The sequence below is a fragment of the Eretmochelys imbricata genome, chromosome 7 (genome assembly GCF_965152235.1).
Source record: "Eretmochelys imbricata isolate rEreImb1 chromosome 7, rEreImb1.hap1, whole genome shotgun sequence".
Classification (NCBI taxonomy): domain Eukaryota; kingdom Metazoa; phylum Chordata; order Testudines; family Cheloniidae; genus Eretmochelys; species Eretmochelys imbricata.
In genome coordinates, this window is record NC_135578.1 from 42,056,617 (window position 1) to 42,344,974 (window position 288,358).

Here is a 288,358-nt window from a genome sequence, read left to right on the forward strand (position 1 = left end):
TGGTCAGAGATTCAACCTCATGCCCTGGGTGTCCCTAGACTTCTAGCTGCCAGAACCTGGGAGTGAACTACAAGGGATAGATAGCTCAAAATTGCTCTGTTCTGTTCATTCCCTCTGAAATATCTGACACTGGCCACTATCTGAAAACAAGATACTGGTCTAGATGGACCGCTGGTCTCACCCAATATGGCCATTCTTATGTTCTTCAGTTTATTTAACAAAGAATGGAAATTTGTGACGACGCAAGTAGGATTAATGGAAACAAATGGTTACAAATAAAACACACTCTATATCGTAAATGTAACTAACATGATGCCCTCTTGTTAAATAAGGTACTACTAGCTTACTCAAAGTCCTTCTCACAGCATTTTTCAACCAGAATGGATGAGACCAATGTTCCCTCTAATTTTTTACATCCAGGTGCAGAATTAATTTTGTTATATGCACCAATATGGGGGTGGGGCTGAGGGGTTTGGAGTGTGGGAGAGGGCTCAGGGCTGGGGTGCGGAGATGAGGGGTCTGGCTGGGGGTGAGGGGTCTGGGGTGGGGCTGGAGATGAGGGGTACAAGAGGGGGCTCAGGACTGGGGTAGAGGGTTGGTGTGGGGGGGGTGAGGGTTTTGCCTGGGGGTAAGGGCTCTGGGGTGGGGCCAGGGATGAGGGGTTTGGGGTGCAGGCTGCCCCAGGGCTCCAGAGAGGAGGACTCCTCCCAGCCCTCTCTCACTGCAGCAGCCTGGGGCTGGGGCCACGGGAAGAGGCGCCTCTCCCCACTGGCAGCAGCTCTGGGGGAGGCGCCTCTCCCCGCCAGCAGCCCTGCATGCCCCAACTTGCTCCCATCCCTGCCCATCCCCTACCTCTCTCCTCTCCAAGCCCCTGTGGCTGCATGCCTGTGCAGCCCTTTATAGCCTGCTGCGTGGCAGGGCGGCCACTCAGCCTAGAGAGAACTTAGGCTGGAACCCTCCTTTCATGAGACCAAGCCTGCTGGCGGTTTGTCTTCACAGGATGCAGTGTCTTTCTACACCCTTAGCTATTTTAGACCAGTCCTTTGTTCTTCACCTGTACATAGGATTCCCTCTTCTGCTCTTCACCTCTTCCAGTTAATTTCTTTTCCTGAGCTCCCCACAATCTCATTAACATTGTTGCTAATCAAATCAGTGCATAACTCAGTATGCAGATAAACTTCCACTGTAAGACACAATGGCCCTCCTATACAGTGGAACCTGCCTTTAACTATAAAGCTTTAAGAACATACTGTCCTCTCTCATATATATATATATATATATATATATATATATATATATATATATATATATATATATATATATATATATATATATATATATATATAATCTCCATCATTGGAGATTTTTTAAGAGAAGGTTAGATAAACACCTGTCAGGAATGGTCTAGATGATTAGTCCTGCCACGAGTGCAGGGGTCTGGACTAGATGGCCTCTCGAGGTCCCTTCCAGTTCTATGATTCTATCTCTTTATGTAGTATCTGCACATACACTTTGCAGAGATGATAATGACCAGTGTGACACAGGCTTTCAGTAGAGACCTTACATGACACTTTTTGGTAAACTAATATGTAAATACCATACCCAGGGGATCCCTGTAACTCTTATGGTCCCCTGTGCCCTCTGCCAGTTGGCTTCAAAAGGTCCTTGTGTCACAGAACCATGCTTGAAACAGGTAAGGGAGATTTAAACATTCTTTTATCTTCAGTTTGGGTCTGTAGGTTGTTAGTGATGGAGGGTGTGTATTCACAGTACAAATAGCTCAAGTTATAACAAATGCTATTTCTAACCTGATTCCCATCTACACACACACATGTGTAGATTGAGTTAAGTGGTGCTTTAAACTCCAAATAGCTGGAGGTGGGGGTGGGTCAGGTCGAAGCATGAGTGATGCTAATGTTCCAGCCAGTAATGCAGTGGGGATGCAACAGAGACAGGTACAACAACTCCTCAGCAGCTAATCAAGTCACTGTGCTGCTCATCAAATCGCTGCATAACTTTAGTGGTTGTGTTGAAGTATAGCCACTCAAGCATACTAACTTGAGCTATTGCTTGTAGTGAAGACAAGGCCTTTGTTGCAGCTGATTAGCTAGAGAGGGCCTGAAGTGGTTTTCTGCAAAGTGCTTTCCCCTTTCATGAAATAAGCATCCAGATAATATTTCAGAGCATTGGACAGAGAGTAAATTCTGCATTCTCCTCCAAATTCTGGCAGTAATTTTCTATATGACCAGATCCAAATCTCACTGTGCTTTGTTTTCCTCCTCTGTAAAACTGGGATAATATGTTCTTATGTGAAGGAATGTGAAAAGGTTAAATGGTCTACTCCTGCTCCCATTTAAAGATGGCTTTATTTTACTCCTTTTTCATGTGCCAGTGACTTCCATCAGAGGGAGATCAGGCCCAGTGTTTGCCAAATGGTCAGTAACTACCTTTTTTAATTTGTGTGGAAGATGCAATAAGTGTGAACTCATGTCTCTCTTTCCAGGCAGTCTCACTTTACACACTAGTGCCAAAGTAAACAGGCGTAGTCTGTTTATGAACCACTGTGAATGTAACCAAACATCTGTAATTTATTTCAAGTAAGCTCTCTCGTGAAATATCCTTCTTCCAATGTGATCTATTAATGTCATAGCACATGACAGATACAGTGATATTATCACTGTGGTTGGAGATAAGTTAACTGAAGCACAAGAAACTTAAATAGATGCTGTTTTTTGTGGTGATTTTTTTAGTTGGGTTCTTGTAGTGCTTTCATCAGCATGGTATCTGAGCACCTCCCAGTAGGTAGCATTAAAAGAAGTGACTTAATATTTATCACTCTGGTTTGTTCAAATTGGTGAGGCACAGTAGAACTACTACTTGGAATATTTCCCAACACCCAGCTATCAGAATTCCTCCTCCAGCTTTAGAGAAATAGTGGACGTATCTTTACACTAGTCTTCTCTACACTAGTACTTTTCAGAAAGTCTCCTTTGAACTACTCCTGGGCTACTAGCAGAGGGAACATGTGCATAGGTAGGGCCTATGGGCTTTTATCAGTGGTGTATGGAGTGCAGCTGACAGGGTAATATAAAGCCTGAATCCAACTTGCGCCTCATGTTCCCTCTGCTGCAGCAACAGGGGAAGATTGCCTGAGAGCTACTAGTACACAGTGTACCCCTTTCTCTAGTGGGCCTTGAGCCACCTTTGCAAATCAGCATTAATGTAGTCCTGCAGAATCAGCTTGGATGGGCCCTTAGCTGGGCAGACTGTTTATTAATAAACTTGTCCCCATGCCTTGCATACTTGTGCCTAAGAATAGACAGGATGAGATGTTTCAGGAAGGGGGTGGGGCTGACCATTGCTTAAAAAGAGGCAGTAGTGTGTCTGGGTAGGAGAGAAAACTCAGTCCCTCCCAAACTCTGATCCTTCTGACTACCCCTTGTTGGGGATGCTCACTTTAGAAATGGAAAAGCTAGCCATCTTCCTCTTGGGTGATACCGTCCTTCTACGGTTCCTTCTCTGGCCTTCATATATGTGTATGTCTCTGGCTGTAAGAGAACAAAATAGCCCCTAGTTGCAGTGATGAGCCTGGAGACAAGTGGGTCTTGCCCATATAGTGGGTCTTGCCCATATAAGAACTGCCCCTTTCTGAGCTGCCTGGAGATGATGCAGACTCCCTCTGCTCAATATCATGTTCAGGGATACTGTGCCCCAGGTGACAATGATCTTTGGGATATTTTGGGGGTAGCCCTAGGAGCTGAGGGGGGGTAGTTTGGGCGTGATGGTAAGAGAATGATGCCTGCCTCCAATTTGTATATTTTGATTCACACTTATTCGAGGGTCTCCAGTTGATCCATTGTGTAAAACATTAAGGCTTCCCAAACGCCTCTGCCCTAGATAGGTATACTGTCCTATATTTAAGAGCTGGGGATGGGAGCTGGCCGTCCTGGCGCCTAGTTCCCTACTGGTGGTCCATTCTTGCTCCTGCCTATGAAGCGCTTTGGGATCCCTCGGAAGGACGGAGCGCTGCGCTGGTTATTATTATATCATCCCTCCGCCTCCTTCTCCACCCCTCCTGCCCAGCCTCTCCAATCACCGCGCCGGCGTTGCGGGAACGGCCGGTGCCCTGTGCAGCGGGAGCGCACACCCGCTTCCAGCGCTGGGGGACCCTCTCCAGGGCTCTGCGCCCTCAGCGGGATGCCGCCGCGCCCGGCTGCGGTACCGACCCGTCTCCTTCGCCTCAGCCCGGCGCAGTGAGCGGGACTGGGCGCCCCCGGACCCTGCTCCTTCCAGCCAGCCAGCGCGGTGGGTCTGGGCGCCCCTCGGACGCCGCCGAGCCCGGTGAGCGGGTCTGGGCGCCCCCTTGCCTGGCGCAGCTCGCAGAAGGGGACGTGGCTGCCTCCCCGCCCGGGCGCAGATGTCGGTCTTCAGGTGCAGCAGCGGCGGCTGTCAGGGGCGGCCGCAGAGGCGGGATCGGAAAGGTGAGGGCGGTGGCAGCAGCGTCCCAAGGGAAGGGGCCCGGCTGCGCTCACGTACACACACTGCCGGAGGGCAGGACTCGCGGCACCCCGCCCCCGCGGGCGGCTGTGGAGGCGTTTCTCCTCCCCCGGCCCGGCTGCTCGGTTCCTGCCTGGGCGCCCCTGACTCGGCCTCGCCCGGTCCCCCGCTCATGCATCAGGGCCCGGGAGCCGGACTGGGGCTGGCGCTTGCCCTGGGTGCTGCTGGCGTGAAGAGCTTCCCCTTTCTCTCCTGCCTGCGCTGTCGCGCTCCCCCTGCGCCCCTGGAGCGCGGAGCCGCTTCCCTCCCTCGCCCCTTGCGCGGGGGGAGCCGCCGCCTTCCCATGTTGGAGAGCCCCCCCTTGCCCTGTGGGGCGGGGAACTGCTCTCTTCCCTGCGGCGCTTAGGGCTCCTGCAGTTGCCAGAGCTCGCGGGGGAGCTCTCCGAGGCGTGGGACGCTCCCCTTCCCTTCTCTGGCTCCTTTCCCTCACGGTGCCTTGGCTTGAGCGGCTTCTCCCCGCCGCTGAGGCTGCTGTTTGTTTACCAGGCGCCTCACTGGGGGGAGGGGCAAGTCCAGAGCTGCTGCTTTGGTTCCCGTCTGCCGTGTGCGGCTGTCACGGAGGCTTGGCTGAGATGGGTCACCGATTCGTGAAGCCAGGCCCTTTCCAGCCTCGAGCCCCAGGTGCTATAGGAGGAAGTGGTGCTAGTGATTCAGTAGGGATCCTTCTTCCTCCTGAGTCAGGGCTGAGCTAGTTCCCTGCTCAGCTTGGGGTTCTGGGAGGACATAGGTCAGTGCCTCTGGGGTACAAGCTGGCAATCTGCCTTTGTCCTCTCAGGCTTTGGTTCCTTTCCCCTGTGATCCCTTGGAGTAGTGGCACTCAAACTTTTTTTACTGGTGACCCCTTTCACATAGCAAGCCTCTGAGTGCAAACCTCCTTATAAATTAAAAACACTTTTTATGTATTTAACACCATTATAAATGCTGGAGGCAAAGTGGGCTTTGGGGTGGAGGTTGACAGCTTGTGACCCCTCCCCCCATGTAATAACCTCACAACCCCCTGAGGGGTCCTGACCCCAGTTTGAGAACCCCTGCCTTGGAGGGAGAGGGAGGGTTGCCTCATCTCTAGCATCCCTTGGGCGTGTACAGCAATTGAATTTACCCATGAAGTGAAGTCCACTCCTCATGGCATAGCACCTAGAGACCACAGGATATGAATGAAGTGGCATCGTGGTGCAGAGTAGCACCTGAAATGCTATTGGAGATGACCCAGACCCATTTCCGTTCCCCTGCCCGTCCTTGTTTTTTGGGGGCTGGGAGAACTCCTTGATAAAAAAGGGGGGAAAGAAAAGCACAGACTCTCTTGGAATATAAGCAAGCTAAATACACAGCCAAACTACGGAATGTCAAACTTATAGTCATTGGTATCTTTTTAAAATCAGCAATTAATTCTCCAGTATGTGGTGTTTCTGTTGTAATGCCTAAGGAACCTGTCAAGATGGGGGTGTTGTTGAGCTTGGTACTGTACAAACATGTAAATAGGCTATCAATTTTTAAAATATTTTCAGGTTCTTCGCTCTCCATGCAGTCATCCAAGGGCTGGTGTTAGGCTTGATGTTTGAAGGGAAATTATGACCCAGATACCACAGCAGGTAGTCAGATGGGAGATGGAAACTGTGGCTTACACTGGGAGAACTGGAGCAAGTCGGGGTACCAGCAGCCTGAGGAGAGATTGTGAAGTGGGGGAAAAAAGCATGATGTACATAAATGTATTAGAATACCAGAGTCTGTGACTTGTTCCAAACTAGTTCTTAAAATTGTTTCCCTACTGGGGCATTTTGCTGCTGGAGGTGAGATCTTTGGAATGAAATGTTTACTTGTGGTCACTATAAACATTTTGCCAAGGGCAGGTTGTTAACCGCAGTGTTCTGGTAAATTCTTAGGAAGGCAACTGTTATCTTTTGTATTTTCCTACTCTTACAAAAAGAAGCTGTTCTTAATTTTCTGTCTTAAACAGTTATGTAGTGCTACTAGGTGGTGGTCTTCCCCAGAAAGGGCTGAAGTTCACTAATGCATTAAGTGCTCAGTGTATTGATAAAGTATTATGAGTAACAATTCAGAATGAAAGGTGCCCCAGAAATGTAATTTTTCTAAAAGATACTGAACTTTTTGAATGCTGGTTCAGTGAATCAGCCCAACTGATTAAGCCTTTTTAAGTAAAAGTGTGTCATAGATACCCCAAAAAATCATCTCTCCCTTTGATGGAAGGGTGAGAATAGATTTGAATAGTATAGACAGTCCACCTATATCATTCTCAACCTGTTAAGGCCTAACTGGACATCAACCCCAAATGAGGGACCCAAGGAGATTGTATATCCTAATGATAAGGGTGGTGTAAAGATCTAGGTAGCTATTATAACAATGCAGGAAATATAGTCATGAAAGACTCATGCTTTTTTAATATAAACATTTTCTGTGACCCTTGTTTTTAGCTCTTTGCATGTGTATTGCATGTGAACAATTTGCATTAAATACTAGATAACAGCAAGTTAGTGTGGGACAAAATTAGGGTAATTTGAGAGGTATCCATCCCATGGTATTGTCCCTTGTTTTTACAGTGCTATGATTATGTAAAATGAAATTTAATAATAATGATTATCGAGCTTCAAATCACACTTCAATATACTATTGAGAAGTTCCAATTTTTTTCCAGTAAAAATTTGCAAATGTGGTCTTACTCGGTTGTTAGATGCTAACTTGATTATAGCTGCAATTAAAATGACTGATTTAATGTAAATGAAAAATAATAAAAGCTTGAACAAAGTTATTACTGCATTTATTTATTCACACAATTTGTAGAAGGCCTCAATCCTGTAAAGAGGCATATGCTCAAATAGGACTAATCATGGAGTGATAGTTAGTCATGTGTATAACTGTTTGAAGACTCAGGTCCTATATTTATTCATAATAAATCTAAGACCATTTCAGAATTAATATCTTGAAGTAATTCAGTAATTGTCGGCAAAGCAATAAAAGTGTGTATCTAAGCACTTACGAATATTTCAGTGAAGGCTTGCTTTTGACATTTACTGTTTGTTTGGAATTTAAATTTTCCATATGTAATAGTGTGTGTGTGTGTGTGTATTTTTTTTCTCTTCTGTGGTCAGGATGAACATAAAACATTTTGTCTGCTGACTCTGTTCCCCTTTTTAGAAATCAAGAGGTTGTAAAGTTCGGACTCTTTGTTTGTTTGTTTTGAGTATTTCAATTTTCTTCTATGGGAGGGTCCTCATTTTGATACTTGTGGGGGGGAAAAAGAGAGATTTCAATTGAGGAATCTAATGTGAGCCTGTGCTTTCAGACCTGGAAATATGAGTGTGATTCTATGATGGGGTTGCTTGTGATGGTAGGGAGCAGCGCTCAGCAGCTCTGGGGCTCACTTCTGGCTTGTCATGTGTTCCTAGAAGCTCATAGTTTAGGGTTTCCACCGACCATCTGCTGGGATCAGGAAGGACTCAATCATTTCCCTGCTATTATGGGAGCCACAGATACTGGTGCATTGTGGTCATTATTGTTTTCTGCCTGTGATGCACAATAGTTTAGTCTCCTGTGCACTGTAATACTTTGGCCTAATTTCAGTTGTTGGGTTTAGGATGCTAGGTGGTGGTGGTGGTGTGTGATGTTCTGGAGGTCGGACTAGATGATCTGGTGGTCCCTTCTGGTCTTAAACTCTATGACTCAGTGCTGCTTAGGAGAATTCACAGGCTGCTTGTGAAAAGATCAAAAATTGTGAAAAGAAAATATGATTAAAGAAATAAAAGGGGCAAATCTCACATTCATTTTTTCTTTTGTTTTCATCACAAAATTTTTCCCATTTCAGATAAATTATTTTAACAAACACTTATAAAAGTGAACAAACATAATAGTTGTCTCACTATCTCTGGGGGAATTAAAACTCTGAGAGTCTGCTGGTTGGGCTTGTTGTATAACAGGACCCCACTGAAAATAGACTAGCCATTTTCACATTTTGTTTTTAGCCCATTTCTGTGAAGTGCTGGGATATTACTGTGATGAGCACCATATAATAGCCTATAACATAAGGAAATCATAATGTTATTCTTGAAGATTGTGAGCTTCTTAAAGTAGGAGTAGACTGTGCATGGGCCTAGTTGCAGATAGTCTTTGGTGACATTTTGCCTGGTTGGTGTGCTATTGTTGTTTCTGGGCACCTACAAGAACCTGGGCCTAAATGTCTCTGTCACATACTAAAATTTGGTTAAATACATATTCAGATGAATATTAATCACTTTTTTGTAATTGAATATGTATGTACCTTAACTGATGTATGTGGCTGTTTTTTTAAAGTGAAGTAACTTGTACAAAATTTAACATGATTTGCTTGTAAATGTGTATCATACTAAAATAAGAAATTAATTTCATTTTTTTGGTGGAAAATGTATTGCAAATTCTATAGTTACAAATTACACATGTCCTGGAACACCAATATTGACAGACTTTATGAGTTTTAATTTCGGCTAAGTCCATTAGCCCTGTCTGAGTTAAGAAGTTTCAAAATAACTCCTGATAATATCTTCAGTAATTCAAAGGACCAAGCATCTGAATCAGCAAACTGAAATTAGTATCAAACCCTTTACAAACTTAGCAGGCCTTGTGCATGCTAAACACAAATGGTAACTGTTTTAGAGAACACTTTTTAACATGGTTTCAATTGCATAACTGTACTAAGCTGTTCTAACACAGCTGCTAGAACCTCCATAGTACTCTTCCAGGAACCCGTTCAGATGTTTTCTGGAGCACATAGGATTGTGTGATGGTTAAACTGGTTTTTTCTCATGTTGTTAGTTTGTATTTACACAGTAGGAAGAATGCCAAATGGCTTCCCCCATGGAATATATTGTATTTTTGTTAGCAGCTTTTAATTTTATGTTATATGCACAGCTGTATTCAGTTTTTGGTGCTACAGGTGAATCATACAGTTGAGATGACAACACAGCGTCCTGACTCTTCTAGAGACGAATGCTAAGCCCTTGTGTGGTGATCAGGCATTTCATATGTAACTGTGGTACATAAAAGAGGTGTTTTTAGACTGGTTTCTCAGGTTCCCATTTCCTGGTCTCATTGGATAGCTGACTGTTTAGCTGGCTGACCCATTTCTAAAAAACTGTTTTCAAGATAAATTTTTTTCCATACTCACGATATAGTATCATACATTTCACTTACTTTTCTACTCTGGAAAGTAACTGTTCTTTGCTTATATAGTTGGCATAATAAATTTTCAGATTACATGGGAAACCCAACAATTGAGTATGCATAACTCTTCTTGTAACTAAAATAGTTTACAGCAGATGCTAGCTACTAATTTCTTGCAGTGTTTGTACATAGTTCTGTAATGTCATTGAAAAGCAATTTAGAGATGCATACTGTGGACGCAGCCATATTAGTTGTTTTAAAAGGGGTATTACTTTCCTTGGAGATGGGTTAAAATATGTAGTGGGATCGGGCCTTCAGTTTCACTGGAGCCAGTGCCTGCTTGCAGATGATCACAAACTTTGTGTTTAGGTTAACCCCTGACGTAACTCCATTGATTTCATTTGAGTTGCATCAGGAATGATTTGGTCTGGAATGTAGTCTAGATAGTTAGTTCAGGTTAACTTCCATTAGGTAATGAGAGAATTCCTGCCCTCTTGCGGATTACATACAGTCTATGAATGTGTAGCTCAAATCAGGTGTAAGACACAAGGCATGGAATATTTGTGGTGATGTATTTTTAGTTGCTAAAGCCAAGCTTCCATATGGTACATGAATTCTTCTTACATACTAATTCTCTATTGAGCTCAAATGATTGGAGGATTTTAATAGGCTTGAAATATACTTCCATCAATTATCATTGCCCAACATGATATTTGGATTTAGGACTGTCTCGGTCTTCCTTTTAAATTCTCTCATGCTCAGATTTCCCTGAAGACTTAGTTAGTGTAAAACATGTTAATTTTGTAGTTCATGGGAATCCTGATTTTTGTCCTTTCCATTCCTTGAAGTCAGAGAATTTCATGGCATTTTTCTTCTGTGTTGTTCGAAAACAAAAAAAGTAGAAGAGCGTTTGCAGTTTTTCCATCATTAGTGTGAAACAAATCTTCCCAAGACAATGGGGAGTTTTACAGGGGTTCATGACCTTTCTCAATTAAAAAGTTCCAAGTGGGCCTGTAAGAGCAGTCCCGTGAGAACCAGGCTGGTGAAAAATATAGCAACGCATCTCTGTCTGAGTGAAATATTCCTGTTTGCACTTGCAGTTACTCTGACCCACATCTGTGCCCATTTTTCACTGTAGAGCAGTGTGGCTGTTCTCAGTGTGGCTGAGAAACGCTTCCTATTTTGTATTGGAGAAGGAAAATTTAAATAACATCCCAATAAACTCATGTTTCATTGAAAGGGGCCAGTTATTTGAAAAGCACATAGCTGACATCAACACTGTGAACCTGGTGTGTGTGTAATGTGTGTATATGTAAACAAACTAGGGCAGATCTTAAGGTTGTGTGAATTGTCGTAGGCCCGTTAATTTGAAGTCAATGAGCCTATGACAATTTACACATAGTGGTGCAAATGCTCATCTGGTGTATGTGTGTGTATATTGTACATAAGCATCATTCTTGGGTAGTCAGAATCACTGTGGCTGAGATTGGATAATGGACACTTAACCCTCGTAGGCTGGGGTTTTCAAAGGAGCCTATGTAGAGTTACTGCAGTCTTTTGTACCAGTTGTGTGTGTGTGTGTGTGTGTGTGTGTGTGAGCGAGCTACCATTTTCCATTCTGCTTGAATAACGTACCATCAAAAATAACTTGTTCTAATTATAGCATTAAATAATGGTTCATCTAGAATACTGTCTTCCTCATTTCTTTGTCACCTGAGCCATATAGGTCTGCTGTTCTATCTTGCCTTGTGTTTGTGTATTATAACTTCTGATATTGCAGTCCGTTCCATAGAGGCATGCAAGGTTATGACCTCTGTAACAGGAGAAGCAAAATGAAAATGTGGTTCCTAGGACTAAATCTTCTATTCAAACAAAAATGTCTTCAGTAATAATAGTGAGAAAAATGCAGGGATATTACTACTAGTAAAATCCTTTGTCTAAATTTTTTTGGTTTTAGGTTTATTTTTTAATGCAAGTATCTCATTGGGTAAATGTTTGCATTTATCACAGCTCTCTTTGCTCATGTTATTGCTCCTGGTTAGTTTATCTGTGTTTGATAAATTAGATTATTTTGGATGTTCTAATTTTATTATCTGTCCTCATTAAACTTATTCACCACCTATGTTTTGTTCTTGAAGATTCTCAGAAAATCCACAAACTATCTAGTCATGCTTGCAAAATGCAGGAAGATGAAAAATCTACCCTAAAGGCCATGGGAACAAGATTCCATATCAGATCATGGCATATCAGCAGCTGGCTGTCAAGTCATACTTGTTCCTTGTGAACTAGGTGTTAACATAATATACATGTTAGCATTACACTTCTCTAAATTCAGATTAGTTTAACTTGTCTTCAGAAATTACTGATTTTAGACAGGGGTTCTGTAGAAATGGTTTTCTGACTGCTGTGTTTTTAATATAGGCGTTTTTGAACTTCTTATTCCTATGTGAATAGATGACATATTTTGGAAAAAATAAGCACACAGAAGCCCACTCATGTTACTTTCCCTGTGACTTTTCTTTCATGGCTTACCTATTATTAAAATAACTAAGAAACAGACTACAAAATGTCAGCCTTGAAAACAGAAGCCATCTTTCTGTCTGAGCTTCTTGGGGGCACGCATGATATTTGCTCTACATCAAGAATAGTCTACAGGTATATACCTAAGATCTTAGAACTGATCATCACCTATCCCAGTGATTGGATCCTTTCACACTTCTGTACTTCCAGTGTCCCAGGCTCACTGCTTTCCTCAACTTCTTACTGTCCTCTGGCTCCTTCCCCATACAATACCAATATGTCATGGTGTACTCTACCCTCTAACACCCTTCCTTTGACATCACCTGCCTCTCCATCTCCTTCCTCTTCTTTATTGAATATAGTGTGTACCTCAGTTTCTCCTCCTCCAAGTCTGTCTTGGATCCCTTCCGATTTGGTTTCCATTATCTCCAAGGAAGCCTGCTCTTGCTGAAACTGCTCTCACAAAAACCTATGCTCCATTGTTATCCTTGACTTCTCCGTACTGCATTTTGCACTGTCAGTCATCCTCTCCTCCTTGATAGTCTGTCATTGGGCTTTTATGATATAATCCTCTCTTTCTTACTCTACTGTCTCATTGTTTGACTTTGTCTCCCTTCTGTTTTCTTATCTCCTGGCTATCAAATCCATTCACATGGCTTCAACTTTCATTCTATGCTAATGACTCCCAGATTTACAGTCCACCCTGGTCTGTCTCCTTCCATCCAGTCCTGCATCTTGCTCTGTCTCTTCAGCATCTTTTTTTGCATGTCCCATCATCAGATTTAACTTAAGGAGTTTGTTTTCAGACATATTATCTTCCTTCCTAAATCCTCCCTACTCTGCTTCCTTCTCTCTGGCATTCGATCCGCCCATCTGGGGGTTATTCTTCCCTCTAGCTTGCTCTACACACCCAGGCCATGTCCATGTCCTGCATCTTGTTCCTCCTCCTCATGTTCTTTTTCCTGCACCCACCAGCATATTCTCTCTCTTAGGCCCATGTTCTAGTCTTTCTAGCATCCTTAAAGCCCACATTATCATTTTCAGTCCATGCAAAAGTCCTCCTCCTTGCTTCTGTTTTGGTCATGTCTCTCCCCTTCTGAATCTCTCCACTTGCACCTCATCAACTATTGCATCCTGTTTCAGCTTCTTGTCATCCTTAAAGCTTTATATAATTCTGTCTCTTCCTCCTTATATGAGCTTGTCCTGTTGTGCATCATACTCTGCTCTTTCAGTATGTCCACCCTTGACTGCCTCAATCATTTCTATACTTTTTTCAGTGCTGCCCCCTTTTGTATGGTATGGTATCCCGAGGCTCTACTCTCTTCATATTAAACATCCTCCTTGAAGATCCATGCCATGCCATGATGACTACATTAAATCTTGACATACATATTAAGTAAAAAGAAGCAGCATACTTTACTTCCAGTTTCCCCTCAGCTCAGTTTACTTGCCTGCATGTTCCTAGATGTCATCTCCTTGGGGAGCTTGTTGGTCTGGAAAATATCAAATACATAGCACACCACCACCATAAATAATTAGAATTCTAACTTGGGAAGCAATGCAAAATTCTTCATTTTCAAATTGGATTTAATAGCAATTTTAAAATGGATATGCTTTATCAACTTTGTTTCATTCGGAAAAGACCTACAGATGGAATGTTACTGTGAAAGGAGGAATATATATGCCTTCTTCTTGACATGCATGCAGTATGTATTCTTGGTTTAGATGTGTTCACTCTTAAATTAATTTTTTTTGGTGAACCATAATGCCACTTAGGCCACGTTTCCTTCCTCCTGAATCTTTTTCCCTCCCTAATTAGTCACAATTCATTTTAATAAAAGAGCATATCTTTTACTGTAAAAACAAATGAACAAAACAAAATGACCCTTTGTGAATTGGTTGACTGGAATTGGAGTGTATATTATGGTATCAGGACTTCAGGTATCCGTTGAATGACCCCAGAGCTAGGATTTGACTTCGGTAATCCATAAATAGTAGATTTACTAGGTGAGCTAAAATCAAGTGTTTGGGAGGTATGTTAAGTGTGTTATATTTGGAAGTTAGTCTACTATTTGACATAAATCATAACGCCAAGAAGCACATGCTGAAATGTTTTATATTTTCTGCACAAACAGCTTTTCTGGTTTGAAGGAATCTTACTGAAGCCTGGTGCAGGTCTTAGACTGTTACAGAGATGTTTATTTGTGATGTCACAGAAGAGGTATAATTGAACAGAGATTAAAGAGAATCATTTCTAGAAATCCTGTCCCTTGACTTGGTACTGTATGACACTTTGATTAAGAAACTAGAATGATATAAAATCAACATAGCACACATCTTTTACATTAAGATGAAAAACTGGCTGTTAGGCCTCAAAATATAATTGTAAATGGGGAATCATCAAGGATGTGTGTTTTTAATGGGGTCTTGCAAGGATCAGTTGTTGGCCTAATGCTGTTTAGCATTTTTAATAATGACCTGGAAGAAAACATAAAATCATCACCAATAAAGTTTGCCAATGACGCAAAAATTGGGGAACTGAAAAACAATGAAGAGGACAGATCACTGATGCAGAGCGTCAGATTAGATTAAAGGATTAGAAAACATGGCTTATACTAATTGAGCTCTTTGAGTCTATCTATTTATCTTAACAAAGAGAAATCTTAAGGAGTGACTTGATTACAGTCCTTAAATGTCTGCATGGGGAACAAAAATTTGATGATAAAGGGCCTTTAAGGGTATGTCTGCATGGCAAAGAAAAACCCTTTGCAGGCCGGTACCAGCCGACTTGGGCTGCAGGGCTGTTTCATGGCTGTATAGACTTCTGGGTTAGAGCTGGAGTCTGAGCTCTAGGACCCTGTGTGGTGGGAGGGTCCTAGAGCTTGGGCTCAAGCCCAAGCCTGGAAGTCTACACATCCATAAAACTTGCCCTGAAACCCAAGCCCTGTGAGCCTGAGTTGGCTGGCAAAGGATAAGTTTTTTTTATTTGCTGTGTAAACATACCTTTAATCAAGCAGAGAAAGGTATAACACTATTCAAAGTCTGGAAGTTGAAGCTAGACAAATTCAGACAAGAAATAATGCATACATTTATTATGTTGAGCGTAATTAACCATTGGAACAACTTGCCAAGAGTTGCGGTGGATTCGCCATTACTAATAATTTTTAAATCAAGATTGAATGTTTTTCTAATTATGGGGAAGTTCTATGGGCTGAGTTATACAGGAAGTCAGACTAGATGATAACAATGGTCCTTCTGGCCTTGCAATCTACGAATTTATGAATCTTGTGGCCTGTCAACCCTAAAACTTTCATTGCTGGTAAAGCCAGTGGAGCTGAGCAGGTTGAGCAGTAGGAAGTTAGAAAAATATTTAAAAAAAAAAATGTGTAGAAGAACCCACTGTGTATTCAGAATGTAGAGTGCAGATTTCAATAACTATCCTAATTTCCCCATTCTAGCTGAAGTGAAAAAAGTATTAAAATTTTGGCTGATGTGTGATTTTTAAGCACAGTTTACATTTAGGATGGATTTTTCGCATCACAACCTTTTCAACAGTAATGTCCAGAAATAGAAGATTTAGGTACAGGATAATATTTGACCTGATGGTTAATGATGGTTTCCTGATCAGTCTGTATAAGTGTATCCTCTAAGGCATGTATAGACAATCCCAATCAGTAATTGACTCAGTGCTTCTTCCTCGGTAAGGAGGGACAGAAGTCCAAAGAATAGGCTGTAGAATGAAGTGCTGCCAGCCTACGATATCTCAGTGAGTGATACTTGCCAAGACGCAAATGGAGAAAAAACAGGATATAAAAAACACTCTGATTCTTGCTGTGTCAGAACTTTGAGGGAGTGATTTTTTTAACTTGTGTTTTCACAGATTTTGATCTCCAAAGAAGTTACTAACAGAAACGATAGATATGTACAAATGATTTACATTAAGTAGTTATAAATATAGGTCCCATCTTGCAAATACTATCCAGACTATATAGTGGCTAGCATCTGCAGGATGGGACCCAATATGATTGAAAACTGTGCAACTGAACAGCAGCAGCAGTAAAACTGATCTGCCCTCTTCTCTGCTCACCTTAGAAGTGTGAACTTGATATAATTGGACGTTGATTCTTTTTCTGTAAAAGCAGTTGATGTTCAGAAAACTAGTGTTGGCCTTATGTGCCAGGTGTAAATATTTATGTTGAATTTGTTTTTCAGACTGACAGTTTCACATTCCTTTTTACAACCTGTATTGTAAAATCCTAAGTGTATTTGGAAGAAAATGATTAATCAAAATAAAAAAACTGTGAGTGTAATAGAAAATATAACTCTTGTTTTTGCAATGGTACAAAATATACAAAGTGTTACGAGTACAGCTTGTCATAAGATGTCATGACCTCCTCCGACAACACATGTGGAGAGTGGAAACAACAGACACATCAATCAAGGTTCTGTATAGAACATACAAAGAAGTCTGACTCTAGGATTTTTCACGTATATGGATCAAATCTTTTTGAATGCCATTTCTTGTGGGTGCTGACATTTATCCCTTGTTCATACTAATCTGTGGTACATTCAGCATTGGATTTTCAAAGGAGCCTAAGGGAGTTACATACCCAGTCCCATTCAGTTTAAATAGGAGTTAGGCACCCAGTTCTCTTAGGCTACTTTGAAAATCCCAGCTTCAGTTGTTAGGAACAGATTGTCAACAAAAATCTAAGCAATTACTTCCAAAGATAGGAAATAATTTCACAACTTTTGGGTTTGCAGGTGAAGTATGTTAGGTTGTGGAAAAATTGATTGGGGCTATAAATTGCCTACAATGATGCTAGTATGGCTAGTAGAACTTATTTTGTATCTTTGAAAGAATTAGTCCCCCATTTGCATTTGCCTGGTTTGGGAACCCACTAGTCTATGGATCTGGATGGTAACGCTCTGTCAGTGAGAATTATCAAAGGGGGCTGGAGAGGAGTCTTGCTCATATCTAGTTGTTGTTTTTACAGTAGAGTTCTGTTATGTTAAATCCAAGGACAGAATTTAAATTTTAAATTGCAGAGTTCAGTCCATTTACAATGGAAATAGTTAGAGGGGACACCTGGACCAGAATCTGATCAATAAAACATTTAATTATGCTGTGGTGGGGGATAGGGGGAAAGGGAAAAAGTTATTTTGCTCAATATTAATAGCAGGAATTGGAGATTTCCTCAACTGAGATTCCTTATCACATTTTTGGTATTACTTTCAGATACCTTGTTCACAAGTGAGAACTCTGTGACTAGATATTTGTCAGTGACGTGTATTAAACTGTGAGAATTTTGGATAGGAACCAGTACAATAATATTCTAATAGTTGCTGCACTCTTAATTTGTAGTGGATGAACTGTGAGCTAGTTCCACCATTTCTTTTTTTTTTTTTGTATATCTTGTTGCTTCTGGACAAACTAGGAAAAACCCTCTTGTCGAACAGGCTGGGAGTGTCAGCAAGTGAACTGCAGTTATTTCACTGCCCTCCACAGAAGCTGCTGATCTTAGCTTATAAATGCTGACTGACTTCTGTGACTGAAAGAAGGTTGAAAGTAGCCTCCCACCTTCACTTCCTTGTAAATGCCAATGAAATGCAGAAGAAATAGATGATCCATCCATCCTGTTCTTTTGTATTAAGCAACTGGACAGAGATCCAGATTTTTTTTTTTTTTGTTGGGGCAAGAGGGTGGAAAAATTAAGGCTCATCAAAATACCTCTTTCAAGACAAAGCAAAAATCTTAGCCCTGCAGCAGACATCAGTGTGAAAAATCAAAATGCTGCTCATGCTAGATCTTTCTACCAGTGGGTCAGATGCAAAGTTAAAATAAACTTTCTATATAAACAAAACAAAGTTCCTCAGCTAAATTAAGTCCCAGCATTTCTTTGTTTTGTTTCAGAAAAATAAATGAATTTTCTTCTTCCTGGTCAGCAGGAAATCCAGCCAGATGGAGTCTGAGAGTTCAGTTTTGATTTTTCTACAAGTTCCATATGCCTTTCCACCTTTTTGAAGTGTTTTATTTTACTTTTAGAAGTAATAACCGCTTGTCTTCATATCAGTCTGTAAAGCACCTAGATATAAAGCACCACTGAACTTGGTGATCAGTGATGCAGCATTAGCTTCTAGTGAGGCTGCTCAATTTTTTAATATAATTCAAAACATCTATGTATTTTTCTCTGCATGAACTCATTGATGACAAATTTTGAAGCAACATCTGGGAACATCCACTCTGACACTGAAAGCACTGAGTGCCACGTGATAGGAAAGTCGAGTGGAGGCGATAAAGCCTGTCAAACACCAAATTGGGATGATAGATGATGCCACAGTTGCCATTATGAAGGATAATGCTATGACAGGAACTGTTCGTGGGAGAACAGTGGCAGAGGGAAATGGAATCACCAGAAACATACATAACTTCAAATTTCTGTGTGGCGTAGTGTTGTGGCATGACATACTGTTTGAAATAAATGTTATAACCAAGAGACTCCAAGGTGTTGACCTTGATATATCTGGAGCAATGGAACAACTCAACAAAGCAAAGTCGTACCTACAGTCTTACCGGTCAGATGGGGGACTTCAAAACGTTCTGAAGAGTGCACAGAAGTTGGAAAAGGAACTTGACACTGAAGCTATTTTCACACCCATTCAAGAATACAAGTCACCGAAGAAGAAGATATTTTGATTACGAGGCACGGGATAATCCCATAAGAGATTCCAAACAACAATTCAAAGTTGAATTCTTTAACCAGGTGCTAGATTGTGCAGTACAGTCAGTTTAATGCAGCTCAAGGAACACAGCAGTATATTGGGGATGTTGTATGATATTCCAAAACTCCTCACTATACCTGAAGAAGACCTACACCAGCAATGCAGGGCACTAGAGACAGTGTTGACACATGATGACATGCGCGATATTGATGCGAGTGATTTTAGGTGATGAACTGAAAGCCCTTTCAAGATACATTTCAGCAGGATCAACTCCAAAGGCTGCTCTGGAATATATGTGCACAAATTAGATGACCACTCTTTTTCCAAATGCTTTTGTTGCTCTGTGCATACTTCTAACACTTCCTGTAACAGTTGCCAGTGGAGAATGCAGCTTCTCCAAGCTGAAGTTAATAAAAACACATCTACGCTCCACAATGACACAGGAGAGGCTGGTCAGCCTTGCATCCATCTCAATAGAGCATGAGCTGGCCCAGACTGTGGACCTTCAGGAAGCAGTTCAAATCTTTGCAACCAAAAAGGCATGGAAAGCACCACTTTGATTATTCAGACAGATAAAAATGCCAGTGTTTACCATGCAGACGAGAAAAGTTACATTTGCTGTTCAGGCGTTTGAAAGTTAAGTGTTACTTAAAATTTTTGAACAAGGCATTTTAAGTTGTTCTCCTTTACTGGGGTAGGTAACAGAGCAGTACCATGAGAGGAGTAGAACAGGAAGAAGGCAGAACTGAGACCTTTCAAAGTTTTGGCCCGGGCATGGGGGCATCATTTAAGCTCCCCCTCTCAGGTGCCAAAATGTTGTGGGCCGGCCCTGGTGTTACCCGCCCCCCTTTCTTCCATACCCGGTGACTTTTTTCCCCTGCTGAGAAGTCTGGCATTATGCCCATGCTCCTTTTCTGTCAGCCATGAACATCAACATTGTCTCTGCGGCCTAGCTGAAGCTCGCATCTCTGCCAAGTGCTGCATTTTGCTCTCTTTCCTCCCAGAACTTGAGAGTTGGGAACGGAGACTTAGAAGATATCTGATGGAGAAGGCAATCAGACCCCAATCATATCTGGGTTGGGGACCCCCCTGTCCCTCCATACATCAGTTTCAGCAAGCAAGCAGTCCCTTTCCGAGTACTAGTTTGGGAATGGAGGCTAAGACTGGTAAGCCTAAGCAAAAGGCTTTACAGAAGAGTAGGGGCACTCTCATAAGCATATGGACAAATCATCTTTGTCTACAACTTCCCCAAAGAGAGAGGATTCCTCACCAACCGCATCAAAGTTGGGAGAGCCTGCGCACATGGGCACTAGGGACTTACATTTGAGTAAATCTTCTTGGCAGGAGGAGGCAGCATATGGATCTGATGGTTCTGATGTAAGCTTTGATGGTGAAGTCTCAGGATAAACAGCTCCTGGTGTGCCCATCCACTTCTAGAGCTGATGCAGTACTGATATCAATAGGGTCCCAGAAGGTGCCAACTTCTATGGTGGCCAAGGAAGATCCATTTCTGACAGCCCCGTCAATGGACTTGTACCATACAGCGGTCTAAAAACAATGTCTCCCTGAAGGACATCTTTGCCCTTCCCTATCTGCATTCATCCCTCCTATGGGGATCATCTCTGTTCCATTGTTACACTAAAGAAGAGACTGTTCCAAAGGTGCAACGTTGTTCTCCCGTCTCACCTGCCAACTTCGACATGCAGCCATCGGCACTGTCTGTTCTGATGGTAGTATAGGATCCAACTTTCTTTTTGGATGAGGCAGAGGCCCCACAGAAGTCTTTGCAGTACCGGGTGGAGGTGACATGGGACAAGCCCTAGAAGATTAGGCTTTTGGCCTCCAACCAAACATGACTGGCCAAGAAACAGATGGTACCCCGTGCCACGTGGTCCTCCTCTGCCAGTTGATCCATCTTACTGCCTATATTGGGGGTGAGGGAGTCCAACCCTAGGCACCCAGAATCAGTGCATGAGCCATATTTGCCATCGCCTGGCCATCCACAACTGGCCCTGTTGGAGTATTTGGAGGAGGGTGAGCAGATCCAAAAGCTCTGACGGTCTCAGGAGAAATTTCTTTGTCATCACCAGATGAAGCAGTTACTACTTCTTCTCCGGCTCTGCTAGATGATTTAAAACAATATAAAGAACTCATGCGCAGGGTGGTGACAGAACTACAGATTCAGCTTGAGGAAGACCAGGAGGCTAAGCACAGATTACTGGACATTCTGCAGCTTTCTGGGCCTAGTTAAGTAGTCGTCCCCATCAAGGCCATCTGGTCCCAACAAAGACAGTTTTGCACACTCCTGCTTCTTGTGTTCCCAGTTCTAAGAGAGCAGGGAAGTGTTACTTTGTTCCATCCAAAGGAGGTGAGTGTTTGTTCTATTACTCACCACCTCACTTCTTGGTGGTGCAGGTGGCCGCAGAGCAATCTAAGCGACAACACCCAAAGTCTGTTCCTTCTGATAAGGTACTCAAGTGGTTCAACCTCCTGTGGAGAAAGGTCTTCTCTTCCACCTCATCTCCAGTTCAGGATTTTTAACTATCAGGCCTTTTCGGCCAAATTTGATTTGGCCACTTATGCTAAATTTATGGATTTTAAGGACATTTTCCCTGAGGAGGCTAGAACCGGCACTAAGGTGGATGAGTGCAGATTGGTGGCCAAAACTTCCTCCAGGCTGTGGTGGACACAGCAGATACTGCATTTAGTGGGATGCAACAACTATTTTTATGAGGAGAGATTCATGGCTGCAACCCTCAGGTTTCCCTAGAGAGGTGTAGAATACCATCCAAGATCGGTCCTTTGATCCAGTCAGGCTATTCCGCAAGAAGACAGATGAGTGTCTCCAATCCCTTGAGGACTTGGACAATGCTTCGCTCACTGGACAACTATACCCCTGCCCTGAAGAAAAAACACCATAGACAAGGGTGTAGGACAAGACTGCCTCTTCAGCCTTTATATCACCAATATCCCCAGGAGCCACCATGTAAGAATAGAGGATTTATAAACCCAGGAACCCAGCCTCTGCAACATCCACCACCAATTCGTACTCTGAACCTCCAGAGTTTCTTTGGATGGGACTTTAGAGACATGCGTCCCTTTTATTGATGCTTCTTCATTCCCCTCCTCAGATATTTGAAGGACACCTTGCCCAATTTGCCAAAAACTGGAGGGCCCTAACTCAGACAAATGGTACAAGGTGCCTGGACCCTGTGGGAGTCCAGAATACATATGTTTACTAGTGGTCTGTTGTGCCTGCAGTGCCTTCCTCCCACTCATCCAATCCAGACATGTCCAAATAATGTTGGACAACATGACAAAAAGTATAATATATAATTAAGCAGGGGACAACCTCTCTCCCTCTATGCATAGAGGAAGTCACTCTCTGGACTTAGGGTTATGTGATGGCCGGTGCACCATCAGCAGCATAGATACCAGGGGTGTAAAACTCCCTAGCGGACAGCCTGAATAAACTTTTTCCCTCAAATCACAAGTGGAGGATTCACAATTTGGTTCTTGACAATATCTTTGCCCAATGGGGAATGCTGAGCTGGAAAATTTTCATCTTGTGGGCGAACAGGAAATTTCCTTTGTACTCTAAGGGTCAATGGTAGATGCCCTCCTGATGTCATGGAAGGATCACCTGGCATATGCCTTCCCTCCTAATCTATTGATACCACAAGTTCTATGGAAGATCCATGAAGACTGAGCTTGGGTCATCCTGATTGTGTTCAACTGGCCCAGATACTTCTGGTTTTGCAGATCTACTTAAGCTCTCGCTTTGACCACCCATGAACATCACCCCATTTCTGGTCCTTCTAACACAGCACAGGGGCAGATTCAGGCACCCCGTCCAGGACTGCTGCAACTCAGAGCCTGTTATTTGGGTAGGCATTGGAAATCGAGCGCTCATGTTCCAGAGGGATGCATTCCAAACCAAAGCAGAAAGAATTCTATGAGGAGCTGTTACTCAGCAAAATGAAAACATTTCTCCCCTTGGGCTCATCATTGCCACTTGTCTCCAGAATCTGCTAGGATCCCTGCTATTTTAGAGTATGTACTTAATCTGAAGTCTTTGGGTCTCACACTCAGTTCTTTGCTGGTGCATTTAGCAACAATCAGTGCTTTCCATCCTCCGATGGATCACTGTATGTTCTTCACTCACCTGTTGCAACTAGATTTCTGAAGGCGCTTCTCAAATTGTTTCCTCCATTGGTGAAGTTTGCATGTCAGTGGGACCTCAGTTTTGTTTGGTCTTCTCTCTCTAAATTTCCCTTTGAGCTTCTAACCACATGTTCTATGGTCCATCTGTCTGTGCAGGTGGCCTTTCTAACAGAAGAGTCAGTGAGCTGGGGGTGCTCATGGTTTACCTGCTATATATTACTTTCTATAAGAAAAGGTCTCATTATGCTCTCACCCCAGATTAATCCCTAAAGTAGTTTCTGAGATTCATGAGAGTCAGGTAATTTTTTTTTTCTTACCAGTATTTTTTTTTTTTCTAAACTGCATGCCTTGGAGGTAGAGAGAAGGATGTGTTCTCTGGATATCCAAAGGTCTTTGGCCTTTTATCTACAAAGGACATTAGAAAGATACCTAAACTACTTGTTTCCATAGCAACCCGATTAAGGAGTCAAGTTGTATTGGTGCAGAGACTTCCTAAATGGATCTCAGTTGTATTACCCTTTACCAAGTAGCTCGCATCTCCCCCCACCAGAGGGCAAGCTGCTTCATCGTCATCTCCAAGAGACATATCTCTATTAGATAAATCGTGCAGCTGTTTGAAGGTCTTTGCATACCTTCATGAGACATTGCACTCTGGTCCAGTCATCCACCATGGCTACAGCTGTGGAGACAGCAGTACTACAGTTAGCTATCACTTCAATATCCTCACACCCAACTCCTGTTTGCAGAGATGACCTCTGCTTGCCAACTTTGGTGGGGGAGGTCGGCTTTAGCAGTGTTACTGAGCGTGCACAGCCCATGTAAGCCGAGTAGCAAATTCGGGGGGGGGGGGAGGGGGGCATGTGACCCTGCATGGCCCCCCCGCGTCGGCTCTGCCTGTTTGACTACTGCTTGTTAATCTCTCATGTGTGAAATACACATAGGGACCATGACTGGAAAAAGAAGAAATGGAGGTTACTTGCCTGGAGGTTCTTCGAGATGTGTGGTCCTATCTGTATTCCACTACCCACCCTTCATCCCCTCTGCTGCAGATTGTTTGGGCTGCGGTAATAATGGTAAATTGTAGAGGCGTTGACCCGCACCACCCTTTATGCCCTCGGTTTGGAGTACAAGGAGAGCTACAGTGCATGTGTGGGCCAATGGACACTGCTTGTAAAAATCAAAAAGAAAAACAAGCACACCACTCCACTCAGGACTCAGGCATGTGATGCACATATGTCCCCATCGGTGGAAAACAGATAGGGACTTTACATCTTGAAGACCCTCCATTACTACTACTGTTTTGTGATGGCATCTTATTTTTCATTCAGCCAAGATCCTGTAAATGTAAGGAGTAAACAGAGCATATGCTGAAAATATTAAATTGAAAAAATGTCAAGTGCTATTAACACAAGTAAGGATTTGTTTAAAATGCTGTACATTTTTTTCCTTCAGTGTTTCTTTAACTGTATCTTGGTTTCCACACAAGCAAAACCAAACTGTGAATTGTGCAGAGCTGTTGTATCAAACTTACCTTAACAGAACGGAATATTAATAAGAACATTTTCCAGGTCATGAGAGTCAATACTGTTGTCATTTAATCTGCCCAGAAAAGATTATGGAAACATCACAGTGACTGGGAGATTCCTCTTTTCCCCCTGCCTCTTCCTCCTCAAATATTCTGAATGCTTTTAAGCATCAGGCCTTCTGACTTGCATCACAATTTCCAAACAGCTGAATCCACTTGCAAGTGAAACTGACAGTGCTGTATCATAATTCCAGGAAGGACAAAGACTGTTTTAAATGTTTCACAACACACCCACAGACAGCCTAGAGATTGCATAATTTAGTACGTGCTGTTGCTGTAGTAACCTCATTGGTTGCTACCAGAACAAGGCATAGGCATGACAGTCCTCAATAGATTTACCATGTTGGAAATGGAGGGTGTTTTCAGTTACACCTCTGGGTCCTTTAAAGAAATTGGTTAACTTCTGTAGATGCTGTGTCATTTCTCTTTACTATGCAATATGTTGGTACTTCTCTGTATGCATCTCCCCAGAGACAGACAGGCACGCACACACCTCCCTCACCCCCATATTTAGTTTGAACTCCCAAGTCTGTACAAAGTTAGTTACAGGATTTAAACACTTATGTTTTCAGAAATGTACACAATAAAATTCTTTTAATCAGCATGTGCATTGGTCTGTCCTTACCCTATAATTGGCAGGTTTAAAGCAGAAATTGTTAAAGATATTGTGCCAGACGCTCATCTGGAGAAAATGGAAATCAGTTGAGGATCTGGACCATTGTTTCCTCATTGTGTATGAAGATATTATAATGTTGTACAGGTTTTTTGGAGGGGTGGTGTTGCCTGACTAGTTTGCAAAATAGCTGCTGTTCTCACAATATTTCAACTTTAAAGGAAGAGGAGGTGAGCTAAAGTGGACCAGCATAAGTCTGTACACTATCTTAGGCCACTGTAAACGTTAAAACTAGGGTATTTTTACATGAGTGCATCAGCAGCTAATTGGTGTACTTCCCCATCCCCCCGCCCCCCAATATTATTTTTTTGTTCTGTTTCTGTATAAACTCTCTGAACCTGGTTAATCATAGTGTTGATTAACTGACTTCTTCATATATTAAAAGAGGGGGGAGTAAAGCTTCACTTAAGATCAAGCATCTGAGAATGGGTTTGGGTTTACATAAGGGTAACAAAGGAGGAAATGATTGTGATAGTAGAGCAACGAGTGACTGTTCATCTCCTTAGCAAATGAAAATATTCTTTGCTGTGTTGTGCTTCAACCATTTGGCTGTGCTTGGGATTCTCATATTATTGGGCCCTACCAAATTCACAGTCCATTTTGGTCAATTTCGTGGTCATAGGATTTTGAAAAGAGTATATTTCATTATTTCAGATATTTAAATCTGAAATTTCACAATGTTGTAGCTGTAGGGGTCCAGATACAAAAGGTGGTTGTGGGGGACAGTGCAAAGTTATTGTAGGGGGGGTGATCGTGGTATTGCCGTCCTTGCTTCTGCGCTGCCTTCAGAGCTGGATGGCTGGAGAGCAGCAGCTGCTGGCCGGGCACCCAGCTCTTAAGGCAGCGCCGCTGCCAGCAGCAGTGCAGAAGTAAGGATGGCATGGTATCGTATTTTCACCCATACTTCTGTACTGCACTGCTACTCTCCAGCCACCCAGCTCTGAAGGCAGCGCAGAAGTAAGGGTGGCAATATCACAACCCCCCTACAATATCCTGGCGACCCCCTGTTTGAGAAATCGTGGTCTCCTCCGTGAAATCTGTATAGCATAGGGTAAAAGTCACAAAAGACCAGATTTCACGGAGGAGACCAGATTTCATGGTCTGTGATGCGTTTTTCACAGCTGTGAATTTGGTAGGGCCCTACTCGTATAGTATCTAGGCTGTTGTGATATTACTCTTCTCTGTTAAGTTGTATCCCAATCATATTAATTAATTTATAATGCAATCTTATAGATTCTGTGTGCTCCTGAGAGATGTATGTGTTCCAAATGGGCATTTCAAATGTGTATTAGCATAATTTTCTTCTGTACTAACACTAAGCAAATCTTCAAAACTGTAGATGCAGTCAGTATTCCAATATCTGGTTACCATTAGCTCAGATCATTACTATGTAATTTATTATTCTGCACCAAACGGTGAGAATCAACCCAGACATTCACAAATGCTCCTCTAAGGGCTACATATCCATGGCTTGTAACTCATTGTCTGGGCAAGATGTGTTGGGATGTTTTAGTGAATGATTCTGGGAAACAACATAAATGCAAATTCATTGGGTATTTACTTTCTCTCCCACAAAAGAGGTGTTGGGATGAGGTAACTGGATGACTAAACCCTATCGATTCTTTTACTTCATCAGATGTGTTGAGATGAGTTTTATTAATACGGATGTGAATTAGTTTCTCACTTGATGTACTTGCTAACAGTGTTCTACTCCTCAGTCTGCACTATCTTGCCTTTAAATTGTCTGAAAACTGAGGTAATTTAGTGAAGCAGTACTATTCTAACACAGCTTGGGGAATCTTTCCTTACATTACGCATTTGCATAGCTTTGTTTAAGTTTAGGGTCTAAGCTGCTAGGTTATTTCTGATTTGTTTAGCACTGAACAGAATTCTTTTTTTAATGGTTGCTCATTCCCAGATAATTTGTCTTGTTGATTCACCTCTGCAATAGTCTGGCCTACAGCTAGGAAACCTAACCATAATGTGTACATTTTTAAAATGAAACCGTTTTTTCAAAAAGTATGAATTACAAAAAGCTTATTTTTTCATACACTGACTCATGTATGGCTTTTGATGTTCACGTGTTAACATGAACCAACCTTTGAAATAAAGATAATTGTGCTGCAAACACATGGAGGTTTCTCTCTCTCTGGATAATCATAAAATACATAATAAAGAACTAATGGTAGCAATATTGCACTCGTTGTTTAAAACAGAATATTATATTAAGGGTCTGATTGTTAAAGGTTCTCAGGATTCTAGGTTTCCACGGCCTTCAGTGTAAATAAGGGCCTGATGCATGACTCCCATTAACTTCAGCTGGCTTTGAAACAAGGCCCCAAGTTTGAAGGAACTACCAGGGGAAAGGTCATAAGGTGACCCAGCTGAATTCCCCTATATTTTGCCATGTTGGTAGTTCTGGATGCTTAAAGTGTTGGGGTACTTTGTTTTGCTGTATTCTCAATTCCGGTGGAGAGACTATTGGGTAGGGATTGGGCTAAATAAGTGGAGGAAGAAAGGAAGGCATTTCAAATGGTGGGATGCAGATTAGTGCAGCAGAATATTTGGGAAGAAGAGAAATAGTTATATAATCAAAACGATTGCAGAAATGGAACAAAGACAACACGGACTGAACTTAAACTGCGTCACTTTGCTGGTTGTTGCATCTGTTTCTCTCATTCATCATTCTTTTCTTTTGAAGCTCTTGAGGGCACGGAACCTGTCTCATTCTCTGTGTGAATCTCTTTAATATGGTAATGAATGAATGGATCTTTGTTTTTTATATCATCTGAAAGATGGTATTTCCTTAAGTACAGTGTGCTTTGTCATTGTGCAAGAGTGTTGGTTCAGTGCTAACCGACAGGGAAGAGAGCCACCTGTTGAATCACCAGTATCATTTCCTTCCTTCAATTCCTGGGATTTACTTGGACTTTCCCTCCAAACCCTAATCTGGCTTGTTACTTTATAAAATATGGCAACATAGCAAGGTTTAGTGTAGCTGCATGTTTATTACTACAGACATTTCCTGTTGGATTCTCTCTTTTTTGTTCAGTCTTTTCTGCATCAGCACTTTTCTCTGTAGTTGTCTCCTTTGTTATCTTGGTTAGCATTCTCCTGCCTTGATGGAATGTTGTTATTCAGTTCACAGTTCTTGATCTGCAGCTGCTTCTACATCTGTGTTTGTGAGGTGCATTTGTGGTGATGCATCAGCCACATGCATCTCGTAAACACCAGAGAGAGAGAGAGAAAGGAACATAATCTGTGTTCCCCATTTCCCACAAACGTGGGCAAGAATGTTTCTTCCATGACCAAACCTTATGTGAAGATGCTGGTAGGGGGAGCATGTCTTTCCTCTGCCCCGCTGACCTTGGTTGGACCTGGCAGATGGATATCTAGAGATTGTGTTTTAAAGTTAAACATGGAGGGGTGGGTAACCTGCTTTGTTATGTTTGTTTTGTGTGTAGTGGTTTTTGCACATTGTCATTCTATCCCTAGATCCAAATCTTGAAATTTAGAGAGTGCGGTTTTCTCGATGCAAACTTAAAAAAAAAAAATTGATAAGGTGGCAATCACAGTCTTCCTTTGTCTGTTGAGAATGTTGTAGCATTGGCCAGTCAGAAGGCTAGTGACTTATATTTTCATGCTGAGTGTTGGTCAGCTAGCACACACAAGGCAGTCAGCTGGCCATCTAAGGATCTGCTACAGCTTTGAGGAGCTGTTTGAGCTTTGTTTTACTAGTGAGGAACCATCAGAGATTTCCTTTGCTCCCTTGGCATTATATGCAAATAATGTGGCTTAAAGGTAGGGCAGATCATCAGCTAAGTAGTATGTTAGAGCATGCATTGAAGAACATGCTTATATTTGTAAATTTCTTTGAATACAAACATATTATCTCTAATGGGATGTATGAATGATGTATTTTTATTTAATACCTCTCACATCCATAAAATTATTCTCCTGATGTATAGTGTATTCATTTTAAAGGTTCTGAAACTTGGACTCTTTTTCAGTTGAAATCTATGGAAATAAGTGCATTTCAGGAAAGGATTATTTAAACTAACTGGTGATACCCTGGCTTGAAAGTGAAAAATCTGTCTTTAGTTGCTTTGGAAAATGAGATTTGAGTCTGTATTTTCACTAGATACACACGCTTAGTTTGTTGTCTCAAGTGTGTGTGTGTGTGTGTGTGTGAGGACTGCAAGATTTAAAGACATCAGCCATTCTGACCTCCTTTTCAAATTAGGTAGGGTATGGTTGATAGTGCAGGGATTCATTTTTTATTTGATCTTGTGACAGAGCAGAAAATGAATTTCTTCAGAGAAACAGAATTGCTCAGGCTAAATGTAATGAATAAAACTGATAAATTAGTATTTGACATTTTGAGAGACTGGCCCCTCTCAGGATGTGTGTGTATAACAGTGATCATCTACTTTTGGTCAGTAAAGTGAACAGAATGGTAACATTTTTTTATTACATGAGTTTACTACTGCAATGGAATGGTTTAGCAAATTGAATGGGATTAATAGATTGTCTATGGGACTTACTTGGGTAAAGTCCAGAGGAATTGATTTGTCTTGTTTTCCAGGAAACAACACTTGTATAATCTCATGTCTATTGTACTTGAAACTGTGTGTATTAAACACACAATGCTGTATGAACTAGGCAGTCATGGGAGACTTGGAATAAGTTCCAGTATCCGTGGCTGCTACGTTTTAATGCTAACATTTTGTGAAGGTTTAAAAGGGCTGAACTTGGTATCTTGTTGGCTCCAATGCTGTAAACAGCTACACACAAGTAACCTCTAAAGTTACTCACATGCAAATGTCTGCAGCATTGGGACTTAAGTAAATAAAATGCGCTCTCTCTCTCTCTTTCTCTCTCTCTCTTGTGCTCCCTCTCTCTTCATCATTGCCCCAGGTTTGGTTTGTGTCCAGTTTTCTGTCCTAAGTGAAACTAATTGTAAGTGACTTGTGAAGTGAAAACATGAAAGGAAGTAAAGATACCAACCAGTAGGAATTACATAGTTAAAATATTTCTTTAGAAAGCTAATCAGGTCAATTAGAAATCTGCTGATGAGACTGTCTTTTGTAGAGCATTAACGTGTTTATTAATGTGGTGATGTTTTTATATAATGGTGAATTGTGTGTCTTTGATTCTGAATCTCTCTGTGTTTGTGCAGCATCCACATGATACTGGTCTGTATGCTTAGGAACTACTTTTCTTAAAACTTTGTAACTGTTGTGCATAGAACATCAGACTATATGTTAATCTAATATAATTACGCAGTTGAGGTTTCAGAGTGGTAGCTGTGTTCGTCTGTATCAGCAGAAAGAATGAGGAGTATTTGTGGCACCTTAGAGATAGATACAGATGCATGCAGTGTTGAATTGGGCTTTAGCCCACGAAAGCTTATGCTCAAATAAATTTGTTAGTCTCTAAGGTGCCACAAGTACTCCTCGTTCTTCTACAGTTCAGGTTTGTGTTCTGATCCTCAGTTGGCAACATATTAACAACCTTCAAAAGGCTTCTTTACATATGGCCTTTGGTCTACAACTGTTATTAAAGTGTGTGTATTATACAGCTATATTTTATATTTAAAGAAATAGTTCAGCCTTCAATGTAAAGCATTGAAAGATTTAAATATTCTGCAGGATAGAGGGGGTTTATTAAATAAAGTATAGAGTGCTAATATAACATAGCTTGGTTTGTCAAGTTCTGCTCCTTATGCGCTCTTGCAAAATGAAAAAGTAGAAGTAGTGCCATCTGCTGGGCAGTGTTCTTCCCAAAACATTTTTTATAATATAATGTTTTCCCATTTTCAGAACTCAAGTAATTGTTCACACTACAATGCAAGCTGATCAGTTTAAAAAAAAATCATTTTTATATCTGGATATCTTAACACTTCCCTTACAAGATTAAAAGTTAATAATCTTTGGTGTGGGGGAGGGTGAGTGTAGATGTAATCTACTTAGCAATGTGTCACCCTAACATATAGGTTGTATCTTGGTTTTTATTCTCCTTGTCATTCTTAAGACATTTGCTTGCCATACACACACTCTGCGTGTGTGCATGTGTGTAATTTTAAAAAAAAATCTTCATTCCAGCAGTCTTGTCAATTTAACTGTTAGGTACTACTGTCTGATCATATAACTGACTTTATAACTTTAACTTTTAAACTTGCCTCTAGATCAGAAGGTGGACTTCAAGGTCCCAATCCTGTATGCATTTTAAACATGTGCATATTTAAGCATGTGCTACTAAGCTTCTTGGTTAAGCAGTTATGCAAGTGTTCACAAGACATGGGAAGTCCATTAGTGGGGGAGAAGTCAAGCTTTCACAAAACCAAATAGACTTTGCCCCATATTTGGGTGAGAGTGGGAGTTTTAAGATTCTATGTTTTCTTTGAATTTAAACAGAACAAAGAAAAAAGCCCACAGCTGTAAGGGAGGGGGTGGCAAAACACGGCAAAACCCAGTGTCCTGGACGCTGATACCGCTCAGTAAAAAACAAAAATGATTGTAATCACTCATATGAGTAAGCCATTTATAATGATGCCATTTCAATGTGCAGCGGCATTGACATATTGGCTGTAGTACTATGACCCTCCCCCTCAGTTTTTAAGAATGTTTACAGCTTACAACACTCCCATTATATTTCTTAAGACAGAAATGAGAACTGCATTTCAACATGTGCCATGATAACAAGAATGACTTGCTTAGTTGACTGCCTTACACGCAACTGCTGAATTGGAGTTCTTTTGTAAAGAGTTGTTAATGTAGCTTTTCTGTAACTGAGAGGTGGTTCTTGTTTGCAAATACAAAGTCAGACCACCACATGCCATAGTATTGCTACAAATGAGTTCTTTAAACTCAGCAAAACCTTGTTACAATTCCTCATTCCTATAGTATCTTCATATGATGCTCAATGCTGACAATTATCACCGTTTCTGGTGGTATTTTTCTTAAAGCCTTAGCTGCAGGACTCATGTTATGTCATTCAAATATCTTAGCTTTCACTTGGAAAAAAAAATAAGAGTAAGTTTCTAGGCTCTCATGGTTGCAGAGAAAAGCTTGAAAATGCAAGTGAAAAAGAATTAAAAACCTGAAGGCAAACAAAACCCCATAATGTATTGCCTTTTTAAAAAGTCATGATTTTTAAGCCAATTGATAACTTTTGGGGGGAAGGGTGGAGGGGCAGGAGGCACTAGCTCCTGATTTTTGAGCTCTAGGGATTGACTGTGCTGGTCCTGAGACTCTATTTGGAATAGCTAATGGGGTTTTTGCTCCTCTACTTCTTCCTTTATGTGTAATCACTGCTTTCCTTTTCCCTACTTCTCTGCAGCTTCATTTGAGCAACTAGTATTGCATGGTGTGTATTTTAGGTGGTATTTGATGTGAAGGAGCTAGCAGGAAGGTATTGGTAGAAACAGTACAGAGATGCAATTATTGTAATGTAATTATTTCCTGACCCTCTTCCAAATTCGATTGGGTCATATGGACATACCCTAATTTACACTAGAGCAAGCCTTTATTGTATTAATATATAATGTGCATTCAAACTGAGAAGTGGAAGATAAAATACACAGGAGTGGAGGTAAGAGGAAAATGAATATATAATGCTTTGAGTTACTGTGAAGATAGAAATACCATACTTCCATTTTTATTTTGTAAAGTGGAACTTTTAATAGAAATTGTGTGTAACTTGTGGTTGTGTCAGGAGGTTCTTTAGATCTGTAGGCATGTACATGCACCATCACTCTCTCCTTCAGTATTGATATGTACAAGAATCTTCCTTGCCAAGGATCTGGATTCTTGTACCTTTCAATGCCCAGTACTGTAAACTCACAAATATGGAGCTGCTCAGCAGAATGGAGGTAATGATGTGAGTATGTGCATGCTGCATGCATACATAATACATGAATAAATCAGGTATCCAGGGAATGTTGTTGTTACTCCTCAGTAGGGCTAAAATTTCACAGATTCATAGACTCTGAGGCCAGAAGGGACAATTGTGATCATTTAGTCTAATCTCCTGTATAACACAGAGCATTTAATGTCTCCAAAAATAATTCCTACAGCATATATTTTTTTAAAAAAAAAACAATAATAATTTTGGTTTAAAAAATGCCAGTGATGGAAACTCCACCACAACCCTTGGTAAATTGTTCCAGTGGTTAATTACCCTGACTGTTAAAAATTAAAGCCTTATTTCCAGTCTAAAATTGTCTAGTTTAATCTTACAAACATTGGATCATGTTATACCTTTCGCTGCTAGACTGAAGGCCCTCTATTATCAATTTTTTGTTACCCATGTAGATACTTGTAGACTATGATCAATTCACCCCTTAACCTTCTCCTTGTTAAGCTAAATAGATTGAGCTCTTTGAGCCTGTCACTATAAGGCATGTTTTGTAATCCTTTAATCATTGTTGTGGCTCTTCTCCTAACCCTCCAGCAACATCTTTGGATTATGCACACCAGAACTGGATACAGTATTCCAGCAACAGTCACAGCAGTGCCAAATATAGAGGTGAAATAACCCCTACTTCTACTCAAGATTCCCTTGTTTATACATGCAAGGATCGCATTCGCCCTTTCGGCCACAGCATTGCACTGGGAGCTCCTGTTCATCTGAGTTCCCACCACGACCCCCAAATCTTTTTCGGTCGCTGCTTCCCAGGATAGAGTCCCCCATTCTGTAAGTATGGCCAACATTCTTTGTTTCTAGTTGTATGACTTTCCATTTGGCCATATTAAAACGCTTATTGTTTGCTGGTGCCCAGCTTACCAAGAGATCCAGATTGCACTGTATCAGTGACCTATCCTCTTCATTATGTACCAGTCCCCCAATTTTTGTATCATCTGTAATCTTTGTCAGTGCTGATTTTATGTTTTCCTCTAGGTCATTAATAAAAAATGTTAAATAGCATAGGGCCAACAACTGATCCTTGCAAGGCCCCACAAAAAACACACCCGGCTTGAGGATTATGTTTACTCTTACTTTTTGAGGTCTGTCAGTTAGCCAGTTCTTAATCCATTTAATGTGTGCCATTTTAATTTTATATAATTCTGTTTTTTATCAAAATGTGTGATACCAAGTCAAACACCTTACAGAAGGCAATATCAACACTATTACTTTTATTGACCAAAGCTGTAATATGATCAAAAATAGATCTATAGGCTGGGTCTATTTTCCATACACCCATATTGACTTGCATTAATTATATTGTCCTCTTTAATTCTTTAATGATCGAGTCCCATATCAGCTGATCCCAGGAAAGGCAGTGGAACAATGTCAGATTGACAGGCCTATAATTACCTCTGTCATCCTGTTTACCCTTTTAAATATTGGCACAACATTACCTTTTTTTGTAGTCTCCTGGAATTTTGCCATGGTCCAAGACTTACTGAAAACCAACATTAACAATTCAGTGAGTTCCTCAGCCAGGTCTTTTGAAACTCTTGGGTACAAGTTATCTAGACGTGCTGATGTATAAATGTTTAATTTTAGTAGCTACCCTCTTCTTTTGGGAGATGGATTTTCAGGGACTTAAAAGTTGCTGTACTGGATAAGACGGTTAGTTCCTTTTGACTTGTGTCATGCATGTGACAATGGCCACAGCAGCTGATGCTGATACTTCTGAGAAAACAAATGGAATGCTAAACTGTATTATACTTTTGGCACCTTAGAGACTAACCAATTTATTTGAGCATAAGCTTTCGTGAGCTACAGCTCACTTCATTGGATGCATACTGTGGAAAATACAGAAGAACTAACCAATTTATTTGAGCATAAGCTTTCGTGAGCCACAGCTCACTTCATTGGATGCATACTGTGGAAAATACAGAATCTTCTGTATTTGAGCTTATGCTCAAATAAATTGGTTAGTTCTTCTGTATTTTCCACAGTATGCATCCAATGAAGTGAGCTGTAGCTCACGAAAGCTTATGCTCAAATAAATTGGTTAGTCTCTAAGGTGCCACAAGTACTCCTTTTCTTTTTTTGCGAATACAGACTAACACGGCTGTTACTCTGAAACCTGTATTATACTGTTCAGCTGCTAGGTGGTGTGTGTGTACCATATGTTAAGGCGAAGATCACAACCACCATTCCTGGCAGTGCATTAAATTACTCCTGAGAGCATTCTGCACCAAAAATTTAAAAATTCTGTGCACAATATTTTAAAATTCTGCAAATGTTATTTGTTAAAAAAAAAATGTGGAGGCTCCAGCATGGCACTAGGGAGCACAGGCCACTGGCTGTACAGAGGTGAGAGATCACTGTGCAGTTCCCCTATCCTGGGGACATGCACTCAGTGGTGAGGCTGACGCAGCTCAAGGACTGGGCCTGCCCCAGAAACACCACAGAGCCCTGCCCCTGTATGCCAGGTGCACCAAATGTGGGCAGACAGGCTCAGCAAGGCAGGATCCAAGTGTGGAGGGGCTTAGTGTGGGTGGGAATCCAGTGTGGGTTGAGAGGGTTCTGTGTGGGGCAATCTGGGAGTGGGGCGGTTCTGGGGGAATCTGGGTGCTGGAGGGATCTGGATGCACAGGGGCTTGTTGTGGGGGTTCTGGTGCAATGGTAATGGGACTCTGCAGGGGAGGTTCCACGTGAAAGTGGTTGGGGCTCAGCAGGTGGGGTCTGAGTGTGGAGGAGATAGAGCTCAGTGAGAGGGGCTGGGTGTGGGGGACTCAGTGGGGTTGGGATCCAGGTGCAGCTGGCTGGGGTTTGGGGTGGGAATCCGGGTGTGGGTGGCTTGTTGGGGTTGTGCAGGGGGAGTGGGGCTCATTGTGGGGGTGGGGGGTCTGGGTGCAGGGGGTGGGACTCAGCAGGAGGGTCTGGGTATGAGGGGTGTCAGGCTTCCTTCCCCACTCTGAACTCTGGGGTACAGATGTGGGGACCCGCATGAAAGACCCCCTAAGATTATTTCTGCCAGCTTAGATTAAAACTTCCCCAAGGCACAAATCCTTCCCTGTCCTTGGATTAGTACTGCTGCCACCACCAAGTGAGTTAGACAAAGATTCAGGAAAAGGACCACTTGGAGTTCCTGTTTCCCCAAAATATTCCCCCAAGTCCTTTCACCCCCTTTCCTGGGGAGGCTTGAGAATAATCTACCAACCAGATAGGTAAACAAGGTGAGCACAGACCAGACCCTTGAGCTTTTAGTTTACTAAAAACCAATCAGATTCTTAAAAAACAGAACTTTATTATAAAGAAAAAACAAGGTAAAAGAAGCACCTCTGTAAAATCAGGATGGAAGGTAATTTTACAGGGTAATAAGATTTAAAACACAGAGGATTCCCTTCTAGGCAAAACTTCAAAGTTACAAAAACCAGGGATAAACCTCCCTCTTATCACAGGGAAAATTCACAAGCTAAAACAAAAGATAAACTAACGCATTCTCTTGCTATACTTACAATTTGTAATCTTAGAGGCTTATTTCAGGTATGGTTTTAGGAGAGGGTTTTTTTTTTCCTGCCTGGTCCCTCTCTTTGTTACGAGAGAACAACAAAGAAGCACACAACAAAAAGCCTCCCCCCACAGATTTGAAAGGATCTTCTCTTATTGGTTCTTTTGGTCAAATAGCTGGCTGTTCATGAAGGAGGAGGGAAGAAGTAGTACTGAAATAACTTGAGATCTACGGGTGAAAAGCGTTATATAAAAGCGAGGTATTATTGTAACTCTTTATTTTAAAGTAAATTGATACAGATTTTTGTTGCCCTTTAGACTATTGATTATGGTGTCTCATCCCTTTCCCCCAGCTGTCATCCTCTTTCCCGGCTTCTTGACTCTTTCTAGCTCAGATTCTCCATGAAATAGGCTGAGCTAAAAACAGGGTGTGCTGGTTGTTTAAAATAATTGTGCCTTTTCAATGCACCCAACTTGAGCCACATTCTTGCAGCTGGCACCACTAGGGAGGACCTGTGAGCCTGAACCAGAGACCCATTGACTTCAGTAGGGTTCCACCCAAGCCCCACAGGATTAGGAGTGTGTAGTCATCTTTCGTATGCTGTTGGAGAAAGGTGTTCCATGTTCAGTTTTTTGAGATGTGTTAATCATTTGTTGTATTGTGCTGGAAGGCTTGAATTTGTGTGCCTCAAGGAAATATTAATCTATCACTTCCAGTTGTTTCAAAGCCTTTATTTTAAAATCCTATTTAGATGTGAAGAAGTGAGATGGTCACTCGATTGTAGACCTAAAAGTCGCAATTCTTCAACAAAAAAACTTCAAAAACAGACTCCAACAAGAGACTGCTGAATTGGAATTAATTTGCAAACTGGACACCATTAAATTAGGCTTGACTAAAGACTGGGAGTGGATGTGTCATTACACAAAGTAAAACTATTTCTCCGTGTTTGTTTCCCTTCCCTACTGTTCCTCACACGATCTTGACAACTGCTGGAAATGGCCCACCTTGATTATCACTATAGAATCATAGAATCATAGAATATCAGGGTTGGAAGGGACCCCTGAAGGTCATCTAGTCCAACCCCCTGCTCGAAGCAGGACCAATTCCCAGTTAAATCATCCCAGCCAGGGCTTTGTCAAGCCTGACCTTAAAAACTTCCAAGGAAGGAGATTCCACCACCTCCCTAGGCAACGCATTCCAGTGTTTCACCACCCTCTTAGTGAAAAAGTTTTTCCTAATATCCAATCTAAACCTCCCCCACTGCAACTTGAGGCCATTACTCCTCGTTCTGTCATCTGCTACCATTGAGAACTACAAAAGGTCCCCCCGCCCCCGCTGGTAATAGCTCACCTTATCTCATCACTCTCGTTACAGTGTGTATGGTAACACCCATTGTTTCATGTTCTTGGTGTACTCTGAAATCTGTGTATATAAAATCTGCCCACTGTGTTTTCCACTGCATGCATCCGATGAAGTGAGCTGTAGCTCACGAAAGCTTATGCTCAAATAAATTTGTTCGTCTCTAAGGTGCCACAAGTACTCTTTTTCTCTTTACATTTTGTTGGTTATCAACAGTAATCAAGGTTCTGCAGGCCAGATTAGGTCCCCAGTGACATCTTATTGTCTTCTAATTATGACCTTGATAACACCTGTGCAAACCTGTTACCTTCATTAGGTTCACATGGGGTATATCTATACTGCAATAAGACATCTGTGGCTGGCCAATGCTGGCTGTGGGGCTGTTTAATTTCTGTGTAGATGTTCGGGCTGTGACCCTCCTGCTTCACAGAGTCCTAGAGCCTGGGCTCCAACTCGAGCCTGAATGTCTACACCACCATTAAAAAGTCCCTTAGCCTGAGCGTCCCCTCCACCCCATACGTACTCATAGGCATAATTGCACGGATTTAATCAATGAATCTGCTAATGTGCAAAAAGGAATACATTCTAGCTCACTTTCTTAACAGTATCGGCTCAGCATAACAAGCAAAAAATGTGAAATTTAGCTTTCGGGCCACATTTACAAAGGTGGGAGATTAAAGATTCTGATAGATGCCTGCTGGGGTTTTCAAAAGTACACTCACCTACGTGCATCTTTAGTCACCTAAATATACCTTTTAAATCTGGCCCTTTGTCACTAAAACAAGCTGTGTCTCTGGATGCATGCATGGAGCAAATCTGCTGAGGGGAAGGTGTTACTTTTCCATAGTCAGTTTTCAGAGATGAATTGCAAAGGACTGGGGAGAAAATGACTTTTTGCTATTTCATACTTTTAAGTGTCAAGAAGGCCTGAAAAGTGGGTGTGGTTTTTATTTGTAAGTAAAAATATTATTTCTGCTTATTTTAGTCGTGGAGATATCAGGAATGTCAAATCCGGACATGCTTGGCTTTACTGGAGGGCTATTTGTCAGTTTTGGAGGATGTGTATTGTGAGATTTTGCACCTCAGTTGAAGGGGTGAGGCGCTGAAACTTTCACAAAGATGTATATTTTTTCCAAAATGTTGATTACTCACTGGAATTAAATGGATATTAACAAATAAATTAAGACTTTTGAGCAGTCTAAAAATTCCTTTTTCTCTCACTTGCTCAGCTTTAAGTTTCTTGACTCTCATGACATATTTTAATTCAGTCTCCCATTGCTATCAAGTCTCCTGGATAGACAAGACCAAGGACAAGTATTAAAGAAAATTGCAGGGAGGGAATGATACTGAATGCGATGGACCTGAAGGGAAACACTGAGCAGTAAAGGAGAGGAGGGGGAAATGAGATGAAAGGGAGAGCGAAACCAAGCAAATGGAATTGCTAAGGAGAGAGAAAAGAAATACGCAGTGTTGCCAACTCTTGCAGTTGTATCATGGGTCTTGTGATATACAGTGTTTTTCATACAGCCCCAGTTTTGTGGTTGTGTGAATCTCAGCTTTCATTTAAAAAAGTAAGTTTCCACAGCCCTTGTGGTTATGAAAAAAAGCTTGAAAATACAATCCCTAAAGGCTCAAAACCCATAAGGCAAATAAAAAGGGCTCACCATTTATTTTTATTTTTAAATCTCATAATTTTTAAGTCAGTCTCCATAACATTTGAACACTTATTGGAAACTGAAAAGGTTAAAATGATTTAACGAATACTTAATCTACATTCAATAAAATGCATTATTATAAGTGAAAGAATTTTGAATGTGTCTTATTTACTTTGTAGAATTTTTCTCAGTTTGGACAATGAAATTAGCTTAACTTTTGTTTATATTCAGTTTAGGACCTGACAGTGAATCTGTTTGTTTGAAATATTTAAGTTTCAAATGCTGAAGATGCTTGGGTACTAGGGTGATTAGCACCAGAATAAGAACCTTTGATAGATGTTTGTTTGAACACAACTGTATTCACTTGATTTTGTGCTCAGTAGTGTGACCTTAAATTTTACCCAAAATGTAACGTTTTATGAAAACAAGGTGTATTAAAACTTAAGTGTTTAATGTCCTGTTTAAAGACTAACTTCTTGGCATGGTTTTAGCCTTTAGTGCAGAAGACGATATTCACATATTTGAAGAAATATGGATAAGAAATAACTTCATTACTGTTTTAGTATTGTATACTGCAGATGTGCATTATTTTTAATATGGTTTTAAAGAATATTCTGAGGTACAGAGCTTCATGTACAGTTTAAAAGAGTTTGATTGCACCTACTTACAAGTCCATTTGCAGAAAATGAGAACACCTTCCTGTGTTTGTGTATAACATTTTGTGTATTGTTAATGGCTGCAATAGAATGCAATCTTATTTTTTAATTGAGTACAGACTGCCAAATGTAACTACAAATTACCATATTATTTAGGGTACAGAAAGTAATTTTGTTTTTTATATCTTTATCCCTTTAGTGCAAGGGTGCTGGAACAATTTGTACAGTGGGGGTGCTGAGAGCCATTGAACCAAACTGTAAATGCTGTATATAATGGAAACCACTTCAAGCCGGGGGTTGCAACAGCACTCCCTGTTCCAGCACCTTTGCTTCAGTGTTCAAGCCTTCTTTTCCTTTGAGTGGTTTGTGTGAGGGAGAGGGAGGTTTTGATGAAAGATGCTACATAAAAATGTATTACATTTATTGCCTCTTCAGCCCAGGTCAGCCTCAGGACAACATGAGGCTGTGATAATGGAGTAATAAGGAGCATTAAATTGTAACAAAAGCCTCCTGCCTAGAATCAAATTTCATATGTAGTGTAACTGAAATCTATTACCCCCTCAGAAGCAAACGGAAACGTGTATGCAAATATTTTTTTAAATTAGCCATTTTATCTTAGAATAAATCCCAGGTGCTAAAGGGGTCACGTTGAATCCGTTTTTGCGAGGTTTGAAAAGAAGCTGTGGAGATCCTCGAAAATAAGCGTGTTGACTCTTTAAGGGGGAGCCATATCTGATATAACTATGGCCAAACAATCTTTGGCAGTTGATATAGACAGGCCAAACTGTGCTCCAGAACTGAGCTGAGTGTGGTTGGCATCTCCCTGTGCATCAGGAATCAAATAAGACTTGTCCCTCTTTATGCCATCAGTAAAGGTCATTTACAGTGCAGGGGTAGCTCATTGCAGAGAAGGCATGTTTTGGAATAGAGGTTCAAACCCTGCTCATTTTCCAGAATAGGCGCAAGCACGAAAGGCTAACAGACTTGTATCCTCACCAGTGTAATCAATGTAAAAAAAAGTGTGGTGGAGAATTAGCTCTTGACTAGCCCTGGAATAAGTGCTTGCTCCTCCCTTACCCAAGTTATAAAAAACAGATATATATATTTTTTTAAATTGTTGCCTAATTTTTTAAAAGGGACTAGAGATTTGCAGTGCCTCCGTTTTTGGATGTCCAGTTTGGGACACGTTTAAGAAGCTTGATTATTCAGAAAGTGTGGAGTACCTGCCTTAGAAACCTTTGCAGAGAGTTTCCCCTGCAAACTGCAGAAATGTATATAGACACTCTCTCTGGTCAAATTTATATAGCATAATAGGGGATCCTGTCTGATCAAATTCAGCCAACAGTTTAGGTGTTGTACAATTTAAGCTCCAACAATTTCTCAAGGCTTCCTTATATTATGGAAAACTGCACTGAGTTGCCTACTTGAATGTAGTGTAGACACTGTCAGCCTGTAGACCTGAAGTAAAATTAGAGATCCCTGTACAGTCTGTCTTTTTTTTTTTTTTAAAAGTATTTATTTATTTGGGTGGTTAACTAAAATAAGTGATTTTTAGCACACCCATAGGAAAAGGATTGTAAAAGATATTGACGTTTCTGTAGATTGAGCAACAGGGTTGGTTGGTTTGTTCATTTGACCCAATGATGCATTAAAGATCATTTTTGAGAGGGTTTGAATTTTGGCCTCAAAATATTCGCTGCTCACTTGGAACCATTGTAAGTGCCGCAACAAAGAACTCCAGTTCCTCTCGGCCTCCCCTCTCTCCCCGACACATGCGAACTGAAGGGCAGTAGGGTGCTTCTAGCCCCCCTCCCCGCCCCTCCGCCTCGTGTGCGTTGGTGGGTAGCCCTGGCTCGTGGGGGTTTCGGAGCTAGCCGCCCCTTCCTGGTGCAAGGCTCCGGGGCGGCGTGTGGTGGTACGGTGCCCCCTCGCCTCCCCCGCACTGTTCGAGTCCAGCGCTGGGGGCGCGTCTGCTCAGTCCCTACCCGGCTCCTTGTTCCGGGCCTCGGTGGGCCGAGGAGGCGGAGCTGCAGCTATACCCCGCCCGCTGCCGCTGCAGAGCGCCCGGCTTTTCCCCGGCGACCGCCGCTACCACTGCTGGCGGATCGGGGCCCCCTGCGAGGATGGCGGCGTCGCCGGCCCGGGAGCTCACGCAGAACCCGCTGCAGAAGATCTGGGAGCCCTACAACAACGGGCTCCCGGCCAAGCACAGCGCCCAGCGCGGGGGTGAGCACTCGGGGGGAGGGGGGGGGCAGGATCTGCAAGGGGAAGTTGGCGAGCTGCATTATAATTAGGAACAGGAGAAAGAAAGGGGTTGGGGGAGCTGAGCAGGAGACACAAAGGGGTCACGGGTTTAGCAGATGCATAGGGGGTTGGGCGAGCAGGATAGAGTCGGGGGGAGATAGTGCAGGTTGAATGCAGCAGAAAGGCAGGAAAGGGAACCACTTACCTAAGGGGGGTGTGAGTGTGTAAAATATAATATCTAGCAGTACAGGATTTAGGGTAACAGGGACTGAGAGATCTGGGGGGAGAAGTGCATGTTTTTTGGGGAAAAATAGAGGGAGACTGTGCAAGATGTGACTCAAGACATAGGAGACAGTGGAGGAGGTCATTTTAGGGGACAAATCGGGGGGAGGGGACAACAGTATCTTGAGCAAATCTGGAGTTGGGGCAGTGCAGGTGAGGTGGTAATAGATGGAGATGGGATTGGTGGGCCATGGGAGATGCAAAGGACTTGGTGAAGAAATTGGATGGGGAAGATGCGTAGAAGAGGTGAGGTGGTGGAATTGGGTGGCAGAACAAGACCTGCCCTGAAGATGAGATTGGGGGAGGAGTGCATTAATTGTTGGGGTGAATATTTGGGGCACAGGGCTAGCGTGGGTTAGGTGCTTGGGGAAGGGGGACAACACAGGAGATGTGTTGGGCAAGGGATTTGGCAGTGGAGGCAGAGCAGGAGTTAAGATGTATGGACTGAGAGATATTGCAAGAGCTCTGGGTGTGTGTATAATTTTAATGGTGAGGGGCAGCGTGGCATGGTCAAGTTTCTTATTGTAAGCTACACTTAGCATGTTGAGAAATGGAGAAAACTCTCTGATTCCTGTAATTTTTCTTCTTTTAGGAAGCATAAGGTGATTCATCTGGAAGTTTTCTCTGTTTTGTGGTATGGATATTTCCTTGAGGTGAAGTTGTGGTGCTTGAGGTAGAAATCTGGAGTCTGAAGGGAAATACAACTTTCCCTTTGAGTAAAGCCCTCTCTGAGTTGCTTATAGCCTCCTATACTTTGCACTTTTTGCTATGCTAGTGCTTATAGAATCAGTAATTAAATCTGAATGACAGAGGTGTCTCGCACCTTTTACATTTTAAGAACATTTGGTTGGCTTTGGAATTCTCCAGCTTGCATTAAGGTCCCATCTATACTAGAAAAACTAGTGAGTTTTGGGACTTGGTTACAACATGATAGTCCTTGTCAACTGTTGATCTTGTGTAGATGTGACCAAACTGCATTCCAGAACCTTGCTGTAAATTTGAACTTCACATGTCTTCTGTAGCATGACTTGGTAACTCAATTAAAATTTGGTTTGGTTCCATCTACACTTGCAAGATTGAACCATACACGGTACTACCATGTTACAATGTGGTAGTTTTAATAATATAGGCCAGATCTAAATAGTTTGTATTTAAAACATACAAAAAACCCTCTGAGGTGTCTGTCCCAAAAATACTGTAAATGAATGCTGGCTGAAAAGGCACTTTAGTGGTGTTGGTCTTTTTTACTTCATATTAACCAAGTAAAGTTAAGGTGTTAAGAAAATTAATTTTCTTATAGTGACTAGTGGATCTCAATAACCCTGAGACAGGAACATAAATGGTAAAAGGACCTTCCTCTCATGTGAAACCTTCCACTTTCTGCTGGACTGCAGTAAATCTTTTTGGTTTCTCTTCTAGTTCCTTTCTGTTTGATGACAGGTTTCAGAGTAACAGCCGTGTTAGTCTGTATTCGCAAAAAGAAAAGGAGTACTTGTGGCACCTTAGAGACTAACCAATTTATTTGAGCATAAGCTTTCGTGAGCTACAGCTCACTTCATCGGATGCAGCATCCGATAAAGTGAGCTGTAGCTCACGAAAGCTTATGCTCAAATAAGTTGGTTAGTCTCTAAGGTGCCACAAGTACTCCTTTTCTTTCTGTTTAACTTACTCTTTGTATTGCCATATCATAAATCATTTCTAGCTCAGCACAGGATGCATCTCTTTTTACAAAGCTGTAGTTAAGGCTGCGTGGGGTATTTGCATCAAAAACAGATCTGTTAAATAAAAAATGTATATACATTTTCACCTGATAGGGTTTTTTTCATTTGTTTGTTTTAACTGCAAGATGTCTTAAAACAGTGGGCTGAACTCAGACCTAGTATAAGCAGATCTGATTCTATGAAGTTAATGGAGTTGCATTTCATTGGGCCAAAGCTAAATTTGGCCTAAGGAGTTTAACTACATGTTTTACATGTGCTTTTAGATGATTCTAAATTAGTTAATTTTTTTAAAATGAAATGTTTAACTAGGCCATCTGTTACATCACTTAATAGATTTTTTTTGAGGTCTAGCCAACCGAGTTATTGGGCATTAGGACTTATGGTTTCAGGTTTTGTAACGTTGTAGTCAATTTTGTAAGAGGTTTCATCACAGAAACTTTTATCTCAGTTTAATTGAAACCCTACCAAGCTTAAGTCATGACAACCTTATTGGGCCAAGTGGTTTCAATAGCACTGAATTCAGTCGTGGATGGACTGCAGTTATTGTGGACTTGTAAGGCAAATATCCACAATCATGTTTACATGATCTAAAGTATCACTTTGATCCATCCATTAAAAAATGCTCCTAAAGATTGATTTATCAGATAGACTATGAAACTAATTTTTGAGTATGAAATAAATCACTCAATTAAAAAAAATTGTGTAAGAGCAATAGAATATGGAAAAAATGCAAAAGTACTTAAATATCAGTTGCTACTGCAAAAAACACTGTGGAAGACTTCACACAGTTACTTTAGCCAAACTTATATCTGTTTTCAACAAATGATAATTTGTTAGAGTGGCAGCTTTTAGACAGTTAAAGTGCTTCTTAAAAAGAAGGCCCGAAGAAACTAAAATTTCATGTACGCAATGGAAATGTGTATTAGAAATCTGTGAACTGATGATCTGCATGAATCTTCTCAAACAAAAATAAGTGGCTTCTGATGGTTATAAATAACAAGTAACCAGCTTAGACTTTTAACTGTTATTAGACTGTCCTGTTTCTTGGTAAAGTTCTGTAACTCTTCCACAGGCAAGGCCTATGTAAATGGAGAAGCGTTTTCAACAGAGCATTAAATAATGTAGAAATAAATTTGAATTCTTAAAATATTTTCTTCTGCTCATGTACATCTTTCCAGATTGGCCTACTTTTTTTCACCTTTGATAGGTTTGTTACAGTATTCTTTTTTTAAACTTTTTTTAACTGCTGTAAGTTAAGGTTTTATTTTTAAAAATAAGTATTTATAAATCCTAATTATGCATATAAATGTTTACATTAATTTAAAAAAGTGTATGTTTGCAATGAAAACTTTCACTCCTTTAATTGTTATAACCTCCAAGCTAATGCTGTGGTGGGGCACAGAACCAGAAAATTAAACTAACTAGTTTATTTTAGCCCAGGTCTACATTACAGTTTTTTAACTGAGCCTGAAACTAGTAAGTGATTTAGCTGAGTCTAAATGTAATCTATGTCTCCATGCAACATTGTTGATACTCTGTTAGGAACCATAATGCTGAGTGTTACACGTGTCCCACCATCTTTGACAGAAACAGGTTTTGTTTTCCTAGAAACAGGCTGTAAATCAGGTGTTTTATGGTGTAGGCAGGACACTATAACTATATCCGTGTAACTGCCCAGTCCTCCTTCCTCCCAACTTTTTGTGCTCACAAAGTGTATGTATTGCTGTGTGTGTGTGTGGATGGGATCCCTCCCCAGATTTTTATAGAATACACTCATTATGCATAGGGGGTAAATAGTGAGGCTGTTGTGGGTACACCAGCATGGTTGGCACATGGCTTTGTTAGTAAATGATTTGGAGAAGGGGTGTCAAAACCTGGTGATTAACATCAAGGTTACAAACAGTGTGGTGGTATTGGCTAAGCTATTTAGAATGCAAAAAGAGAAAGCAAGATAAATGGTGAAAGGAAACTTTTTTTTTAAAAGTGTGTTCAATTTAATTAATCTAAAGTGGCAGTTAAGAGGTAAGGATTTAGTTCTTTTGTCTTGATAATGTCCCTTTAAATTACTTTTATTATTTTCTGTTTATCTTTTCCTTGCTTTCTGTTTCTTTCCTGATACATTTCTAAAATAGCTTGTCTCTTCCGATGGCATACCTGTGGTTAATTGGACTTTCTTTAACATTGAGACTGGATAATAGGTAGTGGATCCCATGGATGCAGTTAAAGTGATCACTTTAGATAAGCTATTACCAGCAGGAGAGTGGGGTGGGAGGAGGTATTGTTTCATGGTCTCTGTGTATATAATGTCTTCTGCAGTTTCCACAGTATGCATCCAATGAAGTGAGCTGTAGCTCACGAAAGCTTATGCTCAGGTAAATTGGTTAGTCTCTAAGGTGCCACAAGTACTCCTTTTCTTTTTGCAAAGTTACCTTTTAGTCATCTTATCTGGGTTGGAAGAAACCATATTAGGTATCTCAGTAGACAATTAGAAATTAGAACACATGAAACACTAATCTTTTTAGATTCTGCCTTGAGCATGATAATCCAACAGGAATAAAAATCTGTAAATTTTGGACTAGTAAAAAGCACAACAAAGTACTATCTGAGACAGCTTGGTGTGAAAATACAGGGCTTTTAAAAAGTGTGTTGACTTCACTAAGGTAAAGTGAAAATAAATTGTTCAAAATGACACTAGCTGAAGTAAGGGAATAAAACTCACTAAAAGTCAACTAAGTGTCAATTTTATTTACATCCCCACTTAACTTTTACAGTAGTCTGTCTTGAAAGCATTCTGTAATTGGTTATTTGGGTGCAACTGGGTATGTCTATAATTGGTCTAGATCAAAGCTACTTTCAGGTTCAGCTGTCAGGTTGCTTTAAGTTCTGTGCATCTAGGAATCAAATCCAAGCCTGAGATTTAACTGAAAACAGTAAAATATATTAAAGCTAAATACTTCTTTGTGGGGAGAGGGAAGGTTATAGAACAAAGCTGAAAAATAAAGGCCACATTTCCTTCAATTAAAAAATAGATTTTCCTGGAGCTGTTTTTCCTGGAACTGTATATATCAGTTATTCATAAAGACAGAATTTGACAAGTTGAGTAACTTTTTTTTATTTGAGATTCATATAGCACTGTAAAAGTAGGTCACTTTCAAAAACGTAAAGACAGACATGGTCACTGCCCTGGAGAGCTTACTTTAAGAGCTTGTAGGGCCTTTATATACAGTTATCTGTATAATACCATGAAGGGACTTTAAATGGGGAGAAGGAGATGCTGGTGGGCAGCTGTAGAAGAAGATGACTACAACAGTATTTTGGATAGGTTAGAGGAGGGAAAAGAAAGTAGTGAAAGGCAGATAGCTCAGAGAAGGGAAGGTTACAGTAATAAAATGTTAGATGACCAAGCTATAGATGAGGCAAGGTAAGTGAGGTAATCTCCCTTATTGACAAACTTCTGCTGGTGAGAGAGACAAGCTTTAGAGTTACACAGAACTCTTTTTCAGGTCTGGGAAAGGTACTGAGAGTGTCCCAGCTAAATACAAGATTGAACAGATAGTTTAGCATAAGTAGTTAGTTAGCACATACTCTAAGGGACAATTCAAGGTGAAGTGGCCCGTTAACACTCCTGTAGTCATAAGACAAAAAGGGATGGTTAGTGAGTTACAGATTGTTGTAATAAACCGTAAATCTAGTGACTTTAGATGAGCTGTTTAGCACTGGGGATAGGGACGATGAGATGGACCCTGATGTCTTACAGGGAAAAGCAACAGGATTTGAGAACAATAGGAATGTGAATGGGTGTGTTGAAAATCATACCAAGATTACAGGGCTGTTTCCAGGAGGGTACTGGATTAGTCAATGCTGGCAGAAAAGAGATGCTGTGGAGAGGAATTGTGAGCAAGGATGCTCCATATTGCATATAGTGCGTTTGGGATGTCCAGGAGATAGATATCTGACAAAGAGTTGGAAATGTAAGACCAGGTGGAGAGCAGAGGTAAATTAGGAATCACCCACATGGAGGTGGTAATTGAACTTGATGTGAAAGGGAGAGAACACACAAATGAACCCTGAGAGGCTTCCACAGATAAGGAGCGTAAAACAGTAAAGCAAGTAGATCAATAAAGCAAGGGGAGAACCAGAGGCATAAAGGAGGATGACCACCATCATCCGTGTAAAGACTGCATATGGATCTAGAACGGGCAGAGCAGTGCTCGATCCCCTCACTAGTTTGTTAGTCTCCTTGGTCAAGATACTTTTGTTGGAATGAAAAGGGCAGAAGCTAAATAGGAGGGGAAATCCGCCTTGGCAGCAAGAGTAGACAGTACACACAAGAATTCTGGAGACAAACAGGAGGGGAAAGGTGGGAGGAGAGAAGGTGACAATCGGAGAGACAGATGGGGCTGAGTGAAGTTGTCAGGCTGTGCATCATAGGTGTGTAACTGTGATGACTGGAAAGAATTGGGGGTGGGGAAGCTGCTATAGGTAAGGGAGAGGGAGCAAAGTAGGAGAAGCATAGTGTAACTCTATCGTTCAAACTGGATGGCTTCAAAGACAAAGTATACATTAGAAATGCTTGGCAGAATTAACATAAATGGATGCTGCTTCAACTTGTGTACGTACAGTTTTATAAAATTTGCTGCAACATCGGCTCATCTTCCAACCTGTAGGGCACTCCTAGTTTTGAATTGCTTTTCTAAGCACTTTCTAAGAGATGTAGCTGTTATCTGTTGTTGGAGGAGAATCAGGCCAGGGTTACTGTTGCGCTCTTCTTTGTCTTCAAGATCAACATGCGTTTGCAAAACGCTGAAACAAAAATAATTAAATTTGACAGGACATAGGATGGGACACAAAATATAGAACCATCTTACCCCCTCCCAAATATTTTCAACCCTCTGTTGTGTATTCTAGTCAGAGAGGATGGTGTGCTCCTATCTAAGACCTAAATACTGCTTTAATTTCAGAGACTAAGGAGGGCTTAATAGAAAGCCTATTGAAGTTAATGGAAAGGTTCTTGTTGTTTTCAACGTGCTTTGGGTGATAGATACCCTAATACTTCTGCTGACCATAAAAGTTGATTTAAGAACCAAGTAGAAATGAGAAATGATTCATCAGTTTTAAGTATGTGGAATGGGAGAGACATTTTCACTCATAAGTGAAACGTAATTTTTAGGTAGTATGTAAACTTAAAAATAGGGTAAGACATAAGTTTCAAAAGATCACTTGTTAAATATTCCGGTCTGATTTTAAAACATTGACGCAGCATGTGCACATCTATTGTGAAATAGTGCAAGTAGGAGGAAATAAAAACATCACTTGGTTTTCCTCAGTCTTCAGAAGTGAATAATTTTAACTCCTTTATGCTCAATGTTGCTTTTAAAAGGCTACTAGACTATCCTAACTTTACTATGGGGAACCTATTCCTTTTCCTTTTCCAAAATTCGTATGGAATCTAAAACCAAATATTTGCTATGGAGTGCCAGGTTGGTACAAAGAATGCTTTTTCACATAGTCACATTTTCATCAGGATAACAAACTATATGTTTTTCCCAATTGTATTATAACTTGTGGCCATATGACAATTTCTGCCTGTTGCTGGGTAATCGGAAAATGATTTGACGGGGAGAATACACAATAACTTTCTTGGTGTGGTTACTTTTATAAGCTTGTGACTATTTGGTTAAAAAAAATCTTATTTGCTTGCATGCATTACATATATTTCTAAAACAAGACTGAGTAAAGTACGCAATATAGTCATCAAGTACTGGATTGTCGCAGTCCAGATTCCTTTTGTCATTCTGTATGGTAGTGAATATAGTAAGGTATTATAGTGTTTTTGAAATGTCAGTTTCTATTAAGAATACTCTTGAAGTATTTTTTTTTTTTTTCCTTTGGGAAGCAAGAATTATTGTAGACCCTGCATACCCTAAATGCATTGGTGGCAATTCTGCTAATCACTGCCATAGTATTAAAGTAACGCTCGCACTATGTTTTAGTGGTAGTATTACAATTTCCTCTTTAAACATTTTGTGTTGTAAACTTAATTTTATAGTTTGAGGGTTTACAACAGTGTTATCCTTTTCCTATCCCTCTTTCCTCCCTCCTTTTCATTGGGTGCACTGATAATTAAAGAGCACAGGCCATCTAGACTAATTAGATCAAATTTTTATTTCTTGTCTCTTAATTAAATTGAAAGACATTAAAGCCGACGGGGGAAGATCTCATTTAGTTGTCAAGAAACAGAGAAGGGAACAAAGCTCAGCTTCCAGTACTAAATGGCATTGTTCATCGGGGGATGTGAAAACAGGGAAGTTTCAGTTATTTTTTTTAAAAGGGTTTACATTTTTCAGCAGTTTACATTGGCATGGTGGAATTTCTTAAGCTGCATCACCTCAGCCCTTGGGACACTGGCACTTTCAATGCTGATAACTAAATGAACACATACAGGAATGTTTCTGTACATGTGTTGTTCTTTGTCAGGAGAGAAAGCTATAGTTAAGATTGTGTGAAAATCTCCGTTATCTCCTTTTTCTATATGTTTGAAACTTCCCAAAAAGTTCTCCCATTTTTTCTGAAATTTAATACTTGGTCTTAGCCAAACATGACTTTTTTCCCCCCTGGAAATGAATGAGAAAAATCAGTGTACCCGTTTTTTTGGTTAGGCGATTGTTGCAGGGAGAAAAAGTAAAAAATCTTTATTTGTTTCTGCTAAACTCAAATGTCTGAACTTCATAAGTTTAAACTTTCCAGGTGACTAGTGCTTGCTGAGGGCACATCAGTCTTCAAGCTACCTTACTACTGAAATATTTCAAGCGTAATATAGTATTTCCTCTAAGGTTAGTTACAGTATTAGTTGCAGGACTGTCGATTTAAGTAAATACATAGTACTGGAGATTGTAGTGCCTTAAAGGCTAAGGCTGAATTTAGCTTTGTTCCTCTTCCCCTCCATATGTAGTAGCTGTTACTTATTGGTAACAATCTCTTTGTAGATGGAAGGCATCCCACCAACCAACTGGGCATTTATAACTGAAGTGTTTAGTGAGAGTGGGAATCAGGGCTGCTGTTGTAATTGGGATTAGCAAATTATTCCCTTGGCTTTCTGATAGTAAAGGTGGCATATCCAAAGAATTGTGCCCATAGCGATTAGAGCATCAGATTTCATGAATATGTTAAACAGTAGGAACATAGGTTCCTAATAAAGGGAGCCTCATGAAATTATACTTGTGGGAGTAATTCTCAGTCTTAAGCACAGCTTCTTCTACAGCATCTAGCACTAGTCTGTGATGGGACACTGAGTTATGTGGGCCATTGGTCTAATCAGAATGGCAATTCATATGTTTGTCAATTAATTACATTATCTTAAAAGAGGTAATAGTGCTACATGGTTCTGAACAGTCCGTAGGTCTGCAACATGAAGACGAGAGGCATATTTACATGAGCACTTGCTGTGTGGCAAGCTGGTATGTAAATGTACAGCGTTCCAGCATGGTGTGCACTAACTGCCCTTGGGTACCCTGCTAATGTGCACCAGAAGTTCTCAAGTGTGCTTCAGCAGGGTTCCCATGGAGAGTGCACAGTATGCTGGAGCACTGTTGATTTACACCCTAGCTTGGCATGCGTGTGCTTGTGTAGATGTGCCATAGGAATCTGTGCTAGTTCAACAATATGGAAAGTGGTGTCCATCGTAACTTGCAATATGGCATTGTTCCGTGAGATGACTGCTGTGAGAAGAAGGTTGAATTTGGATTGCTCACCCTAGGCAAATGTCAGAATTTATTGTAAGAATAATTTTGAAGTCATATATGTTAGCCATACATGACATGTTAAAGTCTGGAAATTCTGTTCAGAAAGTAAAAAATCTTTTTGGTTTACACAGGCCCCATATAGAGTATACTGAGCGAACCAGCACTTTGAGCTTTCTCAGCACTTCAGCTGCATACAAATCAATTGCTTATTGTCAGTTTCTACAACTTGTATTCCAGCGCTTTCTCTGGATAACTGTTCAAAATTCGAGTTGGATATTTCAAATGAAATCTGCAAGATGTAAATCATGATACATCTCTTGGACGTTCTTGGGTCACTTCGATTTTTCCTGGTAATGATGTCTCATATCTTGGAATTTTCAGGGAACTTGTGAGAAAAGCTGACGAGAATAAATACTTGTACTTTTTCCATTTCACAAACTTCCTGTATCCCCCCCTCCTTGCTATTTGGAATTACAGTTCGCGGAATTGAGAAAGAGGAAAAATGTATCAGAAGACATTGTGGTCCTGGCTTGACAAGAACTTCAGAGCCTATACACAGAGTACTGCTTGGTTTGGTAGCTGCACAAGTTTTTACCCGTGTCTTTCTGGAGTCTTAGAATGACATAGAAATTTAAACTCCTTGTAGATTTATTCTGGTTCATCCATTTTCCTGGACAAATAGTTTGCTTTGCTTGATACAGTATTATAATGACAAATCTACACAGTTAAGGTTTGTGTGTGGCATTTACCTGTGGCATTTCAGGAAAAAGTGGAGAATTTTGCCATTTTTAAAATATTTTACTGATATGCTAATCTGTTTTTACATGTTAAGATAATTGAAAGAAAGGGTGGTTCCAGAGGAATTATAAAAGCCTGTTCTTGGAGAAAAGAAAACAGCTTCTTTTAGCTGAAATTTAGAGACACATTAAGATAGTGCTGCACAAGGGACTGTCAAGTGGCCTTTGCCTTTCATTGTAATGCTGTGATTTACTCTCTGAATAAACATATTTGTTTCCATCTGGGTGCTAATGAATATTTTTTTTAAGTAAATTGTTTTTTTCTATAGAGAAAAGAAATTAATGGCTGATGGGTTACCGTATACCTGTGAATTAAGTTGGAAAAAAACACTATCTATTTTTTTAGCCTGTTTGTTTTTTATTGTTAAAAAGGCTCTGGACTCTTTACATATGTTCTTTCTTTTTAGGCAGCCTTGTACTAAAAAATTTCATTTGTAGCCATGATGGATTGAAGGAAGGTAGCTGAATCCATACTGTTTTACCACTGAAAGTATTTCAAACACTTGCCCTTTTGAAAGGAATACTGCCAAGGTTTTCAAACCCCAAATTTAACTTGTTTTAAAGTATAATTTCATGAAATTGTCTAATTTTAAGCATATGTTTTGAGAATTATAGTGGTGATGTTTTATTATCTTACCCTCTGCTGGCTGGACAACAGTAGTTAACACAAGCACTGTTTCTAGAGCTGTTGTGACATCAATAGTGTTTGGAAAGAACAAGACAGTGCTGTTTTGGTATGATAGGGAACTCCATGATGTATTAAACAGCAGCAGTCATGTTTGTTTCATCTCCACTTGAAAAACAGAAAAGGGGATGATTAATAGGGCTGAAATCTTGCATGTTAAGAAGACATTACAAATTTGAAAGTTTTAAAAATGAGAGAAACATCTGTGTCCTTTCAGTGTAAGTGCAGAACTGAACTAGAAGGCATCATAACATATATATATATATATATATATATGCCTGTTGTTTTTTTAATATGAATGCAGATGTGTAAGTTTATTGTTCGTTGTCCACATAGCACTGATAAATGTCCAGAGATGCACTGCTTCCACTGAATCGCTCTGCTAAAGCTGTACACAAATTAGAACACAGTCCAGTTGCGTTGCATTGCATTTGCTAGGGAAGACTTTGAATGTGGAATGCTGTAATGGAATAACCACTGAGTGCAGACCTGTCTGACCAGCCACTTCCTTAGGGGCTTACACTCCATAATTGCCTGCTGTTACTTGAGCCTTTGCTTGGCATCATGTTAATTGTAAACATTTCTTTTTCTTTCTTTCTTTCAGTCTGTATGACTAATTGTCCTACACTGATTGTCATGGTGGGCCTCCCAGCCAGAGGGAAAACATACATCTCCAAGAAACTGACACGCTACTTAAACTGGATTGGAGTGCCTACAAAAGGTTCTGTTCTGCTTTCGTTTACATCACAAGGTTTCTTTTGGGACTGTTAGCTTTTTTAATATATTTCCCTGTTGTTTCTTCTTAAACTCTTGTCAATGTCCTTCAGTCAGTGTATATTTACTATCTTTATTCCATTTAAATTTCATTCTGTATATCAGCTGTCTTGTCTGATCAGTTTTTACCTTTTTCTAGACTGATTCCTGAATGAACTCTCTGCATTTATCTTCCATGTATTCACTCTTACAGTTGACTAACTTGTTTTGGTATCTGAGAAGAGATCTTGTTTATTGGAGGTATGCGGTCTGAATTAGCACTCCTGGAATCAGTTGATAACTTCGCCATTGCCTTCCTATGTGACCTTTGAGCAAATCCCTGAACTTCTCTATGCTACTCTTTATCTTTATTACATAAAATGGATGTAATAGTATCTATCTCATTGTTGCTTACTGGGTAATGTTGGTAGAGCACTTAGAGAGCCCTGATTAAGGCACAAAGTAAAAAAAAAAAAAAAAAAAAGTAATAGTTTATTTGTGGAGTGGGCAGGGATTCTGAATCTTTAGAGATGACTAAACATCTAAAGGTTTCAGAGTAGCAGCCGTGTTAGTCTGTATTCGCAAAAAGAAAAGAAGTACTTCTGGCACCTTAGAGACTAACCAATTTATCTGAGCATAAGCTTTCAGATGAAGTGAGCTGTCGCTCACGAAAGGTTATGCTCAAATAAATTGGTTAGTCTCTAAGGTGCCACAAGTACTCCTTTTCTTTTAAACATCTAAAGTTTGGAAGACTTAACCAACCCATTACTAAGTGTGAAGACTCAGTACATTACTACAGTAATGGGGGCGATATGAATACTGTAGATATCTACCTGTAACGCAGGTAGACAGCATAGCCAATGTGAAAGGTTAAACTTCTGACTGCGTATATTGAGATAAGACACTCATTTCTTAACTGCTTTTGAAGGAAAAAAATGAAATATGGAAAATGTGTTCTGGGATGTATTTAGACTGCCATTTGACTTTGTCAGAACCTTCCTATTAAGTTTAGGATTGGGCTTTTAAAATAATTATTTATAATTTTATAAATCTCTAACATTATTTGCATTGGGTAGATGATTATGGAGATGCATGTAGCTTATTGGTAGATGATAGATGCTCAGTGTTCTTGTGGAACAATTGGGTGTATATATAATATTTCCAAAATATTGTTGTCAGTTCTGACACCAGTGTCCTCTCTGATGAGTGGTAGCAAAAATTCAGGGCCTTGCAGTTTGTTTTCTAGTGAAGGAGAAATCACTGATTCAGATTCAGGGTACCTTTTAAAGTGTAACCTGCTTTTTTTATACACCTGCTTCAGTCATGAAATGAGACAGTCATGCAGGCCATTGCCTTCCTACAGGAAACTCAGGCCATCACTGCTGCCTAGTCCTCAGGGAGGAGCTCTATGTCAAGAAATGTTCCTAATCAGAGCCCAAGGCAGAGAGAAAACTCCTGCTGCTCATGCAGTCCCCCCCCCCATCCCCCCTGGAAGCTGCTTCTAACCAAAATTAACATCCCCACACAATCACAACTTGACTTTCAGGAGTCAAAACTTGCTTGCACATTAAGAAAAATAACTTAGAAGACTGTGTAACAGAGCCAGCTGGTGACATCTCCTATTCAAATGATGGGGCAAATTTAACCATTACAGTGACTTTTTAAAACAAAACTTTTTATTTAAAATAAAGTATCTAAGTGTAATATGCTTTTAAATTCAGCAAGCTATTATAGTAGCCAGGATTCCTCTGCTGCCTTTTCGTGCGTATTGGGGATGGTTATTGAGCTCAAAGAGGTAAATACTACACGCTCAACTTTGAGAAGCAAAAATCCTATGTTGGACAATACATAAGACACTGTCCATGTCCAAGACTGGGGGAGTAGATTGTGGGTCTCATCCACAGGCGCTGGCTTCCAGTTGTCCCGGGGGGTGTTCAACACTAGCTCAGCCCCAGGCTCCGCCCCCACTCCACCCCTTCCGCAAGTCCCTGCCCCATCCCTGCCCCTGCTCCACCTCTTCCCCCAGTGCCACACCCTGCCCCTCCTCTTCCCAACCTGCCTCTTCCTGTCCCAATCCCTGCTCCTCCCTCTCCCTCCCAGCGCCTCCTGCATGCCACGGAGCTGTTCTGTGGTGTGCAGGCGGCCCTGGGAGGGAGGGGAAGGAGTTGATTAGCAGGGCTGCTGGTTGGCAGGAGGCACTGCGGGGGGGAAAAGGGGAGGTTGGCTTATCAGTTGCAGTAGACAGGGATGATTGGCTTGAACTATGGTAAAAGTTCCACAGACTATCTTAAGTAACAGGTCTGTAAATTTAAATGTTTGTGTTTTAAAAATTAAAATTTTAAAATGAACTGTATATTCAGGAAGGGAATCCCTCTGTATCATCTCCATTACAAACCTTGCACCTTGTATGGTTCAATTGCTATTTCTAATTCCTGCCTAGACTGTCAGTGAGGGTTGTCCTGATAATGGCTGCTGGGGATTTACAGTCATATGACCTGTAGTCTAGTCCTCCTTGCTGCTGTTGGAAAATATATCTTGCATTTAATCTTTAGCTTCAGAGTGAACAACTTGTTATTTTGTCATCACGAATGCAATTTCTTCAGAGCTGAATCAGTTTAAAATACCTTTCCTCTGATCGAGTAGATAGCTCATGCGTTGTCTATCACTCTGTTGTCGTAAACTAACTTGATGGATGATCTTTGTGTAATAAATGTCTGGTCTTGTACTCTCTTTCACTCTGAGGTTTCTTAATGTCATTTAAAAATAACAGAATGTACTCAGTATAGTAAGATTTTATAGCCTTTAATGTGGGTATTAAAATTATTAGATTATCAAAAATCCAGAGGTCAGATGAGTGGTATCTTTTCACGTAGCTCATGCTGAATGAAATAAAGGATCTAAGAACATTGAGTCAATTAGCCTGAGGCTCCCACAATGAGAATTATTTAAAAAATAATTAGACACTTGCTTTTATCCTTTCTGATCAAATCAAATCCAAGTAGCCTAAAGGAGCTAAGTGCTCAAATTCAAATGAATTTCAGTGAGATCTGGGTATTCTGCTTCCTTAGGCTCCTTTGGATAATCCCAAACTATGTACCACATTTGGACCACAAGGTGCTAAATTAAATTGGGTTTCTTCAGTGAGATTTCTGTATTGAATAGATACTAATAAGGAAAAGGGTGCCCTAGGGAGAAGCAATATAGAATCTTTTTTCTTTTAGAAAGAATTTCATGTATGGCTAATTTTGCAAACTGTACTTTTCAGTAGTCCTTAATTTTAAAGGGCTTTGACATGAAGAAAAGGTCTGTTTCTTAAAAAATAATCATTCTCAAAGTTCTTTTCCCTCTTCTGCATATTCTTCTCTTGGGTTCTTAAAGCATGACTTGTTTGTGTGGAAATTGATACCACTCAGGACATAGATGCCATTCAGTTGGTTACTAAAGTTTTCATCGGCTGTACTAGCTAATTTATTGTCATGACCGCTAATGTTCAGCGGTATGTTTTGTCCAGGATTAAACAACTATTAATTTCCTACTCTGTGACCGTTTTCAGTGCTGTTGTCAGGAGAGTCTGAACAACAGCTCAGTAGTTAATTTCCCCTATTTCTTTACCTCCTTCTGGAAATGAAGACTGGCAAGTAACAATAGTTCCTCAAACAGAATGTTCAATCCAGATTAGTTTAAACAAATGCTCAAGGTACAGCAAAGAAAACCTATAAACACAAAAGAAGTTAAACATGAGTTGCTGTACCCAGAGCCCTATTTTATAAACTTAATTATGGTACAATTCTATTTGCCTTGTTTGCTAAGTTACTGCTGCCTTGCTTTGATCACCTGTGCTGTGACACTCCTGTTGGCAAAGACCTTTGTCCAGACACAAGACAATTGTCCTTTGATCAGTGATGGCACGTTTTATTCAGTATATGTGCAATAAATGCACTGCACTTTGTGCCCCTCTATTCATTTTGAACCTATAGGAGGTTTTTCAGGATGGTATATTCACTTGTTACTTCTTATAGAATAGAAATAAATAGGTTGTGTTCACATAATACAGTGCGTGGAAAAAAAAGTATGGTGTATTTAGCCAAAACTAGGCTAACTAATACCACATATAACTCTTTTCTCTTTATGTAATAGTTAGTCTTTGGATATTAGGTGCTATGGAAATACAATTTCACTAAAATAATTTGTGGAAGGAAAAAAGTTTATTGAAGCACTTTACAGAAATGAAATAAGTTAACTCACAACATTTCTGTAAGGAAGGAAGTAACTTAACCTATTTTGCAGTCGGGAAAACTGAGGCACAAAAAAGTGAAGTGATTTGTCCAAAGGTGCACAGAAGACTGTTGAATAGAACCCACATTTTCTCACATTTGGTCCTGTTCTAGTAACCACAAGGCTTTTCTTTACTGAAATGAGAAGTATAACTAGTTTTGTTGTCCAGGTACAGACTAGACTGATCTGTTCCTGGAGGTGAATTTGTTTCAGAACTGTCATTAAATTTGATTTTTTTGTAATGCTAATTACTTGCAGGATTATCAATCCCAACTAATAGTGACTCTTCTCCACAGAATTTAATGTTGGTCAGTACCGTCGAGATTTGGTAAAAACATACAAATCCTTTGAGTTCTTCTTGCCAGACAATGAAGAGGGCTTGAAAATCAGAAAGTAAGTTGGAATATTTTTGGCTTTACACAATGCCAGTTTAATTCTAATGATATGTTATAATTTACTATTGGGAACTGCTGAAAATTCTGATTTTGTATGCCCTGGAAACCTCTGTAGAACTATGATATCAGATACCAAAGAAATGAAACCTTAGAAAAGCAGGAGCAGTGTCTTTTGTTTGGACTGTTTAAAATTTTGGTTAACCTTTAGGTCAAATACCTTAAACAGTTGGATTTATTTAAGATTCGTCACCTCTGGCCCTTCAACAGGCTGTGAATGCCGTCATTCCATTTTACAGGGGACAAAGGGAGTCTACTTATTTATCGCCTTAGAAATACTAGGAATGTCAAGTCTCATCTACTCTGTTTTTATAGATCGTCAATAAAAACAAAGTAAATGAGACTTGACATTCCTAGTATTTCTAAGGCGATAAATAAGTAGACTCCTTTTGTCCCCTTTTTCCCACTGCCAAAAAGGGTGCATACCTATCTTTTCCCTTTTGCTGGTCATATTAAATTAGAATAGAAATTCTAAAGTGTATTTGAATATATTCCAATCAATGCTTCAGGGGAGCTGGAACTGACAGTCTTCATCTGACAGCAGGAGAACTGCTTCGTACTCTGTATGCAGTCAAGTCTGCTGGTGAATTGCGCTGATTAGCTCTCAGTTTGCTATGCCTGGGAATTAGGCAGAGGCCGGAGGGAGTGAAGCACCAGTGGTAAATACTGTGGGCAAAGAAAGGAAATGGAACTCCTCCAAAGTGTGAGGAGGGAAGTCTGTTGGTCGTGGTGAGAGAACCACTGGTATGGAGTGGGGAGAGAGTTTCTCTATCACAGAAGCAGAGATAAGGGAGGCAGATGTGCAGCAGGACAAGAGGGAGTGAAATCCTCTCTGAATTGTGATGCAAAACCAAATATTTGAAATTTGTGTTTTTTTCCTGCCATCACTGAGTCTTTCCGTTCAGTATTTTGTATTTCCCTTGCAACAAGCAATATCACTAATACCAGGAACATGGCAATTTGCAGAAGAACCTGCTGTGTGGTTGTGACACGAGATAGATGATGTGTTTCACTGGCCTCCTAAGTCTCTCTATCTTTTACTTATAGCTAAAATTCAGCTTAATGTGCCTCCATGACGCTTATTAGACTAAATGGCTGAAATTACAGTAATTGGTAAGCCACGTGATCAAGTCAGACCCGTTTGCTGTGAAGGGAATGGGAGATGTATTTAGTTATCGAAGGCTTGATTGATGCGTCTTAATTTCCAAACTCTATTAACAAGTAGCTGTTGGTATAGAAATGTTTGCAATGTAAAAGTTGTTGGAATTAAAAAGCATTCATTTTTTCTTTTATGACAAAGTTTTATCAAGAGCACAGAATATCAGTTACACTTGGAAAACAAGACATTTCACTCCAGAACCTAAAATAGACTAGCAATGCCAGTAAAACCCATTGTAGGATATTGAGCCAAATCCAGCCTGTTTGGCAGCTACTATTTGTCATTTAGGTTGGTTGTTAGCAAAAAATTGTTGCTATCTGATGGTTCATGTGAAATACAATTTCCTGGCAGATAAATTGTCCATTTCACAAAGAGTAAACAGACATTATCCATAGTATTATTTAGGTATTGAAAATCTTATTTCACTTTGAGATTATTACTAGATTTGGTCAAATAATTGAGTGGAAGGAAATTGATCTGAATGTTAGCCATTTTAAATCAAAATTGCAGGGTTTTCTATGTTCTTCGAGCCAGCTCTAAATATTGTATTGTCTCATTTGTGATTCAGTTTCAGACTAGTGGCTGTGGTTGTGTTAATTTACATTAAAACAAATACACACTAAATTTAAGACAAAATGAGTTGAGCATGCTTAAAAACGAGAAAAAACATAAACTCAGCATAGAAGTCCACAGCAAGTAGACTACTGAGAAATATCTTGAGACAAAATAGCTGCAACAATTATTCATTTTAACCTGAGAAAATGAGGCCACAACTCAAAACACCGAGCAACCATATCTACTAGAAAACCATATTAAGAGTCAACTGCCCATGGATAAGTGTTCGTGGGTGGGGGGGCAGGGAATATTTCAGCTTAAGTGGTGGTATTGTAGTATTATTTTATGAAGCTGTGAACATTCATCCAGGGTTGTAGACTGGGCAGTAGAAAATTCTGTATGTTATGTGCTGATCTGTGCAACATGTTAGATTGTTAGAGGAGGTCTGCTTTCATTTTTGTCCAAAGTTGCGTGCCTGTGATCTATGGCCTTGGGCGAGTCAGCTCACCTCTCTGCCCATTTCCCCACCTGTAATGTGGAGATAGTACATATCAAATATATTGACGACTGACTAATGTTTCTTCAGCACTTCGAAAGCAAAGAGTTGTGTAATGCTAAGCATAATTATGGATAATTAAATTAGTTAAACTAGCATGTATCTTTTTTCCTTTAAGACAGTGTGCCTTAGCAGCGCTGAATGATGTCCAGCAGTACCTCAGTGAAGAAAACGGACATGTGGCTGTAAGTTTTCTGTCTTTTTTTGAAGGCAAATTCTTGGAGTGTGGTCTCTGCAAAAATCACCAACCTGTACTGGATTATACATAATCTGATTCAGTCCAGAATCATTTCATTATGTGTCTTACATTTTCTTTGTAAATGGAAACTGGATTTATGTTGCTGCTGCATTGGTCGTTTTGTGAAAGGAAAACATGATATTTTCATAATTAAACCCTGAAATAGCCTCCCTTAGAAATGTGTGGGTGATGTCTAATGCTACCAAGCTGTGCAAGTGCTGAGGAAAGTGCCTATGCTTTTATATGGTAAGATATCCTGTTTAATCATAATATAGATGCATCCAGAACCATTTGGTATCCTACTCCAATGTTTAAATCAAAGGTAAAAATGTTTTAAAAATTTTCCTTTAAAAAGTGCCTTAATACTAGTGTTATTGCCACTCTAAAAATGCCTCTGAGAAGAAGTAGAACAAAATTACATTTAACCTGCTGAACATTTTCTTTCCTTGTGAAAGTAAAACCCAGTGGGCCACATTCAATGGGTTGTCAATTAAAGGTAATGCCACCAGTGTTGTACATCAGTGTTTTTAATTTTGCTGGCAGTTTTGGTCAGTGATGGCACAAACTCCTGTTGGAACACAATTAATATAACGGTTAATGGGAAACTACTTTGGAATTCACATGCACACACCCTTTTACTTTCTACTAAGTTATAACTTATTGGCTTTGTTTTTGAGATTTGAATCTTCAGTGTAAAAATGGTCTGTTAGAATCTCTGCTAATCTAATGCCAGTGATATGCAAAGGATTCAAAACATTGGCTGTTCATTGAAATGACATTTTAATTCTCTTTCCTCTGGGGCGTTAAGTTTTCTGCATAATTTTGAACTCTGTTTTTGAGACTGTTGACATGTGGAGCTGTCACTCAGTGTTCAGTGAGTTAGTCAAACCAGCATTTTTTTGTAAGTTTAAACCATGATTTGAAGTGTTGAAAAATAAGGACATGCTATTTAAAGGACCTTTTTTACTTTTTATGCTTAATTATAAAAATCAAAATAAATTGTAAAATGCAACCCCTTTCATAGAAGTCTCCACAAACATGAAAGTTTGCATAATAGAATTTATGTGGCTGAAGATATTTTGCATTTAGTCACCTGTTTTGCGATATACCCAAGATGTGTGCAGTTATTTCTCAATAATGTTCACCTTGTACATTCTGCTTATGAATAGGAAAATTATTAATATGATTTCTAAAGTCAGAAATGGACTATAATTCTTGCCATTTATTATAGTCAAAACCTGTCTTTACATCAGACTTGCTTTTCAGTTTTTATATAGATAATCACATTCTATTATGGAGGTTTTCCCATCTTATCTAGTTTTGAAAGCTTTTGACAGCTGGAAAACTTCTACAGGGAAATCCAATAAGTTTACCTCTTTTATACAGTTGAAACGAGTAGGAGTATATGCAGCTATTAAAATGTATGGGAGGTACATGGCATAAGTACAGGAGAGCAGAACAGGATCCCATGAGATCATGCTCATCATGTTTGTTATTGAAGTGAATAATATTGTGAGGCTTTTTATTTTCTAATGGCGTGGTATGTTAAATTAGGCACCTTTGAAAAATTCCAGCTTTAATCATCAGCAGTATTGAACTAGATTGTGTCTATCTCTGTGGGGTTTACTTTTTGAAAGTGGAGACCACTTTAGAAATGTAACTTGATATTTTCACTACTAGCATAGGTAGAGATGCTTCAGAAAAGTGAGTTCTCAACCCAGGTGCTATCTTATTTGTTCAGAATTCTTATGACCATAATCTAGTGCCAGCAAAGTTTTTGACATTGTTCCTGGGAGTGACTTATTCCTGTTTATAGTGTTTTTTTTTTTTTTTTTTAAGTTGAAGGAAACTTTTAGTTTTGGAAACTTTTATTGATCGTTTAGTGCTGTTGTCAAGATGTGGCAATATTTCAGCTCTACTATGATAGTGTTTTCTCTGTCATTTGTCTTAGGTTTTTGATGCTACAAACACAACACGAGAACGCAGAGAAACGATCTTCAGATTTGGTGAGGAGAATGGCTATAAGGTGAGTCAATAGCTAAGATGCTTGGGATATGAATATGACTAATGTGGATGCATGGTTTTGTCTTATGCTCTAGCGACATTCTGATCAGAATTGTGCTAACATCAACTAAGTTTTTAAATGGTGTTGGCCAGTAGAAATCTAGCACGTTTTTTCTGACAAGTTTAGAAAGGTGTCTTCTCCCCTCCCCCCCACCCCCCCAGCATGCTGTTTGCATCCTGGTGAAATTAATCAGTTTTATGTTTTAATCAGTTTTATGGCTCCCTATAACAGATAAATGTTAGCAATAACTGTTTCAAACATGAAAAGGAGTACTTGTGGCACCTTAGAGACTAACCAATTTATTTGAGCATGAGCTTTCGTGAGCTACAGCTCACTTCATCAGATGCATACCGTGGAAACTGCAGCAGACTTTATATATACACAGAGAATATGAAACAATACCTCCTCCCACCCCACTGTCCTGCTGGTAATAGCTTATCTAAAGTAATCTTCAGGTTAGGCCATTTCCAGCACAAATCCAGGTTTTCTCACCCTCCACCCCCCCACACAAATTCACTCTCCTGCTGGTGATAGCCCATCCAAAGTGACAACTCTTTACACAATGTGCATGATAATGAAGTTGGACCATTTCCTGCACAAATCCAGGTTCTCTCACTCCCTCACCCCCCTCCAAAAACCCACCCCCATACACACACAAACTCACTCTCCTGCTGGTAATAGCTCATCCAAACTGACCACTCTCCAAGTTTAAATCCAAGTTAAACCAGAACATCTGGGGGGGGGGGGTAGGAAAAAACAAGAGGAAATAGGCTACCTTGCATAATGACTTAGCCACTCCCAGTCTCTATTTAAGCCTAAATTAATAGTATCCAATTTGCAAATGAATTCCAATTCAGCAGTTTCTCGCTGGAGTCTGGATTTGAAGTTTTTTTGTTTTAAGATAGCGACCTTCATGTCTGTGATTGCGTGACCAGAGAGATTGAAGTGTTCTCCGACTGGTTTATGAATGTTATAATTCTTGACATCTGATTTGTGTCCATTTATTCTTTTACGTAGAGACTGTCCAGTTTGACCAATGTACATGGCAGAGGGGCATTGCTGGCACATGATGGCATAAATCACATTGGTGGATGTGCAGGTGAACGAGCCTCTGATAGTGTGGCTGATGTTATTAGGCCCTGTGATGGTGTCCCCTGAATAGATATGTGGGCACAATTGGCAACGGGCTTTGTTGCAAGGATAAGTTCCTGGGTTAGTGGTTCTGTTGTGTGGTATGTGGTTGTTGGTGAGTATTTGCTTCAGGTTGCGGGGCTGTCTGTAGGCAAGGACTGGCCTGTCTCCCAAGATTTGTGAGAGTGTTGGGTCATCCTTTAGGATAGGTTGTAGATCCTTAATAATGCGTTGGAGGGGTTTTAGTTGGGGGCTGAAGGTGACGGCTAGTGGCGTTCTGTTATTTTCTTTGTTAGGCCTGTCCTGTAGTAGGTAACTTCTGGGAACTCTTCTGGCTCTATCAATCTGTTTCTTTACTTCCGCAGGTGGGTATTGTAGTTGTAAGAAAGCTTGACAGAGATCTTGTAGGTGTTTGTCTCTGTCTGAGGGGTTGGAGCAAATGCGGTTGTATCGCAGAGCTTGGCTGTAGACGATGGATCGTGTGGTGTGGTCAGGGTGAAAGCTGGAGGCATGCAGGTAGGAATAGCGGTCAGTAGGTTTCCGGTATAGGGTGGTGTTTATGTGACCATTGTTTATTAGCACTGTAGTGTCCAGGAAGTGGATCTCTTGTGTGGACTGGACCAGGCTGAGGTTGGTGGTGGGATGGAAATTGTTGAAATCATGGTGGAATTCCTCAAGGGCTTTTTTTCCATGGGTCCAGATGATGAAGATGTCATCAATATAGCGCAAGTAGAGTAGGGGCTTTAGGGGACGAGAGCTGAGGAAGTGTTGTTCTAAATCAGCCATAAAAATGTTGGCATACTGTGGGGCCATGCGGGTACCCATAGCAGTGCCGCTGATCTGAAGGTATACATTGTCCCCAAATGTGAAATAGTTATGGGTAAGGACAAAGTCACAAAGTTCAGCCACCAGGTTAGCCGTGACATTATCGGGGATAGTGTTCCTGACGGCTTGTAGTCCATCTTTGTGTGGAATGTTGGTGTAGAGGGCTTCTACTTCCATAGTGGCCAGGATGGTGTTATCAGGAAGATCACCGGTGGATTGAAGTTTCCTCAGGAAGTCAGTGGTGTCTCGAAGGTAGCTGGGAGTGCTGGTAGCGTAGGGCCTGAGGAAGGAGTCTACATAGCCAGACAATCCTGCTGTCAGGGTGTCAATGCCTGAAATGATGGGGCGCCCAGGAGTTCCAGGTTTATGGATCTTGGGTAGTAGATAGAATATCCCAGGTCGGGGTTCCAGGGGTGTGTCTGTGCGGATTTGATCTTGTGCTTTTTCAGGAAGTTTCTTGAGCAAATGCTGTAGTTGCTTTTGGTAACTCTCAGTGGGATCATAGGGTAATGGCTTGTAGAAACTCGTGTTGGAGAGCTGCCGAGCAGCCTCTTGTTCATATTCCGACCTATTCATGATGACAACAGCACCTCCTTTGTCAGCCTTTTTGATTATGATGTCAGAGTTGTTTCTGAGGCTGTGGATGGCATTGCGTTCCGCATGGCTGAGGTTATGGGGCAAGTGATGCTGCTTTTCCACAATTTCAGCCCATGCACGTCGGCGGAAGCACTCTATGTAGAAGTCCAGTCTGCTGTTTCGACCTTCAGGGAGACATCTTGGGAGACAGGCCAGTCCTTGCCTACAGACAGCCCCGCAACCTGAAGCAAATACTCACCAACAACCACATACCACACAACAGAACCACTAACCCAGGAACTTATCCTTGCAACAAAGCCCGTTGCCAATTGTGCCCACATATCTATTCAGGGGACACCATCACAGGGCCTAATAACATCAGCCACACTATCAGAGGCTCGTTCACCTGCACATCCACCAATGTGATTTATGCCATCATGTGCCAGCAATGGCCCTCTGCCATGTACATTGGTCAAACTGGACAGTCTCTACGTAAAAGAATAAATGGACACAAATCAGATGTCAAGAATTATAACATTCATAAACCAGTCGGAGAACACTTCAATCTCTCTGGTCACGCAATCACAGACATGAAGGTCGCTATCTTAAAACAAAAAAACTTCAAATCCAGACTCCAGCGAGAAACTGCTGAATTGGAATTCATTTGCAAATTGGATACTATTAATTTAGGCTTAAATAGAGACTGGGAGTGGCTAAGTCATTATGCAAGGTAGCCTATTTCCTCTTGTTTTTTCCTACCCCCCCCCCTCCCCCCAGATGTTCTGGTTTAACTTGGATTTAAACTTGGAGAGTGGTCAGTTTGGATGAGCTATTACCAGCAGGAGAGTGAGTTTGTGTGTGTATGGGGGTGGGTTTTTGGAGGGGGGTGAGGGAGTGAGAGAACCTGGATTTGTGCAGGAAATGGCCTAACTTCATTATCATGCACATTGTGTAAAGAGTTGTCACTTTGGATGGGCTATCACCAGCAGGAGAGTGAATTTGTGTGGGGGGGTGGAGGGTGAGAAAACCTGGATTTGTGCTGGAAATGGCCTAACCTGAAGATTACTTTAGATAAGCTATTACCAGCAGGACAGTGGGGTGGGAGGAGGTATTGTTTCATATTCTCTGTGTATATATAAAGTCTGCTGCAGTTTCCACGGTATGCATCTGATGAAGTGAGCTGTAGCTCACGGAAGCTCATGCTCAAATAAATTGGTTAGTCTCTAAGGTGCCACAAGTACTCCTTTTCTTTTTGCGAATACAGACTAACACGGCTGTTATTCTGAAACCTGTTTCAAACATGGTTGTCATTAGCCCAGTTCTGATTCTGTTCTGAACAAGGTCCTATCACTCCCTTACTTTAGTAACTTTGAAAAATGGAGAGGTTTCAGAGTAGCAGCCGTGTTAGTCTGTATTCGCAAAAAGGATTACTTGTGGCACCTTAGAGACTAACAAATTTATTTGCGCGTAAGCTTTCATGAGCTACAGCAAAGTTAGTACAATAATTTGTGCCACAAGTAATCCTTGATAAATGGAGAGAGGGTTTCTTTTTTGTTTACAGTTTTATACAGATAAGTTTATATTTAGCAGACTGTGTTATTTAGGCATAGGATTTTTTGGCATTCAGCATTTTCCTAGTAGTCTTTGTTTTTTTTTTTCCTGATCTAGCTTCTTCGTAGATCTTTGGAAAAGCATGTTATGTACATCTCATATGTAAGAGCTGCTCTATTAATTAGAGAACCTTTTAACACCAAAATGCTTTTGTTTCAAAGGTATCAATTACCTTTAGGAAGGCTGAATTCACTTCCTTCCACCCTCCATTTCTGCTTCTTTGCCAATCTGAATTTTCTTGCCACGGAAGCTCTCTGTTACTGAAAGGTGCTTGGGAAAAATAGAGAGCCTAATGCCGCAAAGTGGAGAGCACCCTCAACTTTTAATGGGGCATTGAGTATCCTGAATGACCAAGCCTAAATCTACATAGGAATGTTTGAAGCATGGCATAATTAGCAAGACTCAATAGATGAACTGGTGGAAACTGTGTGTTTGTGTTGTCAAATTACTGGAGCAGTTCTAATGTCTCTCCTTTCTTTCTTCCTTCCTTACATGTGATTTCCTGTTTGGATTAAAGACCTTCTTTGTTGAATCAGTATGCGTAGATCCAGAGGTCATTGCTGCAAACATTGTGGTGAGTTATAGAAAGGTTTTCTTAAATTGCTTGAAGTGGGAGACATTGTAGCTTGTCTAAAATCAGCCATATGATGATGACTTCTTTTAATGTTACCTTTCATTTAGTCTCATTTTCCCTCTCCTTTCACAATGGTCTTGCTGAAGTACAGAACAAGAATGTCCTTTCATGGCAGTAATATAAAACTGTGCCCTTTCAAGAGGAAAAATGATTTGGCAGTTGGGTCACCCTTCACATGGGTTCTGTTTTTTCTTTAATCTACCTTTAAACAGGCTGTGCTTTGAGTGTCTTATTTTAGCAGGACTCCTAAAAGAAAAGAAACATCAGCTCCTTTTCCTTTTGGTTTGTTTTCCTACCCATTTATTTAGTTTTGATTTAAAACAGCCATCCATTGCTACACACATTTTTAATTTCCAGAAATTTAAATTTGGTTAAAATTTCTTGAAACTTTTCTGAAAATGGGAAAGAAAATGCATGTGCTCTTTTATCTTTAAATAGCAAGTGAAACTTGGCAGTCCTGATTATGTTGATTGTAGTAATGATGAAGCTACAGAAGACTTCATGAAAAGAATAGAGTGCTACAAGAACACATATGAGATGCTAGATGAAACTCTGGACAAGTAAGTGGCAGAATAATACTGTGGTCACAGCCACTTTATTTCATGACATTACATTAGAGAATGTGTACTCAATCTCATTGTCATGGAAATATGTCACCATTTTTTTTTTACTATCTCAATCTGTTGGCAATTTAGAGAGAGATTTTCAAAGGCCCTAACAGCTTGCCTACATGGGGAAATTGACTGGCATAACTATTCCACCATAGCTGTCCCTGTGCTTTATTCCAGAATAATTACTCCACTCACAATTTGCTATAATCAGAATAAAGTCACTTTTATTTCAGAATATTGTTCATGTGGGGGAATTATTCCTGAATAGCTAGATTATTCCAGGATAGCTATAGTGGAATTGTTATTCTGGAATATCTTTGCTGGTCCGTTTCCTCTAGGTAGACAAGGCCTAAGTGATTTAAGAGCACAAGTCACATTGACTCCTAAATCCCTGTGGCAATTTTGAATGCCTCAGCCTTAGTAAATTTGACCTCCAGAATCATTTGGTCAATGTTTTAAATGATGTGCACTTGCCATTCACATTTAACACACTTTGAGATTAAGGTAGAGGCTGGAAACTGTGGGAATAACTCTTCCTTTGTCATGGTACATCCCAGCACCAGCACTCAGTCTGTCTTCCTAGGGTTTTATGCTGTACTTATCCTCTGGGTACATTTCTCAGTTTGTTTTGAGGCTGTTGCCATGCTGAAAAATCATTTTAGTGTAATTGACCGTGAGCAGTGACAAGCTGCTTCTGTCAGATCTATCTGTGCATATCATGTCTTTAAGAGCCATGATATTTGTGCCTGTGCAGATCAGTAATGATTAACATCAGTTAATGCTTTCAGAGATTAAGTGATGATGGTTGTCCCTTACTGCATTTAATAATAGGTCGTCTTATTTTTTTTTTATCATGTGGTTTCTCAACTGAATATGGAAAACACAACAAGGCTAATTTTAGGCTCACCAATCTTGACACACTTTTTCGCTAAGTGGAATGTTGCTCAAAATTGTTAGCTCAGCTATATAAGTTGGTGGAAATGGGGGTGGAGAGGAAAACAAATAGACAATATTAGCCAGATTGCACCTTACCCAATGTGAGTGGGTAGAGCTTGGGTGGGAGTGGGGTTGGCCAAGGAGACATTCACAGGGTGGCTGGATTTACTATCTCTTCTGGTGACCTTAGCCTTTTTAGAAGGGGTCAGTGAGGCATGTGGATGTGACCATGCTTTCAATCCCTTTCTGTACCACCAGACATCTATTAGCTGTGGGGAGCAATAGCTGCAATTTTCAGAATGGTGTCAGGCTTACGTGAGCAAGTCAGAATTTCTCCTGAGACTGCTCCTGAATCTTCCTTTCAATGAAGGGCTGTGCCTTTGAGGCAGGATCTAGCTGGGGGGAGTGCACAAGTGAAGTGGTACAGAATGGAGTGACATGAGAGTGAGAAGAGCTTTCCGTGTGAGGGTAGAATTAATTGTTTGCATGAGTTCATTGCATCTCCGTTTACAATACTTCACTGCCATTCATCAAGGCTGAGGATTTATAATGAAAATTAGCCCTTATGAACTGATATTATATATTTTCATATATCTGAACATTTATTCAATTTGTGGTCTCTTTGGCAGTTGCCTTTTTGTTTTTGAGTGGTGGTGATTGTTGGTGGACCTTGGTATAAGTTAGAGGAGAAAAGAAACCAAATGATTATTTATGACTCATTTGTTTACCATGAAAGGGATCTTTCCTATATTAAAATCATGGATGTTGGAAGGAGTTACCTTGTGAATAGAGTAATGGACCATATTCAAAGCCGGATCGTCTACTACCTCATGAATATCCATGTAACCCCTCGCTCGATCTACCTCTGTCGACATGGAGAAAGTGAGCTGAATCTGAAAGGGAGGATAGGAGGAGACACTGGGCTGTCCTTTAGGGGGAAAGAGGTAAGATCATTTTTATTAAGTGTCTTCAAACAAATGGTTGTCTTGTGTGGGTGGTGTTGACGTTGTTCATGGAGGATTGGTCCATCAATGGCCCGTGCTCCAGATGTCCCTAAACCTCCAAATTCCAGAAGCTAGGACTGGGTGACAGGATGGATTACTTGAAATTGCCCTGTTCTATTCATTCCCTCTAAATGTATCTGGCACTGTCCACTGTCAGAGACAGGATACTGGGTTAAATGGACCATTAGTCTGACCCAATATGGGTGTTCTTATATTGTTGACCATCTGTCAGAGTTCCCTCCCCACTCTGAATTCTGGGGTACAGATGTAGGGACCCGCGTGAAAGACCCCCAAGCTTATTTCTGCCAGCTTAGGTTAAAAACTTCCCCAAGGCACAAATCCTTCCTTGTCCTTGGATGGGTACTGCTGCCACCACCAAGTGAGTTAGACAAAGATTCAGGAAAAAGACCACTTGGAGTTCCTGTTTCCCTAAAATGTCCCCCGAAGCCCCTTCACCCCCTTTCCTGGGGAGGCTTGAGAATAATCTACCAACCAAATAGGGAAACCAGGTGAGCACAGACCAGATCCTTGGGTTTTTAGGACACTAAAAACCCATCAGATTCTTAAAAAACAGAACTTCATTATAAAGAAAAAAAAGTAAAGAAGCACCTCTGTAAAATCAGGATGGAAGGTAATTTTACAGGGTAATAAGATTTAAAACACAGAAGATTCCCCTCTAGGCAAAACTTCAAAGTTACAAAAACCAGGGATAAACCTCCCTCTTAGCACAGGGAAAATTCACAAGCTAAAACAAAAGATACTCTAATGCATTTCCTTGCTATTACTTACTATTTCTGTAAGTTTAGATGTATTATCCAGTAGGAGCTGGATTACTTGCTTGGTCTCTCTTTGTCTCCGGAGAGAACACAAAAGCCCAAAACAAAAACCTTCCACCACAGGTTTGAAAGTATCTTCTCCCCTTATTGGACCTTTTGATCAAGTGCCAACCAGATTATCTGAGCTTCTTAACCCTTTACAGGTAAAGGAGAGATTTTATGCTACCCTTAGCTGTATGTTTATGACACCATCTCTTATAGCTTCCTTTCTTCCTCTGTCTTTTCCTTATAACAAACATAAATATTTCTTTTACCTTGACTGTAACGTCATGCAAGTGGGTAAGAGGTTTGAGTGGGCAAATTGCGTTGTAGTTTGCTGTTAGCTCTTTATATATGGCTTCTCTTTTAATTCTTCTCTGATACACTTGTGTTTAACCTTGAGCTCAAAGCACTTTTCAAGGAGTCCTTATTTTAAGTTGGGTTTTGATTTTTAAACTTGTGGCGCTCCTTAGTTAGTGGGCACCTGTGAATCTTTGTAAGGTGAGGATGGAAGAGGAAGTTGTTTTGGGGCTGGAGTGGGGTACCAGAGAGGATTGTCATCATCTTTGTATTATCTTTTTGTTGCTGAACAGGAACTGTCATATTCTTAGGAAAAGTCTAAAGATCCTTTTTAAAGGAACATAATGAACTTGCAGTGAGGGACAAGAACCGATTGGGTTCCAACTCAACCACAGTATATTAGCACTGATCCCTCATCCAATCTCTAATGTCTTTTTCAGTTTGCCAAGAGCTTGGCGCAGTTCATTAATGAGCAAAACATCAAGGATCTGAAAGTTTGGACCAGTCAGATGAAAAGGACAATTCAGACTGCAGAGGCTTTGGGAGTGCCTTATGAACAGTGGAAGGTTTTGAATGAAATAGATGCAGTAAGTTCTCCTGGGTTCCCTTTTTTGTAACTATTCAAGAAAGTGATTCTGTTTTGGATGGGGGATGGTGAGCATTTTATTGTGCAGTAATAGGGCTTGTGTGGATTAGAAGGTGATTAGTATTATGGTTCTGGAGATCAGGAGGTTTATGGCCTTTCCTCATTGACAGTGTTACATGTTTTAGTAAATGGTGCCCTAATGAATTTAGACTTGGTCTTGGTTAAACGATATGCAACTTAAAGTGTCACTATGGCAGGGCGCTGCATGGGAAGCCCTAATCAGCTCCTGCCACTTCAGCCCCAATCAGGGGAAGTGGGTTGGTGCTGGGCCCAGGGTGGATAAAAATCAATGATTTTTTAAAAAAAAATAAAAAAAATTGGATTTTTTTGATAAAATACTTTTTGAGGAAAAAACCTATCTAAAGATCGTTTTAATTAAGACATATTATAGCTCAAAGATATCTCATCATGGAATAGGGATTATAAATTCTAATTCTATAGTATGAGACAATATATTCATGTAATGATTAAAAAAAGTTTTGTAAATGAGTTCCAATAGTTCATGGATTAGGGACACAATTTTATGAGGTTCCAGGGGCTTCTGTATAGATTATTTAGGTTAATCTTTCTGCCTACCCAATGGGACTCAGTGCTCAGTCTAGAAGATACCATCAGAGATGCTTAGTTTTGCAGTTCTCAAACTGTGGATTTGTGTCTCCAGAGATAGCATGCTTGTTAATAGCAAAAATGTTTTAAAATAAATAAATAATAAATAATGTATAGAGGTAAGAAATAACAGACCTCAACCCTATTGTCCCTCTACAAATTTGTGTACATAGAATCAGTCCCTTACCTCTCTCTAAAAGTGCAAAGTTTCAAAAGGTTCAATGAATAAGAAGATGGTTGGGGGAGGAATAGAGAAGAAGTCTGGAGATAAATGTGAGAAGGGAGGGGGACAGGCAGTAGAAACAAAAGTGAAACTGTTTGAGCAGCATATTCCAGAAGTCTTGAGGTCTTTCTGAGTGTGTAGCCTTCATTGATTTGAGATGTACCATACCATTCTCTCACTAGAAGGGAAAACCTATAATGGCAGCAGGCCGTAAAAGAGACCCAGTTTGGGTCTCATCTATCTCTGAGTTGTGAAGAATATGTCTTAAGGTTGTAACAACCAACAAGAATGCACTTTTATGTAGAAATCCATGATTAAATCAAGTCTTCCTGACTAGTGATTTAAATCAATTTGATTTAAATCAAATCCACTGTGGCTGGGCCACTAGCTACGACTGGCCAGTAAACTGGCCACAGCTGCCAGCCTCATTAGCAGGGGCTAAAAGCTAGGGGGGAAGTGAATTGGAGGGGAGGGGGCAGAGAGCAGGAGGGGAGAGTAGGCTCAGGAGGAGCCAGGAGCCTACTACTCTGTTGCCACTGAGGCCTGTGCTAGGCCAAACCTGTAAATAACCTGTAAATAGTTGGAGCTTGGTGGTGGTGACACAGGATTAAAGAGCATGGATGTTGCACCAGCTTGAAGAGGTCCTGATTCATTGGGGAACGGGGCTAGGGGGCTGAACCCAGCGGGGTTTTGTGAGCACCCCATAACAGTCACACATTTCATTTCTTCTGTAGCCTGAGCATGTGTACCTTCGTCACCCTCACAAGCTCCCTCTCTGCTGCTAAGGGCTCTGTGGTGTTCTTTCCTCTCTTCCATCCCACTCAAATCTCTTCTTCCTCCTCACCATTCTTAAGTCTTCCTCCCCTTCCCCTTTCTGGAAGATAAGTCATTTCAACTAAGTGTCTGCATTTAAAACTCCATTGGGGCTATGAGCAGAGCTGACATGGGGAAGGGAGAGTATTGTTAGGTTAAAGGTGTTAATGGCTGCTATCAACCAGTTCTTTGATATGTAGACAATTGCAGATTTGGTTGAAGCTAGTAGCTCTGCATGTTCCCTCATTTCACCCATCTGGTTTTCTCGCTTTTCGCAAAATCAATCGCATTCTGCCCATTGATATCTAGAATGTTCCCTGAAATTTTGCAGTGGATCATACACAACATTCAAAGGTTATTGCATTGTAGGCAAGCAGAGAAATGCCATCAAGTTGTGTGTTGCACCTAGCTGATAAAAAGGACACTCGGTATAATTCTAGGTCCAAAACTTCAGGCGTGTTCTTATGAGAGAGAAAAAAATTGTTAATATTTGGCACTTGTCACTTGTTTACAGTTGTACGGCGCTTATACTTACAAGTTTTGAAGCTTCTTTGGAGACCCCGTGTAGGATCTTTGAAACTAGTAGCTTTCCCCGTTGTCTGTCAAGTGTGTGCTGGGATGTTCTTATCTGGGGGTTACTGTCGTTATTCTGAGGACATCCTGCATTGAATAAAAGCAATATATGTGGATAATAAATTTTCTTCTACCACAGTATGACTGTGAAATTGACACAGTCTATGTCAATGACTAGGTCACCTACAGGATTACTAAATTATTACACAGAAGCTCCAAGTCTGTCACTGTGGGTACGGGAGATAAAGATCTACTATTGTGCCCATGGGTCTGATGAGGCTCATGCATATTGTAAAAAGAAAAGGAGTGCTAATGGCACCTTAGAGACTAACCAATTTATTTAAGCATAAGCTTTCATGAGCTACAGCTCACTTGTTTTTGTTACCCTTAGGGAGTCTGTGAAGAAATGACATATGAAGAAATTCAGGAAAACTATCCTCTTGAATTTGCCTTGAGAGACCAAGACAAATACAGATACAGATACCCTAAGGGGGAGGTATGCTGCTGGTTTTTTTCTTTTTTCTTTCTTTTTTTTTTTTTTTAAGTTGAGAGCATCATGTTTTCTTAAGATGCTAGGTATCTTGAAGAAAATTGAGTAATACGTTGTTTTCCTTGCCAGTGGAAGGACTATAGGAGCTTGTAGATCTTATTTAGCCAAAACCTTTTAGTTGAATACACCCTTTGTGAAGATTTATGTTTTTTTTTGGTTTTAAAATAAATACCATATTTGGAAATATGTCTGGAAGGATTTTTGTATGTTACCATTATTTTTATATTGATAGTCTGGTTGTTTCACAAGGTGACTGAGCAGGTTTTATTATTATTAGAGATGCAGGTATACGCTGTCAAGACTGCTATTTACAGTTGTCATCTTTGTGTGTGGTAAATGTCACATAAAACATGCATTTTTGGTTCAATATTGTATAAATCTGTAGACACATTGGCTTCCCTTGTAATCTAGCAAAAGTTTTGCACTTCAGAAACAAAATGAACCCGCTAGCAGTTTTATAAGGAGACTAATATAATTAAACTGAGGCAATTAATGGATAGTCATATGGTCTGTCTTTGTATGCTAAAGATTAGGATTCATGGCAGCAATTAGAACACCTGTTCTGACATTTGTGAAGAGTGCAGTGGACTTCATTGGTACATAAATGAAGCTTTGATGCTCTCTTCCATCAATAGTCTGAGTGATCATCATGCCCAGAATAGGTTTGTGATAAAATGTTTTCTTCTAGATGTGAGTAATCCATTTAGTAATGACACAGTCACAGAACTGAAAAGTTTTTAATCTACTCAAACAAGGACTGTTGGTTTTTTACATCAGTGCTTCCTCTGAAAGATTAACAAACATTTCAAACTGTCTCATTGCTCTTAGTGATTAATCTATTTTGTTAATTTCTCAAAATAAATGTATTTGTTGGTGATAACAGCAAAGCTGAGTCATTCAATATTACCAGGTTGGAATATATTCAGTATTACTGTTGTCAAAATCAAAATATATAAAGTGGTAGACAGTTCATGTCATTTATATTTTAGCTTTATCATACACACAAGAACTATTAAAGATATCTATGTGTGTGAATTCATTGCTTGAGAAAGTACCAGGTACAGAATGGGTGGTGGCAATCAAAGTTTCCTTATAGTGTCTTGTCAGTGTGCGTGTAACAGTCAACTTGAGAGACTGCCTTTTAGAGGTGACAGGGTAGCTTCTGTGAAAAAGGTGTATAGAGTTTGATAGAGAATGTTATCTTTTCTCTAGGGTGTTCAAATCAACAATCGCAATTAGGGCTGTCATTCTCTGTGAAATTGGAGGTTTTTTAGAAATTAATCTAAAACGCTATTCTTTGAGAGTTGTCTCCTTTGCTGTACAGTACCCAGGCTCTTTGATTGTCTTAGTAGAGAGGGAGTTATTTTAATAGTAAATCTACTATTTTTAATTGTTTTTATTATTATTTATTTTTGTGTGTAATATGGGTAGAAGATCAACAAGTGGACATCAGATGAAAACAAGCTTTAGTCACTACTCACTGGTAACTTACAGGTTAAAAGGTATATGTTTTTGTTTAAATAGTCATCTAGGCATGGGCACTTTTGTAGCTAGGTCAGACTCTAAACTTTTTATTTATTTATTTAAAGGCCAATATAGTGCAGCTACCTAAATGTTATCACCCTCATGATCTTCTTGTGGAAGTAAAATAGTTGTGGATAAGATGACCCAAACAGGAAGGGTTATGATGTTAACTGACTATGCTATGTCTACACTAGAGACCTTAACAGTAGCACAAGCTATACCGCTGCAGCTGCATCACAGTAAGATCTCCCGTGTAGCTGCTCTGTGCTGACGATAATTAAACCACCCAAAACAAGCAGTCGTAGCTGTGTCGGCGCTTCTGTCACTGAAACTTATGTTGGTCAGGGCCTGGGGTGTGTGTGTGTGTGTGTGTGTTCTCACACCCCGACCAACAAAAGATTTCCCGACAAAAGTGCTAGTGTAGATTGCCTAAGATGAGGCAAAGCTTAGGGTTTTTTAATTTTTAATTTTTAGTTTTATTGAGCTGGCGTAATCCAGAAACTTGGAAAATAATAAAGAAACGAAAACACCCTTGACTTTTGTTCATCTTCCTTAGTGTGTGCTTCAGTTAATACAGCATTTAACCACTTCGAATGCATGCTAAAGTTGCATTGACTTCAAGTTGCATGCTTAAATGCTTTCCTGAAGAAAGATGCTTTTCTGAATTGGAGTAAAAAAATTTAAGATGGAAGAGAACTTAGGAACCAAATTAATAATGAAAGGTGTGGTACTTTCCCATTGGAAGGATCAGGCCATAAATTACCAGCACAGGATAACCCATGAATGGGAAACTGAATTTAAAAAACAAACTAACCAAAAAAAGTATGAGTAAGAGTACATCAAAGTATAGACGTTCATGCAAATATTAAGATAAATGGTAAAATTCTATATTTGAGAGGGTTGAGGGATAATTTGGCTCCAGAGATAATGGCTAATGAGTAAACCACTTCCTCTACAGCGTAAAAAATTGTAAACTTTTTTATTTTTCTTTCGCAGAGTGCACTTTATAGATGTAGGCCTCCTTTCTGGTCAATATCCTGTCTTAATAAAATGTTTATAAGACAACTAGCATTAGTTGTTTCTTCTGACTGTGCAGTAATTCCTGCCTAAGTAAGCCTCTGACTGCTCAATATGCTTTTGTTTTCCAGTCATATGAAGATCTCGTTCAGAGATTAGAGCCCGTAATTATGGAGCTGGAAAGGCAGGAAAATGTGCTTGTTATATGTCACCAAGCAGTTATGCGCTGTCTGCTTGCTTACTTTCTGGACAAGACTGCAGGTATATGCCCTTAATAAATATTGATGTTTTAATACAATGGGTCCACCTTAGCCTTGCAAATGGTTTTAGCAACTTATGCAGCCCAGGCACAAAGCTCACCCTTCCCTTGATGCCATGTTAATGTCATAGCAAATTCTAACGTGATAATTCACTTGCCCATCAAAGGTTACTTCCCCTGGGTGAATGGGCAAGTGGAATTTTTTTTCATGGATGACCTACCTATATTTCTGCATGCCTGGTGTGTAATTTATATTTAACAATTTCTGTCTTTGAATACACAAATGTTTTTCTGCCCCACCAAAAAACAGGTCTCAGTGTCACTTAGGAAGAAAAGCTTTTTAAATAGTTTTAAAATAACAAACACTACAGCTCAGTGAATTTTCTTGTTCCCAGTGTTTCATATGTATTTTTGTTTTTCAATTTCTCAGAACAACTGCCTTATCTCAAGTGCCCACTCCATAGTGTCTTAAAGCTAACCCCAGTGGCTTATGGTAAGTTAAAACACTTTTTTTTTGTAAACATGCTATTATCAAATTCCACCCTTGATTTTATTAAAGTAAAGATACATAAAGTGAAGTCCTTTCCAGTATAAGTTTAGGGAGAAGTCCTTATTTAATTTTCTTTCCCAATATCAATAAAATTATTTAGTCAAAATACTTTTTCATAAAACATCTTTACAAATTTCCTTTACTGGAAAAATAAATAGTTAAATGTATAAATGCTGAAGGCCAAATTCTGCCCTTATATATGCATATATAACTCCCTTCCAAATTAATGGGAGTGTGCATATATGTATTTGTGGGTTTTGATTACAGCAGAAAAGTGTATAATAACAGAGATATGAAAATAGCAATTAGTGTGTGTAGGTGGACACTTTCTTGTGTATTCATTAATTTAGTCCAGATGATATTTCACCAACTTCACCAGCAAGCACACCTTGACTATGTTTGTACTGTGCCAGCTGTTAAACCAATAAAATGAAAACCAGCAGGATCTTATTAGAGGGGATAAGACAAAATGTCACGTTTATTGTGAATACAAAAAGAATCATAGTAGGCAGTCAGTTATAGCTATAACATTTCAATCAGTTTCACATTCATTCACACGTTCGTTCATACACACACACACAGGTTCTGCAGCTGCTGTATAGTTACCAGTCCTGAATGTAGCTTGAGTTCGTGGCTTGGGTTCGTAGCTTGTGGTGGCTAACTGGCCAGGAAAGCCGGGCACAAGGAAGAGCTGGGTATCTGTTGGGCATGCACCGATGCCCTTCCATGTTGGCAGCAGAATGTTACCCTTCAAAGTCTTCCATCTCCCCCATCCTTTTTGTAGGCTTTAGTTTGAATCCAGAGTCTATAGGTCTTGCTGTGTCACGCTGCCTCTGTGTTCAGTGTGATTGATCACCTGTCAATTGCAGACATGATTTTCAGCTGAGAACCTGGCTTTGATGTTTCTTCAATTGTACTTTTGTTCTTTTCTTTTGAGGGTGGACTCCTCTTACTTTGTCAGGTCTGTTGTCTGCATCTTCAGCCGTTGGGTGTTTACACTTTATTTCGTCAGGACAGGCTGGGGCTGGAGGTTGATTCCATCGTCCATATATACCTCATTCACATATCTAAACTAAACTAATAAGATCACAGCAGGGTTTTGCAAAAATGAATGTTGCAGCAAGCTTTTACAAAATGAAGTGAGCATTTTAAAATGGAGTTTGGGACAAGTTAAAATGGAGTTTGAGTTACAGTATGGACAAGTGTAAGGAATGGCAAGCAGTGAACAGAAGTTACAATGTTGAAACAATGTAAGTTTCAGCGAGTTAAGCAGCAATTGGATTGAAAGTGAAACTCAATTAGCCAGTTATTGTGGTAACTGGTTTTATGAATGAATGTTGTTTCATTCATAAAACTTTGCTTATGAAGTTATATTAATAAAGTGAACAATTAAAAACAATTTCATTGATCAGTTCTACACAGCTCTAGGGGACCCCAATGCTGGTTGGGTCCTCTGGGCACTGATTTAATACCACTGCTAATTAAAAATAAGCAAGTGAAATTCTGAAGGTTGCTTATAAAATGGGAGTTTGGTAATTGTCAAACTTTTACCCCCAAAGAGTCTGCTGGTTGTTTGTTTTTTCTGAGATATTTATTTGTGGTCCCTCCTTTTAAAGAGAAATATTTTCTTTTCTTTTTTCCTGGCTGTGTCCCCACTTTCTGTAAAACTCTTCATTAACAATTATTACTGTTAGATTGTATTTCAGCAAATCTAAACTCTTAGATTTACCAGAAGTCTGCAGAATACAAGAAATAAAATTCAATAATTTCTAATTAGAGTGGCTTTTCAGAAACTCATCACTACTTAGATTCTGAAGTGCATCTCAACCCTAATTCAGCACGTCTTATTTTAATGTGCTTCATTACATTGTCCTTAGAATAATTGTTTAATTGTACACTGTGATGGCTAATTACTGTTCAGAAGGTTAATTGTAGATGGAGAGAAATTTCTCATGATTTATCTGGGAACGAGTTACCAAAAAATCATTTGCCAATTTAGCTACACAGTGGAATTCAAATGGCAAGGCTAAACAATATATATATATATAAATTGTGTTTATACCAATTTAAACAAAAACAAATCCAAATTAGCTTCTGTTCAGGTCTAAGTAAGATTAAGGAAATAGCTGTTTAAAAACTAGGGGAATTCATATCTGAAAAAAAAAAGATTTTTACAGACTTCATAACAATGATCTAAAATATTCTTGCTTTTTAAACAAGCTAAGAGAACTCTTCACTTTAGTAAAAAGAAAAGGAGTACTTGTGGCACCTTAGAGACTAACCAATTTATTTGAGCATAAGCTTTCGTGAGCTACAAGTGAGCTGTAGCTCACGAAAGCTTATGCTCAAATAACTTGGTTAGTCTCTAAGGTGCCACAAGTACTCCTTTTCTTTTTGCGAATACAGACTAACACGGCTGTTACTCTGAAACCTTCATTTTAGTGACACCTGGTGTCCAAAATCATTTATAACAAGTTGCAAGGCAGATGTGCTGGGAGTTCTGGTATTTAAAAATATCTTAATGGAGAAGGAAGGCATCTTGTACAAGTTACCAGTCCCAAACTATTCTAGTGTTTCATATAGAAATTGTACTGAACTGTTAAGTGATTTTGGGTACTTTGTAGTCTGTATTTGGACATTGGACCTGAATGTTATTAACAGTATTTTAAGATACCAGATATGAAAACAGAATTAACAGTGAGACCCCACTTCATCTCCTACTGACTAAAATAGGAGGAAGGCTGTGCTTATGAAGAGGAATTTTTGTATTTGTGAGATTGATAGGTGCAGCATAACCTATTTTTTAGTATTTTCACCAACTGAAACCATGAAATTTGGTAAATTTGTAATTGTCCTCAAGAAATTTGTCTTCAGAAGTTAAAATATATAAATATTTTCATTCGCTAATGTTTCTGGGAATCTAATATTGATATGTCACTTGGATTCTATGAGACAAGATATGATAAAGCATGAGATATGTAATACCCATGTGTGTTTCATGTGTTTGGGAAACCTTTGTCCCCTAGTAAGTTGCCATTACCTAGTGCTTTGAACTTACTGTCTTAGTCCCTTTCTTGCAAGTGCAGTTGTACTATGTTATGTATGTACTATGTTCCCATAATTACTTGCTATGTGTCAGATCATTCCCCAAGAATCCTACTTGGCAGTGTGTTCATCCCTAGTGACTGGTGGGGATGGACAGATGCGCTATGCTTATTATCTTAACACCCACTCTGAGCCATCTGCTTAAAAGTTAACCATCTGATGCTATATTAACTTATATACAAAACTCTGTGCTTTTGGAACCCCCCTTAAGGAGACAAGGCAGGAGGTCTGGGGCCCTGAGAGAATCTCTCAGTTAATGGCAAGGGGACAGACAGTTCAGAAATCTCTGTGCAAATAGTTTTGGAATCGAACAGTTCCCCAACAGCTGCACATATTACTCCTGAGGAGATTTTGTGCCAAACCATTAAAAATTCTGTGCACAATATTTTAAAATTCTGCATTTTTTTATTTGTCAACAGAGCACAATATAATCACACCAGTTTCAATTATTTTGGTAATTTATTTAAAAATACCTGTCAACAAGTATGTCTGTAACAATACAGACAACAAAAATGTCAGAAAATGTTTTTTTGACAAATAGATTCCTTACTAGTTATGTTGATACAGAACTTTAAATAATAATTCATTTAAACTACCACACAGAAATGTATTTCCTGCACCCCTCAGAAGCAATGCAAAGGCTTGGGGGAGTCAGGAGTAATGGAGGGGCTAAGGGAGAGGGAAGTAATTGCTGGAAAGAGGCCTGGGAGTGAACCTGGAGGGCTGTTGGGTGTGGGTGGGAGAAGTATGGAACAGTTTGTTCTTTGTGGGGAGGGATTGTTGGGGAGCCTCACCTATGCAGACCCTGGCTGACTCCTAGCCTCTCTCATTCAGTCATGCACATCTGCCCCATCCACATGTGTCCCTGCACCCCCTGTCTCCATATGGCCCTGCACCCTCACTCAGCCACCCCTCCTCCCCCTGTCCTCATGTGGCCCTGCACCCCTACTCAGCCACCATCTCCCCCATCTCCATGTGTCCTTGCACCCTCACTCAGCCACCACTCCTTTCCCATCCCCATGTACCTCTGCATCCTCACTCCCATTCAGCCCCTGCCCCAGTCTGTCCCCCTAATAGCCCTTCTGAACCCCAGTCTGTCAGCAGCCCCATGTGCCCCGCTCTGTCCATCCACCTCAATGTTCTGTGCCTCCTCACCTGGCCCCAGAAGTAGGGCGCTGTGTGGAACACAGCCTTTTCTCTTCCCTATCAGCACAGGGCTGCTCCCACCCAGAAGCAGTTGCCTTCTGTTTGGGTGCCAGAGCAGCTCTTGGTGGGAATAATGTGTAACTGCAGCACCTCTCCAGCAGAATGTATTTTCTGCAGGGAACATGTATTCAGCATGTGCACAGTGGGGCAGAATTCCCACAGGAGTAAATATCAGGGGTTTGAACCCTTTGTTGCTTGTGTGTGGGGACGAGCATGCCAGTGGAAAAACTAATAAGGTTCTCCCTTGAGGAACAGAGTTTCACCGCAGCCCCTTTTAATGGGCTTTTCTGCAGGATATGGCCATCTGGCCCAGTTTTTTCTCTCATTGCTAGTTGTAAATGGGTTTCTCAATATTAGTAAAAAAAGGTCCTCCTCTAAGGAATGGTACAAATTTGTACCATCCTGACTGTGGATGTAGCTTTAATTTTTGGAAGTAAAGTGGATTTCTGCTTGACTTGCATTTGGGGAAAGAATACATTATAACTTATCTGATTCACTGTAATTAGTAAGTGAACAGACTAATTAGAAACATATAATAATGCATCACAGATGGTACTTTGCTTTAATGTTGTGTGAGGTTTCAGAGCATATACTAATAGATATTTTGTAGTGTATTTCATAAAAATAATGATGTCTTTGTAATATGGGACCTGAACTACAGCCCTTGGTTATTAAATATTGCTGAGGAGTGAGGACAGACCACCAAATTACGGAGAGTGCAGATTAGTGGCAAGTGATTTAGTGAGTTTCTTCTGTGTCTTCGACATAAGGACAGGTGGGTAAATTCACTCCATTCTGGGCCATATCAGCTTTGCTGTCTGCAAACAATCATTTTATTTTTAATGCACGGGATAGTCGCTAGTCTGTAAATGGATCAATTTTTGCTGGAGGCTTCTGTTAAAACCAATCCAGCATGAGAGACAAATATGGCTTTCCTACTTTCTCTGAGCTTGCTGGCTCATCCAATGGAAAAAAAAATTGGCTTCTCCCCAGAGGTTAGCTTTAGATTTCCATTTATATAAATGTTAAAATGTTAGGTAAATTTAATAATAATTTAATAGACTTGCCTGTGCCAGCCGTAGTAATGTAGGCCTTTAAATATCTGTCATATACATGCATTCGGTCACATTCACTGTTATTAAACGGTTGAGGTCAGTATTTATCTTCTGCATTACAGTGTGATACTAAGGCTAAAAATATCCCAAAAAACAGAAGTGGATGTGAAGTTTTATGATTGTGTGTATGCCTAGCATCATTTTTGAAGGTTTTTGAACAAAGTGAATTACTTAGTTTCCCTGTCTTGTTAAAAGTAATAAGAAGAATGTGAGGTTGAAGAGAATGAGAACTGGATTAATCACCAAACTGGGATAAATACTAAATCCACTGGGGTTGGTTCATTGTGAGGCCAAGGACAATCAGAACTTAGCAAAGGAATTCCAAGTGAAAGCCAAGAGATGGAGGGAAGGACAGGGAATAATCTTTTAAAGTTAGATCACATATTTACTGTAACTTTTTTAAAAAGGCAACACAGTTTTAGAAACATTGAGTGCTTATCGGGTTAATTTTTGTCAACAGGTTGTAAGGTGGAATCTATATTCCTGAACATTGAAGCTGTAAACACACACAGAGATAAACCAGAGGTAGGACAAGTGTTCAATACAAATACCTTAATGCGTTGCATTTTCTGAGATGATTATCAAAAAAAAAAAGTCTGTTACCCACATTTAGAATTAATTTGCTACAGTTGCTGAGCATATTTAACTTTGCACACCAACTTTGTGTAACCAGTACGTTACTCATCTGGGTATTGTTTGCTAGATAAGTTTGTGAAAATAAATTTTACATTTCAGACATAAAGGTAAACTCTGGCTCTTGCATTCAGAAATATCAACTGTGTGTACATAATGCTTTTAAGTCGATGCCTTTCATATTTTTATGTTAGAAAAGACAAATGCCAAAGACTTAGTAATGATCAAAGCAATGTATAAGCTATTCAATCTGTTATGAACTAGCTTATCATGTATCTATTTCACTTACAAGTGCATGATAATGTATTTTAAACATTAGAGGAAAATTTTGATTGAGCTCTTTTTCCACTTTGGAATTGGCATAGTCCCCCATGCATTTCTAAAATGTGCAAGAGCTGGTGGTAGTAGGGATTAATGAAGCCTGTCTTGCTTTAGGCTGACTGCAATTACAGGGCTTTGTCTATACTGAGAATTTTTAGCAATGCTAGCCAACGGTGGGAACACTAGCACAGAGAAGAAATGGGTGTTTTTGTATCTATCATCTTGACCACCTCAAAGCAAGCCCAGCCAACTCAGACTTCATTTTTTCACTGCAGAAGATAGGGGTGTTTTTCCACTGAGATACCTAACTTGAGATATCTCAGTGTAAAATTCTTAGTTTGGATGCAGCTAGTCAAGGTCAACCTGTATACCCCCCCCAGTGGCTTGTATGTGTGTAATGTGTAAGCAGAGTTAGGAAGTCAGGTTTGTGGTAACTTATTGCATTCTTGCTGTATCAGAGTATGAGATGCTGTGTGGTGCCATAGCATTCTGTAGTGACATGAGTTTGTGTTGACCATATTACTCCCAAAAGGCTCTGCCATTGATGGATTATAAAAGTTTACCCAAACTTGATAAGCATGGTGCTTATGCTACTAGCTTTTGTGTCTACTCCTTAAGTCTCCCTTGAAGTAAATTGGCTACCATTGCAAGGAATGATATGGGCAGAGTTTAGGCGAATCCATTAGTGCAGTATAGTCAATTTATATTATAGTGAGAAGTTGAGATTTGTGGTGGTGATCAGGGCCTTGTGTGTGTGAAGATACGAGTTTTTGTATGTAAGAAGTTTTATGGTCTTGGTTACACTGAGTTGACAAAACATTGGCTTTAGTAGCGATTCTTGTCAAGTGCTTTCATTATGTATGTTTTTTACCATGTTTATGCTTCACCGCTTTCATTTCTTCTTTCCCTTCATGTGTTACATTTTGCCAGATTTTAATCTATTCCTCTTGGCGCAGCTTGCATATTATGCTGAAAGCCACTTAATAGGAACAGTGTAAATAGTGGGATGCTTTCTGGCAAACACTTTACCTCACCCATCAGATGGAATATTAAACAATTCTGACAAATTGAACATGTTGTTTACCGCCAAAATGCGTCTTTGTGAATATCCTTATTTTCAAGCCATGACTTTTTTTCAGTGATGATCCAAATGACTGTCTGATGCAGTTCAGATGAAGAGCTGCTGGTTAACCTCAGTTTGCCACAGTGTCTTACAGCTTGCCACGTATTTCCAGGAAATTGCTATTGGGAATATTCATTATGATGTTAGCTTATTAAAAATGTTTGTTTGGGAAGAGAAACTGTTGAGTCACTGCATTAGTTCTGAATGTTATAAATAGGTGTACCTGAGCACCAAATGCTGTTACTTAGCACCCTTTGACCTGAAATGCTTCACAAACTACACATCTGGTACTGCTGAAATGTAATCATGTTTGGGGAGAAGGGCAGAAGTCAGGCAACAACTGTACAGCAGTGAGACTAGTGGAAAAGTTTGGCAAAGGATAGCAGGGTAAACCTGAGGTTTTTTTCAGGGAAGACCCATGGGGATTTTATTACCATAGAGAGTCACAGGCGGGACCTGTAGTTGAGATGTCTTCTGAAAGACCCACACTGAGTAAACTTCATAATATACAGTTAAACTAACTAGGGAGGATGAAGGGCTAAGTTGATTAGGTCAGGATTAAAGTGTGGTATTAGAGAATACAATATTTCCTTTATGCTGTCTGTGTAAATGGTAACTGCTACGTAAAATCTAATTTTATTAAATGTATTAGCTCTTTATTAAAGCTGAACAGCTAAAGTATTTAATTTTAAAAAATTACCATTACATGTAATAAAATATAAAACAAACTGCTTTCCTAATAATTGTACTGTGTGCGCCTCTTAGATATAAATTCCATATCAATACATAAGGCATGCTACAGTGCATAGCAGATGTTGAAAAAACTGTTTTAAAATACTTTATGTACTCTAAGAAGAATTCAAGACTGTCATTTTTACATTGCAAAAATACGTATAAAGGAGTAGAATAACTGACTTTCCTATGTTTTCTATAATAAAGATAATCTATCTGAATCTGGACTGCAGATCTGACTGTTCATGTACAGTAGCATCAGATTTGTAATGACTTCAGTCTCTATCTGGGTAGGATGAAGGAGGAGTGATCTTTGTTTTTTCCCATAATAAATCTTATGGAACTACTTCAACAATCATTTGAGTTCTTTCTCTGATGTTTTGGATTTTATTTCAGAAAGCAAGTTTAATGCCTTTTGTCTGGCAGTAAAATCTGTTTCCTTTGCTACATCTTAGTTCATAAATTAGAGATAGGATGGTTATTCATTGCAAAAACTCATTTTAGGCTGAGTTAATTCAGTTTTTATCGTAAAAAGAAAAGAGAAATTTGCTCCGCCTAACACAGAATCAGGGAGGTGAACAAAGAAAGAAACAGGTAACCCAACTGCCCAAAGGCTTTTTTTTTTTTTTAAATGGAAAAAATATTTTTGGAATTGAATTTTCTTTGGTTTGAAGAATGAATTGATCTTTCAAACTGAGCCTGAATGCACATCACTTGGTTTTTATTTAAAGCAGTAGGGAGGGTACTAGGTTAGCAGGTACTTTGTTTGAATTTGGTGATACTGTTGTAAGCCCCCAACTTGAGCTGCATGGGTGCAGCCAACATCAAGCTTATCAGCTAAACTGTCTACTCTTTGAATGCATGCTGCATTGAACATGGGCAATGCTGTGTAACTTCTGCAAAATAATCAGATGTCTACCCATAGGTTGCAAACTTACCATTTTAGTCTTGGAGGGATTTTGTCATAATTCACCGCATCAGGGGTAGTTTTTGTATTCTAAACTAGCTATATTACAAGTAAAGTGAAGATCATGCTATGGAAATGCAGTGTATGGCTCCAGTTCAGGAAAGTATTGCTATTCAGGGAAATCAGTTTACACACTCAACTCCCATTGAAATCAAGTATGTGCTCAGTGGTTTTCCTGGGTAGGAATAGATTTAAGCACATGCTTAAGAGTATTCCTGACTGGGGACTATAATAGGAATCCTCTACGTGTGAATAACTGAAATGTTAGCAATAAGATTTATGTAGGATTGATAGTTATTTTATATAAGTTGTACTGTTGTATGTACTAATGCATTAAAAAGCTGTTACTTCACTGAATTTTCTGAGTGAAAAATCTTTTGTTGAAGTGCAGCTGTGTACTTGTGAAGGAAGCTAATTGATATTTTACTGCTGCTTATTGCTGCATGATAAATATTCTCCTCTGTATTTTTATTATTATGCAGAATGTAGACATTTCCAGACCTCCTGAGGAAGCCCTTGTAACAGTCCCTGCTCACCAGTGAACCTGTGTCCAGATCAGCTATCAAATGTGTGGTGCTGTTTTCATCATTACTTTAAAATACATCTTAAAAAAAAATCATTCCAATCACTTTGAAATCAATTACAAAAATAATATTTAAATCATTGTACAGCACATAACGTCTAAAATTGTTCAGGCAAAGTGAAACTGCATTATACTAATTCACTGTGGATAAATTGTTGAACCTTAATTGGCTGTTGTTTGCCTTTTTTTTTTTTTTAAAGATTTCTATAATCCTGTGATCTTGCAGCTTTATTTTTTAAATTGATTTTTTTTAGGTCCAGTAACTGTTGGACTTTAGATGAAGTATGAAAGCTACGATGCATAACATACTGTGTGTGATAAGCACAAGCTGGGCACAAGTAGTACTTGTTTCCCTGACCTTGGGAGTGATTGGACTGTTAAATGTAGCAGAAAATAACATTTCCATAGTTAGCAAAAAATTTAGTTCTGCTGTTCCATAGTGCTAGTGTGGTAGATCTGCTAGATTACCAAACTCTTTAATGATCTATATTTGGAGAGGTGGCGAGCAAGTTGAAGCTTATTTTATTCCAGACTTCAAACATAATGAGGAGAAGTATATGAGTAGTTTCATGTGTGTGGTTTTTCTTAAAATATATTTCTGCATTGGGTGGATGGCAGAGTTCTCTGTGCACATAGTAACAATTTTCATTTGGTTTCTTTTGTTTAGGAATTAATATAGAAACACAGAATCTTAAAGTTCCCTATTCATGGTCTGGCAAGCAGCAGCCACACTTATTCTTAGTAGTATGCTGCTCCTAGCACATATGTGGGTGACCTTTGAGTCTTCATGGCAATAGTGCATACATCTTGTCAGAGCTTTCCTTGGGTACATTACAATACAAAGGGCAATGGCCATTTCAGATTAGTTTGTACCTAGATTTTAATTTATACTTTAAAAAAAAGAAAAAAAGGTTGGCTGGAGGTTGTCCTGGTCAAAATGGATGCACACACCTCCCGAAGCATTAATAGAACATTTGTGTGAAAGATGGCATGTTTACTACTGATTGTCAAGCAGTCATTCACCAAGAGAGTGCAACATGCCAGTGTCTAAAATCCTTTACACAATGTACAAAAGGAGACTGTAGCTCATTTGAAAGTTTGAGTAGCAGCGTGACCTTGCTGTTTTTTGGTGATAGAGGCCAAATTAACATAAATTAGAAGTGTCTGAGTAACAGGGGCCGCTTTGTTTTCATAGCATCGAATCTTGGAAAATAGGCTGTTTTCTAAGCAATTGCTTTTCATCTAAAAGAGTATCACAAATCCCTTGATGTGTAAATTGTTTGTGCAGTTAATAGGTCTATTTCTCCAGCTTGTACATTTTTTACAAAAATTTTGCATTTTGGTGAAATTAACTATTTGCTTTTTTTGATGTTTACTGTTGAGGTCATGTACCCCATTATGAACTCCTATATATGATAGTGATATGGATTAAGTGATAGCTAGCTGGCTCCTGCAAATAACCTATTGTACAGATAAAATCCTAGTGTAGAATTTGAAGTTTCAGGTGATAACATGTATCACTGGATAGGACATTAGACTTGGAGTCAAGTGACCTGGGTTCTGTTCCTGTCGCTGCCATGGGTATCCTTGAGAGGTTTGCAGGGAAGTTAGATATGTAAAACAGAGATGTGGAAAAGTAACAAGATAGTGAGTAAATGAGAGAGATGATTTAGTTGGGGATTGGTCCTGCTTTGAGCAGGGGGTTGGACTAGATGACCTCCTGAGGTCCCTTCCAACCCTGATATTCTATGATTCTATGAGAGAGAGTGTGGCCCATTACTAAGGAGAATCCCATGCAATTGTAAATATATATTCAAAGTTAACTTAAAGCTGCTTCTGCTGTCTAATGCCTGTAATACTTCTATCCTGCAGGTGTAGGTATGAATCAGTAAGTAGTTCTAAGAGGACTTTTTCAGTTTGTATAACTGCCTGGATGTGGCAATGGAGTAAGTGGTTCAATAACAGTTTACAGTTATTGTAGCATTAGAGAAAGCCCTAGTAGACGACAGAATGGATTTTTAACCCAGGGCTGATTGTACAGAGTTCCAAGGGAAATCAGCTAGTTATAGTGCCTAAGCTGCTATAGTACACTGATTTTAAAGAACTCTTCATTTATTTTTATGTATTATTTTACCTTTTGGGTTTTGGATGTGAATGCTTTTAACAAATTTAGTCTGGTATTTTTTTATTTTTATTTTGTGTGTGTGGTAAACTGGCCATGTCTGCATTCAGTGTATGTAACAACTCCTTGTCTGGCTTCTTTCTGAAAAATACTGTCCTCCCTACTTCATTCCTTCCAGACTCGTTTTTCTTGCAAACCAAGTATATACGGAGACAGGCATAAGCCCATCTTGGCAGTCTCAATAGTTGCACAATTCCTGCCAGTAAAAAGACACTATTAAGCTCGCTCCCATCCTGGTTCCATCTACTCTCACAGATACGGTTGCCATAGGTAGCCGAATCCCTAGAAGATTTAGAACTTCTCATTACCAGACAGTGTAGCTACGCCATCCTTCCTCTCCCTGCCCAAATCCTCTCTCCCTCATTGCACTCTTTCTGATAGAGATGTCTTCCTCTCTTTTCTCTTAGGCCTCCATCTAGTACAGCATATAGTCTACTCCCACAACTTCTTGATCTCCTCTTATTTTCCCTGGGATTTCCTGGAATTTGGCTTCTTGCCTACCATCTCTTTGAATTAATAGCAAATGCCCAGCCATCAAGATATTGCAGCCAATACTGGGGGGCTCTCAGGCAACTCACACAGACAATCCTTCAATAACTTAGTCCCAAGAGCCTGGTGGATGTGTCATTTTGATCCAAGTGTTGCTCAAGTTATTCTGAAAAATATGGACAGATTGAACAAATACCATCATCATTGCTCGTTTGTGACCATTCAAGGATTGGCTTGCTAAAGGCCAAATATCCATAGACAGGTGTACTTGTGGCACCTTAGAGACTAACCAATTTATCTGAGCATAAGCTTTCGTGAGCTACAGCTCACTTCATCGGATGCATACTGTAGCTCACGAAAGCTTATGCTCAAATAAATTGGTTAGTCTCTAAGGTGCCACAAGTACTCCTTTTCTTTTTGCGAATACAGACTAACACGGCTGTTACTCTGAAACCTGTCATAGACAGGTGTTGACTCCAAATCCCTTGTAGTCTCTCAAAAACAGGGCAGTCACTCTTCTCTCCAGAATTTGGCCTCTGCTGGCTTGTTGCACAAGAGATTATTGCCTCAATAAAAAGGAGTCTCTGAAAAGATCATAAATGCTCACTTCAACTCCTGGAACCCCCTGATCCCATTAAGAGTTCAGCTTTCAGTGTCTTCAGAATGACTTATTGAATTTCCTCTGGAGAGATTCCGTATGGGCTTAGTTGGGTTTCAAGGTTTGGTTTCAGGCTTGCCAGTAACTTAACTTCCACAGAGTGATGTTTCCATAATTCTCTCACGAGACTCATATCTCCTCTAAGATACGTTGCCTTAGTCTTGAGTCTTAACCAAGTTTTAATAACATTATTGGAACCAGTCCCTTGAGCCTGCAGGCACATCTCTGATTAGACTGTAAACTCTTAGGTTCTGCTTGCTTACTGTTTCAGCAAGGAGAGTCAGTGAGCTAACAGACCTCACTTACCACACTCTCACACATTGTCGTCCTCAGTTTTAAGATGGTATTCCTTACTGAAACATCTTCCAGGAACAGGACTGTTACCCAATTTTATGGAAATGAAAGGTGGTCTTGTTCTTGATTCTCTGCTGGGCAGAGGAACAGATTCACTGCCTGGAGGTCAAAAAGCCTGCAACAAGTCATCAGGGCTCCGGCACTAGTCTTTTCAGAAACCTTAGCTACTTCAGAGTGTGTGAGAAAATATTCTCCATGTCTATCCAATGCTATAAATGCTGATTTGAAATAAAGGGAATGAATTAAAATAGAGAGGTTTTAAAAAAGAAAAAGTGGGGGTGCCCTCAACTTGAGAAAAAATCAGGCTTTTTTTCTACATACCATTTTCACAAGTAAGAGCTAGATTTCTGTCGCTGAAATAGGGTAGAGGAAAAAACGGATGTATCTGTTTTTCAATTATTTTTCTGTGTGCGCTTTTGACCGCACTCTATGTGTAGTCAGTTTAGCTGTTTCCTCTGTGGATAAGTCACTGTATATTTTCTTATTAATGTAGGTTTTTACAGATCAACAAGAATATTTTTAAAGGCAAATATGAGTTTAAAACCACAAAAATTGACTAGCAGTTGTGGTTGTTGGGCATATTGGCAGGTGTAGAACCCTGAAACACATTTAAACGTATTTTTGAAAATGAATTGTTTTCCAGTAACTTGATAGTATCCCATTAAGTATAATAAAGACCTGAGTTGCTTGCAACTAATCATCACAAAATTAATTTTCAACTCATTTTTTAATTTTTCTTTTTAAATCAAGTCATTGACTGGGTGTGTGCTGTAGAGGAGGAGCTTGATAAACCTACTAAAAGTGCCAGCTCTTATTATTTAATAGTTGTACTGCAATAGCTTTGCCCCCTCATTGCCCTTTAGACCAAAACAAAATAAATAAAGAAGTTCAAATATCTTTTTAGACTACATAGAAAGATCGTTTATTTTCCTGGTGAAATTTGTGCAATTCATGAAAATCTGAGGTGCAGGAATAAAAGCAAATTCAGATAGAATGTGCAGTAAAGGTAGTTTATAATGTTAATAGTAGGAGAGTGGCTTTATGGTTAAAACACAGAACTGGGAGATGGTCTGTGGCAAAGTCAACAATAGCTGCTATGTTTCCCATCCATTGATAACAGGCCTGATGGAAAGCTAGCGGGAGTTTTTCCTGTGGCATCACTGGTCTTTGCAGCTGGGGTTTCCTCTTTCTTTTAAACAGGATGAGTTCTTGAAAGAAAGGGCTTTACATTAGAGAATGCTTTGCAAAACTTTTCTGCCATCTTCTTCCCCAAGTTCTGTAGACTTGTTACTTCTCAGTTAAAATTTATATGGTTTCAGAGTGAAACTAGAGTGGTATAGAAACTTCACTTGCTACCCAAACAGCTTTGGGGACAGTATTGGAGTCAGATGGTAGAAAAAGTGGTTTTAAAATCACATCTAAATGTCACGCAGTGGCTCATATCCCCATAATATGAATGATAGTATCTAATGCCCTAACAGTAATTGTATGCTTGTGGGGAGGGGAGAATAGACCCTTCAGTTTTATTTACATTTTGCTTATCCAGCAAATAACCTTGAATGTAACCTTGGTTTTGTGAAACCAGAGAAGATAGTTAATTAAAAAACACTTTCTCTAAGACTGCAGAAACCAACAAAAATGAATTCACTCCATTTCAGTTAATATAAAATCCGCTACTAGCTAATAAAACTTGAAATATGAACAGTTACTATTTTGGGGATGAGTAAGTGAGTAACTCGGGGACCTGACCCATTTTCCCCATCTTAGTCAAGCAGGAACTAATCCCAGAGGTGTGTGACAGTTATCGCTAAGTGCACAGTGCTACCTCATTTTCCTTGGGAGTCTTTGCAAGGTTGTATCTGAGGTTATGCTCGTACCAGGAGTGCAGGTCCAGGTAAACTGACATAGTGCACAGTGTGGACAAGGAACCACATCTTTGAAGATAAACTTAATAAGACACATGCTCAGTGGACAGCATGAGAATGTTTTAACAGCTGGTGTAATGGTGTTTTAAAAGATGTCCTAACGGATGCTTTTTTATTGGCAGCAAAGAAGGTCTGTGATCTGGTATTAGAGAGTTGGCTTTATAGAGAACTTAATAGCTAGTATAAAGTTTTAATCATGGTTTTTGAACTCTATATACTGGCTGGTGTAGGCTGGGCCTTATGTCTCATTTTATTAAGTCTTCTGAGAAAATGTGTCCAAAGTGTTGTGTAAAAAAACTAAATTCTGTCTGTCTTTTGCCCTTTGTGATGTGCCATAGACTGAGTAAAAACCTACTGCAAAGCAGGGAGAAACTTTGCTTAAATCTTCTTTCTGTCTTTGGCTTGCAGAATGTAGGTGTGGATCGCTCGAGAGAGGAAGCCTTGAGGACAGTACCTAATCATCTGTAACTGTCATGGACCATGACAACATCCCCTGCCTGCTACAGAATCACTAAGGAAATAGCTCAGGTACATGAGACTGGAGAAGACATCCAAGGAGGTCAAGCAATGTCACATGCACGCACTCCCTCTGACTGTAAGGTTTTTAGAATGTGATTCAATGACTTGTGGGAAAACCCACGATTCTGGAGGACTCTTAATACTGAAAGTTGAAATGCGCAAGACTGGAAATAGTTATGGGAAACCCAGTGAAGTTGCTATTAATTTTTCTTCTGTGAATATGCAGTTTTTCAACTGTTTTTATTCTTCACCTGTGGATCATGCAAGATTGTTAATTGCTCTTCTCGGCTTACTGTCAAGTTTTAACTGAACTTTTACTTTTTTCAATAATTGCTTTTCTAAGAGTACCTCTTATTTTTACTGTGAATGACTGCCTAGAGTTACATGACTTTTTTTTAGTGTGTGTGTATTTTTTTTTTAATGTGAAATTCTGCATTTAATGCATTGGAGGCTCCATTTGATACAAAACCACTTCATACTGGAAGCTTCTCAAGTACTCTTTTTTCGTCCCCTATCGATGTTTGAGCATAGTTCAGGTGTTGCAAAGCACTGTGTATGTGTGTCTTTTGAAATGGGGATGCTTTCCCCTTTGCCAAGAAAAATATTTGAGTATATATATTAAATTATATTATATTGACAGCGAGAGAGGCTTTGCTATCACAGTAAGTTTCTTTATCTTCTCCATGCAAAATGGCATTTTGTACCATGGTGAGGGTACACTATTATACAATTGATTGTTATGGAAGGATGGTTTTAAGTACAGATAGCTGGCTTGTTAATAGTCTAATTACCCTAGAAAGAGATTATAAAGGGTAAGATGACAGATATCTTTCAGAATATCTGTACTATCCAGGTTAAGCAGCCTTTCCAGGAGAGGACATATCTTCCACATTCAGGGTGAAATATACTCCCATGCAGTGGGCCCTCAGAAGACCCAATGCATCACTTTAATGCAGTAAAACTTCAATGTAAACCCTAAATGGGCTCTAATAGAGTGAATTTCACCCTAAAAGTATAAGATTTTCTATGTGGGAGCATTAAGTAAATAGAGGAGGAGAATGTTAAAATAGGATTTTAGCCTCCGGAGAATTGTATAAGTACAAAAACCCTTGAGTGAATTTGGAAATTGATTTTTTTTAAAATGTCATCTCTGTATTTTGTTTTTAAAATCTTTTTTAACTTTCTGTGAAATTGCAAGTGCATTTATGTCCAATGCTAAAAAGTGGTAGAATTTTCTATGCATGTCAATGCCACTCACTACCTTCCTTGTTCCAAGCCAATATATATATATAGTGTACATGTGTTGCTGGATGATAGGATTTAGTTAGCAATACCTAATTATTAATGAAATGAAGAAAGCTGCCATTAGTTATTGGAGTATCTTTTTGATGTTTGTATTACTGGGTCGTTAATTCAACTCTTGCATTTATCCGTTAATACGTTTAGTTGAATTTCAGTGTAGAGAACTGGGTTCTGTCCAAGTAGCTTGCAGGCAGGGGCTAAATTGTTTTTTGTTTTATGCAGGGCAGGGGCCTCTAATATGTGCTGCTGTTGTGATTTGTTTTATTAAGCTAGTCTTAGCAATATAGTCAATGTACTGGAAGTAAGCCATATAGCTAGATTTCATTTCAGAAAACAAATGCATAGGATATCAAAAACACTTGCTTGGAACCTTAGCATCAAAAGCTTTTTGTCTGTAATCCATGCAACCAGTAATATGCATTTAAAAGTAAATAATATATTTATTTAGATGTATTAATTGTTATTGTCTAAGGTTAGAGCACAAAGCACTGCTAAGACATTTATTGATGCACAGCAAAACAAACCCTAAAGATGCTTATATTGGAGAGGGAAGAGATGCTATATAGTGGGTTCCCTTCTGATCACCTATTTGTTCATAGTTCAGAAGAACAGCCCTATCCTCTACTGTGCCCTGTTTCCTCTGGATCTGGGCCACACGATCTACAGTAGGGATTATTTATGTTTAATGATGGTAAATTGAGGAAGCCTAGCTTTTATCCATAGTTATCCAAGGCAGATTCCCAAATATTATTTTCTTAATGTGCTTTGAAAAGCAGAGGTTTACCAAGACAGAGTTTGGACCACTGTAGTTTTGAGCTTGGTTCTAGCAAAGGAAGCATGGTTATAAAAGGGAAATGTTTCCCTATATGAGTTTTTAATCTCAGAACTTTCAAAGGTGCTGTAAAATTCTATATGGCTAAATGTTTTATTTATAGTAGATATTTTTATAGACTGCTTTTAAATATACTGTGATCAGAGTGGTTGCTCATTTGCAGGATGGATATACTGTATAGTAAAAAATCATTGTACACAAGTGTGAATAAATTGTATGTCAGTACTTGAAAATAAAAAGGAGAATCTGAAGCTGTCAGTTCTATTTTAATTTACAAATAATGTCATTGACTGCATCTTAGTTAGTAAAAGACAAAAAATACCAGAATGTAAAAATAAGTAATTGATCACCCCATCTCACCTGTAAAAATTGAGAGTTCTGGAAATATATTGCAAGAATTACTCCTTACTATCTAAAAGCGGTATACATATTCCCATCTGGTTTGGAAAAGTGAGTCATCATCCAGAGGGGTTAATTTCTAAGCATGGCCTAGTATGTTTTATGTTGCAATGATTGGATGGGATTAAACTAACCTTTCTGACATGACTGGCCTTCAGCTTAATCTTCTAGGCAAAATGAATCTCGTGTGATCTTTGAGCCAAGTAATAAAGATCAAACATTAAAACTCAAGATATGTGTTTCTTTCCTTGTCCCCTTAAACCAGTTATGCTACAGTAACATTTAGAGTTGTGTAAATATCTCCTCAGGTCAACACACTTTATGAATTTGTCCACTGTGGAAGGCTGTGAAATACATTTTGTGAAAAGTATCTCAGGTGGAGAGAGGTGTGAGAGTAAAGGTTAAGTTCATTTCATCATCATCATCTGCTGCAAAAAGAGGTGAGAGGTACTGATTATACTACCTACAATATGTGAGACAAGCTGAGAACTGCTCAGATTGGCAAAAATCTTCTGCAATAGCAATAGTTCAGATTTAAAATAGAAGAGCAAGTCAAAAGTCATGTGAAATTATGATTGTAAATTGAGGCTTTGTGAATTTCAATGAAAATTAACTGTTCCGTGTTGTCATTCTAAATGTTTAGGATTTGTGACATTCTAAAACAGGACAACTTTGGTTTCTTTTTAAAAAAGATTAATTCTCATCTACCTGATAGTCTTCAGTACCAGTAGCTGCAAATTAGTAAGTAAAATGTTACTCTGCTGTAGCATTTGGATTTAAATAGTCCATTATGCATGTATAAATTGCATTGAGATGTTTTTTCTATTTCTGTTGCAGTATATGAGAAGGCAAAACTTAACAGTGGTCATTTGTCTAGACTGGGGGTTCTCAAACTTGTTCGTATCGAGAAGCACAGCTTACTGTGTTGTGACCACCTCTCCCATTCACACCTCCTCTTTGGAAAGTACTGATCGCTACTAGCTTTAGTCCCTCTTGGTGGCATATTATCTACCACAGCAATTGCTATACCCTTCTCCTCAAATGTAGTAACATTCTTTATTAGAGGTAACTCATTTCCAAGTGCCTTTTTTAAAAAGGCCTTGAGACTCCTCTTTGCAGTGAATTGTATGGACACATTTAGCAGCAGCTGGAACTAAGAACACCAGTCATCTCTCCAGACCAGTTTGGGAACCAGATAGAAAATAACTGCAATCTACTATCTTCCATAAGGGGGCCCACATGCACAGTGATTACAGGAAAGAAGGTATGTAATAAAGATTGTAAATATCTGTATTTAATTATTGGCTGATGCTGATAGTGATCTAACACCTTAGTCTAATTCCCCACTGATAAATGGAAATGACTGTCACTTAAGTAGCAATACATCAAATATCTATAATGACTTAAACCTGAAATATTTATTGTGCTGATGCAGATAAAGATTGCAATGAGTGTCTGGTTACTTGTTGGAGGGTATGTTAGCTCCCCTTGCATGAACTGGTCCGTTAAGCCTCCTGCTACATTGATGTGCATGTGTGGACACCAACTGGCTGAGGCAGGCACTCCCAGGAAGTCATTTCAGCATCTCCTACCAACTAGAATGATGTGCAAGAAAAGAGAGCTTTGTAGAGCAGGGTCATTTTGAAAGGGGAGCATGGGTAAATCTAACCAGTTAGAATTCTATTTTCTTTGGACAAATTTTAAAATTCCTTCTTTCCTTGGTTAAAGCAGATACACATTTTCCCTTCTTGAAGGCCTATCCCCAAAGGATGTTGCATTGTGTTCAGAGCCTGATTTGAAACTATTTGTTAGCGTGCATCTCTACCATTCTGAAGCATCCATAGGCACACCAATCTCAAATATAAAGAACAAGAGTGTAGCCAGCTAAAACATACCTAAGCTTTCTCTGTTCTGGTGATTTGCCCCCTTTTCAGCCATTGGTTAGCAGCCATGGTTCTGTCACCTCTGCTTGAAACCACAAATGGCACTTTACATTTATTTTTGTTCTTCCTACACTGAGGGTTTGCACTTATGTAGCTGATATTAGTGCAAATCCCCAGTGTGTAGGCAGACCCTTCTATATGAAATAAAATGCCAATCTGGGTCTGCCTATATTAACCTGAATTTATTATGAGAACACTGAAGCTCCAGCTGTAGGTCCCAACCTTATAAAGTAGCACTGCTTTTATAAAAACAAAACCAAGAATGTATGACATGATTGAGTCCACAGTGGAGCCTCACTTAAAAGGCCCGAGCAGTCTTCCTGTTTCAGTAGTACAGTGCTACGGAGGTTTCATCTGCCTGAGGCTGAAGGTATATTTGCACTTTGAGCTGAAACTGTAAATTCCAGCTTGAAGAGACATACCCAAGCTAGTGGGCTCAAAAATAGCATAGTAGCGGCAGGAGGGGCTAGCAGCACCGACTACATATGTGTTTGAGCTGCTACATATGTACTTGGGGCAGCTAGCCCCTGCTGCTGCTGTGGCTACACTTTTTTTTTTTTTTAGCATGCACTAGTGCGGGTATGTCGCCTTGAGCTGGAATTTACACTTCCAGCTCCAAGTGTAGACATACTCCAGGTTTTGCTATCCTTTCACTATATGTTCTGTAAAATACTGTGAAGTATTACAATTAACAAAACTATATTTTGTGATTGCTTACTCACGGATTTGCAAAATTAAATCTTGCTATCTCTGGCAAATCTAGTGCAGAAAGGTTTTATTGTAGTTAAATGAACCATACTCACCTTCTGGCAAATATTCCATGTTTAAGCACTGGACTCACTAGAAAGTTCTTCTGAAACTAACAGGACTTTTCTTAGCATAGTTCTGTAGTTTATCACAGTACCTCAGGAAGGTTTTCAATAGGATATTCTCATGTTCAATAACAATAGTTCTAAATCCTTAGAGGACCCCCCTCAATTTTTTTGGTGCATCTTGGATAAAGAAATGCAAAAGAGGAAATGATTCCCTTTTGGTCTCAGCATAGGGGCTTGTAGCCATTTATGTGCACTTAGGTACATTTGATTGTTGAACTAATGAGCAGTTTTGATTATGAAATTAACATTTATATTGCTTCTGTGCAGAAGATGATTTTCTAAACTTAATGGACATTAGGCTAATAAATATGCTGAAGCACCTACACTTAATGGTTGTGTCTCACACATACACGTATGCTGTCTTCTGTGACAATCTGATAGGTAACTGTTTTTATTCTTGCTGTGTAGCAAGCACTATTTGCTAGGCTAATAGCAGTTACATAGCTGTGGAATTTTCTTACCAGTTAGCAGATCAGGGCCCTCTTTTATGCAATAAACTTAGACAGCAGCACTTCAGTATTTGATCTATCCACTAGTTTAAGGTCCATAGCATGCTACGGGCCCAGTTATTTTATGTAGTAGAGCAAGTGGTGTATATCTTGCTCTATCATTAATGTTGGTTATGATCCAAATGATTCAACTTTCTGTTTACTTGGAAGTAGACCTGTGTGAACTAGTTTTGTAAGTGGTTTAACCCAGGTGAATTCTTTCCCCCCCCATCATGTAAATTCTTTCCCCCCCCATCATGTACAGATGTTATTGAACTGTGAAAAGTTCACATGTGGTTATAACCTAAGTGGAAGCATGGCTTTGTTTTAACATCAGTTGTGCTGAAAGACATGGAGCCACAGATGTTCTATTTGAAGGACATAGGTTGCTATTCCATATAAATCACTAGCTGGCAGTTCACTGGAAATGTTCCATCTCTGAAAGGCCAGGTAAGTGGACCCAATATTCCATATAATAGCTGAACCAGGGCTTTTTTTTTGTAAGAGGCAGTGATCTTATTGCTCATGTCTATTAATAAATGCACTTTAATATATTATACTTATAGCAGTGGAAACTTGTACTTCAGTCTCTAAAAATTTACTTCTAGGAAGTGGGTTGTTGCCAGATACTTGGGCCAGAACATCTGATGTGTATGTTTGCCAAGGATAAATATTTAGAGTAACCAATGAAGCCTAGCACATGGAAAAAAGATGTCATATAATGAATGGGAACTACTTTCTTTTTTCCTAATGTAACCCATCCTTTTGAGTTACACTGCAGGTGGAAGGTTGTAGCAGTTAATCTCGTAACTATTGTAATGATGCAGGATAGAAAGGAGATGTAATATTGGTTGGAGGAGATAAGAATGATTAAATACTGCTGAATATAACTAATTTATGTTTCAAAAACTACACACACACTGAGGCTAAAGTTAGAGAATAGCCACAGACAAACACACACATTTGTTACTTAACTGTGCTATGAAATTGTTTGGCACAGAATACTCTGGAGGTCCCACAGTTACATGAGTTCTTAAAATATTGGATGGTGTCTTACAATAGTTTAAGAGTATTAGTTCGTAATGAGCCAACATCTGACACAAAGAGAAACTAGTGTTGGGTAGAGTATCCTTAAAAAAAATCTTTGCTTTTTAAATCAGGAATGTTTCTATAATCTCAGTTTACCTTTTACAATAGATACACTTTTTCCTCCAAAATGATTAATTGCTAAAATCACAAAAAGTTTAATATAACTTCAAATAATTTTACTGAAGCTGAATAAAAGGGCCTCAACCATATTTAAAAAAAGACAATCTGTTTTCTAAAGTCTTGTTTCCAGAGCAAAATATACAGCATATATATATATATATATATACACACACATACATTTAAGTAACCAAACACAAAATTTACATTTTGCCAATTAATGCACACGATTCTTCATTTCTTAAACCTGACCATGCAAAAAACCACTGCCAGTTAATCAACAGTAAGACATTTTTCATGCTACCGTATATTATTTTCAAGGAAAGGTATAGAGACATGTCACTTAGCGTTTGGAAGCCTCTGTTTACAATATTTAACCCCAAATGTTCAGAGACTATTTATCCAGGATCTGTTCAAATTTAGGGTTAATAAAAGAGAATCCTGCAAATGCAGACTGATCCATAGATTCGATCAAGTTTTTGTCACTGTAAGATAACCGTGCCTTCTCACTCAGAAACTCTCGGTCAAAGTTGTTGTAGTCACTTGCTGATTTCTGTGTTAAACAAAGAGGGTGGAAATAGTTAGTGGCTTCTTTAGCGAAGCTGTGCAGAAAAGCAAAGAGAAAAAGTTTAAAAACCTGTAACTGTGAGCACAACGTTACATATAGTAAATGAAGTATTGTAAGATCTTGAATCCCCCCAGAACATAACTCTGAAAATATGCTTCGGTAATCACCCCAGTAGTTCTAATCATTGGAAGAGTATTAAATCACACTCTTTTACTGATGAAAACTCAAGCCAAACTAGTGAGAAGGATGTTAAGTAATGCTTTGTAGAAGCTTGAAAAGGTTAGACATCTGTAGATGTTCCTGAAAGCTCAAAGTGTCAATCTTTCTACATTTACTTTATGGGAAGCTCACTTTGAGGTAGATAAACACATCCAGCATTTCAACAGCAAAAGGCAGTTCATTTTAGTCATACTTGTTGGCCTATCAGTTACCGTTTTAACTAACGATCTTACACTGTGCTAGCAGATGATGGAGATATTACCTAACATGATCCCAATGGAGAAAACCAGAACACTCATCTGTTGAGTTGTTCATTCTCCATCAATCAAAAGATTCCATGATTATCACTAAGAGGTTTAGACATGTTCTGAGATGTGCTTTTTTAAAAGTGGTATTGCCAGAACTCCATCATGGCTTAGAGGCTCTCTATAGGGGAGGAGATATCTAAGTAGTAATTAAAGGCAAATAATTAGGCTTAGATAGCTCCTTCTGGTGTACACATAGAGGGAAAGAGCCATGTAAATACCAAACAAAGAAAAAGCTACAGCTGAGAATGAGTACTAGCCAACTTAATATGGGCTACAACACATTTGTGTGTAGATAGCTTTGGTATTACTACTGGAACATAATCAATAAAATGGACACCAAAGAACTTAACAGTTAAACTGTGCCTATGATGGAGAATAGAAATCCTTTCTTCCCCCTGGATATTAAAAGGAAACTGATTTGAGCTGGTGTGGAACACTTGCATTTCCTAGACTGCTATTAGATAGACTATTGCCTCATGTTTTGGTTACTGTTCCACATGGTGCTAAATGAAGTGCTTTACGTATGCCTATGGAAGATTCCTAATCCATGTATTAGGATTAAACATATATTGGGAAGGATTAAACATATATTGAGAAATGCAGTCATTGTTCAGATGTTTTGGTATGAGTGGCAGTGGTAATGATTGATTCTTTATAATAGAATATACTATTTATACTTATCTTAAAGTGTCATCTCAAATGGTAGTATGAGATTATTAATTAATAATCTTTTATTAATCCCACACTATGTTTGATAACATGTAAGTACAGGATGCTCTGCAATGGAAAAATCTACAGCTGGTCCAACTATTTATTTCACTGAAAAATCCTTATATCCACCTGTAGTTCATTTCCCCCATTCAGCTTTAACTAATGAACTGTTCACATTCCTTTCCATCTGTTATTATTAAAAAAAAAAAGCTTGAAGGTTTCGTGTTTCTTCAACAAGCATCTTTACTAGTGGCATCCTCATAGCCATACTATCTAACAGTTTTTGTTTATGTCACCACCTGTCTCTAGTTTCAGGAATGAGAATTGGGAAACTCAGAATGACAGCAGCAGCTCTGGCTCTTACAGTCAATATGAATCATCGGGGTAACCAGCTCTGTGACAACAGTGCAAAACCACCATGTAGAGTACAGTAAATGTTGGAACGATACATACCACTTTTGGTTTGAAAGGAGGCTCTATCTCCCTCTTCTCTAGTGCTGTCCAGTTGATTGTTTTGAAGAAAGAATGCTCCTTGATGTTCCCAGTAATTCCTAGTCTCTTTGTTGGATCCCTTTCAAAGAGCTTTGAAATAAAGTGTGTATAAGATTGAGTTCTGTACCCTTACACCTCCTCAGTGGGAAAGGGAACACAGGGCTTTAGCTGGTACTGGGGGTACGTGGGCACTAACAAAGACAGTGGAAGTGAATTGTATGTACTGTTGACAGGAACAGGTAGTCCACTGACAGTGAAAACGAAGTATGTCTGTGCAGCAATCACGCAGAGTGATTGCAGTTCACGTAGACATACCTTATCTAACTTGAATCAAGCTCGCTCCGGTACTCAAGCAATGAAGCTGTGGCGGCGTGGGCTTCAACATAGGCAGTATAAACCCATCTAAGTCCCCGTTTAACTATTCCTGGGGTAGCCTGGGCTGAAGTGCATGCTCCCGCAGCTTCACTGTTCCCGCACCCGAGCGTGCGCTGTGGCTGCAGATCAGACACACCTTCAGGGTTTCCCTGTCCCCTCTAACCTAGTATAGATAGAGGCTTAAACTGAAACCAAAGCAGATTTAGGACTAAGGCTAGTCAATTTTAAACCTTTCACAGAAGTGAAATATTTTTATTAAGGAGGAGATATTTTACTGAAAGTGCAATTTGGTGAAGTTAGTGCCAGCTTCCCTTCCCTTCCCTTAATACAAATGTAACAGTAGGATCTACCAGCTGTGTCACAGCCAACACCTACCTTCTCTAGTAGGCCCTTTGATTCCTTGGTAATCCACCGCGGGTAGTGAGGCGTGTCCACTCGGATGGACTCGAACAACTCATCCTCATCATCGCCATGGAAAGGAGATTGTCCAATAAGCATCTCATACAGCAAGACTCCAAATGACCACCAATCCACAGAAAATGTGTACTTCAAGCCTTGAAGAATCTGTTGCCATGACAAGACGTGCAGGGGAGAGAAACACAAATTTTAATAAGGAAATGCTACCTCCAGAGGCTCACTTAACTAGGCCCACAAAGACTTAAAAATAATTTTTTGATCATGTCCAAAAATCAGTCTGCATCTTAAAAGGTTAAATCAGCTTGGATACTAAGTCATAAGTACTTAGTTTTCTACCAGTAATCCATTTATCTGATTAGGGATTCATAGCTTCTTTTCATACACAATGTAGACCTGCATGTCAACTACAGCAAAAAGAATGAGAGGCATTTTGAAACAGCAAAATCTTCACAAATCAAGAAGCCACAGAAGAGAAAATTAATTCAGTTTTTGACATGATTATGACCTCCGAAAAAGGAGCTTTATGTCCTACTTAAGTGGCTACAATTTAGATTGTAGCTAGCTGGATATGGAAATTGAGTAGCTAAACTTTTGTCCAGTTTTGTAAATGTATTGTTCACTTGTAACATGGACTTCCTAGGCAGAAATATTGTTGGGCACCTGACAACTTAGTTTTTCAATCATTAGAAGAGAGTGGACTTAATTCTCTTCCCACTTGCACTCGTGTAAGTCACTGCCACTCCTGTGCACGATGAGGAACTATATGACTGGAGGAAACAAGACTGATTGTGATAAAAGAAAATAATTTACTAACAAATGGATGTTTGCTGTGACAGAGCTCTCATAGCTGTAAGTAGGATTTCAATTATCTCATTCTGGACTATAGTACAGGTGAGATTTTAAGAGCACAAGTCCCATTGAATTTCAAAGCCCCCCCGTGCCAAAAGTCAAAATCAAAATGTTTTTTTTAACCTACAAGTTGGTTTGATTTTGAATTTCATGATGTGGGAGAAGGAGCCAGCAAAGACCAGCTCTGAATTTTGACCAAGTTAACATTTTAGATGAAGGGCATTATTATGCAGGTAGCGCTGTATGTGTAACACAAGAACCTCTGGATTCCAACTGGCAGGGATCACCAGAAGAATGTGATGGACTCAAAGAGCTCAGACACACACACTGAAAATTATGTTCTTAAGGTCTGTGACTAGCAACTGGTCACAGGTAAAAAGCAGGTTTTCTTTCAGGCACAAAATGTCTGCTTACACTGTAAATTATGAATCATATGGTTCATAATGGACCTCCATTTACTCTGAGCTCAATGCTGAGGAAGGATTGTGAAATCTTCAGAGAGGAAATATACAGGAAGACGTGAACTAGCACTTTATAAAAAGGACAATGAACTTTTGGTGGTATAACTATGGGACACAGGTACATCCTCATTCTTTCCATCTGTGTGGCCAAGCTGCTAGCAAGCTTGTCCTTATGAGACAGGGTCTCAGTCACTCTGCTTGAAAATGCTGGGGAAAGGATTTGAGGTAAACGATCTTGTAGGAATAGGGGAATGCCTTGTAATTAAGTTTTAGTCTCTAGAAAGTGCATTGATTTTGTTTTATATGTAACCATTTTTCTAGTATTCTCATTTTCTATCATGTGAACCTCCTTTGTTTGATAGTAAACCTATGGTTGTTTGCTTCACCCACAGCACTCATGAAAAGTGTTGATTGTGAGTTGAATCTTACAACTTGGTGTGTACTATTCCTTTGGGAAGAGCAGATGTAAGTTCTGTGAGTGTGCAGGGAAACAGAGGCTGAGCATTCCTGAGGGACACTTTGACAGCCCAGTGGATGGCATGGGCCTGTCGCTACCTGTACAGAGTGGGAGGCCTAGAAGGCAGTGCTTGTGTTGCCAGAGGGTAATGATTTTCGGGAGCTGATCCACAGCAGACAGAGACAAGACTTCCTCACACTAAGGGCAGGTAAGTGGCAAGGTGCCTCACAATCATGAAGAACTACAGTATTCATGGTGGAATTATACCAGTGTTCATTGGGCAATAAGGCAGAATGGATAACGGCTGCTTAAAACTTCACTAGCTGGATAGATTTAATATAAAAAATGAATTGATATTTCAAAACCCCAGTGCATGCTTCAGAGTTCTGCAGTATTTTTAGGACAGCATTTGGATTAATCTCTTTCTAATTGGATTACTAGCATTTAGGAATAAATATTTTTAAAATAAGACATTCCCATTATTCTGTGAAAGGAAATATAATTACATGTTGGTGAGTGCCAAAGGAGGCTTGCTAAACAAATTCCGCATTACCATTGTCAATATCAGAACTTTGCTCTTCTAAGCACTTGACTGGTTCTGTGCTTACCTCAGGTGCTATGTAGTCTGGGGTACCACAGAAAGTACTTGCTCTGTTCTCTCCAACCATGTTCTCTTTGCACATCCCAAAGTCAGCTATTTTGATGTGGCCTTCTTTATCAAGCATCACATTGTCCAGTTTGAGGTCTCTAGAGGGAAAGGTTAAAAAAAACCAAAAAACAAAATTTCAGTATGCTGCTTTGTTGAAAACAAGTGACACACATTACTGCCAGGAAAAGTTAAATTGCCTCTCACCGGGTGAACATACTTATTTTAGTAATTTTGAAAGTATGTTTTCCCCATATTTCTCAGTGCAAGTTATTTATATTGTTAGTAGATCTGGGCAAATAACAGATTTTTTTTATTTGGATGGAACCAAAAATTTATTTCCAAAACTTTCAGCAAATCAGAGAAAAGTTTTCATTTACATTTCAGGAAACTTAAATAAATGTCTTGATTTTTACTGTAATAATTCACCAAGATCTATGCAAATCTCTGAAATATTTCAGTGTTGCTGTATCTGCCGTCTTTGCAGAAAAAATTTCACCTGACTGTAAATGTGAATCCAAAAGACAATTTTGTTGTGTCCCCTCACCTCCCCCTCCATGTTTTAACTATTTCCATATTAAGACAATACCTAAGAAGCGAGCGAGGTAAAACTGAAGTTTCTGCGAACATAACCACAGGAGCCACGGCTAGGTGCAGCACTCCTACCATTACTTGCATCTATTATAACTATGAGTTCTTCCCTTTCCCTGTAAACACATGCTAAATTACTATAATCTATTTTTCTATCCTTACCAAGTTTGCCTTTTGCCAAAATCCATTGTGATATTATTACCTAGAAGGAAATAGACTTATGTTCAGGACAGTCTCTCCCTGTTTGCATTGGTGGTTGAAGGGAAGAAGTTAAATGTTTGGTACAGAATTACTTATTTATTCCAGAGACTAACAAATTTTATTTGAGCATAAGCTTTCGTGAGCTACAGCTACAGTTGCATCCGATGAAGTGAGCTGTAGCTCACGAAAGCTTATGCTCAAATAAATTGGTTAGTCTCTAAGGTGCCACAAGTCCTCCTTTTCTTTTAGCAAATACAGACTAACACGGCTGCTACTCTGAAACTTATTAATTCCAGAGACTTACTAACCCACAATTTGCAAGAACTAAAAGACCTGAAAACAGCTACCTTTTACAAATGGCTCACAAATATTTTGTAAGGGTCCCTGCCATAGCATGAAGGGAACAAATCATAGGCAAAGTGTCTGAGGATTTTGGAACAGCAATGTGTACCTTCCAACAACTGTTCTGAAACTACTCCACATGAGAAGCTATTGCCATTGAACAGATGCCTGCACAATGATTAACTGAAACATCCCAGCTCTTCCCTACCCATGTTGCAAAGATGGCATTTATCTTCGTGATTAGCCTTGTTCAGTTTTTCAGACTTCATGTATTAGTATCCTCTGTGGAAATCCTTGGGACGCTAATGAACCACAGAACAGACTTGTGTTCTGCTTTACAGCAGCTCAGTTTGGACTCTACATCTCTGTTTTGTAGCAAATGCACGGATTCTTATTTGTGGCTGGGATTTTCAAAAGTGGTTAGGTGAGCTGGGAACACAGCTCCCTATGAAAGTTAAATTCTTGCCTTCAGTTATTTCCTTCAGGGTTAAAAAATAGTTCCAACTACCTTGTCACCACTTGTATGCTGCCAATAGAAATAGCAATGGCCCTGACATAGCCTCAAATATCTGAACACTTCATTATTTAGTTGTGGCTGAAATGTCAGCCTAGTTTTGTTCAGCTGTGAAGATTATAGACCATAGCATTATTGCTAATTCTGTTCTATAATTCTAGATACTTGCTTTGAGGTCTCTTAGGGCAATAATCTGTACGCCCAGAAACTCACTCAGATTCATTTGTACTAAATTTTGTTTTTGGAAGTTTGGTATGACCAGAATGAGATTTCATCCAAAGTCCAACCAGCTTATACTTGGCGTCTAGTCAGAGATGACTGTACAGCAGCAGGGGGTTGCACTACACTTCACTGTGACCACTGTAAATTAATGTTAAACACTGTGTTCATGCCGTTTTTCTGAAGTCTTTTTAAATCATTTAACTCTTAATGGTGTGAACATTATTGATGCAGTATCTCCAGGTCTTCAGGAAAAGCATTTACATTTTCTTTGAAGTGTTATGCATTCTTTTGTGCAGCAACACATACCAAGGAAGGCACACTGAACAGCTGCCAACAACCCTGTTACTGACCTATACGGACATGATTAGAGCAGATATTTCACAAGATGACTGGAAATTCTTTTTCTCCCTTGGTGAGTTCCCCAAAGCAGCTGCTAAGATTGTCAAGAGAGGGTGATCTACTGCTCAAGATCATGAAACAAATGTCAGAACTGTCCCTGACCACTCCAGAAGCACATGGTGTGACAGGCTGCACCATTAATCCCTCTCTCCAAGATTGGACATGACCCCCTACCTGTCCCATGGGATTATGGCTGTTGATACATAGACAGAAACATCATTCTCATTTAAATGATTGTTAGTTTACTCCATTAAAATCAAATAACGTTTGAAAATTCACCTGGAATGTGTTCATTCCAGCATCACAAATATTTTAAGTTTGTATTGATTTTTAGGGCTTGTCTACAGGGGAAAATTTACCAACAGAACTTCATTTTGGGTGGGGGCACGTCTTCTAGAATAAGAGTGTGTTTCCACCATTTGTTTTGCTGGTAGATGTCCTCATATAGATAAATCCTTAGGCAGTTAAACAAGGGTTTTTCATTTGATTGTCAAGTGTCTTGGGGTCTCCTTCCATGCCTTTTCCCATGCCACCTGCACATTACAGCCCTTCTGTGAAGATGCACTGTTGTGGGCTGCCTTAACCACCACCCACTTCCATCAACTACTAGCAAATTTCTGAATTTATACAGGAGATGCATCCCAAATATCCACAGGAAACATACAGTGGAACATTTTCTCCCCTCTGCCTCTTTAAAAAGAGGGGGCCCATCCTCACCCTTTAAGTTTAGCACATAAAGGCTAGTGTTATCAGAACTAGCACCAGCATCACAGCATACAGCTAGTCTTTTTTTCTCCTAGGTACACGACTAAATATAGGCAAGTGTACATATATGCTGAAGCGGGGTATTACATAGTAACTTACGTCTTAACCTTTGCTGCCTCTTACTTTTCTGTTTCAACAGGGGAAAGAGGTGACAGTTTGATCTCAGCAGTACCAGGCAATGGAGTTACACCATATTTACCCAATTGCACTTGAGATCAGAATGTAGCCCACAAGGTCTAAACACAGTTTGAAGAATTTGGACATCTGCAAGCTCATTTCTGACTTGAAGTTACAGCCCAGGAAGCAGTGTGTCTCTCCTTATTTCCTAGAGACGGCAGCAGCAGAGAGCTTTAGCTGCAGTGCTTTTCACAAAGAAGTCAACAGAAATAAACACAGCCTCAAGGGACCTCTAAATCTCCATTACCACCAACATAAAGTCAAACTGTCTCAGTCTGAATACGGTGCTTGGCAATAACTAATGTGAAACAAAGACACTTCTGTGTAATGTAAATAATTATTTCATTATTCTTGTTGCCAAGGAGAAAACACGAGAAAACAATTATAGATTAATCTCAAGTACTTGCTGAATTCCATCTTAAACATTTGATTTTATTCCAAGGGTATTAATAAAGAACTGTTCCTTGTATATGTCCTGGTTGTAGGTTAATCACAGAATCCACTAATACATCACAAGAAATATACCAAGTGTCAAGGGCCCCATATCAGAGGTGCTCACTACTCACCTATAAATAATGCCTTTGCTATGAAGAAATTGTAAACCGCATACTATTTCAGCTCCATAAAACCTGAAATAGAGCAACAACACTTCAACTTGGCTTCCTTAGTTAAACAAGACATTTACTACATTGTGAACACAACTAAGAAAACCAGTTTTTTATGAAAGATGAATAGTACTGTAAGTTTACATAACCATTATTGGGGCGGGGAGGGAGGGGAAAATCCCATGTATTTAGTTTTTGCATCATTACCCTGTATAGTTTGCAATATGGACGTAATGCAGTATTGAATACTGTTACTTGTGAATTACTGTATGTAATAAAACTGCAGTTAAAATTAATCTCTCATATCTGCCATATCTTTCCAAGGAATGGGGCCTCACAGTTTACAATATCACTTTGGTATCTCTCCTGAAAGCTACAAGGTTTTTATTATAACACTACTATTCAGTTCTATACACACAACTCCAAACATTATGGAAGATAGCAACTTCCTTTTCTTGATGCTTTGCTTCCATCATGGAACACTGTTCCTGATCTAACCTTTAATCTTCCTTTACACACTTGGAGAGGTGCATAGCTGAGCTTCAAGAGGCAACAGTAAAGAATAAAAAGTCAGAGTCCAGGAATCTCATGGGATCACCTTAAAACGGATGGGGTTCTTCATGCGAGAGAACATTACACCCCATCCTTCAATAGTAAACCTGACTATAAAAGAAGTCAGTGAAATAAAGGTAGAGCTGAACAAAGCCAAACACCTTCCTTTAGCATTCACCAAAATATCTGTGCCTGGGATTTTTGTTGAATTTTACTTAGATTTTGAATGGAAAGACCATGTCTGATGAACCTGAGTTTAAATTGCGGAGAAAACCAGCCTTAAGACATTACACAAGAGGCTGTGGTTTAACAGAGGTTGGTCTTGTAAGACAGACAAAACAGAACTGTAGACAGTTTGGGGATACCCTAGGGTGTTCTCTTAATGAAAGTGGCCTCCTGTAAAGTTTGTTGGGAGGGCTCACTGCTGTTTGGGGAAACTGGAGTTGGATCAAACTCTGATCCTAGCAGTACACTCAGAATCTGGACAGGAGGGAGCTCTGTCTCTGTTGTCCATGTGGCCTCCGCTGGCAGTCCTAAAAGTAGGATGTGCCAGTTTAACATGGAGTTTTTGAAGGGGGGAGGAAGAGAATAAAAGGATCCCTTCAAGCTTCCCATGCCCCCTCCCTTTTGTGAAGAGCTATACTGAATAATTTTAAAACCCAGCTGCCAACTTGTTTTCATTCCTGAAACAAGATGCATCTGGCAACGAACCCAGAGCTTCTGAAAAACACACTGTGGAAAGAGATACTCTCCATATCCTGCACACTAACCTACTGTTCAAGTAAAAGTAATTTGAGAAGCTCTCTTATGGAAAGCAATACAAGTAACATGACTGGATAGCTAGGCATGAGAGCGAATGCTTCAAGGTGGGGTCCTTCTGTTGTAAATCCATCTTGGACTTTGCCCCACAGCCTTTTATGCCAAAACTCTGTGATGAAATGAAACTTGATATTTGTTAATACAGCACATAATAATTTACATGTAATCCCAAACTGCATATAATCAAGTCCATCGCTAGGCTTTTTAATTTTTACAGTGTCACACACAGATTAAACGTTTACCCAATGCCCTTTCCTGTTAAAATTTTTGCACACCCTAAATTTAATGAAGACAATAAAAGGACAAGTGCCTTTTTAAAACCTGTTTTGCAGAAGGTGTCTAATATCTACCAATCCTGCTGCCTAAAGTTTCATACGATTAGTTGCTCAATGTGCCCACAAATGATCCATAATCACTACTAAAATATGAATGAGTTCTTCTGTGATTTTTTTTTTTCATTGCTAGTCTCAGCTAAGAGCACAGGAAGCATTTGTATCTAATCAGTCTCCTTTTGCTAAACACTCAGAAGAGAAATTACATTTTTTTGAAGTTTAAACAAAGAATAAGTGGATACCATACTCTGATGCACCAGCCAGTTAGCTTGGTGTTTTTATTCTGCTAATTTTTGGGCCTTAAGATAATAAATGAAGTTTGCACTTTAAATTTGGCTTGGAGCATGAGGTAGAGCTGTGGGAAATTCTGACATCTCTTTTCACTCCAGGACAAGAAGTTGAAATTTATAAAAAAAAATATTTCAGAACAGAAATTTCAGAATTTTTTTTTATTGAACTGAATCTAAAAATGAACCATTACAGGTCAGTTTAATAAAACAGAATGTTTGAATTCTGAAAGATTTCATTTTGATTTTCCCAATGGAAATGCTTGAAGAGAAGGCAGAAAATGTTTGGATTCTAATCTGCCAAGTAAGAAGAGTGTCTCCATGTACCATATCAAGTTTGCAACACAAGGCACCCTAATTCATCAATGGTTACTTGTTTTTACTATGCCAATCAAATAGAAAATTGAAGGGGGTGGGGGAAACTTATTTTTCTCACACACAGGAGTTCAATATATAAGGATGTAGGCCCAGAGTCTAGCACAAGACACTATTCTAATAGGAAAATTGCATCTGAAGCACTGCTAAGAAACATAATTCACATTCTGCAGCTTCTTTCTGGTCTAGAAATGGCTTATTAAGTTCCCTTGGCTATTTGACGTAATCAAATCCAACTCTACAAAGGAAATTAAAAGAAGGATAAGAACATTTTCCTGTGCCACCACGCACCACCAGTCCATTATTACAGAAGGTCATTCAGTATATGGAACAAACTTTTCCAAATATGTCTTGACTATTCACCCAATTAAACAGATTGGCTGAAATCACTAGGTCCTTTAGAACTATAAGCAGTAAAAACTAACAAAACAAAAAACTAACAAAAACAAAACTAAAAAACAAAAACCATGAACTGTTCTCTCAGCACAGCTTGTCCAAGATGCTTTTTTTTGTTTAAATCTTATTTTAAAAACTCCAAGAAAAGCAAGTAGCAAAGTAGCTCACTTATTTGGGACTTACGTTGCTCTGAAGAGATCAAAGCGCCCCTTGTCCTGTATGTGGAACATCAGGTCCCCTCCGTTCAAGAACTCCATAACAAAAAACAGATGATCCTATTTACAAAGCAGGAAAAAACACAAAATTAACTTGCTTATGCAATTGTGACCCAGTATGGAGGTGCTGCTTCCCTCTGACCAAGGAAAGGACTAAGAAGTGATGAGGGAGAGGGGAAGTTGGCAAATGGCTTTTATGGAATGGTCTTTGACTTTCCCAGCATGCACAAGCTTTTCCCTCCTGCTCACACCCCCACAAAAATGAAGAGTCCCAATGCTACAGATTTCATTAGCTCAGTGACATCCTATGTGTCTTATTTTCATAGTTCATGTGCTTACAGGTCAGATATGAATGTACATTTTAATGAATCTTCCATTTGTGCTTCCCTTAACTTATGTGAGTCATCATCTTAGATCATGTAATCCAGGATGAAACCAGTAATTGAAGTGTTTAAATTAAAACTCCTCTCTCTGGCTGTAGACTTTGTAAATGTTGTTCTGTGCCAGTCTGACTTAGTATTATTTTATACCCACTTTGCACAAACTCCTACCCAAAGTGGAAGGCAGGGAAGAATCAGAGCCAATACCTCCAGTCAATTAAAACATATTTCACTCATGCAGAGAAACAGATTGGTCTCTAATCCATTTTGCTTTGTTACTGATACCAGTATTCCCATAAAGGCAAAAGTTGAATCTGTACTATACCTTAGTCTGAAATGTGCAGTAGAGGTGAGTAAGAAATGGGTTTTCCCATGCAAGTGCTAGGACCCGCTTTTCCACCATGGTACATTCCACGTCATCATCGATTAGCACCACATCCTTTTTCAGAGCTTTAATAGCAAAGAATTCATTCTTCCCTTTCAGTTCAGCAAGCAGAACCTGCAAACACAGGAAGACTTCAAGGCATATGTAAGAAAAGTTGATTTAGCTAATGCTGCTAATCAGCAGAGGAGGATTTTAGGACCAGGCATTTAAAGAAGGTTGCATAGCACTACAAAAAAGTTATTAAAAAATAGGGAGATTCACACCACCCCTCTATAACCCCTCAGCCCAAAGGCAAAGCTAATGGATTTTATGATTTTATTGGGGGTTGGACTAGATGACCTCCTGAGGTCCCTTCCAACCCTGATATTCTAGGATTCTATGATGGGGTGCATCACAGAAATTGTGGTGTACCAGCCCAAACAGGTGGCAAAATGTAGGACATCTGTGCAGCTCCTCTGTTGCAATCACTTGAGCTCATGGACTAGAAGAAAGGACATGAACCCTGTTCATCCCTTTGAGATTTTTCTTAGTTGGGTTATTTCACAGATGCAGCAAACGGCCATGTCCAAAATCCCCCCTCCTTGTGGGCCTATGTAAGGCTAGCATAGAACTCAGCTCCACCATAGACAGAGGACATGGAGTCACTCCTGCTCTGCAGCAACCCTGCTTCTGTCCAACTCAACCATGGTGGTTCCACTGCACTGGGGTGCTCTGTAGCCACAGCTATGTTGTGCATATGAGTGCATGGCATTATTTCATACTGTAGAGCATAAAGGCGTATGCATCTTTTTGGATATTAAGGGAAGAAATCAAGAAACAAAGGGCTGGGAGGTAGTGCATCATAGATCCTTTTTTAAGTTCCAACACTGCTCTTGGTTGGTTGTAATTTTACAGGGTTGGGACTTTTTATGCCTGAGGCTCAGATGATCACAATCCATTCCATTAGCAGTAACAGTTTCACAACAAAGGGTTAATAAAATTCTCTCCCCACAAAATGAAGATTGTTTGCTTAAGTGAAATTAGCCCATAACACTTCAGAATAAAAGGCAAATCAACTTAAGTGCTTCCCATTTGTTACGCACCTTTCCAAAGCTTCCTTTCCCTAGTACTTTGTGAAAGATAAAGCTGTCTATGGTGAATTTTCTCCTGGTTCGTGAAGCTGGTCTTGGTGTACTTCCCTCCCAGAGCTTATCATACTCGCTGTTATCTGCTAATGCAAACCATGATTTTTAAATTCAGCATAGGCAATTTTCATGACAGAGATTCCTATAGTTTCTGACTTCTGACTGCCAATAGTTCATCAAATCTGCTGCTGACACTGGTGACCATAAACATGAGGACCTTACAAAGAAGCTAAATCATTCAAATGGAGTTAAAATTTTTGGTCTAAGTCTGGGATTTTACTAAAAACCTGACATTTTACTAAATCCATATTATGCTCAAAGGCCCTGAGCATCCACTCTGCCCAAAGAATGCAAGGCATTCTTGTTTAGGGGGAGGGTATTTGTTAACGGCCGCTTTAAACCATCTTCTCTGATCCTGGGTCTGTTGTGTACCAGATTACAGCACTGGGGGACTAAACTTCTCTAATTTATGTAGGGTGGCAATGGCCCATTGTAACAGCTACGGACTGCCGCGAGGCAGGGAAACCTTGGCTACGCCCCTTTTTACCAGCCATGTACTCAAATTTAGGGGTATAAGCACAGGAGTTGTTATGCCGCCAGAGGATCCTCATATGGTGAGTTGATTCTCCCATTGAGGACTATGCCAGTTTTAAAGCTGCTTTGAACTGGCAGCATGTCAAAGTCGGGGTACTGCAAGAAAGAATTTGGTCCAATATGCCTATACTATACTTTCTTCAGGCCTTTCTTGCTAGAAATTAGTGTGGCAAATTGGAAAGATGCATTAAGAGGGATCATTTACTGAGCAATTCAATAAAATCAGCTCAATACACAAGGAGTAGAGAACAGCAGAAAAAAATACCACCTCCGAACCTTCAGTTACCTACCTCTTACCTGATCCTAGTAGTTCTATCAGACTTCATGGGACCATCCACATTGGTATTAAGTCATTTTGAATTTTAACTCCAATATTCTGATCTCTGTTACTGAGGATTTCCTCCCCTGATTACCCTATCTGTTCTCGCTCTCTAAAAATATTTTAATCATCATATTAGTAGAATAATAATTACATTGAGAGGAATGATACAACTCTGACAGTAAGATTATATTAAATGTGTTACAAAAACTACATCCAATTCTCTATTTTTGAACAGAACTGTAACATGGAATTAGTGTTTGTGGGTTGTTGTTGTTTTTTTTAAAGTACTTCTATTTAGTCCCAACTAATACATTTTAGTTGACTCCAGTTTTTCAGATCAACAGCAGGCTTGTCATTTCACAAAGATTTCTATATGCTCTGAGTCAGTCAAGATCTTAAGAATATGTATTGTATATATTTCAATTACAATATGCTGAATATTTATATGTGCACCTTTCCAATTAATGTTCCTTTCCCAAATTCTGTCAGAGAAATTATGCTAGAATGAGAATAGAGCAAGATCTCCAGGAATTTGAGCCCGCTCTCATTTATCTCAGTACATCTCTGGTTATTCTTGGGCAAAGCAATCCACAGATCTTTATAAATGCTCATATCGTTTCACAATGTTCTCTGTGTTTTTGAAGAAAAAAGTGTCAGAGGAATAAAATCTTACTTAATATTTTCAGTGTTCTGGGGGCGTTTGTCAGCAACCTTTTAAGTATAAATTAATTACTTATTTTTAATAATTTAAATTAAATTAATGTATTAAATTAATTGTATGTCTAAATTATTAGAACAGCATTGATGTGTTATTGATATTTCATGTTCAAGCTGATGCTTGCAAAGCTCTAAATATTACTTTTCTGAACATAAATTACTCACAAGAGTTGTGCAGAGACTGTAAATATCTTTGTATATTAAAACTGCCTTTTTGTTAGAAAAATAATAAAACATTGTTTTCAGTGTATGGTAATAACAAACAACAGCTATTAACATTTCAATATATGTGCCAGTCTGGTAATTACCTATACATAAGAGAAAATGCAGTAAATTTCATTTCTTACCTGTTGTATCTCCACCCAAAGCTTTAGATTTCTTATCAAAATCCTGGTAAATACCAACATTTTCTAGTGACCCAGAATCAGATTTTCTGGTCGATTTCTGTACAGGAACAGAAGGCATTTGAGGTTATTCTTGCACTGTAATTAGTATATACTAATTAGTAATGGTAAGTAATGTAAGTAAGTGGTATGTAATGGCAAGTAATGGTAACAGAGTTTTATTTGTTGCTTTGCCTTTATTATAAGCAAATCTCACTCTCACGCAAAATGTGTATTTACTACTTTGTCTAGAAACCTTTGGTAATGGAAAGCTGAAGAATTATAATACACTTTATTTACTATAATCCCTTTTATAGCATCCACACTGTCCACTGTCATATGTTGTAAGAAAATAATAATAAAAATGGTGTTAAAAATGTTTGAGCACTCTATTCTATAACCTCTGCCAGTGCTATCCATTGAGAATTCTGGGTTCAAAATATCATAGCTTTAATGATAGGGAAGGAGCGACAAACAAAAACCAGGGCAGGAATAGTAGTAGGGGAAGAGTCTTCACAAAAGTGTGTACTTGTGGCACCTTAGAGACTAACCAATTTATTTGAGCATGAGTAACTCATGAAAGCTCATGCTCAAATAAATTGGTTAGTCTCTAAGGTGCCACAAGTACTCCTTTTCTTTTTGCGAATACAGACTAACACGGCTGTTACTCTGAAACAAAAGTGTGTATTACTTTAAAGTTTAAATAATATACAGGAAGAGTCATGTCCTAGACAGAGAAAAGAATCACAAGGTTATTGGTACTGAGCACATGTAAGCAACTTGTCCGTATTGCTGTTCTTTACGTAACTGCACTGTTTAATTTTACTTTAGTAGTTAACCTCTTTAGATTTTTCATGTAGTGAAAATATTGTTCTATCAGCCCTAAGGTTTTTTAAAAAGTAAATATCACACAAAAGCTTAAGAAAGGTAGCTTGAGATGTACTTCACTTCGTTAAGCATGTGGCTCCATGTTTTTCAGTTATGCTGTTATTTCACAGCCAGTATACAGTTTTCTGCTTGTAAATGAAAGCCAGTGCTATCCAGCTGTAAAAGAAGCAACCACCAGGCTCAGGAGATCAAGAAGTTAATAGTGGGGATGTGTTAGTTCCAGCACACAAAACCTCTGATAAGCTAAAATCATGGAGTATAACATTTGTGTTTTCAACATGTGAAGAAGTAGAGAGATAACTAAAAACAAAATTTTGCAAAATCTGATTTGTCACCATTTATACCAAACACTGCAAAAGAATGTTTAAGACAACAAAAAAGAAAAACAAACAAACCTTGTTCTTGTTGGGATTAAAAAAAAACAAAAAACATTCCAGCAGAAAGTTTCCAATTATCTGAGGGGTGTTTTTTTGTTTTGTTTTGAAACCTGCAGTTTCACTTTAAAGCCTGGAAAGGGCCTTCGTCACTTACACTAAGGCCCCCCAGCAGCATATGTCACTTAATGACCGAAATGGTAAGGGAAGGAAAAACCTCCCTCCCGGGCTTGTAATACAACTAGTTGCATGACAAACAACAATGCAACATACCTGGCTAACTTGATTTAAAGCTTCTGCTAATAGTTTCTGGTTGATTCCACATAGATTTGCCACTTTCTTTTGACATTTGTGGTGCACATTCATCCCACACTCTAAAAGAAAGGAAAGGACAGTAATGTGAACTTCATGCAAAATGTTGTTAAACAGTAGATTCATAGGAAAGATTTTTTTTGTATTCAATACTTCTGTTCAGAAACGTTTTCATAGCTCGGATTTGGGATATGAACAACTTGCTCTTTTAATTGATTACAGCCTTTAATAAAACGGCAATTCAAATTTTACCTCTCCCTCCCACTCCCAAACTCATTTAAAATGGAAGTTGCCAAAATCACCACAGGAATAGAGAGGTAAAGCTCTCCTGATCTGGAGTTATGCCTGTTTAATTAGCTGCAATTTTGGCCCATTATCTTACAAACTAGAAATAATACTTTTGATTCCTTAAATTTTGTCTTTCTTGTTGGAGAATTATGACAAGAGAAGGATTTATAGTTAATAGTCAGAAAATGCATCTTCAGTTTGGGACTATGTACTCAGATACTATATGACAAATATACTCAACTGCATTGCGTCTGGGGGCTACTTGTCCCTAATGGTACCAAAGAGACAATTTTTCTTGCTCTTGTCTCCTCTGTAACACTGCAATAATCAAAATGCTCTTTAATTGACAGAGGCAAGTGTTGTTTTTAAGAGAGCTTTTTGTGAAACACAAGATGTCATACAAACTCAAGAACATCCACAACCAAGAGACTTGGACACTTCACCAAAAATTAGTTTTTCCCATGGAAAATGCTATGGCAATGCTCTTTTCCCCATCCTCCATAAAAGCTGAGACTCAAATAGCATAGAAGCCCCTAGAGTACCTTCGCACTTTAATCCTTGTTTAACTAATCCCCAGAGAAGACTGCCGCAATGATCGCAAAAGTTGGGACTCATGTAGTTGTAAACTTTAAATCGATGAGGCATATCAATGTTGAAGCGCTCCTTCTGAAACTGAAGGCATATTTACACAAATAAATCACTTTTTCAGACATGAGGGGACTGCTCTCTCTCTCTCTCTCTCACACACACACACACACACACACGTATGTTTATAATTTAAAAACCACATTTAAAAAGCATTCACAAATGATCCAACACTGAGTACTTTAAGTGTTCAATCTCTGAAGAAACTTAACATGCTGAGTTTGGATGAAATGTGTGTCTATCAAGGGGAAACTAGATGCCTACTAGCAAATTAAAATTGTTTCAGTCAAAAGTTGACTTATTGCAATGCACTCGTCTACCTCTCAGCAAAAGCATCTCTTGTGTGTCACATATTTATTTAAATTTTATTATGGATGCGAAGCCATTGTTATAGATATATGTATTTATTTTGTTTTCCAAATGCCTGCATGTGGAGGCCTTGGTGCCCTGACAACAGTGAAAAATTTAGTCACTAAGAATATTGCCCAGCAGCATAATACAACAGGAACACTTCACACAGCATGAACTGCAGGGAAATGTACCCCCCTTTCTTGCTTGTCCTGAAATCCCTGACCCTCAAAACTCCTGAAGAGATAAGCCATGCTGCAAAAACTTTAAGATCAACAAATCTGAGCTGTTTTGTATTTTAAACCTCCCCAAACCCATATCTGTTACTGCATAATTTATTCAATGCTTAAAGAATTAAATCTTTACTTGGAAAAAAAAAGTTTCTGTCAAGGGATTGTAACTACTCTGCCTTCTCCAGAGTTTCACCCATGCTCCATCTCCATAGAATGTCTAATATCTAAAGGGAAGCAGTAAACAGCCATTGTTATGCAGCAAAGTACTTTCCAAGTGGATCTTGCCACATTTACAATCTTACATTCGTAAAAAGAAAAGGAGGACTTGTGGCACCTTAGAGACTAACCGATTTATTTGAGCATAAGCTTTCGTGAGCTACAGCTCACTTCATCGGATGCATACTATGGAAAGTGTAGAAGATCTTTTTATACACACAAAGCATGAAAAAATGGGTGTTTACCACTACAAAAGGTTTTCTCTCCCCCCACCCCACTCTCCTGCTGGTAATAGCTTATCTAGAGTGATCACTCTCCTTACAATGTGTATGATAATCAAGGTGGGCCATTTCCAGCACAAATCCAGGGTTTAACAAGAACATCTCGGGGCGGGGGGGGGGGAGGGGGGGGAGTAGGAAAAAACAAGGGAAAATAGGCTTGAATAGAGATTGGGAGTGGCTAAGTCATTATGCAAGGTAACCTAAGTTAATAGTATCCAATTTGCAAATGAATTCCAATTCAGCAGTCTCTCGCTGGAGTCTGGATTTGAAGTTTTTTTGTTGTAATATCGCAACTTTCATGTCTGTAATCGCGTGACCAGAGAGATTGAAGTGTTCTCCGACTGGTTTATGAATGTTGTAATTCTTGACATCTGATTTGTGTCCATTTATTCTTTTACATAGAGACTGTCCAGTTTGACCAATGTACATGGCAGAGGGACATTGCTGGCACATGATGGCATATATCACATTGGTGGATGTGCAGGTGAACGAGCCTCTGATAGTGTGGCTGATGTGATTAGGCCCTATGATGGTGTCCCCTGAATAGATATGTGAGCACAGTTGGCAACGGGCTTTGTTGCAAGGAACGCCACTAGCCGTCACCTTCAGCCCCCAACTAAAACCCCTCCAATGCATTATTAAGGATCTACAACCTTTCCTGAAGGACGACCCATCACGCTCACAAATCTTGGGAGACAGGCTAGTCCTTGCTTACAGACAGCCCCCCAACCTGAAGCAAATACTCACCAGCAACCACATACCACACAACAGAACCACTAACCCAGGAACCTATCCTTGCAACAAAGCCCGATGCCAACTGTGCCCACATATCTATTCAGGGCACACCATCACAGGGCCTAATCCCATCAGCCACACTATCAGAGGCTCGTTCACCTGCACATCCACCAATGTGATATGTGCCATCATGTTACTCTGAAACCTACATTCGTAAAGAAATTTTTTCATCTCTTACCATTGTGTCTCTGCTGTTGGCTGCAGTACCAGTACATCTCCCAATGATTTTATCAATACATTTCTTATGAATAGCAGCATTGCATTCTTCAAGAGAGAAATGAAAAACAAAATAAACCCATCAGTTAACTGATACAGATGATTAGGTGTTCCGCTTTGGAAAAGTCTAATACGAAATATGCCTTCCCTAAAATCTACAAGTGTTAATCCGTATTTCTCAAGTGAAAGTGCCCCTCTCTGTAAGTAAGAGAGGTATCTGTAGGAGATGACTGTCTCTAGTTTGGGATTATATGTCTTTACTTCTGAACCACCAGTCTCTCCTGTAGGTGATACCACCAGCATTTGAGGCTGAGGTATGTGGGGGAGAAAACATTACTACATTTGCAAATTTTGGAAACAAAAGTACTTTGGCATCGGCTGATGCTACCATATAGGATACATCAAGATCTACTATGACTGAAAGGTACTGCTATCACTAACTACATAAGAAATGAATCAAGGGTTTCTTCTGGTTGGAAAAATTGCAATTCTTAAACTCTATTTAGAAGGGTTTCAGAGTTTCCTTTTCTATTCAGGGTTTCCTTTTCTATTTAGAAGATTTCCCATATGTTCCAATATTTACTAAACACCAAAATGGAATTACTGGGCCCAATTTTTTGATGATGTAAGTGGGCACAGCTGTTATTTTCAATGACATTTCACCCATTTACACCAGCAGATAATTTGGCCCATTAACCTTATTACTCAAGGCTCGATGGAAGGGTCAATCATTTGACACTGAAGTACAGAGCCCTATGTTAGCACCGAACACTTTATAATTAACATCCGTATCATTGAGAGAGTGATTATGCACTCTGTATGATAAATGTTTACACCGTATATTATAAATGCGACATATACCTATCTACAGAGTAATATTAAGAAGTTTGTCATAGTTACAAAATGCATATAGTCAACTCACGTCTACATTTGTATCCCTGCTTGTTAAGTCCCCTGAAAAACAAACAATACAAAAAGAAAGTCACAAGGGTAGAAAGTGTAGCTCTAGATGTTTGTCTTGTTCAAAACAGATTTTTTTTAGTTGCTTTCACATGCCAGAGATTCAAGATTTAAATCACAATATTTATGCTGATTCTATCAGTCTAGGTCCTGCTATTGTAAATGTTTCTCAGTGAAGCATGTCAAAAGATTCCTGCTTCTTTCTCTCTAAGGAAACATTTTTATCATTCCACCAACCCTTCCATAAAAGGTTTGAACATCACTGCCTTTACCCAAGGGAATTATCAGACTTATTCCTTTGCGAAGGTTTTGCCAGTTAAGGGCCAGATTTTGCTCCCACTGAAGTTGATGGAAGTTTTGCCAATTACTTCAATCAGTAAGTATGGGCTCAGGATCCATACTTAAATTATTACCATGGCATAATGTGGGGAAAATGTATGAGTTGGGCTTCTAAGTGCTACAGTACTACAAAACATAATATATTGTTCCCATCCAATGTGATGCATGACGTGTAACATCAAGGGCTACAGAGTGATTTACAACATTTTCCATCATTTCTCAGTACATCTGAAGCTAGTTGTTTTTTAATCATTTCACTCCCAAGAATAAACCTGAGCTTACATATATTGTTTCCTTCTTACCAGACGAAGTCTTTACAGACAGAGCAAAATGTGGGCTGTCCAAAGAAGGTGGCAATAAACTCATGATTTTTGATGTAGTGGATTTTGGCTTGCTTGATAGCTCCTCTCCTATTGATAGTCACAATCCCCTCATCTTCCCTCATTGACTGCTTGCAATCTGGGGAGAAAAATAAAAGAAGAAACTGTTTTAAAATTATACCAAGTTGTAACGAAAATGAATCAATACTACTTTCCCAAAAGTTATAATTTAGTATTATAATTTAGATATATTTTTTTAATTCTCTCTCTCTCTCACTCACACACACACACACACACACACACACACACACACACACACACACACACACACACACACACACACAGAGAGAGAGAAATAACAAAATTACCCTTATCAGGTTTTAGACCCAGACACATTATAAAAATTATGTGTAAAAGAAGGTCTATGTTCATTACTCTTTTCTTGTCAATGTCAAGCTTTATTCATTTATTTATTTATTTAGGCAGTAACCTTAAACACTTTTTCCTACTATTGAATGCATTCAGTGGCATTTTCTTGCTGCATAATTTAAATGATATGAAAGTGAAATGATGTAAGACAAGCTGAACCAAGAACAGGCCATGCTGATGTTTCAAGTTAACAGAGGAGTGGGGTGGGGGCCAGGAAATCAGGGCCCTTGCAGCTTCAGAAACACATAAGAGGAAGTAACTTTCTCAGACGCTCCCAACATTCCCTCTTCTAATAAATATAAGATATTTTTCAATAATTCTGCAGTTGCCAAAGAGGAGACAACCCTATGGTGCAGCTTTGAGACAAGGATCCTACACTACCTTGGTGAGGAGTATCACACAAAATCCCAAGTTGCTAAAATAAGTGGATCATACAGGTCTTGGAGCAACCTTATTACTAATCTTTCATTTTCATTAAGGAGATAACAGAATTCCAAGTAAAGAAATTCTCTTATTAATCCCTTAAGTGACACTTGTTCACATTCAACTAACTTTTTTTTTCAAAATGTAAAGGCAAGAAAAGATATTGGAATGGGATGGTCCTAACAGACATTTTAAACTGTTTAAGAGAAAATAAAAAAAGACTGGAATCCCTGGTATAGCAGTGCACTCAGCCCCAAAAAAGGAGATGTGTTTTTTTCAGAGTAGGGGATAAGGAAAAGCTGCTCAAGAATGACCCCCTCTAGCCAGTTAAGGAAAAGCAAAAGTCAACTATGGAGACCGGATCAGTTATTCAATGCATTCAGAAATGCTCATCCGCTGCTCTTTGTCTGAGGTGGCTGAAAAGTTTATAGTAGTGAGAGGTGGTAGTTTGGGATGTAGAGAATTCCATGGTGATGGAGGGAGGAGAAAGTCAGGTAGGAACAGACAAGGGGTAAGCACCGTATCCCTTGTAAGAATAATTCTTTTTTTAATACACCTAAGGCTACGCCTACACTGTGAGCTAGGTGTCTGATTCCCTAGTTAAGCAGACACACTTGAGACAGCGGTCATCTGAGCTAGCATGCTAGAAATAGTAGTGTTGTCACAGTAGCACGGGCAGTGGTGCACAGGCGAGCTGCCTGAACCCCACGGGTACATGCTCGGTATGCCTAGCCCATGCCATTGTTGCTTCTGCCCATGCTACCACATCTATGCTTCTATTTTTAGTGCACTAGCTCTGATGAGAGCTAGCATGAGTATGAGCACCCCTCGCTTGCAGTACAGATATAGCCTAAGTAGATTTCAGCACTGTGATAATACAGCACTGCAGTTAGCGGCCTGCCTTGAAGCATGTTCTCCTGGAAATCAAAGGGTGTTTTGCCAAAAAGTCTTCAGTTGGAGCCAAGTTGGCCCCTTTATCAACAAATACTCAGATATTCATTCTATGTATTAGAACAATACTACAATATTCAAACTTACTGCATCCAACAACCTTCCCAATCTCCTACTTTCCCATGGATTTCTGTTTCAGACATGCCCACTGATCTGAGGGATAATTTTATTTTCCATTCTGAGGTATTGTTTGAACACACACTGTATGCAGCCTCTTAGTGGTAGTTATCCTAAATTTACCTTCAGCACCTTTAATGAAACTGAATTGAGGAGTAAACAGAGCTATCGGAAAATAAAATTTTACAGCCAGCATGGACAAAACAACAAATCGATGAATACTCCAAACCATGACCTATGATAACATTTCTCAAACACTGGTGACGTATGTATTCCCCTCTAGCATGATGCTGCTTTTGCCATTAGATCAGATGGCTGTCTCCATCACACTTAAAAAGGAATCAACAAATGAGAGAACTTGGGAGAGTCGCTGTCCTGAGTCCTGGTGCTGTATCCCTGCCTAATAACTGCATTCACATCTACAACCAAGCTTGGCGTGCAATCAATCATACATCAGGATTTAAGAGCACCCGAACTGGTTTTCTGGTTTCACTGGAATGGGAAGAAAGAACCAGTGATCCACGAAATCTTCGAATAAAGGATAGACCCAGTTTTATGAGGCCAGGCGAGGACGAGACAATTAACTGTGAGAAGAGGTCAATGGCTGGTGCTGCTAAAGGCAAATAGAGTTTCCTGACAAATTTCGAAGCCATTGGCTTAAAACTATTGATGTTTGATCTTAACCCACAGGAGAACTTACTCCAGAACTCATACTCTAATACTAAATAATTATGATGATGATAATGATACATCTAGTAAATCACATCTCTGCTTCAGGAACAAGATTAAAAATAGTTCAGTTTTGCTGTTTCAACTTATCTTATTGAGATAGCCAACCAAAGACTAACAGCAATATTTCACTTGCAAGCCATATTACCCCACTTCTTAATTCTGCTGAGCAAGCAGTATTTTGATATATACAGACACCAAATTTTTGAATGCTTCAGAAAAATCACACACTGAAAAATGTGTGCAAGTGTATAGGCTGAAGAAAGGAACATAATAGTAATTCTGCCAAGTGTTAGTAATATTTTGGATTATCAGATGGATAAAACAGACGTGTCTGTGAGGGTGATTTAACCAGCATTATAGCCAAAGGGGGAGAAAAGCTGTTTCTTGCATAATTGTGCCCCAACAGCCTCTCTTTTCAGGCCTACATTTTTATAATTTAGCCCAATGCAGATGGAAAACATTTAATAAATTAAAGCTTCTCCGGTGGGGAGTCGAATGAAAATATAGCTTCAGGAAAACCTGCAAGCTGTGAACCTAACAGAAGAGTTCACCATGAAAATGGGAAATAGATCTCTTCATGCTGAAGTTACTATAGCAATCTAATACTGTGGCCCACAATTCCTAGCCAGCTGCTGATCAGTACATGGGACAAAATCGCAATATGTTTCCCTGCACTTGAGGTAAAACGGACAATGAACTCCAAAGAAAAGCATTAGGCTGGCCTCTAAGCTTCAGAAGTCGATGCATACAGTGCAGTGGGATGCATAATTTAAAGCTAGTAAAACAGTAACTGTCCTTAACCATCACATCCCAATTTTATCTTAAGAATCTTTGCACATGGTATCAAAATCTGTATTCCAAAACAACCTGCTTCTACAACTGACTGCCTTATTAAATTACATATCTGCACTACTTTGGCCGAAACCAACCAATATATCAAACTATTATTGAAAAGAACATTGTCACCTCTGCTCCAGAGCAAATGGGGACGTTCGGACAGCAGCTGTTGCTAGACTGCATCTGAAAAGCTAAGACGGCTTTAAATGATATCTAAAGTGAATTAGAGTAAGATTACAGTATAGTCCCTATCAATTCTTTATATAAATGCCTCGTAGTACATATTGCCAGAAACCACTTCAAAAAGCGGAGCTATCGTAAAGTCAAATGGGAAGAAAAATTTTATTTGTGGGCTGAGATTCAGATAGCAGTAGTGGCTGGGAGGAGTAGGTTGAGGAAATGAGTCAGAATTCCACATAGTTGGGGGGCAACACACAAGAATGGGGAACTTTGCCCTTCCCCAAAAGCATGAAGTCATGGGAAGTGCAACAGAGATTGACAGGATTTTCACAGACTAGATCCTTACGTTATGCATGCTCAACACACTCAGAAATGGTAACATACCAACTGCATAATCAACAATTATGCTGCTGATTGGTGTCAGAAAATCCCCCATAACAATTGTAGTTACTATCTAGATTTGTAATGAATCATTTTAGCCCCAGAACACACCATTACATTTAGCTTTTCCAAATGTTTCCTACCTAGTAAATATTGAGAAAATATGAAAAATATTTAACAATCACTTATTATTCAAATATCTCCTTTTCTCTTCTTAAAATTCAGATCCTTTTCTCAAACCAGCTCTTTCAATATATCTTAAACCTCCTCCCAGCATTTATACATTGAGCTAGGGGATAAAATCAGCCCCCAATCATGACACTGCAATCACACCAGAAGCACTGTATCTATGTGAACATACAGTTTTTATTTAAATTCTTCAGTGCCTATTCTTGCTTCTAGGTAAATCACAGTAACTGAAACAAGTAGTATTTCATACTTTTAACATTCTAGAATATATTTTATTGAGCTACCCAAACAATATTACTAGAGTTAACCTAACCACAATGACAATAACCCCCATACCAAGAGCACTATCTCAGCCCAATCAGCTCATTCATTTCCAAATGCCCAAGAAAAAAATCTTTGCTAGAAGCTAACAAACCAATATTCACAGAGAGAGAGAGAGAGACAGAGAGCTGAGCTCTCAAGATATTAATTTATTCAGTATACAATATGGGTTTGGGTTTTTTTTTGAAAGCTTAGAAATGGGAAAGCAAATGGTGGGATTTGAAAAAAAAGAGAGCTTGCCATGAATGTTTCATAGTGGTGGATTTGTATGGATAGGTGAAATCCAGTTTTGTGCTAAATGGCTGACCAGTTAAAGGAGCACTGCCAATGTAAAAAGAACATATTGCAAACACATTTTCCCCCATGCTAATAATACCACCTTCAATTTAAAACTTACTAAAGCTGAAGTTCACAGTGTCCCTTTAACTATTCTGTTGCATTGCCATTGGTTCATTTGAATGTTAACAAAGCCCTCTGGGCCAAATTCAATAAAAACATCTATCTAGAACCTTTGCACAGCAATACACATTTCCCCCAAACTAGATTTCTTGCCTTGCACAGGCTCTTTCAGCTCAGAGAAAGCAGTTCTTCAACCTGGCCCTACAGTCTGCATGCATTCTACAGACACACATGCTACACACACATGAATGAATTACCCTTACAAAAACTACTTTAAAAGGGAAAACTTTCCAGAACTCTACATTTGAATAAAATAATAAATCTAAATATACATCTGTTACTCTTGATTATTTTTAATTGTATTTTGTTTACTATGTTTGTTCCTAAAACAGTATATTTTGTTCATTTACTTTTTCACCATCATGTATATTCTCATTCTATGTATTTTAATGTTTATTTTATCTGTATCGACTTCTTTGTTCTGAGAGTACTTGTGGATTTGGCTTTGATGACATATTTTAGGTTTCAATACCAATATAATTATGCATTTGTTTACTGACATGAGCAGTACCCTTTCTATAGTGATCTGGCATATAATATTCAATCTAAATCTACACCAGCCCATGGCAGCTATGTTAAAACCTTTTATATGAGTAACTAATCAATTACTCTTTTTTCCACAGAACCTTTTAACAGGACTTATATATTTAGAAGTTGCTGCACTTCCATTGCAAGGGTAACTGAATGAGTTAGTTGTAATAGCTGTTTTCTTAGACTGCCAGGGCACCTTGCCCTCTAGATGTCACATTCTTCTTGTGTGTGTGAGTTGTAAGTAAATAAATGAAATAAACTCCACACCAAGAATTGAGCTGACATCCCATTGCTTCGACTCACATACTGCAGCATAGTATCACAGGAACACTGCACTTATATCTACCTTTGAGTGTGATCTGAAGGTCTTGGACTTTGGTGAAAGTTAATGATGCCAAAGCACTCTTAGAAAAAAGACAAAGTAAGGACACCAGTATTTTAGCAAACTGCTGTTTAAACAAGGGGTGGGGGGAACAGATTAAAATGGACAAATCTGCAGTCCATGTATTGAACACCACAGCCAGCACAAGTTTCTAACACGCAAATGGTATGGGATCACACTGAGTAAAGGAGTAAATAGACAAGTTACTTCTCATTTTAAAAATTACAGCTAATGCTCATTCTTCAGAGGTGCTACTGGTCCTTTTCTCGTCATGCTATGTCTTCCCCACCAGCTTAGTAGTTTAGGGCTTGATCCTCACCATTAGAATTAACAGAAGTTTTTCCATGGACTTCAAAGGGAGCAGGATGAAATCCCTAAATCCTACGGTTACCAACCTGCTATTCTCCTCTGCATGACATACCACCTACATCAGATGCAAGGCAAGGGAGGAACTCAAGATTTCCAGCTATGATGGTTTGCGTGTGAATAATGGTTTAATGGCAAGAGGCAACACTGTTGCAATATTAAAGTTTTCACCTTTCCAGTCCACCCACCTACTGCCATAGCAAGGTGCTACGGGGTAGGAAGTGAGGAGAATTCTAAGGGTGAAATCCTGATCCCATTGATCTCAAAGGGAATTTTGCCACTGACTTCAATGGAGCCAACATTTCACCCTAAATGTTTTCATAGAGTTAACATGTCTGCACAGAAATGCTTGACTGTTCTTGCTCTCTGTAAACACAGGAACCGTATTGTAAAGCACAAGGAGAACCAGTCCATCCTAACATCTGAAAATACATTACCTACCTCTTGTGCACTGGGAAAACTAAGTTCAGTTCCCTCTGCCTTGTGGTTTATGGTACTTGGCTGATAATGTACATTGCTGGCTTATTGTCTACAATGTAATATGTGGCTACGACAGAATAAAATAAATTTAATATTTTATTTTATTTTTTAAAAAATCTCACCTTTAAGAGGTATGATTTTCATGAAGTCCATTTATGTTCATGTATCTAAACCATCAATTTACTTAAGGGAGAGAACTGAAGGTTCAGTTTAGTACTAGACAGATCACAATATGCCGAATATGGCATCTCTTCGGGATATTATTCTCCCCCCTAGTTCACAGCTACATTTGCTCTCCCTCACATCTTACAAATTATAGGGCCATCTTCTGACTTTTAATTTATCATCATTATGGTTTATTATTATTTTTAAAAGGAGACAAGAATGCCAAACGTGCTTTGCGCACCAGAGATTGTACTGTATTGTAATTTAACCCTACCCAGCATGTAGATGGTGTTAACAGAACACCTATAAATCTGTTTCTTAGCATGAAAAATAATGAGCTAAATTATATCTCCCTCTCTTCAAATCTCATGTTCAGTTACTCACAATGCAAAGACGACACATTACATTTAAAGCAGCGTACACACATCTTTGAGCAATTCATATTCCCTCCTCCCAACAGGACCAGCTAATATCCTGGAAGTAACTTGTGAAGCATTTGCTTTCTGATATAAGTGATAACTCTGAAAAGAAAGATAATTCACTAACCCTTTCTCCTAGAAGCTGAAGTGAGCAGCATGGCAATTTAAAGTCCAGAAACAAACAAAACAAAACAAACAAAAAATATATTCCAACTGCTTCCAAGCTGCTCACACACAGAGTGAGAGGCTCAGTCTTAAACCATGCACTGTGATGCTGGGTTTTCTTACTGGATAAGGTCATTAACTACATTTGAATAAACAAGGTCAAGCAAGGCATAAAATGTATTGCATCTGCACACTATTAAGCTGCAGCTGCTTTTCAGGAGCATCACTTTATTTTCAATTACACAATATGAGGGTGGGGGAGGAAAGTACATAACATTATAGATTGTGAGGGGTCACATGCCTTACTCCCCATTCCCATTTTCTGTTGCATGAAAAAAAAGTCACCTGAGTCCCATCTGCAACATTCTCTCTCTAAAGGAAAGGTAATATGGAAGGCAAGAAAAAATTCTCAGGATGGGACAATTTGGGGCCCTTGGGTTCTGGTACCTGAAAGTCAGGGCTCTGTAGCCACTGTTTTAAAGAGTCCTTGAGAAAGGAACTTCAAGGATTGGGAAGGAGACCTCCTTCTGTCACCAAATTGTCTAGCAGCCTTCCTGTCAGACCCTAATCTGCAACAAAGGAACATGAGTTAAGGGCTACTGCAATATCTCAAGGCAGCCTTCTTTGTTTACCATTTTAACAGCAATTTATTCCAAAGAAACTACTTTGTAATAATATATTTGATGGTTCAATATTAAACACTGTGATGTTACACCACATATTCTTTATGGAAATATGCTTATGTTATAAATATGGCATAACTGATATATGTTATGCAAGATGGGTCTTGTAAGGTATCATCAGAAAGGTTATAATTTACTGACTGTGATTATCCAATTTGTATGCATTTATCATTTCTGTATCTAAAGTTAGGAATATGGACCATGTAACAATTACAACTGTGTGTGTATTTGGGAGACACCCACCAGACAACAGGTCATCAGCCTTGATGGGCCATTAGGAAGAAACAGTAACTTTTTGAAGATACTAATTTCTCTCCTTCCTGAGAAGGATCCTAGCTGTGACACTACTAGGTCAAGTGGACCTGTCACCTGTCATCTTGGACTTTTAGTGGAAAATTACTAGAAGGAGGGAGGTCAACACTGGGAAAGAAAAGATTCTCACCTTATGTAAATCTTATTTAAGGCTGGGAAATAAGGCAAACAGGAATCTTCTTCATTGCCTTCGCGCCCAAGAAGAAAGACTGCTGAAAGTACTTGAAGAGACAAAGGGACTAAGCTGAGGGAAGGGCCAGGGCTGAGTTCAGACTAAGACAGAAGTCTAGTCTGTAAAGAGAAATAACTGGAACTCTAAGCTACAGAAACTCTGAAACTTGCCTAAAACAACATTTAGGGTGAGAAATTACTTCTGGAAACCAGTCTCTGTAAGATCTTAAGCTTAGTATGTGTGTTTTGTTTTATTTGCTTGGTAATATGCTTTGTTCTGTTTGTTAGCCCTTATAATCACTTAAAATCTGCCTTTTCTAGTTAATAAACTTGATTTGTTTATTATTACACCCAGTTTGTGCAATTTCTAACTGAGGGGGGCAGCAAGAAGTTGTGCATATCTTCCTCCACATTGAGGAAGGAGGCGAATTTATGAGCTTATGTTGTATAGATTTCTCTACAGCACAAAACAATATTATTTTGGGTGTATTTTCCAGAAGAGAGTTGCACTTGAGTGCTGGGTGATTTTCTAGCTGAGTCTTCTCATAGACAGCTGTTTGCAGACGCTGTGTGATTCTACAGCTGGTGCGCCCCGACCTGTGTGTGTGTGCTGCCAGAGGCTGGAGAGCGTAATTCAGAAAAAAAGGAGAGGGAGCCCAGGCTAGTGGAGCAGGCAGGCTCAGTGAAATCCCAGTATATCAGGTGGCATCCCAGAAGGGGGGTTAAACCCGTCACAAACACCACATAAACAAACATTTCGGACAGAAGTAAGGAAAGGTAGTATTGTCAAGGAGGTAATAGTGTGTGTCTAGTAATTAAAGCAAGAAACTGGGACTCAGGTAGACTGGTTTGATGCATTGCCTTGGGCAAGTCATGGTCTCGTTTTCCCCATCTTGAAAATGGGGATAATTATACACATTTGCAAAGTGTTTTGAAACCCTCAAAAGCAAGGTAATATATTAAGGTAAAATGTCATTAGTAATATCAGCAATATCCTAAAATAAACGGTCAGAAACCTGAAATACTAGCTCTAAAATAATCTTGTTTTATAATATTTTAGAAAAATCAGCAAATACATTTAGGAGATTTTTCATGGAAATATATAAGCCTGCGAGATAAAAACAAAACCTTGTCTGCACAGAGACGCAGCAAAATGTAATCTCAGTTCCCCTTTATGATAACTGTAGCTTTTATTGTTAGCCAATTGTTGTCCAATATGAAAAGTAAAGATCAGTGTGCAGACATTCCTCAAATGCACCAACAAACTTTTCCACTTTAACAGTTAATTGGAATTCTACCTATTGCTTTTTACTAACAGGAAAATTAAAATATGAATCTAGGCCAGTCAAGATGTCCTACATGGTGATCTCTATGTTCAGCTCAGTATTTAGGCTTTTTTAAAAAACGAACCTATTTAAATTTTGAATGTCTTAGTTCATATATACATTTTTTGTGATCAAGCAGCCAGATGTAACCCCGCATTCTCACAAAGAGATGTTGCCCTCTCTCAACACACCCAATGGGCATATACACCTTTTTATAAAAAGTAGCATAGATTATTGTAGCACTGTATTAATGTTGGTTAGAACAAAACATTGCCTATGTAGAACACCTAAACCCCTTATGTGATGTCTTTATGTATCTACTCTTTTTTAGTTATCAATAACTAGAACCTCTGATTTTCTGTTGTGACACGGAGTTAAACTCATCAGGAAAAACAATATTTAGCTTTTTAGAAACATACTCTGGCTAGATGGTAAATACCTCACAAAATTCTCTGAGTTGTGATAATTAGATGCTTTGCTTTTAATTAAAACTCCTGCCATCTATTAGGGCATTTAGCCATAGTTCTTATTGTGCAAAGGCATCTGCTCTCAGCTTTCAAATATTTAAATGTTGAGTCTTTCTGAAATTATGGTTCTGCAATTTTCATTCTAATTTTGGCCTTGTTGGCAGGGTGCATATTCTTAGTCAACACCCTCAAAAGTACCTGAAGAAGCAATCCTGAAAAAGTATTAAACAACTCTCATGCACTGCACCAAGGTAACTTCAGAGCACAGCAACCTTCTGCTTTACTGACAGTAAATCTTATCCTTTTTTAGGGTTTGCCTACACAATACAGGAGGGTGTGAACTGAAAGTGGATTAACTATTCCTGATTAACTTCATATGTGGATTAAAGTAATTTGGAGTAAGACATTCTTATTCAAGACTAAGAGCATCCACACATGAAGTTAATCAGGAATAGCTATTCTGGAATAATTTTCCATGTTGACAAGTCATCAGTATTATTCCATTTACATGAGTGAGAAACATTTAAAAGAAACTTCTGCAGTAGTTCAAATTAAGCACTATAAACTGATGATCCTATTAAGATACATTCCTGTCTCACTAGAGGTTTTAGGGATTTGTTGTTGTTTTGATATGTGGGGGCACAAGGGATAGTTGGCATTTGCACCTATACTATACGGTTCGCGAGAGGAGACCATGGGACTGAATAATTCAGGAGGCCAATTACCACCGCTCAGGGCTTTCTGGTCTACATCTAAAATGGTCAATAATTATTAATTTCACATGATTTTTCTTATCTTTATAAAAGCTGTTCCCATTCTGGGCATATACTTATAGCCAGGGAAGCATCCAAAATAAGATGCTGTTTTTTGCCAGCACTCTCAAACTGGTCAAACAGCCTACGGCATGAGCAGCAGGACAGACAATGATCGTAGTAGTTCGTCCTAGATTTAAACATTTCAACTTTCAGTGATATATAGATCATGGGTGCCTAACTTTCCACTCTACTCCTTACGGTTTTCTTACCTGACTCTAAAAACCTCCCCAAAAAGTACTGTACTGTCAGCTTTTCTTCCTTTGCCAGTTCTCTCATGAGCTCCAGCCTTCTATCTTCTCCCTCCAAACAGCTTCCTCATTTTCCTTCTTAGCCCTGGTCTACACTGGCGGGGGGAGGAGAGCGGGGGGGAAATCGATCTAAGTTTTAGATTGACTTACCATGGTGCCTTCACTGCGGTAAGTCGACTGCTGCCGCTCCCCCGTCGACTCCGCCTGCACCTCTCCCGGCAGTGGAGTACATGAGTGGACGGGAGAGCACTTGGGGATCGATTTATCGTGTCTAGACTAGATGTGATAAATTGCTGCCCGCTGATGCGGCGGGTAGTGTAGAGATACCCTTAGATACTGAAGAGGTCTAATACATAGCAGTGTCCGCCCTGTGGAGTTAATTGGTCTCAACTTCTAAGTGTATTTCTAATGGTCGTTAAGCAAACACCTCATATGTTATGTTAGTGGAATAATATTTATCTTATAAAAACAAAGCCCTACACATTATAAGAAACAAGGTGAAATTTTTGGAGACACCTAAGTGACTTAGGAGCACAAGTCTTGCAAGGGGAGTACTAAGTACTTTTACAAATCTTACCCTTAGTTTTCTGGCGTAAACTGAAAAAATAGAAAGCCTCAGGGAAAATCAGTTTCCCCCTACAAGCCTTTCCCCTATAGCATAAGAACATTAGCACTCTGCTCTCCCTAGTTTTCTATTGTTCCTTTTTAAATTTCTCAGTTAGAAGTCATGTCAGCAATAATAAAGGCAAGATTAATGCTGAAAAACATGTAACACTCCCTGGATATAACACACAAAATGGCCATTCCAAATATCTTCTTTTTTGTTTTACTGAAACTGCCAAACTTGCCTGATCACAAAACAACGGACAAAAAGAGAAAGAAAGCTTTAGAATTTACATTTAGATTGACGAGACTGAAGAGCAAACTGCCTTGGATACTGACTTTATCCAAAGGTTTAACAACACTATAGATTAACACTCTCTCATTGTTAATTATAGGATGATTTCACGAATTCACAACAACTGAGAGACTTATGATTTAACAAAGAAGTAGGCAAAAAAGCACAAGGATATTACATCTATTTTCTCCATTTGTTTTGATAATTGCTGTTTAGTTTTAATTATTTATAATAATTCTCATAGCATGCTAGCATGCTGTATAGTATATTAGAATTTTCATAACAGCACCTCGCTACTAGAGTACATCTTTGAGAAAAGACTATAGGCTTGTGTGTGATAATTTGCAAAATTCTACGGTATTTTCAGTGCAAACTATGACTATATTTCGTACTCCTTAGTGAGACAAAGGCAGGCCTCAATCTTGTTAAATGAACCATCATAACATATTTAGAAAAGTTCACTTTGCTCACTCTCAGCCCAGAACTTTGCAAGCTTTTGACAATCAGATTTCTATGCATTATCCCTGTGTTTGTCAATACATATGCTGTCATAGTACTAACTCTAATCTGCAGCAATCTTGCATGTGAACCAGCGGTGTGTGGGGACCAAGATAAATGTTTCCTAACACACTTCCCTGATGCCAGTTTGAACCCAGACTGGAATAGTGCTAACCACTATATTTAAAACATTCAGATTTTAAAGAGAGATTTCTATTAATAAGTCTTCAGAGTCACACAAATTTTGTTGCTTTACCAAGTTTTGTTACTTAAGAGAACAATCATTAATGGCATGTCCAAACGAGAACTCTGTGATCACACATATCCCATCACATTTTATCTTTAGTAATCATACAGTAGGTTTCACACAGATGGTACATGTGGTGCAATAGGACTTCATGTTGAAGAGTTTCAAGACAATAGAATCATTTTAGCTTGATGTTTTTAATGTCCCATTTCCTTGACATTCTTTTTTAATATCCTTTATGTATAACTAGAATATAAAAGGATTACCTGCAGCAGATTCTTTTCCACTAAAAATACTTTTTTCCTTTATTTTTTTTTCTGTGCAAATGTAGTGCTTGTCAAAGGTGTCAGCCTATTTGAATCTTGGGTAAGTAGGTGGAGCCCACCAAAGAACAAAAGTCCTATCCCTCAAGTAAAGGAGGGGCTATACAGCCCAAGAATTAACTAAGTATGGGGGACAAAGAATGAAAAAAAACAGGGATGAGGGTGCAGGTATTGGGGTCGAAACAAAGGATTCAGAGATGGAGAACTCTAGGCAATCCCCATTTATATGAACAGTCCAAGAAGTCAGTGAATGCTGCCTAGAAGAACTCTGGCTGAATGAATGCATTGTTGAGAGACCAGAAAAAGACCCAACCCTTGTGGAGATACCACCCACCCGCCAGTCCAGATTCCAGTTCCAGGAGGAAGTTGATGAAAAGATATTTGGACTTTATGGGGCCACGAGCGGGGAGTGCATAGAGTCACAAGTGCAGGGAGAACTGCCAGATGGGGAGCCCTGGAGAAAGAAGCTTGTATGTCTTATCCATAGAATAGTTACACCACATGTAACAAGAGTACAGTCTTCCTGCCCCATCATTCCCCCATGAATGTGTTTCAACCCAGTCTTTATAGTCCCTTTAGTTCTTTGTTCCTCTGTTGGAAATGCCAACAAGTGTTACTGCTAACTAGGGACTGATTTTTTAAATGTCAACACTTGTCTAATAGCAACAGATCTGGGCTGAGCCCATCAGCTCAATTTGTATAGATTAAACAATCAGCAGGTGGCAAAGTATTTCCAAACTAGACTGGATATGAACTGGTGATCTGGAGGTGAAAGGGTCCTAATTAGTGTTGTGCAAATATTTTGAAATGAAATGCAAACGATATTAAACTCTTCTAGTCTTAGGTGTGTGGGTAAAAATGAAACAAGCAGAGTTTCATTCCAACCATGACATGAATCTTTTTGCCATTTCCGAATAGGCACAATTATTTTGGAGACAGAGTGGGTCATAGTGCTATGGCTTCTAATTTACTGGACACGCAGTATAAAACCATAGAAGACAGAGACAGACGAGAGCTGTCAGTGGTAAGTAATTCAGTTCATCTCTCTGACAGTGTAGGACTGTTCCCTGAGCATACTTAAAAGCCCACTGTTCAGTCTGAGTTTAAAACTCAGATGGGGTTTCTACCACTTCCTCTAGGAAGTTATTCTACAGGCTGTCAAGACATTTTCCCCATTATTCAGCTTAAATGTCCCCTTTCTTAATTGTATCCCATGACCCCTAGTTTTCCTCTATACACTATATTCATTCCTTCTCATATATACAAAATTTACAGCATTTAAAATAAAATGGTACAGCACTGACATTATTCACTTGCTGACACACATTTAATTATTTCATTCAGTCATACGGTTTTTAGCTTCAGTGGTTAGGACACTAGCCTGGGACTCGGAAGATGCGTGTCCAATTCCTTGTTCCACCACAAACTTCCTGTGTGACTGTGGACAAGTCACTTAACCTCTCTGTACTTCAATTCCCTGACTATAAAATGGAGAGAACAGCACTTCCTTACCTCACAGGGATGTTGTCAGCCAAGATACATTAAAGACTGTGAGGTGCTTAAATGCTACAGCAGTGGAGGCTATATAAGTATCTGAGATAGATACATTAGATATGCACCCAAGACTGGTTTTGCATAAAGTGATGGAATTACAAAGGCATGACTTCATACATTAGAAAATTCCACAGAGTACAATTTTTCTGGAAGAATGTACTTTCCACAATGTAATTTCATTCGTAGAAAACAAAATATAAGAAAAATGTTACAAATGTTGGTACTTGACAAAAATAAAAAGTTTACTTTACCTGCATCTTCTAGAAGATATTGCACAGCCATCAATACCTTCCCTTGAGGTTGTAAGTCAAGCTGTGAGAGGAAAGATACCAACAGTGAATTATTGGGTTGATAAGATAATTGCAGTGATTTAGTTTAATTGACATTTTTCAATAGAATTAGAAAGTGTCATTTAAGTAAAATTACAGGATAATGACTTTGGAAACAGGGATATTTCTCCATACCCCTTGTATTTCATTGCAGTGACAATGACAACTTTATTTCTTTTTATCTCTTCTTGCCTCTTTCATTGCTTTGATGAACCAGTGTCAGCCAGACCATGCAATACGGTCAAAGTGTTGAGTTTTTTTATTTTGTTTCTGCTGTAATCAAGACAACTGACTGAGTGGTTACTTTTTTATTTTCTTAATTTTGATTTACACTGATCTTCCTGCTGACATAGGCCACCAATACGATAAGCAGCAGAGGAGTTAGGGACAACCCCTGGTGCAGTGTGACAAACTTCAGAGACTTGTTTTTCCAAAACATGTTCAGATCACTCTTTTAAGTCATCTATACAGAGCATGCACCATAGTTATTAAACCTAAGGCTGGTGTGAGCATTCTTCTGGGTCAATAAAAGTACATCCTGTTGGTACTCTAACTGCTTTTCTATCCCTTGCTGAATTACAAAGATGGTACCTCATCCTTTCCTAAAGCTGAACTTCTTTTGTTCACTGAGGGGTTCCATCATTCTCCTATCCCTCGCGTCCAGGATACCTTCTAGTATCTTCATCCCATACAACAACAGCTTTATCCATCAATAGTTTCTATGTTCATGGATGCTTCCCTTCTTATGTATTAGGACCAGCATAACCTGGCACCTGTCTTCAGGAATTCTCTTGTCTTGCCATATGATTTTAACCAATCTATTTTCTCTCTCTCTTGCCCAAGACTTTCATCAAGCCCACCATCACTTCATCAGGTCCCACTATCTTACCACTCTTCATTTCCTGGATTGCATTTCTGACTTTCTCCTCTGTTATATCAGGGCCAGGCATCACATAAGGATCACTAGGGAGCTGGATGGTAGAGGGAAATGTAGTGGGAGAATAGAGTTTTTCATGCCTAGGTCACTGGTTAAAGTCAGACGATGATTGTTAATGACCAAAAGTCAGTACCATGTGATGAATGTTTGGTGGTCTACGTAAAGTTAGTGGTGGACAAGGATTCACACGGCAACTCCTATTAGTTGGCAGTCTCTGCAGGCAGACGTAAGACAGATCTGTGGAGACTGAACTACCTTCTCATCCCTAGATATGGTCCCTTCAGGTCAGGATTGAAGCAATATGGAGGAAGCTTGCACAGCTGCTGCCTGCACTGTACCTGTTGCATGGTAATAGAAGACTTCAGTCTACAATGCTGTCTATAAAGCACCATTCACCTGCGCTCAAATTCATCCTTTTTCTTATTTTTAACTTCCAAAAAACAAAACATTCAGGTCTGAAGAACTGCAGGGAACCCAAGGTCACTGTGCAAAGTTTGAAAGTGTTACATTGGAATACAAAGGGTGAACAAATCCTCTAATATTGTAACCCAGCAATATATGTAAATGAAATTAGAATTAAGCATGTTTTAATAAAGTTGTCCTCTAAAACCTGTTTGGCCCATTATCTTATATACCTCTGTAAGTTTAAAGTGCATATTGCTACCATATTGGGTGTGTAGCACTGTGTATCTTGCATCAATGGATTAACATGCCATCTTGGACTCACACTCTAGATAACTCTCTCTCTCTCCTCACCCCGTTTCCCATGTTATCATTTACTACTACTTATAGTATGGTAGTGTCCAAAATCCACAACCAATATCAGGGCCTGAACAGTGCTCAGTACAGTGCAAACACACACGAAGACATGGTCAGGAATGTCATTTTCCTTTTCATTGCTCTTCACTGACCTCTACTGTTTTTCTGGATGGTCAGTCTGGGTTGGGGAAGAACCTAATGGTTAAGGCTCTCTCTCTCCCCTTCAGCAAGGTGAGGAGAGGCCGCTGCGTGCAGCACCATCCATTTTCAGAACATTAGTGGAGCAATACAATCAAGCCTCAGCCAGTGGTGAAATATCCTGTGTTGCACCATTTAGATTTTGCTGTGCCTGTATTACTGGGTGCAGTTAAAATACTTGTTGCCACACTGATTGGAATCTGCTGAGCGCCAAATCCTGCTCTTTGCTACAGAAACGTACTTGTAGAAGCTGCAAAAGGCCTTCCTGTACCCAACAGATACACGTAACAACCCCCTGGGCCTATATAAATAGCATTCAGAAAGGGCTAAGAGGGGCCCATGAAGTCACCACATCTGCTTCCCAAAGGGGGAATGGTTTGTTGCTTATGGATGTAACCAGACCACCTTCCCAACCCTCTGCCTTTAAGCGCATATACTGCAGTGTGTTGCACAAACTAAGAAACGATGCACACCACTCACTCCTCTTCACAGCAGCAACAAGAACACTCCCCACTATTGTTCTCCACCAACTGTCCTGAGCCATCCTGCCATGCACTGGCAGGAGGGCTCTGGAACTCACTGCGCAAGCTGGCACTTGTTTGTCCCCCCCCAAAGACACCCAGTGGTACGCTCCCTCCTTGAGTATTTGAGTTCTGGGAAAACCTAACTGCTTTGATGCAAGCTTTAAACGTCAGAATAACATGTTGTGAAAGGCAGAGACCTGCCACATGGGTATCACACTCCACCCTGAAATCATCAATCTATCAAGACTACCCCGAACTGGAACTGAACTATCTGTACTCTCCAAGGAACTGAATGTCTTCTAAACTGGATACCATACTAACATGTGGAGAACTACAGACATTCCTCTGCCGGCTCTGCCTCAAGGACTTCTTTCAGAACAAAGACGACACCCCCCCCCACAACTACCTCATCCCCACAGATAGTCACAAAAAAAGAACCCTCCCACAGCGGACGAAAGCACAGACTGGATCATTACATTGACTGCTTCAGGAACAAAAAAAATATCGACTGAAATCCTCAACAGAACATCATATTCACCACCATCTCTCCACCACTCAAAGAACAGCTATACCATCCCTGAAATTCAACCAGCACACAGTGATCTAATCAGCACACAAATTGGGCACCACTGTGGTCCTTAATCAGATGGCTATGCCAATGAGGCCAACAGACACTCTCTGACCCCACCTTCTATAAAGAACTCAAAGACCACCCCACACCACAATTTACACAGGAATTTAAAGACGCCATCAAATCCTTCCCCAAACATCTCTCAGAAAAACTATCATCTCATCCCCCATGATCCACCTAAGGAACATTCTACTTGCGTCCCAAGATACACAAACAAGGGAAACCAGGCAGACCCATATTTCGCAATGGCACTTTTACTAAAGAAATATCAGGATGCACAAAACCATCCTCAAACCACTCACCACAAAAGGCCAGCTTCCTCCAAGACACTATCAACTTCCTCCAGAAACTCCATCAACCTCCCCCAGAACACCATCCTTGCCAACATAGATATCATCTCCCTATACACCAGTATCCCTCACCATGCCGGTATCACTGCCTGCCTCAAATACCTAAAAGATAATGTACAGTGCTCAGAAATCCACTCTCAACAAACATCACCAAACTCATCCATTTCATCCTTCACATTTAACAACAGTTTGTCCAAACCACGGGAACAGCCTTGGGTATTAGGATGGCTCCCCAGTCTGCCAACCTCTTCAACGGCCACCTCAAGGAAGAATTTCTGGAAAAATGCACCATAAAACAAAGATATGCCTGAGATACATTAATGATTTCTTCATCCTCTGGACAGATGGCCTAAGCTCCCTCATGAAGTTGTGATGGAAATCTAACAACCACCATGCATCCATCAAACTCACTCTAGAACACTCCCACACTAGTATTGACATCCTGGACACCAACAGCAGCTTCAAAAATGGAACCCTATAATTGACTATATACAGGAAACTCATGGATCACCACACTTCCCTCCTCAGATCCAGTAACCACCCCAGACACACCAAGAAAATGGTTATCTACAGCCAGGCACTCAGATACTGCAGAATTTGCTCCAAAGAGGAAGTCTGGGATACATTAAATGCACTTAAAACTGCCTTCACTGAACACTAAAACTGCCTTCACTTCTCTCCACAGAGAAGTAGATCACATCATGGAACAGACCATCCAAATGCCCTGAGAGAACCTGCTTCAATAAATAAAAAAACCTCACTGATTGCAAACCCCTATTTGTCACCTACCACCCCACACTAGAATCCATATGGGGTAACGTCAAACAATTACAACCCACACCTGATGGGGACCATATCCCACTTCCCACACTTCTGGACTTCAAACAACCCCCCAACTTCACCAAGGTCATCATTACAAGAAAGCTACCGGCAGAACAGGACACACTAATTAAAAGTGGCACGAGAGCCTGCCAGAGCAGCAGATACAAAACCTGTAGACATCTCTCCACTGCTACGATGATCAATACACACCACAGCACATCTTTCAAGATCAACAGGCCCCACACATACCTGTTGCAACCTGTGGTGCACCTCATCCAGTGCATCAAAGGCCCCCATGACAGCTAGCTGTATGAAAGCGGACAATCACTATGCTCTTGAATAAACTCACACAGAGAAATGATAAAAGACAAAAACACAATATCACCCATGGACAAACACTTTTCACAATGCAACATACTGACCTCTCAGTCCTTTCCTCAAACGAAACCTGCGTAATACCTTCAAAAGACAAGCATTGGAACTTAAATTCATAACTCTGCTAGAAACTAAAAACCACAGACTTAAAGACACTGGTTTTATGGCTCTTTACCACAATTTGTAAGACACTCTACTGCCTGTTAACTCTTAATTGCCCACTTCATTTTAAGTGCACTCCTACCGCATGTGTGCACCCCTTATGCTTAACTATCTGTCCCACTTTGTAATTAGCTTAGACGAACTGGTTACCTTCCTCAGACCTGAAGGAGAGCTGTGTGAAGCATAAAAGCTTGTCCCTTCCACCACCAAAAGTTGGGCCAATAAAAGCTTACCTCACGTATCTTGTCTCTCTCACAGGCAGAGAGAGACAGGTTCCTGTTTTATCAGACACAGCAGCCTTCCGGTAGAGCTCTCTGAGGTCCACTTCTACCCTTACATGCATATTGGGTGCAATCTATACTTTCTTACTGGGTATGATAATTTGGTGCCCCCAACCATATAAATGGAGAGTTCCCATCCAAATTATGGCAAGCATAAGCATTTCCCTCTGCTTATAGACTCTGCATTATTAAGCATGTATTTCTGAACGGCTGATTTAATATGCGGAGACCCTCTAATGTTTTAAACATGGATTATATGCCACTGCTGTAAGTAATGAGAACAAGCTCTTCAAAATACCAAAAAATTCTGTTGGATGCTGCTCACTCATCTTGACCTTGAGAGATACAGAAACTGTGTATTATGGGACTAGGGTCTAGTCTACCTCAGTAAATGAGGAAAAAAGGGAAATCACAAATGCATTTAAAATATTTCCTTGTTCACTTCCAACGTATGAAGCTATGAAAATGTAGAAGGGGAAGCGGTTTTGTAATATGACATAGTTGGGATTTTACTTAATGAAAAATCAATTAAGTCAAATTAATCAAATGAAAGCATCAATATATTAAATATTAGAGATGGACCCAGGCTGAAAAGTTTGAATTCTGATCTGAACTTCACCAGAGTTTTCGATGTTCAGATCCGGGGTTCTGATCCCATTTCTATTGAAAACATAATTTTGAATGTTTCCATCTTTTTGTCACTTGAGGTTTTCAGTGTCTACCCAGAATCATTTCCAAAATGATTAACTCAGACTCAGAACTGTGCTTAGGAAATTTGTTAAATGTCATGAAGCAACTATGAAAGTTTTGATAAATTTTATATTGCCTAACTTGAAGCCATTTTAAACACAAGGTTCCCCTACTTTGTTATTTTTCTATGCTTGAGTTAAGGTTTTATGGGAGAACTCATTTAGTAAAATAATATATATGGAGACCACAGGACTACTGAGAAAACATTTAACCTTTTGAGATAAACCAGACCCTCATCCCGTAAGACGCAGCTGCTCTTCACTCAAGGGCAAGATGAGACAGTGAATCCAAACACTTTTTAAAAATTTAAATTTATTTATTTAATGGGGAAGTTTTAATAAGTTTACAAATCATTTGCCATGTAAATAGCAGAGACAAAATAATAATCATTGCAACAGTGAATTGCAACAGTGAGCTTTTGTTTAGAAACAAGGCATTCAAAATTGCATTTGTAAACAGAACTCTTCACATATGTCACAGGACATGAGGGCAATAAAGGATGATAGAATAGCAGGGGGTCAGGAAGGAAGGAAACAACTTGTTCCAGCACAAGTAGACATTATTTTTGAAAAGCAAAATACAAAATTAAAGAGACTTAGAATTAGCTTCACTTTTTATCATATACAGGTTAATTGTGATAATCCAACTCTATTAACATATATGCTGATCACACTCAGTCTGTGGTACTTTTTAAGATAAATTCTGAGTGTGATATGGGTCATTATTTTTAGACACTGAAGCCTAGGATTTTACTATCAACTTCACGGACACTGATATTCCATTGTTTACATCATTAGCAATTCTAAAATAACTGTCTTAGTTAGACTGCCATGCATGTCAAAAGGGAGCAAACACTCATATTTTAAAAGTGAAATGGCATGTCTGTTCAGCTTGAGTGAAATCAGACAAGACAAAAAACACAAATGAGTGATTTTGAATGGATTCATCTTCACACTTACCCAGAACTCTGCTTTGCCGTTGCCCTTCTTGCATCTCTCTGCCAAGACTGATACCCCTACGGTCACCTCGGACAGTGGGTCTTCTGCTGCCTTCATGAGAACAATTTGAATGACACGTCCTTCATAGATGTGGGCATCAAAGGAAGATTTCCATTCTGGGTACATGGTGGGTTTCCTCTGAACCAAAGTTTTCCCCCTCTCTGAAAACGGCACAGAAAGTGAGGTAAGTGATGGCTCTACATAGGACAATATCTGATTTGACTTTAAATGGAAAAACAACAATATTTGAGATGACCCTCACTATGAAATCATAAGCAGGAGAGAACCTCAGAAAGCATGAGGTTGTGGTTGCCACCCAGGAAAGCACCAAAATATTCCAACATTGGTAAACTCTCTGATCCTTGAGAGTTATGTTTATTCACATATCAGTTATAGCACAGCCACCAGCAGTGAAAGTGCTAACGCGCATCAACTTGGATCTAGAGGGAAGAGCTATATCAGACGGTAGTTCAGTGTCCATGGACATTCAGTTCAGTCTTTAGACTGTTTGCTGAAAATGCCCAGAAGGCGTTAGTTTATTGTGTGATGGGGATTAGATCACCAGTTCTCATGTCAGGCATCCACCACTACATGACAAATTAAGAGATGTTTAATGCTGGCCTAGTTTGAATTCCAACTGGTGGCCTGAAGCTGAAAAATCTCATTAACTAGTTTCCTAACCTATTCTGGCATTCTTCTCACAGTTCTATTCAGAAGCAGCATAGGGAAAAGTCACCCATAACAGTACTGTGGTCTGATCAGTCATGATTTCTACAGCTTTCAAAGTATTGCAAGTCCTCCCTCCTCCTGTACAGCATGCATGGACTTCAATTATTATTATTATTATTTGTATTACCATGGTGCAGAGAAGTCTTAGTCACAGACTGGGATTCTCCTGTGCTAATGCTGTACAAACCAGAACAAGAGCACAACCCATACCCAAAGAAGTTAGGCCATGATCTTCCTCCCATCAAAGTAACTGGTAGAAGTCCTGTTTACTCCGAGGGAAGGATTGGGCCCTTATTATCTAAACACCTTTCTGAAGCATGAATTCCAAGTTAAGTTTATATTAATTCAATAACAGTTAGTTTGATGCACTCTGCTCATTGTGATGAGCTGTCCAAACAGCAGTAAAGAATAACATCTTAGTATTTCTTTATTAGGGAATGCCTGCCAAGAACAGCATTACAAATTACAGCTTTGACAAGTAAGCTTAAGTCTGCTTGCCAAAAGGCATTCTCAAAATGTTCACAAACAGCCACCTGAATATCTCCTGCATTTTGTTATGACCTTCTGTTTTTTCTCCCTTTACTTGTATTCAAAAGCTTTTACCTGGAATTTGAAGAGTCTTGTAGACAGCTAATCACAGCAAAGGTTTCAATTAATCAAACGTTCTTTCCAGAACTCTGCACTCTCTATAGCTACTATGAAGGTTTTTAGATAAACATATGGTGAGAGTAACTATAGAAAGCCCTAAGTTAGACAGAACTTTTATTATAATCCTAAAGGATCTTCTCATACCCATGTTTTTCTTCTCCAACATCACTGTCATCTTTCAAACAAAAGATAGGAATGACTAACTGGTGATATACATGGTTGTACTAATTAGTTGTAATGGTTTCTGTTCAACCATAAGACACTCCCTATAGTCTATGGGATGAGCATGCTATCTCACCATTGCCGGAAGTTTCTGCTGCACTGAGCAATAAGAAACTGGCCATCAAGACCAGGTCTTCTACATGGCACATCCAGTAGACCGGCCTAGTCATCTGATTGTTAAAAACTGAATGTTGTCATCAGAAAGCACAGTACTATAGAACGTTGCCCCTGGAACATCAGAAAAAGAACATTAATGGAGAGAACCTTCAACCCCGTAGGGGTTACAGTGGATGAGAAGCTGGATATGAGTCAACAGCGTGCCCTTGTTGCTAAGAAGGCCAATGGCATTTTGGGCTGTGCAAGTAGGGGCATTGCCAGCAAATCGAGGGACGTGATCGTTCCCCTCTATTCAACGTTGGTGAGGCCTCATCTGGAGTACTGTGTCCAGTTTTGGGCCCCACACTACAAGAAGAACGTGGAAAAATTGGAAAGCGTCCAGCAGAGAGCAACAAAAATGATTAGGGGACTGGAACACATGACTTATGAGGAGAGGCTGAGAGAACTGGGATTGTTTAGTCTGCGGAAGAGAAGAATAAGGGGGGATTTGATAGCTGCTTTCAACTACCTGAAAGGGGGTTCCGAAGAGGATGGATCTAGACTGTTCTCAGTGGTATCAGATGACAGAACAAGGAGTAATGGTCTCAAGTTGCAGTGGGGGAGGTTTAGGTTGGATATTAGGAAAAACTTTTTCACTAGGAGGGTGATGAAGCACTGGAACGCATTACCTAGGGAGGTGGTGGAATCTCCTTCCTTAGAAGTTTTTAAGGTCAAGCTTCACGAAGCCCTGGCTGGGATGATTTAGTTGGGGATTGGTCCTGCTTTGAGCAGGGGGTTGGACTAGATGACCTCCTGGGGTCCCTTCCAACCCTGATATTCTATGATTCTATGATTCAATATAAAGAGAAATATATGCATCTGTCATAAATATAAAGGGACGGGTAACCACCTTTCTGTATACAGAACTATAAAATCCCTCCTGCTCAGAGACAAAACCCTTTCACCTGTAAAGGTTTAAGAAGCTAGGATAACCTCACTGGCACCTGACCAAAATGACCAAAGAGGAGACAAGTTACTTTCAAAGCTGGAGGTTGGGGGGGGGGAACAAAAGGTCTGTCTGTCTGTGTGATGCTTTTGCTGGGACCAGGTCAGGAATGCTCTTCAGAACTTCTGTTCAGTTAGTAAGTAATCTAGCTAGAAATGCATTAGATTTCCTTTTGTTCAAATGGCTGGTAAATAAGCTGTGCTGAATGGAATGTAAATTCCTGTTTCTGTGTCTTTTTGTAACTTAAGGTTTTGCCTAGAGGGATTCTCTATGTTTTGAATCTGATTACCCTGTAAGGTATTTACCTTCCTGATTTTACAGAGGTGATTCTTTTACTTTTTCTTTAATTAAAATTCTTCTTCTAAGATCCTGATTGCTTTTTCATTGTTCTTAAGATCCAAGGGTTTGGGTCTGTGTTCACCTACGCAAATTGGTGAGAATTTTTATCAAGCCTTCCCCAGGAAAGGGGGTGTAGGGCTTGAGGGGATATTTTGGGGGGAAGACATCTCCAAGTGGGCTCTTTCCCTGTTCTTTGTTTAACACGCTTGGTGGTGGCAGCATAGGATTCAAGGACAAGGCAAAATTTTCGTGTTCATACATATTGACTCTGTGTGACTCGGCCAGAGGGCTGAGCCACTGAAGACCCACCTGACAAGGGCTACAGCTAACGGGGGGAGGGGGCGGAGGGCACACAATGAAGAGAGGGTGTGCAGGTTCGCACCCACCTGACAGGAGGCTCTCAACCCCCCTGGTGAGCCTCTTTTTTCCAACCCCATTAAAACAGGATTTTCAAAGGGAGGTTGCTGGATCTTGTTCTGAGTCACCTTACTGCCTGTGACCCTAAGAACCACTCAAAGCCAACTGACAAAAGGGTTCATTGTTCTGTAACAGTAACTTCTGACTGGCTTGACAAACTCACTACACCCACCACATTGCACAAATACTATGAAAGCAAAGACCATCAAATGAGGTCTCTACTAAAAGCTTATGTCATACTGATCCTCATAATCATTGAGAGATGTATGTAGGATTGATATTTACAGAGCTGTGTATATGCGTACACACACACATGTTTGAAAGACTGAAATCAATACAGGCTTAACAAGCAGGTTTTGACCAGACAAAGGATGGTTACGTCTGCCTTGTAAGCTAACACAATGGAAGCCTGTTTGCATATGACATGGAGTGGATGGGAACAGCAACATGAGGATGTGAAGGCAACATGGAGTCAGCACACATGGGAATAAACCACAATTGTCATTCTGACTCTGGAGACAAAACAATGAACTTTGCAGATACAAGGGGAAGGCAAAAAGGACACCTTTTTGTCCTTCACTGAGAAAGCAAAAAGGTCAGTGCTTTTTCAATTCATGAGAGAGGGATCCCAGCCATGCTGGCTGGAGACGCTGAGAGATTACTTTAGCTGAAAAACTACTTTAGACAAAGATTTTAGCCTGATGAAGTTAAGTTGGGACTCTATGAAGTGTGTTTCTGTTTCCATCATTATCCTTACTCACTAAATGTTAGCCTTTTGATAATAAACTTATGATTGTTTTCACTATAAGTATCTCTCTATGGTGTAATATTATAGTTGAATCAAAGTGCGTGTACTCATGTGTGTACTGCTTCCTTGGAGGACAGCTTACCTGGGAATTTCTGAGTGTGTCCAGTGGCTAAAGTGCTGGCCATACAGGGGAATGCTTCAAGAGGGTTTGGGGACTGGCATGCATCTAGGCCCTGGTTGTCATGGGAGACTTCCATCACCCTGATATCTGCTGGAAGAGCAATACAGCAGTGCACAGACAATCCAGGAAGTTTTTGGAAGATGTAGGGGACAATTTCCTAGTGCAAGTGCTGGAGGAACCAACTGGGGGAGAGCTCTTCTTGACCTGCTGCTCACAAACCGGAAAGAATTAGTAGGGGAAGCAAAAGTGGATTGGAACTTGGGAGGCAGTGACCATGAGATGGTCGAGTTCAGGATCCTGACACAAGGAAGAAAGGAGAGCAGCAGAATACGGACCCTGGACTTCAGAAAAGCAGACTTTGACTCCCTCAGGGAACTGATGGGCAGGATCCCCTAGGAGAATAACATGAGGGGGAAAGGAGTCCAGGAGAGCTGGCTGTATTTTAAAGAATCCTTATTGAGGTTGCAGATGTATAGAAAGAATAGTAAATATGGCAGGTGACCAGCTTGGCTTAACAGTGAAATCCTTGCTGATCTTAAACACAAAAAAGAAGCGGAAGGTTGGACAAATGATCAGGGAGGAGTATAAAAATATTGCTCATGCATGCAGGAGTGAAATCAGGAAGGCTAAATCACACTTGGAGTTGCAGCTAGCAAGGGATGTTAAGAGTAACAAGAAGGGTTTCTTCAGGTATGTTGGCAACAAGAAGTCAGTCAAGGAAAGTGCGGGTCCCTTACTGAATGAGGGAGGCAACTTAGTGACAGAGGATGTGGAAAAAGCTAATGTACTCAATGCTTTTTCTGCCTCTGTCTTCACAAACAAGGTCAGCCCCCAGATTGCTGCACTGGGCAGCACAGCATGGGGAGGAGGTGACCAGCCCTTTGTGGAGAAAGACTATTTAGAAAAGCTGGATGAACACAAGTCCAGGGGGCTGGATGCGCTGCATCCGAGGGTGCTAAAGGAGTTGGCGGATGTGATTGCAGAGCCATTGGCCATTATCTTTGAAAACTCATGGCGATCGGGGGAGGTCCCAGATGACTGGAAAAAGGCTAATGTAGTGCCCATCTTTCAAAAAGGGAAGGAGGATGATCCGGGGAACTGCAGGCCAGTCAGCCTCACCTCAGTCCCTGGAAAAATCATGGAGCAGATCCTCAAGGAATCAATTCTGAAGCACTTAGAGGAGAAGAAAGTGATCAGGAACAGTCAGCATGGATTCACCAAGGGCAAGCCATGCCTGACTAACCTAATTGCCTTCTATGCCGAGACAACTGGCTCTATGGATGAGGGGAAAGCAGTGGATGTGCTGTTCCTTGACTTTAACAAAGCTTTTGATACGGTCTCCCACAGTGTTCTTGCCAGCAAGTTAAAGAAGTATAGGCTGGATGAATGGACTATAAGGTTGATAGAAAACTGGCTAGATTGTCGGGCTCAACGGGTAGCGATCAATGGTTCCATGTCTAGTTGGCAGCCGGTATCAAGCAGAGTGCCCCAAGGGTCGGTCCTGGGGCTGGTTTTGTTCAATATCTTCATTAATGATCTGGAGGATGGCGTGGACTGCACCGGCAGCAAGTTTGCAGATGACACTAAACTGGGAGGAGTGGTAGATACGCTGGAGGGTAGGGATAGGATACAGAGGGACCTCGACAAATTAGAGGATTGGGCCAAAAGAAATCAGATGAGGTTCAACAAGGACAAGTGCAGAGTCCTGAACTTAGGACGGAAGAATCCCATGCACTAGGATCCCATGCACAGACTAGGGACCGAATGGCTAGGCAGCAGTTCTGCAGAAAAGGACCTAGAGGTTACAGTGGATGAGAAGCTGGATGTGAGTCAACAGTGTGCCCTTGTTGCCAAGAAGGCCAATGGCATTTTGGGATGTATATGTAGGGGCATTGCCAGCAGATCGAGGGAGGTGATCGTTCCCCTCTATTCAACATTGGTGAGGCCTCATCTGGAGTACTGTGTCCAGTTTTGGGCCCCACACTACACGAAGGATGTGGATAAATTGGAGAGAGTCCAGCGAAGGGCAACAAAAATGATTAGGAGTCTGGAACACATGACTTATGAGGAGAGGCTGAGGGAACTGGGATTATTTAGTCTGTAAAAGAGAAGAATGAGGGGGGATTTGATAGCTGCTTTCAACTACCTGAAGGGGGGTTCCAAAGAGGGTGGATCTAGACTGTTCTCAGTGGTAGCAGATGACAGAACAAGGAGTAATGGTCTCAAGTTGCAGTGGGGGAGGTTGAGGTTGGATGTTAGGAAAACTTTTTCACTAGGAGGGTGGTGAAGCACTGGAATGGGTTACTTAGGAAGGTGGTAGAATCTCCTTCCTTAGAGGTTTTTAAGGTCAGGCTTGACAAAGCGCTGGCTGGGATGATTTAGTTGGGGATTGGTCCTGCTTTGAGCAGGGGGTTGGACTAGATGACCTCCTGAGGTCCCTTCCAACTCTGATATTCTATGATTCTAGGCACACAAGGGCTGGCAGAGCCCTGAGGAGATTGTTTGGGTAGCTAACATCCAGTTAAGCACAAAGAAGTCTCTCTCTTCTACTGAGGCAGGAAGGTAACAAGGTGACTCTCAATTCTGGGTACCCCGAGAAAGCATCATACTGCCCCACCCTGGTGTGTTGTTACTTGACCCTACAGCAGAGCAGCGGTGTAGGACCACACTCTGTGCAGAACCAGTCACTGCATCTCCAAAAAAACTCCCCAAAAAGTCCAACAGGGCTCAAGAGGCTTCAGAGAAGAGCAATGAGACTGATGAAAGGCCTGGGAAAAAACCTCTCATGAAGAGAGATTGAAAAAATTGGGATTGTTTATTTTAGAAAGGAGACAAGTAAGAGACATGGTAAAAGTAGATAAAATCAGGAGTGCCTGTTCTTCCTGTCACAGAACAGGAACAAGGGGATGTGCAAGGAACTGGAATGGTTAAGACATTCAAAATGGAGAGAAGGAAACACTTTCACACAGCACGCAGAATTTACTGCGACAGGAAATCACTGAGGCCAAGGATTTAGCAAGATTCAAAAAAGGATTGGATATTTATGCAGGTAACAAGAATATTCAGTTATAGTTAATTCTAACAATTTTTTGGGAGAGATGTAAAACCTCATTTGTCAGGTCTTAAGACAATCTCTACCGATTATAGATTGTGGAGAAGATTATCCCACATCTGCCTACTGTGGTGTTTCTTGTTATTTCTCTGAGGCATCTAGTGCTGGCAACTGTCAGAGATAGAATAACGGCCCTTGGGTCTGATATGGCATAGCAATTCCTATGATTTTACTGCCCACTCAATGCAGTTATTATGAGCAACCACTAGATAAATATCATAGGAAGAAATGGGCCTAAATTCTTGCGAGAGGAAGACAGTTTCTACAGGCCTCTAAATCCTTCAAAAATGTTAATTCTTTTTTGTTTAGTACAGCCATACTGTACTAATTTAATTCTGAAATGAAGGTCAAAGAACTTGTCTTCCCCCACCGCATAGGTAATTATTATTGTTTGTGTTGCATTAACATGTCACAGGGACATGTTCACATGGAGTATAATTAGCTCCATACAAATTAATTCCTATCAAGAACCCTTGCTGATGATGATAAACCAAAATTTCCCACTAACATATATTTCATTTAACACACTGCAGCTATTTACTGTCCTGCATTTGAGAAAAAGGGCTCTCATCCCAATGCAATGTAGAGTGCTCTTCCAGTATACCACAGTTCTCCCCAAACTTTCAGGTAAGCATATTTTACCAATTAGCATGCAGAGAGCGGATTTGCAAATGTTAGCTCATTAGCTAGTCACCACAACAACCTATGCAAATAGGATAATTAGAAAGTTTTGCCACATACATTTCTTTTTTGTAGAGAAATAGGAAATTAATAAGGAAGAATTTGATCCTGCAAAGTGCTGAGCAATCTGGACCACATCCAGCAAAAGCATGGACTCCACAGAAGTCAATGGAACTTCTCACTTTTCTTTAAGTGAAGCCAACACACCTAAGTGCTTTGCAGGATCAGGACAAGAGCGCTCAGCACCTTGCAGGACTGAGTCTTGAGTCCTGCAGCCCTGCCACAGCACGTGTGTAGAGTATGTAATTTCTGAAGCATATTCAAGTCTAGAAATGTGTCAGTCATTACTGTACCTGTTGTCAAGGCTTCTTTCATCTTTATAGCGCAGAAGGGCTGCAGCTGCTCCCCTTCATTCTGCACTGGTCCCAGCTCAAATGAGTTGAAAGATATCCTTAAGAAGGGAGCCATTGCTCACAACAGTGGCACAAATCTAGGTGAACAAAAGAAAATATAAATCCTAAAATAAAAAATTGGGTTGAAGCAGATAAGAAAACCAAAATCTAATATGAGGTGCCTCAATCAAAGTGACCCCAAATCCAGTCTCTAAATTTGCCCTTACAACTTTTGCTAATGCATCTATTTGAATGTGCAAAACTTGCATGGTAAAAATTTAAGGGCACTTTTTGAGAGCACAACTGTAGAACTGAATTAGATCATAATAAAGCCACATTATTAGATATTGCTAAGAGGATATTTTAACCAGACAAGTTTGAAGAGACCTCCTTCCCAATATGTCTAAATCACAGTCACAACCTCTTCAGCCCCTTTGAATACATAAGGCTGTGCAGCATATTGTTAATAGATTAACTTTGATAAGCTCCATACCAATAGAAGCGCTTAGTTAATGGATTAACTAAGCGCTTCTATTGGTATGGAGTTTAACATCAAAGCTACAGAAACACTCAACGTAGACCTCTATGAGCTACAAAACTGAACTGTAACCCAAATATAATGACCTTACATGTGCATTAAACTTGTTGAGATTCCACTGCCTTGAATGCATTTATCTGTTAAGACTAACAAAGTTATGATTTTTTTTGGAAGCACTTATGTGATCTGACAAAGTGGATGTGACCAACTATCATGTGGCATATTGGCTCACTTGGCATAATCAGAGATGTTCACTTTTTAAAAAGTGCTTTCTTCTAGTTGGAAGTTTCTCTTAGAAGTTTGCCTGCTCTACTCCTGGGGGAATTCTGCACCACTGAACGCACAGAATTTATGTCCCCTGCAGATTTCTTTACTTCCCCACAGAAAAATGTCTTTCTGATAGGGAAGCAAAGGGAAGCCACAAGAGCAGACATGTGACCCTCCCCAGCAGCATGTTTCGAGTGCCCAGGGCAGCCGGCAGAGACGTAAAATCAACGTGGGGCAGAGGGTGGGACTGTGGAAGACCCGGCTGGTGGCTCCTACCCAGCGCCAGCTGCTAGTCCTGGCTTGACAGGACAGGACTTCCTCTTCCCCTGCACAGCATCCAGAGCCGGGTCAGACCCACCCCCAGATTTCTCTCCCAGATGCAGGAAGCTCTACAAATTCACTCCCCCCACACCCGCTTCCTGCGCCCATCACTTCTCAGCTCCAGGGGGAGGGATCCCTCTACAGGTAGCTGCTCCCCCATCTGCCCAACTCCCATGCATCCAGACACCCTCATACTTAGACCCTCCTGCTGAGCCTCACCCCACTTGCACTCAGAACCCCCGCGATGAACTCCACTCCCTCTGCACCTGGACCACCCTGACGAGCCACCCATACCTGGATCCCCACCTCACCTAGCCCCAACCAGCTGCACCTGGATCCCCACCCCAGTGAGCCCCACTTCCTCAGCATCTGGACCCTCCACTGAGCCCCCCACACCCACACTCCCCCTGCCGAGCTCTATCCCCCCCACACCCAGACCTCATCCTGCTGAGTGCCAACCACATTCACCTGGACCCCCCTGCAGAGTCCCCTTACCGTTGCATTCAGAACCCCCCCAACAAGCCTCTGTGCATCCAGATCCCCCCAGCACCCAGATCCCCCACTGAGATGCCCACATCCAGATTGCCCCACACAGAACTCTATCAACCCACACCTGGATCCCTTCCCCCCCCCCCCACTAAGCCCGTCCACACTTGGATCCTGCCTTGCTGAGCCTGCCTGCCCACACCTGGTACACCTAGCATGGAGGGGCAGGGCCCTAGGATGCTTCTGGGGCAGGCCCGGCCCTTGTGCTGTGTCAGGGTTGGGTGCAGCCTCACCACTGAGTCAGTGTCTGGGGGGAGGGAAGGGGGAACTGCACAGTGATCTCCCACCTCCATGCAGCCAGTGGCCTGTGCTCCCCAATGCCATGATGGAGCCTCCACATTTATTTGACAAATAAAATTTGCAGAATTTTAAAATATTGTGTGCAGAATTTATTATTATTATTTTTTGGTGCAGAATTTAATTTTTTGGTGTAGCATGCCCCCAGGAGTAGTGCTCTACCTACCCCTTTAATCCACACATCCAAGGACTGAAGGTGACAAACCTTGTCTTACATAACTGTTTCATTAATCATGGGAATACAGAATGTCTTCTCTTCTAGTTGCTATGCGGTCCTGCCAAGGCACAGCTACATTGCCAATTCTCTGTGCAACCTCAAGAGGTAGGTAGTCAATGCAGAAAGGGACATAACTTCTGTCATTTAATACATTGCCTCCATTTGCAGAAGCACTGATGAACTGCTGAATCTACAGTAAGATTTCCTACATTGTTTTGGAAAGATCTGTCTTGACTAGTCAGGATAATTCCTCCTGCCAAACAGTGTTAAATAATCACTGAATACAGGTGCCTTTTCAACATTAAAAACATGCTGTTTAAATAAGGGGCCCATACATCACTAGTCCATGTTTACTTTCGCACTTTCCTACATGCTTAGTACAGAAATATTTCCTTCACACTCTTGCTTTCATCTTTTCCAGTAACACTGATTCATTCATTATTACTCCAAGACTTTTCGCCTATTCAGTTAGCACTGTGGCAGCTTTGCAAAAGGTACCTTTAAATATAGACTTCAGACTATACATACATTTCTAACATTTTCTTTGGCTTTAAGCTAGTTCTGAGGAGTTTAGAACATTACAACTTCAGTAGAGGTCTAGCCATCAGCTTAAGCTCAACATGACTAAAACAGGGGTTTTAATCTATCTCCTCTCTCAAACACTGTGGACACCATCACCATTTACCTGTCATTCAGGCCCATAGTTTGGGTGTCATCTTGACTTGGACCTCTCTCTCTAGGCCTTCACATACAGGCTATTTCTAAATCTTGCTGTTTCTTTCTTCATTACTTCTGTATATTACAGCGTTTCCTATCCATCTAAGTCAGTTAAAACTCTCATACAGTCTCTTATCTCATGTCTCAATTATTGCTACATCCTTTTCTCTGTCCACCGAGTTCACAACTAAACCTTGAGTACTCAATGTTTGTTTTATCCTTCACAGAGACACTGATAAAAAAGAACAAATACAACTATGAATTGTTTTGAAATAATGGAGAGACGAAGAACCTGAAACTGTCAACACTTCTCTGATTCAGGAAGAATAAAGAAAATAAATCTAAAATTAATTTATGGTCCTGAGGTCTGAAAATTCATAATACAATGAAACATCACGCTGAATAATCATAGAAAAAGTTTTGTTTGCTTACCTAATTTTATTGTCAAATGAGGTTTCCTTTCTAAGGGACATTGGAGGACATGGAGGCTGCTGTGAAAACCATTTATTGGTCTGTCATTACATTTTACATTTCTTCTGTTAGGGAATTGAGACCTGATTCTGATCTCACCTACACTATTCTAAATCTACACTAACTCCATTGTGTAAAACTGGTGTGAACAAGATCAGAATCATGCCCTTCATGTTTGAAATCTAGAACTTACCAGTGCACTCCACTGAACGTTTTAAATTAAGACAAGATTCTTCAGTAATCCGGATTTTAGGTCAGGAGACCTGTGTTCTATTCATGACTCTGCTGCTGACCTGTTTGGTGACCTTGTGCAAGTTACTACGCCTAGCCGTGCCTTGGTTTCCCCATCTGTAAAATGGGAATAACAACACTGACTTCATTTATAAAGCTCTTTGAGATCTAGTGATGAAAAGTGCTATATAAGAGGTAAGTGTTCAGGGTCCTGAATTTCAGAGGTTAGCTGCTCAGCACTTCTGCAAAAGTCAGACCACAGTAAGATTTATTTTTTGAAAAATAAATTAAAACAATGAGGCACCCCAAATTAAGTCACTTTTGAAAATTTAGGTTAGGATTTTGCAAAGCTTGGAAAATCTAAACTTCCACTGAGCTACCATTTTCTGATAGGTCATTGTAACTGAACATATATCCAATGATATGTTCAATTCATACCATCATTATATGTTGCATGGTTTCAAATCCTCAGAAATAAACTTAAATGTCAAAGTGGTTTATTTTTCTAGGTTAGGAAAACAATCCAATTTAAAAAAATTAAGCAACATAGGGTTTGCAGATAAGATATAACAACTGGTGCTTCAAGTCTCATGTCCTGCCTCAAGCAGTGGCCACCAACTTGATGCTTCAGTTTAAAAAAAGGGGGGGGGGGGTGCGTGTGTAAAAAAGCCATAATGCACTTAGCCAATTGTGTATGTGTGTGATGTGTGGGGAGGAATTTCTTCCTGAACCCTTCAATTATGAGCTCATGACTTTTGTCTTAGCAAGCCTAATAAAAGTTATCACTCATCAAATTATCCAGCTCCTTTTAAAATTTAGCTCCAGCAGGAGAGTTTGATCTCCTGGAGCTCTGAATCCCACAGGCTGACTCCAAGCTCTGAAAAATTATTTCCTGTTATTGGCTTTAAATTTACCCAGCATTAATTTCAGCAAGTGACCCCTTGTTCAAGTGTGCCAGCATAGATTCATAGATTCATAGATATTTAGGTCAGAAGGGACCATTATGATCATCTAGTCTGACCTCCTGCACAACGCAGGCCACAGAATTTCACCCACCACTCCTACAAAAAAAACCTCACACCTATATCTGTGCTATTGAAGTCCTCAAATTGTAGTTTAAAGACCTCAAGGAGCAGAGAATCCTCCAGCAAGTGACCCGTGCCCCATGCTACAGAGGAAGGCGAAAAACCTCCAGGGCCTCTTCCAATCTGCCCTGGAGGAAAATTCCTTCCCGACCCCAAATATGGCGATCAGCTAAACCCTGAGCATATGGGCAAGATTCATCAGCCAGATACTACAGAAAATTCTTTCCCAGGTAACTTGGATCTTACCCCATCTAAAACCCATCACAGGCCATTGGGCCTATTTACCATGAATATTTAATTACCAAAACCATGTTATCCCATCATACCATCTCCTCCATAAACTTATCGAGTTTAATCTTAAAGCAAGATAGATCTTTTGCCCCCACTACTTCCCTTGGAAGGCTATTCCAAAACTTCACTCCTCTGATGGTTAGAAACCTTTGTCTAATTTCTAATCTAAATTTCCTAGTGGCCAGTTTATATCCATTTGTTCTTGTGTCCACATTGGTACTGAGTTTAAATAATTCCTCTCCCTCTCTGGTATTTATCCCTCTGATATATTTATAGAGAGCAATCATATCTCCCCTCAGCCTTCTTTTAGTTAGGCTAAACAAGCCAAGCTCCCTGAGTCTCCTTTCATAAGACAAGTTTTCCATTCCTCGGATCATCCTAGTAGCCCTTCTCTGTACCTGTTCCAGTTTGAATTCATCCTTCTTAAACATGGGAGACCAGAACTGCACACAGTACTCCAGGTGAGGTCTCACCAGTGCCTTATATAACGGTACTAAAACCTCCTTATCCCTACTGGAAATACCTCTCCTGATGCATCCCAAGACGACATTAGCTTTTTTCACAGCCATATCACATTGACAGCTCATAGTCATCCTATGATCAACCAATACTCCAAGGTCCTTTTCCTCCTCCGTTACTTCTAGTTGATGCGTCCCTAGCTTATAACTAAGCATAAGAGAGGATGGATGAGATTTTAACTATACATACACCGTTCTTTAAAGAACCTCAACTACTTTCCCTCTCCTCTCCCTTCATTGCTAATTAATTCTGTTTTTTACAGTCTCATATGTATTTCTATCTCTGTTGACCTTCTTTGGACCTTTACAATTTTATTAACTAGAGAGAGGGGCATAGTTTTCAATTGCAAGTAATGTGTCAGTTTGACCCGATCAAACTAAATTTTCCAAGTGTGGTAGTGTTTTGCCTTTAGTTAGATTCACTATCAATTATATTGCAAGCTATTGAGGACAAGCACTTTGTTTTCATATTTGTACTCATACATAGTTGTGACTGGCTGACTGTTAGCAAAATACAAATGCTGCTAAATAATACATTTCCCTAGAAAACAAATGAGGTTCACTAATTTGTAATTCCCAGGGTTCCTCTTGGCCCTGGTCCCTCCCCACCCCTCCGGCACAGGCACTAAATTCTTCAGGAACAGCTATTTTCAAAGCTGCATTGAATAACCGTGTGAGAATCTCTTTACCACTTCTTTGTCGCACTTTATTTCCTTCAGAAACAAGAAGGTCTGATGATTTATTACACTTGAGTTTTTCAAATTGCTCCATAATCAATATTCTTCCAGACTTATATGTGTGTCAAGGACAATGCTCTCCAATAAGTGGTGCCTTTGGGAAAGACATTATCCCATCACTGACAGTCAAGAATGAGGCAAAATATTTCAATTAACTTTTCTACTATTTTGTTATACTCCCTGTGATAATCTAGAAGGCCTATGGTATCTTTAGGCTTCTTGGTTCTCATACATCTATGTGTGAAGAATATTGGTTTTCCCTGCTCTGGCTCTCATCGGGGTTGCCAGCTTTCACAATGTTAATGTGACTCCTTTAGTATTTGGTGTTTTCTTAAATCTCCGGCTCTCGGATTCAAGAGACTCAATGGAAGCGTAAGCCTTTGGTTTGTTAAATAGGGTTCTAGTCCTCAAAGTCATGGGATCAGCAAGGAAAACTACCTTATTGAGGTCAGAACATGTAGGGATAAAGTGAGACAGGCTAAAAGTCAAGTAGAGTTGGACCTTGCAAAGGGAATTAAAACCAATAGTAAAAGGTTCTATAGCCACATAAATAAGAAGAAAACAAAAAAAGAAGTGGGACCGCTAAACACTGAGGATGGAGTGGAGGTCAATGATAATCTAGGCATGGTCCAATGTCTAAACAAATACTTTGCCTCAGTCTTTAATAAGGCCAAAGAGGATCTTAGGGATAATGGCAGCATGACAAATGGGAATGAGGATATGGAGGTAGATATTATCACATCTGAGGTAGAAGCGAAATTCAAACAGCTTAATGGGACTAAATCGGCGGGCCCAGATAATAATCTTCATCCAAGAATATTAAAGGAATTGGCACCCGAAATTGCAAGCCCATTAGCAAGAATTTTTAATGAATCTGTAAACTCAGGGGTTGTACCGTATGATTGGAGAATTGCTAACATAGTTCCTATTTTTAAGAAAGGGAAAAAAGGTGATCTGGGTAACTATAGGCCTGTTAATTTGACATCTGTAGTATGCAAGGTCTTGGAAAAAATTTTGAAGGAGAAAGGACATTGAAGTCAATGGTAAATGGGACAAAATACAATATGATTTTACAAAAGGTAGATCATGCCAAACCAACCTGATCTCCTTCTTTGAGAAAGTAACAGATTTTTTAAACAAAGGAAATGCAGTGGATCTAATTTACCTAGATTTCAGTAAGGCATTTGATACCGTGCCACATGGGGAATTAGTTAAATTGGAAAAGATGGGGATCAATATGAAAATTGAAAGGTGGATAAGGAATTGGTTAAAGGGGGGACTACAATGGGTTCTACTGAAAGGTGAACTGTCAGGCTGGAGGGAATTTACCAGTGGAGTTCCTCAAGGATTGGTTTTGGGACCAATCTTATTTAATTTTTTTATTACTGACCTCGGCACAAAAAATGGGAGTGTGCTAATAAAGTTTGCGGATGATACAAAGCTGGGAGGTATTGCCAATTTAGAGAAGGACAGGAATATCATACAGGAGGATCTGGATGACCTTGTGAACTGGAGTAATAGTAATAGGATGAAATTTAGTGAGAAGTGTAAGGTCATGCATTTAGGGATTAACAACAAGCATTTTAGTTATAAGCTTGGGATGCATCAATTAGAAGTAATGGAGGAGGAGAAGGACTTTGGAGTATTGGTTGATCATAGGATGACTATGAGCCGCCATTGTGATATGGCTGTGAAAAAAGCAAATGTGGTCTTGAGGTGCATCAGGAGAGATATTTCCAGTAGCGATAAGGAGGTTTTAGTACCGTTATACGAGGCACTGGTGAGACCTCACCTGGAATACTGTGTGTAGTTCTGGTCTCCCATATTTAAGAAGGATGAATTCAAACTGGAACAGGTTCAGAGAAGGGCTACTAGGATGATCCAAGGAATGGAAAACTTGTCTTATGAAAGGAGACTCAAGGAGCTTTGAGGACTTCAATAGCTCAGACATAGAGGAGAGGTTTTTCGCAGGAGTGGGTGGGTGAAATTCTGTGGCCTGCGTTGTGCAGGAGGTCAGACTAGATGATCATAATGGTCCCTTCTGACCTTGTATCGATGAATCTATGAAAAAAACTTGAAAATGCAAAGCATGTGCTCAGAAACCAGAGGGAAAATAAAAAGAACCCAAAATAAATTTTAAAAATATCTCACAATTTAAGGTTTCAGAGTAACACAGTAACAGCTGTGTTAGTCTGTATCTGCAAACAAGAGGACTTGTGGCACCTTAGAGACTAACAAATTTATTAGAGCATAAGCTTTCGTGGGCTACAGCCCACTTCATCAGATGCACTGAATGGAACATATAGGAAGAAGATCACACACACACACACACACACACACACACACACACAGATAAGTTGGAAGTTGCCATACAAACTGTGAGAGGCTAATCAATTAAGATGAGCTTTTATTAGCAGGAGAAAAAAAAACTTTTGTAATGATAATCAAGATGGCCCAATTAGACAGTTGACAAGAAGGTGTGAGGATACTTAACATGTGGAAATAGATTCATAATTTAAGTCACTCATGATTTTTTGGGCCTGACTCACAACTTTCACTGGTTATAATCGGCAATACTACTATCTGATCATCATATCAGGTCTTTATCCTTTATCTTGAAATTGTACCTTACTCGACATTGTTTGTGTTCCATTTCATTTGTATTTTTCAGGCCATTTTTCAATATTTTTAAACTACATTTTTAAGTTCTAAGCAGCCTGTGCATGTCGCTTAACCAGAGAAAGGTATAACATGATCCAATTGCTTGAAGTTGAAGCTAGACAAATGCATAGTGGAAATAAGATGTACATTTTTTTAAAACCACATTCTTCCTCATAGCCCCCAAAACAAGATACAGCATACTGCCATTTATCTGAAACCCTATCATCCAAACCTCCACATTATCCAAAGTCTTTTTGTCCCCACCCCCAAAACAACTGCCTACTTGCAACACCCCAGGCGGCCTGCAATGCCCCACTTAGCCACCCTGCGGCATGCACATCTCTCCCCCAACCTCCTCGTCCCCTGTGGAATTTGTGTCATAGCTCTGGCTGTTGCAGCACTGAGGTGCCCACCCAGCTCCTTCTTCAGTGTGACCTCCATACCCCGTCCCCAGCAGCCTCCAGAAGCCAGTGCTGAGGTATGCATGCACTGACCCAAGCAGCCACAGAAGGAGCCTGGGTGATAGGGAGTCTGCTGCCTTACTATTACTTCATAGTGGCAACAGGAAAGTCTATACCATGAAATTTAGAGGCTCACAATCCGCAAGTGGCTCTTTAATACGTTTCCTCCAGCTCTTTCCTGCATATAATATTGAAACACTGTTATTTAATTATTAACCAGTCAGGATGCCTTTACTATGTTAACAACCATTTGTAGTTGGTTATTATTATATTGGTTGTAAAATATTATTCTCACAGCAATATGACTAACCACATATTATTATTTTATCAACTAGAATTGGTTAGTAACATAGTATAATATAATATAGAAAAACTAAGTATTTCCCATCATACTGTTTAAATACGAACATATAGTACTATAATAAATGAAACACTGAATTCACACTCCTGTGGCTCTTTTGGGTAATGCTGATCACTGATTTGACTCTTGAACCAAGAGGTCTGAGTATCACTGGTCTATACCCTGTCCAGCTGTTTATGACTGCAAAGGAGAGTGCTGGGCGGACTGGGGCAAGAGGCTACTCTCTTGATTATCTGAACTCCCAATTATCCTAATAAAATCCTCTCTCCTTCACTGCCCCCTCTCACCTCCACCCCGCTCTCATCCTTCGCCTCTTTCCCTCCCCATCCTCTCTCCTCCACCCCACCCTACCCCATCTTTTCCCCTCCAGTCCATCTTCCTCCCTTCCCAGCTGGGTGATTTAGGCAGCCCCTGGAAAAGCGTATGAAAAAGTGTCTCTGTGTAGGCAAGTGTGTGCATGCATGCATGGTATGTGTGTAAGAGACTGTGTGTCTAAACTCTAAAAGAAATGTATTATTTCTTAAAAAATGAATGTTGTTGATTAGTAATTGCAGAAGAGCCAATGTATCATACATTTCTTCCCACCTTTGTCAAGCGACATTATAAACTCTTTGTAGCAGACTCTCTCTTTTTATGTGTATGTCCAGCACTTACCACCCTGGAGCCCTGATCTTAGTTGGGGTCTCTAGGCACTAAACAACAATTGTAATATTAAATAATGTGGAACTGTGTGTGTTAGTGCATGCTAGATGTGCACACATGAATACACATGTGTATCTACATGTAGGTGTGGGAGTCAGTTTCTACAGACTTATTTATATAGGTATCACAGGCATTTCTGTGGTTGTGCCCTATGGATTTGTATTTGGGCTTCAGGAGTGGGCCTTTAATGGACCCACTGCAGCTATGATAATGTGTGGTCCTAATTCCACACAGAAAATTACAATAACTTTAGTGGACAAAAAACATGGAGCTGGCTATAAAAAATGGGAAGAGGGGAGGGAAAGAATTATGAAAACCTTTCATTTTTTAAAAAAGTACCCTTTTTGACTATTTTGCTGCCAGCTCCAGCATCCTGGAACAAATAAAACCTGAACTGAGCATAATACATCTGTCAAAACAGTAAATATGCCTGTTTGGGCCTTGCAGTGAAAATGAGCATGTGAGAGAGGGTCGGGGAGAGCAAGCGAAAGAGGGAGGGGGGATGGAGTGAGGGAGGGGTGGGGCCTCAGGGAAGGGGCAGGGCAAGGGTGTTGGGTTTTCTGGGATTAGACAGTTGGGAACCCTAATAAACAGGAGTATACTGTATTCTAAAATGCAATCAGTCACAGTATTAATAATGTTTCTCCAAACAACTCCTAGATTTATGGTTCTGTTAGTTGATAAAGGAGCAGTTAATATTGCCCATTACAGTATTATTTTACCAGAAAATACTGCAACTTCCATATTATGAAATCTTGATCACTATTCTAATTAGGGGGTCTGCAAGATACCTCTTTGAATTATGATAGTATTTCAGTTAAGTTAACTATGTAACCAAATAAACTCCACTCACTGATCATTTCCACCATGGAATGATATCCTGATTATACAAAAGCTATCTTTCACAATTAATGCAATCCCTCCAATTCTGCAAACTATCCTGTTTAAGTAGGACCCAAGAATCCTTTATCTCATTGAGCCTACAGCCGAACACATTTCCAAAATGAAAATTTTGCTGATGAATTTGAGAAGCCAAATGTTACATCTCTCTTGGTTTTGGTCTGAATCTCTGGATTTGGCGTAAAGGCTATTATATTTTTTATTTCTAACAGGAAGCCTATGCTTATTAATTAGCCTAATTCAACTGAAAACTTGTTTGTCTATACCTTATTTGACATTTACTGGGAAATATAATAGTCCAAAAAGTACAAAATGGTCAATAAATGTATGATCTTTCCTTCACTAGGTCAAAAAAGATCCATCACATCTTCTGAATCACAATTTGCACAAGCAAAATGTTTACTCTTGTAATGATAGGCTGGCAAGGTAACACTGAAGACTAGAGCTTTCAGTAGAGGGGGGAAAACTGCAGCCAGTGGGAGCCGCGATCGGCCAAACCTGCGGATGCGGCAGGTAAAGAAACCGGTTCGGCCCGCCAGGGGCTTTCCCTGAACAAGCGGCGGCTTTAGTTTGAAAACCACTGATTTAGACAAAGGATTGTGAACTCTAAGAAAGTCAGTGCATTGCAAGGGATATATTTGTTAATACTCTTTTTTGTGTGCCATACAACTACTATAAATCAAAACCTTCCCACAAAAATTGTAACAGGAATATTTTACAAATCCCTAAAACAAAATATTCTATGTTAATTTTGATCAATGGCCTGTTCCCCTCCACAACAAAAAAAGCTGAAAAGCTGTGTTTTATTCAGCTTTGCAATTACCTGGCAACACTATTTATCCCATTGGGCAACTGAAAAGCACCGCTATAATGCAAATTTCCACAGTATGTCATCCAGGCACTAAGAAGACAACTCTGCCACACTGAACCTCAAGCTGATGTAGCTGGAGTTTCATTTGTTAGGATTAGGGATTCACATAACCTCCTCAAGAAAGGAAAACAGCTTTAGTACAAGTAACAAATCCCAGCTATACCTCACACCGTCTACTGAGAAATCAATGTAAATATAATGCTAATCAAAATCTCTAATGAGGAATATGTTCTAACAGCTAGACTAGGAATTGGTACCTTAAATGACTGTGCAAATCATCTGCCAACACAAGACTACAGATAGTGAGTAACATGCAGTACGCATGGATAACTGGGAACCAGATGCTGTAGACTTTAACCTCTGGAGAGAGAGATTCAAGTCCTGATTAGGTCATAGGTGAAAATGAGTTGAATGGTTTAGATCCTAGTCCCTCTTGGAAAGTTAATCAGATCATTAAGTCCCCACATAGTTCAGCACAGCTGGAAAACCACTATTCAAATAAACCCAGGACTGGGACTAGCAAAGAGCTTAGATTGAGATGCATTGGCAAGGCTGGATGAAAGTTTACACTGTGCTTGTTCATGTTGTGTCTGGCTAAAGTGAACATAACCCCCATCGCATGAACTTTTAGAGCATTAAATTCATAAGTACAATGTAAGTATATTGAAGTATGTGTTTTCTAAGTGAACCAGTGATCTTTCCCCTTCCTGATAGCCAGATGCAAAACTGACCTTTCAAGCCCCAGATTTAGTTGTCTCCTGAAAAAATGTTTTCTTCTCCCCCCTCCCCCCCGAATGACAGTCAGCTTCACTGTGAACTCAAAACACTTACATGCAATCAGCTTGCCAAAACACAAAAACATACACATGGGGACAGCAAGATCCACCGCACTCTGATTGTGCTGGTATGAGCTAAGTCAGTTCAAGACTGCTGGCAAAAACAGAGGCTACCGTTGCTCTTTTATTACCAATAAAAATTAATTACTCTGGGAAGTAAACTTGCTCTCACAACCAAAAGCAACTCTGTTTTCTTTACACACACAGGCTGTGTCTTCAGTGCCAAAAAGGGTGTGTGTTTACTGCCAGGTAACTAATATGTATTAGCTATCTTGCTGTGAAATCCAAGTGCACACAAGGGTCTAGTTTTTATCCACAATGTAGGCAGTCAAGGACAACACTATTTCCTCTTACCCCCCCCCGCCCCCCATCTACAGCTGACCTCACCTAACTACATCATGGTAAAAGCTACAGAGACTTGTCTCCATTAGGATTTTACAGTGAGATAACTAATGTGCATTAACTATCTTGCTGTAAAAATACCCACCTTTTTTGGCAGTAAAGACAGCCACAGAGACTCATTCTAATCAGCAGAAATTTCTCAAAATCCCTGCAGAATACCCAATCATCTAAAGTTCGGTCACATTCAAAAAACAAAACAAAACCAAACCCAACATATGAACATCTAGTCAATATACACAGTTATTGCCCAGTGTTCTCTGTGAACTAAGATCCTCCCCACCCCCCGCAACTTCACACTGGAAGAATCATGAGCATCTGAATGCTGATTCAAGCTTTTAATTACAGCATTTGACAAGATGTCGAAAGGTGCTTCAGAAAGTCTACTTATGAAATAAGAAAGGGGAATTCACATTCAACTCATGAGGAATTTATTGCTGCAATGAAATAAGACAGCCAAATGGCTTACCCGTAAGCCCTTGACTTAGCCTTTGGAGATGTGAGCTCTTAAGGAGACCAATGGAAGTTGCAAGTTCTATATCTCAAATATTTAAAAGCTCAATGTCTCTCTTATCTGAAATAAAAAAAAGAGGGGAAAAATCTTTCATAACATTACTCTAGAGAAAATTGCACAGAAACTGCCATGCTGCATCAGACTACAGAGCCATTCTCAGACAGTGGCCAGTACCACATTTCACTGCAAAAGGAGTGCCACAAGCAACAACTTATGTGCTCTGTGGTAAGCTAGAGAAAAATTCTACTGCAAAAGTCTATGGATTCTGCAGTGTTCTGGCAGACATTCTGAAAATTCTACAGCAGCTTCAGGTCAGTTTTAGAAGTTGGCAGGGTAGATTTGATTTAAATTAAATGGATTTAAATCACTAGGCAGGAAGACTCGATTTCATGGATTTCTACATAAAAGTGCATTCTTGTTTGTTGTTATAACCTGAATACATATTCTTCACAATGCAGCAATAGATGAGACCCAAACGGGGTCTCTTTTACGGCCTGCTGCCATTATAAGTTTTCCCTTCTAGTGAGAGAATGGTCTGGTAGATCTCAAATCAATGAAGGCTACTCAGAAAGACCTCAAGACTTCTGGAATATGCTGTTCAAACAGTTTCACTTTTGTTTCTACTGCCTGTCCCCCTCCCTTCTCGCATTTATCTCCAGACTTCTTTTCCTTGTCCAGATCTGTTCCGCCCCACCATCTTCTATTCACTGAACTTTTTGAAATTTTGCACTTTTAGAGAGAAGTAAGGGACTGTTTCTGTGTTCACAAATTTGCAGAGGGACAATTGGGTTGCAGTCTGTTATTTCTCACCTCTATATATTATTTATTTATTTAAAACATTTTTTGCTGTTAACAAGCACATTATCTCTGGAGACACAAATCCACAGTTTGAGAACTGCAAAACTAAGCAACTCTGATGGTATCGTCTAGAGTTAGCACTGAGTCCCATCGGGTAGGCAGAAAGATTAACCTAAATAATCTATGCAGAAGCCCCTGGAACCTCATAAAATTGGGTCCCTAATCCATGAACTACTGGAACTCATTTACAAAACTTTTCTTAAACATTACATGAATATATTGTTTCATACTATAGAATTAGAATTTATAATCCCTATTCCATGATGAGATACCTTTGAGCTATAATGTATCTTAATTAAAACTATTTTTAGATAGGTTTTTTCCTCAAAAAGCATTTTATCAAAAAAATTCAATTTAAATTTAAAAAAAATCTGATTTTTTTTTAAAATCATTGATTTTTATCCACCCTGGAAATTGGAAGCTTTTACTGAATTAAATTGGAAAACAAATCAATCCAAACAATCACCTTTGAATTATTAAACTTAAGGAGGGATCACATAATTTGTCCAACATTTGCTCACTAGTGAGGGCTGTTTGTGTTTCTTTGAAAATCCTCATAGAAAAATCCATCGGTGTAGTCTCAAACATTCCAAGCCATAAGATATTGCCAGGTTCCCCATTACAAAGTTTGGCTAGAGCAGAAGTCTCTTCACTAACAGCAGCTGGTGGTGTGAAAGACAAGGGGTTAATGTTGTATCTTCTCCCATTCTCCAAAGTCTTTAACAGATAACTGGAGCTCATAAACAGCAGCGCTCAAGTCAGCACTACAGACTTGTTAAAGCTCCATTGTTACTGTGTAGGTAATTCTTTCTTGTAATAAAACAGCAAAATTAGTCCACCTTTATAGTGATCCAAAAACAAAAACATAGTTGCATCTCCTCTGCATCAAAGTAACACCAACGCTTTGAGTTACACCGTCCAGAAGAAACATTGACAACCCTACAACAGGCCAGAAACCCAGAGCCATGGGGGCTAGAAAACCAATGGGTCCAAGTAGTGGACACATTGTTCAGTCACTGACAGACACAATGTTTAATAAAAGCTTCTGCTGGTTCATGTTTCCGATTTCTTAGCAGCCCACAGAGAGGCAACCAAGTTTCTGCATTTTACAACATGGACATAGAGCTGCACATACTAAAAGAGTCACAATCTTTTCCATGGTTTCAGAGTAACAGCCGTGTTAGTCTGTATTCGCAAAAAGAAAAGGAGTACTTGTGGCACCTTAGAGACTAACCAATTTATGCATCCGATGAAGTGAGCTGTAGCTCACGAAAGCTTATGCTCAAATAAATTGGTTAGTCTCTAAGGTGCCACAAGTACTCCTTTTCTTTTTGCGAATCTTTTCCATGCTGCCTGGCAGGAATGCTTGAAGCTGCGTACAAAAACTGTTTTCTTCCAACAGCAAAGAATGTCCATGGCTGTTTGCTGATGCTGTGCTTGAAAGGCAGCCAAAGGCCAAACAGCACAACCCCTTTGGCACTTAGCTGTTTTATTATTGCTTTGTTTCCCCACTGTATGTAAAAATCTGAAAGCCATAAGGCAATAACTATCTAGCAACATTTTTTTAAGACACTAACAAGATTAATGATAATTAAAATAAGACAATTGCTTTAATTTAAAACGTCCCTCTTCTTAAGATTGGCTTTTTAAAATCCTTCTGGGGATAGGTTCAGAGAGCAGCCTGAATCACCATCCCACCCCACCTGCCCCAGAAGTGAACCTGGACCTTTTGCATGTTTGGACAAGGGCCTCCCTTCCTCCCAAAATACTTCTTTTCTCTAAAACACATCAATCACTACAGTAGGTAAGCATCTTCCAGCAGAATATTAAACAATGTGAATAACATCTCCCATGTTTTTGTTCTCTCATCCTCTCCCCAGTGGAGGGATTTGTTTTGGAATTTTTTTTAATAGTAACGAATTATACACACACATAGTTATAAGTTTGTTGGAGAAGGAAAGGTCAAAATATGCACCATGCACTTGTAGTGGAAGATGGTGAGGTCTGTAATGGTCATTAGTTCCTGGGGGAGTACTTTCCAAAGTAGTAGGCCAGCTCTGAGAAAGCTGTCTCCTGCACAAAGGAGCTTTACTCTCAGTGCAAAGCTGTCAACCACAGTCTTCATCCCAGAGCATTAGGCTACCTTTTAGATACCCTGGGACAAGGCCATGGAGTGCACTGAAGGTAAGGACCAAGACCTGGAACCTGATTTGATATTCTGTGAGAAGCCAGTGTAAGGAGCAGAGAACAGATCTGATGTGCTCACGGTAGCCAATATTGGCAAGATGACGCATTCTGTAACAGTTGGAGTTTTCTAGGTGCTGAAGGCTTCACTCCCAGATATATTGTAGTCCAGCCGAGAGGCGAGGAAGGCTTGAGTAAATGTGACCACATCATATGCCAAGATGGGACAGAGTCTCCTAACCAACCCGGATGGTAGAAAATATTACTTGTGGATGCTGTAATGTGAGATGGTAGCATCAGTGAGGAATCCAGGAGCACTCTTACTGAGTCAATTGACCAATACCTTCAACCAAAAAGAAACTACATTGTGCCTGAAAACTCTACAAAATGCCCAATAGCATAACCTCTGCTTTACTCTGGTTTAGCTTCAACCAGCTCTTCCCATCCATGAGCTAACTTCCCATCCATGATCTTGTCCAAGCTCTGGGCCATCTTCGTGGTCCTAGGATGGCTGTATGTGGTGAAAGACAGGTAGTAGGTAAACTTTCAATAAGTGCCATGCTGTTTCTCTTCTCCACAGCCTCAGCATGCATCACAGAGACCTGGCTGGGTAACACCACAAGTCCTGTGCTAGCCCACATCATCTCCCCTATGTTACACCATAGACCAAGACTCCAACAAATTCCAAAACCTATTAAAGGACAACAGCACCCCTCCCACAAGACAAGAAGTCAAGGCCATGTTAAATCATTAGCATTATACACAAGCCTTAACCACAGATAAGTTGACCCCCAAATGGCACCTTCCTCCCCGCTGCCCACCCAGATCTCCCTGGTTTTCTGACACCCCGTCCTGGATGAAGAGAGAGGGGCAGAAACAAGTGCCAATGATGGAAAACAAAGGCTGATTTAGACAGGATGAAACAAATTCCCCAAAGCCTGCACTGAGGCTGTATTACAGGTCCCTCCAAAAGTCTGCTAAATTCCAACCCCAGGGAGCAATCCTGAATTCCTGTACAACCTGCATTGGAGCTCAGCACCAAACACCATGAAGAATTATCTTCACTGCAAGCAGCTCCTTCCTGCCTGCAACTCCTCCTGCACCTACCAGCCAACAGCCCACCTGCATTCCCAGAGTTCAGTACATTCACTCATCAAGAAGTTCTGGATACCCTATAGGAGTTGTGATCCAAGACTTGTGAACCTGACCCAGGGCCTTCCTGGCTTGTTAAAGAGAGTCATGAACAACTAGTGCCAGCCCTGACCAAAACAGCCAATGCCTCACTCAGAGAAGGAATCCTTCCTTCCTCCTTCAAACATGCAATAGTCTGACCAACACTGAAGAAACCTGCTCTGGTTATGTCAGTCATAGCCAACTATTACCCAGTGTCAAACCTCCCATTCCCGAGCAACCTCAGAGAGAAGCTAGCAGAAGGTCAACTACAAGTTACTCTACCTCAACCCAACAATCCAGACCTAGCACAATCTGGATTCAGGCCAGGACCCATGGAACTGAAAATGCTGTAGTGGCATTGATGGATGATCTCCTTCTGTCAATGGATAGAGGACAGACAACCATTCTCATCCTTCTAGACACTGCTGACCATGACACACTGCTGTCTTGCCACAGAGAGGTGGCAGGAAATCAGGGGAATGCATTAAAATGGTTTGAGTAGTTCCTAGAGGGATGCCCCCAAGAAGACTAATGATGGGAAACTGTATTCCACCCTTATACCCCTCACTTGTAGTTTGCTACAGAAAGTTTCAGTGTTTAATTTCTCCATTTCTGGTGAAGTATAGGGCCACCAATGTGTCTGCACATAAAAGGATAGTGATGCAGGTGACCTTTGTGGAGTTTGAGGGCTTTTGCAAAACTACCTGAATGACTTTTCATTTAAAAATATTTAAAAATATTCGTTCAAGTTTTCCAACATATTTTTGTTACAAATTATGATGTTTTTAAAGACTATGATTCAATTTAAACAAAAGCATTTTGCTCCTCCACATAAATATAAATATATATATAAGAAACCACTTCATGGCAGCTAAGTTTTAGGGAAATTACACAGGCTTCCCTGAAACTTAGCTGCCATGAAGTGGTTCCTTATATACAGACATTTATTTTACTCGTTAGAGTTCTCTCTGCATTTCTCCATTTTTCAACTTGTTTTTTTAAGCTTGTTTTTCCCAACCAGACTCAGGGATACTGTACTTCATTGTGTCAGTCAGCTTTTCCATCAGAGCCTCTGACTTTTATGGGTTTATTACTCAGAAGAAAAAAATTCACTCTAGGCTGAAAAGAAAGAGAATTTGTCACTGCAAGTGTAAAAAAAAATTTAGTTTGACTCATGTGATTTAAAGAAACTACAGTTAAAGTTAATAGGAATTCAGCAGACAGACTTTGCTACTTTTGTCTCCTACAATCTGATTTTCAGCGGTACTGAAAATCTATAGCTTCCTCCTACATCAATGGGAATTATTGTAGGTACACAACATAGCTTGGAACCAGCCCATAAACTTTACCTTAGCTGTGGAGAATAAAAAAGTCAGAAAGACTGTTTATGTCTACTGATAATAATGAATGGATCCTATTAATATTAAAATCCCTAAATAGTTGAGTTAGTGGTACATACAGAGTAACTACCCATGTAGGGCTTTTAGTACATACAGAAATTTCACATGTGCTTTTGTTTTTATATCCCTATATTCACTGCATGTAACATAATGGCTCCAAGAGATCAGCTACAACATCTGTTTGCCTGACAAAACAAATTTATTTTATTATGTTAATTATGGAGCAGGATTTTGATATTCCAAAAGATCTGGAATCATCTGTTGTACAGTATAAAATACCTCTTGTAATACCCTAACAGATTAAAATGTTTTCTTTCTTCCTCCCATTTCCTAAAAAAATCTTTCATACCCTCCCAATCCCAGGATCATTACTCGACACCCTCAAATTTGCATTGCAGCCACTGCCTGGGACTCCATTGGAAGCCTGACAGTGCTGCTCCTTAATCAGCTGAAGAGCTCACAGTTTACACGGGATTTTCAAAGGGATATAAGGATTTTCAATGAGCATTTGACTCCTAATTCCCCTAAGCCCCCTTTGGAAATTGCAGGCGAATGATTTGAAAGCAGTTCCTTCACAGTCCTGCCAAACAGGTGAGCCACAGACTGACCCAAGATAATATCAGTCTCCTGCACAGCAATGCAGATCAAATATAGATTAACACAGGTAAAACTGGTTTCAGAGTGGTAGCTGTGTTAGTCTGTATCAGTAAAAAGAAAGTAAGGTGCCACAAGGACGCCTCGTTCTTTTTACAGGTAAAAACAGACACTTGAGCTAAGAGTTATTGTACCATGGTGACATTATAGAAGATAAATTTTAAACAAAAGTTTGTTTCACTAGGTCATTTTCCTAGAGTGAATTGCTACCATAATTTCCACAGAGGTACCAAAACATCCTCCACTTGAAAGGTGCTAAATGAATCTCTGGAGACCAGACCCCTTTGTTTATCCAGGGGCAGCTACACCAGGGGTGGCAGAACAGAGGTGGAGAGGGGGTTAGGGCTAGTGCCCCCACAATGGAAATATTGGGGGGATGGATCTATGTTTCTGGCCCCCATCCCCGATGTTTTCCACCCCCATAACGCCTCATGGAGATGAGAGCAGGAACTGGAGGAGGGGCTGAAGTGGCCGCCAGTGTATGAGATCTGGCCAGCCACCTGGGAGCAGGTAGGACTTCCTGGTCCAGCTTTCCAGCCACTGAGAGTTCTGGCAGAGATGCATGACCCAGGAAAGGGGAAGGAACATGTGCACCAGCCACCAGGGTGGGACAGGGTCAGGACAGGATACCAGCACCTGGGCGTGGGTACAGGGGCATCCCATAGGGAGCTGTAGGACTGCCAACAAGGATTACAGTTGTGCCATTTGTGGGAGTGCTTTACTGATATGGAAACCTGCCCTCTAGAAACTGGAGTGAAACTATCCACTCCTTTCTCTCAGACCACCGAACTGTCATGAGATGAAAACTTCTGGTCATTGCCAAATTGGGCTGCATTTCAACTGGCAACAGAGAAATAAAAAACTCCATATCCCATTACTAGCCCCCCGACCAGAGGATCCATGCTTCCAAATGGACCTACTCCTTGTCGTTTTGAAGTCAATAAAGTAATTGACTTTAATGGGACATGGATCTGATCCAATGACAGATTCAGAGTGAAGGAAGGTAATTTTCTCTTCTGATTCTGCCTTACGCTATCTCATCAATTAGAAGTCAGCATCTTGCATGTGTTTTTCAATGAAAACAGAATATCACAATGAATTAAAGTCCATATTAATGCCCATGACATGAGATTTTCCAGGACACAATATCTACAGGTGAGTCTCACATATACTTGAATTATCTGAACACACAATGTTCACTTTGGACTTGATCCTACTGGCTCATGGGAAATCTGGCTACAATGTTTAAATAAAAGTTTATGATATACATTAAATTTGAAACTACAAAAGAATCATACGAAGATGTAAGACAAGGATGTCAATGCAGAATACAATAAGAAGGGTATGACTGCCTTCCATAGACAAGTATTTGTTTGTTGCAATTATTTATTTGATTCATTTGCACCTATAAAGAGATCCTGAACTGACAATCAGAAATATGAAGGTTTCCAATAATAGTTTTGATAAAATGCCACATGGAGTAGCTATTATAAAGAACAAAATAATAAGAAGCTTTTCAGAATTGGAGATACAACAATAAGAGTTGTTAAATACTCATGCAAACCCACTGTATCCTTGAGCAGATATTTTTATTATTATAGAAATAATATTTTAGAAATTGACAAGCTGAAACAACCACCCACTGCATGAATACAAATATATAGCAAGAGACAGTCCTTGCTCTAAAGATATTCTTGCCATACTATTTCCAGTCTGACCAGAAGCACTGGAAATGCCCCCAGATTGCCATGTCTATTGTGAAGATCCAAGACATTGTAAGAACCACCCAAAATGATTGCTGCCTCTTCAAATCATTCATTTCCCCCCACCGTTATTGTGACATCTCACAAATGCTGAGTGTCAAAAGCCCTTGTCTAAACACACACACACAAAAATCACCACAAGCAATAAATCTTCCAAGTTGTTTTTTAAATATTAAGTCAAATTTGAATGACCACCTGATGACGTGATTAGTCTAATAATCACATTTAGCTATTCTTAAATTGTCTGAATGCAAGCGTGTGGCAAATAAGACATATATAGATTTTAGTCCTGAAAGTATCCAACATTTGAGCAAGAGTAACAACTGAATCTCTGAGTAGGTTGGGTATGTAAGAGATATTATAGGCATAAGGCAGAAAAGTACCTTGTAAATTGAATGACTGTACTTCAGGAAGGTGTAAATGAAAATTTAATTTGCCAACAAAGTTATTTTGCTCAATTGCTTTGCCACAGTTGAACACAAGAGTTCTTCAATAAGGTATTTCATTTGAGGAAAAAGGAGTTTTCCACATTTTTGGGCCTAGTGCAGTCTCTTTTTTGTTTTGAAAGCACAAGACTAACTGGTAGATAGAACCAATTCAGAACTATTGCCATTTTCCATCTCTGTTACTAACACCATGTTTGAAGCAGACATAGAATGAAATTCTGCTTAATAACTTCAAGCAAAATTCCAGATATTCAAAAAAAAAAGGAAGAAAAAAATAAAAAAGTTGCTTGCAGCCGACGGAGTTCGCTCATTATTTTATTGGAGATAGTGTAAGTCAATCTCACTTGAGTAAAAACAGCAACATGGAACGATTAAAATGTCTAGTTTGGGAGGATCTAGATGTAACACTGTTTTTTAACAATTCAGAACAGGACTTGTTTTTAAATGAATTAAGATTTGGCCCCCAAATGACCTGAAAAACAATTTCCCAAATGACATATTTAAAATATTTTCTACATTTTACAAATTTTTTTAATGCCCTGCAGTTTCAGGTATGATTTATTCAACCCCATGGCCACAAATGGGACGGGTATCAATAAGTGTAGCCATGAGCTAAAACAACAATTGGAACAATTGTTCCACAATTTAGGATATGGATCTGTGCTCAGCATCAGAACGGTCATAGTTGGGTTGCCACCTATCCCAACTCTGAGGATCATGCCTGTGTGATAGAACCCATCCCCAGCCTGCCTCCACTGCACCAGCAGCTCCTGGCAGGATTCAGCTCTCTGCAGTTCAGTTTCTGAAACAGTGTTCCCATTTTAAGAAACGCATACCTCACAGATCCATAAGTCAGATAGGAGAAAAAAAACAAAAACAGAAGAACAAAAGAACACGCAGGCATGTAACCTGGCACACAAGGCAGCAGCAGAAACATTTTGTTTCTTTGATTTTATAATGTGGCCATTTTACTTTGTAACAATTTAAGAATAAGGGGAGAAGAAAGAGAAGATCATCTGTGGATTTCAATGCTCCTACCATTCCACGCTCAGTATTGGGACTAAAAAAAACATGACTTCTCTTTTTAAAGAAAAAGAAGGAAATTCTACTGGCTGTTATTCCTTTACGTACATGAGCAGTCTTTGGTCACCTCTCTCTCTCAAAAAAAAGGTCCAATCCAACGAGATGCTGAAGTATAAAACAGCTTTTTCGTTACAAAATTGCTAATTAAAAATGCACACCCACCAAAAATACAAAAAAGGGTTGTCAGCTGTAAAGGATGACAGGAACTTTGAAGAGTACGATTCCTATTTATTTAAACATTAAGTGTGAGGCAGAAACGCACAGTGTGTTCGAACAAAGGAAGGGTGGGAAGCGAGCATATGCATAGGACTCCTGCCTTCTACAGCAAAACAATTATATTCTTCACATCCAGCTCTGGATATCAGGAAGATAATTAATAGAGTTGCCAGCCTAAGATCTATATGATTATAGATTTGGGAGCAGTATTCAGATCCTTTCCGCTCTTTTTCAGGGCAGAACTCAGTGATATCCGCAGTTCAATGTCCCCTATAAATGAGGCACATAACCCTTTTCCCAAGAAGGTCATGAAAATACTATTCTTTGGAAACAAGCACGTATTCCACCAGTTATGGGCACAGCCTCCAGTTGTTTGGGTGCCTGGATTAATTAAAAGTAAAGATACTGTAGGGAGCCGATTCCTTTAAACTCATCCTCGTAATTCAGTTATTTAAAACGTCAGAGTAAACACAAATAAGTAGGTCAACTGTACATTCCTCTGTTCTGTTCCTCATTTTAATAAATGAGGTAACAAGAAACAGCTCATTTACTTCCTTTGAGTAACCCCTACAAGCTTCTGTCACTATTTGTCCCGTGCTGTCTCTGCACTTTCATCAGCCTCTGTCTATCGCTAGGCACAAAGCAGAATGCCCCTCATACACTCACAATGTTTCTCAGCACCCTATAGTTCTAGGGTTTGAGAATGCAGCAAGATGAATTTGCTCTATTTTTGAGTAGCTTAAAAATAATATTTAACAACCTTTACCATTAAAAAAGACAATTAAAAGCCAAAGAACTAAGGAAGGAACAGTCAGATGAAAAAAGGAGCTCCTGGGCTCTTCATGAATCAAAGGCTGAACCTATCATAGAGAGTTTTTGATACAGGTATATTTAGGAAAGTCTATCCCAGCCCTTGAACTATACCCTCACTCAATATTTTAGGTTGAATATCTGGATATTCAGGATCCAGTACACAATTCCAGATTTTTATTTTATATGTTTTCATTGGAACATATTTCTCAGGGCATTGATTAAAACTTCTGTTCCCCACAAAAAATGTAAGTCTATAATATGGACATGTTGACACCAGACTTACACAAACACAACATGAGAGCATTTCAGTGTAAATATTTAAAAATCAGACATTGATCTCAGTCTCCTTCTTTGGAGAACTGCTGATTTTTAGTATTTTGTTGAGGAGAAAAAAAACAACACATTTAGGGTGACCAGATAGAAAATGTGAAAACTTGGGATGGCAGTGGGGCTGTCTGTACAAGGAAAAGCCCCAAATATCGGGACTGTCCCTATAACATCGGGACATCTGGTCACCCTAAACACATCTCCCCTTAAAACTGCAGCACTTGGACACCACAAAACTTAGGTGCGAATTGTTTTAATAGTGAATGCAACTGGAAACCGCTTTCATTTCAGTTTTAGCTGGCTAGTGTCACACATCGCTATGAAGGAATTGAAAAAAATGGAAAAAGAACAAACTTGCATCAAATCAACAAAGCTAAAAAACATAACAGATGCTTTCTAAACTGCTGGAATTAGAAAGCAGTTCTGCAATGTACTTTCCAAAACATCTGGAGACTATCCAGCCTAAGTGACGCTTTTTGGATATGTCTACACGGGGTTAAGAGAGGTGCGGTATGGCAGTGGCTGGCACTCCGCCTTGCAGGGTCCCAGAGCTAGAACTCCTGCCCAAGACCAGGACTCAACTCTGTATCCACATACTTATGGCAGGGTACAATAAACAAAAGGGAAAAAAATAATGCTTCAGATAGCCAAAGACTTGGCTGAAAAAAATAAGCCTGCAACATGCCCTGAATATTAACGAATTAAAATTTGATGGATTGAGCTAATCCCACAGTCTGGGACTCCAACAAGAATGCCCTTCTGAAGTCCCCAGGCTTCTGGAAATCAGGAATACAGCATGACCTTTTTCAGCAGGCATACTACCACAACAGGAAAACTATAGAATAGGTATATGTGCATAACATACAGGAACAAACACACTCAATCAGTTATAGAAATATATAGGAAAAATAAAGTATATACATAAGAATTCCACTTAAAAGCCTTGCCAATCACGATCTGTTCTGTTGCTCTACTTGGTCATCTCTGTACTGAATATAGTTTGTCTGAAAAAGAAGGCACAGATTGCAGTATCCACATAAAATGGATGGTTAGAGAGGGAATAAGAGTAAAATAACCAACTTGCCCAAGTACTTGCACATTACCTAGAAGTAACTAAACTAGCATTCACAAAAACAACAAGGAGCCTGGTGGCACCTTAAAGATTAAGGGTATGTCTACACTACGGAATAAGGTCGAATTTATAGAAGTCGTTTTTTTAGAAATCGGTTTTATATATTCGAGTGTGTGTGTCCCCACACAAAATGCTCTAAGTGCATTAACTCGGCGGAGCGCTTCCAGAGTACCGAGGCTAGAGTCGACTTCCGGAGTGTTGCACTGTGGGTAGCTATCCCACAGTTCCCGCAGTCTCCGCTGCCCATTGGAATTCTGGGTTGAGATCCCAATGCCTGATGGGGCTAAAACATTGTCGCGGGTGGTTCTGGATACATATCGTCAGGCCCCCTTTCCCTCCCTCCCTCCGTGAAAGCAAGGGCAGACAATCGTTTCGCGCCTTTTTTCCTGAGTTACCTGTGCAGACGCCATACCACGGCAAGCATGGAGCCCACTCAGCTCACTGTCACCGTATGTCTCCTGGGTCCTGGCAGACGCAGTACGGCATTGCTACAAAGTAGCAGCAACCCATTGCCTTCTGGCAGCAGTCGGTGCACTACGACTGGTAGCCATCCTCATCGTGTCCGAGGTGCTCCTGGCCACGTCGGCTGGGAGCGCCTGGGCAGACATGGGCGCAGGGACTAAATTTGGAGTGACTTGACTAGGTCATTCTCTTTAGTACTGCAGTCAGTCCTATTGAAGTGTCTTATGGTGAGCAGGCAGGCGATACGGATTGCTAGCAGTCGTACTGTACCATCTTCTGCCGAGCAGCCATGAGATGCGGATGGCATGCAGTCCTTCTGCACCGTCTGCTGCCAGCCAAAGATGTAAAAGATAGATGGAGTGGATCAAAACAAGAAATAGACCAGATTTGTTTTGTACTCATTTGCCTCCTCCCCCGTCTAGGGGACTCATTCCTCTAGGTCACACTGCTGTCACTCACACAGAAGGTGCAGCGAGGTAAATCTAGCCATGTATCAATCAGAGGCCAGGCTAACCTCCTTGTTCCAATAAGAACAATAACTTAGGTGCACCATTTCTTATTGGAACCCTCCGTAAAGTCCTGCCTGAAATACTCCTTGATGTAAAGCCACCCCCTTTGTTGATTTTAGCTCCCTGAAGCCAACCCTGTAAGCCGTGTCGTCAGTCGCCCCTCCCTCCGTCAGAGCAATGGCAGACAATCGTTCCGCGCCTTTTTTCTGTGCGGACGCCATACCAAGGCAAGCATGGAGGCCGCTCAGTTCACTTTGGCAATTAGAAGCACATTAAACACCACACACATTATCCAGCAGTATATGCAGCACCAGAACCTGGCAAAGCGATACCGGGCGAGGAGGCGATGACAGCGTGGTCACGTGAGTGATCAGGACTTGGACACAGATTTCTCTGAAAGCATGGGCCCTGGCAATGCATGCATCATGGTGCTAATGGGGCAGGTTCATGCTGTGGAACGCCGATTCTGGGCTTGGGAAACAAGCACAGACTGGTGGGACCGCATAGTGTTGCAGGTCTGGGACGATTCCCAGTGGCTGCGAAACTTTCCCATGCGTAAGGGCACTTTCATGGAACTTGTGACTTGCTTTTCCCTGCCCTGAGGCGCATGAATACCAAGATGAGAGCAGCCCTCACAGTTGAGAAGCGAGTGGCGATAGCCCTGTGGAAGCTTGCAACGCCAGACAGCTACCGGTCAGTTGGGAATCAATTTGGAGTGGGTAAATCTACTGTTGGGGCTGCTGTGATGCAAGTAGCCCACGCAATCAAAGATCTGCCGATATCAAGGGTAGTGACCCTGGGAAATGTGCAGGTCATAGTGGATGGCTTTGCTGCAATGGGATTCCCTAACTGTGGTGGGGACATAGACGGAACCCATATCCCTATCTTGGCACCGGAGCACCAAGCCGGCGAGTACATAAACCGCAAGGGGTACTTTTCAATAGTGCTGCAAGCTCTGGTGGATCACAAGGGACGTTTCACCAACATCAATGTGGGATGGCCGGGAAAGGTACATGACGCTCGCATCTTCAGGAACTCTGGTCTGTTTCAAAAGCTGCAGGAAGGGACTTTATTCCCAGACCAGAAAATAACTGTTGGGGATGTTGAAATGCCTATATGTATTCTTGGGGACCCAGCCTACCCCTTAATGCCCTGGCTCATGAAGCCATACACAGGCAGCCTGGACAGTAGTCAGGAGCTGTTCAACTACAGGCTGAGCAAGTGCAGAATGGTGGTAGAATGTGCATTTGGACGTTTAAAGGCGTGCTGGCGCAGTTTACTGACTCGCTTAGACCTCAGCGAAACCAATATTCCCACTGTTATTACTGCTTGCTGTGCGCTCCACAATATCTGTGAGAGTAAGGGGGAGACATTTATGGTGGGGTGGGAGGTTGAGGCAAATCGCCTGGCTGCTGGTTACGTGCAGCCAGACACCAGGGCGGTTAGAAGAGCACAGGAGGGCGCGGTGTGCATCAGAGAAGCTTTAAAAACCAGTTTCATGACTGGCCAGGCTATGGTGTGAAAGTTCTGTTTGTTTCTCCTTGATGAAACCCACCGCCCCTTGGTTCACTCTACTTCCCTGTAAGCTAACCACCCGCCCCTCCTCCCTTCAATCACCGCTTGCAGAGGCAATAAAGTCATTGTTGCTTCACATTCATGCATTCTTTATTCATTCATCACACAAATAGGGGGATGACTACCAAGGTAGCCCAGGAGGGGTGGTGGAGGAGGGAAGGAAAATGCCACACAGCACTTTAAAAGTTTACAACTTTAAAATTTATTGAATGCCAGCCTTCTTTTTTTTGGGCAATCCTCTGTGGCAGAGTGGCTGGTTGGCCGGTGCTTGGGCGTCTGGGTGTGGAGGCTATGGAACTTGGGGAGGAGGGCGGTTGGTTACACAGGGGCTGTAGTGGCAGTCTGTGCTCCAGCTGCCTTTGCTGCAGCTCAGCCATACACTGGAGCATACTGGTTTGATCCTCCAGGAGCCTCAGCATTGAATCCTGCCTCCTCTCATCACACTGCCGCCACATTTGAGCTTCAGCCCTGTCTTCAGCCCGCCACTTACTCTCTTCAGCCTGCCACCTCTCCTTCCGGTCATTTTGTGCTTTCCTGCACTCTGACATTATTTGCCTCCACGCATTCGTCTGTGCTCTGTCAGTGTGGGAGGACAGCATGAGCTCGGAGAAGATTTCATCTCGAGTGCATTTTTTTTCTTTCTAATCTTCACTAGCCTCTGGGAAGGAGAAAATCCTGTGATCATTGAAACACATGCAGCTGGTGGAGAAAAAAAAAAGGGACAGCGGTATTTAAAAAGACACATTTTATAAAACAGTGGCTACATTCTTTCAGGGTAAACCTTGCTGTTAACATTACATACATAGCACATGTGCTTTCATTACAAGGTCGCATTTTGCCTCCCCCCACCGCGTGGCTACCCCCTCAACCCTCCCCGCTCTCTGTGGCTAACAGCGGGGAACATTTCTGTTTAGCCACAGGCAAACAGCCCAGCAGGAATCGGCTCCTCTGAGTGTCCCCTGAAGAAAAGCACTCTATTTCAACCAGGTGACCACGAATGATATCTCACTCTCCTGAGGATAACACAGAGAGATAAAGAACGGATGTTGTTTGAACGCCAGCAAACATACACTGCAATGCTTTGTCGTACAATGATTCCCGAGTATGTGTTACTGGCCTGGAGTGGTAAAGTGTCCTACCATGAAGGATGCAATAAGGCTGCCCTCCCCAGAAACCTTTTGCAAAGGTTTTGGGAGTACATATAGGAGAGCCGCGAATGCCAGGGCAAAGTAATCCTTTCACATGCTTGCTTTTAAACCATGTATAGTATTTTAAAAGGTACACTCACCGGAGGTCCCTTCTCCGCCTGCTGGGTCCAGGAGGCAGCCTTGGGTGGGTTCGGGAGGTACTGGCTCCAGGTCCAGGGTGAGAAACAGTTCCTGGCTGTTGGGAAAACCGGTTTCTCCGCTTGCTTGCTGTGAGCTATCTACAACCTCATCATCATCATCTTCTTCATCCCCAAAACCTGCTTCCGTGTTGCCTCCATCTCCATTGAAGGAGTCAAACAACATGGCTTGGGTAGTGGTGGCTGAACCCCCTAAAATGGTATGCAGCTCGTCATAGAGGCAGCATGTTTGGGGCTCTGACCCGGAGCGGCCTTTCGCCTCTCTGGTTTTCTGGTAGGCTTGCCTCAGCTCCTTCAGTTTCACGCGGCACTGCTTCAGGTCCCTGTTATGGCCTCTGTCCTTCATGCCCTGGGAGATTTTGACAAAGGTTTTGGCATTTTGAAAACTGGAACGGAGTTCTGATAGCACGGATTCCTCTCCCCATACAGCGATCAGATCCCGTACCTCCCGTTCGGTCCATGCTGGAGCTCTTTTGAGATTCTGGGACTCCATCATGGTCACCTCTGCTGATGAGCTCTGCATGGTCACCTGCAGCTTGCCACGCTGGCCAAACAGGAAATGAGATTCAAACGTTTTCGCACTTCTTTTCCTGTCTACCTGGCCAGTGCATCTGAGTTGAGAGTGCTGTCCAGAGCGGTCACAATGGAGCACTCTGGGATAGCTCCCGGAGGCCAATACCGTCGAATTGTGTCCACAGTACCCCAAATTCGAGCCGGCAAGGCCGATTTAAGCGCTAATCCACTTGTCAGGGGTGGAGTAAGGAAATCGATTTTAAGAGCCCTTTAAGTCGAAATAAAGGGCTTCATTGTGTGGACGGGTGCAGGTTTACATCGATTTAATGCTGCTAAATTCAACCTGAAGTCCTAGTGTAGACCAGGACTAACAGATTTATTTGAGCATAAGCTTTCGTGGGTAAAAAACCCCACTTCTTCAGGTGCATGGAGTGAAAATTACAGAGGCAGACATAAATATACTGACACATGAAGAAAAGGGAGTTACCACCGCACAAGTGGAGAACCAGTGTTGACAGGGCCAATTTGATCAGGGTGGACGTACTCCACTCCCAACAATAGATGAGGAGGTGTCAATTCCAGGAGAGGCAAAGCTACTTCTGTAATGGGCCAGCCACTTCCAGTCCCTATTTAAGCCCAAATTAATGGTGTTACATTTGCAAATGAATTTAATTCTGCTGTTTCTCTTTGAAGCCTGTAAATTAGTATTACTTCACTACAATTCAGCATCATTGCCACCATGCCCACAAAAGCAGTACAGCATTGAATGGTTTAGCTACAAATCAACTTTCCTTGCTCAATATTTCCTTTAGTTTGATCTGCCATAAAATGTTAACCACAAGCCCTTTGATAAATGGACTGAAAGTCTGGCTAGTTTCACTATAGCTTTTCTAAAGTACTTCTGTTTCCTTTGCTACAGTGTTATTTTGTAATGATCCACAGCAATTTGTTTTATGTTCACTTATGTATCTCGTCCTGGCCTTCAGCCATATCATCATAAACTGTGATTTTACTGGATTTTAAGGCAAGAAGGATCAGACACAGTTAGTACTGGCATAAGAGAGACTTTACAGGAAAACGTAGAAGCTGTAAGCAACAGTGCTGGCAAATCACTAGACGGCACCCTTCCCTTTGAATCAGTATCTGAACCCCTGAGGGAGCAAATGAGCACTGTAGTGATACTACTGTTGTTCCTGTGATTTCTCTTGCAAATCAGTAAGAATAAGGTGCTTGGCTCCTGTGTCCCAGGCAAATTCTGGCTCAAATAATCCTTTCAAAACTTCCCCATACTTTCAATTGAGTGAAGAATTCATTTATTTTTTTTTTGCCCTGCAGTGTTGTGTAGCACTGCACTATGAAACAAGTGCATTGCTTCAGCCCAGAAGGCAGCTGCATTTCATGTTATATTATACACAGTTCTCTCTAGCTATTAATTTCTCCTTTTCCTGTATTCGGACATATTCTGTATAACCTCTTTCATACAAACTAATATGTGTAACATACAGTATATAGTGTTAAAATGCTAAAAGATCTGTAATTAGTTTGATTAATGTTAGCCAAGTGCTTTTTAGACAAATGACTACAGCATGGAAGCATTTTATACTATCTTTTAATGGAAGGTACTATATAAAAACATCTCAGTTGTATCACTTTTCCTCATACATCTACCAGAAACCAATATTCCAACTCTGAAAGTATAAATTTTACATTATAAGAACTTTACTAACCCACTCTATATAGATACCAAAAAGTCCTACTCACTGTAGCAACTGGAGAACTGAAATGAGGTGTTTGTGCTGCAATATGGTTAAATGTTGAAGAAGCTTGTTGTGATAGTGTGAAATGATAATGATTACATGTGAAGCCAGCTGTAATAGGATGGGTACCATAAAAGATTAAACAGGTCAACAGCAGCTTCCTTGTTCCATACTTCCCAAGTTTCAAACCCACAACCTTTTAATTTAGTTCTCACATGTGAATTTAATGCTCATATCCATTCCAGACACCCATGTTGGGTATGTACAGATGCACCAAAATGATTCTGAGAAAAGCGGTGCTATTCCATGGACCCTCTTAGCCGATGTAAGGCAAGTGATACTACCAATCACTTCTTGAAAGCAGTACTTGTAACTTTTATCTCAGGAAAAGACTGCAGGAAGATCCATACAGGAATGACTGGATACAGTATTTGCCAATGCAATGGTTTAGTGGGTCTTTGCAGTAACACTGCATTTGACAAACTTTTTTGGTGCATTCACATACAACACTTCTTCAAGCCACTGTTTAATCAGTGCATTTTGAGACTCCTTCATTCCCCCAGTTATTACCACTTTTCCTCCTCCTTTTCTACTTCTCTGTCTCTCCTCAGCTTTCATGCTTTGGACCCTGGTATAGGGAAGTTTCACAAGTTTTCTAGTGTGGCTGAGAAAGGGAGGAAGAAATGGCTTATGGGTAAAAAAAACAAAAACTGCCCCTAAGCAGGTTTCACGTGCAAATCAACTACCATTCAACAGTCCTAATATGCAATACTGCTAATAAGCACTGGTCTCCCTTGAATAGACAGCATGGTGCAAGCACAGTGGTACGGTCTGGTATGCCATACCAGTAAGATATTTATAGCCAGTACAGCGTACCGGAAAGACATAGGAGGAGCCTGCCTCCAGGCCTGCCCCAGCCCTTCCATGCAGCTGCATCTCCTGAGTCTTCCTGCCTAGGGTCTGTACAGCAGCCCTGCCGGAGGACAGGATTGGGGGAGGGGGTTAGGGTGGAGCTGGGGGCGGTACAGCCACAGTGCTGGAGGAGCTGTCGGCATGGGGCTGCCTGCCGGCCCCACATTCTGCTCCTTTCCCCGCTGCAATTCCTTAGAGCCCTGATCACTGGGGAACCGCAGCGGTGAAAGGAACAGAATTTGGGGTGATGGGCAGCCGCACACCAGCAGTTCATCCGGCACACCCCCTGCCCCCTGCCCAGCCCCCAGCCCCCTGGTACCACCCCCTGCCCAGCCCCCAGCCCTTCCACGCAGCTGCATCTCCTGAGTCCTCTTGCCTGGAGTCTGTACAGCAGAAGTCTCTGGCACAGCAGGAGGAGGACAGAGCCCCTCCTCCCCAGGTAACATGGGATGGATGTGGATCATTGGGAGAGGATGGGGAGAGTGCAGGGGCCCCAGGCGGGGAGGAGTCACGTGGGGGGATCATGTGGGGAAGTCACATGCCGCCTCTTTGTGTCCCTCCCATGCGTGCAGCGTACCAGCAAGAAATGATTTCTACTTGCACCACTGGTAGACAGTTTTCTACCACAAGGTACTAAGCTTAAGAGCAGTTCAGATCCCCCATTCTCTCTGATTTAAACACAAGAAGAATGTTTTAAGTTGAATGTTTTCATGATTGTGGTTCTTGTTGCTTAGTTTGCACTAGTTTATATTTAGCATCCTACAATTCTCTCTCCCTACTTCCCCATCCCCACATTCAGGCTGTCATCAGTGCCTGTTAGTTCTTCGTCTACAACTTCTAAATAATGTTTTGCATAGATTTTAAGGCCAGAAAGTACTGTTATAACATCTAGTCTGTGATATACCAGAGGTCAGACTGTAAAATTTCACCCACTTACTCCTGTATTCAGCTCGCTAACTTGAGTTTGACTGAACATATCTTCCAGAAAGGCATCCATCAGTCTTTATTCAAAGACTTGAAGGGACGAAGAATCTGTCACTCCCCTCTGTAGTTTGTTCCAATGGTTAATCACCCTTACTGGTAAAAATTTGCATCTTATTTCTCATTTGAAATTTTTAATTTCCAGTCATTAGTCCTTGTTATTCCCTTCCCTGCTAAATTAAAGAGCCTGGTGAACCTATTTATAACATCATCATTAAGTCACTTCTTGGTCTTTTTTGATAAAGAACCCAAATATCTTTAATTTAAGTCTCACTCAAGGCACTTTCTCCAGCCCTTCGGTCCCTCACTTCTCACATCACTCCTCTTCAATCCATCAAAAATGTTGCTACTCCTTCCCTTGACTTTGATCTTGTTTACCCTACTCCAATCCTTTTACATCAAGAATAAACTTCTCCTCCTGATCTTTAAAGTGCAATTCTATTCTTAAAAGGGTTTTTATAACACAGTGAATTTCCCTGTTGATTCTCTCTCAGTGACTCCAGATCAAATGTGTCAACTTTTCAAGTAAAGATGATTTTTAAAATAAAAAATTGCCAGATCTGTATGACTTTGAATACGCACAGTGAGCAGAGCTGAAGGTGCCATTTTTACAAAGTAACTTTTCAGAATAGAAGTGTATTTTAAGGCTCTTCTCAACTCTCCACCCAACTGTCTCCAATTACTACAGCAATTCCCAAAACCGTTCCCTTTTTATCTTTCTCCTTCTTGCCTTGACAATTAGCTCCACGCTGTGCTTTATGGGTGACGCTCCCTTCCTCTGCGGGCAAACTAAGCAACTTTTTCAAATCCCTCCTTCCTCCATGCAGCCGATTATATGGTGTCCCCTCACATTGCAATGAATCCATTTCCGGTCCACCCAGTGCTTTGTATATTTGAATTGCCTTGTTTTTTTATACTGTAAGCTCCATGGGGCAAGGACCATGTCTTTCTTTTTGTTTCATACATCATCACCTCTCAAATTAGATCTTTGTATGTTGCTCAGGTAGCTCTCAGTCTGCCCATGTAAAACCATACCATCACCACAGCATTTAACATCCATTTGATCCAGGAAGCTTAACAGGGCTTCCCTGTAGTTCACAGTAATCCCCCAGGGCAGGCTATGGTCCCTGCCATGTGGTGTTGGCTCTCCTCCATGTCTCCAGCTGCTTGATTGCACTACTCCGCTGTCAGCACATAAATATTACCCTAATATTCTTTTCCCGTGTAAGCAATTACTGTAATAGCCACAGAGATGTTATGTAATCAGGAACTAGAGGCAGTTCACATGATCAAAATTTGGTGGGAAAGTGTCCAAGAGAGACACACTATTAAGTTGTGGTCTACACTATGAAAAAGTTTTGGAATCCCTTCTTTAAGGGCACAATAAGGAAATAACTTTTTTCCACTGAAAACTAACTCTGTAGGAATGGTCTGTATTTTGTACTGTTGCATTTAATTCTTTCATCAGTTTCTACTACACAATGTTAGTTATGGCGGGTTTTAAAACTTAAAATCTAAATATGTACTCTGGGCTGCAACAAGACTATGCTGAAGCAATTTACTTGCTTGTGCTATTTGTACTTAGTTCCCTAAAAAGTGGGGCTGTAATTGGAAATGTGACTTCGTAAACGTGACATCATAATGGATTTCCATAATCCAGGTGTCCAAAAGAAACAGTAATTTTCTTATTGGCCACCCTGGAAACAAACTGAACTCTTTTTTAAAAAAAAATAGCAGCTGGGGTCTTCACTTCTTACACAAAACACCAAGAGCGAAAAAAGAGAGAGAGTTTCAGAACTCAAAATTTAGCTTACAGTACAACAAAAAGTAGAATCCACATCACCCTCTTACATTGCAGTTGCTCTGTGGGGCAAACAGAAGAAAAAGGAAATAACAGAAATACTGAGACACTTATAGGTGTCAGTAAAATAAGTAGATATGACTGATATGCACAAGCAGCTGATATGCTGAATAAGAATAGCCATTTTCACAAGTGTTTGACCACACCAAGATTTTTTGTTCTTCAGGGAATCAAGTTCCTTTCCATTTTAAGCACGTCATGACAAAATATTTGCATAAAAATATATTTGCAACACGATCTTCACTACTGAGAACATACAGAAATGTAGAACAGCGTCCTGAACAAAGTGGGGGGAGGAGGGAGAAATTAACTTCTGTATTTAGGCTATGCAAAGGACACAGGAAGGGACCTTTCGACAACTACTTGTAGGAATACTGTATGTCTGAAAAGTCCTTGCTATGATAAAAATCAGAAGGTGGAGATAAATGGGATGTACTATGTTACCACTCAAGTTTAAAAATAAATGTACAGAGTTAAATAAAAATATTACTTCACATCTGAGTGCTTTTCATCCCAAAGCACTGCAAGTTCCCCACCCACACCTCTCCACACAAAATGCAAACACATGAAATTACGTATTCATAAAATATCACTGAAACCCAGGAGTGGCAACCGACAGCACATGCTCCGTAGTACTAGCAAAAGGGTCTTGAATTATAGATATTAAGGCCAGAAGGGATCATTATAATCATGTAGTTTGTCCTCCCTGCATAATGCAGGGCACAGAATTTTACCAACAGATTCCTGTATCAGACGCATGATTTCTGGTTGACCTGGAGAATATCTTTTAGAAAGACATGCTATCTTGGTTTAAAGTCTTCAAATGGCACAGAATCCATCATATCTCTAGGTAAATTGTTCCAATGGTTAATTATCTTCACTGTTAAAATGTTCCCCCTTATTTCTAGTCTGAATTTGTCTAGCTTCAGCTTCCAGTCATTGGACCTCGTTATGCTTTTTTCTACTAGATTCAGGAGCCCTCTACTATTGGATATGTTCCCCCCATGTGGGTACTTTTAGATGGTGATTAAATCAAGTCAGAAAGTGATATATATCTTGCTGTGTCTACATGTCTGGCACAAGGATTAGAAGCAACTTCCTGTTTAGGAGGTATTCTCTCAGTTTGCAAGTTTCATAGAAACAAATGTGTTCTGCTATATGCCGCTGGGTTTTTTTGGAGCAATTTATCAGTTGCAGCAAGATGAAAGCTTGCACTGATTCTGCCGGTATTTATAAAGGAAATATAAATTTATAGATTAAAAAAGGTTTTCCCAGCAATATCTGAAAACATATGCACAGTCAGTCAGACAAATTCTTCTCCACAGTTCCTGTCACTGGGAGATGTCTTTATCTTTCCACAACAGCATTTTACATTTTTTAAAATGGAAAGACGAGTCAGGTGTTTGATAAGCAGAAAAGGGAGGACAAGGAGATAAGTTACCTGACATGTGCGGATTGGAATCAGTTGATAACTATTTTTTTAAACTGGCTCAAAGCACATTCTCCAAGGCCTCACATTAAATTCATTACACTGACCATAGTCACAGTACTATGTATTAGCACAATGGCTTTCTGCAAAATGCTTTACAGATATTAACTAATGAAGCTCCCTATAAAGCACATAAGTATTGCTCAGACCCAGGGCCAGTTTAGGGTCAGGTGACCCAGGTGACTACCTGGGGTGCCAGACTTGGGTGGTCCCAGGCTTGGGGGGCTGCTTTTGTTGTTAGTGACAAAAAGGAAAATAGAATGTTTGAAGTAAAATATTTCAGGTATTCCATATGTGGATTCATTTTTCACTAACCTTCTAGAATATTATATCAGCTTAGCTGAAATGGATTTTTTTATTTACTTATATATGGCATGAATAAATACAGATTTACAGATCCTAGCATGCAATTGATTGTCTTATATGACAGGGATAAATCAGGCATGCGACTCATGCATCAAAGTCATGAAATGGGCTATAAATGCAATAAAAAATGAGATATTTAGAAGATTAACAAATGGGGGTGGGGAGGGAGGAGAACATGGAAGATGCTCCTTGTCTAGGGCTGGCCCTGATTAGACCCACACAAATTGGTACACTAAGGTTACAAGAGATTAAGACCCTGGATTACTTAAGGTCTTCCTAAAATTTACTCTGCTGCTACTTGCAGTGGAATTGAACTAGCAGGAGCGATGGGCAGTGTTCCCTCTAATTTTTCCCACCTATGTGCGGAATAAATTTTGTTATGTGCACCAATGTGGAGGTGATGTATGACACATCACGTCCATATTGGTGGACATAAAATTCATGTGGTGGGGGTGGGGCTGAGGGGGTTTGGCGTGTGGGAGGAGCGGGGGTTGGGGTGAGGGGATGAGGGGCTCAGGGCTGGGGCAGAGGGTTGGGGTGCAGGGGGTGAGGGATCCAGTTGGGGGTGTGGGCTCTGGAGGGGGCTGGGGATCAGGGGGTTGAAGTGCAGGAGGGGTGAGGGCTCCAGCTGAGGGTGCAGGCTCTGGGGGGGGGGGGCGGGATGAGGGGTTTGGGGTGCAGGCTGCCCAGGAACTACAGTGGGGAGAGAGGACTCCCCCTGGTTCTCTGACCCCACCCCAGCACCTGGGCTGGGGTGGGGGCAGGAGTGCTTCACCCCCAGCCACGGAAAGTCCAGGGCAGGTACGGGTTGGGGCCGGGGCGCCTCACCCCCAGCAAGTCCGGGGCAGGTCCGTGCTGTGGCAGGTGGGGAGGGGCACCTTTCTGCACCGTGGCAGGTCCGTGTTGGGGGAGAGGCATCTCTCCTCGCCACAGCCCCCCATGATGCCTAATGTAGAACATGTCCCAAGAATGACCTTTCTTCTAAATTAGCAGTGGAGCTGACAGGCTCTGGAGTCCTCCTTTTGATACACATGATCCAGAGTGGAACCTTAAGCAAGAGTTAAATATTGCTGGAGTATTAAAAGACCAACTGAAAATGATGAAGCAGTCAAAAACAGGACAGGATGGGTTCCACAATTACAATTTATATACCCCACAGCCATGTTGAAAGCTTATCAAGGAACAGCACATAATGCATTGGATTGTGATTGCTTGTGGGAGACTGACTGGTATTTTTAGTTTTGTTTTTCATTTCAGTTTATTATTACTACTACCACCACCACTACCTATTGGTTGAAACAAAATAAACTCTCTGCATGCTATGCAACTCAAGCATCAATTACTGTGTTCTCCAAACGGAACTCTCTCCGTTATCTCATGTCAAGTACATTAGATAAAAAAAAAAAGTCCACTTGAAGTATACTAACATTAGAAGAGATGACAGCAGGGTAGCAGGTTCTCATCCATTTTTCATAACTCCCTGGCACGAGAATTATGATTTACAGTGGGGTAGAAGGAACTTCATGTTAAATGACTAGTTTCTTGCTTGAAAGTTTCATAGCCGCAATGCAGAAGAGTATGTTTTAAAACAGGTACCTTTAACTCTTTTTCAAGTCTCTGTGGCCTTCATGAACAGATGTTACCTAGCTGAGTTACAAAATAAAAAGACAACTCCAAGATAAATGGGTTGTTGTATAGAGTCTGCTCAATGGGTTACTGGTCTATGATTAGGGCCCCAAAGCATTGCAGTAATGCAAATAATCAACAACAAATACACACAGAAAAAGGAGCGGAAGGATAGACTTATGATTAAGGCATGTGGTAAGGGTCAGCAGACCTGGGTTCAGTGCCCAGATCTGTGACTGATTTGCGATCTAAACTTGGTGTCTCAGTTTCCCCACCTGTGAAATGGCAACAACACTCATCTACCTTAGAGGGAACTTACAAGAATTAACTGATGTAAGATTGCGAAGTACCAAGATAAGATGCTATCAACACATTATAAACCCTGCTGCTGACAAGCTCTTGACATTTTATTTCATATTCTTTTTGATTTAATCAAATCTATTGCTAGTCATTTAAAAGACTGAACATTGCACTTTTTAAAGGAGAGCTTAGCTTATTTTAGTATTCATTAAAAATACTCTCCTCAAAAAGGATTTTCCTTAATCTTTTTTAAAACCCTGAATCATCGAACTCATCATTCAAGACCCTCAGAACCACACCCTCCTTAGATGCACCAGCAGAATCCTTCATAGTGGTTCTCAGAGCCTTTTAGGAGCAGGCACAGCTGGAATCAACACAAGCATTTAGTAATTATGGGAGGAACTAATATGCAAGCAACTGAACGACTCTGCTTTAGCAGATCGGAGACATGGAAAGGGATGGGATTCCCCTCGCACACTACCCTCTCCTCTCCCTGGAAACTCGTGACTTCCTTGGTCACTCATAATCCACAGACTGAGACCCATATCTGAAAGTACTGATCAGGTTAGTTTATTATTCTGAAGATTATTTTTAACAGCAGCTAGAATTTCTACATCAAACCTTTCAACTATAACATTTAATATGCAAGAATCTTCTCCAGCTTAAACTTGATTTAAAAAATATTTAGGGACATTGTTCCTTTCAAGGGCTAGTGGCCAAGTGGCTCTAAACAATCCTTAAAATTGACATTGATTACATGACTTTGGCCCAGGCCCAGGCCAGTCTCCCAGACAGATAGATTCCAGGCTACTTAGAACGCTATAGGTCAAACCAACACCACAGTCACCACTCTGAAACCCCCTGCAAGCCAATGTAGATCCCAAGTACAGTACTAATGCAATATTACTCATAATGATTTACTCCAATAAACAAGTGAGCTGCTGCATTCTGCCTCAAATTCAATTTTCTAATAGGTTTAAAGTATACCCCAAAATAGAGCACACTGTAGTAATGCAGTCTAGAAATGCAGCGGTTCCATTGGTTTTGTATTGGGGAGACCAGGAAAACAGATTGCATGCTTGAGCGTGATTGCGAGGAGCTGGATGTGTGCTTTGTGGGCAGCTGTATATTGGAACTGAAAGGGAATTTGCTGTGGAGCAGAAGAGTTTGAACTTGCACACATCATGTTTGAGTGAGAAGGTATGCAAGCTCAGATTGGCCTGGATGTAAAGGGCTTGTCTACACTTATCGGGGGATCGACATACAGCGATAGATGCATCAGCAATCGATTTAGCGGGTTGAGTGAAGACCTGCTAAATCGACTGCAGATCACTCTCCCATCAACTCCTGTACTCCACGTGAACGAGAAGCACAAGGGGAGTCGATGGGTGAGCCTCTCCCATAGACGTAGTGTGGACCCCAGGGTAAGTAGATCTAAGTTTGTTGACTTCAACTACGTTATTCATGTAGCTGAAGTTCCGTAACTTAGATCCATTTCCCCCTGTAGTGTAGACAAGGCCTTGTTGGCTTAACTGGCGATTTCCTTGACTTTTAGTGATTGCGCTGATAAGTAATACAGTTAAGGTCAATCAAGTGTAAGTTTGTTGTATAAACTCCTTCACAAAAAAATTATTACACTATATAGTTCACGCAGACCACATAAAAATATCTAAACCTGCTGAATGATGCAGGCTGGATGGAACAGGGAGGTAGAAATAGAAGGATTAAAAGTACTTGTAAGATATATAAAGCAGGCTCCTCTAGATTTACCAGCCAACATAAGCAACCTTATAAAAATTGCATTTAATTCGCTCTATTTTCCTAAAAACCTGACTGAATGTTATGACAGGAGTGATATCTCCTGACTGGATGACTAGCAGAACTTATCTCAAAGGCAGATTCTACACAGAGAGACTGCAAGATAGGAAAACAATGAGAAAGCATTTTAATCCAATAAGGGAGGAGAATTATTTCCAATACAAGAACACAAACACCTTTCTCTGGCACAGTATCAATCTTTCTCCTTCTCTCTGCAAAAACCTTTGTTAATGAAGAAATAAAGGTGGAAAAAAGTAAGTAAGAGTCAGGAACTGCACAAGTTAATGTCCTCTATTCTTACCCTGATACAAGTGTGCAGCATCACTAAAGAGTCACAAGCACTTGTAAAGGGGAAAAATAATACAATAGTGTCCTTTAAGATTTTAGTGTCCATAAGATGAGAATAATTCTTTTTGACTATGATATGAATGACAAATTCTCCTTTTCAACATTAAAAATAATAACTGTTATATTAGTGACAGAAATTGTATTGCCTATTAAACCTGGGCAAAATGTTTCAGACTGAAGTTATCTAGAAGAAAGGCAGGGGAGGGAAGGGAAGGTAGAGAGGGACTCTAAAAATCATGACTTTTGTAGCTTTCTTTCTTTTTTTTATTTCTAAGTAAACAGACTAAACAATTTAAGCTAAATCTGTCCTCTACCAGCATCCAGAAACTGCCAGTGCCTTTTCTAGGGGATGATCAGGATTTTGTCAACTGGACAAGTATCAACAGCTCTCGTTTTGCAAATAAATGTAGGTTATAAACCTCTTGTAATTTTGAGGTCTACTGCAGATGCAAAAATGATAACATCCCAGTTCCCAGTTCTAACAAACTAACATTTCTGGACTCTAAGAGAGAACAGCAGTGCACTGCCCTTTCAGAAGTTTTCCGGTGGCTACTACCACAGAGCAACACACATTTTTTTAAAAATCCTGCTGTCATCACACCTCTATTATTTCATAAGAACAGCCATACTGGGTCAGACCCCAATGGTCCATCTAGCCCAGTATCCTGTCTTCTGACGGTGGCCAATACCAGGTGCTTCAGAGAGAATGAAAAGAACAGGCAATCATCGAGTGATCCATCCCCTGTCATCCACTCCCAGTTTCTGGCAATCAGAGGTTAGGGACAACCAAATCAAGGGGTTGGATCCCTGACTATCTTGACTAAGAGCCATTGATGGACCTATCCTCCATGAACTTATCTAAATCTTTTTTAAACCCTGTTTTAGTTTTGGCCTTCACAACATTCCCTGGCAATGAGGTCCATAGGTTGCCTGTGCATTGTGTGAAGAAGTACTTCCTTTTGTTTTAAGCCCGATGCCTATTAATTTAATTGGGTGACCCCCGGTTCTTCTGTTATGTGAAGGAATAAATAATGCTTTCTTATTCACTTTTTTCGGACCGTTCATGATTTTATAGACCTGGATCATATTTTCCCCCACCCGTCTCTTTTCCAAGCTGAAAAGTCCCCGTCTTTTTAATCTCTCCACCTATGAAAGCTGTTCCATACCCTTCCATACTTTTGTTGCCCTTCTCTGTACCTTTTCCAATTCTAATATCTCTTTTTTGAGATGGAATGACCAAAACTGTACACAGTATTCAAGATGTGGGCGTACTATGGATCTACATAGTGTCATGATATTTTTTGTCTAATGATCTATCCCTTTCCTAACGGGTCCTAACATTCTGTTAAGCTTTTTGGACTGCACATTGAGCAAATTTTTCAGACAACTATCCACAATGATTCCAAGACCTTTTTCTTGAGTGGTAGCAGCTAATTTTGATCATATCATTTTGTATGTATTGTTGGGATGTCTTCCAGTGTGCATTACTTTGCATTTATCAACATTGAATTTTATCCACCATTTTGTTGCCCAGTTTTGTAAGACCTCTTTGTAATTCTTCGCAGTCAGCTTTGGACTTAACTATCTTGAGTAATTCTGTATTGTCTGCAAATTTTGCCACCTCACTGTTCACCCCTTTTTCCAGATCATTTATGAATATGTTGAACAGCACTGGCCCCAGTACAGCTCCCTTGGGGACACCACTATTTACCTCTCTCCATTCTGAAAACTGATCATGTATTCCTACCCTTTGTTTCCTGTCTTTTAATCAGTTCCCAATCCACGAGAGGACCTTCCCTCTTATCCCATGACTGTTTACTTTGCTTAAAACCTTTGGTGAGAGACTTTGTCAAAGGCTTTCTGAAAGTTCAGGTACACCATGACCACTGGATCACCCTTGTGCACGTTTGTTGACACCCTCAAAGAATTCTAATAGATTGGAGAGGCATGCTTTCCCTTTACAAAAGCGATGTTGACTCTTCCCCAAGAAATTATGTTCATCTGTGTGTCTGATAATTCTGTTCTTTACTATAGTTTCAACCAATTTGACTGGTACTAACGTTAGGCCTGTCATTGCCAGAATTGCCTCTGGAGCCTTTTTTTAAAAGTTGGCCTCATTAGCTACCCTTCAGTCATCTCATACAGAAGCTGATTTAAGTGCTAGGTTACATACAGCAATTAGTAGTTCTGCAATTTCATATTTAAGTTCCTTCAGACTCATCTGAATACCATCTGGTCCTAGTGACTTACTTACTATTTAATTAATCAATTTGTTCCAAAACCTCCTCAACCCTCTCATTCTGGGACAGTTTCTCAGATTTGTCACCTAAAAAGAATGGCTCAGGTGTGAAAATCTCCCTCACATCCTCTGTAGCGAAGACAAATGCAAAGAATTCAGTTAGCTTCTCCGCAATTTCCTTGAGTGCTACTTTAGCACCCCAATTGTCCAGTGGTTCCATTGATTGTTTGGCAGACTTCTTGCTTCTGATTACTTAAATATTTTGCTGTTAGTTTTCTAGTCTTTTACAAGTTGCTATTCAAATTCTTTTTTGGCTTGCCTAATTATACTTTTACACTTGATTTGCCAGAGTTTATGCTCCTTTCTATTTTCATCAATAGGATTTTTTGGTCCTTTTACGACGTTTTTTTAATTTGGGGTATAACATTTAATTTGAGCCTCTATTATGGGTGTTTTTAAAAAAAATTCCATGCAGCCTGCAGGTATTTCACTTTTCTGACTGTACCTTTTAATTTCCATTTAACTAGCTTCCTTATTTCTGTGTAGTTCCCCTTTCTGAAGTTAAATGCTACTTTGTTATTCCCCTCCCCCCAGAAGCATGTTAAATTTAATTATATTATGGTCACTGAATGATTCAGCTGTATTCACCTCTTGGACCAGATCCTGTGATCCACTTAAGACTAAATCAAAAATTGCCTCTCCCTTTGTGGGTTCCAGGACTAGCTGCACCAAGCAGCAGTCATTTATGGCATCTAGAAACTTTGTGTGCATCCCATCCTGAGGTGACACGTATCCAGTCAATATGGGGATATTTGAAATCCCCTATTAGTACTGAGTTTTCTATTTTTATAGCCTCACTAATTTCCTGGAGCATTTCACAGTTACCATCCTGGTAAGGTGGTCGGTAGCGTATTCCTATTGCTATATTCTTATTATTCAAGCATGGAATTTCCATCCATATAAATTCTATGGTACAGTTAGATTCATTTAAGATTTTTACTATATTTGACTCTATGCTTTCTTTCACAGATAGTACCACTCCCGCACCAGCATGACATACTCTGTCACCCCTGTATTTTTTGTACCCTGGTATTACAATGCCTCACTGATTATCATCATTCCACCAAGTTTCTGCAATGCCTATTGTATCAATATCCTCATTTAATTCCAGACACTCAAGTTCATCCACCTTAGTATTTAGACTTCTAGCATAATAATAAAATGTGTCACTTTTTTCAGCTGTCTGCTATTATGTGAGGTAATTGAATGGGACTCTGTTTTCATTTGACTGTTTCTCTTTGGTTCTTACCAGTACTTCATCAACTTCTATCCTCTCCTCCTTATTAGGATATAGAGAATCCATGATAATAGATGCTTCCCTAAGGGATGTCTCTGTCCCAGCTGTGTGTTCCTCCATACCTGCTGGCTTTCCCCCAGCCCTTAGCTGAAAAACTCCTCTTTTTAATTGTACATGCCAGAAATCTGGTTCCCTTTTGGTTTAGGTGGATCCCATCCTTTCTGTATAGGCTCCTCCTTTTTCAAAAGGTTCCCCAGTTACTAATAAACCTAAATCCCTCCTCCTACACCATTGTCTCATCCACACATTGAGACCCTGCAATTCTGTCTAACTGGCAGCATTTCAGAAAATGCTACCATGGCGGTCCTGAATTTCAATCTCTTACCTAGCAACCTAAATTTGGCCTCCAGGATTTCTTGCCTACTTTTCCCTATGTAACTGGTACCTACAGGTACCATGATCATTGGCTCCTCCCCACAAAAGTCTATGTCGATATCTTGAGAGATCAGCAAACTTCACATCCTGCAGGCAATTCACCATGCATTTCTCCCAGTCATCACAAACCCAGGTATCTATATTCCTAATGACAGAGTCCCACATTACTATTACCTGTCTCTGCCTAATAACGGGATTCGCTCCCTTGGAGAGATATTCTGAGTGCAAGAGGATATCATGATATTTCTCTGCTTATGTGAGCAAATGAATTCCTGCAAGTCTTTCAAAGATCAAGATTGTTACTCAAACTAATTATCAGAACACATGGAAGCCGGGAATGCAATACAAAAATTTTATGCGGAATGAAGAAAAATAAGGCCACAAGTGGGCTGATACCAGGGCTTGAAAAACATTTACCTGAAACCTACTAGTCCAAGCACTAAGCCCCCTATATAGGGTGAAAAAAATAACTATGGCACCAGAACCTCAACAGCCAGGGACTCCACAATGTAAAGGAATTAAGTTGCATGCTGTTTGTTGTGTAAGGTAGTTAAATGTAAGCAAGTCTCAGTTTTACTTTCTTTTCAACACTGGGGAGAGGTGCTGGGATTCCTACCAGGATGCAGTCCCTGGACCACTGTTCACGATAAACCCAAACATTAGATAAATGTGAAACCCCCTTCCACATATCCAAATCCTGGTGGCTGCTGAAACAAAAGAAATGTATTATCTTTGCTTCCCCCACCTAACTCAAGTTTCCTGCCTAATGCATTTGGCTAGTGTGAGCTGCCTACTTGTATCTAGCTGTAGCACATTGAGTTCTTTTCTCTAACCTGAAAGAGCACTCTGTGTAAGCTCCAAAGCTTGTCTCTTTCACCAACAGAAGTTGGCCCTCACTTACCTTGTCTATTTTGTTCTACTCCTCCCAGCTTATGTTTTTGAGTTCTCCTCGGCAAGTAGCTCTAACACCTGCCTCTGTTGCTTTTCAGAGCTTTCTTAAGTAGCGTAGCACCAAATTGATTCGATTCTTTCACTGCTTCCAACAAAGTTTTAAAAAGAAAAGACTTGGCAAGACTAGCTTTCACTCTGCTGTAGCTTTGGAATGTTGTAAGTAGCATCAAAGGCCCTGGAACTGTCCATCTGCAGACATCACTGCATCAGTTTACATATAGTTCATGTTGGAAACATTTTCTTTCCAACCGTAAAGACTAGATGCTTAGATGCTACACAAGATTATGGCACTGCCCTGGGAAAATTTTCCATTCCCCACAGGCAGGTGAATGAGTACATTTTTTCCAAGCCATGGGTGACAATTTCTCATAATGCAGTGCCTACATCACTGGACATGGTACAATTTATTTATGGCAATTTACTTCTTAAAAAGATAAAATCAGGCTAGAAAACTCCCAGTGCTTTCTGGGTTGTGCTGACTGTCTCACGGGCAGAAGTACTGTGATTCTAGTTACTTTTATCAGCCAGAGGGTGAAGTGAAAGTTTTTGGGGGTTGAGCAGGGCAAGAGGTCAGTACCTGCTTTTCCAGTTGCTAAGTGCTGTTCTCTCAGAAATTCTCTGCTTAAAGACGTTCTGCAATTTGCTGCTCGAAACTGATGCCCACCATTACTTTTATTTCTTCCACATTATTGTTAGGGCTTTTTGTTGTGAACAGACCAGAGAACCAGACAGGTTATTCCTTGGTTGCCCATCACGGGGATTTGTACACTTTGCCCTGAAGCAGCTGGTACTGGTCACCATTTGAGACAGGATACCTAAGCAGATGGACCGTTTGTCTATTCTAGCATGGCAGTTCCTTTTTTGCAATGGAAATGAAAGGGGGTGTATTGAGAGAGAATGTCGAGTTTACCTTTTGGAGTCATTCCACACTTTGGTGAAATCTACCCATGCATATTTCTTCAATATTATCTACATACAAGTATTTCACTGTGGCACCAAATATGCACTATACATCAGTCGTACATCATTAACACATTATCTGAATGTGTATGCAATTAATTTATATTATACCCAAGCATGAAAAGTTTGAGGCTGCTTCCCTCCTCTTATTTTCTAAAGACATTTTCTGAATCACAGGGTACATAGTTAACACACATATTTTAAAATGTGCTTAATGATCTCTACAGATTTAGGTAATAAAAATAATTACTAATCTTATAAACTGCACAAGAAGTTATAATCTCTTTCTTACTCAACTGACTCATTAGAACTAGCAGCTGCCCCAGTTGCCCACATATTATAGGTAGGGTAGCACACTTCCTGTTCTAAGAACAGTTTTCACTTATTTATAAACTTGGTCAAACTTCAACCATTTGAGCTGAAATTTTACTTATCAGGTGTTGCCTCAAGCTGCATTTGTGTGTGGAAAATCTCAGTTCAAACCATTTTTGAGAAAGAGGCTAGGTAAAATTACAGTTTGCCCCCAAGAAGAAATTCTGGTGACCTTTCTCTGAACAGCTCTAGCACCTCTATGCTTTGGAACAGGGACTTGAAATTTGGCAGAGGTATGGACTGTGTGTCAGGGATATGCCCTTTGCTTTCCCCATGACAGTCTGTCCAAATCTGCCCAAGTTATAGGCTTTTGAAGAAAAAAACAATCGCAGTTTGCACAAGCTCAGTAGAGACTGATTTTAGCAGCTAAAATTGAGCACCCCAAATTAGTGGAAATTTTGCTTCAATTTCCCTGTGACTCAGTTCTCCATCTATAGAATAGGAATATGCCCTCACATCACCACACAGGTTTGTTGGGAATATTAATGTTTATGAAGCACGTTTCTAGTATTCTAGAAAAGCTCATGAAGAAATTAATAATTCTTTGTTCAGAGCCGAGTTTGAACAGTTTGCAGTAAACAAAACTTGGAGCCACATGCTAAACAATGAGGATAAAAAACAAAATATGCAGTAGCTGCTCATGCAGCGAGTACATTCTGCCCTGTGCACTGAATAAGGCAGCGGTCCTATGGAAAAAAATTGTAGGCAATAATGGAATTAAAAGCTGCATCATAATGCATATTCACAAGAGAGCTAACTTAAGGTTGCACAAGCAACCTTAATTCTGGTATTCATAACTTTTGAGTGCTTGATTCTGCAAGCCTAACAGTGTGTGAGTGTATGAGAGAGATAAATTACTTCAATGGAGAAAACACCAGGTGAGAGATAAATTAGTTCAATGGAGATAACACTAGGGATAAATTTAGCCCTCTTGGTACTCCTTGCATTTTGTAGAAATGGCCCGTGATTATATAGCCTATATTGCAATTTATTCTTTTCCTCCACGGTCAGACACAATAATAAGCAATTATCGTACCTTTTACATGGAGGTTTGAATGCCTGCCACTTGGTACAGCTACAGTTATAAGTGAGAGGGTTCGCATGACAGGATTTTTCACCTACTATGCCTTTAGCTCTTTGAAGTCCCACACAGGTAGCACTATGTTAGCTTTCAGCATCTAGCTACATTTACTTAGGATGTACAGCATGTCCATAGTACCACAAAAGCATCTTTGCCATTCCCTTGAAGTCTACAGATACCATGTGAAAAATATGATGTCTGAACCTCTCTCATCAGGTTTGCATTTTCTCAGGAAGTATCGCAGAACAACCCACCCCTTCAAAACAATTATCTGTTTCTGTTGCAGCCTGACTACAGAAAAATATCAGGATATGCAGTTCAAACATCAAGGGATACAACTCAGCCTTTACAGGCCCAAATCTGACATGTCCTTTTAAAGTTTACATTTAAGTATCTTTTTCTCCATCCAGTTTTTTTTTTTTTTTAAAGTTACCATCCCTGCAAAACAAAAGCAGCTGCAATGTTAAAATCACAGCTTCTTAGCTGCAACACACCAAATTCCCAGTGTTGGGTGCAGCACATGCCTCTCTGCATACACCACAACTGGCAGGTGAGTGAAACTGATCAGAATCCCACTTAGTGAGCCCTGTACTGGTGTCAGCTTGAAACCCTTTCTTAGTTTTCCTGATAAATTAGGTGTAACAAACAGGGAGAGAGAAGTTTTCTGCATCATAAACAGGGAATGCAAGCTGAAATGCATATTCCTCATTCTCTTGTGCATTCACATTGAAGGTCAAGAACAACTCGATTTGAATTAGTACATACGGTTCATAACAAAGATAATGAGAGAGTTCCAAATGGAATGATTAAAACTTTCCCAGAATATTACAACAGTTATCTACTCGCAACTGGCGCAACATCACTGTTATGAGCTAGACCATGAAAAATAGCATAATTTGTTCTCAGAGAATGACGACTTTTTTTGTGTATTCTAAGGGAGACTGTACAATTCTTTCAAGTCCCTTTCCTTGACAGACAGACAATTAAGCTAAGTTTTCCTACAGTATACCCAAATGAAATTGTTCAGAAATTTCAAAAACAAGTTTAAAAAGTGCAAAAATATGAATATTGCAATATTACATCCTCAGGAATTCTTACCCACACAGAAAAGGAGCCACCTCTGAGGTGGAACGCAGGAACAGATAATCAAATGCTGTTTTAGGACAGGAAATTAAGACTATACTGTAAACTATAGGGGGTCTTTAGGGAGGCAGAACAACATATAATTAAAATGTGATCAGGACACTGTGGCTATAACCCTTAGGCCAGAGCTATCAAATATTTTTCCTGCTTTATGTATTTATGTTGCATGTGGGACATAAGATTGGACTGAATCAGATTTCATTTTACATTTTTTTTTTTTAAGTGACTTTCTAGCCCTCATGGTTGCAAAGAAAACCTTCCAAGCGGACAGTGATGTCTGAGTCTGCAGGCAATAACTCAGAGGTGTGAAATCCCTTTTCCCTATTAATTTCATTGGACTGTCAGCTCTAAAGCCCAGGGATGTTGCTTCAGTGTCAACATTAGCCATTTCATTGCTGATCATTTAGCAGATGAACTGGGAAATCAAATAAGAGTAAAGCTCATGGGAAGGTGGGAATTTGGAGCTTCTATAGGAAAGGAAATGCAGGAGAAAGAACAGAGGAGAGGCAAACATGGAAGAAGGAGGAAAAAAAAGAAAAGAGGATGGGGGAAGGAAGAGAAATAAAGGACAGAAATAGCAGTGGTGTAAAGGGGAGTTGATTTTCTCACTCAGTGAGGCTGAGAGAGACAGTAAGGTACAGAATAAACAAACACCTAAAAGTTGTGTTACTACATAAAGGGCAGGTTATCTCTGATCCTTTCGCAACCTTCAGTGTTCTCAATAGGAGAGAGCTGTGTCATCAGTACTTATTTTCTACTGCACCTGGATTTTCTTTGTGGTCCCTGTGCAAACAGCATCGTAGTACAATTGTACCTAACCTGAAAGACTTTACTGAAATGCAATCAGAAAGAGAACTTTGATTTGTCTCTCTTTTGTAAGTGCAGGGAGGACCTAGCTGATCAATGATCAGAAGTTTATTTTATTGGTGGTGAACACTAGAACAAGCAATTTCTATTCACCTGTCAAAGATGGTTGTGTGCATTTATTTTGTGTACGACCATGCAAAGTTATATGCAAACAAGGAGCAATTCTCCAATCCTGACAAGTTGCCAGTAAGAGTTACATCATGAAAGGTTGGGCAATATTTCTTCTTGAAGCCACCTGTCACAATGATGATTTAGCTGTAGGTATGTGCTCTGGGAGGGGTTCCAAGTACAAGCACCCATCGTCGCTGCTCGGCACTGGGTCCAATGGTTTTTCTCACTGGTTCTCTACCAATATGTAGATTAAAGGTTTGTTTGCAGCTACCTCTTATACCAGCATGAAAACAGAGCCTGACAGATTAAGCTAAAATTTAGTCTTCTTGTGTTTCCAAGCTTTTGCAAAATTTAGTATCCATAAATTTTCTTAAAATTTTTTTTCCCAAAGTTCCCATGAGAACTGTATTTCGTTTTGACCTTAATATTCCCCCACTGATTGCAACCCAAATACTACAGCACTTACATCTTGCACAAAAAACAAAGTAGGATTACTAGTCCATTTAATTTTTTGCACTTTTTTCAAACTATGAAAAACAAATAGCACAAATTTAAAAAAAGGTTTTTTTTAAAAATAAGGGGACCTTCAATAATTTAAAATACTGTATTAACACCACATATGGAAATGGTTTTTTAAATGTTTTTATCCTGATAGCATCCCTTTAAATTTGTAATTACCAACAATAATCTGAACTGTTAAGTGTACGTGGTCCAATTAATCGAAACGTTGTTGACACCTCTTCTTTTAGTCACTGGAGCCACTGAAACTTAAATCTGTGGTTCCCATTTTGAGAAAAAAAATTTATTCAGAGTACCCTTCAGGCACTAGGTGATAGAAGACTTAAGTTTATGACCAGGTTGCACAGTAGAACCTCAGAGTTACAAACACCAGAGTTATGAACTGACCAGTCAGCCACACACCTCATTTGGAACCGGATGTATGCAATCAGGCAGCAGCAGAGACAAAGACAAAAAAAAAAAGTGAACAAACAGTACAGTACTGTGGTAAATGTAAATTACTAAAAAAATAAAGGGAAAGCAGCATTTTTCTTCTGCATACTAAGTTTCAAAGCTGTATGCCATCAATGTTCAGCTGTGAACTTTTGAAAGAACCACCATAACATTTTGTTCAAAGTTACGAAAATTTCAGAGTTACGAACAACCTCCATTCCCAAGCTGTTCGTACTTCTGAGGTTCTGTTGTAATAAAATCAAACCATTGATGGAGTTAGGAGTGAGCAAAAGATATTAGATCTCTTTTGCAAAAGTCAGAAACAAGTTACATTTTCACTACACTGTAACCCAGACAGCTTTTTGCAAGATTTATGTCACTCTCTCTCCGGAGAAAGTTCAGGCCACGAGAAGTTTAACTGTGCCTCTTCCACAGGCAGGGAAAACAACACAAAAAAGCCAGGGCTTAGAACATACAGTGAAGTTGCAGCCATAACACTGGCTCTATAATCTCTCTCAGAACCATTAATTTATTACTGCTTGCGCAGCATTTCAGTCAGGGTGAGTGAGAGAGATAAGCAGGAACATGTTAAAGGTCCAAATTTACCAGCTGAATAAAATCCAATCTGTTACATTTTTCATGACCGGGCTCTGTTCTAGCTCAGAATTTTATTACATCAAGCAAATCCAGTCTAGCCAACTTCCCCTTAACAGGAAAACCCTAGCTCTGTGTATCAACTGCAGAAAGAGCCACAGAACACAACAAAGACCCTTTCATACAGAGAAAAATTTAGCTATAAGGACAAAACAGATTCCGTAAAAGAACCACTACTTACATACCCTAATATATTTTAAAGGGTGAGATTGCACAGGAATGCATTACAGTCATGTATTTTTCCTCCACAAATCTGGCATTGATAAAATATCACTTTTGTAATGCATTTTCCTAAACAATTTAAGTGATGACAAGTTTAATTAATTAAATTAATAACTATATATACTTGTAGAATGGGTTTAATAAGTTATGGTATTGTTCCCTAGAACTTTATGCTGAGTATCCACATCTTCGTTGACTTTACTTCAAGAAAGTCAGAAAAGGAAATGTTCACACTTTAATGAGCGTTAGATCATTGTGTATCTCAAAAAGAAAAGGATTACTTGTGGCACCTTAGAGACTAACAAATTTATTTGAGCATAAGCTTTCATGAGTTACAGCTCACTTCATCTCAAGCGATGCTAACAGTAATTAGTTTTATTGGACACACAGTAATTGGGAATGTGCAATTAATACAAGAAATGGGTGACAAAAATGTAAACACAGTATTTTTTAAAGTGAAATTATCCAGTTCAATGCACAGTACATGTTGCTGTCTTAAGCACAACAAACATAAGGGAATTAGACATTACAGATTTTTGGAAAATTTGGGCTGAAAAACGGCAAAGGACTTTGGAATGGTATACAAAGGATTCTGTAACATAAAGAGGAAAAAAATAGGTAGCTTTGGTGTTACGAGAGATGCCTTATCACACTATAGATGAGTTTCTTTGAAGATTACAAGCCTACCAGTGATTTTTCTTGTGAGTATCACTGATAATTTCTGCACTTATTATGTATTGATGTTAAGGAATTACACTGAATTCAAAAAGTGAGCTGTAGCTCATGAAAGCTTATGCTCTAATAAATTTGTTAGTCTCTAAGGTGCCACAAGTACTCCTTTTCTTTTTGCGGATACAGAGTAACACGGCTGCTACTCTGAAACTGAATTCAAGGCAACCTGTCCCCTGAAGTCAAGATGCGGACAGTAGAAAGGTTCACAATCAGCAGTTCAGATATAGCAGGAACGTCAGCTTCAGAAGTCGATCACCAAGATGATTGATTTAGTGCATTTTATATAAACTTCTGCAAACAATTCTTAGAACAGCTTTCTGCTAGCATTTCCTTTAACAAATGGGGAGTTTTAATAAAGCAGAACACATACAATGGAAAAGAATATGCTGGACAAAGAGGGAAGTAAAATACATGAACAATGTGTGTCTGGATCATATACAGTTTGAACACTTATCAACCTTCTGGGAAAAGGTCAAAATGGATGCAATCCAGGAAGGCTTCTTAAAGCAGCTATTGACTAGTTGCTTCTTATATCTTGTGCGGTGCACAGAAACTAATGCCAAATGACTCTGGGAAAGATTATTTTATACAGCAGAAAAAAAGTTTAGAATGCCTTGATTTAAAGATTAAATACAACTCTTTCTACGAGAAGTCATTTAGAGGCAAAAGGGCTGATCTAAGAAACTTTGGAGCTAGTTCAGGTGTAAGAACACAAGGTTTAGAAAACAAAGATGGGGTGCAGTAAACAGTAGGAAAATTAGAGCAGGGTTTAAAACAATTAATTTCCTAAAATCATAAACTTAAGACTCAGCTTCTCACCAATTTATGATGTTAATCATGTAGAAAATAGAAATAGCAGAACTATACAAGCAATTACACCAGTATGTTTACATATCTTTCTTAAATTAAGACACTCAGAATTGTGGTTTCCTCCTTTCTGAGGCTTTTTGTACACAAGGATTTTCAGACCCATAACGCCAAACAGGTGCCATTCCACTGACGGAAGACACTGCAGTGTAGGAAAACCTCAGGTGTATTTAGCACCAAGTTGCCATGGGGTATAGCTCTGCTTTAAGCATGGTGATGAAAATACAAGCCCTGCCTATACTACAGTTTCCACTACAGTGCTGCCATGGAGTGCTACTATTGGGAATTACATGCCTGAAAAGTTTTAGTGAAATACAGCCTTCTGGCTTGTCTAAGCACAGATTTACACCAGTTTACCTTAAACTTTGATTTCAAAACAATTTAGTTAAACCCTTGCAAAAAGGCTGTGTGGACACACTTATTTGGTTTGAACCAGGTTCATTTCAGTTTAGTGTGTCAGTTAGGAACAGTTTTAGGCTAAACCAAAATGCTAAACCAAACTCAAATCTAAATAAGATTGAGCCTACACACAGGTTTGAACTGGTTAAACTAAACTGGTGCAGATGTGTGTGTGTAGACAAGGCCTCGGTGTAAACACAGTTTTAGGACCCTTTTCCTCACTTCACTGGGGGTTACAGGAGCCCAACAGGATTAGGCCCTGGTTTAGGGTCACATTCCTTACTGTGGCAAAAGTCCTCGACTTCAAATGGAAGTTTTTCTTAGGATGGCGTGCGTATCGAGCCATTCCAGATTGAAGAAGCAGCAGCAGCAAAACCAAGGACCAAATCCTGCTTGCCTTGCCTATGTGAACAGCCTAACCATTGAAGTCAACAGGACTACTTGTCTTGGAAAGGCAAGCAGAACTTAGTCCCCAAGGTGTAAAAACTTCTAGCACTGGGTGTTAACATCAGAGGTTAGCTGTGATCACTGAAATGCTGGTACTGTTAACAAGCTACAATATTTGATTAAGCAACATGCCCAGACTGATTCCTTTGTGTGCCCATCTACAGTAGTAGAAACAAAATTAAACATTATTAAACTCTGGTTTTGCTAAAAGCTATTAAAGGACTGTTCAGCCCAGATTGAATCACTTGGGTTACACCATTATCTGCCTCCATCCAGAGAGGCTGGACTAACCAAGCATTAGAACACATTTGGGCAAAAACAAATTTGGTTGCATTTGCAGCATAAATAGGGTCTAAAGCCTAACTGAAGGACAGAGGTAACTGGTTTTGGCTGTGCTTTGAAGTTAGACAACAGTACTTAAGACACCAATGCCTTGTCTACATTAGCACTCCTACCTCATTAAAGGATTAGTGGATCTGAACTGGTGGTAGCAAAAATGTGAAACTTAAGGAAAAAAGTCTCTTCGACTCTCCTTATATCCCATGACATCCATCCCCATTGCTACTCGATGCATCTTGCTGGTCTGCAGTGTCCCACTATGCAACATGATGTCACGGCTACTGAGTCAGCCTCTTCTGCTGGATTCTGAACATTTGCGCAGCAAGAACATGTAACCAAAACATCTAAAAATTTTAAAACAAAGTTTATATTCTTGGCTATTCAGCAACATCTGTGGAAAGCCTGTAAACAGTCTTCACAGATTGCCAGCATTCTGCTCAATATAGTCAATTCAATGTCCAATTTGACAATAACAGCACAGATAATGTTAGACGCATTTTGAAACCACCACATATTATTCTGTCAAATTCAATCAGCACCTAGATTCTAGGGCCTACATAAAAGGAATAAAAGTGGCAAACACACCCCTGTCCTAACAAACTCCTCATTAAGAAAAGGAATTACTTACCCACAAGAGCTATTAGTTTCTAAAATGAACAAATTTTCATCCAAGACAAATTTAAAGAACATTCTCTGTTTCCTGGAATGATATACATTACAAGAAGTTTGTAATTAAGAAGAATGGGTGAGGTTGTGGGGAAGTGTGACTATTATACATGTAGTATAAATTATATATTATACATGTAGTATAAAGAACATTGTTCTTTGGTCTGCATACTGGATTTGTAACTACTGTGACAGGGTCGGGCCAGATTGCTACAGGAGAGTGATCCTAATGGGATCCGGGAAGTGGGCAGGCTTCACTAAAGGATCCCCCCCAGCTACAGAAGAGTGATAGAAGGCAGATATATTAGTCCCAGGTTAAGTAGGTCCCTTTTCCCTGGGTAAGGTAACAGGGAAGGTTCCAGAACAATCAGGAACTTTCTGGAAACAATTAAGGCAGACAGGCTGATTAGAACACCTGCAGCCAATCAAGAAGCTGCTAGAATCAATTAAGACAGGCTAATCAGGGCACCTGGGTTTAAAAAGGAGCTCATTTCAGTTTGTGGTGTGCGTGCGAGGAGCTGGGAGCAAGAAGCTGAAAGTGAGAAGGCGTACTACTGGAAGACTGAGAAGTACAAGCATTATCAGACATCAGGAGGAAGATCCTGTAGTGAGAATAAAGAAGGTGCTGTGAGGAGGCCATGGGGAAGTAGCCTAGGGAGTTGTAGCTGTCGCACAGCTGTTCCAGGAGCCACTGTAGACAGCTGAAGTCCACAGGGCCCTGGGCTGGAACCTGGAGTAGAGGGTGGGCCTGGGTTCCCTCCATCCCCCCAACTCCCTACTTGATTCCGGAGGAGTTGGGCTGGACTGTGGGTTCCACCAGAAGGGAAGGTCCCTGGCCTGTTCCCTGATCCACTAGGTGGATCAGCAAAGACTGGGGGGATTGTTGTTCTTCTTTTCCCCATGCTGGCCAGTGATGAGGCTAACTGAGTGAATGGCAGGTTTGAGCCACGAAAGTGGCCAAACTGAGGGCTGCCGTGAACCTCTGAGGCGAGAAAATCCGCCAATAAGCGCAGGACCCACCAAGGCAGAGGAGGAACTTTGTCACACTACACAGTTCATATTGCACATAAATTGTATCTCTGTAAATGTGTGACGTAGGTTTTCACTGGAGACCTTAAATGATTCGGATTCCAAGGCCAGAAGGGACCATTGCGATCATCTAGTCAGCCCTTTGTATAGCACAGGCCATAGAATTTCCCCAAAATAATTCCTTGAGCAGATCTTGTCTACTAGTTCATGCGCATACAAAAAGAGAAACTACACTGTAAGTATAAAACAAGTTAAAAAAAAACTGTTTTAAAAAAACACTTTCAGGATCCTCTTTATGCACCATAAAGCAGCAAAAAAGGAAAAAAAAGGTACAAGAGCATTATCTGTTTTGCCTTTAAATGTCATCTTTAAATTACAACCTTGCATGTCTGCTGAATTGTTTACCTTGTGTTCATTTCATTAGAAGCCTTGACACAGTACTGTATTTCAGACAAATTAGTCAGGCAGCAATCTCTCTCAATGCTGAATTGTTATTTTTAAGACAGTAGCACCCAGAGGCCCAACTCAGATGACGATCAGTTTACTGTAGGCTAAAGATAGTTCCCACCCTGAAGAGTTTACAATCTAGGCAAACAATACAGGCAAAGGGTAGGAGAAGAGGACGACAATTATTTCACACAAGGAGGAACTGAAGCATAGAAAAATTGACTTTCCCAAGATCACACAGCAATTCAATGGTGAAGCTGGGAATAGTATCCACATCTCCTGACTCCCTGCCCAGCACCCTATCCATTACATCACTCTGTCTCTCATTATATCCCTTTTTCTCCCTGGATCCTACTTCAGTTTGTTTTCTCTTCCATTGCTGACATGGTATTTATAGCATTAGAGCCAGTCAACATATTCATATACTTGCTCATCCAAGTATAGGGGTATTTAATAGCATGCATCATTTTGAGTTTTGTAAAGTCTTCTCTTTAACACAAACTAAACAGGCAAACTGGTATTTAATGTTTAAGAAATGTCAAGAGTGTTCTTGTAGTTATAACATTTTCTGGCACAAAAACAAAGTGATTTTCAAATGGACTGTCTCGCTGACAAAACTGAATGGATTGTGCATCGTGATTTTTAGAATATTTTTAGCTAAAATTCTAATATTTACATTTCTGCCATGACAACTAACCAACCTTATCAATGAGTAAAAATCGCAAATTCTACAGAGGACCGAACTATGTCCCATGCTATTCCTTTATGATTTTCTTATTTATTCAAAGTGGCCAAAAGGAGAAGGGACAGATTTTTCCTGGGTACTCCTGCAGTTACACTCTGATCAGTTTACAAGAGACTTGTGTCAATTTTGCTTAATTCAGTACCAGTAATTGTGGCAAATCAGTTTACAAGTGTGTGAACTGATGGACATCCACATAAGGCTTTCCTCTAATTTCACTAAATCAACATAAAGCTGATTTTTATCTAAGCCAATGGGACTTGTGTCGGCAGACAGGGCCTTATCAAAAATAGCTGGACCAATTTAAATAAGGCTGAAACTTAAGTGTATTTATGCTAGAGGCTTCCACCAGCTTACTTAGATCAATTTTTAAATTGCCTTAGTTACACAAATGCAGTTTTTTTTTAATATAGATAAGGCCTGAGTGAGAAAAAGAACTAGGCATATCCAGAAATTAGCTATAACAAGATATGGTCACAAGATGGAACTCTAGTTATAAAATGGAACTCTAGTTTTGTAAAATGTATTCACAAAAATAGACAGGCTCCCTCCGTGTGTCTTAAGGGTTAAATATTTATCCAACATCTCCATCAAAATGGAATACTGCCAAGACTTATTGATACACTTGAGCTGTTTTAAGAGTTAACCAGAAATATAAGCAATGACCTAGCCTGCAGTTCTGATCTACTAGCAGCAAATTGTGTGCTCTGAAAACACATTTAAATTTGGAAGGTGCTCGCAAAAGCATCTCTCTCTGTTCCTGGTTTAAGTAACTCAATCCATGCTCCCTGATCCCTACCACTACACCCACATTCATTTACAGTTTCAGGATCAATACAAATACTTCACACAGCTCTGAGTTTTTGCATAATAGATGCCTATCACAATACGTAGTGTACCTCATCCAGTGCACTAAATGTCCCAACAACAACTATATACGTTCTCAAATGAACTCGCACAGAAAACTGATAAAGAGAAAAACACCATATCTCCCATTGGTGAACGCTTTACACAGTGCAGTCACTCCATATCTGACCTCTCAGTCCTTGTCCTCAAAGGAAACCTGTACAACACCTTCAAAAGATGAGCCTGGAAGCTTAAATTCATAATGAAAAATCATGGACTTGATAAAGACACTGGATTTATGGCTTTTTACAACAATCCCCACTAACCCCTCTTTTTTTGTCCTATGACTGCAGAGGGGTTACCTGGCCACTTCACCTTGAATGGGGACTCTTACAATATGAGACACACAAGGTGGATAAGGTAATATCTTTTATTGTATCAACTTCTGTTGGTGAAAGAAACAAGCTTTCAAGCTTACACAGAGTCTTCTTCAGGTCATAATCTTACAATACATGTTAACTACTTCTGCTAAACAATCTGTTCCACATTGTATTTAGCTGTGACATTCTGAACACCTTTCTCAGACCACGGTATGTATCTGATGAAGTGAGCTGTAGCTCACGAAAGCTCATGCTCAAATAAATTGGTTAGTCTCTAAGGTGCCACAAGTACTCCTTTTCTTTTTGCGAATACAGACTAACACGGCTGTTACTCTGAAATTTCTCAGACCTGAAGAAGCATCCTAGGTAAGCTTGAAAGCTTTTAGAGTAACAGCCATGTTAGTCTGTCTTTGCAAAAAGAAAAGGAGTACTTGTGGCACCTTAGAGACTAACCAATTTATTTGAGCATGAGCTTTCGTGAGCTAAAGTGAGCTGTAGCTCACGCTCAAATAAATTGGTTAGTCTAAGGTGCCACAAGTACTCCTTTTCTTTTTGAAAGCTTTTGTTTCTCACCAACAGAAGTTGGTCCAATAAATGATATTACTTCACCCACCTTGTCTCTCTAATATCCTGGGACCAGCATGATTACAACATTGCAAACATTGAGTAACAATATCCTTCTTAAAAGGCTTCAGCACTCGTGACTGCCATATCTGGAAAATCCATCCAGGATCCCCGGGCAAACAATAAAGTCCACCTACTTATAGACATAAATTTTCTCAAACATGAGCGCCACTCCGGTGGCAAAGGTGGCAAAGGCAATCTGATCTAGCATGTAACCTGATCTAGCACATTAGTAACTTCACAGCACCTATGTGAAAGAAAAATGCAACCTGTTAAGCCAGTACTGCTGCAGCCTGTCATAGTGTCAGCAGCTTTTGAAATGAGAAAAACCGTATAAGAAGATTTGCAACATATTTTTATTCTGGCTGGGAGTTAAGTGAATAATGGACGAGCAACACAATGCACTTCCAAAATCCAATTACATGCCTGATGAGCTTAATACACAACTGCAAACAGTTACCATCTGTTGACTAACTAAGAATTTGGGGCTAGATCTTACTCTTATTGGAGTCAGTGAAATTTTTATCACTAACTTTAATAAAATAAGATCAGGCCCACAGTTGCTAATAAATAAGAGAATAAAGAAAGAGACAATGAGACACAAAACACCACAAGAAAGCATGGGGGAAGCTTCTAAATTATAACAGTTTTCATCCACAGCAAGTCCACACTGTCTCTGTCCTTCCCCAGCTAGGACATGAGGGTAAATTCCAAGTCTTAACATAATGAGGTACAACAGCCATAAAATATTAAATCTGTGGGAACAAATATTTCATAACGTTTTCTCTTTTGTAAAGAAATGCTTCTCTCAAGCAAAGCTACATTTGCTTATCTTTACCCACTGGAAAAGGAAAGTAGATAGATCCAACCTACAATACCCAACATAGGTCAGAAGATCAGTCCAACAGACATATTTCATTAAAGCTCTAGGATTGCCTTTGGAGACTGTTAAGGACATCAGGGGCCATTTCCTGAAGAAAAACAGTTTATACATTACTGCGAAATAGAGGATAGAATTTACAAAGTAGCAGTGCTTGACTTCCCCCCAACCCCCATCACAGTGTGCTCTCTTTCAGCTCTTCCCCAGAACCTAATAATAAAAACCAGAGTTCCCAGATACTTCGTGAAACCATCAGAAAGCACTAGAGTATAACGTTGGTATGCTGCATCCCAGATAAACCTGGATCAGCAACTATAAGCAGCATCATATGGCTTGAAAACTTGGGTCTTCCGTGGTTTTTCAGGATAATTACGATTTCCCATATTCGGCACTAGGTTGCTCCCCCTATATCCCAGGCTCCTCATTAGCCTAGTTCAGCTTCCCCATTACCTTGCTCTCCCGGTTCTGTTCTCTCCTCTAGCTCAGCATCCTATTATATGGGAGCTCCTATAAGATGGGTGCATAAATGGCTGAAAAACTGTTCCCAGAGAATAATCATCAGTGGTTCGCAGTCAAGCTGGAAGGGCACATCAAGTGGGGTCCCACAGGAATCAGTTCTGGGTCCAGTTCTGTTCAATATCTCCATCAATGATTTAGATAATGGCATAGAGAAAGGATCAGCAACCTTTGGCAGGCGAACCATCTGGGTAAGCCCCTGGTGGGCCGGGATGGTTTGTTTACCTGCAGCGTCTGCAGGTTCGAGTGATCGCAGCTCCCACTGGCCACAGTTCACCATACCAGGCCAATGGGAGCTGCAGGAAGGGCAGCCAGAACATCCCTCGGCCCAAGCCGCTTCCCGCAGCCCCCATTGGACTGGAACAGCGAACTGCGGCCAGTGGAAGCCACGATCGGCTGAACCTGCGGATGCTGCAGGTAAACAAACTGTCCCAGCCTGCCAGGGGCTGTCGATCCCTGGCATAGAGAGCACACTTATAAAGTTTGCGGATGATACCAAGCTGGGAGGGGTTGCAAGTGCTGTGGAGGATAGGATTAAAATTCAAAATAATCTGGACAAACTGGTGAAACAGTCTGAAGTAAATAGGATGAAATTCAATAAGGACAAATGCAAAGTACTCCACTTAGGAAGGAAGAATCAGTTGTACAAAATGGGAAATGACTGGCTAGGAAGGAGTACTGCAGAAAGGGATCTGGGGTCATAATGGATCACAAGCTAAATATGAGTCAACAGTGTAACACTGTTGCAAAAAAGGCAAACATCATTCTGGGATGTATTAGCAGGCATGTTGTAAGCAGGATACGAGAAGTAATTCTTCCGCTCTACTTCGTGCTGATTAGGTCTCAACTGCAGTATTGTATCCAGTTCTGGGAGCCACATTTCAGAAGAAAGATGTAGATAAATTGGAGAAAAGCAACAAAAGTTGTCAAAGGTCTAGAAAACATGACCTATGAGACAAGATTGAAAAAACTGGGTTTGTATAGTCTGGAAAAAAGACAAGACGGAGAGGGGACAGGATAACAGTTTTCAAGCACATAAAAGGTTGTTACAAAGAGGAGGGAGAAAAGTTGTTCTCCTTAACCTCTGAGGATACGACAAGACGCAATGGGCTTAAATTACAACAAGGGAAGTTTAAATTGGACATTAGGAAAATCTTCCTAACTGTCAGGTGGTTAAGCACTGGAATAAATTGCCTAAGGAGGTTGTGGAATCCCCATCATTGGAGATTTTTAAGAGCAGGTTAGACTAACGCCTGTCTGGGATGCTCATAATACTCAGTCCGGCCATGAGCACAGGGGACTGGACTGGATGATCTCCAGTCCTATGATTCTATGATCCTATAATCCCTCATGATCCCAGCCTCCCCAATTATGACACCCCACACTGTTTCAGCCTCCACATTCCTGCTTTTCCTCATTCACAAGTCCCCACTCCCTTCAGTGCATGCTGCCCCACCCCCATTTCTCCTAGGCTCTCTCCAAGAGCAAAAATTTGACTCTCCCATTTTCCAGAGCACAAGCAGCATTCCTGTTCATTGTAGCTTGAGACCCTGTATACATGACTGCTAGCTCCCTACAACAAGAGGTGTTAAGTCCACTCTGTGCATTCTGCTCCTCACCAGAGGGAGAAAAGGAGGGGAGCTGAGGTCAGAATGAACCAAAGTTTCCCCTTTTCTTTCCAGTGTAATGCAAGAGAGGCAGAGCCATGGGCTGGCCTAACAACAGCCAGTGGCCATGTTCACAAGCCCCCATGATGCAATGAGTTCAGTCTCTGGTGTACAAGCAAGTTGTGGTACAATGGCTCTGGTGGTAAGACCACTGTTGGGATGGTTGGCAGCTGACCATTTGGGACCCAGATGACTACTGATTTGGAAACCAGAGAAGTCTGGAAATAATCATTTAAAAGTATCATACAAAACAAACAGCAGAGCCTGGAGTCATTTTTTTTCTAGCCAAGGACCTTCACTTGAGGTAAAATGAAACTATGCCCTCACTTGCCAGATATTCTCTTTGAAAAAACAACTTTTGTTACAATGAGATTCATTCCTGATTAAATGAATGAGTGAAATGCGGGTTCATAAACACCTTCCAATTTCAAGAGATCCCTAAAGTGCTTACACAAAGAACCAAGTTCAACCTACTGCAGGCAAAGGGAGTAATCCTCATGAACTAAGTTAACAGTCTGGTTCAACTAGAGGTGGAGGGGTAGGGCACAAGCAGACTGCAGATTCCAGTTTTAATGATTATTCTATAGAAACTAGTCTGTTGTTGGTATTTTGTTTTTAAATAAAGACGATTCCAGGCCAAATCTCCAAGCCCCGAGGAAGTCAACAGGAATGCCCTACAAACACTTTGGCCCAAACCATCCCCTCCTTCAGAAAAGCCTGTAGAAGGAGTCCCTTGAAGAAGGAAGTTTCTACAAGGATCCCTCTAAAAGCTCCTCTTCTACTATTCCAATTGGCTGGAAGCGCAGGGGAAGCCTCCCTGCCCACTGTGGAATAAACTACAGACTCTCCCTTAACCTAGCGAGCTCCTGGGGATCTGTAGCAGGCGCCATTTCTTCACAGTGGCTCTGGCCTCCAGTAGCCCCCAGTTCCATAGCAGAGCTTCTCCACTGGAGCTACATTATCAGGGAGTCTTTATGACCGGGGTGGTCTCCCTAGGCAGGGATATCTCAGGATGAGATAACACAGATTCAGGCTGTATTTTTTTTTCTGCTGAACTTCTGCTAGGTCAGAGGAGGCATGGTAAGAGTTTTGCAGCCTTGCCTATCAGCCCCTCATTCTCCACCCCTTCCCCCTGTGCTGGGTTTGTAGAAGTGGTGAGATGAAGTCCCCCTTTCTGTAGTGGTGTCACTGGGAGTGGGGATATCCCAGCACTGAGGCTACTTCCCCCCTCTGATCCATATACAACTGGGGCCATCAGTTGACTTCCAAGTTTGGGTCAGTTCTTAGTTTATCAAAATGAATTCAGCTCTTACGTACCTGAGCCACATAATCCACAGGTGAACCAGGATAAATTTGCTGAATTGAAATGACAAGAGTCAGCTTCAGACAGCTGCTAAGGAACACAAGATCTCCTGATGAGAGCTTATCTTAGGCCATGCCTACACTATCCGCTGGATCAGCGGGTAGTGATCGATCTATTGGGGATTGATTTATCGCGTCTACTGTAGACACGATAAATCGATCCCCGACTGCTCTGTTGTCGACTCCGGAACTCCACCAGGGTGAGAGGCAGAAGGGGAGTCGATGCAGGAGCGGCAGCCATCAATCCCGCGCCATGAGGATGGGAAGTGATTCTAAGTCGATCTAAGATATGTCAACTTCAGCTACGCTATTCTCGTAGCTGAAGTTGCATATCTTAGATCGATCCACCCTCCCCCAGTGTAGACCAGGCCTTAGTATGAATTTTTTTATTTCACTGAAAAGCCACAGACCTTAGCCAACAGATGCATAAGAGCACAGTGAAACTTTTATGGAGCCTCTGGAAATTCTGCATTAACAGAGCTCTAATGTATCAGCAAACTGAATGATGAAGAATTAAGTCACTCTATGATCACACTGCACATCTAAAATCTAGAGCAGTGATACTCAGACTCAGGCTCTCAAGTCCCAAGGGGTGCTTTAATGTTTCTCCTGCAGCTCTTTGCAGCACTTGATATTAAAAACACTGATTTAATTATTAGCCAATCTAAGTTTTAACCAATTAGGAAGCTTTTACTATGTTATTAACCAACTGTAGTTGATAAAATAATAATAATTGGTCAGTCATTTTACTGTGAGAATACTGTGTATATCTATTTCCTCAGTCATGCTGTTTAAATAGGAGTATATAGTACTACAGTAAAGGAAAATTAATTCACACTACTGTGGCTCTTTTGGGTAATGCTGATCCATAATGCTGAACACTGAGGTCTGAGTATCACTGAACTAGAGAGTATGAGAAATGTGGTATTTTTGAAGCAAAGATCTCCAGGTACTTTTGAAGAGTCTTCTGTCAATACTAAAAGCATCTTTAGTCAAATCAACTCCTACTCCACCACATGCACACATACTTGTATGACTGTATGGGGTTTTAAATCCTATTGTAGGAATCACAACATGAATCTATAAAGGAAGCAAAGTTTGCTGTCAAAAGCATGAGCTCTTAACAAGAGGAAAACACCCACCCACCCTGAAATAAATACATCATCTGTGTTCTTTTCTTACATGTATTTAAGTGATTCAGAAACTGTTAAAAAATAAGCAATAAATCCTACCTAGGCAAAAGGTTTTCCATTAAAATATTATTGCCACAAATTAGCATTTACACCAGTGTAATCCAAGTAACGCTAAAAAAAATTTAGATACAAAACACTCCCTTCTTTAGTTCCTTAGCTGAGCCAACCAAATGTAAAGTCACCCAGGGGGCATTATAAAAGCTATCATTTTATCATGAGATTCTCACAATTAAAAAAGCTAGTTTCATTTTAACATAAAAATCTTTCAGAGTAATTGAATGATGCTCATTCAGCTCCATCACGGACTTTCTTCTGACAACAGCAAATGAAAGGCAAGGGGTGAATCTTGCTACCTGTATTTCACTAAGAAGGTACTATGGAAGGATTTGACCTGGAGTTTCTCAATTGTTATTAATTTCTCATGCAGCAAGTTTTCTTTAAATGAAAAATCCAAATGCCTCACCCTGCTTCCCACCCAGCCCAAAGCAATTCCCAAACAGAAGTTTTTGGCAAATATGCACGCTGCCTGGTAATTTAGTTTTAAAAAATCTCACCAAATGGCTCTGTTAGCAATAGATTAACTAAGCTGCATTGAAGTAAGTGGGAGTTTTGAACGAATCAGAGGCTTGCAGGGTCTAGTCCATAATATTTTACTAAGAGCCAGATTTTTAAAGGTATTTAAGCACCTACTGGGATTTTCAGAAGCATTTGGTGCCTAAGTCCCACTAGTTTCAGTGGGAATTAGGTGCCTTTAAAAATCCCATTAGGCACCCAGCTGCATCTTTAGACACCTAAATACATTTAAATATCTGGCCACAAGTTTCCAGCAGGCAAACAAAATGACACGTCTGATATCACAACAAACAACACTTCCTCCTCTCTGTAACTCTGCCCATATTACATGCTGACACAAAATAAATCTGGTGCATTGACATATACGAGCTGCCACAGGCATGATGAAGACCAAACTCAGCGATTACAGTGTTCAGGTTTAGCAAGTTTCTTAGTCAGGCAAAAAAAATTGGTGGCGAAGATAAACTCTACTTCTTCTAGAAAGCATGGACTATAAAGTAATAAGAAGTGCAAAAATGAACATTCACAAACATTTCTTTTAACAGCTTTGCAGTACAAAGGTACTCAGGAAAAATGAGGTTCTAAATGGCTTATTACATTACTTGACCTTTAACTTAAGAGGCCTAAGAGTAAGTTTCACCTTTTCCCTATCTTGCATCTCATGAAACCAACACATAATAAAAAACTAGGTTAAGCCAGCGCAGGACCAGATTTTCATCCCTCAACATGTATAACTTTTTATGTTGGGGGGGTGGGGGAGGGGGCATCTATTGTTCTTGCTGGGCATGTTTCATAGAATCATAGGAATGGAAAAGACCTTGAGAGGTCAAGATATACAAGTGTTTATGGTCACACAGCCAATGTTGGAAGCAGGCCTGTGATCTCTAAATAACCTCTGCAAACCAAGGAAGGATGATACTTCCTATGACAAAAAAAACAAAAAACATGGCCTGTGCATAAACAAGCATTGGTCTAAGATTGCGGAGGCTCACAGGAACTACCACCACACAAATAAAAATACTGTCAATGAAGTGTGAAAATACATTATTGGATGACATACGAACTAAGCAAACAACCTAATCATACTTTGACTGTAATACTACCCAAATTATCTCTTATTCTCCTCGGTAATTTGCCTGTCTGCCCTGTTCTTGTAAGCAGGTAACATATTGGAATCCACAAGAATCCTTTTCTGAGCCAAATTTTTGTAAGTTTTGATTCTCTGCCCGCTTAGAAAGACAGGTGACAGGAAGCACCCCCAACACACACACCCCAAAACATAGTTGAACATGTATAATTTAAGGCCTAGCAACTTAATGGTTTTACCTGGAAAGGGACACACTCAAAGGTGCATTTACTCATGCTGCAGTTCTATGAAATTATCTGTGACAGCCACATAGAAACACACTGAGCAGTTTATTAAGCAGTTATCACTACATGAATACCAATTGAATGTGCTTGAGAAAACACCCTTAAATAAACTTTTCAACACTCAGCACTGCACATAATGGCAAACTAACTGCATGTTAACTAGACTCATGGGAACTGAAATACCTAAAATTATTTTCTATTTATGTAGATTTGTTCTGAAATTCTGTTTATAGAAACTGGATTTATTTTATAATGTCAGATATCAGTCACATGAAAATGATTTTAGTGTGTGATCATGTGCAGCAGCCATATTGATACAGCATCATCATTTCCAAGGGTGAATGTGTTTTTACATCAAAATGTGTTTAAATATTTATGCTGGGATTTTTAAACAAGTTAAGTACCCAACTCCCATTGAGTCTCAATCTTTTGACAGCTTCAGCCTTAAGCATTAAGTGAAAATAAACTATGCATTTATTTGAAAGGCTTAACAAACCCATAATGAGAAATACACACACATACTCTCCAAACCTTCAAATCACTTAACAACAACACTGTAACAATTTGTAAAGGCCCTCTATTTCTCAGATGGATCAAGGATGTTCCCAAGTTGCCTGAACTTTTAACCCCTCCCATCACCCAAAGGACTTGCATCCCATCATCATGGTCCTGCTGACAAAGGAGGAATGGATGGCTCTCTTCTGAGGTTGCTGGTGGTGTGGCATGGGGCATTCTCTCCAGTAAACTGAGTGCCAAGCTACTGCTTTGTTCCTTGTTTCCATCAACACAGTTACTGAAAGATACTGGGCTGGGATACAGCAACGCATATTCTGTAGCTTTTTATTAATTTTGTGCAGTTGCCCTCCCCTTTAATTGAAAAAAAAACATTTATAAGATACTAATATTACAGTCTGGCACCTCAGCTTATACCTTTGGATTTTCCCCTGCTCCTCCCCCCTCCTACTAGCTAGAACAGCATCAATTCTAACTGAATTTTTGTCAACTGAAAAAAAAAAAAAAAAAAGATAAGTGAGACCAAGTTTGACAAGTCCAAAATCTAATTCAGTCTAGTGAAAAAATAAATCTTCTTGCCTCTGATAGGTGGAAGCTCTTTCTGGCAAGTGGGTTTCTATACCTCTATTTCTGCATAAACTAACACATATTTTAAAAAATTAAATCGCCTGATTGTCATGAGTCCTGAGAGCACCCATAGTTCCCATTACACAGGTGATCAGTACCTATGAGGAAAAAAATAAATAAGTCAGACTATCACGCTCTAGTTCTTATGGCGGCTAAGATAACCTTCTACATAGGACACAATGTAAACTAATGTAGTGTTTTCTTTCTGAGTTTGCAAAAAGAGAGCTCTGGTGCCTGTCTCTATTGCTCATAGCTTTGCCAAATACAACAGACACAAATTGGCATGATTCTTGATATTTTCCACTGCTGTCCAGGGGGTTCTGAATAGCAACAGTGAAAATGACCAGCATATGTTAATTTTATCCTTCTGCAAGACTCAGGTTCCTTTCTCTGCTGGCATTTAGGACCCTTTGCACAGCATGAAACTATCAGGAACCAACTCAGGCACTGAGGCTACTCAGGGAGAGGGGGACTCAAAGGAAGCTGTCGAGAGGTACAGTAGTGGAGCTCCACAAATAGTTACAAGGCTGAATGGAAGAGGAAAGAGCATTCATGTTTATTAGGCACCTACTAGCCAGAAGCCACATATGCAAGATGGAGGCCAGAGTAAAGCCAAGAAGAGCATTCTGGTAGGAATCCCAACACTCTTCTCAGTAGCCAAGGATAGTGGGGGAGTTGGGTTTCTAATAACAAGTGGGTTACTCTGGAATTTCACTGGTGGTTCCCTCCTTTTCTATCTGCCTTTGACTAGTGTCTGACGTTTCAAGCCCTGGTCTACTCAACTTTTTTTTTTTTTAAAGTGATCTTTCTGATCTTGGTGGTGAAGGAGGAAGAGTGTATTTTTTTTATCTCTTCCTCAAATCTGAGGTCTAAGATCTGAACTCCAACTCAGTAGAGAGCTGAGATCTGGAACATGTTAAGTCTCTTGCCTGCTCCCAAAAATTAAGTAGACAAGCAAAGCAGAGAGACAGCATGATATGCATGTCCTAGAAACGAGAAACCAGAAACGAGAGTGGCAGGTCTAATTTTAGGCCTAGCGCCAATTTAGAGAGTGGCTTTAATACAAAAACGTTGTTCTTAATAATATGTACTTAATATATTATTTTGATAAGTAAATACATATGTTTTTGTTTAAGTATCCTTCCAAAATTTGCAAGCTAGCAAAAGTAAATATGTTTAAGCAGAGCCTCCTTCCTCGTAGCCCATCTTCTCTTCACTGTGTTGTGAGGTCAGAAATCGGAATTTATTACATCTCAGTATTTCAGGCTCACCAGACCAATGGCACAGTGACAGAATTATGATTGCACAGTATGTTCAAGCACAAGGAAAAGGCAGGCTGTAAGTTATTAAAAAAAACAAACACCAAATACATTCACAAATAATTATGGCATAGGCAACATACCAGACAAAGTAAATTGCTTCCTATATTTAAGATCTCTTTTTATCAGGTTTGTCTCAGCATAGGAGTCAGTTTTAAACAAGGTGGTGTCTTCTTGGCTCAGTTACTGGGGAGACAGAACTCAGACTACTTTCTATGAATTCTACTTCACATCAGACAAACAGTGACTCTGTGCTGCATTTAACAACTTATATTGGCCTTACATCAACAGAGCTTTGTAATAGATGACAATTGCCTATGCTCTCATATTGAGCCATTCATTGCCACTGAGCAGCAGTAATAACTTGACGGCTAAGTTTGAATTCCTAGAATTAGATTGCTAAAGTACTGGTAGTTTTTAACTCCGTTTCATTTATCATTACACAAAACCATTTAATTTGTGCTTAATGGAGTAATATTTCTCATGCAGTAGAAATTTTGGTTTAAAATGTCATTCCAAAATGTACAGTTTTTACCCTCTCTGTCTCTCAGCCCCTTTAGAAATAACAATATTTTAAATTTTATGAAGAGGTAATACTTAATTAAGGGCCATTATAAGAAGGTTTTATAAAGAAGACAGTCCAAGAACCTTAAGTCAAGAAGCCTATTATAAAAAGAATAAGATAAAGGGTATATGCATGGGAATACATTTGTGGAACCTAGTGATTGTATTTTAACATATGACTTGAGGTAGGAAGTAGAAGCTGAAAAAGAAGATAATGTTCTGAAGCTGCGTGTTGCAATCTGCAGTGTTTAACTCTTTCCCCGAAGTTTGCAGACTTTCCACTGTGGCTTTGGGTAACTGATAATCCATCAGTCAGAATATTAGATATTGGCTCATACATTTTTGTAACAGACGTTTTCAGGAACTGCTCTAAACAGGAAATGCTCAACATTTTTTTAAATGACTGAAGTGGCTGTTGAGCAGTTAAGGAACATTTCAGGAAAACTACAGTGTTGCTGCTTCAGCTTGACAAACTGCAGTCACCACAAAACTCAACAGCATTGCTTTCTCTGGTTGCTTCTTTGGTGCTGAGCACGGTATGTCTCACTTGCCGGTGCATTTAACAGTAGCTCGCGTACCAAGTGAAAGAAGCACTTGGGGTATGCCTCCACTGCAACTGGAGGTGTGGTTGCATCGTGGCTAGGCATACCTATGGTAGCTTGAATCTAGCTAGCTCACTAAAATGGCAGCGAAGATGCAGCAGCACAGACTTCAGTGCAGGCTGGCAACCCGATACATATCTATGGGGACTGGGCAGACTTGGAAAGCCCATGCTGAAGTCCACATCTGCACTGCTATCTTAGTGGGCTAGCTAGACTAAAGCAAGCATGGGTATGCCTACACAAACTGCAAATCACACCTCTGATTGCAGTGTAGACCAGGGATCTCAAACTCAAATTACCAGGAGGGCGGCATGTAGACTAATACTTTGGCCCGAGGGCCACATCACTGACACTGTCCCCGACCCGCTGCCCCTGCCCCACCCCCAATCCACCCTTTCCATGAGGCCCCGACCCTGCCCACCGCTATTCCAACCCCTTCCCCAAAGTCCCCACCCCAACTCCGCCCCCTCCCTGCCCCTATTCCAACCCCTTCCCCAAATCACCGCCCCTGCCCCACCTCCTCCCCTGAGCACTTGGCTCCCTGCTCCTCCCCCCTCCCTCCTGGAAACTGCTAAGTGCCACCAAACAGCTATTTGGTGGCGAGAAGCGCCTGGAGATTGGTAGAGGAGTGGGGACAAAGCGCATTGGTGGGGGGGCAGCAGGGGAGAGGAGCTTGGTGGCCGCAGGAAATAGCTCCACGGGCCACATGCTGCCCGCGTGTTTGAGACCCTTGGTGTAGACATACCCTAAACATGTGCGTGAGGCCAAGAAATTACCAAAATTCAAAAGAAATTGGACATTTATAAGGATAACAAGAATATCCAGAGTTATAGAAGTTAATGTGAACAACATTTTGTTAGAGATTTTAAACCTAATGTTTCAGGTTAAACCAAACTCTAACTATTTGAGATTAACAGAGTGAGACAATGTGGGAGGTGATCTCCCATTTGTCTTCAGTGGGGTTCTTACAACTTCCCCTAGTATTGCCAACCATCAACTCAGAGGATATTGGACAAGATGGACTTTTGGACCTGGCAGTTCTATGTGCAAACTAATATTACCTCCTCTGTGCTACCTAGGTATTTTAGGCAAGAGATAACACAATATCCAACTATCACATGTAAATTAAGACTACAGATATGAACACAAAATGCTATATTTCAATAATGTTAATGGTTCAAACTCCAATGTAGTATTCTCACTGGAGAATTCTGAAGTTTCCTCTATGAACTTCTATGAACATCTAATGGGGGTATGTGTGTGCATATATTGTATGCATACAAAAAGGGGAGACCAGAAAGGTTAATGCCTTAAATTTTACTCTGTTTTCCAACTGCTTTCAAAAGCTTCATATTTGATCACATAGTGAGGGATTTTATAGCTTGACGTGCTGAGCATTTATACTTATGGTTCAAATATGCTGCATATCCAATAGCGATCCTTGAGAAACAAAAAACTGATGATACATGTGTCTGAGCTAAAAAGACTAATATTACCATACTTAGGATCTATATTAAGCGCAAATGTGACAGATACCATCTTAGCTGACACGAGAGAATTTGAATCCAGGACCTCAAAAACTAACAGTATGAGTCTGAGTGAAAGAGACAAGGCTTGGTAACTGGACACTGTAATAACTCACATCCTCCATGGATCAGCACAGAGGGGCCTGTAAAATAAACAAATGCATACACGCACACACAGAGTGTAGGGTTGCCAAGCCTTCAGGATTGTCCTCAAATCTCCAGGAATTAAAGATTATGTCACATGATGAAACCTCCAGGAATATGGCCAACCAAAATTGGCAACCCTAAATTATACAAGCTCCAGATATTTGAACAGGGATTGAAGACATAAGAATTCCATTGTCTTGTCATAAAGTTACAATTCGCTTAACTCACTGAAAACTCAACTTTGCTCCCATTTGTTTTTGGTGTATATATATTTTTAAAGTCTGTTCTGCTGATGCGTCTGTTTCATCTCCCAAATCAACAGACGCTAAGGCGGTTTTATAATCAAACGTATAGCTGATATATGATGGATAAATAAATTACTTCATTCTGTAGCATTCCTTGAGTTGTATGGGCTAAATTATAACTCCTCCCTGAACACAAAGTTTCCCCGTTTAGGTTAGCTGTGCTTCCTGGAGCTAATGATCACTATTATCACAGTGAAACCAGAAGACATGCTAAGGAAGAGTATAAGCATCCTTACTTCCTAGCCCCTCACTTCTGAAGCAAGAGCATCACTGAAAATGCCTAACTAAAAACTATATTACTGCCATCATTTGTTGCAAGGACCATTTGATTAGAATCAATTGTCATGTATTCTTGCCAGTTCCCATCCTCTCAAGAAGACAGGGAACACAAATCAGCTATGAAGACTTTTTTATCTGCTTTCTAAACGTACTAAATTCAGGGTTTGTTACGCAAGTCCATTATCATGTATATTAACTGGCATCAACTTCTATAGTCACTATCTTAGCTCAGAGGTAGCCAGAGTCCCCTGTTTCAATATGTTTACTGACCTGACTCTCAAATATTCAGTAAGTGATTTAACAAAAATCACTTGCTGATTTACAAACCACCATTGACCAACTCTGACGCAAACAAAGTTCAGCATGTAACAAGTAAGGTATTTGCAGCAAGATCCTGGGAAGGTAAAGGACTAAAGTAAATAGCGTAACTCCTAGGACCAAGTTTACCGAGAAGAAAAACAGGATCCGAGGTCAGCAAACAAAACTGTCAAGAAGACGGACCGAGCCCACAGAAAGTCTTACAGGTATCGCATATGCTTCCCGATTTCTGTGCATTCACCACGGAGTCATTACACAAAATATGGAGGCTCACAGAGCCAGGAAGCCATGGTGGAGTTATCTCCTCGGCAAAGGATGGCAGAGGCAACCCTTGCTTACCCCACTGCTATGCGAGCTCTGCGGAGCAGCCCCGACAGTCTCTCCTCGCGCCGCCAGCAGATCAAGGCTCCCTCACTGACTTACACGAGTGTCCCCGTCCCGAGCCCAAAGGCAGCTGCCTCCGCCACCCTGCCGGTGCTGAGAGCGGAACCCGAGCCCCCGCGGGCAGCTAAAGGGAGAGCCCCAGGCTGCAGCAGACCGAGCGCTGCCCCCCGCCCTCCCGGAGATGCTCACCCCCAGAGCGGGGACAGGGACAGGAGCCCCCCCGGACAGCACCCGCAACCAAGGAGCCTCTTGCGGAGGGAGGGGTGGGGGAGGCAGCGCCTGTGCCGCTTCCTCATTCACCCGGCGCCGGGCGGGGCAGGAACTGCCGTGCGAAGCGGGAACTCCCCGAGCCGGGGCCCCGGCGGCAGGTACCCGGGCGGGGCCCCCCGCGCGGACCCCAGACACTCACCGCCTCTCGGGGAGCTGAGCACAGCGGGGCCAGCCTCCCGGCCAGACGGCGCAGAGCTGCGGCAGCTCCCTGTCCGAGAGCTAGCGAGTGCCCAGCCCAGCCCGGCCGGCCCGCCCCCCCGGCGCTCGGCCCGCCCCCCGCGCTCCGCCCCCGGGGGCACGGCGCCCTCCCTCAGCCCCGGCCCGCTCACCTGCCCTGCCGGCTCCACCCCGCTACAGGACGCGTGTGTGGGCTCCTGCTGCACCGCCTCCCGCCCAACCAGGTACGGGAAACCCAGCCCCAGAGCCGTCCTCTGGCGGCGGAGCGCGGGACAGAGCCACCCTCCTGCTCCGCTCGGTTCTTCGCCTCTCTTGTTTTCTCCTCTTCTCACTTCCCTTCGTTCCTTCCCTTGCGCTCCTCCCGTCTTTTCCGTTCTCCCTTCCCTCACGCTACCTTCCCTCTCTCTTACTCTCCTCCCGTCCTTTTCCTGTTCTCACTCTCCTTCCCTCTCTTTTACTTGTCTCCCTTTTCGTCTCTCACTCACCTTCCTTCCCTCATGGTACTTTCCCCCTCTCTTTTACTCTCCTCTCCCTCCCCTTTTACGCTCACTCATGTTGCCTTCCCCTTCTTTTTCTCTTCTCCCTTCCCCTTCATGTTTGAGTTCTTCTGAGACCAGCAAGGAGCTTTCCCTGACCTCTTGACCCAAAAGTTCAGCTCTAGGTCAGCATTAAAGGCAAAGGTTCCAGCATGGGACCAATCTCACCAAACTCATTCAATCTTAAACTCCAGTTAGGGTAGTTGCAGCAGCCCTTCTTCTTTGAGAGATGCTTGTCCTTTAGGGAAGCCAACTTACTCTATCTGAACAAGATTTTTTTAATGTTCACTCTAGCTATTTAGTAATCTTGGCTCTCTTATGGGGTTTGGCAGAAAGGCCACAGTGATTTTCTTGATGTGGCATTTGTCCACCAGAAAGTGGACAGAAGTTACCAAACTCAACTGAGGTGGCTTATGATTTTCAGCCATTGGTGATGGGCATTTGAATTCCATCTGTGTAAAAGTTTTGCTGGGCTAATGCTTGGCATATGTGCCTAATCCTTTGGGAAAGATTGTCTTAAGTGTACAAAAAGTGTTGGGTTTTTAAAGGTGAAAAACAGATTTTTCATGGCTTTTAAAATGTGAGTTGTATTGTTAAAGGATGGCAAAAATTCAGTAGGCCCCAATCCTGTAAACACTTTCCACATGTTTAACTTTACACATGGGAGCTGGGAAGTAGTTATTGGGACTACTCATGTACATGATGTTAAGCATGTGTATCAAATGTTTGCAGGATCAGGGAGTTACATTAATTCAGGGCAGGAGCTGTGTCTTCCTGCATGTTTATACAGTGCCCTCATTGGGAGGCCTGACCTTGATTGATGCCTCTGAGTGGAGTTCCCCAATTTCCCTCCCGTTGTCTATTTTTAAAATATAGGTTATGAGGATGGTAAATCAATCAATCTAGAGTTTGTCTTCCTTTATTGAAAAGCAGCATTTCCAGTTATAAAATTAGACCTTTATTTATAATTATAAAAAAGGACCATTAAACATATATGCCCAGAACCATTAATAACAGATAAATAAAACACACATTTACTCTTGGTGTGGAAGAGAGAAACTTTCCTAACAATCTCTTTAGCACTTAGCTGCTTTTTCATTAGTAAAGTGGACTTCCTTGTCAGATCTTCACCTAAATTACTTTATCTTTCTCCAGTTAAACTTCATTGAATTCAATAGTAGTAAACCCAATGTATTTTCACCTCTCTAGGGCTGTACAAGAGCTGTGGGACATACATATCTTTAATTTTCTTTATTTACAGCTGTCTTTGGGCTAGATTCTGGGAACTGAGGGTGATCAAAACCATGCAGATTAGGTTCTGTCCAAGCAGAAAGTCAAACCCAATGTACACTGGCTCCAGTCAACCTCCTCCTGAATTTCTGATATTTTATCCAGTCACCCATCCACCTTCCCAGTCTGTAGCTACCAAAAGTACAAAGGGTACAACTTGCGAGTTTCTAAAATGTCTCAAGGCCTCTGAATCTACTGCCACCTGTATCATAATTCTATTTTGAAATGAAGAGCTTGATCAAAAGTAAATCTCAATTTACAGTTTAAAAGAAAAAATATGAAAGATTATCTGAGCACCAGGGGAGATGTAATATAGTTACAGCTATGCTCAGAACAAAATGAATGAAAAAAACCCTTTTCGATCATAAATGAAATCTACTTAAACTGCACATATATTCATACAGTTACATGTTCTTATATCTTGTGATGAGAATTTAAAGTATAATCAAAGAGTTTGTGTTTATGATACAAGAACTTCACACTTAGGAACTTCACCTAGACTACAGACCATAATTTTTAATTCTATTTTAAAATCTATTATGTCTCACTGGAACCTCAATAAAAAGTAACTTGTAGTGCTCACTGCTATCACATAGAATTCCAGAGCAATTTATAAGATGGAACTTTCTATATGGTAGCAATGTATGGATATACTTTTCTGTAAAACAAAACTAAAACTACAAGGATTAAATGAAAGGTGAAAGTGAAAACTATTCAAGTCTGTCCAAATGATAGTTTCCTGATTTCAGTACTTCGAATGAGCGTCATCAACATGGGTGGCATTTTATAATGGATGACAGATCATTTCTTATTAATTTGGTATTTAAAGCAATATAAAATGCGCAGGGAGAATCCATTTTGTTTTGTGGTTGCACTATATAGTTGCACTTGATTGTTAGCTCTGTTAGGTATCCATTACTTTAAAATAAGCCTTTCCAAAACAAATAGCTTCTTAATCTTTGGGCTATAAGATTTTCACAAGGCTTATAAAAATTAAAAATAGAGATTTTTCAAGTCCTTATGAATATAAATCCTGAAGACTTTACTCAGTCAGAGCTCTCTAAAGTCAATGGGGAGTTTGCCTACATTAGGACTGAGTAAAAATTTAAGATTTGGCTCATGGAGAGTACAATGTAGAATCTTTCCTACTTAATAAAGCAAATTCTTGGCCTTAGCAATTTGAGGTTCCATCCAATCCAATCAACAATGATTCTAAAACTCTAGTTTTGTTTTATTATGTTTTCAGTTGCCTTTTCCTAGTGACTTTGGTTTGTTTCTCTAGATTCACCTTAAAATTAAACAATGGATTCTGATGATTACTTTCTTACATTTATTATTATATATTGTTTGTATCACTATAGCACATAGGAGCCCTACTCATGGATCAGGACTCCATTGTACTAGGTGCTGTACAAACACAGAATAAAAATATGGTCCCTACTCCAAGGAGCTTACAATCTTTAGTATAAGAGCAGAGATAACAGATGGATACAGGCAAACTTATGGAGGACTACAAGGAAACAATGAGACGGTATTGGTCAGCATGATAGGCAGTGGTCTCAGTATACCAACAACCTATCTGTTGTCAAGTTGTTGTTTTTTTTGTAGGCATCATAACAAAGGACAGTCTATGGATTTGAAGGAGTAAATGAGGTTGCTTTGTGGATGTTTACGTGGAGCACGTCCCAAGCATGTAGGGCAGCAAGCACAAAGGTGCTTGTTCGAAAATTAACAAACAGGCAATAGACGCTGGCAATCATGGGTCAGCTGAAGGTTTTTGTTGACAGTTTGATAGTTAAATGACTGATGATAGTGTGGGGATTGACTGTGAAGGTTTTGAAAGTGAAGACAAGCAGCTTATGTTTGATGTGATGGAGGAGGAGTCAGTGGAGGGGTTCAAAGAGTGGGGTGACATGGTCAAAGTGACTGAGTAGGAAAGTCATCTTTGCAACAACATTCTGAATGGATGTGAGTAGGGCAAGACTGCACTTGCCAAAGCCAGCAAGAAGGATTTTGAAGTAATTGAGATGCAAGATGATAAGAGTGTGGATGAGAGTTTTAGCTGGATGGATGGATGGGAAATGCTATATCTTAGAGATGTGAGGCAGAAAGAACCAGCAAGATTTAGACATAGCCTGGATGTGAGGACGTAGAGAGAGGCGTGAGTGAAAGAGTATGCCCAGGTTACGGGGCTGAGTGACAGGCAGAATGGTGATGTTGTCTACAGTGACTGAGAAAGGAGGTAATAGGGAGAGCTTGGAGGACAGATCAAAAACTATTATTTCAGCCCTGTTGCTCTTGGGCTGATGACTATGTGTCTGCAAGGTGATACGGAGAGACTTTACTTTGGACAGGAGATAGGTCTGGAGGAGAGGTAGACCTATGAGTCAACACAGCATAGAGATAGTTGTTGAATTTGTGGTTGTGAATGAGATTACCCACAAGTAAAGTATAGAGGGAGACGGAAAGGGGACCAAGAACAGGGTCCTGTGGAACCCCCACCAAAAATTGAAGGGCAAAGGAGGACAATCCTCCAAAGTACATGCTTTAGGAGTGATTAAAGCGGTAGGAGAACCAGGAGAGGACAGAGTGATAGTGTCTCATCTGGGTAGATTCCAAAGCAACTTAGAAAGCGTTACTAACATATTTATGTTTGTACAGTCACTTTGCTGACCACAAATGGTCATTAAACAATAGTGTGAAAACCAGCACTTGTTGAACAGCATACAGCACTCCAATACAGCTTTCAGGTCAGCAGCCAAGTATGCTGTATATATCAGAGAGGTAAAATGTAATCATACAAGCTGGAATTTGGTCAAGACACTGGGGCTAATAGTTCTACCTTTGTGAAGTACCAGGGGATTTTTTTTAATCACCTTAAGTGGTGACAATTGTGGTTTTACATTGCATCTGTCAGACTGCACTATAGGTAGCACAATGCCACCCCCCCACACCATGCTGAGGTATTGATTTAATACTGAAAGTACTTGGGTTTTCTTTAGAGATCTCACATCCCAAACACTCACCTTGCCTGAGGCTGCTTAGCGTGTGAAATCTGACAGGGTCACCATAGAAGGTGGTATGGCTACAAGCCATTTTACAAGTAGATGGAAAGAAATGTGAAATTAAATTTTCTACAGTGAAGTGACAGCAAAAGATTTACAACTGAGAATGAGAATAAAAATGAGCTTCCTGAACGCACCAAACCACTATTAATACCCAGCACTTTTCCAAGGTTGTGTGATTAACTCCTGTGAGTTGGACTAATGCTATATCTTTTTCATGGGGCCAAAAGGACTCCAAATTAAGGAAAGGTGTTTTACTGATGCACACATGATTATGTAGGGACAAGCATCAATTCACAACAGTTACAGTTGTACTTTTATTCGCTGAGCCCCATGATGCAGCTGGAGGGTGAGCTTCTGTTGATCTGTTTCCCAAGTCTAAGCAACAAATGCCTAGTCTCACTTCCCCTTTGCTCACAGAGGCAGGGGAAGGGAGTGACAGAGGGAGGAGCCTGCTACAATCTTGTCTAAAAATTATGGGGATTTCCATTAATGAGAACAGCAAAAGTAGGGAGGCTGAATACTTCCTGAACTAATCTCTGTTGTTTTCTATCCTCTCTATTTATTTCTGAAGTATTCAGAAAATTGATTATAGTTTTAACTAACTGGCTTTAGAATGTTGGAGTCTTCTCCAGGAACCTTCACTTACCGCACACAAACTTTTCCTTCAGTTTCTCATTTCTGTTTGCGGGTTAGCACAGAGAGTTAAATGCGTAATGGGCAGGATTCATCCCTTTAATAAAGTCTGCCTGCCACATCCATATGAGAGATTGAGTGAATCTGAATTCTGCTTTAGGGGATCCTTCCACAACAATATGAAATTTTTAAAAAATATGTTAATTTTGATATTGACTTGTGAAGTTGTTTTTCTTTGTATTAGTCAGCATGTCTTTGATCATGATCTGTACTTGACTCAGTTGTTTCTACCTTTTTAGGCCTTGCTTCTGCAATGTGTAGACTACTGTGCCTGCACAGATGGCTACTGATCTCAGCAGGGATCTCCACAGGTAGAGGCATTCCATTCATGTGCTACATGTTGCAGGATCAGAGACATAATCTTCATGTTTTAGCGTATGTTTGCATCAGATTTTTCAATTGCATAGAGTTCAGTAGATACTAGGAATTAAAAAACAAAAACAAAACACCATGGCTTTAATTTTCCTTGACTGTTGAGGTATATAGGTCAAGAGTTAAGAGATTCTCAGTTTCAGATTCAAGCATATAAATTCCTCCATATTTTGTATAAGCAAATTTTTTATTTTAAAAATGTATATTTCTAGTCCTCAGAATTGTGAGGAGGGAAAAAAGCTTGAAAACATGACCCACGTGGATCCTAAAGGCTCGAAATCCAGGATGACAATAAAAAGAACCTAAAATGTTGGGTTGTTTAAAAGCTCCTTATTTTGTTAGGTTCTCATGAGTGCTGAATGTTGGGGCTGGCAATACTGCTACCTGGGTTTAATCCATGTTCATTAAAAAGAGTTTTTAAACCTTAACTGCCCTCCCCCCCCCTCCCCCGACTTCCTGGTACCATTAAAACTCCACAGTGCACATACCCTTCTACTAGGTCTCACTCCGCCTGCTGTCAAATTGTTAGTGTCTGTGTTGACCAGCATTGCTGTGACACTTCCCCTTATTACAATGCTCGTTTGCAAAGAGAGTATGAAGTAGTGAAGGTTATAGTACAACAAGGAAGGGTGCGTGTCAGTGCAGTTCTGCAATTGACCACAGTCCTATTCCTAGTTGATTTTACATTACTATGACTGCTGCAGGAGGAGCTATGGTGTGCAGGAATGTAGTAATCTTCTTTTGCTTTGTTTGTCTTGCAGTAATTCTCTTTGATCTTAATTCTGCTAAAAGGAGCTGAGAATTGAATTCCTATTTGTCTACAGAACAAGGACAGCATATACAGTGGCAGTTCACGCTTCTGGGTATGAAACAGAAGTGTGCCCCTGTCCTAGCTAGAGGTAAGGACTGATTCTCTACTTGTCATTGCTGCTGAGACTATCAGCACTAATTATGATAGTGTTGACCATTATGATTTAGATGCATATTCACTGAGAACTTGACTGAGACCACCAAAGAACTTAATAAAGGCCACAAAACAACTTTCTGCTTATTATTCACCTGAGAGGCATGATGGGCGCTATTGCCCGTACTGGTCACCTGAGCCATTCAATTCCCACTTGCCATGTATACCTTTTATTTACTGGCTAAGTATGATCTGCCACACATCAAGGGTGCCTGCTGCTGATTGATGGTGTCTGATTAAATAATAAGGCTGTTCAAATAGTGTGAGGGGGAAAAAAACCCCAACATACCAAACCTATCTAATTCACAAGTTATTTTCATGGATAAGAGTTGTTTTCAGTTCATTGTGATTCATGGTACCATAGCTGTTGTTCATTAATAGTCAGACTACTATTAGGTGTTCATGAACATTTTGAGGAATCTCTTAATTTTAGCACAAATTATTTAGCTGAATATCCATCCCAGAAGGGCATTAGTCATTATTTAGTTTTTCTCCCATTTAAAATGTTTTAGCCATTCACTCAGAATGTGGAAACAATATAAGGAACCAGTCACACGCCCCAGTTTGAATAAGGGATTGTTTAAGTTAACAGTTCACAGCTGTGTAACCTTAACAAATAGTTCTGGCCCTCTGTAATGCCCAGCTTGCCTTATGCATCACATGCTTCCAACTGCCACTTCTATGTCCTGTTTGTTTGCTAGCTACAACTTTGGGCTCTAGGCCTGACTTAAAAGGCTTCTGGGATTAGATGCAACTGAATCTTTTTCATATCATATTTGTGATTAATACTATTGTTCTTATGTTCTCTGTGCTGTCTCATTCAGCCCATTCCCCAGACAGGAACACAGTGGTAGTCTAGCCACTTAGTAAATACTCACTAGTTTATGACAGCGGTAGGCTGAGTCATGAAAAGTTTATTAGGGGTTTTTTTTTTCCACTGGCAGTAAATTTACTGGTATTAAAAGCTTAGTATCAGTAAAACAAGGTAACACATGCAAAGTACACTTCAGTCAGCCTATTAGTCAGCAAGAACACTAGCTTTGAAACTCCATTCTGTGTAAGTTTGCACAGTAAGAAGGGTGGGGCAGAAAGCTGAAACAGCCTGCAGTGGTCATGTTTGAGTTTGCTGAACTGAACCCAGCAAGTTCAGCTTAGCAGATGGATTTATACCTTCAAAATGTCTGGAGCCATGACATAAGTATTATATCATGCTACACTAAGGCAAAGAGGGTAAACTGCTTCTCTTCCCCAAAGATCACTCTGATCAGGGATCTGAGCAGTGGAGAAGAGATAGTAGTTCAGGGCTGAGATCTCTAAACTTTGTCATGAACAGTAGAAGCTTGAACTTGCATTGTCTTTGCTTTCCCAGTGCTACTTGTAATTAGGTGAAGCACAGGATTTGGACCATCCTTTAAAACACATTATAATAACTAAGATAATTATAATAACTGAGAAAATTCAGACTTGCTTTGAGAAAGTAGATAAAAGGAAGAAACTCTCTTTCTAAAGACTCAGTTATGGATAGGGATGAAAGGAGGTTAGTAGCAGAAGAACTAAGGAAATCTGCTCACCTCAGAGCAGAGCTACTTTGCCCACTTGCGGATGGATCACTGTAAATACTGTCTATAATGCTCCTAACAGCAGAACATATTTATAGATGGTGTTTCTTATTCCCACTTTATAAATGAGGGTCCTATGGTGTTGGCCACCCTTTACGGCCACCATCCCCAAAAGTAACTAATTTTGCATGTAACATACATCTATGCACAAAAGGGTGTAACTTCACTGTTTTGAGCATGGCATATATTTCTCCACTTTGTGGGATTGGGGCATTACAGGGTCAAACCCTGAATCGTGGACCACCTGTTATAAACACTTCTTGAAAGTCCAACTCCATTAAACAGAATACATATACTTTAGGTAGCGTTAAGTCTTTTGCTTCAAGACTTTGAAATACAGAAGCCAATTGCCTTTGTGCATTATTAAACATTGCATTTAATGCTTACAACAAAACTAGTCTTTTAAAATATGACTTAGAAGAAAAGTGTTGCCCCACCTCCCCAATAGGTAGGGGCATCACAGACCACCACTCTTTCATATGGATAAGTACCGTCTTCAGTTTCACCATTCAGCTTTGAACACTCCCATGATAGAAACTTGCCCAGGCACTGTTGGTATAGACAGAGAATGGAAGAACTGATCAGATTACCAAATATTAGCTAAGGTGTTGCTCTTTTCACCCAGCCACACAGCAAACAATGTATTCCTACAGACAAAATACTTGAGCTTATATTTTAATGCTCTACCTCTTCTCAAATGTGTTTTAAAAAACCAGAACAGAATTTTAGATGGTGCAGTTTTCTGCGTTTCTGACTTCTTCCTTCCTGTTCTTTAAATTACTAGCAATTTTGACTTATGAGTTCAAATATAAAGCTAATCAAAAGATGTATCTGAAGTCACTGAGTCTATTTCTCCACTGGCTGGCACCTTGTGTAGTCATTTATACCCATCTAACGTGGTTATAAAAATCAGTATCATTGTTTGGGTAGCATTTTGCACAGGTGTGCAGAAGGACCAAGGCAAGAGAAGCAGGACCTCTGCTTGGTTATGCATGTGCAACTCCCTTTGAATGCAATGGGACTTGAGCATATGTATCTTGCAGGCAAAGTTTATTGCCCTGGCATCATGGCGGCTGTAGAAAACAATGTGTTCCCAACCTATAGATTTATGACCACAGCACTGCTGGAAAGATGGAAGTAGCCAATTTTAGAGAATAGGAGTGACTCAAGATGTTGGGAAATGGGAAAGGAGCAATGGTTTTCTAGTGTACTGGAAGTGAGAAAGTCATCCTTGCTCTAAGGAGGTATAGCTCCTATTCCAGCTCAGGCGGGTGTGGGGGAAGAGTGGTAGTTCAGAGCAAGACTGCTTTTTCTTTCAAACTTCTAACTACTGCAAAAGCAGCTGGAAAGGAGTTGCAGTCACAGCCCATTCACATTTATTTTCCCACAAAAAGAATTTTATTTTTCCTTCCCATTATTAGCTGTAGATTTTTTTTAAACAATCCTTGAAAAAAAGAATCCAGTCGGACTGTGTTGACTGTTACCTTCCTGTGACCACATTCTGTGCTTACAGATAGAGCAAACAGGTCAATATACAAAGGAAGCACTAAATATTATCAATTGATTGGAAGTATGATGTAAACCAAGTACAATTAGTGATGGTTCTGTACCAAAATTCTGTGTCCATCCTCTTCTCCATTTTGAGGAAATCCAGCACAAAATCCAAACGGTACTGGTTTAAAAATGTGCAACTAAAAAAAGTGACTGAGCAGATGAAAGTTAACATGTATTGCTTCAGTGACTCCTTTTAAAAGTTGCCAATAGTCACCATCTACACTGCATATTTTTCATATCTACTTTTTGATTGTAGATTAGGATCACTGTAAAACATTTTTTCTTTTTGTGGTGCCTGGTTATAGTCAAGGAGGTGTACTAAGACACCACCCAAAGGTAGTTATGGTGAGATTTCCAGCCCAATATGACATTGCTGACTGAACATCTGATAAACAGCATTTTGGAGCACTTATCTGAAATTGACTTGCTCTCAAAGCTTTTGCATTTGGCCTTTTACTAAGAAAAAAGATACAGCCTCAGTGTAGGCAAAAGGAAACTGAAAAAGAAATGTGTGCAGAGTTGTCACACTTGATTTCTTCTGGTAAATGTTTGATTAGATCACTCACAAAGAGATTGCACCTCATTTTGTCCATTATACAGCATACCTATGAAACAGGAGAGTAAACATTTTGTAGAGTAGGAATATAGGTGTTCCACAGCCCTTATTTTCTGTAATATAATTGTATGGTCCTGCTCTCTTGTCTTTTCAAAATAAAAGCTATAATTTATAATGAATAAAAAGCAGATTTCCCCCCTTGTCTTCTAGAGAGCAGATTACCACTCAAAACAAAACACAAGTTTCAATTTCTTCTGTAAAAATTGCTTGTGTGACTTGAACTCTGCACTCCCACACATTTTAAAAGATTGCTTTATAGTGGAGCCTTAACAGCATTTCCAGACATTCCAGTATTAATTCTCAGAAAAGATACAAAATTACCCATGTTTACTTCTCCCTGTGAAGTGCTATTTTCCCTTCCACAAACTTTAAATCCAGGCAAATGAAGCAATTAAGTGTTAGTGTACAGCATACTTGTAAACTAGTGGTTCTGAAGCAGATAGCATTGGAACACAGAGTTTAGAGAAAAGAGATCTTTATTTCTGGATCATTGTACAATTCAGTCATTATGCCCAATTATTTCAGTTTAGGAATGGAGTGGCTACATGAGTGACTAATCCTGGGTAGAATTTTCAAAACACCTAAGTCCCATTGACTTTCAATGAGACTTAGGCTTTTCAGTGCCTAGTCACTTTTGAAAATCGCACTCAGGCTGGAAGTTTACTCGCACTCAGGCACTCTGTTTACAGCTACTTCATTTGGTACCACGTGACTTCTCCCATTCTTTTCTGATCAATGTCAAACTAAAGTGAGCATTAAAAAAAAAAAAATGACAGTAAACGCAGAGGCTACTTTGACTCTATTTGTTAATTAGTTTATTTTGTAACTACATGGACAGGCCACCATATAGAGCAGTGCAGGAGGAAATGCATCAGAGGATCCTAAAAATAATCGAGGAAAATAAGCTTTATGTTTGTTTATAGAACAGAGTAGCAAGACTGAAGTAGATAATTTCTATGAACATAATGCAGGGGTAAAATCCAAGGAGAGAAAAAGAACTATTTAAGTTACAGGACAATAATGGGACAAGAACAAATGGATAAAAACTGGCCGTGAACACATTTATACTGGAAATTATATGAAGGTTTCTAAGCATCAGAGGAGTGGGAGCAGCATCCCAATAGGAGTAGTGGGGGCAAGCAATCTAACTAGTTTTATGAGGAAATTAGATAAGTTCATGAACAGGATTGCATGACAGGGTTGCCTGTCATAGCAGGGATCTGGCCTTAGTGAACCAGGAGGTCCCTTCCAGTCCTATGTCCCTAAAATGTCATGCCTCCCAGGTGTCAAATTAGTGTGAATAAAATTTCATGCTGTGGAGAATGAGGATGTTATCTGTATTATTTTTATGATCATCATTAGCACCTTGTTTTACTTGTTTCACATGACTGCATGGCATTAAATCAAAGGAGACTGTTAGGAAGCAACAACCAGGAAACAAGACAATTGCAAAGATAAAACCCTACTGGAGACACTACTAAGGGTATGTCTACACTACAAAATTAGGTCGAATTTATAGAAGTCGGTTTTTTAGAAATTGTTTTTATATAGTCGATTGTGTGTGTGTCCCTACACAAAATGCTCTAAGTGCATTAACTCAGCGGAGTACTTCTACAGTACCGAGGCTAGCGTCGACTTCCGGAGTGTTGCACTGTGGGTAGCTATCCCACAGTTCCCGTAGTCTCCTCAGCCCATTGGAATTCTGGGTTGAGATCCCAATGCCTGATGGGGCAAAAAACATTGTCGTGGGTGGTTGTGGGTACATGTCGTCATGCCCTCCCTCCGTCCATGAAAGCAACGGCAGACAATCATTTTGTGCCTTTTTTCCTGAGTTACCTGTGCAGATCCCATACCATGGCAAGCATGGAGCCCGCTCAGCTCACTGTCACCATATGTCTCCTGGGTGCTGGCAGACGCGGTAGTGCATTGCTACACAGCAGCAGCAACCCATTGCCTTGTGGCAGCAGACAGTGCAATAGGCCTGATAACCATCGTCATCATGTCCGAGGTGCTCCTGGCCGCCTCAGTAAGGTCGGTCAGGAGCGCCTGGACAGACATGGGCGCAGGGACTAAATTAGGAGTGACTCGACCAGGTCATTCTCTTTAGTCCTGCCAGCAGTCCTATTGTACCATCTTCTGCCGGGCAGACAGGAGATGAGGATGGCTAATAGTCCTACTGCACCGTCTGTTGCCAGCCAAAGATGTAAAAGATAGATGGAGTGGATCAAAGCAAGAAATACACCAGATTTGTTTTGTATTCATTTGCTCCCTCCCTCCCTCTCTCCCTCCCTCCGTGAAATCAACGGCCGACAATCGTTTCGGTGAGGTCTGTCAGGGGCACCTTGAAAAGTTTAATGGAGATTCAGTCCTGCCTGAAATACCGGGGACAGGGATAGCTCAGTGAGTTGAGCATTAGGTTGAGCGTTGGCCTGCTAAACCCAGGGTTTTGAGTTCAATCCTTGAAGGGGCCATTCTGTGTGACAGTTGTTTTTGTTTCTCCTTGATGTAAAGCCACCCCCTTTGTTAATTTCCTGAAAGCCAACCCTGTAAGCCATGTCGTCAGTCGCCCCTCCCTCCGTCAGAGCAACGGCAGACAATCGTTCTGCGCCTTTTTTCTGTGCAGACGCCATACCACAGCAAGCATGGAGCCCGCTCAGATCACTTTGGCAGTTAGGAGCACATTAAACACCACACGCATTATCCAGCAGTATATGCAGCACCAGAACCTGGCAAAGCGAAACCGGGTGAGTAGGCAACATCAGCGCGATGACGAGAGTGATGAGGACATAGACGTCTCTCGAAACACAGGCCCTGGCAATGTGGGCATCATGGTGCTAATGGGGCAGGTTCATGTGGTGGAACGCAGATTCTGGGCCCGGGAAACAAGCACAGACCAGTGAGACTGCATAGTGTTGCAGGTCTGGGACGATTCCCAGTGGCTGCAAAACTTTCGCATGCGTAAGGGCACTTTCATGGAACTTTGTGACTTGCTTTCCCCTGCCCTGAGGTGCAAGAATACCAAAATGAGAGCAGCCCTCACAGTTGAGAAGCGAGTGGCAATAGCCCTGTGGAAGCTTGCAACGCCAGACAGCTACCGGTCAGTCGGGAATCAATTTGGAGTGGGCAAATCTACTGTGGGGGCTGCTGTGATGCAAGTAGCCCACGCAATCAAAGATCTGCTGATATCAAGGGGAGTGACCCTGGGAAATGTGCAGGTCATAGTGGATGGCTTTGCTGCAATGGGATTCCCTAACTGTGGTGGGGACATAGACGGAACCCATATCCCTATCTTGGCACCGGAGCACCAAGCCGGCGAGTACATAAACCGCAAGGGGTACTTTTCAGTGGTGCTGCAAGCACTGGTGGATCACAAGGGACGTTTCACCAACATCATCGTGGGATGGCTGGGAAAGGTACATGACGCTCACATCTTTAGGAACTCTGGTCTGTTTCAAAAGCTGCAGGAAGGGACTTTATTCCCAGACCAGAAAATAACCGTTGGGGATGTTGAAATGCCTATATGTATCCTTGGGGACCCAGCCTACCCCTTAATGCCATGGCTCATGAAGCTGTACACAGGCAGCCCGGACAGTAGTCAGGAGCTGTTCAACTACAGGCTGAGCAAGTGCAGAATGGTGGTAGAATGTGCATTTGGATGTTTAAAAGCACGCTGGCAGAGTTTACTGACTCGCTTAGACCTCAGCGAAACCAGTATTCCCACTGTTATTACTGCTTGCTGTGCGCTCCACAATATCTGTGAGAGTAAGGGGGAGACGTTTATGGCAGGGTGAGGTTAAGGCAAATCGCCTGGCTGCTGGTTATGCACAGCCAGACACTAGGGTGGTTAGAAGAGAACAGGAGGGTGCGGTGCGCATCAGAGAAGCTTTGAAAACCAGTTTCATGACTGGCCAGGCTACGGTGTGGAAGTTCTGTTTGTTTCTCCTTGATGAACCCCTCCCCCTCTTGGTTCATTCTACTTCCCTGTAAGCTAACCACCCTCCCCGCCTCCCTTCGATCGCCACTTGCAGAGGTAATAAAGTCATTGTTGCTTCACATTCATGCATTCTTTATTAATTCATCACACAAATAGGGGGATAACTGCCAAGGTAGCCCCGGGGGGGGGGGGGTGGAGGAGGGAAGGACAAGGCCACACAGCACTTTAAAAGTTTTTAAAACTTATTGAATGCTAGCCTTCTGTTGCTTGGGCAATCCTCTGGGGTGGAGTGGCTGGGTGGCCAGAGGGCCCCCAACCGCGTTCTTGGGTGTCTGGGTGAGGAGGCTATGGAACTTGGGGAGGAGGGCAGTTGGTTACACAGGGGCTGTAGTGGCGGTCTGTGCTCCGGCTGCCTTTCCTGCAGCTCAACCATACGCTGGAGCATACTAGTTTGATCCTCCAGCAGCTTCAGCATTGAATCCTGCCTCCTCTCATCACGCTGCTACCACCTTTCAGCTTCAGCCCTCTCTTCAGCCCGCCACCTCTCCTCCCGGTCATTTTTTGTTTTCCTGCACTCTGACATTGTCTGCCTCCACGCATTCGTCTGTGCTCTGTCAGTGTGAGAGGACAGCATGAGCTCAGAGAACATTTCAGTGCGAGTGCGTTTTTTTCACCTTCTAATCTTCACTAGCCTCTGGGAAGGAGAAGATCCTGTGATCCTTGAAACACATGCAGCTGGTGGAGAGAAAAAAAAAAAGGGAAAGTGGCATTTAAAAAGACATTTTATAGAACAATGAGTACACTCTTTCAAGGTAAACCTTGCTGTTAACATTACATACATAGCACATGTGCTTTCGTTCCAAGGTCGCATTTTGCCTCTCCCCTCCCCGTGGCTAACAGTGGGGAACATTTCTGTTTAGCCACAGGCAAACAGCCCAGCAGGAATGGCCACTTCTGAATGTCCCCTAAAGAAAAGCACCCTATTTCAACCAGGTGACCATGAATGATATCACTCTCCTGACGATAACACAGAGAGATAAAGAACGGATGTTGTTTGAACGCCAGCAAACATACACTGCAATACTTTGTTCTGCAGTGATTCCCGAGTACGTGCTACTGGCCTGGAGTGGTAAAGTGTCCTCCCATGGTGGACAGAATAAGGCTGCCCTGCCCAGAAACCTTTTGCAAAGGCTTTGGGAGTACATCCAGGAGAGACGCGAATGCCGGGGCAAATTAATCATTAAACATGCTTGCTTTTAAACCATGTATACTTTTAAAAAGGTACACTCATCAGAGGTCCCTTCTTCGCCTGGCGGGTCCAGGAGGCAGCTTTGGGTGGGTTCGGGGGGTACCGGCTCCAGGTCCAGCGTGAGAAACAGTTCCTGGCTGTTGGGAAAACCGGTTTCTCCACTTGCTTGCTGTGAGCTCATCATCATCATCTTCCTCATCCTCAAAACCAGCTTCCATGTTGCCTCCATCTCCATTGAAGGAGTGAAACAACACGGTTGGGGTAGTGGTGGTTGAACCCCCTAAAATGGCAGGCAGCTCATCATAGAAGCGGCACATTTGGGGCTCTGACCCGGAGCGGCCGTTTGCCTCTCTGGCAGGCTTGCCTCAGCTCCTTAAGTTTCACACGGCACTGCTTCGGGTCCCTGTTATGGCCTCTGTCCTTCATGCCCTGGGAGATTCTGACAAATGTTTTGGTATTTTGAAAACTGGAACGGAGTTCTGATAGCACAGATTCCTCTCCCCATACAGCGATCAGATCCCATACCTCCTGTTTGGTCCATGCTGGAGCTCTTTTGTGATTCTGGGACTCCATCATGGTCACCTCTGCTAGTGAGCTCTGCACTCACCTGCAGCTTGCCATGCTGGCCAAACAGGAAATGAAACGCAAAAGTTCACGGGCCTTTTCCTGTCTACCTGGTCAGTGCATCTGTGTTGAGAGTGCTGTCCAGAGCGGTCACAATGGAGCACTCTGGGATAGCTCCCGGGGGCCAATACCGTCTAATTGCGTCCACACTACCCCAAATTCGACCCGGCAAGGCCGATTTCAGCGTTAATCCCCTTGTTGGGGGTGGAGTAAGGAAATCAATTTTAAGAGCCCTTTAAGTCGAAAAAAAGGGCTTTGTCGTGTGGACGGGTTCTACCTCAACTCCTAGTGTTGACCAGGGCTAAGGGTCTTTATGGTAACAATGGGGGAAGCTATTAATCAGGAAATGCCCACCTGCCTGGCTCCAACCAGGCCAACAGGTTGATTTTTCCCAGGTCTGAGCCTAGGATCTAAGGGACACCAAATCATTAATGACTCCATCCTAGAGGTCGAATGTCTGACACAGGCACTAAAAGAATGCTCTAGGGGCTGTCTCTCCCAGGCCAGAAGCAGAGGGTCTAGACTCAGTAGAATTTACCTAAAATTGATATTTTTCCCTTGCAAGTTTTGGGAAAGACCCAGGCAGAGGCCTTTTGTTTTTATCCCTTTGCTCTGTGTGCTATGTACTATGATGCAGCATGGCCAGAGGGCAGCAGGAGAGTGTTAGAAGGGAGCCTCATTCCCTGTAGAGGAAAGAAAGTTTGCTATAAATTAATTAAAGCACCTGAAGCCAATCACATGATAAAACCCCCCTGCTTCAATCAGACAAGAGGAGGAGTTGAAGCAGAGTGGATTGGTGTTGGAGTAGAGGAGCAGTTTGGAGGGAAGCAGAGGAGAGTTTGGAGAAGTGCTTCGATGGGCTAAGAAGACCAAGACCCTAGGTAAAGGGACACCTGGTTTGTGCAGAGAGAGGGCAGGAAGCCCCACAAGCTGAAGGGCAGGAGAGGGAAGTAGCCCAGGGGAAGGAACTGCTAGTTCTAGTGGTTTACCGCTATCCCTAGGGCCCCTGGGCTGGGACCCGGAGTAGAGGGCGGGCCCAGGTCCCGCCCTCTCCACTCCCTTCCTCTAGGACACTGGTGGGGCAGTTAATACCCCAGTTCAGGGGCAAGAAACGGTGCCCTGTACCCCCACCCAAGAAGAGAAAGCGTGAGACCTGTCAGAGTAGTGCTGGCAATTTGCCACAGTACCTTTGGATGAATTAAAAGATAAAAATGACTCGGCTTCTTCAAATCACAGCATTATCAGCTGTTGAGTACAAGCTCCTGGAGGAAGAGGAATTACAGGTACCAAACAGTTTGGCCTGTTGTGTTATCATGGTTGGCAAACAGCCCAGAGACCAAGTCTAAGCGTGGTAGGACTGCCTGGTGCTACTCGGAGAGGGGTGAAAGTACCAGAGCCTATCACCAGAGATGTGCCCTTGAGAAGGATTAAAAAGCTCACTAACTGTGATATGCTGACTCATCCAAGCCAGGAAAGTGCCATATTTTTTCGCCACTGAATTCATGTCACATAAAACATTTACACTAAGGGGAAACCTTTTCCCTCTGCACTATAACCAATCCAATTGAGTTAGTACTGGGAAGTCCTACAGGATTTTGAAGACAATGACCATATTTTCAGACAGCTGTATAGCCACCACTGTTTTAAGGCTGCAAAAGTGTTCAGTCCAAAGAGCCCCAAAGAGCAAATGGGGCTAATTAAGTCTGTTTGAAATCACGCCTTTAATTCAACTGGCGCAACTTCTATTTAGAGCGGGCCCTAGGATCCAGTCTAGAAAAATACTTAAGGATGTACTTAACTCTAAGCTTGCACGTAGTATCATTTATTTCAAGGGGAATAATTGCTTCCATGAAGCTAAGCATATGTTTAAGTTGCTTTGCTGGGTCTGGGCCTTTGTGTCAATCAAAGGGCTCACTGCTCTGAACAGTCCTATTGACTCCAATAGGACTACTCAGCAGTAAGTCCCATGCTTGGCTGTCAGTGTTTGTAGGACCAAGCAGTCCCTATACATCCAAGAATCTAGTCAGTAATGTAATTAAGTGGACTGGAGGGGATTTTAAAATGCTTTCAGTCCTTCACTTTCAGATACCTTGACATTTGGGGGTGGGAAACCTGTTGCCAACACTATAGATTGTTTATTTTCCAGACAGTTCTGTTGGAAGCAGAAAACATAGATGCATTGTATCTCATGAGCAATAATTTACTCCCTGAGCTCACCATTCCATTACTGAATGTGTTAATGGGGCAGTCTGTGGAGGCTGAAGACTTATTTAATAGATGCATGATATTACAATGCATAAGGTAAGAATAACATTACAGCAGAAGAGCTGTAAACTTCAGTCTAAGCTCCTGTTGAGTTTCCAGTAATAGAATTTTAAAATGTACAGATCAGCAGTGGCACTGAGCAAGGGTTGGGGCAGTTTCTCTTAACTAGACTTGCATCCAGTTTTCTGTTCTAGGCCCAAGTCCCTCATGCATTTGGACCCAAACTTCACAGCCTAGGCTGATCCATTTTTGGCCTATCTAGTCAGTCATGAGACATTTCCTCATGGCTTCAGTCTTCTCAATAATTTGTCCTTTATCTTTCCTTTTGTCGCATCTCTTCCCTTACAATTCCCTGTACCTCCCCCCTCTCCTCCACACTCTTATCCCACTTCTCCTTCCTTGTTCTCCCTTTTAATTCTGTTTCCTCTTCCTCCTCTCCACTCCGTATTACTACATGTGCAATAAGCAGCTCATTTCAGTCCAGTTTCTAGTGGACAAGTAGCCATATCACACAACCACTCCCACTGTGGCCCTAGCAGGCATTCATATCAGCAGTCTGAACAAATAGAATCATAGAATATCAGGGTTGGAAGGGACCTCAGGAGGTCATCTAGTCCAACCCCCTGCTCAAAGCAGGACCAGTCCCCAACTAAATCATCCCAGCCAGGGCTTTGTCAAGCCTGACCTTAAAAACTTCTAAGGAAGGAGATTCCACCACCTCCCTAGGTAATGCATTCCAGTGTTTCACCACCCTCCCAGTGAAAAAGTTTTTCCTAATATCCACCCTAAACCTCCCCCACTGCAACTTGAGACCATTACTCCTTGTTCTGTCATCCGCTACCGCTGAGAACAGTCTAGATCCATCCTCTTTAGAACCCCCTTTCAGGTAGTTGAAAGCAGCTATCAAATCCCCCCTCATTCTTCTCTTCCGCAGACTAAACAATCCCAGTTCCCTCAGCCTCTCCTCATAAGTCATGTGTTCCAGTCCCCTAATCATTTTTGTTGCCCTCTACTGGACGCTTTCCAATTTTTCCACATCCTTCTTGTAGTGTGGGGCCCAAAACTGGACACAGTACTCCAGATGAGGCCTAACCAATGTTGAATAGAAGGGAACGATCATGTTCCTCGATCTGCTGGCAATGCCCCTACTTATACGTCCCAAAATGCCATTGGCCTTCTTGGCAACAACAGCACACAGTTGACTCATATCCAGCTTCTCGTCCACTGTAACCTCTAGGTCCTTTTCTGCAGAACTGCTGCCTAGCCATTCGGTCCCTAGTCTGTAGCAGTGCATGAGATTCTTCCATCCTGAGTGCAGGACTCTGCACTTGTCCTTATTGAACCTCATCAGATTTCTTTTGGCCCAATCCTCTAATTTGTCTAGGGCCCTCTGTATCCTATCCCTACCCTCCAGCGTATCTACCTCTCCTCCCAGTTTAGTGTCATCTGCAAGCTTGCTGAGGGTGCAATCCACACCATCCTCCAGATCATTAAATGAAGATATTGAACAAAACTAGCCCGAGGTCCGACCCTTGGGGCACTCCACTTGATACCGGCTGCCAACTAGACATGGAGCCATTGATCACTACCCGTTGAGCCCGACAATCTAGCCAGCTTTCTATCCACCTTATCGTCCATTCATCCAGCCCATGCTTCTTTAACTTACTGGCAAGAATACTGTGGGAGACCGTATTAAAAGCTTTGTAAAGTCAAGGAACAACACGTCCACTGCTTTTCCCTCATCCATAGAGCCAGTTATCTCGGCATAGAAGGCAATTAGGTTAGTCAGGCATGACTTGCCCTTGGTGAATCCAGGCTGACTGTTCCTGATCACTTTCTTTTCCTCTAAGTGCTTCACAATTGATTCCTTAAGGACCTGCTCCATGATTTTTCCAGGGACTGAGGTGACGCTGACTGGCCTGCAGTTCCCCGGATCATCATCCTTCCCTTTTTGAAAGATGGGCACTACATTAGCCTTTTTCCAGTCATCTGGGATCTCCCCCAATCGCCATGAGTTTTCAAAGAATAATGGCTAATGGCTCTGCAATCACATCCGCCAACTCCTTTAGCACCCTTGGATGCAGTGTATCCAGCCCCATGGACTTGTGCTCATCCAGCTTTTCTAAATAGTCTTTTTCCACAGAGGGCTGGTCACCTCCTCCCCATGCTGTGCTGTCCAGTGCAGTAGTCTGGGAGCTGACTTTGGGTATGTCTACATGACGAAATTAGGTCGAATTTATAGAAGTCGTTTTTTTAGAAATCAGTTTTATATATTCCAGTGTGTGTGTCCCCACAGAAAATGCTCTAAGTGCATTAACTCGGCGGAGTGCTTCCACAGTACCGAGGCTAGAGTCTACTTCCGTAGTGTTGCACTGTGGGTGGCTATCCCACAGTTCCCGCAGTCTCCGCTGCCCACTGGAATTCTGGGTTGAGATCCCAATGCCTGATGGAGCTAAAACATTGTCGTGGGTGGTTCTGGGTACATATCGTCAGGCCCCCGTTCCCTCCCTCCCTCCGTGAAAGCAAGGGCAGACAATCGTTTCGCGCCTTTTTTCCTGAGTTACCTGTGCAGACGCCATACCACGGCAAGCATGGAGCCCACTCAGGTAACCGTCACTGTATGTCTCCTGGGTGCTGGCAGACGCGGTACTGTATTGCTACACAGTAGCAGCAACCCACTGCCTTGTGGCAGCAGATGGTACAATACGACTGGTAGCCATCATTGTCATGTCCGAGGTGCTCCTGGCCTCATCAGCCAGGAGCGCCTGGGCAGACATGGGCGCAGGGACTAAATTTGGAGTGACTTGACAAAGTCATTCTCTTTAGTCCTGCAGTCAGTCCTATTGAACTGTCTTATGGTGAGCAGGCAGGCGATACGGATTGCTAGCAGTCCTATTGCATCATCTTCTGCCGAGCAGCCATGAGATGTGGATGGCATGCAGTCCTTCTGCACGGTCTGCTGCCAGCCAAAGATGTTAAAGATAGATGGAGTGGATCAAAACAAGAAATAGACCAGATTTGTTTTGTACTCATTTCCTTCCCCCTCTCCCCCATCTAGGGGACTCATTCTTCTAGGTCACACTGCAGTCACTCACAGAGAAGGTGCAGCGAGGTAAATCTAGCCATGTATCAATCAGAGGCCAGACTAACCTCCTTGTTCCAATAAGAACAATAACTTAGGTGCACCATTTCTTATTGGAACCCTCTGTGAAGTCCTGCCTGAAATACTCCTTGATGTAAAGCCACCCCCTTTGTTGATTTTAGCTCCCTGAAGCCAACCCTGTAAGCTGTGTCGTCAGTCGCCCCTCCCTCCGTCAGAGCAACGGCAGACAATCGTTCCGTGCCTTTTTTCTGTGCGGACGCCATACCAAGGCAAGCATGGAGGCCGCTCAGCTCACTTTGGCAATTAGGAGTACATTAAACACCACACGCATTATCCAGCAGTATATGCAGCACCAGAACCTGGCAGAGCGATACCGGGCGAGGAGGCGATGTCAGCACGGTCACGTGAGTGATCAGGACATGGACACAGATTTCTCTGAAAGCATGGGCCCTGGCAATGCATGCATCATGGTGCTAATGGGACAGGTTCATGCTGTGGAACGCCAATTCTGGGCTCGGGAAACAAGCACAGACTGGTGGGACCGCATAGTGTTGCAGGTCTGGGACAATTCCCAGTGGCTGCAAAACTTTCGCATGCGTAAGGGCACTTTCATGGAACTTTGTGACTTGCTTTCTCCTGCCCTGAAGCGCATGAATACCAAGATGACAGCAGCCCTCACAGTTGAGAAGCGAGTGGCGATAGCCCTGTGGAAGCTTGCAACGCCAGACAGCTACCGGTCAGTTGGGAATCAATTTGGAGTGGGCAAATCTACTGTGGGGGCTGCTGTGATGCAAGTAGCCCACGCAATCAAAGATCTGCTGATATCAAGGGGAGTGACCCTGGGAAATGTGCAGGTCATAGTGGATGGCTTTGCTGCAATGAGATTCCATAACTGTGATGGGGACATAGACGGAACCCATATCCCTATCTTGGCACCGGAGCACCAAGCCGGCGAGTACATAAACCGCAAGGGGTACTTTTCAATAGCGCTGCAAGCACTGGTGGATCACAAGGGACGTTTCACCAACATCAACGTGGGATGGCCGGGAAAAGTACATGACGCTCGCATCTTCAGGAACTCTGGTCTGTTTCAAAAGCTGTAGGAAGGGACTTTATTCCCAGACCAGAAAATAACTGTTGAGGATGTTGAAATGCCTATATGTATCCTTGGGGACCCAGCCTACCCCTTAATGCCATGGCTCATGAAGCTGTACACAGGCAGCCTGGACAGTAGTCAGGAGCTGTTCAACTACAGGCTGAGCAAGTGCAGAATGGTGGTAGAATGTGCATTTGGACGTTTAATGGCGCGCTGGTGCAGTTTACTGACTCGCTTAGACCTCAGCGAAACCAATATTCCCACTGTTATTACTGCTTGCTGTGTGCTCCACAATATCTGTGAGCGTAAGGGGGAGACATTTATGGCGGGGTGGGAGGTTGAGGCAAATCGCCTGGCTGCTGGTTACGCACAGCCAGACACCAGGGCGGTTAGAAGAGCACAGGAGGGCATGGTATGCATCAGAGAAGCTTTGAAAACCGGTTTCATGACTGGCCAGGCTACGGTGTGAAAGTTCTTTGTTTCTCCTTGATGAAACCCCCCACCCCTTGGTTCACTCTACTTCCCTGTAAGCTAACCACCCTCCCCTCCTCCCTTCGATCACCGCTTGCAGAGGCAATAAAGTCATTGTTGCTTCACATTCATGCATTCTTTATTCATTCATCACACAAATAGGGGGATGACTACCAAGGTAGCCCAGGAGGGGCGGTGGAGGAGGGAAGGAAAATGCCACACAGCACTTTAAAAGTTTACAATTTTAAAATTTATTGAATGCCAGCCTTCTTTTTTTGGGCAATCCTCTGTGGCGGAGTGGCTGGTTGGCTGGTGGCCCCCCCACCGCGTTCTTGGGCGTCTGGGTGTGGAGGCTATGGAACTTGGGGAGGAGGGCGGTTTGTTACATAGGGGCGGTCTGCGCTCCAGCTGCCTTTGCTGCAGCTCAACAATGCACTGGAGCATACTGGTTTGATCCTCCAGCAGCCTCAGCATTGAATCCTGCCTCCTCTCATCACACTGCCGCCACATTTGAGCTTCAGCCCTGTCTTCAGCCTGCCACCTCTCCTCCCGGTCATTTTGTGCTTTCCTGCACTCTGACATTATTTGCCTCCACGCATTCGTCTGTGCTCTGTCAGTGTGGGAGGACAGCATGAGCTCAGAGAACATTTCATCACGAGTGCATTTTTTTTTTCTTTCTAATCTTCACTAGCCTCTGGGAAGGAGAAGATCCTGTGATCATTGAAACACATGCAGCTGGTGGAGAGAAAAAAAAGGGACAGCGGTATTTAAAAAGACATTTTATAAAACAGTGGCTACACTCTTTCAGGGTAAACCTTGCTGTTAACATTACATACATAGCACATGTGCTTTCGTTACAAGGTCGCATTTTGCCTCCCTCCACTGCGTGGCTACCCCCTCAACACTTTCCCCTCCCCGTGGCTAACAGCGGAGAACATTTCTGTTCAGCCACAGGCAAACAGCCCAGCAGGAACAGGCTCCTCTGAGTGTCCCCTGAAGAAAAGCACCCTACTTCAACCAGGTGACCACGAATGATATCTCACTCTCCTGACGATAATACAGAGAGATGAAGAACGGATGTTGTTTAACGCCATTGAGGGAGTCAAACAACACGGCTGGGGTAGTGGTGGCTGAACCCCCTAAAATGGCATGCAGCTCATCATAGAAGCGGCATGTTTGGGGCTCTGACCCGGAGCGGCCGTTCACCTCTCTGGTTTTCTGGTAGGCTTGCCTCAGCTCCTTAAGTTTCACGCAGCACTGCTTCGGGTCCCTGTTATGGCCTCTGTCCTTCATGCCCTGGGAGATTCTGACAAAGGTTTTAGCATTTCGAAAACTGGAATGGAGTTCTGATAGCATGGATTCCTCTCCCCATACAGCAATCAGATCCCGTACCTCCCGTTCAGTCCATGCTGGAGCTCTTTTGTGATTCTGGGACTCCATCATGGTCACCTCTGTTGATGAGCTCTGCATGGTCACCTGCAGCTTGCCACAATGGCCAAACAGGAAATGAGATTCAAATGTTCACACTTCTTTTCCTGTCTACCTGGCCAGTGCATCCAAGTTGAGTGTGCTGTCCAGAGCGGTCACAATGGAGCACTCTGGGATAGCTCCCGGAGGCTAATACCATCGAATTGTGTCCACAGTACCCCAAATTTGACCCGGCAAGGCCGATTTAAGCGCTAATCCACTTGTCAGGGGTGGAGTAAGGAGGCTGATTTTAAGAGCTCTTTAAGTCAAAATAAAGGGCTTCATCGTGTGGACGGGTGCAGGTTTACATCGATTTAACGCTGCTAAATTCGACCTAAAGTCCTAGTGTAGACCAGGGCCTTGTTTGTGAAGACAGAGGCAAAAAAAGCATTGAGTACATTAGCTTTTTCCACATCCTCTGTCACTAGGTTGCCTCCCTCATTCAGGAGAGGCCAAAGGCTTAACCGTTCTCTTATCTCTAGAGATGGTCACTCCAGGTCAGAGTTAACACATTAGCAGGATGGTGCAGGGGAAGCTTGCACTGCTACTTCGTAAAGGGTACCTACTCAGTGGGAAGGAGACTTATTTATTCCTCATTGAAGGTGTCATGAAAAGAAAGTCTACCAAAGAAAAACCTAGTTTAACATGGTAATATGGATAATATGTAAGCTACAGATAAAAGGCAAAGCCTATTTTCTCAACATACATGCCCGAGATGGGAGGACTATGTTAAATTATTCTGGCTCTTCCATAGTAGGTGATCTTTAGCTAGGTTTGGATTAATTAGAGTTTAATCCATAAATAAGGTGTCATTGATTTCTGCTTCCACTCAATAAAAGCTAACATGAAAATCAATTGTGAATCATCAAGACATTCAAAGGGGGGAAATAGGTTTTGTTGCAGAGTAATATTGGTTGAGAGCAATTACATCATTTGTGCAAGTGGCTCTAGCAAAGAATGTTTTTCCCCGATACTTAAATTATTTTTTTGATTAAATATTGTGTTTAATCTTAATTTCAATTTAGACAGCCAAGAAATTTTATATAAATATTAGTAGCAAAAATATCCTAATAAAAATAAAAAACATGTAGAAACAGTATTAAGTCAACATTTATAAAAGGAACAATTCCTTTTAAAGGCTTATGGAATGGTATAGAATTTGGGTTTTCTATCTTGAAATGCTTTATTAAGTATTAGTCAAATACTGACAGTGCAGCAAGAGTGTAAGCACTATAGAAACTCAATGTATGCCACCTGCTGTATCAACTGATGCTAAATTATAATGGAATTCCTCTGCAAGCATATATTCCACCACATGAATGAAAAATACTTCAAAAGGATTCCCAGCATTGTAGCAAATATCAAAAGTAGTAAGAACAATCTGCAGTTTTTTTTTAAAAGTATTACTTGTTAAATATATGCCTAAACCACCATCTCTAAGTAGTCCTTTGTGGTTTTATTAAGCATTATGGTCTGGTGTACCAGCTGTTGAGTAGCTAGCCATTTAAAAGGCTTTAATTACCCCGAGTATCTAGTCTAGAAGTATTTCAGTTAGAGTATGTGGTCTGTGTACAAGGGAAAACACATTTAATATCTACATATGCTTCATGATATAATGAATCACATTAATTGTGTATGATTAATGTATACCATGTAGTACCTTTTGCATGGTAAATGGCAAGATTGAATATTTTGAAGAAAAAAAAAAAAAGTAAAATCAGGAACAATATGGTGCTTCTTGAATGTTAGGGGACTAAGCCACCCAATAAAATGAAGGGGAAAAAAGACTTTCTGCTTTGACAAAGGAGAATATATTGGTGACAATGCCACAATAAGCTTATCATAAAACAAAAACAGTAATCAAAAACTTAAAAGGGAATGGGGATCCCACGTATATGGAACTTTTCAGTTCCCATAAGACAGCTTGGGAATGTGAAAGGATCAAAATAGACCCCGAGGTCAGATTGGTTTTGGTGAAGGGATGTGCAGAGGGTCAACTTGTTACAGTATGTAATGTCTCATTTTTAACTAATATTTTTAGAATAATTTCACCAGTCCAGAATTCACAGGTAATAGCAACAGGTAACTGTTGTTTTGACCTGATGTGGGATCAACCAATGATTAGACAGCCTCAGGGCAGCCTGGCAAGTGGCCCTCACCCGTTTCCCTTTTAAGTCCACAATAACTGCATTCAAGTTTACTGTCTAGTCCATAACCTTTGTCTATTTACCCAACTTTGTTCTCACCATACTTGAGCTCTATGTCAGTCTTCCTCAGTCCCTCTGCCAGGACCAACACCCCAGCCCTTCCTTCTGGGGTGCAACACCACTCTTCCCCCCCAGTAGAAACTCCAACACAGCCTCTTTGCTAGGAGCATTCTTGCCAGGGACACATCCCTCACTCCCTCTGGCCCTCTTATGGTTCCTCAGAGTCCAACTCTCCAGCAAGGAGATATCAGAAGGTAAGCCCCTCCATAGCTCCACCTTCCTTCAGCCTTGGTTCCTACTCTGCAATTTAGTCACTAGACATCACCTGCTGCTGCCTTCAGCCATGCTGTCTAGCTTGGGACCCCAGCTAACAAACTGCTCTTGCTACTTTCCTGCCTTCAGCCCTCTCCCAGAAGCCACATTCTCTCTCTCTCTCTCTCTCTCGTAGCTCTTATCTCCTACTTTGCCTAACTGAACCAGTCTGCTCAGACTCTCTGGCTTGCCGTTTCACCAGGCCTCTTATAGCCACCATATGCTGCCCTGCCCTCTTTATTGGCCCAAGTGGGAGCATCTGGATTGAAACGGGAGTGCTGAGTGCTCATTTGGTGGGTTAGCTGGTGTGTTACATAGCCCTATAACACGGGAAGAAATAATGATAATCCCATTGCTAAAAATCAGGGAAAAGTCTTGGATCAGATGGCTACAGCTCTGAATTCTATAAAATGTTTAAAACACAGGTAATTCAATTCTCAGCAATGGAGTGCTTACCAAATACATTATATCAAGCAGATTAGTTTTGATACCTAAACCAGCGGTTCTCAAATTGTGGGTTGGGACCCCAAAGTGGGTCATGATCACTTTTTAATGGGGTCGCCAGGGCTGGTGTTAGACTTGCTGGGGCCCAGGGCCAAAGCCCCAGCTCTGCTGCCCATGGCCAAAGCTGAAGCCTGAGGGCTTCAGCTCTGGATAGCGGGGCTCAGGTTACAGGCCCCCTGCATGGGGCTGAAGCCCTTTGGCTTTGACTTTGCCCACTCTCAGCCCAGGGTGGCAGGGCTCAGGTTTTAGCTCCCTCCTCTGCCAGGGCACCAGGGCTCAGACTTTGGTCATGTGGTGATTTTTGTTGTCAGAAGGGGGTCATGGTGCAGTGAAGTTTGAGAACCCCACCCTAAACTAAATATGGACTTACCCGTTCCAGTGTCTTATAGGTGCATCTCATTAATAAATATAGATGAGAAGATTTTAACTAAAATACTAGTATCCAAATTAGAGACAGTAATGCCTAAATTAGTGCCCCAGAGCCAATCTGGCTTCATAAAAGGAAGAAGCTCCTTAACATACAAACAAAATCCCCTATATTTGGTAGAGATCCAAGAGTGCTAGTAAAGAGGCCTGCATTCTAACTGTGGATGCAAAAAAGGGCTTTTGACACCATAGAATGCCCATTTTTTTCTCAGAATGTTGGAGAAATATGGTTTTGAGGAACACCTTCAGAAGTAGAATTAAAATAATCTACAGAGGTCCTGTGTCATGTATTTGTGGATATGTCACATTATACAGAGGAACAAGACCAGGGTGTTCCTTATTACCCCTATAACAGGATTTGATTTTTGAATTATTAGCACAAAAGTTCAGGAATACTAAAGAAATTCAGGGAATAAATGTTGGGAATAAAAAACAAAGTTTCATTTTAAATAAAAACATATTCAAAATTGCATATGGTCAAATCAAAACAGAACATCCAATTGAGATCGGAGGCATGGTGCTACCAGACTTCAGGAGACTTATAAAATAATGCACTGGACTCAAATCCCAAAACTCCAACATCCATGAAATATCACCTGCTACTAGGCTTGTCATCAGTCCCATATTATAAGGATGCCCCTTATTTAAATAGAAAATTTCCTGTCCCATAATAATTTAGTTTGGGACACCCTTTATTCTGAATTTCAACAGCAGGGGCCAATACTCATGGGTGCATCTTTCCACTCCCCTCCTGACCCTGGCCCTTCTGTGTTGCACAGGGAAAGGAGATGGAGCTGTGCTCAAGGACTAGGGTCGGGACTCGGGAGGAGAGTAGAAAGATGCACCCGTGAGTACTGGCCCCCTGCTGATTCCAGTCCTAAGTGCATCCCTGTCTGCTTTCCCTACGCAGGCTCTGTCCAGCAGGGCAAGTGGATGGGGCTGCGGGCCTTGGAGCTACGCTGAAGGGCCAGGGTCAGGAAAGGGTTCTGTCTGGCAGGGGGTCAGTACTCCTGGGGTGTAGGCTCCCCGCTTGCAGAGTCTCTGCCACTGTCCCCAGGAGGCTGCATAATGCTGCAGCAGGCAAAGACCTCAAGTGCAGCCTCCGACCTGGCTCCTGATGCCCAGGCAGAACCTGAACAAAAGTTTCAGAGTCTGCTGGCCCAGCACCTGAGTTCTCTACAGCATCCAGAGCTGGAGAGAGAGAAACCCTTTGAAGCATGGGGGTGAGGGGAAAGGGACTTGACCAGAAGTTAGAGTCATGATTGGGAACATCTGAGGTCTGTCCTGTATTTTTTAGAAAGACAATGCTGCCAACCTTAACTGCTACTTAAAAGTGCACTTACTAACTGGGCATATGTGAAGCACCTGATCAAACAAAAAGAGCAGCTCAAGCTAATATCAAAAATAAAAAATAGGGCTTTCAAATCCAGTCTGAAAAAGAAAGTTTTTTCTCCAAAATCTAAGTGTCACTATGATAAGGGGAAGCAATTCTTTAGGAATGGAAAAACCTAAACACAAACAGATGTAGCTGATATAATGAATGTGCAATCTGAGTTTATAGAGATTGCTCAATTTATTAAAAATACTTTTAGTGAAGACAGTAATGAATGAAACTCTCTGTATTAGAAAATTTTACACATGGACTTGAAGCTTCAGCAACCAAAATTATGTCCAGAGTATATAATCTCAGGATTGTTTTTAAAATCTAAATTGCATAAACTATTAATTTATGGAGTGCAGAATATAAATATGAAGTAACAGCAAAAGAATGGAATGAGAGAATGCAGAGACAAATATTGAATTTAATACTAACCAAATAGTGCAAGTTCACTACTATTTAGTTTACAGAAAGTATGTGTCACTATTTCTGTCTAATAAAATACATAATGTTGCCCAAGATATCTGTGTGAAATGCAACACAGCCAGGCCATCTTTCATGTACATGATATGTGACTACTGGATGGTAACAATTTTTTTGAAAAACCATCCTGAAAGAAATTTAAAAAAATTTAAAAAATAGAGCAAGAAGTCAACCAGAACTGAAAAAGATGTATATTGGGAGTTGGCCAGTTTAAAAAAAAAAATTCAAACAAGAATAAGAAAGCTGCTTCTATTCTTGTTCTTTACAGAAAATGAAAGAAATCTTTTTTTTCCCTTCTTTCTACTTTCCTATAAATATATTGTGACAAAGTTCCTCCTCTGCCTTGGTGGGTCCTGCACTTTTTGGCAGATTTGCTCACCTCAGAGATTCACAGCAGCCCTCAGTTTGGCCGCTTCTGCTAGAGGCTCAAACCTGCCATTCACTCAGCTAACCTCCATTTCCCCCATGCTGGCCAGTAATGAGAACAATCCTCACAGTCTGTGTCCTACCTAGTGGGTCAGGGACAGGCCAGAGCCTTTTCCAAATTAGGCCTTCCCTTTCGGCATTTCTCACAGGCCAGGTCAAATCCTCCTGTGTCGGGTGGGGTGGGGGGGGGACCCAGGCCCACCCTCTACACCAGGTTCCAGCCCAGGGCCCCGTGGATAGCAGCTGTTTACAATGTCCCCTGTACCAGCTGCATGACAGCTACAACTCCCTGGGCTACTTCCCTATGGCCTTCCACCAGAAACTTCTTTAGCCTCAACGCAGGATCTTTCTCCTGAAGCCTGATTGTGCTTGTACTCTTCAATCCTCTAGCAGCACACACGTACCCCCCCACTAACTGATGGGAGGTCCTTTTTAAACCAGGTGTCCTGATTAGCCTGCCTGCCATAATTGAGTCTAGTAAGTTCTTAATTGGCTCCATGTGTCTTAATTAGTTTGCTTGTCTTAATTGGTTCTAGCAGGTTCCTGATTGCTCTAGAGCAGCCCCTGCTCCGGTCACGTAGGGAACAGAAAACTATTCATCCAGTGGCCAGTATATTTGTCTTCTACCAGAATCCTGTACCCCCCTGGTCTGGGTCTGTCACAATATATATAAGCTTAACAATATATATACACGCACCCATACCCACACACCACGTAAGGGTTGTGCTTAAATAATTTTTTGGGGAAAAGAAAAGAAAATGTTAATGATAGAACAATATATGGTCAATATGCAATATCTTGCTTAATATTGTTAATTCTGTATTATGATATGTACCTATACATGTCAATACAATGTAATTTTAATGTCTCATTGTAAAAGACCCCAAATATTAAATAAATAAAATCTCCCCCCATATAGCCAGAGAGGGATTGAAAGAGACACACACACACATATTCAGAGTGAAAAATTTCAAAGCCAACTAAGAGATTTGAATACTTACTCTCCATTCATTTTAAAATGGAAGTTAGGATGAGATTTTCAAAGTTGCCTAATGATTTTGGATGTCTATTTGGCCATCAGTGCATGAACACAATTCCCATTATTGATGGAAATTATACAAAGAAATTAAAGTAGAATTTTACTCTCTCGTTTCAGTTGTTTTCTGTATGGCATCTGCTTTACAGAAATTGGGTACATATTGTACAGCATGGTTACTGGGTACAATATAACACATTTATCCAGCATGGTTACTGGGTACAATATAACTCATAATGAGCACACAAAGGTGTAACATTTTAGTGCTTGATATAACTAATAATGAGTACATCTAAGATGTTGTAGTGCCTGAGCCTGCAAGTTGTTAAATTTTCTCAGCTCCCATTGACTTGAGGGCTGAAGGCACTTAGCACTCCAATATGAGGTCCACTATGTGGATATTATTTTGTGTTACACTATTTTATTGGCTCGTTGAAAGCATTTCATTAGCTAACACAAGTTATTAGCAGTAGCTTATTTATTTTTAAGCACATGACATGACAATTTATTAGCAGTAGCTTATTTATTTCAGCAGGACATGTATGAGTGTCAAAAAGAATGAGGCTGCAAATATCCCCACAAATATCCATTAAAACATTTACATTTTGGTGAATGTACAAATGCATTAACTGCAGGTGGTTGGAAGGAAAATCAGTTTGCCTACTCGTTCATTCCTGAGCAATAACTAAATTGAAAACAAAAACCTTTATAAACAAGAGTTGACAGAATATGACCAGACCTAATTCAAACTACTGTGGAAAACAAGAAAGCCAATGATCTGAATTAAGGGAAGAGAGACAGCTTTAAAATCCTGCTTTTCTTTTTGGTAACCTTAACACTGTTGTTTTAAACCACAGACTTCTCTTTTTAAAGTAGTTTCAAGGAATTGCACAAAATGTGAACCTGCTCCATAAATCCATATTTAGCACCATGTCAGTCTACAGCCTGGATAGTTCAGCACCGCAAAAGAGCTTGTTTTCCATGTTTTTTTCTTGGCAAAATAAAAGCTTTAATTATGTATGTTAGAAGGTGAATGGAATATTGAAAACAATTCAGATAGTCTGATTGGCTGTTTTACAGGGAAACAACTCTCTTTTACAGATCAATTGAAACTTTTCCACCCATTAAAAATATTGATTACTTGAATTTAATCATTTTCATTTTATAACAGCAATAACAATCTCTCTATGGCATGTACATCCTGAGGATTTATGCCCACTAGGAGTTATGGTGCTTGGCAAAGCCTTAGCTCATCAGCTCCAGTCATTTGTTGCCAGGAAATGCCCTGTGTTTGTCTTTACTGCTTAAGTATAACAAGTTGTGAAAATGTTTCCCTGCAAATGTTAATTACTCAGGCATTTTTTAAAAACTTTTTTTTTTAAAAAAAAGCGCAACTGACTTTATAATTCCATGACAGGGATTGGGAATTAAAATTTTTAGAACTCAAATTGTTTGATCAAAGTGGAAAAAAAGTCATTCCAATGTGATTTTGGTTTTTGCCCTTTTAACTTAAAAAAACATCCATTGTTTTAAAAACCTGTAAAAAAGGAGTTGAGCTACAGGCCTGAACCCAAGTTTCAGAGCAGAGTATGCTTCTGCAGCACACTTATATAAAGCCAGAATAATGAAATTTATAATAGATGTGTTATGACAAACCTAAGAGTGGTCAAATTAGCATGATGATGATGTCGTGCTGCTGTAAGGAGAGAACCCCGTATCCTAGTGGGTAGGATGCTGAGAACGTTCCAATCAATGGGCACTGAGGGCCATGCTGCACCACTGCACTGCAGTTTCCCAGATTCACTTTGAATGTGGCTGCTGAATTTACCTTTTGTCTTAACTGGGGTTACTTTTGAATGGTCATTGATGATCAGGAACTATCTGCCTATATACACGTAATTTTAAAGTATGTATCATTGTCCCAACTTAAAGCTTGATCCTGCAAGTTTCTGAACATACTGACCCTGATTCAGCAAAGCACTTAAGCATTGCCCCCACCCAGAATTTCAAAGGTACTTTACATTGAGCCTAAATTTGTTTTGCCATGCAACTGTAGTTAGCATTTGTAGTTAGGCAAGATAAGACAGTGATGCATATAATGAATGCTCACGTTTCAGGCATAAAGCTGATGCCCTGCAGAGTCAGAAAGGAATTCCTTCTTCCATCTTCTGCACTATATCAAGGGCTAAGTGGAACATGAGGGTGGCTTCACCTTTCTCTGAAGCATTAGATATTGACCACTGCCAGAAGCAGCATGGGTGGTCCAGTCTGGTACTTTGACAGTTGAGGTTTCCCAAATGCACCTTCAGCCTTGTCTACTTTGGGTTTTTTTGCGCAACTGAACTGGTGCAAACCCCTAGTGTAGACATGCTACACTGGTGTGAAAAATGACTTGCGCTACCAAGCTTTCTCTGTTTACTCTCTATGGTTAGCTCTGACAAAACAGAGCTAGGGGAAGACATATACATTTATTTGTCAACAAGGGTTAGTTCAGCCTTCAATCCAGATTTTCTTTAATACTGATGGTGTAGCAGAAATTGGTTGCTCCTTCTGTTACAGATGGCTTGGGGATGGGTAACTATAGGTGCCTCTTCCAATTTTTATGAGCACGGTGTGTTTTGATGAACAGAGCACAGAACTGAAAGTTGGAAGAGTTGCTTTATGTGACTTTGGGAATTCATGTCACCTCAGTTGCCTCACTGTAAAATGGGAATAATAAAAGTTATCCCTCTTTGTAATGTGTATTAAGGTCTCTCGAGGGAAAAACTCTAGTCAAGGTAATGGACTAAGTTCAGCAGCTCAGTAAGTGAACACAACACTGATGACAGAGGAGCCAAGCGCACATCTGCAATATCTGAATTTGACCCACCATTATTGATTTTGATCTAGTGCTGTTCTGAAGCGCTCACGCTACAGAGCAGGTGGAGCACATTTACTCCATCAACTTACACCTGAAATGGTTGCCTGGTAAAGGAACCCTTTGACTTTGCCTATATGATGAAGTAATTTGGCATTTTCAGATTAGTTCTATCTGTTTATCTGTTTTTAAGGCATTGCAATCTGTTTTAGGTAGTGAAGCGTATTACATGTAGACTAAAGTGATACAGGTGTTGTACACTCTGCACTCTCTCTAGCTGGCTGCATACAAATGTCCTTGATTTTCACTTGTTCCCGTTATATGATCTGTTGTCATTCATAACTGTAGTAATTTAAGACTCTGCTTTCAACTGCTGATTTTTCAAAACAAATTATAATAAAATACAGCCAGTTTCAGGTGGGGTCCTGGAATAACAGGGTTTCCAGGTTTTAAGCCTGAAAGCTGCAAGATACAGGACAAGGTTTGAAAAGCACACCTTCAGGAATAGATTTTAGTATTATATTAGTATACTAACAAGCTGCAGACAACAATGCAAAGTACTCAGATGAAACACATGATAAGGCGCTTGATCAGGTTTACCTTTCAGTGTCTTTGTTACCCAGCACAACATATTGTAAAGAATAGTTCAGGGTGGAGAACATTGAGCTGTATCAGTTCTCATAGTTCTTTTGAAAACTTCGTTTCAAAGAGTCTGGATTCAGTGAACAAGGACAGAGCAATTGCCTAAACTATTGTTTTGATAATGAGACCTGAAATACACTTATGTTCAAGGAACCTGAAGCAAATTAATTCATCTAAACTGAGGCCAATGAACAAAGGGAACATGCACTCTGTGCCTGGTGAAGCTTTTGTCTCTAAAACCAGCTTTTATACAGAAGCATAGTCATCAAACAAGTGGTTTTCTTCAAATTTTTTAATTCAGTATCCTTTCATACTTTGGATACCTAGTATTCACCGACAGATCCTTATACTTTCCCTTTTTTTAAACTGTAACTTCAGGCTACTGCGCTTGAGATTTTTGGTAGTGGTTGTTGTTTACATTCCTGTAAAGAGGACCAATATCAAAAATTACGCACTCTAGATGAGCACACTTTTGCAAGATAGGGGAAGGAGAGGTGTGTGAACAGACCCAAATATCACTTCATACATCTATCCACAGGAAAATCTGAAGCAAGTAAAATAGAAATAGACTACAAAATCTGGTCACTTCTCTCATTCAGTGTCTGATCCTGTAAAGAGTTGAGTGTCATTATTTCCTGTTGTTCTCATACCACTGGGCCCTAAACTGCTAAAGGCACTTTATATGTTGTTCACAGCTCCCTAGATTTATTTTCTTGAAAAATAAAGATGACCTCCCCCTAGGAAAACAGCTGTTAGTCTTTATGTCCCAAGAAATGACTCAAGCACATGGTTCTGTTTTCATCCCTTCAAGGGAAACAGTGTTGACTGTAGAGGTTGCATATAAGGCTGCAGGAAAATGCTTCCTAGTTTGTCTTTGGGAGCAACTGTTCACAGCAATATAATAAAAGGAACTGCACTTAGGCCCCGATCAGGGTAATTGTGCACTTTGTAGTCCCACTGAAGAGGACTCACATGCTTGCAGTTAAGCATGTGATTGAAACCTTGCTGAATCCCGACCTTAAATCTCTTAAATGTGTGAACCTTCTACCACAATGAAAGAGTTCTGCCTCTTCTCCTTGCCATTTCCCCTTTCTAGGTTTTCTTGTTCCAGCCTTTTGGTATGGCTTTTCCACACTCTGAGAATTTTTGTTACAGTTTTGGCAGAGATGTGGACCAACAAAGGTTGCTAGTTTCCATGTGAAACTTGCTTTTTAAATTTGATTCCTTCTGTGGCTGTGTGATTTTTACTATTGAAACGGGTTATTTTGAGGTGATAGGGGAAGATATATTTTTTCTTAGTGAGCTATAGTTAGTTTCTTTCTATGATGGGTAGAAAAAAAGAAAACAGGGAGTTTGCTATTTGTCCTGCATACAGTTAAGAACTAGCTTACAAAGCCTCATGTTCCATTCTTTCTCTGACCCACTAGTGATTGGTAGTTGTTGCATAAGGTGCTTTCCTGAATCAGTTATTGAAAACTAAAATCCCCATAAGTTGGGAGCATAGTGAATGTTTAACAACGAGTGCTACTGTTCCCCTCAATCCTATTATGTTCTTTGTAAAGTACACTCAGTTTTCCAAAGTGCTCACTGGGTCTTCCATGTGCATCCTTTATTTTTTTTAAATATATTTATATTCTGTAGGCTTTATTGTAAAACAGAAGAAAAAGCTGTGAATCTGGGTGGGGAGAGAAAGTAAAGCAGGTTTCTTTGGAATGTTACATTCAAGCCTAGTACATAGGGTTGCCAACCTTCCTGGTTTTGCCGGGAGACTCCCAGAATAGAGCTCTATCTCCCGGAGGCTACTGAAGCCAATCCGGGAGATTTTTAACAGCTAAAAGTCCGTTGGCACTGTGGGGCTAAGGCAGGTTCCCTGCCTGCCCTGGCCTTGTGCTGCTCCCAGGAGATGGTCCCTGGGGGAATAGTTGGTGCTTATGGGGGAACACAGGCTACTGTTTCTTTAAGGGGCTAGGTCCTGGTGCCTTGCAGTGTAGGTAGAGCAATGCTCCTTTCTGTCCCAGCCAACTGGGAGGAGCCCTGAGAAGAAGGGCAGCATATATCCCTTCTAACAGAGGAGATAGCAGCAGGGGTGAAGAACTGCTATCTTTGCTCAGTTCAGTGAGGAAAAGTAGTGAGTTACAAAGGAGGCTAACTGGGAAGGAAGCTAGTTTAGGGTTGCAAGGAGCCTGAATTAGCCAAGCCCTAAGAAAGAGCACTGTGGGACTCCAGGAGGGGAAGCCTGAGTGAATCATTGCAGCCTCCATGAAGGGCTGGGGGACTCCTGAATAAAGGAGAAGGAGCAGGGCTGAGGGTTAAAAGACTGTGTTTTGGAAAACATCTAATACCACAAAACCCCACAAACAGAGATTCTTGTTCCAAAAATTGTGGTCTGAGAGTAAGTCATTGCAAGGAACTAAAAGAAAACTTGGAGCACGGTGCCTTTGAGGCTATCTCAGGCCATGAGGAAGTGTTCAGGGATGGTACTGGTCCACAGGGTTGCTTTTTATTTGACTGCTGGTTTCTGAGCTTTTAGGGTGTACTTAAATCATGTTTTCCCATACAGCCATGAGGCCAAGAATTTTTTTTTTTAAATAGAAGGTGACATTGTCATGTAATCACATGAATCTTGGAGGTGGGGCTTAAAAAATCTAAGAAATTTGAATTTTGTTATAAAAGCCACAAGAGTTGGCAACATTCATAAGAGTATTTGTGTTCTTTAATGGTGACTTGCTAAGGATTTTTTTAAAAGAATGGGGCTTGTGTCCTTTTCTGCTTCTTGATGTTGGATAGATGGTTTAAATATTTTTCTGCAGTTTTTTTTCCCCTTGGTAGTACCAACAATATCAACTCTGGCCTTCCTGGAGAATGAACTGAATGTTCTAGAAGATGCCGATTGTTATTTCTCATACTTTAATTGAAAGAGTGGGGTATAGAACTTTCTACAAAGACATCCTTTCTCCAGTGCGTTCACTCGACAAAGCTGACCAGGCATTTTCTGAACTATTTAAAATAGTGACTAAAAATCTCTTCCATTCACAGTTACTCAGCTTTCAATCAATTATTTTGTGAAGAGCTAGTTACCACAGAGTTTTCCAGTAGAATCCATTTGTGAAGTGACCAACAATTTAAACAAACAAACCTTTCATTCCTGTATTATACTCCTGCAGAAGTAAGGGACGGCACAAGTGCAATATTTTGCAATAGTTTGAGAGTTTGGTTGCTTTTTTTTTTTTTTTTTTTTTTAAATTCTGTGAGGAATTTAAAAAACAGGGGACTTAAACTGAGTGAAACAAACTCAGGAGCATAGTAGACAACTCGGGCAAAATAACTTTATACTACTGCTACTAAACCTTTATGGCAGTCATAGAGTTCAGTGAAGTTTTAGGTACTCCTTTCCCATCAGATTGAATTGGAATTGTGAGGCTATAACCCTGTACAATGATTAGAAAATAACTTGTGTGGGTTACTGGGGTCTGAGTTTATTGAATTAAAGAGGAGGAGATGTAGGGCCTGATTTGACTTTACTGAAGTCAATGGCAAAACTCCTTTCCTTTGATTTCAACAGTGCAAGCTAACATCCTGAAAAAAGCAAGAAGGTGAGATCAAGATAGATTTACAAAGGGCAAGAATGTTGAGCCAAGTGGATGACCTAATGGGTGAAGTTTGGTGAATGTCACTAGAGTTTAGCACAGGTTACAGGCAGCCTACTAGTCTGTAACAGATATTTCTATGAGAATGAAGACAAAGGTGAACCCTCTGCCTACAGCAAAATCAGATAAATGCAGTATGACTATGGCACTCTGAGTAAAATTCCAGGGCCTTTTAAAAGTAAGAGGTAGAAGTCAACACCAAATCTCACTGCAGGTAGTTACATACAGTACTGCTTTCCTAAATTCCTTCCCTTGCGTTTTCACTTGGGTGTTATTGTTCAGGTCTCCAATTTCAACAGTTGTACAACATTGCTGTGGGCTGTGTAGCAGATAGGTCACTTCAACTACCAGTGAAATGTAGCTCTCTGTATATTTTATTCATCATCAATTTCAGACCCTCTAGGATGAAAGGTGATAATATTACTACTATTATGTTTAAGTAAAGCTTCTCTGTAGCCTCTGATGTAAAACTAGTGTAGAGGGACTTTAATGTGTCAGAATCTGAACAAAGAACCAACTTTGACAGCTTGAAATAGTTGCCCCTGCACAGTATATGCTTTTCATACATTTTCATAAGTATTGGGCAAAGAATCCCTGCCATATTTACCCATAAAATGTATCCAACTTTATTATTAATTACAGATTGAACTGTATTGCTAAAGGTAGATGTGACAATGCATTACTGCATATTTCAGTAGCTGAAAGATGGGGGTAGAGTGTGTGATGTTGACCTAGCAGCATACATTTCCCATAGAATTATATTAAATTTGTTACATAAATAGAGATTTCATTAAGTTTTTTTTTAATTGACTTAAGCAGCAAAGGAAATTACTGGAAATATTCCAAGTTAATGCAAATGAGGAAATTCCCAGTCTGAGGTGATGTACACCAATTATACAGTGTTTCTTCTTTGACTTCCTTTTTTGTCTAGCAATGACTCAGCATGCAGGATTTTGCCAGCTCAACCTGAGCTCCCTGTTTTCTTGTTTTTCTTGTCACCTTGCATAACTTGAAAGGTCCTTGATTTTTCTCTGTGTGTAATGTTACTGAAGGGGGTTATTCAGTAGTAGGTTTCTGTGTTGTTCAGCATAATGTGAGCAATATAAATATAGATAAATATTTCTCAAGCATTAAGCCTCAGCACACATGAGAGACTACTCTGAAAAGTAAACTGAGCATAAAGTTAGCAGGGGAATCTTCAGTAGGTCTCATTTTGGGTGCTCCTCTTGATTGCTTCCTGGAGACCTTAATGGAAATGAGAAGAGATCATGCACCATGAGCAGCTGGCATTCTCCCAGCACAATCTTCCCTGAACTTACCAGGGGCAATTGCTCAGTTAGGAAACACCCAAGAAAAAAGGCACAGCCTAACATCTATAGCATCTGGGGAGAAGTTGCAGGCACAGCCCATAGTAGCCTTTGTGGAGGCCTCATGGCAGCTGCAAGACTTGTACCTACAGCACTCTCCTCCCCTTGGTCCCACTTGTCTGCATCCAATCATGTTGTGTGGAATAACATAGCTATGGGTGCTGATGATATGTCCTCAGTCCAACCCAATGCTGCAGCAGCCTACAGCATCTCTGCTACACAAGCCTCTTACGTCTCTCTCCTCCCTCCTCCACCCCCCCCCTGCAAAGGCTGAACCCCTTAATACTAACTCCCACTGAAACCTCATTACTAGTCTTAGGTGGGTGATGCAAGCAGCATTTTCAGGTGCCACCAGCCCACTCTACAATGCCTGGTAATGAATGCCAATTTTTAATATTGCTCCAAAGCCATTACCAAAAGAGTTTAAGAGCAAATAGAAAAGCCCTCAAACAGTAGCCTCAGTTGGCACTTTATCATTGGACCTTTTTCCTTTGGTCTCCTTGTTGTCAAATGCCCCTCACTAACTGCATTGATTAAAAAAGTACATTTTACCCGATAACCATGTTTATTCTGTCTTCTAAGCATGTTCCCCTTCTAGTTTAAGAGTCAAGTTGGTGTCATACAGCCTGTCTCTCAGTGGAGTGAAAGGCTGCTCTCTGGGATTATGGATATCAGTCTGCTTGCTCTGTTTAGGGGCACAGGGCTGCAGGAGACCTAATGAGATGATGCTGCCAAAGCACCTTTGCTCATGCCCCCTGAGGGTATTATCTAAGTTCCAAGCACCTCAAGCTGTCTTTGTGTTGTTTTGAAAATGCTGTGTGAAGACCTGCATCCCTCAGAACACTTGCTTCCTTGTAGTGCATAGTTTCCGGTGTGCTTCTTGGATATCTTCAGCTAACCCAAATCCCAGCTTTGAAAATACCCATGCTGCTGAAGTTATGCCCCAGCTGGACACCTTGTTATTTGAAGTGACTTACTCTCAGTCAAACCGTGACTCAGAGGTGAACCTGAAAGAGAACCTTAGGGTCCCAACTCCCAGGCTGTAACAGCTGGACTGCAGAAGCTAGACTCTTCTCATCTGAACCAGCCTAAGTCTAATATAATTAATAGAGTCAACTGTGTTGTTCTGGATTTACACAAGTGGAAGAGAACAGTTTTGCTCCATTTCCAGTCAGTTTATCTCTAGACTGATCCATGGGGAATCTATACATTTTTGATATAACAGAGATAAGGGTAAAACAAGACAGAATGCTCTCAGACACAGGAAAATCCCTTCTGTCCCTTTGGAGAGAGAATCTTTTCCAGCAATCAACAATTCAGCCTAGGATTTATCTGCAACTATCAGTAATACCTACTATCAGCTAGGTATTCAAGCTTGTCAAGGACTCCTTCATCGCATATTTCGCTGACACTAACTCATCAATTCTGTATGCCCTTGATCAAGGATAGCCGGGAACTGAAGAGAAACACCATTACCTGGATAAATGTTTTCCTAACATCTTCATTTATTTTGTTTAGCGGGATAGTTTTTCTCATTCTACACAATACACAGTGGACTCTGGTTCCTTCCCGATGTGTACTCTGGTAACTGCACCCTTCTGCAGCACAGAAGAAGCTTTCATGCCACTGGTCTTCTGGAGCTGTGTCAAGCAAACCACATGTAGTTTGTAATTTGAATGCTAAAAGTGAGATTTGCCCAAGTGTTTGAAAACTGGAGCCAGGAAGGAGAGGAGCAGTGTCAAAGGTAAAATTTGCCACCACCAGAATCTGACTTCTTTATTTTAGAAGATTTGGGGCTTTTATACAAAGTATGAGTTTGATGAAAGCTATCTTTTGTGTTTTATTAGAAATTGGAGCCAATTCATAATAGGAAAACTTACCATTTACTCCACTGCACATACAATGATTTGAGAATGTCAAGAACCAAAATGTTTTGCTTTCTCATAAGCCTGGTATCAAAAATGTATTTACTCAGCTGTCACTTTGTGCCCCTTAAACTGTTCTCTTCTGTGGTCTGTAGGCATTTCCCGTCTGTCTGTCTGACCACGGCCCTGGAAGGGACGCATCTTGTGTCCTTCGGACAGAATGCTAGGCTCCAGAAAATCTCCATTTGGAGAAAATGGTTTCTCTCTGGGAGAGTCTATATAAAATTCCCAAACCATCATCTAAGACTCAAGCAGTTGAATTAACAATAGAGAGAAAATCGGATGAAAACAAAATAAATACTTTGCAAAGTTCATCTAGTCAGGTGAATACTAACAAGGAATACAGAACTAGATGGACCTCTGGTCTGATCCAGTATGGCAATTCCTAAACAATTTCCAGTTCTCCATTGCATTTTCCTTATTCTGTCCTGAGGTTCTCTCAGTCTCTCAGAGACCCATCACACTGGTTCCAGGCCCCCTGTATAGCTGCACTGGATCAAACTTCTAGATGCTTTTTAGAGTCTGCTTGTCTGCTCCACCAGATCTTCCTGTAATGTTGGATACCCACAACTGAATGCTTAGACCTTGCCCGTGAGTAGAAATCACCCTTTTCCTTATCCGCACTAGAAGTTTGATCCCATGCAGCTATACAGTTTGTTGCCCCTGATGGCTGAAGTCAGAGCTGATTAGGGTGAGCAGATGTCCCAATTTTATAGGGTCAGTCCCGATTTTTGGGTCTTTTTCTTATATAGGCTCCTATTACCCCCCACCTCCTGTCCCAATTTCTCACATTTGCTGTCTGGTCACCCTAGAGCTGATCACTAGAACAGACAAGGCCTTGCTCCCCACTCAGACTCTTTCTTTCTGTCCCCTTCACGCTTCAGGTGACTTGTCAGAGAGAAAGGCCTTTTAGGATGCTATTTAGGCTCTTTGTAGTGTTTTACAGCTACATCTTACCTTATTAATGTAAGATAGGTTAAATATATAACCCCTCATCTTGGATGTTTTCCTAAAGATTTTCTTTAACATTAAATGATGGAAATAATGCCTATGAGAATAATTCAGAGACTGTTGAGATGCTTGCATTTGTAAAGCAACCCTTACTTAAAATACATAATTCAGTATTCCACAGAACTGGTCCAAAACACTTCAGCTGTGAGTGGGAGAATTTTTACCATTACTCTGGTGCTTTTGTATATAATGGAAAGTAACTTATTCCAGTCAATTCCTGCTGCAGTGGGCACCCTTCCCACTATCTCTCCTAATTTTTAAAGCTCTCTGTACCTTACATCCATTTCTCCTTATTACTAAATCACTGAGGGTATGTCTTTCCCGCAGTGTAAGCCTTGAGTTTGAACTCAGACTCAAGCCTAACTCCCTTGAGAAGGTTGACACCACAGCAAATTGGCAGCTAAAGCTGGGAGCCTGGGACATCTGAACTGTGAAATTTTACAACACAAACTGAGGCCAGTGCATCATGTTCCTCATTAGCTGCAAAGGAGAGGGGCATTTAGCACAGAATTATCTTAAAAATGACTTCCCCTGCTTAAATTCTTCTGGCCCTTTCCACTTAGCCGAAGACGTGCCAGCTTACGTCATTCTGTGTTTTATCTGAATGTCTCAGAAGATGCATTCTAAGATATTACTGAAGCCCCAGAATAATGCATTATGGGATATCAAGAAACTAGGAAGCACTAGGTGAATTTCACAAGAAATTAGAGTTAAAACTTAGTTTTGATAAAATTTCCCATACGGCCTCATTAGTGAATCATTCAGCCTAAAGTCTGGGATTAATTCTTTTTTTTTTTCTAGTTCTCCTTTTTCAGGTGTGTAATTCACTCCCACTTGCCAGAAAAATAAAGCTACACCCTAATTAGCCACTAGTGCCATATTTCAGGGAGACTGCTGGACTTTTGTTTTTCACAGAAACCCATATATGGCCATTTTCTGTTTACGCAGAGAGGATATGCCTGATCAACTGAAATGTTGCCACGTCAGAAGTCAGGCGACCTGAATTTATGTAATTCTGCTGCTGTAACCTCTGCATTACAGTACGGAAAAATGAAACTGACCTGCCACTGCCTTCCTTACAAGAGAGTTTTATGTGGAAAAACTGTGTCATTGAGGGGCTGGGAAAACAGTTTGGTAATCTCAAAAGTCAAGGGTTATATACATTAATCATGTAGTAATTTGCTATGATCAAGGTAGCTTGCAAGGGAGATAGTCACTTATCCGCTTATTGCTGAGTAAATAATAACTGGGAAAACTGAGCCCATAAAGTTTCTCTGACAACAGGAGTAGTACTTATTACCTCATTCAGTAAATCTGGTTTCATTGTGCTAAACCAAGTCCTATTTTTAGCCCTCAGGGGTGTGGCTACAGTCACATACTGATGACTAAAACTTATAGTGCGTTTTGTGGCGCTATAAATACAGTGTGCACTATTTCAGTAGCAGTACCTGTCCAATGAATTTGAGAGAGAGAGAGAGAGAGAGAGAAAGAAAAAGGCTGCCAGTAAGAGTAGTGCTTCAGTTAGGTACCTGTGAAAGAACTTTCTAACTTGCTTAGATGCTTTGTGAAATGCATTACTGGACTGTATTTAATTACAGTGTGCTCTCTCAAAAGCAGCCAAGGTTATTTTAATTTTTAAATTGTTACTTCTAAGGCAAATGTTAGCCAGTGAGAGTTTCTAAAGAACTTCATTGGAGCCTGGAGCCAGAGGGTTTATAACCAGCCTTGCTTCAAATGGAGCAGCCCTGCATCTAAAAATGTCGCCATTCTTCATACTGTACTATATTTGCATGGTCTGTATTGCCTTTTTAACAGCTATAAATATCAGTTACTTTTCCCATGCTTGCAGCATGCAGAATTTGAGAACAGAGAGGGAAACTGAGTTTCTTGAGGTGCCAGAGGAGTCTCTTAACAGATCTGAAAATGCTGAACAAATGTTACATATTGGAATAAATTTGCTTAACTCCAGGTGTAGGGATAGCCTTCTACATGGCTGTTATGGTTAATTTGCCCACCAGTCCTTTTATGTTTAATTATTTTATTTAATTGGAATAGCTGTAAGGAAAAGAAGTTAAAGTGTAATAGTGTCTCGCTTGTTTGCTTGAGCTTTGATTTACCATTTCAGCTCAAGGGGCAAAACACTTCAGTGAAAGGAATGCATCCTCATGTTCTACTACTTGAACTCTCCTTTTCAGTGGCTTCCCTACCAGCACCTTCCAAGTTCATTGCCTGCTATTCTGAGACACTTCTTTCTGGATATAATTAGACTTCATCTCCCCTGTTATGGTCCAATTTTCTGTAAAATTAGATTCATTATGGAAGGGTGGTGTGTGTTTTGTATCTTACTCTGAAGCATCCAGTGGGGCTTCAGGTTTATGAAGTTAGCAGCAGAGCACACTCAGTAGTGCCAGTTAGAGCTGGGAGAATAACGCTAACAGTTAGTGTTCATGAATATTAATTTGAATTTTTAAATAAATGTGCCTTGCCTATGCACACTTTCTAGTTTGTTTCTGATTTCCAGACACACTTGAATTTGACTGACTGGCAAAATATTAGTGAGAGGTGAATTTCAGAGTCCTAGGTACAACTAGTTGCAGAAACCAAGTTTTGGTGCACAAGTGCTTGCGCACTCATTCAGTTAGGGAACAGAAGCAACACCTGACCAGACACAGCAAGTCAACGCAATTTAAGTTTCAAATTTGTGTTGAGTCAGTGGAATAAAAACATGGAAATATCAGAACGGCCATACTGGGTCAGGCAATTTTGAATGATCCATCCCCTGTCATCCCGCCCAGCATCTGGCAGTCTTAGGGACACCCAGAGCATGGGATTGCATCCCTGACCATGTTGGCTAATAGCTATTGATGGACCTACCCACCCTGACCATATCTAATTATTTTTTGAACCCAGTTATACTTTTTGGCCTTCCCAACATCCCTTGGCAATAAGTTCCAAAGTTTGATTCTACGCTGTGTGAAGAAGTACTTCCTTTTGTTTGTTTTAAACCTGCTACCTATTAATTTCATTGGGTGACCCCTAGTTCTTGTTTTATGTGAAGGGGTAAATAACATTTCCTTTTTCACTTTCTCCAAGCCATTCATGGATTTTATACATCTCTATCATATCCTCCCTTAGTCATCTCTTTTCCAAGCTGAGCAGTCACAGTCTTTTAAATCTCTCCTCATATGGAAGCTGTTCCTTATCAATCATCATTTTTGCTGCCCTTCTCTGTACATTTTCAAATTCTAATTTTTTTTTTAAGATGGGGCAACAAGAGCTATATGCAGTATTCAGGGTGTGGGTGTACCATGCATTTACATAGTGGTATTATGATATTTACTGTCCTATTATCACAGACTGTTAGTTTGATTTGGTACCAAGAACCCACTGATGGGTGCAGGCCTGCCAATGAGGGCTGGGCTGGGGGGCAAAGGAGGCAATTGCCCAGGGGCCTGGGCAATTTAAAAGGGCCTGAGGGCCCAGTGGCCGGGAGCGCTGGGCCCTTTTAAATTGCCTGGGCAGGCTGCAGGGCCTGCTCTGCAGAAATGGCGGGCTGGGGAAGTTGGTTGCTGCCCCTGCAAGGAAATGCCTCCTCTCCACCATGAGCACCAGTGCTAGGCAAGTAGGGCTGGATGGGGGTCGGGGGATGGGACTGCTCTGCGTTCCCAAGCTTCAAATGTCCTGCCCCCCTAGGACTGTGCTGCGATGGGGGATCCCTGCTCTGTGCTGGCTCTGCAGGGCCTGTGAGTGCTGCCAGGGGTGCAGGGCATGGGGGAGTGGGTCTGTAGGGGAGTGCTGGGCAGTGGGGACAGTCTGTGTGAACTGGGGTGCTTTGCAGTGGGAGGTCTGTGTGGGGCGCTGGGCATAGCGGGTCTGGGGGAGGCTGGGTATGGGGAGTTGGGTGGAGGGGCTGTGTGGCACGGCATGGACCCACCCCAGAGGGGAAGGGGCATGCTGGTAGCACAGGGCTGGGCGGGCCAGTGTGTGTCTGCTGGTTGCTGGTTTGTAAAAAGAACCCTTGAACTGGGCACAGTTGGGCTGCCCCCTCCATGCCTTGCCCCATTGCCCCGGCTGGCCCCTCACTCCGGGTACTGACCGCCCCACACCAGGCTCCATTGCCCCCGGGGGGGCCCACAAATATGTTTGGCACCGGGCCAACAAAAGGCTAATCTAGCCCTGGCTCCTAGGTGCACGGGTGGAGGTACTGGAGGCAGCAAAGGCAGCCAGGCGGGCACAGCCTTTGACCCACTGACTGTTCTGCCCTGGGGCCTGGATGTGCCGTCCACAGGCCTGGACGGGTGGCGTTGTGATAACTGGACTTACAGATTTATCCTGTTTGTGAGCTCAACTGTAAAAAGTGAGTGTGCGTTCTTAATAAGACAGCACAGTGACCTATTACAGCAAATGTTGATGAGAAAAGGTGCAAAAAAGAGAGAGAGACTGAATTAGTCCGAACAAAATAAAAGACTGATATAATTTTATATCAGCAGGGTTTAACTCAAAGACTATGTTAAGATCATGCTTGGTAAACAAGAAAAGTGTGGAACCAGAAATCAGTGAATCAAAAAAGGTTTGTTGGAAATTAGGCCTAATCAGTGGACAAAATAAATGAGCGGGTGGGCTATTCCACTTGTCACTCCCTTTTTGGGTCCTTAAAGAGATTTTTGGGGAGAAAACTGGCTACTGGAGCAAGCTTCACCACCATGGCTGCCATCCCCACCGCCACCTGGGGACCCCAGATCTTCTTCATCCTAATCCTGAGAGATGTCCTGACAAGATTGGACCAGAGAGAAGGGGAGCCAGATGACATTGCCACCTCCACTGGCTAAATCCCAAAAAACTACCTGGTATGTGAGACTGTCTCTCTCCCCTCCCTCACCCTCTAATGCATCCTTTTCCTTCCCCACCATATTTCTTCTGTTTCCCATCTCTCTCCTTTTTCCTTCTGTCTAACAAGATTCTGGCTTATCTGGCCAAGACTGCATATTTTGAAACTCTGCCCGTAACCAGAGAGACAGCTAAAAGCAATGCCCTAAACAGGCCAATGTTGGTACAGGTTTGCCAGGTCTCATTGATAAGACACCTTGCTGTGCTTGTGTTTTCCCAGCAGGGAGGTTGCAAGTGAGAGCCAACACCAGAGACAGGCTGCATTTTCTGTCTTCTTCGCTATTCTTTTCTCTCCCCTTTTTTGTGTGTGTGTTCTCTTTTGTCTTCTAGGAAACCGGATCAGACTTTAACAACAGCTACAGCCCGTTTTAACTAACTTCTTCTCTTTTCCTCAAAAAGACAGTTCTCATCTTTGATACCATCTAAGAGACTGTCAAACAAGTGATTTTTTTTTAATTCTAAAACCTCTTCAGCAAAAGAGAAAAGGAACAAGAAATGTTGTTGAAATGGAATTCTTACTTAATACTTTATGTTTCAAGTGCTTTGACTGTTTTTCTTTCTTTTCCTGTGTCTTGTAATGAAACCATGAAAAATCCTTTTAACCTAAGTTGGCCATGGCACTAAGCTGGCTGCGATGCCTGTATAGCAAATCCTGATCCTTGTTTAACCCTGTTTAATGTTAGACACTTTTAGGATCATGTTAACTGCTTTGATGCTTTCAGACATGTCAAGTCTCACTCATAGCACACTATCTCACTCTCACACACATTCCTAAACTTATCTCATTCATTGTGAGTAAATATATAAAGATTAAAAATACTTTTACTCAGGGGCTGAAAGAGACAACAATACACCCAGGGCCTCAGGCATAGGGTTTGAAGCTTGGAAAGCCACTTTCCAAGCTTGTGTGCTGTGGTAACCATAGAGACTACAAGCCCATGCCAGGAGAGAGGACGCTACATAGGGTTTTTGTGTGTGTGTGAATACTTGGTCAAAAAAATGACAGGTTTCAGAGTAGCAGTCGTGTTAGTCTGTGTCCGCAAAAAGAAAAGGAGTACTTGTGGCACCTTAGAGACTAACAAATTTATTTGAGCATAAGCTTTCGTGAGCTACGGGCTCACTTCATTGGATGCATGCAGTTGCCCAAAAAACAACCAGAACTTAATCAAAAGTTTGCAGGTTCTGCAAAATACAGTTCAAAATTTAAACCACACTGGACAAATCCATGGCCTTTCATTGTCCTGGTAGCAGGCAAGACTTCTTTTTTTAAATGGAGTATTCTCAAGTTCCCTTTCTGTTGGTGGTTGCCAGGCTTGTCTTAGTTTTATTCCTACTCAAATGCAGGAGAAGAGAGAGCGTTCAGTCTTGTTCGAAAGAATAAGACACCATTCAGACCAAACCTTGAACTACACGGGACACAGTCGTTTATTATCCAAGTGAAGCTGGCCAATTCTGAGTCATGTTACACGTTTGAGCCTCCAAAAGAAGTTATAAAAACAGCAAAGGGAGCCTCATGGCAATATAACAAAGTACATGAATAAAATGTGAAACCAAATTAGATATTAAAAGAAATGTGGAATCTGAATCCTTTATCTATGGTTTGTTAGCTTCAAATTAATTAAATTCAATGTAGTTACTTTATTTTTATATTAATTGAATGTATTGTTTGGTTGCATTTTATTTTAATTATTTAATTTTAACTTATTTTGCATTTATTTTGGAATCTGATTATTTTAGTTTGCTGTACATGTAAAATTAGCAATAATATACAAACCAAATATTTGTACTGTGAAGTGTTTTTTCAAATGGATGACCATCGGACAAGGCAATATGCAAAATAAACATGTAGTGATAAAAGTTTTCTTTTGTGTTGGGTTTATATAAAAACAGTTCATTGTCGAATATTTCTCTTGTTCTGTCCACTAACAGTATGTCTAAACCAGGGGTTATTAACTCTGGTCCACCGAGATCTCCAACCACCCAGATTTTTGTTCCAAACAGCAAATAATTGATTTTTATTAAAATCCACTGGTTTGCACTGAAAATAGAATTCTCACATGCCCTAGACCTCAGTATGACTTAGGACATTTAAGTGTTTCACATGCATTATTAAGCAGTGTACATTCTAAAACAAACTATTAAGTGCTAGGTGGATTAAAAACCTGGACTATTGGTCGCCAAGAACCAAAGATGAGAGTTCCTGTCTTAAGCAGTGACCTAACATGCCACTTGGGAAGTATCACTCTTTGCTTGAATCTCACTCTTTGGGGCTGTGAATCTCACTCTTAAGGACAGCCAACCCTTGGTATCTCTGCGCTTTGCGCCCCTATATTCCATCTAAAATAATACAACACTGTTAAAGCAAGCTGCTGGAGCTGGGGGCTGCCTGAAAGGAAAGGGACCGAACGCTGAGCCCAGTGGAGCTGAAGGTTCTTTTGGTGTGTGTTTATGTTGGACTTAGACTTTGTTTCCATGGAAGGGGCTGAATTCTCTGACTGGGCTAGGGGGCTTTGCCACCCCCTTAACTGGAGTGTGCTGATGTCTGTTGAGGAAATTGAGGCAGAGCTGTTGTAGTGCTCTGCTATGCCACAAAGAGGTGTGCAGGGATGGCACCTCTGGCACAAGAAGTATGAAGAGGTTGGTGAAATTGCTCCTTAGAGAAGAAAGGTTCACCCCTCGAAAATATGATTTGTTTGTTTCCAAGATACAATTTTCCATTCTCTATTTGAGTTCCTTACTGATTCCACGTGCTCTGTTTTCATGAGTTCCTATAAGAGCTTCCACAGTTTCTGCAGGCCTCTGTACCCTTTGGTAAAGACATGATGGTTTGTGGCCTAAGAGTTTTGTGACAATGTTAAAGAATCATTGAATGAGTCACTTTCTTCTGTCACTGAATAAAGAACTGTATTACAGAAAGGAAGAAGGTAGATCCCTAAAACGGTCTCCAGCTGCATCATTGCAGAACTTTCCTTTCTTTCCCACAATACTCTGAGGTTTGATATTTAACCCACGCTCCGAAAGCTCTCTAGTCCACATTGCTCTATGAACAGAATGTTCCCAATTTCAGGTTTAAAAAAAAAAAAAAAAAGTGACAACTTAAACTGGTACCTGCTCTAAGTCTATTCCCTTCTTCAGCTTTCTAACACTTGGGGCAAAGGGAAATATAGCCTACTCCTCTCAGGTAGCAAGGGTGAAAAATTGGGAAAGGGAGTGGGGGGTAATAGGCACTTATATAAAACAAAGCCCCAAATATCGGGACTGTTCCTATAAAATCGGGACATCTAGTCACCCTACTCTCAGGGCCTTGACAAAACACATATTGGGGAAAAGACTTTTAATCCAGCACTGACCCCCAGTGATAGCTGTTCTGTCACACAGTACAATAGCTTGTTGTGGATACAGGATTACAAGCTGGCTCATCCCTATGCAGGAGACAAGGGGAAGAGAGGGGGACAAGTGTATTCATCCAGCCTTATACTTATGAGTGGGGTATAGATGTGGTCCCTGTGCTCTCCTGTATTCAAGGACTGCTCTTTGCTATCACCTTCCCCTATACACTATGGAGGCAAAACATCCTCCCACACCTCTGCCTGTACCAGCAGAACTGAGCAGATGCATAGGGTGAAGCACATGGTCCCCACCGTGAAAGGGTGTAGGCAGCATGAATGCTCCCTGTGTGCAGAGGGAGCTTTGGGAAGGATTGAGCACAATCTCTCCTCAAGGCAGTTCTGAGTAGTGCAGTTCTGACCAGGCCCCAAATGCAGCTAGTGCCTATCAGGAACAATCTAACCCATAATAATTAGGATGTGGGGGAGGGAGTCTGCTGCTGGGTTTGTTAGATTCTTTAACTGCCACCATTGACAAGTGTACAAACAATAGGACCCCATTTGCTATCATGGCAGCTTTGTCTACACTAGGAATTTTAGTCATTGCTGGCAATGGATTTCAGCAATGTAGGCAGCTGAATTGATGCTAGAAATTAACTGGAAGAGAGAGACTGCTTCTGAGCTCACTCGTTATGGCCTCATCTGTCTTTGAGATTAAGCAAGGGCCTTTTTTCTGCCCTTTTATGTGGTGATGGGAAACCATTGGGGGAGGAGGGTAAGAGGACGGGGGGGAGGGCTCTTGTTCTTCTGACCCACCATCCCCCAAAGGCCAGACGGGGAGAGTCTTCTCTAGGGATTTTCTCCTGTTTCTTGAAGCAAAGGGAAACACCCGTAAGACACTGGCGATTCTCTCTGCCCCAAAGGCCATCAAGGCAGCAGTTCTGCAGAAAAGGACCTAGTGGTTACAGTGGATGAGAAGCCAGATATGAGTCAACAGCATGCCCTTGTTGCCAAGAAGGCTAACGGCATTTTGGGCTGTATAAGTAGGGGCATTGCCAGCAGATCGAGGACGTGATCATTCCCCTCTATTTGACATTGGTGAGGCCTCATCTGGAGTACTGTGTCCAGTTTTGGGTCCCACACTACAAGAAGGATGTGGAAAAATTGGGAAGAGTCCAGTGGAGGGCAACAAAAATGATTTCGGGGGCTGGAGCACTCGATTTATGAGGCGAGGCTGAGGGAACTGGGATTGTTTAGCCTGAAGAAAAGAAGAATGAGGGGGGATTTGATAGCTGCTTTCAACTACCTGAAGGGGGGGTCCAAAGATGATGGATCTAGACTGTTCTCAGTGGTACCAGATGAGAGAACAAGGAGTAATGATCTCAAGTTGCAGTGGGGGAGGTTTAGGTTGGATGTTAGGAAAACTTTTTCACTAGGAGGGTGGTGAAGCATTGGAATGGGTTACCTAGGGAGGTGGTGGAATCTCCTTCCTTAGAGGTTTTTAAGGTCAGGCTTGACAAAGCCCTGGCTGGGATGATTTAGTTGGGGATTGGTCCTGCTTTGAGCAGGGGGTTGGACTAGATGACCTCATGAGGTCCCTTCCAACTCTGATATTCTATGATTCTAAGGAAGAGGAATCACTGAGGTTGCTGCTCAGTGCTTTTACTCTGCCTGTGTGAGCGTCAGCTGAGAGCTTGCTGGGGATTCCCCTTTGCACTGCATGAGGGAGACCATTGCAGAGAGGGAGGCAGAGCCCTGTGGTCAGGATAATTGGGCCACAAAGCCACTCAGACTTGTCATCCTGATTAGAGAGAGAGGTTCTTCCTATCGCCATGTAGAGAGACAGTTCGATGAAGCCAGGAAGAACAAGGAGAGCTCCTCTACTGTGTTTTTTCATAGACAGACTCTTATTTGTTCTCTCAGCCTTGTGCAGATAACATCCAGAATTTAGGGAGGGAACTGCCCAAAATAGAACCATGGGAGCAATACTTCCAACACGAAATCATCTGCACCCAAACGTGGTTTTGAGTCCCTTGTCTGTGCCTCTATCAGACTTCTGAAGTGTGAATTAGAAAGACTTGTGTTTGTTTCTAGTCACTATGTTGTGTAGGGTGCTTTTCTGCTGTGTTGTATTACAAGGGATGATAGCAATTGCAAGACAGGATAATCACTAGAAGTCTAATGCTGGTTTAAATACAACTGTGTGACCTGCTGGGTTTGACTAGGATTCAGCCATTATTCTTTGAGGAATGTGAATTACAGGTTATTCAAGGTACTGAGGGCCAAGGGACTGCTGGGAACTGCACTCTGGCACGTACATCTGTAAAAACATGAAGCTACGTCTCCCTGAAGATTCAGGGGAAAAATTTACATTTCCTCTCAAAGCAAAGCTTATGATTTGCAAATTGAAAAAGACATTCAAGGGAGCACCTACCCTTCCCAAGAATACCTTTCGGAGGGACACATTTGTGGCTGCCTGTGAATTATGCAATGTTAACCGTATTTTAAAAAAACAACAACACATTTATTCTCTTTATTTTCTATGTGGAGCCCGTTAAGCCAAGATGGTTGGATTTTTGTCTCGTGGTCCACAGCAGCTATATGAAACAAAAAATGGTTATTCTAGAAATTAGAACTCTTGCTACTCTCCTACACTGTACAGGAAAGACCTCCCCTCTTGAATGCCTTAAAGTCTCTGCAGCTGTCTAAGGGTCTCAGCCCCTGTGCAGCTTCAAAATTCCAAGTTCCCTGAATAAAGGAACTGCTTTAATGGGACAGCTAGTTGATGTGGTGCACAAGAGACTCAAGTGCACTCCGCGCTACAGTATCTATATACAGTGCTTTTATTTTCTCTATAACACTTAGTGCATTGTGTGAGACAGTGCCTATGAATCTCTGATTCCAGATATCTTGATTCTGTCATGTTTTACTATTACCAGCTTTTCCTTACTTCCTGTGCCACCTTGAGCAAGTCACCTAGGCCAAAACTTTCTGAAGCAGCCACTGGTTTCAGGTCCCAAACTATATACTCCTGGAATTATTGGTCCTCTGCTTCTGAAAAGAAATCCAGCATAAGGTGTGTCAGATTGGGCAATCAAAAGTAGAAGCACTGAACATCAGAGTTTGCTTTTGAATATTTTGACTTTAATCCTTGCTTCTTAGTTCCCCATCCGTAAAATAAGGATAATAATTTCTAACCCAATAGGAGCATTTGAGGTCAGGTAATAGAGGACTGACATACTCTGCTTCTATGGTGATGAACACCATAGAGAAGTCCATAAATAAAATAAAATTGCACACAGACTAGTTCCTCACTCCAACACTCGGAGTAGCTGGGCTTGAAAAATACAAACAGTGTCAAGGATTGCTCCTCCCCCCCGCCACTGTTCCAGCTACAGTAGCCTTTGCATCTGTAATTTCCCCTACTATCCATGAGGAGTGGAGAAGCTGTAAAACCCAAGACTAATTTAGGGCTGGTCTACACTAATGCTGTAAAGTATCAGGGGGTAGCCGTGTTAGTCTGTATCCACAAAAACAACAAGAATTCTGGTGGCACCTTAAAGACTAACAGATTTATTTGAGCCTAAGCTTTCGTGAGTAAAAACCTCACTTGTTCAGATGCATGGAGTGAAAGTTACAGATGCAGACATAAATATACTGACACATGAAGAGAACGGAGTTACCTCACAAGTGGAGAACCAGTGTTGACAGGGCCAATTCGATCAGGGTGGATGTATTCCACTCCCAACAATAGATGCGGAGATGTCAATTCCAGGAGAGGCAAAGCTGCTTCTGTAATGAGCCAGCCACTCCCAGTCCCTATTCAAGCCCAAATTAATGGTGTTAAATTTGCAAATGAATTTTAGTTCTGCTGTAAGTCGATCTAAGTTATGCTATTTCAGTTACATAAATTATGTAACTGAAGTTGATGTAACTTAGGTTGACCTATAGACACTCTCCCGTCGACATAGCTTCTGCCTCTCAGGGAGGCAGAGTACAGACATCGATGGGAAAGCGCTCTGCCATCGACTTAGCGTGTCTTCACCAGACCCACTAAATGGACACTGCTGCATTGAACGCAGCAGTGACGATTTACCCTGTAGTGTAGACATGGCCTTAGTTAGCTACAGCTCCAACAGTCATTTCCTTCTGAGGAGCACTGTGATTTGAAACCACCCATGCACATGGGTTTCAGATGCACACCCCTCAAACCCTGCACCGCCCCATTACAAGGTGCTGCTTCCTTTGTACGAGAGCCAAGCACACTCACTGAGATTTGACACCTACCTGCAAAAATGTTTCAATGTCTGACAGATTTAGTCAAGTGCCTTAAGCCCGCCTTCCCATTAACGTGGACCCTGAATCTTTTCTACCAGGAAACCCATGTTTTCTTGACTTCACATTTAATTAAAGCAATTTTCAGTCAGTTCCATCTATAATTGCCATCCACAGAAGAAAAAAAAAATCCATTCCCAGAGGAGGAAAGATAATTGAAAACACAAGCATACTCTTAAATTATATAGTGCTTTGAAGTAAAGTGCCAGTGAGACAACCACACTCAATATTATTAGCTGGAACAGCAGACTAAAAGCAAAACAAAAGGGAAGTACATTGAATATTACCCATCAGACCACAGAATTATTGAAACAGTTGGTTTGGGGTTTTTAAAGGTAGGGATTAAGAAATTATTTTATGGCATTGGGATTTTTCCCTAATACCAAAGTCCCCACCAGGGGATGGTTTCTCTATGATTAACAGTGAACCTATTTTTAAAAAATTATTAACAGATCCATTCTGTTATAATTTTCTGCTTCAGTTTGCTTTTTAATGGGGTTAGATTGCAAAATGTCTCAATTGTAGGTATTGATATATTGAAATGTTGTTGTCTTTTGCGAGTTGTATTTAATCAAGTGATCTAAATGTATTGTCTCTTGACAGGTATATCAAAATTCAGCCAACTGTTTAAACGTCCCAGACTTTTATTGGGGTTAAATTTTATATTATCTACAATGGGCTTTAGTTTATTTAGAAAGCTAAATTCCATACCCATCACTTCTATCCCAAGTTTCTACTCTTGCCTTCATAAACAGGTGGTTATATATTGATTTTGGCTTATAGGATTTCTTAAACCAGGGCATCATATGGAGTTTGATTGCACAAACAGTGAGATTGTTCAATCTGTACCCAGTGCTTATTAGGGTTGATGTTATCCAGTACATTAGATTTCTGATCTGACTAGCTTGATAATAGTGCTTGGTGTTTGGTGAAGCCAGTCCTCCCTTTTGCCATGCCTTTGTAAAGTAGATTGCTAAACCCTGAGTATCTTATTTTCCCAAATGAATATGTTTATCATGGATTTCCATTGATCCAAGAGACATCCTGGGACTAAAACCGGGAGTGTTTGGAAAAGGAAGTTAATTCCAAGTAAGAAATTCATTTTAATTTTGCCTATTTTCTGGATCTGTTTCAAGTTACCACCAATTTTCAGGATCTGTTTCAAGTTTTCAAGGCTGCATCAGTACAGCATTTCTTCATATGTAGGAAGAGCATTTCACAATACTTGCCGTTTCACCACCCACTGTATATCTCGTAGCGTATAGCTGTTTAAGATGCAATGACTTTCAAAGAAGGAACACTAAGACAGTGGAGAAAGTAAAGCCTTTTTTTTTTTTAAGAAAAAAAAAAGGGGGGGGGGCAAAATGTAGACTTCAACATGACTATACTGCAGATTGGCTGAAGAACTAATCTTGGTCAGCTATATAGCATTAGCCCTGCAGCCATATCCTAGACAAACCCTTCCCATCCCCAACACTATTCATAGAATATCAGGATTGGAAGGGACTTCAGGAGGTCATCTAGTCCAACCCCCTGCTCAAAAAACCAGGACCAATCCCCAAATTTTCGCTCCAGATCCCTAAATGGCCTCCTCAAGGATTGAACTCACAATCCTGAGTTTAGTAGGCCAATGCTCAAACCACTGAACTATCCCTATTGCTGCATTCAGTTTGGTTGACCAATATATGCTAGCTAGCATATATATCATACTAATACTATGTAGTATCTGCATCATAAATGCATAGTAATATATAAAGCACAAATACTATAACAATTATTTAGCCTAAATTGGCCTCTACCTTTACTATAATCCTGTTCACTTATGGCAAGTATCCCATAACACCTTGCATCAGCTGAAGTAAGCTTTGTCTTAAGTAGAATGGAAAGTGTTCAGGATCAGGACAGATGAGTATTTTACTATAGCAACAGGGCTACCTCATAGGTTTGTGGTAGGGTAGAACAATCCTATATGCCTTATCCTCTTTCTTTGAGACAATTCAGTTATTCTCGCAGGCCTGTACTGGATTGTCTCAAAGAAAGAGGATAAGACATATAGGATTGTTCTACCCTACTACAAACCTATGAGGTGCTTTCATGCCCTTTTGAATCTGGAATGC

General features: G+C 40.7%; 2 protein-coding genes and 2 long non-coding RNA genes across 10 annotated transcripts; 2 read left to right on the top strand and 2 right to left on the bottom strand.

The window, feature by feature from the left end:
* Positions 1-4,121: 4,121 nt before the first annotated feature.
* On the top strand, positions 4,122-97,856 carry PFKFB4 (6-phosphofructo-2-kinase/fructose-2,6-biphosphatase 4). Of its 5 annotated transcripts, none has more exons than XM_077823020.1 (15): positions 4,122-4,481; positions 54,526-54,642; positions 59,246-59,342; positions 61,790-61,856; positions 63,861-63,935; positions 68,635-68,691; positions 69,190-69,311; positions 71,035-71,242; positions 72,858-73,004; positions 75,670-75,774; positions 78,501-78,630; positions 79,059-79,121; positions 85,065-85,129; positions 88,863-88,948; positions 94,980-97,856. In XM_077823020.1, exons 1-14 carry the CDS (start codon positions 4,418-4,420, stop codon positions 88,920-88,922), a joined length of 1,377 nt encoding a protein of 458 aa, XP_077679146.1. In that variant the 5' UTR covers positions 4,122-4,417; the 3' UTR covers positions 88,923-88,948; positions 94,980-97,856. The 5 variants fall into 5 exon arrangements, with proteins under 5 accessions (XP_077679146.1, XP_077679147.1, XP_077679144.1 ...); XM_077823018.1 differs by lacking the exon at positions 4,122-4,481 and adding an exon at positions 42,574-42,676; XM_077823019.1 differs by lacking the exons at positions 4,122-4,481; positions 88,863-88,948 and adding an exon at positions 42,574-42,676.
* On the bottom strand, positions 5,901-24,885 carry LOC144268304 (uncharacterized). Its single transcript, XR_013346727.1, has 3 exons — positions 24,644-24,885; positions 13,677-13,718; positions 5,901-6,215 (listed from the first exon to the last, which is right to left on the bottom strand). It is a non-coding gene; the product is annotated as an uncharacterized LOC144268304 (long non-coding RNA).
* Positions 97,857-98,013: 157 nt separating the features above from the next.
* LOC144268303 (uncharacterized) lies at positions 98,014-98,881 on the top strand. Its single transcript, XR_013346726.1, has 3 exons — positions 98,014-98,063; positions 98,267-98,364; positions 98,461-98,881. It is a non-coding gene; the product is annotated as an uncharacterized LOC144268303 (long non-coding RNA).
* A 3,044-nt stretch (positions 98,882-101,925) lies between these two features.
* Positions 101,926-230,589, bottom strand: PRKCD (protein kinase C delta). Of its 3 annotated transcripts, none has more exons than XM_077823017.1 (18): positions 230,514-230,589; positions 155,267-155,403; positions 146,696-146,895; positions 139,870-139,930; positions 124,533-124,689; positions 123,854-123,885; positions 122,894-122,979; positions 120,740-120,869; positions 119,871-119,971; positions 118,300-118,396; positions 116,278-116,402; positions 115,136-115,309; positions 114,399-114,490; positions 111,416-111,478; positions 107,601-107,739; positions 105,184-105,372; positions 104,395-104,523; positions 101,926-102,688 (listed from the first exon to the last, which is right to left on the bottom strand). In XM_077823017.1, the coding sequence occupies exons 2-18, from the start codon at positions 155,379-155,381 to the stop codon at positions 102,530-102,532; spliced, it is 2,049 nt and encodes a 682-aa protein (XP_077679143.1). In that variant the 5' UTR covers positions 155,382-155,403; positions 230,514-230,589; the 3' UTR covers positions 101,926-102,529. The 3 variants fall into 3 exon arrangements, with proteins under 3 accessions (XP_077679143.1, XP_077679140.1, XP_077679142.1); XM_077823014.1 differs by having other exon boundaries at positions 116,278-116,405; XM_077823016.1 differs by lacking the exon at positions 230,514-230,589 and adding an exon at positions 230,294-230,361 and having other exon boundaries at positions 116,278-116,405.
* Positions 230,590-288,358: the final 57,769 nt, after the last annotated feature.

Bases quoted from the DNA above. Each gene is read 5' to 3' on its own strand.
- PFKFB4 (XM_077823018.1), top strand. From the start codon at position 42,574: ATGGCGGCGTCGCCGGCCCGGGAGCTCACGCAGAACCCGCTGCAGAAG. The intron at 63,936-68,634 runs GTGAGTCAATAG...TTTGGATTAAAG, and splicing joins GTGAGGAGAATGGCTATAAG to ACCTTCTTTGTTGAATCAGT. The intron at 71,243-72,857 runs GTAAGATCATTT...TGTCTTTTTCAG, and splicing joins TGTCCTTTAGGGGGAAAGAG to TTTGCCAAGAGCTTGGCGCA.
- PRKCD (XM_077823014.1), bottom strand. From the start codon at position 155,381: ATGGCTCCCTTCTTAAGGATATCTTTCAACTCATTTGAGCTGGGACCA. The intron at 122,980-123,853 runs GTGAGTTGACTA...TCTCTCTTGAAG, and splicing joins GCAGGGATACAAATGTAGAC to AATGCAATGCTGCTATTCAT. The intron at 102,689-104,394 runs GTATGTATCGTT...TGTTTAACACAG, and splicing joins CTCCTTTCAAACCAAAAGTG to AAATCAGCAAGTGACTACAA.